Source organism: Mytilus trossulus, chromosome 14, assembly GCF_036588685.1.
Source record: "Mytilus trossulus isolate FHL-02 chromosome 14, PNRI_Mtr1.1.1.hap1, whole genome shotgun sequence".
NCBI classification, from domain to species: Eukaryota; Metazoa; Mollusca; class Bivalvia; order Mytilida; family Mytilidae; genus Mytilus; species Mytilus trossulus.
The window spans coordinates 47,433,626-47,693,946 of NC_086386.1; the positions used below are offsets into that span (position 1 = coordinate 47,433,626).

The 260,321-nt window shown below is 32.0% G+C and overlaps 8 protein-coding genes across 10 annotated transcripts; 3 read left to right on the forward strand and 5 right to left on the reverse strand.

The window, feature by feature from the left end:
• Positions 1-77,648: 77,648 nt before the first annotated feature.
• On the reverse strand, positions 77,649-83,228 carry LOC134696355 (uncharacterized). Its single transcript, XM_063558083.1, has 4 exons — positions 82,981-83,228; positions 81,383-81,745; positions 79,197-79,490; positions 77,649-77,749 (listed from the first exon to the last, which is right to left on the reverse strand). Exons 1-4 carry the CDS (start codon positions 83,222-83,224, stop codon positions 77,649-77,651), a joined length of 1,002 nt encoding a protein of 333 aa, XP_063414153.1. The 5' UTR covers positions 83,225-83,228.
• Positions 83,229-83,251: 23 nt separating this feature from the next.
• Positions 83,252-86,766, forward strand: LOC134696356 (uncharacterized). Its single transcript, XM_063558084.1, has 3 exons — positions 83,252-83,416; positions 84,819-85,172; positions 86,268-86,766. The coding sequence occupies exons 1-3, from the start codon at positions 83,326-83,328 to the stop codon at positions 86,534-86,536; spliced, it is 714 nt and encodes a 237-aa protein (XP_063414154.1). The 5' UTR covers positions 83,252-83,325; the 3' UTR covers positions 86,537-86,766.
• An 8,223-nt stretch (positions 86,767-94,989) lies between these two features.
• LOC134696095 (temptin-like) lies at positions 94,990-99,989 on the reverse strand. Its single transcript, XM_063557687.1, has 3 exons — positions 99,720-99,989; positions 96,252-96,396; positions 94,990-95,282 (listed from the first exon to the last, which is right to left on the reverse strand). The coding sequence occupies exons 1-3, from the start codon at positions 99,918-99,920 to the stop codon at positions 95,149-95,151; spliced, it is 480 nt and encodes a 159-aa protein (XP_063413757.1). The 5' UTR covers positions 99,921-99,989; the 3' UTR covers positions 94,990-95,148.
• A 13,567-nt stretch (positions 99,990-113,556) lies between these two features.
• On the reverse strand, positions 113,557-157,882 carry LOC134695722 (transient-receptor-potential-like protein). 2 transcript variants are annotated; one of them, XM_063557106.1, is made up of 10 exons: positions 157,803-157,882; positions 148,228-149,217; positions 128,709-129,051; positions 126,673-127,120; positions 125,016-125,211; positions 122,640-122,858; positions 118,768-118,830; positions 118,110-118,133; positions 115,211-115,326; positions 113,557-114,249 (listed from the first exon to the last, which is right to left on the reverse strand). In XM_063557106.1, exons 2-10 carry the CDS (start codon positions 149,194-149,196, stop codon positions 113,787-113,789), a joined length of 2,841 nt encoding a protein of 946 aa, XP_063413176.1. In that variant the 5' UTR covers positions 149,197-149,217; positions 157,803-157,882; the 3' UTR covers positions 113,557-113,786. The 2 variants fall into 2 exon arrangements, with proteins under 2 accessions (XP_063413176.1, XP_063413178.1); XM_063557108.1 differs by lacking the exon at positions 118,110-118,133.
• An 11,065-nt stretch (positions 157,883-168,947) lies between these two features.
• LOC134695813 (P protein-like) lies at positions 168,948-200,411 on the forward strand. The gene is made up of 20 exons (XM_063557231.1): positions 168,948-169,039; positions 178,929-179,221; positions 179,698-179,854; positions 181,478-181,550; positions 186,324-186,457; positions 187,901-188,001; positions 188,581-188,713; positions 189,377-189,448; positions 189,889-190,011; positions 190,626-190,750; positions 191,189-191,330; positions 192,956-193,091; positions 193,419-193,563; positions 194,221-194,272; positions 194,450-194,558; positions 195,298-195,425; positions 196,366-196,527; positions 197,571-197,658; positions 198,194-198,287; positions 199,481-200,411. The coding sequence occupies exons 2-20, from the start codon at positions 178,974-178,976 to the stop codon at positions 199,587-199,589; spliced, it is 2,331 nt and encodes a 776-aa protein (XP_063413301.1). The 5' UTR covers positions 168,948-169,039; positions 178,929-178,973; the 3' UTR covers positions 199,590-200,411.
• A 7,255-nt stretch (positions 200,412-207,666) lies between these two features.
• LOC134695703 (WW domain-binding protein 4-like) lies at positions 207,667-222,424 on the reverse strand. Its single transcript, XM_063557071.1, has 9 exons — positions 222,313-222,424; positions 221,138-221,210; positions 219,612-219,674; positions 217,049-217,120; positions 216,034-216,118; positions 212,721-212,903; positions 209,984-210,087; positions 209,403-209,503; positions 207,667-208,927 (listed from the first exon to the last, which is right to left on the reverse strand). Coding segments are annotated over exons 1-9 (1,068 nt in total). The 5' UTR covers positions 222,315-222,424; the 3' UTR covers positions 207,667-208,542.
• A 197-nt stretch (positions 222,425-222,621) lies between these two features.
• LOC134696779 (MBT domain-containing protein 1-like) lies at positions 222,622-243,395 on the forward strand. Of its 2 annotated transcripts, none has more exons than XM_063558726.1 (23): positions 222,622-222,751; positions 224,265-224,280; positions 224,674-224,810; positions 225,448-225,616; positions 226,019-226,164; positions 226,808-226,898; positions 227,318-227,397; positions 227,667-227,778; positions 228,086-228,220; positions 228,676-228,764; positions 229,105-229,248; positions 229,911-230,007; positions 230,764-230,843; positions 231,505-231,606; positions 232,093-232,240; positions 232,744-232,823; positions 233,354-233,418; positions 233,705-233,874; positions 235,859-235,972; positions 239,791-239,898; positions 241,225-241,526; positions 242,317-243,149; positions 243,191-243,395. In XM_063558726.1, the coding sequence occupies exons 1-22, from the start codon at positions 222,749-222,751 to the stop codon at positions 242,446-242,448; spliced, it is 2,520 nt and encodes an 839-aa protein (XP_063414796.1). In that variant the 5' UTR covers positions 222,622-222,748; the 3' UTR covers positions 242,449-243,149; positions 243,191-243,395. The 2 variants fall into 2 exon arrangements, with proteins under 2 accessions (XP_063414796.1, XP_063414798.1); XM_063558728.1 differs by having other exon boundaries at positions 235,859-235,963.
• A 9,628-nt stretch (positions 243,396-253,023) lies between these two features.
• Positions 253,024-257,596, reverse strand: LOC134697434 (small ubiquitin-related modifier 2-like). Its single transcript, XM_063559713.1, has 4 exons — positions 257,372-257,596; positions 255,964-256,098; positions 255,157-255,228; positions 253,024-253,902 (listed from the first exon to the last, which is right to left on the reverse strand). The coding sequence occupies exons 1-4, from the start codon at positions 257,387-257,389 to the stop codon at positions 253,843-253,845; spliced, it is 285 nt and encodes a 94-aa protein (XP_063415783.1). The 5' UTR covers positions 257,390-257,596; the 3' UTR covers positions 253,024-253,842.
• Between the last annotated feature and the right edge of the window lie 2,725 nt (positions 257,597-260,321).

Consider the following 260,321-nt stretch of genomic DNA (forward strand, 5'->3'; position numbering starts at 1 on the left):
TAATGCCGCCAGTTCTAACTTCAAATCATCAATTCTCCGTGTCCATGGTTCTAAAAACAAACATTAACAACCTTCAGAGAATATATGTTACGTGTTTGTAATTTGTTGTTTTGCCATGAAAATAGAAGACAGAATTTGCTTCAGTCATTCATTTAATCTATTCCTTAATAATTTTTTTATTTATCACGTATTTGTTTTGTAATTTAATTACATATTAGGGGCGAACTGGGATCCCGCTAACATGTTTAACCCGCCATATTCTGAATGTATCCGCCTGACCAAAGTCAGAAGCCGGTAATTCAATGGTTGTCGTTTGGTACATATTTGTTTTTTGTTCCTTTTTTGTACATTAAAGAGGGGCGAAAGATACCAGAGGGACAGTCAATCTCATAGATTGAAAATAAACTGACAAAATAAAAAGACAAACTCACAATTGATAGTACAGAAGGCACCACATAGAACATTAAGCAACATAAACCCCAACAACACCGGGAGTGATCTATGATGCTCCGAAAGTGTAAGCAGCACCTGCTCCACTTTTTTCCTAAAGTTTTGTTTTCATTCGGTCCTCATTGTCATTTTCTAGATGTAAGTCAAGGTATGAGACAGACTTAACTTTATCTGTAATTGTAAAGTCGTTTGAAATGCTTTAGATTTGTCATTTCGAGGCCTTTTATAGCTGACTATACGGTATGGGCTTTGCTCATTGTTAAAGACCGTACGGTGACCTATAGTTGTTATGTTTGTGTCATTTTGGTCTTTTGTGGATAGCTGTCTCATTGGCAATCATACCACATCTTCTTTTTTACATGTCATCGATGTAAGGTCAAGTTTACATGTAAAAATGAACATTAAGTTTCAGTAAAAATGTTGGATTTAGATTCGCGTGTATTTATTTTTGCTATAATAAACAAACGAACTATTTTTGTTAATTTCTGTGTCATTTGATCTCTTGTGGAGAGCTGTCTCAATCATACTACATCTTCTTTTATTATGTTTACATATAATATAAAACCTAATAACTACTCCAGTTATTAAAACAAGTGACAATATATTACATAAGACTGACGACCCTCAATTATATAGCCTGACTGCAAGTCAGGTGAGCTGGTATTGGTTATAGACATAAGTATGTATGTAAAATGAGATTATATGGTATAAATATGGGTTTCATAAGACATACAAAGTAAATTATTTTTTCAACAAACATGATAAAGACTCTCTTACTATCACAAGCTTCTAAATTAATCATAAGGCGTAAGCCGGGGGTTTGATAAAATATATAACGGGTTCGATATGGTATAAACAATGTTTTTACTGTTGCTTTTGTTTATCTAGGTCAGGATTATACTCATGGGAGCATATTTGATATTAGATGAAGAAACTAAATAAATGTATGTAATTGTACCTATGACTTTGAAAATATCAAAACATTATATAAGGTGTGATCTACTTTGGTTCCTTGTGTCGTAAGGTTTTCAAGAAGTATTTTTATACAATCTCAGATAACCTATATTGTTTGCTTCAAACTTACAATATTAAATTATTCCATAGTTAACTCACATTCTTTGTTTTATAATGCCTTCCATCATTATAACAATCTCAAGATATAAGACTTTGGTCGATTTTTCTTCTAACTTCGACCTTTAAATCGTTGCTGACTTTGGAAACAAAATAGATCCTTCTTTATAGATTGAAATGAACGTTGACGTCAAATCATCCAAAAAACATTTGGACAGTTGTTCAGTTTATCAAAGAATTGTTGGAATTAACAAATAATTTCCAGCATTGTTAGAGACAAATTCCAACTGAAACTGTACCATCAACAAGTTGCTATTGAAATTGTCTTAGGAAAATTATGGATGTAGAAAATAACTTCACATGTATCAGAATTTTTACGATATGGCACTGGTAAAAGTAATTGTTATTCATAAAATTTTGATCACTGAAACATTATAATGATTAACATACACACAATATGTAGCAATGGCAATTCAAACATTGCTTTCTGATATTCGACTTACTAAGGTTATTTAATTTGATTTTCCCTACCGATTGTATTGTCTGCATTTTTCAACATCGTTTTGAAGAGAAGGGTAGTCCATTATGCAGGTCTCTATTTTTGCTGAAACTTGACGATATAGGTCAAGGGTTTCACATTCATCTTTTGGATTTTTATTTAGCAGTATACGAATATGGTCCCTCAGAAATGTTTCCATTTGTCTACAATTATAGCATGTAAACTAATACAACGGTTTTACAGACACACACTGTTACACATAAACATCTATAAACTTGTGTGCTCTACATTTTTATTAAAAACGTAAATCTTTTAAAAGTTCAATACAGGGACATCCGTTGTCTGTTTGACATGTTTTACTACACAGTCACGACCAATACGAAGAAGAATTCGATGTATTATGTTACCTTAAACAATCTATACAACACAAGGTTTTTAGCCATGGAAATTTGTTTTCACTGTACTAATACAGGAGGAAAACCATAAATCGAAAAAAGAAATTGTATAATGGCCAAACGTCGAACAGTTCACAAATACTACACATGAATCTAGGTTAGCGTCACGATAAAAACAGGGATTGGACAAAGTCGTTTGAAAGGGATAAGCAATGACTTTCTTAGATTAGGAACTTATCAGTTGTTCTTTAAACGTAAAATTTATCAGTTGAGTTTGACTCGTCTGGTTGAGTCCATAAACAAAACCAATGACACCAAACAGTATTGTATGTATGCACTAATATCATCATATAGCAACAATGTTGAATGTAATTATGCATTATACAGTATTCTCTACTTAATAAGAAAATTCGGTGTTTACAATGAACTTGTTTGTCCAACAGACAATGTAGAAAAGTATTAATCTTGACGAATGTGGTCCTTTTAACAACAAAAAAAAACCCAAAACTATATCACTTCATTTCAAACAATTTTACTAGGACTGCGAAGGTGACGAAAAGAAATCCATTTATACAATAGCAAATATATTACTGTTATTTCAGTTTGAATAATTCAATTCAGACTGAGTAGTAATGCACTGATTGGAGCTATCAAGTTCTTTTGTCTCGATAATTGAATAACACGGCGTACAGTGTAGTTTATCGAGTTTGGTGGTGTTAAGCAAACTCAATTTTCGAACATGTGTGAATTTGGTTAGCCATTTATTATTGAGAATGACACAATAGGGTGATTGATAATTGGTTTTGCCCTTTAAATACGTTAGAATAATTGGTCTGGAAAAAAGTGACCTGAATTATAGTTTTGACCGTAAAAAAAGTTATAAATTTACATTTTTCTTCTTCTATAAACACATGTACGTGATGTACATGCAAATACGTCATTTGACGTATAACACCAATTAAAAAATTATAAGATTTGAAGTGTAAGTGTTCACATCTGCTTGTATGATTAACATGTTTCGAGTTGATAAAATCTCTAGGGAAAGCAGTTTTGAAAATTGAGATGTAATAAGAACCTTACAACACGTACCAAAATTAACCTTTTATTTCATGTTAGAGCGTTTCAAAATCAGCCAATGTATTTATACATGTACATGCACTTTCATAGGATCTCAACTATTAATGTGACAGAACATACCGATTGTATAGTTTGCATTCTTCAAAATCTGATAGTATTTTAGGATAGACCTGTATATATTTTTCAATTTTTGCGGAAATTTGACGGTATAGTCCAAGTGTTTCACTTCTGTTTTTTGGTCTTTTGTTTAAAATGCTCTATGAGAATAACTTCCAATTGTCTACAAAAAATATACATACAGGCATAACTTCAATAAAGTTAATTGATGTGTGTTATATTCTAAGATTATATGCTAGTAATTACCTTTTTTTATAATCCTTATTTTAGTTTAAGCTGAATATATTAAGAATGAATGCACAAGTTGGAATAAGATTACGTTGATTAATTAAAAAAATAAACGAAGATCCCTACTGTCTTTGGCAAAGTCGATCTTTCCTAGATGTTCAATATGTCGATACCCGTCACTGAACATTGCACAATGTCATGTTTTTCTCTGACTATGACATATTTACACTAATGCATTGGATGTTTGATGTGTACTGATTGATAATTTAGTCTTAGTTGCATGATTTTTATTATAAGTTGTTATTGGCTTTGAACTAGCTGCAAGTAACTTATAATACGCTCAAATCTCTATATAATGTATTTTTGTTTTTGGAATGAACGTGTTCCCTATCACATGCACTCTGTGTTTTTTGTTAGAGGTAATTGTATTATTATCCATCTAATGATTTAAGCCTTATTCAACTGATTGCATGGTTGGTTTTTCTGTTTTTACACCACTGTTTGAAGAATCAGCATTGGACGCACAACATAAGTTGATGTTAATTTTTATCAGATAGACCTATGATAGATATATGGATATTTTTTAACGAAAACGAAAAGAAATGAAGTACCACATCTAGGTGACCGTCATTCAATGTTTATACTTTGAAGATTGAATGTATCCGTCTTTAAAATTCAAAAGATACACACATGTCCCTTGTAAATGTTTTAGCGACATTACCTTTACATAAATACTTTTTCAACAAACTATATTAACTTTTGAGTTTGTCTATATTTGTTGATTGTTGTAATTATTCATTTTTTTTATTACATTGTATCAAGTGTTTTTTGTTTACCGTACAGTGATCGTTTAATATATTATACTGTTTTTTTTTATTAATTAGTATTGAACATGTTGTACTGTTCTCACAAATTTGATACAGTAATAAAACGGTATCAAAGAGCTAAAAAGTATGCAAAATAGACTCTATACAGTGCCAAAAAAACCCTCATTTTTCCTGTTTTTTTTAAGATAATCAACTCAATAGCAGAGTGGTATGATAATGTAAGTGTGTGCTAATCAAGAATATGTAGGATCATTTACAACTAACCTTATGCAAAAAAAAAACCAACATAAAATCATAGCGGCTTTGTAGATGAGTTTCTATTTCTGCGGGAAAAAACTCAACCAGCTCGTAATATCGCCTTTGTGTATCAATCATATAAAAATAATCAATAAGAACAAACTGATTATTGTAAAGCAACTCAGACTCGACACTTTGTAACCTTAAAGTCCTTTAGAATATCATATAGGAAATGAAAACAACTGATGAAGTCCTGATTTTCCCCATACATTTTTTGAAATAGTTTGACGACTATCCGTAGTAAGGAGACTAGACTGCAGTTCATATTTTAGTCGCCTAACAAATATCCAACAACTTCCTTTTGATAACTCTAAATGATAAATTCATAAGCTGTTTCAAATATACCACAATGAACTATAATAAGAGAGAGGCGAAAGGAATATCTAAATTTATCAGTTAACTAACTGAAAATGTCGAAATCGAGACAGCAGTACACAAAACGATAATCAAATTGTTGATTGTTACGTTGATGGTAGAAATGATACAACATTTACATTTTCCTTTAATGAAGGTTAAAAAAAATTAGATCGTGCACAAATGAGTTTACGGAGGTTTAAGTCACTTATTCTGAAACAATACGTACCGATTATATAGCCTGATTTCTTCAAGTTCTGAATGAAGTTTTGGATAGCAATTTACACATTTTTCTATCTTTTCGAAAATTTGACGATATTGTTCAATGATTCCCAATTGATCTTTAGATACTTTATGTGACACTAAGTGAATAGTCTCCTTCAGAAGTGTTTCCATTTGTCTACAAGTATATCAATTGAAGTTAGATTCAAAATGAATATATACACTGAAAATTTACTTCGTAATGATGTAAACCTTTTCATTCTAACATTTTTTTTTCTTAGAATAACTTAAGCATATGGAATCTATACACACACATTCGAAGAGAATTTTAGAGTGATTAAAGATGGTAGACAATGTTTCTTTTTTGCTACGGCCCTTAGAAATACCAAATCTATATGATTTTCCCATGTGTCATCAATTGTTACCACTTTTGGGTAAAATAATTTCAAAACTTAATTACTCAAAAACTGTTTTTCTATGTTTCTTTGGAATTTCAACCAAAGACGAAAAATTAGAACTTTTCTCAATAAAATTGAGAATGGAAATGGGGAATGTGTCAAAGAGACAACAAACCGACCAAATAAAAAAACAACAGCAGAAGGTCACCAACAGGTCTTCATTGTAGTGAGAAATTCCCGCACCCGGAGGCGTCCTTCAGCTTGCCCCTTAACAAATATATACTAGTTCAGTGATAATGAACGCCATACTAATTTCCAAATTGTACACAAGAAACTAAAATTAAAATAATACAAGACTAACAAAGGCCAAAGGCTCCTGACTTAAACATGTTTGTGAGATCTCAACCCTCCCCCTATACCTCTAACCAATGTAGAAAAGTAAAAGCATAACAATACGCTGTATTGGATACATGAACTACACAAGTGTCTTTACAAACAACGGTATATTGCTGGGTCTTCCAAGTGCTCCAAGAAACCTCTTTCTAAATAATCAACATCTATCTTATCAGCAATTAAAGACGGGCTTCAAATGTATTGTGAAACTGCATATTCTAGAGGTGGCGTGAATCAGATGTGGATACTTAAAAACTCCAAAGATCTTTAAGAGTACATAAATCAACTCTCTTTTATCTGGTAATAGTATTAAAACATTTTTAACTTTTCTACACTTTACACAAGTATCCACATTCCAAACTAAAAGACAAATTGAAAGAGTTGGCATTGCTTTGTTTCATAAAAAAAGAATGGCCAACATAGATACAAGTATCTTCTCATAGGGAGAGATACATCATAATATGTAACGGATTGTAACAAAAAATTCTTTGAAACTGACATTATCAAAATGCTGAATGTTTAGATTGACAACATATTTGTTACGTTCGGAGGACGTGTTTTCAATAGACTGTCGGCATTCAAATGGGAATAAATTGTGCCCCTATTCTTGCAGACGTTTCTTTTTAATTATGAGGCTGACTACATACAGGAACTTCTTCGGAAGAAAGATAAGAAAATACTATCCTTTATCTCTACTCTCCGCTATAAAGACCAGAGTTCCAAATGGTGAAGTTGAAATCATCCCTTCGTAAATTTTACGGACGCCATCACCAGTTGGTTTGGCCGTTATTGAAGAATCGTTTCACAATTGATATCGGATATGTTCCTTACGTCGTAACGACAATCCCCTTCCCATTCATGAATGTGACCTACCGAATTAACTAATTACCGGATTTGTTATCACATAAGCAACACGTCGGGTGCCACATGTGGATCAGGATCTGCTTATCCTTCCGGAGCACCTGAGATAACCCCTAGTTTGTGGTGGGATTCACGTTGCTTATTCTTAAGTTTTCTTTGTTGTGTCATGAGTACTATGGTTTGTGTGGTTTTCGTTTTCATTTTTAGCCATGGCGTTGTCAGTTTATTTTCTATTTATGAATTTGACTGTCCCTTTGGTATCTTTCGTCCCTTTTTCAAAATTCGTTCCTCTTGTATTACATGTTTAGAGGAAAATTCCAGAACTTCATTTCAACGAGACTGAAAAATAAACTTATCATAGATACAAGGATCAACATTTTATATTTACACCAGATGTGCGATTCGTTTAAAAAAGATTTATCAGTGACGTTCGAATCAAAACATGTTTTAACGACCAAAAACGTCAGAAGAACACATCATTAAGTTTGACTCCAGAAACCAGGTATATCCCAAATTGTTATTAAGATTGAGAAAGGAAATGGGGAATGTTTCAAAGCGGCAACAACCCGACCATAGAGCAGACAACAGCCGAAGGCCACAAATGGGTCTTTAATATAACGAGAATCTCGCCACTCAAAAGCGTCCTGCAGCTGGCCCCTTAAAAGATATTTATAATAGTACAGTGATAATGGACGTCATACTTAACTCCGAATTATACACAAGAAACTAAAATCAAAAATCATACAAGACTAACAAAGGCCAGAGGCTCCTGACTTGGGACAGACGCAAAATTGCGGCGGTGGTAAACACTTATCATCCTTCTTCATGTCAATTTTCATTCCATGTTTAATGATTGATAAGAAAGAACTACCCTTCGGCAAACAAGTACTACAGTACAAATATCCATTGTGTACAGGAAATATTAGATTAGTTTAATATGGAGTGCATTAATCCTTAAATATTAATGCAAACTTTTAACAAATAAATATCGACAAACTGGTCAACATAATTTTCTTTTTCACCAAAAGTTTATTTCTGCAAACTTGTTGGTTAGTTTAATTAATCATTGACATTAAGTGCACTATTTTCTGTCAGAAAATTGTTACTTTAAGATACGTTATAAATTCAACGATATGACTTGGTGGTCTTACACCTATAAATGATAATTCAATTTCATATGTCAAAGAAATGTGCAAGAGAGATCACTGCCAACAGAACTATCCATCCACATTTAGATTCGATCAAGTCAGAATTGGATCGTTAAATTCGGTGCCTCGTTTAGTTATCATTTCACACTTTTCGCAGGTTAATGTATCAACGTAACACGTTTCTAAGTGGTCCAGTGGAAGCTTTTTACAAATTAAATTTTCTCATTTTTCTGTAGCATTCTCTTCAACTTTCTTAAATATAAGTTTATTCGTTTTGAACACGAATGACACATTTGTATTGGATGTCAAAAAACCAATTACAGCAATAAATCCTATATTTAAGGAAATATCTTTAACTTTTATGTTAAAATGAATAACATAAGATCTGGATGAGCACCAGATCAACAGCAATCATAATACAAATAAATGTTAGCAGAATTCAGAATTATTATGTTTGTCGAAAACCAATGAGTTTTACTTATAAAAAAGCATTTCTTGTATTTACAGGTTAGGTTCCTTTCATTTGTAACTTAAGTTCCCATTCTTGTAACCAAAATTGTCCTTTTTTAAAATTTTCTTGAGTTGAAAAAGACGAATTTTTATATAGTATTTGTTTGCTTCTTTATTTGTATCTTCCAATTTCTTTCGAATTCGTTTGCAGTCTATAAGGAGTTGTAACGTTCTTAGCATATTCGCGTACTAAATTATAATCCTGGTACCTTTGATAACTAATTACTCTGATATTAGTCAGTGTTATTTTACACTTTTTGTTTAGAATTACTCTTCCAAAGAAAGATTTTAGGTTTCTCCTTCAAATTTATCGGAATTAACGTGGGTGTTGTGCTCATTAAATTGTTAATTAGACATATACAGAACTGTCATTTTCCTTTCAAGTAATGTCGATGAATATTTTTAAGGCACATTCGATTACTGTAGTATACCCACCATTTTTTTTGAATGCCCTGTACCAAATCATTGTTATGTTATAGTTCGTTTCTGTGTGTGTTACATCTAAATGTTGGGTTCCTGTTGTGTCGTACTTCTTCTGTGATATTTGATGCGTATTTCTGAGTTATAGTTTGTTACCCGGATTTTTTTCTCTCAATCGATTTATGAATTTCGAACAGCGGTATACTACTGTTGCATTTTTATACCGCTGTACAATAGTCTGATTATAAAGAAAAAGTACCTTTGAACCGTTTATTATTGTTACAATACGTACCGATTGCATAGTTTGCTTTCTTCATTTTCTAATTGACGTCTATGATATCCCTTAATACACGTCTCTAACTTTCCGCAAACTTGACTGTAGAGTTCAAGGGTTTCAAATTGATCTTTTGGTGATTTATTCAATATTAACCGAACAGACTTCTTCAGAAATGTTTCCATTCGTCTAAAATCATATCAATTTGAGTTAGGTACACAAAAAGTCAAAATTAATACACTGAAACAATTGTGTTGTGCCAATATAATGATAACATATGTATCTGTGATAAAATCATTCTTGTTTTGATATGCTACGTTTCGTATTTACTTTATAAGCAATATGGAATCTATGCACACATTCGAAGACAGTTATGGTATGATACGAATGTGTAATACAGTCTTATATGTCATAGAGTTAAGGTAAAAACACTTTATGTTTTATTTCAGATGTCCCCTATCAATCCTTACATCTTTTTTTCGAAAAAAAACTTTTCTAAATGATCACGAATTCAACTATATATATTAAGATTTTTACTATCATTTGTACCGGTATAAATATTTATTTTGTAATCAGTTAATTAAACAAAAGTAACATAAATGTTGTATACATAATTAGACTCACGAATCTACCGTTGTCGATACCTATTTGTTGGCATTGCGAAACGTAATTTTCTTTTCTGACTGTTTAAGACATCTTTACACTTTACCATTGTATGTTGAATGTGTACTGATTAATTTTCAAGACTGAGACATGATTTATTAGTTGTCATTGACCTCGACCAAGCCTTTAATTACTGCAATAACTTGCAGATCTGTACTTTGCGTCTTTAATGTTTTTGATTTTGTTTGTATGTGCTTTGTATATATTGAATGGGTCTAACACTTTTCGGCTAATTTTCCTTTTTGAACTTTCTTCGGAGTTTAGTATTTTTGTGAGTTTACTTTTTCCTATTTTCATGCCAGTGCCTTGTAAAGATAAGGTCAACAATGGTATACCGCTGTTCGAAACTCATAAAAAGAATCAAATCCGAGTTACAAACTAAAACTGAGGGAAATGGATTAAATATAATTTGAGAACAACGACACAACATTCAAATGTAGCACACGCAGAAACGAACAAAGCATTAGACAAATCCGATGAGAATATCAAACATAATATCAAAACTAAATACATGAATTTGGAATAGAAAAAGTACCGTGACACGTCTTATAGTAGTGCGAATTCACACTCAAAAGAAAGAGGAAACGAAAGACACAACAGAAACATAACATTATAATGTAAAACACACAGACACGAACTCTAAAATAACAATGGCCGTATTCCTGACTTGGTACAGAAAAAAGTAAAATCACAAAAATACTGATCTTAGAGGAAAATCAATTCGGAAAGTCCTTAATCACATGGCCAAATCAAATAACAAAACGCATCAAAAACGAATGGGCAAGATCTGTCATATTCCTGACTTGGTAAAGGCATTTTCAAATGTAGAAAATGGTGAATTTAACCTGGTTCTATAGCGCTAACCCTCTCACTTTAATGACAGTCTCATCAAATTCCGTTATATTTACATTGATGCGTTACACAAACAGACACACTAAATAGAATAGTCAAAAGGTCATTTTTTAAAAAGGAAAAAAAGTGGATTGAACCTGATTTTGTGGAATGCAAAACCTCCCGCTTAAAAAGCAATGCTCAATATAACATTTAAATGACAATACAACATTACAGGACTATAAAACAAATAATTAGGAGAACGTATTGGACAAAGAAATACTCGAGTAATTGCTAACAAAAGGCACCAGGTTTAAAATCTAATACGCCAAAAAAAGTGCGTTTTGCCCACACAAGACTTACTAGTGACGCCCAGATACATAAGTTCAAAAGCCAAAACAAGTACAAAGTTGAACAGCAATGAGGCCCAATAAAGTAACCGACCATATGATGTATGTTTTTTCGTTATTGAAAGCCACATAATTTAAATTCAATTAATTTGAATTTGAATTTGTGCGGATAGTTGTTTAATTGGCAATTAAACCAAATCTGTTTTTGATTTTTTTTTGCAAGGAAATTGCTTGAATAGTTTTGAATTTACTTACTTATAAATAAAGATGTGGTATGATTGCCAATGAGAAAACTCTAAACAAGAGACCAAAATGACACATAAATACACAACTATAGGTCACCATACGACCTTCGACAATGAGAATAGCCCATACCGCATAGCAAGTTAAACAAGGCCCCGAAATATTAGATTAGTTTGAAAGAATGAACATTTCTATCAAGATACATTTGTGTAACACACAGTTTATAATTCTATTGTGGTTTACAGGTGTACTGTTGGAAATAAAAACAAGTTTTGCTCGATGTTATTCTGTGGTTTACATCTTGTAACGTACTGTTATATTATTCCATTAGTGTTTTGAGTTATTTGTACTGTAATCATATTATCCTTGTCAATTTAGCGTTCAACCCTATTTCCCCCTAAAATTTCCTTTACCAAATCAGGAGTATCGCAGTTAACTTGTTATCAAACGTCCTTTATATATATGATTGTATTTGTAGCAGTTCAATGTTGTTCTGTTATTTTCCTTTTATAGTTGATGTTTTTCCCTTGGTTTTGGTTTTTGATCCGGATTTGTTTATGCCTAATCAATTAATGACCATTTAAAAGCGCTATGCTACTATTGCCTTTTTTATAATATTTTTTTTTATTATACAGGCTTTAAAGTAATGCTTAGATTACGATGGCCATAACAGTTTAATTCGATTTACTTATGATGGATGTGTGTATTACATATTTTAATGAGCATTAACGATAAGTGATTTAGAAATGCCTCAATTGTTTTTGTTTTTTTTCACTGTTGTTTTTGTATGTGTATTATGTAAGTGACGGTTTGTATCAGTCCTGTTTTAGAATGTACACCAATAAATTTTTTGATTTGATTTGATTTGTTTTCTTAAAAACTGAATATTTAATCTAATACAAATGAAAAAAACATATAAATTTCGTAAGGCTAAATAACTTTAATAAAAAATCACCTGTTCATTTCCTCCACAACATGTAATGCTTCCTTCGCTACAACTGCAAAATATTTTCCTTCATCGACATCGCCAACGTTAAAATCCCATTTCTCTATTCAGTTTCACAATATCAGAACATACTGCTTTTAACTCACTACAAATAAAATAAGTAGTTATGTTTTTTTTGACATTTTCAAGTGTAATAAAATATATTTTATATTTGGCGTACCTGTATAACGAGACCTTCCCTAAGTGGTCAAGATACTGTGATTAATACTAATTCAAATATAGAAAAATAATTCACGCGTGACCAACGTATCAATAAACAACAACTTAATCGAACGCGCCAGTTATCAGTGTTGTTCTGTCACTTGTTGAAAGTAATTCAAAATTTGAAGTCTTTTACTAGTGACTAAGTTATTCTTTTTATTACATTGATAATGGCCTTTTTTATATAAAATTTAAAAACAGTTTATGACCTATATCTATTATACACACTTACCTTTTGATTTTTGCTACATTTTTGACAACGTTTCGGCAGCACCAATTGTTGTATGACGTCAAAGGAGTGTAGTAACTCCGTTTATTTCACATGTGAAATTTTCGGTTTTTATTTCACTAGGAAAGCATGGTAATAAATGGTAACCAATGTAATAAATTCAAATATACACAACAGCCAGAGGGCATTTAACAGAACGCAAACAAAATGTAGAACCGCGTTAAAATCTTTCAGCTGGTCTGAAAATATACATGACATGTAATATGACATATTATGTCAAAAGCCAGGTGTTCATTAGCTTAAGTATTTGTTGTTTCCTTTCATTTGATGTGCACTGAATGAGCTCTTTACGTTGTTTTACATTTTGTTATCAAGTGTCTTAAATTATATTCTATTCTGTCTTCATAATTGGAGGTCTTAATGTGATACAACAACGCCACCAATCATTGCAGCCGATTTATTACCCTTTTAACTACAGATTAGGAAAATCAGCATTTTAAGAAGTGCTAGCTTCTCGTAGGTACTAGACTAGAACGACTAATCCGATACACGAAGCACGAAGCAAATCACTTCTTTGACCAAAACAATAACAACAATACAGTCTCTTCTGACACTTTGAACATAAGAAATAGCCTTTCATAACCAGATGATTTACCAACTCGGATGAAGGCATAACAACAAGGGGATAGTTTTCACTTCCGTAGCGACTTCCGTGCATACCAACTAATATGACGAAGGCGCTACCTTAAATGCCAGCTTTATACTAAGACAATGTCCTATATATTTGTTGGTTGTTTAACGCAAATATTTCATGCATGTTTAGAACGAATGTCCTAGGCTCAATTAACGTATTGTTTATATCTAAAATAAAATTATAAGTTCAGATGGATCATGTTTAGGGAACGAACATTGAACTTGAAAAGCCATGAAGGGTTATGGTATTTTTACTGCAAAAATATTCTGATTCCCAAATTGATGAATAAAAAATCTGTTCAAGCATAGGACAAACAAAATATTTTGAACCAGATCTTCACCAAAAATAATTTTGATTTTCAGATATGCAAAATAAATTTAACTTTTTTATATGTAAAAACATAAAAACTTCCCAAACCGCACATGTCAGTCTGTACACAGTAGTTTTTTTAGTGATAATAAGGCTGTATTTGCCAATTTGTTATGATAAACCTAATACTAGTGTTAAATTTTGACTAAATAATTTTAATTGATAGCACTGAAGGGCTTCGGTAAAAAAAATCTGACCTGAATAAAAAAAACATTGTATTTCTGATCATCTTCCGTTTGTGAGTTCTACATCAATTTCATGTACTAATTCAGAGTCGGTTTTATGTCATTTCTTGCATATATTTGTTTTTGTTACATGTACATGATGTAGCTTACTTTTCAAGTTTTTATATGACAGCAAAATAAAATGGAAAATGGAAAAGGGAAATACAAGCATGTCAAAAATTTGCTTTCGAGTGAAATAAATGCTTAATCATGTCAAAGTTGTTTTCAAGAAGACACATTTGGTTTCCAGACAATAATTTGAGTACATGTATAAGTGAATTGATCTCTATGAAATTTTACTAGGAGGTTCAATACACAAAAGGATGATTAGAATTGATTTTGGTGTTATGGTACAACATTATTTGGGGTGGGTTTTTTTCAAAATTTTTGTTCTTTCTTCAAAAAATTACCTTACAATGTATGTACATTGATTAAACATGTACTCATCTAGTATATATAATAAAAACACTTGTCATTGTTTGAAACTTTCAGTTATAAAAATTTAGTTCAGCCTGTTATAATGTTTCACTGATTGTGTGAAAATTTAAACAGAAAATGTACAAAACACTTAATAAAATTGCATTATCTGCAGAATTATTGATAACTTTTCTCACAATATATTCACAAGGACATAGAACTTACATATTGTCCAGGCTATTCTGATCTGAGTTTTTATTCATACATACATGAATACTGGCATGGCTGGTGCTGTTTCAAGTTGTCTTCTTTTTCGGTTTCTTGAGAAGTATTTGTTTAACCTGTTCAGTCACTATAAAGTTTTACAATTCTTATTTAGACGCAACACATAAATAGTGACCAAAAAGGTACTGCTTTCACATGAGAGATTCTAGAAAAAAAATTAAATGTACACATTTTCAATATTGTTGTAGGACTGACGTTCAATATGAAATTAAGGATATATGTAGTTAGAGACTTCTGATTAATAGAAATAAGTGGATTCGCCTCAATACCTGTTTTCAAATTAGTCCATATTGAAGTTTAAAGGATCCAAAATTAAAATATGTTTGATTTCAACTGACATAAAAAAATTGTTTTTTTTTATACATGTACATGTATGCTAAATACACATCTTTGGTCGTATCAAGCTGTGCGTGGTGAAGCATTGTATTGCCTTTAGGTTTGGACTTTTTGTTTTGATTTTGGTCATGAAAATAAATTTGTAGTTCTGTTGTGAAGTTGCTAACATGAGAAAACCCAAATTGCACATAAATTGTCATTTTTTTACCAATTTTTTTTACTTAACCAGACAAAAGTTTATTCTGTCCTTATTTTGTAGACTATCCTGGTTTGCAATATAGTTACACCAATATAATTTTGAGTCCATGTAGAGTCATTGAAAAATGGGTTTTGAATTAAATCCAAACAATCCATGATACTGTAATGATACAAAAAAGAAGATATGGTATAATTGACAATGAGACAACTATCCACAAAAGACCAAAATGACACAAACATTAACAATTATATGTTACTGTACGGCCTTCAACAATGAGCAAAGCCCATACCGCATAGTCAGCAACACAGGTCAGTACCCAAATTCCATACATCATTACATGTATGGTTAATTTCAAATCCTTTAAACTGGGATATAAACAGAGAATTTGATTTATTTCTTCAAATATTTTGAACAATTTGACATTATTCCATGCTTTAATATATTTTTTTGAAGAAAAGGATCCTGGTAACAAATTTAATTTGCTCATTTAAAAAAGATGATAAGATAACTTCACATGGTGAAAGTAAGATTTTTGCAGTATTTTGGCTGAAAAGGTGCAATTTGGTTATTGAGTATAATTTTGGTTCTGTGATGTTATATAACCATAATTGTGTAATAGGTTGAAATGTGAACCTGATAGTGATATAGTGCTTGTTCATTGTTGTTACAGTGAAAATGTTTTGATCTGACAGTTTTAAACTGATGCATTCAATATGTGGGCAACTGCTGCAGCTTGAATTTAGGATGTAGCCCACACACTTTCAAGAAGCATGCCCTATATACCTATCAAAGTCATGGTATTACAATAATAACTCCATCTTCCCATAAAATCCAATTTTGGACAATATGGGAACATACAATATATATGAAGTAGTCAGTTCTAAATGTACTATTCAGACTCAAGTCTCCTTTTATGATTGAAGTTGAACTTAGAGAGAATAAAATGAAACAGTTTCCATTTCCTGGGACTGCATAACATGTATAAGGTGTAACATAATCAATGAAAAGATTTGTTGAGTGTTTGCCAAAGGAAGTACAGAATTAAAAAATTGTGAATTATTTGAATATTTTTTTATGCTTTAAACTTTTGTTAAGTTTTGAATAAGTTCGGGGCTACCATAAGACCCAGAAAGGTAGGGGTTTCCCTTTTCTTCAGAAAAAAATGTCAGCTGGCCCTCCTTATAAGAAATGCTGGATTCGTCATTGGCTATACATGATGTTGAATAACCACATTCAGTGTTCCTTGATGTGGGGAATAATGCGGCAGATGAACATAAGTAGTCATGGTCAACCAGTGCACCGGTAACCCCGCATGCCGCATGGCCATTTTAATAAAAATCGAAATGTATTGCCTGCAAAGGTTTTTTCTGTGTTCCTATGGCTGGACGGAACTTTTACGCTAAATATGTTATCTTTAACTTTGATTTTGTGACTTTTAAATGAAGTACCTGTAATTATTTAGGTAATTTGTTTTGAACTCACTGATAATGGAATGTTGAAGCAGACGAAACATGGCGTCAGTTGTTGTTGTCCTAACTTCGGTAATTTCCGTGGTACAATAAAATTTAAATAAGCTACACAGGTCACCAAAATTTCTGAATTCTTGTTTTATCAAACAAATAAAAATTCACATTGTATTTAACATCGAATTTGTTCCGTTCTGCCTGTTTTTACAAGATCGCGATTGAACGAGAGTTTTGGCAGCCATTAAAAAAAAAATCGTACGAGATTTAACGAGAGTGACGAAACTTTTCAGATGGGTCGTCTAGCAAGAGTTATCGTTCTTTGTCCCAAAACGATGCTTCTACCATAAGTGCCAGCATAGCTGGCATACTAGCTTATAGTAATCCCAGGCTAAGATGACATCAGCCTTGGAAATTTGGGTCATCAATGCTTTTCAACTTTAGATTTGTTTGGCTTTCTAACTCTTTTGATCTAATACCGGCGTCACACATCAGCGTAAAGCTCCAACGTACGCCGGGCGTGTTCAAAAATCATGTACGTTTTGAACATGTATTGGGCGTACGAGAAGCGTACCTAAGCGTTTATCGGGCGGTCAAGAATGCACGTTACGAAGGGAAAACATTCTTTAACTTATGTGAGACGCGTCCCAGTCCTTTCTTGGACGTTCTATTATGAGGTGTTTGTTACACACACACACCCGCATACGTTTTAGTTAAGGTCGAACGATCTCGAAAGCGTATACAACGTGCCTTTAACGTGTCTCAAACTATTCTGTAGCGCGTTAAACACACTTGTAGCGTTTGTATAACGAGTGTGTAGCGTACAGATATACGCTAGACACACGCTTGAGCAAGACGAAAATGTTAATGCTGCATAAATATTTCCTGGAGTTGTAGTGTTCACCAAGCGTATACCTCTGTTTTATTGACGTACAATCTCACAACTCATGAGGGTAAAATTCGAAATTCGTAATATAAATATCACATGAATAGATATAAACAATTCAATAAAGTTTTTTTGCGAAGTGGTAAAAGTGTTATTGAAATAAAACTGGCAAATCTTTTTTTTATGAATAAAACTCTTTAACTCGTTAACATTAAATATAAAGATAGAAAGATAGAAAGGAAGCTAACGGATATAAACAATTAACCAAAGTTTAATGCAATTGGGTGAATACTGTTGCAAATAAATTTTAAGGAGTTCATTGTTATTCTCAAGTTTTTATGCTGACATGCATAATTATAATGTTCATCAAGAAAAAAGTGACAAATAAATCCTTCGAATGTTTGTTTTAATTCAGAAAGGTTTTCAGGAGTGTATATACATTTATAGCATTTTTTAGAAAACATTGAACATGTTTAACTCCTACTAAAACTATTTAATGGCTTCCGAAGCTGCAAAAAACACAGAAAACATATAGATTTATTTCTTCTTGGCCCATTGTTTCACTTCACTATTAGACTGTCTATTCTATTCTATTTTTTTCATAAAATTTTCTGATGACAAAACTTTGAATTTTTCAAAAAATTAAGGATTTTCTTATTCCAGGCAAACTTTTCCTTAGCCGTACGTGGCACAACTTCTCAATTCTCTTGAACCTTGTACTTGTTTGGCTTTATAAATATTTTGATATGAGCGTCAATGATGAGTGTAATGCAGACGAAACGAGCGTCTGGCGTACTAAATTATAATCCTGGTACATTTGATAACTATCTACTTACTAGCCTAAGAAAATCAGAATTCTGGTAAGAAATTGTTCAAATAAGGTCTTTGGGATAATAACTTTTCGAGTGTCAAAAAGTCCTTGGAAGGACCAGGGACGTATATAGAGGGATAGGTTACTTCTTAACAATCCTTGTTGCGTTAAAAAATAATATGTAGAGAATCATTGGAGAAACCACACTGTACACCTTAAAACTTTAAAAGTTGTTGATGGATTTTAATGAAATAAAGATTTTCTTAAACTTAAATGATTCCTACATAAATAGAGTTAATTGGGTAATAATGTTCATGTCCTTCATGTAATCTGAATTATTTAAGAAAGGAGGGTAATTATTTTTGGGGCATTATTCTACATTTTGGGTGAAAAACACAATAAAACGTAGTTCAACTGTTAAGCTAAAAACTTAAAAAGTTCTTGATTGATTTTAATGAAATATATTTTGTCTGAAGTCTTAATGTTTTTTACATGTACAGAAGAATTTTCATGGTTATCAATAAGGTATAAGATTAAATGTAAGCAATTTTAAAATGATCAAATCCAACGATTCTCTACATATTTTCAAAAAATTATGAGATTCGAATCCTTCTATATAAGTCCTTGGAAGGACTTAATAAATTGCATGCCTTTATTGGTGATTTCAAATCTGTTCAATGTAGAAAGTTTTCTGCCCTATATACCACATTGTATCATAATCTTATTCAGAAAAATCCACACACCTAAATAAAAGAGAACGACAGATACCATAGGGTCAGTCAAACTCATAAATCTAAATTTAACTGACAACGCCATGGCTAAAAATTAAAAAGACAAACAGACAACAATAAGACACATGACATAACATAGAAAACTGAAGAATAAACAACACGAACCCCACCAAAAACTAGGGGGTGATATCAGGTGCTCCGGAAGGGAAAGCAGATCCTGCTGGAATGTTGCTACTTAGAAATTGAAAGTTCACAATTGGAAAGCTGAAATCATCTCTTTTGTTGTAAAGTTTTGTTTTCAACCGACCATCATTGGTTATTTCTAGATGTAAGACAAGATATGAGGCCGACTTATCCATATCTGTAATTGAATGGGCATTTAAAAATGTATGTTTTACATTGTTTAGGTCCTTTTTTAATATAAAAAAAAAAACTATATGTTAATTGGACCCGCTTTAGTAAAATTAGTTATCAAAGGTACCAGGCTGTTTAAAAATGCCCTTTTTGTTTTACAAGATAACATTTTGGTTCACTATTGAGATTCTGTAAGTTAAGTTATCGCAATTCCAATGTTTAACCAATCATCTGTATTGAAATGACCTGTACGAAGTCAGCAACATAGCACTGTTGTTTCTATGTATATTTACATGTTTTTGTAACAGCTGAGCATTTCTATTGTTCCGTTGTATTCCTCTTGAAGTTGATGTGTTTCAAATGGGTTTGGTTTGTAAACTGTATTTTTCTCACCGTTAAATCGCTATATGAGTAGAGGACAACTGTGAACTTTTATTGCCTTTATTTAAAGCGTTTTTGAGTTATTGTCTGACATATTGACGAAGGATTGTGCACATATAAGGTATTCCTCAATACGTCGTAAACAGGCGTATACAATGAGAATGTGCTATCCTGTTTGAAATAAACAAAACCTCGAAATTAAAACTTAAAACTAATAGAAGAAATTTGGATTGAAAATTTTGATTTGTTGTTATCTATGTCGTGCCTTTTTTATTTTTACTCTTTTCGGTGCTGCATTTTTTATTAGTTTATCCTGCTTTTTGTTTTGCAGAGTGCCTCTTCCTGTCTTTTTAAAAAAAAATCTTTAATCCTATTTTACATCTCATTGTCGTATTTCCACGCGTGGAAATTCGTATTATGAATTAAGGATCTTAATAGTGTGCGCAATTAAAAGTTCAAACATCCTACTGCAGAGAAAAAATAATAATGGAATAACAGTGACCACATGAATCATACCAAAAGCAAAAACTTTTATTTGGATAGCATTGTATGATTTGCATTTTTTCAGTAGTCAGCACTTCGGTGTTGACATGAATATCAATTATATGGTCATTTTTATAAATTTTCTGTTTACAAAACTTTGAATTTTTCGAAAAACTAAGGATTTTCTTACCCCAGGAGTAGATTACCTTAGCCATATTTGGCACAACTTTTTGGAATTTTGGATCCTCAATGCTCTTCAACTTTGTATTTATTTGGCTTTTTAACTATTTTGATCTGAGCGTCACTGATGAGTCTTATGTAGACGAAACGCGCGTCTGGCGTATAAAATTATAATCCTGATACCTTTGATAACTTTTTACCTGTCACACTATTCCAAATATTTATTCAAAGGTAAGTCTCAATGCTGATAAAAGCTCATCCCTTTAAACGGAAATATATTTATTCAAAACTTATCTAAAATGAAGAAGATAACTGTATATTACAAGTTTAAAATAAACCGTAGTCGTCTCCCAAATCTTTAAAAAATCTGTTATAATATCTATTTACTATTTACTTGAAATGAAATAAGTAAATGCTTCTCATGAATACTTTAGAATTTCCATCTTTGCATTTGTTTCGAGTACAACTTTTATCTTATAGTTCCGAATATTTTAATTTCTTTCTCCAAACATCTAAACATATGTAAAAATATTGTGGAAAGCATGTATTGATAACATTGACGACAAGTACTTACTTATTAAAAAAAAGCAATACAATGATGGGTTTACAATGCACTGTCAGCCATTTTGAAAAATGAGAAACAATTGGCAATTTATCTCCTCATATAAAAATTGAAAATAAAATTATACCTTTAGTTTAATTTTGATTGATTTTTTAAAGGAAAGTCGATCAAATCAATCAGTTATTCGAGTCTTTGATTATTTTCTCTAGATGCTCAGGGTTTTTTGTTTTGTGACGGTTTTTTTTTGCGAGTTCGGATATTCCTTTTTGAGTATATGTTATAATCTTTAGGTAAACTGCACCAGGTGCGTTCCATGATATATCACTATCGTAACTGCTCTGCCATTATAGCTACTTCAACAATAAGGTGTTCATAAATAACCTTAACAGTGTATTTCAACTATAAACAACATTTGAGCGGAGAAAATTAATAAAGTTTTGTGAACCTTTGAAATTCAAAGTAATTCAAACTATCAATGAATTCTTAATGTTTAGCATTTCTTGTTTTAATGTAGTGTTTTGTATACATATATAGGAAATTTAGAAAAAAAAATGGAATACTGATAGTAGATAAAGAAACAGGGAAAAAGTATCTTCATTCAACAACAAAAATGGATTGCATCGGGGTTCTATGTAATCACATTATATGTATAAATGTTCTTACTATTCGGAATGAGGAATGGACTTTAGGACCTTAATTCTTCTCCAAAATTAAAATATTTATCTCTAGTATATCAATTACTGTTACAATTGAAATACATTGAAAATGCGATTTGTATCTCTGTGCTCTGTTCTGTAAGTCAATATAATCTGCAATGTAATACAGATTATTATCTTAATTTATTTTAATCTAAGTACTCGAATATGTCCGTTCCAAGCTTTATTTAAACTGAAACTAAACAGCAACAAAGGTACCATCATAGATATCAAAATTCAGTTTTAAATATTAACAAACTTATTTTAGACAATCAATAAAAACTGACAAATCGTTATCACTCACTTATTTTCATCGTCTAGTTTGCTAATATATAATTCAATATAAGCAATAGCTTGGTCAAACTTTGGTTTTACAACCAATTTCACTGCTTCATCTTCTGTAATCGATCCTGCAGTTTTCTCATGGTGACTATGGTTTAGCAATTTTTTTGCCAACTTCGTAATATGCTCAAGCTGTTTCGTATTCTCTCTTCTTTTTGAAATAGAAATAATCCCTTTACAGTCTCATTTAAGATATAAAAATCGGCACCAAGAATATATTGATAGTGCTACATTAACTACAGCTGAACATTTACCAGTTCCTGTTACGATTATAACTTGTTTTAAGCTTAATTTGAGGTTCTCTGAAATCAAAAGTATTTTTTTCTTGACACAATTCGTTTTACCCTTATGATTTTTTATAAGATTTGCAAATATTAAGATAAAGATAAAATTTATGTCTCATTTGATAATTTGGGTAATCAAATATAATATAAACGTCATTCTGGGATTTTGTTTTGTTTTGACAGTTCTTGTTCAGCAACAGAAAATGCTAAGTCACATACGATATAAATATCAAAACAGTTTTTCATTGTATGTTGAGAAATAATCGACATACAAAGCGTAACCTAGATATCTATACCAGTATTCATAACATTGGAAATTTAATTTGTCATCGTTTTATCACCTGACATTCTAAAAGTATAAATTAAATAGTGAAGAAATAACAAATACTTTGTAGTCAAACTTTCATTACTTCAACGTACTCATAGTCTGCTATTTTCAATGACTCCTTTCGTAGTCTGCATACTTCAACTTGAAGGTCAAATTTTGTAAAAACTTCAAGTGTTGATGCTTCTGTGATATCAATAGCTATTGGGGCCAATCTTCTGCAAAATAATGTTCAAATAAATGAAATAAATTCAATTGTTCATGTGGACATTGTGAAATATCAAAACAAAACAGCGTCACTATTGATTATCGATACATTATTTTTATTTAAAATAGGACTAAGCCAGACATTTTTCAAGATGTTAATAGCATGTCTACAAGGTAAGGTAGCCAAGATGTATACTAGCCCTTAATTTGTAGACACAATTAGTAAAATATTCCACAAGATTACATCAATCTGGTGTGAATAACATTCGAATATCAGACTTACTATTATTTTTACTTGTTTATACTCTCCTGACTAGAATTTTGAATGTTTTACCGAATGTGGATTTGCATTGCCATTAATGTTACTTGGTATTTTATACACCCAGCATTCATGGATTCATTTTTGATGTTTCTGTTGTGGTTTTAATTGAGTAATGTGTTATGTTTTATCTTCTTTAGTCCAGATAAATATAAGATAGTTTAACAATACCATCATTGACATAATGATTATTTGGACTGGTATTGTGATAATAATTGTATTAGTCCATCAGCTAGTTCTCAAAAGCGCTCTAGTTAAGGAGTTTGTGTTACACCCCAGGGTACCGCGATTTTTTTTGATAGAATTCAACTTCATTATCTAATTGATAAAATACAAGGTGTTAGACTAAAAAAAAAAGTGTCCAAAAGAGGTTTAAAAACGTCCCTTTAAATGGTCCCCTCATTTAGCAATCACGACTAAGTAATTTTTAATTATTTTTTTTTATATAAAGCGACTAAAAAAAAAATAAAGTATAGGTGTAAACAACTAAAACAGATACAAAACTATCATATTTAATGTTACTCTGAAGATTTTTTGTTTTAAAAAAAAGTTTTTTTTACATTACAAACAATCCGATTTTTTGGGTTAGAATTAAGGCATATTTTTTCCTTTCATAAAGAAATTCGTTATATATTTACCCGTTTTAATTAATTAAAGTTTAGAATTAATCATTATACAATGTTTCAATCATTTGCAGTATTTATATATCGTCTAAAATATGAAATATTTAATAAAATAAATGTACGTGCAAATACTCCTTAAATTACGGAAATCATCAAATTACCGTCTTTGATTCAGTATACAACATGTACAATGCATTCACACATAAGCATTATCAATTTGCAACTGAAAACACACATTTAAATGTCGATTTATGATGTTTTGGTGAGACAAGTTATTTTATAAAGTGAATGTGTAACAAAATATTACTGAAAAGGTACAAATAAAGGTGGTTTTTTTTTTGCGTTCAGAAAAGGTGCACTCTATCGAACTCAATAAAAGTGTGCTTGATTACATTTTGTGTTTTAGCTATGTAGTGATTGACTTAAGATTATTAAGTCATGCAATCGACAAACATCGCTTTGAATGAACGTCAAATAGTCAGTTATGAGAATTCGCCATACTTTTTACGTTTTTGTTTTATAAATTTTCTGTTTATAAAACTTTGAATTTTTCGAAAAACTAAGGATTTTCTTACCCCAGGAGTAGATTACCTTAGCCGTATTTGGCACAACTTTTTGGAATTTTGGATCCTCAATGCTCTTCAACTTTGTATTTATTTGGCTTTTTTAACTATTTTGATCCGAGCGTCACTGATGAGTCTGATGTAGACGAAACGCGCGTCTGGCATATAAAATTATAATCCTGGTACTTTTGATAACTATTTAGGTTTCTAAGAGATACACAACAAAATTGCTTTGTTGTTTTCAGTTTAAATAAAGATTCTGTTAAGCGTTGGTTGTTAAATGTACATGAAATTGTTGTCAAAGGTACCAAAATTATAATTTAGTATGCCAGACGCGCGTTTCTTCTACATTAGACTCATCAGTGACGCTCATATCAAAATATTTGTAAAGCCAAACAAGTACAAAGTTGAAGAGCATTGAGAATCCAAAATTCCAAAAAGTTGTGCCAAATACGGCTACGGTAGTCTATCTCTGGGATAAGAACATCCTTAGTTTTTCGAACAAATCAAAGTTTTATAAACAGGAAATTTATATAAATGACCACATTATTGATATTCATGTCAACACAGATTGTTGACTACTGGGCTGGTGATACCCTCGGGAACGTCCACCAGCAGTGGAAAGAGCTTCAATATCCTTAAAATTCCAGATTTGGTAGGAATGGGTAAACCTGAAACATCCGCACAAAAAGAACTTTAAAAAACTCGAATGAAGCGAGACAAAACCGATGTTATGAAATTGTTTCAGAAACTGCAAAGCTGGCCAAATCAATTTGAAACATCTGAGCAGTTATATGGCGTGTTCTCGGGTTCTGTTGCTTCTTCGGAATTAATGTGCAACCTTCTAAACGCGTATGAAAAGGGAAAGTTAACTTCAAAAATTTTCATTAATGAACGGCTTATACAAAAGTCAACCGATATCTTCAAAACAATTAAAAGATTATCATTGCTTACATTTTAAAAAAAGGAAATAAAATACAAGCAGTTAATGGCTGATAAGAACAACAAAACATTGAGAGCAGATGAAAAAAAATGTCGCCTTTTTGTCATAGCCCAGACAAGATAGTTGGTTGCGCAAAAGGCTTTCCAGTTTGAATTAGGTCCTCTCCCAATGTATCTTGCAAACTTTGATGGTACACATGTAATGAAAATTAAAATCTGTCCTGGATGGTCTTTTAGAAAATGGTCATTCCTTAGGAAAGCATGTGGATATTTGATGACATGGCAGTTATTCAACCCATTACTAGGATACCAAGCACTTTTTTTATTTGGCAATTGTTATTTTAAAAACCATCCTTTTATTGATTTTGTCACTGATTAGTATCCCACAATATCCATAAAAAATTAAAACAGCAGGTACTTGGGAGGGAAAATCATTACGATAAATTCTAGACCATCACAATCGTGTTCTTGGGAATGGAAGAAATGTTTGTTAGTTGCTCAACAAAGTTGCTCTTGTTGAATTCTTTGGATCGGAAAAGAGTAAATAATCCTACAGATTTACACTTGAATGTATTGATTTATTTGTATCACATGGAAGTATGTGCCACAAAATAAATGTTGGAAATGAAATAGCGTATAATGGTTTTATCTTATAATCAAACAGGAAGAAGCCGATTACAAAATGTTTCTTAATGCAAAAATATGCAGCTGACAAAAGTTACGACTCCATTGTTATAAAACCTTCTGACATTGATGTGGAAGTATTGGCTTACTATTTTCACAGTTGCATATCAATTCTAACATTGTTAGATTGGTGAGAATGTTTGTAGAAAACTGCCAGGACTTCACGGCAGTACAGGTTGTGATTCAGTAAGTGTTTTGTCTGTTAAAGGAAAAAAGGCAAAGTATGCGGCTTTTTGACACGTTATGTGTTTTCGGAAGGTCTATTACATCGTGGTGAAACCTTTGAAGAGGTTGACGAAGAGTTGGCAAAACACTCGAGAGGTTTTCGTGTTCTATATATGGCAACGAAATTAAAAATATCGATGAATAAAGATCAGAACGTTTTGAAATGCAACCAAAAAACGATTTATTGTCATCTACTGCCCCCAACAAAAGATGCAATGTTAAAGCACATTAAATCATCCAACTTAAAGACGAAGATTTCGAAATCTGCTCTTAAACACAACACTGGTCTGTTGCTAAACAACTATAGTTGGATTGTTTAGAACGATTTGATCAGTATCAATTGGCTAGACCAACCACCAGCGTTAGATGCTTTAATAATTCTGAAGTGCTGTTCATTTAAAGCTGGTTGTGCCAACAACAGATGTTCATGTGTTCAACAAGGTTTATCCTGAACAGATACCTGTATGTAAATGCTCGAAAGCTTGTAGATATAAGGATTATCAAAACGTTGATATTGCTAACGATGACGACGAATATGATGGAAATGATGATAATGATAGTTCGGTAGATGCAGGTGACCAAACTAATGATGATTCTATGGAATGACCTTCTGCGTGACCTTAAAATGTAGTGATTCGGTTGTTAAAAAAAATAGAAAAGATAGAGATCTAGAAACCCTGACAGTTTTGTGTGTTTTAATATGTAAGTTATTTCATGAATATGATGTAAAAATTTGTGACAGAATCGTGCATTTCTAGTTGCCTATATTTGTGTTTGTCGTTGATTCTATGTTTTTGTTTCTTACCTTTAAATGTTTTTTTCAACAGCCTTTAAATTGTAGTTACATTATGCTCTATGTTTCAATATAAAAAAATATACCATTTTATCAAGAAAATTAGTACTTTTGCTTCTTTTCATTCAAAATCATGAATTTTGGAAATTAACCTCCCCCTTTTTTCTTGGTCCTCTACGATTTAAAGATTAATTAAAAATAAGCCTGCGTTTTAATAAGATATGATTTGTTCCATTTAATAAAAAGAATAGTACTGAATTATTGGTTATTTTTACATTTTTCTGTAAATATGTGCAAAACAAAATTTTTGATATACCCTTAAATAAGTCCCCTTTTTACCCCTTTTGGACACTTTTTCAAAAGTCTAACACCTCTTAAAATATTCTTCATATATTACTCTTTAAATTCATACCAAAAAATTGCGGTACCCTGGGGTGTAACACAGGATTGAAATTTTGCCCTACCAGCTGATGGACTATATGATATTCAAGATAACATATCGTTACATAAGTGCATTACTATTTGTGATGTCCTGTTTTGTTTGGCCTTGAAGGAAAATGATGGCTGTTCGTGATATTGTTCTACATGTTGTCCCCACTGTTGTATCATTTGTTTGTGCAATTCTCTATGACGAGTGCCTTTGTTTGTGTATATGTTGTATTTCTGTGACGGAGTTGTCATTTTAGTTATATTGTTTAACATTGCCAAATAAGCGAGAGTTTGGCTACCATAAAACCGGGTTCAACATACTGTACCAAGTCAAGAATATGACAGTAATTATCAAAATTTTGTTTCTTTGTATGTTGGCGTTTGTTTCCGTTGCATTTGATGTGTTCCTGTTGTTCCTGTATTTCCCTCTTGTCGTTGACGTGTTCACTTTGGTTTTATTTTTTAACCAGGATTTCTTTTCATTCAATAGATTTATGACTTTTGAACAGCGGTATACTGCGGTAACCTTTATCTGATATTGATGAATTGGACAACAGTAAAGATACTAGATGGTTAGACCCACATGACATTTTGTTGGAATTATATGCACTATGCTGCTTGAAAAGAATATTTTGAAGATACCTTAACAAGAGAAACTGGACGTTTATAGAAAAGACAATGAATAGATGGACCAAAAAGTATTGGACTGCTGTGCATTTCCAACCCACAAAGGAATAGTCAGACCACAAAGGCCTTCTGAAAAATCAACAAATGAAAATATAATCCAAAGTTTTACATCTAATCAATTGTTCCCCGTAAGACTGGATAAATAACTAATAGTTATCAAAAGTACCAGGATTATTATTTTATACGCCAGACGCGCGTTTCGTCTACATAAGACTCATCAGTGACGCTCAGATCAAAATAGTTAAAAAGCCAAACAAATACAAAGTTGAAAGTATGATTATCAGGAGTTTTTCTAAAATAATTATCGGTTATATTAGATTATTTTATTTATTCACATGTATATAAATTAATTTGACTTTGCTAGCATGTACATTCTTTATATTATGTCTGCAATATCATATATTAACCTCAAATTACTAAATAAGAAATAAATAAGGTCGATACTTGATAAAATATACCAATAGCATTTACTGTAATATTTGGTCAATGTAATGCAAAAAGTATACATATTTCACATTACAAATCATTTTTTATCTATAATAAAAAGTAAATACCACACTTAAAAATTTCAAACATCAAGTATTGACTTGACCACTTGAGAATAATTGATTATGGCAGTAATAAGTAAATTCCAGGAACAGTAATTTCCCGCAAACCTTGCATACGACGCGTGTGGTTGAATATGTCCACTTTATTTCTGGAGTAATCTACACACACACATTCTATTTTCTTTAAATTTTTTAGATGTTATACAATTCATGCAATTGGCCGTGATAAATATGCAATTTGCGAAAATAAAATGAAAAGTAAAAGTGCGATATTCGCTCTTTTTATTGAATATAACTGATATCTCGATTATAAGAGTCTATTATTTTGGTGAGAAACAGTTTATTTGAAAGACGATTAAAACCCTAGCATTTACCAATTTACAAATGGTTTGACATTTATGTGCAGCTTTTTAAGCGTTTGTAAAATTTTTAAACGAAATGAGCTGTGTAACAGGGGGAGGATAGAGATATCGAAAACTTTTATACAGTTATAAAACCCCAATTTTAAACAAGTCAAACAATTTAAAAAAAAAAACCAACTCCACCTTTTTCAAATACCGATACTATTTATCAGCATGTAACGTAACGGTACCCAAATTGCACCGAGTACCCAAATTGCAACGTTTTAGCAAAAATAGCAGCGGACATCTAACAAGATTTCCTAGAGACTACACAATTTTTATTTTTATGATTTGATACTATGCACATCTTTCAACATAGGTAAAATATTTAGATATGTACAAAACGTTCACATTGTTTATAAATAGATGAAGTGTTCACTGAAAAAGCACAATGTACTGAAACGTCGCCATTCGACGTCATCAAAACGTCATCTTTTTTAAAATGATCAAATACCATATGTTGCAAGTATCTATTTAAAAAAAATGAAGAGTTAGCATGGACTAATATCCAATTGTTCAAAATATTTGAAGAAATTAAACAAAAGCTCTGTTATTCGACTTTTGACGATGCAAATGTAAGCATGGATGCAATTTTGGTACTCCTCCTTTCAAACTCATTGATGGTTTGGAGGTCAGTTTAAACCAATTTTTCTATGATTCCACATGGATTAAAAATCAAATTGGTTTACCTATATAATAAAGAAGGATACGGCAACAAAATAAACACAGAATTGACATTTTTGGCTTTATCATAAAAAAAAGTAGGTGAAAAAACTGTCAAAATATGTGCAATTTGGGTACCGTCGCGTTAATCAAATACACAGGTATCGTTTTTCTGAGCCTAACTTTGTGAGAGGTTTTTGCTGGCTTCAAAACCACATTTAATTCACCATGTTCTTTGGAAAATGCCTGTACATAGTAACGAATGTGACAATATTTGTTCACCTGTTCGGTTGATTGATTTCGATTTATGAGTTTCGAACAATTTTATGTTAATGTTGCCTTTATTTAATTGTTTTGGTTGTTAAATTCCAGTATTAGTAGCGCTCTTGGACTATTTACATTTTTTTACTTTTGTACATTTCAATGATACCCACATTTTGATTTATGAGTTTGGAAAATTTTTATACTAATGTTGCCTTTGTTTCATTGTTTTGGTAGTTAAATTCCAGTATTAGTAGCGCTCTTGGACTATTTACATTTTTTTTTACTGTTGAACATTTAATGATACCCACATAATGATGTCAAACGGGAAATCAAACCAGGAATCTGCAGATATTCATGTTAAACCAAAAGATAATGTTGGGAAAATCCCGAAAATCAGATATACATTGTTTGAAATAACGTTTGCTTAAGCATTGTACTTGGCATTATCAAGCTAGGTAATTAGGTGGAGTTAAATGACTATGTATATACATTGTACATTATGCTTAAATTTGATTGGATGTTAGCCTGGAAACTAAGGACTCATATTTGATCAGCTGTATTTAATAACATACATGTAACATGAATCACTCATTCTTTATATTTGTTGTCGATTCAACGTTAAGTTCTGAACCATGGTTTATAATTAAATTCTTATGGGTTGTGGTCCAGTTCTGAGAAGGAAATAATTTTGATCTTTTGTATAAAAAAAATGCCTACACATAGTTGTATTTAGTATAGTATGACATGCTAGTACAATAATAACCTTCTCATAGGCATTGATGCTGAAATTTGCATTTTCAAATCATTGAAATAACATTAAAGTCATCTATAAGTTTTAAGCAATGTATAGAAATATCTAAAAACCATCAAAGGTTAGACGCCTCAAATAGCTTGACAAATTTGAGAAAAAAATGTTGCAATCTTGGCCCTTTTAAAACTATCTGATTTCTTTCTTTGGTCAGTATACTTAAAATCAATACCTTCGTGTTAATTATTATATTAACCCATAATAGGAGAGTTACACCAAACTTTACAACAATGCCTGGCTGGTGATTCCTTTTTTATATTGTTTTTAAATTTTACACTATTTATCTTATTTCTTTTTTTTAGTGCTCATTATTTTCTGTTTTATATGTTTTTGCCCACTATTCTTTATTCATTTTTATTTTTATCTATTTTTTTTATCTTTTATTTTAATTATCTTGTATTCTGCACTTTTTGTCAAGTTTTCAATTCTCTATTATTTGTGCCCAATTCAGACTTTCATACAAGTTGGAGTAATGTGCACCCCTTTCTCATACCAAGAACAGACTTTGCAAACAAGCAAACACATTTATCAATTGAGTGGCAACAAAGAAGTGCATGTTTATATTATCCTAAATAGGTATCCAATCAAGCTGTATCAATTTCTCATTTTAATGATTTCAAGGTAATGAAAATTAATATGACAAAAGAACGGGTTGAAGTGCTATTACATTGATATTGCTTAATACATGCAGGTAGCTCTTGTGAGAAAACAAACGTACAAAAAGAATAAATTCTTCATTTAAATGATTCATTAAAAGCGAGGGACGAAAGATACCAAAGGGACAGTCAAACTCATAAATCTAGAACAAACTGACAACGCCATGGCTAAAAATGAAAAAAGACAAACAGACAAACAATACTAATATGACACAACATAGAAAACCAAAGAATAAGCAAAACGAACCCCACAAAAAAACTAGGGTGATCTCTGGTGCTCAGATCCTGCCCCACATGTGACACCCGTCGTGTTGCTTATGTGATATCAAAAAATGAAAAAGACAAACAGACAAACAATAGTACATACATGTATGACACAACATAGAAAACCAAAGAATAAGCAAAACGAACCCTACAAAAAACTAGGGTGATCTCAGGTGCTCAGATCCTGCTCCACATGTGGCACCCGTCGTGTTGCTTATGTGATATCAAATCTGGTAAATAGTATAATTCGGTAGGTCACATTCATGAAAGGGAAGGGGATTGTAGTTACGACGTACGGAACATATCCGATATCATTTTTGAAACGGTTATTCCATAACGGTCAGCCAACTCGTGATGGCGTCCGTAAAATATACGAAGCGATGATTTCAGCTTCACCATTTGAAACTCTTGATTTAATAGCTTCCTTGGGAGCAGGAAACCCCTATCAAGCAAATCATGATAGGAAATGCAAGCACGGGAATAGCGTTTCAATTGGGAGATATATACCCCGTATGCAGGTGCTGCTGGAATGTTGCTACTTAGAAATCGAAAGTTCACAATTGGAAAGCTGTATCATCTCTTTAGTCGTAGAGTTTTGTTTTCAGTTTATTCTATTGGCCCTACAGTATAGCCACAAACAATCTTACAATTGAAACAGATTTATCAAAATCGCAGTTTGCCAGGTCTACTATAAAGCTTATTTTACTTATCCCAAACATTGCCGATATAGTGTCATATCCTGGAATTACATGCACTGCAGGTAAGCATTGACTGAATTCAAAGGATTGCATAATTCATGTCTATAAATGAAACGTCTTGCATCTTTGATGCTCGTTACAGTTCCTGTTTCAAACCAACGTTCTGTTGTGTTTTTAAGAGAAGAGAAGTAGTGGACACAAAGGACTGAAACATCCGTGTCAGGGGATTTCACTATGATTCTGTCTTTGGAGCTACCACTACCAAACCGTCTATCGGCATGCATTGCGTGCAAAATCATACGAGTATCAGCTTCTGCATGCGAACTGTAAAGCTCAACGCAGTCGTTGACAGTTTTATCACAAATGCGTTTTACGATTTAAGGATCAGAAAAAAGCTCCAGCTAACGTATATTCATTATTTTTTACTAATGCATTAGGATTCGTTTGTGATTACCAATAATAAAGCTACCAAGAAACTGGAGCAATGCTTGTGACCTTCGATTAATTTGAAAAACTTTGCTGTAAAGTGTGATATGCGATCACGTTACGGGGCCTCAATAGAAAGTATGACGTCATATCTGTCAAAGACATCAACAACGGAAGATGTATTTGAAAAGCAGCGGTTCTACATTTTCATTTTATTTTTTTCGTTAGGTCCTGAAATGTTTTTAACTTTGACTGCGGGATAGAACCAAAGAAACTACGAACCTTGTCTTCAGAAATATAACGATTTTCAACTTTTCTTTGGACTAGAAGGGACAAGTTTCAACGGACTTGACAAATCGAACATGTCGTGAAATTTTAAAGGAAATTATCTGTTAATAATTTTTATTTTTACAATAACACTTTTTTTTTTATATTTGATGGATTATAACAACAACAAAAAAAGAATATGAACATATACAATCAAATGTACTATAAATTGGTGGACTTTATTGAAATGTGTTTAAAACAGCGAAACATGTAGTAATTTCATATATCAGTTGAGGGGAAATTTTTTATCATAAGGTTTATGTAGCACGGTAGTATTTGCATTCAAGAATGTAGGTTGCTCTATTGTGTGCACTACTTAAGACAATGTATCTGAACAGTTTGACGAGCAAGGGCTGTATAGCCAGTCAATGTTGTTAAAAACTTCCATTTGGTGTAGTGTGATTAGGCAATACATACAGTATCAACTGAAAATACTTTCCCAAACTGAGGGATGAATCATGTGAAGAAAAATATGAAATAATTTTACATACAAGTGAAAACGAATTTGAGATTTTTTTTTAATTTTATATTTACTGCATGGCCTTAGGTTTTGAAAGATAGTAAAAAGATTAACGGTCATGACAAATATTTAAATTCATTATAATGAAAGTACTTCGGTTAACTGTGTAGATCTATGTTCAATTTTTGGCAATGTTAGTAAGTTGTACAAACTCTAAAAAGGCTATCATTATCCTTTACGGGCAAGACAATACTACCGCGACACCTTTAATATTACAAAAAAAAACGTGATTGAAGGAAAGTTATAAAGCGTCGTGCGTCAAAATTAAGTAAATTTCATAGATTAGAAGAAAATAAAACACTAAATATAATAGTTTGACATATGATAATAACTAAATAAAAGCATACTCAATCAAAGGTAAGATAACACATTTAAATTTTCATTTTTAAAATAGGGAGTTGAAACTTTCCAATATACTACTTATCCTTAAAACGACTTTTTAGAAAAATATGACCATCCGAAATTGGATGGCAGACGACAGGGCAGAAATTAAAGACGATACATTTGTTTTTAAGTGATGACCATTTCTAGCCGAGTGTTATTAAAATCGCAATCTAGACGACTTTTAACACTACTGTTACCGCACTAATAGTTTAAACAAACTACTCTGTTTGATCCCCAAATGAATAATTATAATGGAATTCAATGACTAAAGAATAACTTTCTGGTTTATAATATTGCAAGATCATCTGATATCAAATAAACCACAAACACCCTTTGCAGGTATTATATCGTTAGCTTCCTTTTCGATATTTTTTTTTAATATATATTAAATTCTCCCTTGACAAAAAGTACCTTATATTAGCTTGAGTTTGAATTGAGTCGAATCGATAAACATGAATTTTACAGCTATTGCCCCTTTAAGCAAGATATTGTATTGTCTTGTTAAACAGCAATAAACACAAAAAAATACTCTGCTGATGTCTTTCTAAAGCCAATGTATTACAGAAATATGTTACAATACACGTTATAAGAAAATAAAAGAAGTATATATAATGACTGCGAAAATCACTATTTATATAATAGTTTTTGAAAAACTGGTCATTATCGTGATATATGGATGGCCCACAGGACATTGGTATTGAATAAGATAGTGATAATGACTGAGACGAAGGCGAGGTCATTATTGCTGTCGGATTCAATACCACTGTCCTAAGGGCAGTCCATGTATCACGATATTGACCAGTTTTCAGAACTATTGTTTATTTCATTGAGAAACCATGTTTTGAAAAATTTGCAATATTTCAAAATTCTTAAGGCAGACTCGATTAGTTGTATTATTTCTTTGTCAAAGAGTGAAGACCAGTCGTAGTAATACTGTCAGTCATTTTAGTGCAATTTTTCAGTATATAAATACTTTATCAAGTTCTCTATAATTTTGTAATTAACGAAAACATAGAGTTAACAATACAGCAACTTAAATATAATATTAAAAACAGGAAAATGTTTTATCAAAGGGACATCTCTCTTATTACAAGAAAAACCACGCCTCACTGGTAATTAACAGAGAAACCACGCCCCAACGGTCATAATAAGACGGAAACAACGCCCCACCGGTTATTATTACGTAAAAGTTTGTAAACGACCGGTTTTCTGGTCCGTTTTGTTCTGTTAATGACCGATTACAATTATTACTGAAGAATAACGAATGTCGTGTGGCCCCCTTTTATCCAATAATAGAAGCTTATTCTTAACCGATATGAAATAAATAATTATAAATATTCGAAAAAACGAGAGAAAACACAACTGAAACATACATGCAATACTTTAATAATTTTTTAATATTCAATATTATGACGAGGAGGGATAATCTAGCTAACTGTCCGGAAACAGTAAGATAGAACTGCTAGAAAACTGCACCTAAACAGATTAACAATAGGGTATGCAGACAGGTCTAAAGTTCGGTTAGATATAATCACAAATGTATGTGAATGTGCTATAACTTTTTATACCTTTTTGGACTCTGTTTCTAACTAACATGTAAAAATAACTCTTGTTTACCTGTTTCCAAAATCTAATGCAGGAATATTCGAATTTTCGTGTAGTCTACTGTCTATTGGTGGTCTTTGATAATTTTTTCCTTGGTTAGACCTATAAAAATTAAAAATGAATAACATGCAACTATTGTACGGTTTAATTCATTTATAAGATAGACCAATTTAAGGTAGCACAATACAAAGATTTTCCATCCCTAATCAGACATCTTTAAACTGATGTAATTACACTCATTCTTCTTTAAATTTTATGAATGAGGTACCAAAAGAAAGATGATGGACTAATCTTTCAAATTGTAATAATTTCATTATAACATTATTATTTGTTATGTAATTAGTTGCTATATTGTGATGTCCACACTCGAATGAACTTAGTATCTTTGTTAATCATAGCATCCCAATTTTTTTTATAGATTCTTACACAACACAGTTTGACCTCCAAATCCATGTAATTAATGTACACAGGTAAATGAAAACAGATTTTGTAGTGTAATGAAGAAAAGAAATATGTTTTTACGAAATAAATATTTGCGTTGTTCACAGTACGTGAATATTAAAAACATTAGTGTCTATGAATAAGGTAAGGTAAGGTGGAGGTTTTAACAAAAGATATTAGTCTGAATATAGAAAAAGACTTTTTTTTCCCCACCACTTTCAAAAATGTATCAAGTCAGATCTTAAATTGGGACTATTTCTCGTGTTTCTGCAGTGTTTGCAGTTTTATTATTAAATCTAAGACGTTTTAATATAGATATATGAGACCAGATTCAAACTTTCAATACTGATATCGATCGACAAAACACTGAAACTATTTTGTTTTTTGAAGATTTAAAAACGTTTTGATTTTTGATTTTTTAAGTCATTTAAAACGAGTTTCTCCTATTTAAATTTTAATTCTGTCAACATTATTGAACCAATGCATGCATTTACACTACATTTTTATTATTATTATGTATTAGGAATCTATAACGTATCATCGACAAATACTTTTTAATTCATTGATTTGTGGTTGCAAGCTTACTAAAAGTTCGATGTTTACCGGAGAGTGACATCTAATACGAAATACATTGCCGAATTAGTGTACTAGGAGACAATATCGCAGTATATTTATGTTCTTTTTTAGATAAATGTAGAAAAGTGCTTCGGATGCATGAAATTATCAAATGTGCTGTTTTCGATTTTATACAGCACTGGTCAATAACTCTGATGATGGAATTTAAGGCCCTGCGGTTATCATCAGTTTCGAAGTCAGTACGTCTCTACTGACATGCTTTATTACAAACCTTTCTATAATAGTCCGTTTATACATTTATAAATCATAAAGGAACTGAGGTTTCATTGACTCTCTTAGGCAAAGTTAACCTAAGATGAAGTTGACTATTTATTTATGTTTTTTTGTGATATAGCTTTTCAACTGTATTGCTTCTTATGCATCCTCGGCCATTTTTGGCTTTGAGTGTTCCTTGTGAGGGTAAATACAGAAAAGTGCTTTGGACGCATGAGATTATGAAACGTGTTGTTTTCAATTTTTTTATGAAGGTTTTGATAATAAAAAATAGTTTTCTGGTACAAGAAAATTCACGCACACATGTTTAATATTGAAATTTAACCATTTAAGATTTCTTCAAGACGGCCACGGCCTTTTTCTAAAATGGCTGTTTTTACATTTTGAAAATACTATTTTTTTCTAGAAAACTTTTCTTTGACCTTCTTATAGTGAAAAACAACTATCAAGTTTGGTAGCTACATTCCTTACATGTGAAAAATTTACTAGAAATGAATATTTGACATATCCAGGGTTTGCGCATGCTCGAAAATGTATCAAAATTCTATAAAAAAAAACATTTAAACTATTTACTATAAAATTACTGTTTTAGGATTTTCAATTATCTTATAATTTGGTTTGATTACATTATTCAAGGTTATGATACACATGATTTGATACCGAAGATCCCTTTTAGACATAAGAATGGTAGCTGGACCAGAAATCAGTAAACTAACAGATAATTAATATAAAAGATCAAGTGGCATTCTATAACATATGAACCATTTAATTAGCTCTACAAAAACACATAAAATATCAAAGGCAAACAATACGAAGATCGTTAGAAGCAAATGCAAAACGAAGGAGAACCTGTTTCTTATAACCAGAGCAACTGCCTATTATGTCCGTAAAATAAACCTGTAAACGTCTTTGTCAAAAACAACACTAGAGAACCTTAAAAATGATTGCCACATCTTTTCTAGACTTATTTTTTTTTCACAGTAGACAAAATGACTTGGAATATTTCTTTATCCATTATAAACAAACTGCTCCTCCGTTTTTGTCTCGGGATTTCACTTTAAAAAGTGGTATTAAATCGGTGCAAATGGGTATACTTGGAACATTTTGCGATTAGCTGATCCAAATTCTGACGTACATGTATTTATCGTTGATGGGACAACAATGGTTTATTTCAGGCTACCTTGTTGGGCAACAATATTTGATGATTTTGCAGATGATATCATACTGCCTTACATAAAATTTGCATCGATAATTATTCAAGAGAAGATATTGTATTTGATGTTTACGAGATGAATAGTTTAAATAGATATAGGAAGATGTGGTGTGAGTGCCAATGAGACAACTCTCCATCCAAATAACAATTTAAAAATTAAACCATTATAGGTTAAAGTACGGCCTTCAACACGGAGCCTTGGCTCACACCGAACAACAAGCTATAAAGGACCCCAAAATTACTAGTGTAAAACCATTCAAACGGGAAGCCTAGATGTGATAAGAAAAAAGCAAGGTTTTTGTGCTAGATGGAGAGGTGTTGGTTCTAGTAGAACACCAGGGGACTGGAATAGTTTTCTCTGTGAAGATGACAACGAAACGAAATTTTTCAAGTTTCATGCCGACAGAATTGCTTCTTTAGAGACTAATAAGGATACTATCCAGCTACCCCTTGGAATTATGGAGAATCATATACACGAATGTTTGTCCATGTTCGGCTTGCTTCCTGTACTTGACATATCAAATGCGTTTTCCTCGTGTAGCTAATTTTTTTTTCGTTCGTGCATTCTGTAGATGTGATACTTTATTGGATTTTCGTTGGAAATGGAATAGGTCAGTTTGGGTGATATGGGAATAATTCCAGATGTAAGGGACTTTTTTTTCTTCACTGAAGTATTAAGACACATGCATGGACGTCATAGAAGCATTCGTTTGGATCATGTGTGACATAACAACAGCATTTGTTTGCATCATGTATGACAGAACAACATCAACATTCGCTGTAGACGAGGCGCGATGTAAATTGTTACCCAAGAAGCAGCGGCATTGTGATGCAGTTCCGCCAAGAAGATTTTTTTCTCGGAGCACATTCAAAGAAAAGCATATCAAGGAGGACACGTTTGGGCTCAGCCTGATTTATGTATTCGACAGGTACATGTACCAAGTCATGAACACTGGGGTTGGATGAAAGAAAAAATCGTTGACAGTCAAAAAACAAAAAAAGGATTTCTTCGGCTGGGCTGTCGTTGCATCATCTTGTCAGGAACTTATGAAATGCGAAGGCAAAAAATCCAGCTGTGTTGACATCTGTAAATGCTAACGTTCTGTCCTTCCTGGAACGGATTTTTGTATTGGCTATTGTCACATAATTATATGGGGACGAAGTCCCCAATAACAGTAGAAAATTCAATAAAAAAAGAAAATTCGGGAAAATTTCCCGAATTTTTCATTGTGCTAATGAACTCAAAATCGTTCAATATTTTTATGTCAAGTTTTGAAATCCCGGACCTGCGCAGAAATATACAATGTACTTCCTTTTTCCGGTCTCGTTTGTATGAAACGTTGAGTAAAATAAATATTTATCAGTCTAGTATAAAATAGGAAGGAACGCGCAATACCAATTTCATTTTTAATAATTCCTTGATATGAAAAACGTAACCTGATGATAGCGTTTCTTTGTTTACATTGCATATGAGGTCATTATTTAAATAACGTCACAACTAAAATCCCTAACAACAGAACCAAAACCGGAAACGTTACGATATTTCCGTTTCTTTTTTTTAACAAATATTTAAGTTACAAAAAAATAATTCATACAGACTTCGTCCCCATGTATAGGTAATGCCTGCCTCATATTAATATAATCAACCTGTATATCTAACAAAACTAGCCATGTTAACTTAACAAAGAATGTGATATCACTTGTTCAACTGATGGAAATTATAAAAAAAAAATACATTTCGAAAAATGTTGCCACCACGTTGGAACCGGAAGTTACTTTTTTTGTCATTTATGTGTTGTTTTGTCGTAGTTTAGGAACTGTTTTTTACGTTTTATCAAAACTTACCTTGGATTTTACCTATAACAAAACTTTCAAGGATTTTCGAAATGTAGCCAATTGGATATTGCAAAATGATCGGTGGCCATCTTGAAAAAATGGAAATTTTTGATGGCCAGCACCTAATTTTTCAATAATCATTGAGTCAACCTTTATGCCAAATGTCATGCTTGTATCACGATTTGCCTAAGTATGTCCATAATATCTCCCACTAATTCAAATAAATTAAACATTATCCAACTATTTTAAACATGAGACTTTAAGAACCCACTAAATTGACAGCACACTACTACACTCTTTTGGTTAATCTAAAGAGCTGCCAATACGTGGAGTGTCTTTATTCTTTTGATTAGAAAATGAAACACACAAATGAAAAAAAAATGAAACCAACATAGTTATTGGCGTTTCTTTCTCTTCTTATTCTTTTGTCTGCTCTTTTGTTCCTTCTTGTTTTCTGTCTTTCTAATTTTTCATATCACATTTCCATTTTATATGTTAGCGCTGAAAAAAAGAAAACAAAATAAAAACTATAACAAAGCTTCTTTTCAATCTGTCATCAACGAATAAAATGACGGCTTCACGGATTCAATTTACAAATTACTATACATTGTAAATAGTACCACTTGTCTAAATAGCGTGGAACTAGCAACTACATATTAACGTATGTCCTTTGATAATAAACAGGACGATAGGTGCAGTATACGAACAACCCAACAGGCTGATTTATAATAAAATAGTTATAATAACAAATAACAAAAAAAAAAAAAACAAATACGACAGTCATGCACAAACAACCACAAAAGTACTGTCAAGCTCCTGACTTGGGACGAGTATATGATGCTTTTGTCAGATTTCAACATGCATGTGAGCATTCAATCCAAATTGTAAATAATTAGTATAGCATTAGTTTAATTGGAGAAATTACAACATAGAAAAAATACAGAAACATGAAAACATGACTCCCAAACATTATGTAGCCACGATCCGTAGAATTAAGAGGAAAAAACAGAAACATTTCCAAAGTACCGTGGAGGAAAACGAAAAAAATAACACGAACATTTGTTTTATAATCTTTTTAACAATTTTAACAAAATGCACCAGACTCGTTGCAGTTGTTGTTTCATACTCTTTGCCAGTTCAAGATTAATGGAAACATTTTCCTCTCCTAATTGGACATCCAAATCACCTTGCGGTATTTTTCATGTATCTGAGTATGTCGGAGTCAAGAAATCGACATAATTGAAGCTAGAAAATTTATATAATTTTACCCAAGCAAAATCAGTCCAAGTCTTGAACTTGGCTAAATACCAGGGAAAGTTATATATCGTTATATATAACTTAATTATATATCAATATACTAAATAAATAAATGATTGGGAATACGTTAAAGTAATAAAAAGTCAAGAGAATTTCAGAACGCATTTTGGTTCCGAACAATATCTATCACGCTTTGTGCATGCAGACTCCACGCGGCCTTCACGTGATTTTACTATGTTTAGAATAAATGCATAGTAACCAAATGCACTTGATTCAACCTTTACTAATTATGCAACATTTTGACCTGGTTGTGATTAATGTCCTCTAATAAGAACCCATGCAGCTTTCTCCTGATTCTCTATTTATAGAAAAATGTCAGAGTAACCTGTCCATATGAACTTGATTGATTCTTATGTTATTTATATGGAGCGCCTAAATAAATATCTTATTACAGAATTTGTAATGTCAGAAGTTATATTAATTTATTTGTGGCATCTTAAACTGTAAATGCATACTTTACGCTGATATACCCCCCCTTTCCCCCCCCCAAAAAAAATAGAGGCTAATAGGGTGGTAAAGTATAAAGAAATTTAAACAAAATAATTAAACAAAAATAAAGAATACAGACCAATGAAATGATAATGGGAAGAATACAGAAATTCGCGACTTCCAACGAAACACTCTTTAAGCAACAGTTGCTATTAGCTCATTGGTGAAGGTCGAAAATGCTTCATTTTACATAATATTTTTAAAGCAACTTCTAAATATAATGCATTTGGTTTCGCTCATTGTTGAAGGCCGTAAATGCTTCACTTTTTATATTTTTTAAACAAATTCTAACTAAATATTATGCATTTGATTTTTCTCATTGTTGAAGGCCGTAAATGCTTCACTTTCAAATTTTGCTGTGTCCCTATCAACGGCAGTCATTTTGACCTTTTTCAAAAGAGATGTCAAAAACATTTCACTTAAGTCTAATATTCTGTCAGAACATGCTACTTTTACGTTGTTTCTCCAAAGGTTTCACTTTTTTTGCTGCATGCAAACTCCAAGCAGCCTTTACTTGATTTTCAGAATTTTGAGATTGAAAAATCCCGATGTATCCGAGCATTTAAGAACAATTCTGAAACAACCGAATGAACTTTCGTCAGGCTTTATTATATATCAATATACTAAATAAATAAATGATTGGGAATACGTTAAAGTAATAAAAAGTCAAGAGAATTTCAGAACGCAATTTGGTTCCGAACAATATATATCACGCTTTGTGCATGCAGACTCCACGCGGCCTTCACGTGATTTTACTATTTTTAGAATAAATGCATAGTAACCAAATGCACTTGATTCAACCTTTACTAATTATGCAACATTTTGACCTGGTTGTGATTAATGTCCTCTAATAAGAACCCATGCAGCTTTCTCCTGATTCTCTATTTATAGAACAATGTCAGAGTAACCTTGTCAACGTATATTTGTTCCACCTAACAGAAGTTCCAATGGAAACTTTATTATAAACATTGTCATAATACCTATACCTGTTTGAACAAATATTCTATACCATTTATTCCGTTAGGAACATATACTGTAATATTTATTCCTGTGGAAATAATATTCCAGAATATTCTTTCCTTTTGGAACTTATGTTATGAAGGAACTTCTATTCCGTGACAACCTGTCCATATGAACTTGATTGATTCTTATGTTATTTATATGGAGCGCCTAAATAAATATCTTATTACAGAATTTGTAATGTCAGAAGTTATATTAATTTATTTGTGGCATCTTAAACTGTAAATGCATACTTTACGCTGATAAACCCCCCTTCCCCCCCCCCAAAAAAAATAGAGGCTAATAGGGTGGTAAAGTATAAAGAAATTTAAACAAAATAATTAAACAAAAATAAAGAATACAGACCAATTAAATGATAATGGGAAGAATACAGAAATTCGCGACTTCCAACGAAACACTCTTTAAGCAACAGTTGCTATTAGCTCATTGGTGAAGGTCGAAAATGCTTCATTTTACATAATATTTTTAAAGCAACTTCTAAATATAATGCATTTGGTTTCGCTCATTGTTGAAGGCCGTAAATGCTTCACTTTTTATATTTTTTAAACAAATTCTAACTAAATATTATGCATTTGATTTTTCTCATTGTTGAAGGCCGTAAATGCTTCACTTTCAAATTTTGCTGTGTCCCTATCAACGGCAGTCATTTTGACCTTTTTCAAAAGAGATGTCAAAAACATTTCACTTAAGTCTAATATTCTGTCAGAACATGCTACTTTTACGTTGTTTCTCCAAAGGTTTCACTTTTTTTGCTGCATGCAAACTCCAAGCAGCCTTTACTTGATTTTCAGAATTTTGAGATTGAAAAATCCCGATGTATCCGAGCATTTAAGAACAATTCTGAAACAACCGAATGAACTTTCGTCAGGCTTTATTATATATCAATATACTAAATAAATAAATGATTGGGAATACGTTAAAGTAATAAAAAGTCAAGAGAATTTCAGAACGCAATTTGGTTCCGAACAATATCTATCACGCTTTGTGCATGCAGACTCCACGCGGCCTTCACGTGATTTTACTATTTTTAGAATAAATGCATAGTAACCAAATGCACTTGATTCAACCTTTACTAATTATGCAACATTTTGACCTGGTTGTGATTAATGTCCTCTAATAAGAACCCATGCAGCTTTCTCCTGATTCTCTATTTATAGAAAAATGTCAGAGTAACCTGTCCATATGAACTTGATTGATTCTTATGTTATTTATATGGAGCGCCTAAATAAATATCTTATTACAGAATTTGTAATGTCAGAAGTTATATTAATTTATTTGTGGCATCTTAAACTGTAAATGCATACTTTACGCTGATATACCCCCCCTTTCCCCCCCCCCCCCCCCCCAAAAAAAAAATAGAGGCTAATAGGGTGGTAAAGTATAAAGAAATTTAAACAAAATAATTAAACAAAAATAAAGAATACAGACCAATGAAATGATAATGGGAAGAATACAGAAATTCGCGACTTCCAACGAAACACTCTTTAAGCAACAGTTGCTATTAGCTCATTGGTGAAGGTCGAAAATGCTTCATTTTACATAATATTTTTAAAGCAACTTCTAAATATAATGCATTTGGTTTCGCTCATTGTTGAAGGCCGTAGATGCTTCACTTTTTATATTTTTTAAACAAATTCTAACTAAATATTATGCATTTGATTTTTCTCATTGTTGAAGGCCGTAAATGCTTCACTTTCAAATTTTGCTGTGTCCCTATCAACGGCAGTCATTTTGACCTTTTTCAAAAGAGATGTCAAAAACATTTCACTTAAGTCTAATATTCTGTCAGAACATGCTACTTTTACGTTGTTTCTCCAAAGGTTTCACTTTTTTTGCTGCATGCAAACTCCAAGCAGCCTTTACTTGATTTTCAGAATTTTGAGATTGAAAAATCCCGATGTATCCGAGCATTTAAGAACAATTCTGAAACAACCGAATGAACTTTCGTCAGGCTTTATTATATATCAATATACTTAATAAATAAATGATTGGGAATACGTTAAAGTAATAAAAAGTCAAGAGAATTTCAGAACGCAATTTGGTTCCGAACAATATCTATCACGCTTTGTGCATGCAGACTCCACGCGGCCTTCACGTAATTTTACTATTTTTAGAATAAATGCATAGTAACCAAATGCACTTGATTCAACCTTTACTAATTATGCAACATTTTGACCTGGTTGTGATTAATGTCCTCTAATAAGAACCCATGCAGCTTTCTCCTGATTCTCTATTTATAGAAAAATGTCAGAGTAACCTGTCCATATGAACTTGATTGATTCTTATGTTATTTATATGGAGCGCCTAAATAAATATCTTATTACAGAATTTGTAATGTCAGAAGTTATATTAATTTATTTGTGGCATCTTAAACTGTAAATGCATACTTTACGCTGATATACCCCCCCTCCCCCCCCCCCCCCCCCCAAAAAAAAATAGAGGCTAATAGGGTGGTAAAGTATAAAGAAATTTAAACAAAATAATTAAACAAAAATAAAGAATACAGACCAATGAAATGATAATGGGAAGAATACAGAAATTCGCGACTTCCAACGAAACACTCTTTAAGCAACAGTTGCTATTAGCTCATTGGTGAAGGTCGAAAATGCTTCATTTTACATAATATTTTTAAAGCAACTTCTAAATATAATGCATTTGGTTTCGCTCATTGTTGAAGGCCGTAAATGCTTCACTTTTTATATTTTTTAAACAAATTCTAACTAAATATTATGCATTTGATTTTTCTCATTGTTGAAGGCCGTAAATGCTTCACTTTCAAATTTTGCTGTGTCTCTATCAACGGCAGTCATTTTGACCTTTTTCAAAAGAGATGTCAAAAACATTTCACTTAAGTCTAATATTCTGTCAGAACATGCTACTTTTACGTTGTTTCTCCAAAGGTTTCACTTTTTTTGCTGCATGCAAACTCCAAGCAGCCTTTACTTGATTTTCAGAATTTTGAGATTGAAAAATCCCGATGTATCCGAGCATTTAAGAACAATTCTGAAACAACCGAATGAACTTTCGTCAGGCTTTATTATATATCAATATACTTAATAAATAAATGATTGGGAATACGTTAAAGTAATAAAAAGTCAAGAGAATTTCAGAACGCAATTTGGTTCCGAACAATATCTATCACGCTTTGTGCATGCAGACTCCACGCGGCCTTCACGTGATTTTACTATTTTTAGAATAAATGCATAGTAACCAAATGCACTTGATTCAACCTTTACTAATTATGCAACATTTTGACCTGGTTGTGATTAATGTCCTCTAATAAGAACCCATGCAGCTTTCTCCTGATTCTCTATTTATAGAAAAATGTCAGAGTAACCTGTCCATATGAACTTGATTGATTCTTATGTTATTTATATGGAGCGCCTAAATAAATATCTTATTACAGAATTTGTAATGTCAGAAGTTATATTAATTTATTTGTGGCATCTTAAACTGTAAATGCATACTTTACGCTGATATACCCCCCCTCCCCCCCCAAAAAAAAAAATAGAGGCTAATAGGGTGGTAAAGTATAAAGAAATTTAAACAAAATAATTAAACAAAAATAAAGAATACAGACCAATGAAATGATAATGGGAAGAATACAGAAATTCGCGACTTCCAACGAAACACTCTTTAAGCAACAGTTGCTATTAGCTCATTGGTGAAGGTCGAAAATGCTTCATTTTACATAATATTTTTAAAGCAACTTCTAAATATAATGCATTTGGTTTCGCTCATTGTTGAAGGCCGTAAATGCTTCACTTTTTATATTTTTTAAACAAATTCTAACTAAATATTATGCATTTGATTTTTCTCATTGTTGAAGGCCGTAAATGCTTCACTTTCAAATTTTGCTGTGTCTCTATCAACGGCAGTCATTTTGACCTTTTTCAAAAGAGATGTCAAAAACATTTCACTTAAGTCTAATATTCTGTCAGAACATGCTACTTTTACGTTGTTTCTCCAAAGGTTTCACTTTTTTTGCTGCATGCAAACTCCAAGCAGCCTTTACTTGATTTTCAGAATTTTGAGATTGAAAAATCCCGATGTATCCGAGCATTTAAGAACAATTCTGAAACAACCGAATGAAATTTCGTCAGGCTTTATTATATATCAATATACTTAATAAATAAATGATTGGGAATACGTTAAAGTAATAAAAAGTCAAGAGAATTTCAGAACGCAATTTGGTTCCGAACAATATCTATCACGCTTTGTGCATGCAGACTCCACGCGGCCTTCACGTGATTTTACTATTTTTAGAATAAATGCATAGTAACCAAATGCACTTGATTCAACCTTTACTAATTATGCAACATTTTGACCTGGTTGTGATTAATGTCCTCTAATAAGAACCCATGCAGCTTTCTCCTGATTCTCTATTTATAGAAAAATGTCAGAGTAACCTGTCCATATGAACTTGATTGATTCTTATGTTATTTATATGGAGCGCCTAAATAAATATCTTATTACAGAATTTGTAATGTCAGAAGTTATATTAATTTATTTGTGGCATCTTAAACTGTAAATGCATACTTTACGCTGATATACCCCCCCCCTCCCCCCCCCCCCCAAAGAAAAAAATAGAGGCTAATAGGGTGGTAAAGTATAAAGAAATTTAAACAAAATAATTAAACAAAAATAAAGAATACAGACCAATGAAATGATAATGGGAAGAATACAGAAATTCGCGACTTCCAACGAAACACTCTTTAAGCAACAGTTGCTATTAGCTCATTGGTGAAGGTCGAAAATGCTTCATTTTACATAATATTTTTAAAGCAACTTCTAAATATAATGCATTTGGTTTCGCTCATTGTTGAAGGCCGTAAATGCTTCACTTTTTATATTTTTTAAACAAATTCTAACTAAATATTATGCATTTGATTTTTCTCATTGTTGAAGGCCGTAAATGCTTCACTTTCAAATTTTGCTGTGTCTCTATCAACGGCAGTCATTTTGACCTTTTTCAAAAGAGATGTCAAAAACATTTCACTTAAGTCTAATATTCTGTCAGAACATGCTACTTTTACGTTGTTTCTTCAAAGGTTTCACTTTTTTTGCTGCATGCAAACTCCAAGCAGCCTTTACTTGATTTTCAGAATTTTGAGATTGAAAAATCCCGATGTATCAGAGCATTTAAGAACAATTCTGAAACAACCGAATGAACTTTCGTCAGGCTTTATTATATATCAATATACTTAATAAATAAATGATTGGGAATACGTTAAAGTAATAAAAAGTCAAGAGAATTTCAGAACGCAATTTGGTTCCGAACAATATCTATCACGCTTTGTGCATGCAGACTCCACGCGGCCTTCACGTGATTTTACTATTTTTAGAATAATTGCATAGTAACCAAATGCACTTGATTCAACCTTTACTAATTATGCAACATTTTCGAATAATTCTCTAGAAAATATTTCAATAGGTACTAAAATTTATATTGTAAATACACACACTGCAGTTATTAATAGATAAATAAAAAAATAACTTGTACCCTTTAATGCATCCAATCACAACGTTCTTAAGTTGACTTCATACGCCCTGTCTTGGGTACACAAAAGGTCAACCTAATGCTGGGAAAATGTAATACTACCGTTTTCCCTATACATCAAACATCATGAAATTGAATATTTTGTCCAGAACTATACGAATGAAAATCATAATAGATCCAAATTTTATTCAGATTGTACTATAAAGAAACCGAAGGTTTTTTTCGATTTATTTACATAAACTTATTAAATCAGCTGCAGCATTACTATTATAAGTAGACCTTCATTGCATAAAACAATGGAAATAACATTGTATATTGATATAAACGATCAAACTTGTAACAGTTAAATAAAAAAAGAAATGTAAGAAACTATGTTACGGGTATAAAGCAAATCATTTCTTAGGATATTAATGACGACCTCATCATAAACCTTTATATATTTTAGTTTTATCATTTTTGTAGGAAATGTCTGTCCATTGTTTAAAAACAAGCCCCCTCTTACTCAGATGTTAACGACATAAATTTAACTCATCGAATACACTGTGTCTAAACAAACACGACAGAAAATATTTGAACTCAATGGAATCTAATACAGCGACGGGCAATACGATCAACAGACAGAGAAAAAGGTATAATTTCTGATTATTTATTTGTTGTTTTAGTTATTTTGAATAATATAAATACACATATAACTATTTTTGATTGTGAGATGAAATATTTTCTTGAAACGTTCTAATCGAATTGGGAAATAAGTAAAAAGGCACATTACATTGTGAATTAAATTAAACTTTGCTCGAGTTTGTGTAATATCTCTTTAACCTGTGCACATTGTCCGGAAACAAAAGTACGAAAATCAAGATTTAAATACAGAGATGGCATGCATGGTCTCTTTAAGCACCTCCATATTTGTATTTATGTGCAAGGACGAAAGAAATGGGTCATGTCGAAATGGAATGACCCTGTTTTGGCAATGTGTTTTACTACATGAGGACTTAATTTTTGGTGAGTAAAGGACTCGATCTTGTGTTTTTTTAAATCCCAAAATATAAAAATCTTCATTTATACATGTTACTAAGTATACGGATCTGAGCATTGCACGTCGACAGAAATTCAATCTATAAATCATAAATATGTCGCTGTGATGTGTCTTTTTACTCTATTCTCTATTTTTACAATCGATTGCAGAAAATGTTACATATCACAATCGGAAATAGTTTTATGTGTATAGAAAAAGAAGATCTGGTATGATTGCAAACTTTCTACAAGAATAAAAAATGACCGTCTCCGTATGGCCTTCATCAATGAGCAAATTCCACACTGCATAGTCAGCTTTTAGAGGCCCCGAAATGATAAACGTAAAACATACCAAACCAGAAAAATAATGGCCTAATATATTTACAAAAAAATGTGAAAAACGAATACTGAAAACATCACAAACGACAACTACTTAATTGCAGGCACTTGACTCCAGACAGGCACAAAAATGCAGAATGTAGGCGACTTTTCATTATCATTTAAACAGCCAAAAACTATTAAGAAATTCTACATTTTCTCTGTCAGTTAAATGTCGGTCATCGTACCGGATATTAGATACTATAATTGATGCCAAACATTTTTGTCGGGGTATTTTAGACAGAGATATATATCATGCAGAATTCTAAAAATGGCCTAATACTGTGGCGTATAGTTTATAATTATTGAAATGTACTATTATATTTATGTATTATGTTTTTCTCTGTCCTGAGTGTTCTTACTTTTATTTGTACTGAATCTCTGTCACATAATGTTTTCATTTTTTTAAATGCCATTGAAGCGGGATGTTTATTCCGCGAGATTCAACCAAACAATTTTCTTAAATTGTCTTGTACCAAGTCAGGAATGTGACAGTTGTTTTCAAATTGCCCTTTTCTATGTAAGTTTTCATTTCTTCACGTAGCAGTTTAGTGTTAACTTTCTGTTCTGTTTTTTTCTTCTTATAGTTGATGAGCCGGACTTGATTCAGTTAATTTGATGTATGACTATTGAACAGCGGTATACTACTACGAAAGCCGAGAAGGACCATTCAAATTTCAAAATTCAAAATTCAAAATTCAAAATTCAAAATTCAAAATTCATAATTCATAATTCAAAACTAAAAATTCTCACATTAAGAACTACGATTCCCGCGACGTTTCTTTGTTACGTGGTCTATGCGCCTCAACTGACCTCGATAAAGGATGGCTGCTGGTTTAGATGTAAGTATTATTATAATGTTAATAAATGTATACTAATTTATAAATTGAAGTAATAAATAATAATTAGAAAAGGCTTAACAAAATTAGCTAACAATTTAAAAAAAAAAATTAGGATGAACAGGACTCTTTGAAAAAAGAGTTTCCACTGAACAACTACTGTGATAAGTTTAAATAAAAAAAGAAGACCAAAGATTAGTAATAATGGAGCATTTTTGGCAATATATAAATAACCAAAACTTTTTTAATTACCTCTAGTTCATTAGCTTTATAACTGTTTATTTGTGTACAGAGAAAATTAATGACGCAAGGCTTATTTCACAAATGGCTAGTTTTATTATCTGCAGTTAAAGTTGAACTGTCAGACTAATTAAGACAAGTAACGATGTCTTGGGGTGTAGGGTAATACAAATTAGTTATGCCTATTTGTTTTGTCTAGGAGAAAGTAATTAAACTCTATGATAAAGGTCAGTTGGTCAAGATACTAGATCTGTGGTACTGTCACGACTGTAAGGATTTTTCTTGAATGTTTTAATCAGTAAAGATACTGAAGGACTTGTTTTTTTAAAGTTTATATGTTTAAACTATGCAACTAACTTTGTCAATGCATCTGAAGTAATGTACATTTGTGAATAAACTTGTCAGATAACGAATTATTTAGTTCATGAGAATTACCATAGGATTCATTGTCGTATTGTCGTGCCGTAGTATGGTTATGTCCGTCCGTCTGTGTCAGTGTCGTTCCTCCCCTCGATTACGTTACAATATTGTATGTAATTCCTCTATTCATTTGAAAAGTTTTACCTCGGTTTCAATAAGTTAAGGCAAGGTCATTTCTCATGAAATCTCCTTTCTGTTACAGCATTTCTTTCCTATAAATTTGTCATACCGGACCTAATTCTTTTTAGATTGTATGCTAAATTGATTCACCTCTCAAGCATATTTGATGCCGACATAATAAAATATGCATCTGCATTCTCAAGCGTATTGAGGTCAACAGTCGACCTGGCGTAGAGTTCAATATTGATTGCATTTAGTTTAAGCTAGGTTAACAGTGCCGACCAGATCAGCTCGATGAACCCGATTGTCCAAATTTCCACGACCAAGCTCAACCGAATTATTGATCGGGCCTGTTAACGACTTCTACCCGACCGCCATCCGACTGTACACGACAAAATGAACGTTCTCTTAAATAACACGACTCTATCCCGACAACAAAATGAATACTTATTCGATAATTCACGATCTTTACACGATCTATACTCGACTATCTAGACCAAATAAACTATTCACGATCTCAGCCTGATCTCGACCAGACCAGATCGACCTGATCGTATATGGATCGTCGGGAAAATCGGGAATTGGTCGGGCGTGCACATTTTAGTATAAAAACTTCCGATTTTTTTCATTCCCCGCCGCTTCGGAGAGGGCATTAAGTGTTACCCTTGTCCTTCCGTAGGTACATGCGTACGTCCCAACAATATTAGTTTCCGCTTTCTAATTTAATTTTCCTCAACCAAAGATTGTGAAACGCCTAACACACAATGCTTATTACCAGAAAACACAGTTCATATGCGCATTTGGGTGACCGTTCTTGAGTAATGACCCTTAATAATGTTATATATGCTAGCTCTGGCATTATTCGAATGTTTTTTTTATATTCAGTAGAAGATTCGAGTAAAATCAAACATTTAAAATATCTACATAGAAATAAAGCAATTGGATTTGTGAGCAAGATTTTAAGAGCTGCTTGTGTCATATATGTGCATAAGTATGTAATAAGTAGTTTCATAGATTTGATATCCTGTAGTTGAATGGTTTAATATGGTTATTTTCGTGTTGCAGTATGGCAACAACCTGCATGTATTTCCTAAGATATATTGCAAAAAGAGGGCAAATATGTCACATATTTCCCTAAAATTTGACCCTAAGTAGAATTGCAATCCCCTGGAGTGATACTTTTTCTGAAACTGTTTACAACTTTGCATATATCTATCAAGTGATAGAGGTGCATTTCTTTCTAACAAAAGTTTGGTAAACTTTGAATGTGTGCCATTTGTTAAAGTTTGTTAAATGTTACAGAAGTAGAAACAAATGCATCGTTTAACCAGAGTTTGCTGACCCTATTTGAACTGCCAAACACGCATGCACATTTTGTTGTTATTAAAACTTATTACGCGGGGGGAAATCCTCCGTAGAAGATGTTTCAGACATAGAGGACATAATTATGCAAACTTTACAAAAGTAATTTAGAAACAAATGATTAAAACGTGTGCTCGCTGAACAGTTTGTATTGTTAGTGTAAGAAAGAAATTAGCTCTTAATAAAAAAATGTCTGTCTTTGTCTTTTCTCTCCTTTTTGTGTGAAACTACGTCAAACAGTTCGAATGAAAAACATTTTGAACGTTAAGGTGACTTACAGTTGTCATTAATAATTTCTGTGTCCTTTTTTGTTCTGTGAGAAGATGTCTAATTGTCAATTGTACCACATATTCTTATTTTATACTACAAACATTTTTGGACAAACGGGAAAAACGGACAGACAAATTATTAAATTTGATTATGACAACTTTTGCCAAAAATAAAGCTTTTTTGGCCATTTAAACAATCGTTATCGCTAAAACGAAAATAAGTTTGAAGGAAGCTGACAACCTGATTCTCTGTCCCAAGATCGGCTCTTATAATTTTTGGTGTTACTTTCAACCTCCGAAGGCAGTTGAGATAGTACGAAGCTATGATATAGGGATTTTTGTTTGACGGCCCTACTTCCAACCATAAGATACGTCGAGTGAATAGCAAAGCCGTATGGCTTTAACTTGTCATTGCCGTCGATATGCCACATACAGTTAGGACCAGGGTTTACGTAGTGCCGCGCAATTAATCTATGTTTCTTTCTTCTGTCTACACTTTCTGGATCAAAGACTTTCATGGCAGTCATGACAACATCCCGCTTCACATTTATACCGTGACTTATTTTTAACCTTTTCCACATGGATCTATATCCCAAACAAGACCCAGAATCCTTTTTTTCTTTCAATATCGCAGATACCACATCTTCCAAATTACTGTTCATGGTACGACTTTTAAGATTTAACCGTCGTAAAAGTCTTTTAATCGTGGAAATGCTTAAGTAAATTGCATGACCGACTGAAAGTGCATTTACTATTTCCAGATTTGTGTAGCCTCTATCAAAATATGCTTTCACAAGTTCCTCTCTCGAGTAAATCGTGTCGTCCAAAAGGGGGTGTTTGTCTATAAAGACTGCATTCACTTTTAAGAACAGTGTACAGAAGAAGAAAATCTGAAATATATATATATACAAGTTGAAAACAGCGTTCAAACCTAGTACATGTATGATTGCGTCGGATAAAAACCGCAGTTTTTAAACGTTTGCATGTAAAACTTTGTAGAGGGGTTTGAATATAGCACAAACAAAATTTTCCAAAAGACTACTTATACATTTATAAATTTTTAATTTTGTCATGTATAATGATTTCAAACAGTATATACATGACTTTGAATACGAAAAACCTAATTCTAAACGTTTTTAAATGTTAAGGAATTTTCATTTCAGTAACTACATTATATAATAGAAGTTAACCGACCCTTCTAGCTAGCTACGTTTGCACGCTTTTCAATAAATTAATTACCAAAGTATAATATTTTAAATTTTAAATGGGACAAACAAAAGGGTATATATCATTTAACCTGCCTCGAGTGATGCTACTTGCCCCGAACGACGTATGAGTTCGTGTTAATGGGTCACCCCGACCTACAGATTTAATGATATACATGTACCGTATACCGATTTAGTTGGCCAATCAGTTGAATAAGCGCTTGTTCTAATAAATACACGACGCCACTTATTTACATGAACGTATTGGAAATATTTAGACGACATTCAATACACGGCTCCTAGAAAAATCTTTTTTGGTCTGAACATTTCTGAGCAGATAGACCTTGACCAAACGAACAATTATTTTTAATGCTTTGGTTTCTGAGATTTATCCAAAAACTTCATTTTACCCTATGCACCATTTTAGCCATGTCCGCCGTCTTGGTTCGCAAGTCGGGTCATCGGACATATTTTTTAAACGAGACACCCCAATGATGATTGTGGACAAGTATGGTTAAATTTGGTCCAGTAGTTTCAGAGGAGAAGATTTTTGTAAAAAGAATACATAAAATTACGATAAAAGACAAAAATTGACTATAAAGGGCAATTATAACTCGTTAAGGAGTCAACTGACCATTTTTGTCATGTTGCCTTTTATGTAGATCTAACTTTCCTGAACATTATTGCTGCATACAGTTTATCTCTATCTATGATAATATTCAAGATAATAACCCAAAACAGAAAATTTTCCTTAAAATTACCAATTCAGGGGCAGACCTGATAAATATTTTACTCCATGTAAGATTTTCTCTAAAAGCTTTGGTTTCAGAGTTAAAAGCAAAAATCTACATTTTACCCCTATGTTCTATTTTTAGCCATGGCGGCCATCTTGGTTGGTTGGCCGGGTCTACGGACAATTTTTAAAAACTAGATACCCCAATGATGATTGTGACAAAGTATGGTTAAATTTGGTCCAGTAGTTTCAGATGAGAAGATTTTTGAAATAGACGGACGACGGACGCCAAGTGCTGAGAAAAGCTCACTTGGCCCTGTTGGGCCAGGTGAGCTAAAAAAAAAAACTACTTAGGGTCACGTTAGTATTCAATCATATTTTAACGCAATTTACGAAAAATTGATAGACGGATTAAGGGGCAGGGTGTCCGCACTCTTATTTGTAGGAAAAAACTTTGTTGATTATAAAGTGAATAAATGGAGCATGACTAACTTATGATAGTAGATAACCATCATGTGAGCTCATTATGTGGAGGCGTTTGGAAAATAATCCTTATAACTCTTCGTTAAGCCCCAGTCCCACTAAACAACGATCGCACCATAACCTAAATTTAATTCAGATCGTGGTAAGGTCGCGTTATGAGCGGCATAAAAATGTTAATTTTCGTTGTTTTCACGGATATACTACGTCCTCATTATGCTTCCTCAACGATCCAGCTACAATAATACAATGTTCTCACCACGCTTTTTTCTATAATTATCACGATCTTGCTACGCTCATCACGTTCTCACTACGACTTTACCACGAGATATCCGATTGCAACACGATCTTACCACGCTTCCGTTTATTTCTGATTAGTACGTAGATTTCTCGGAAACAAAACAGTCATGCCACCAAAATCTACCAGAACACTTAGGCGTGTGGTGGTAGGGGTAGATGTAGAGGCAACGGCAGCTCTGATAGTAACGACTCCTGATTCAATAGAGATGTCGGACCGACTAATTCAACCTAAATTACAACCTTTTCCTGGTCCCTGAAGTTCAAATGACGATACATTAGTGAATAATAGCACAGATGACACAGATGTGTCAAGCATGTTTGAGCCGTTAATAGAGACAATGGACAAGAGATTCTTATTACATACAGACAATCAACACCTGGAGAGATTTGATATTTTATGTGAAAATGACAAAATTTTAATGAGAATGATAGTCGTAGTAGGAACGTAGTCAGATCGTAAAACGAGCGTGGTGAGGGCGGTATGAGCGTGCTAGAATCGTACTATGGTCGTAAACCGCGTGGTGATAACGTCGTAGTGGAAGCGTAGTTGGGTCGCGGTGAGAACTTAATGGTTGTAGTGAGGTCGAAATGACGTCGCTGTGAGATCGAAGTGCAGCCTCTCCGATTAGAATCACGCTTTCTCTACGCTATCCTTACGATGGTATAGCGACCTTTTCGATTTTACCACGACCTCGGTGCGCTCTCACTACGCTTCTTCTACGACCTATCTTGCCACGACCGCTCCACTTTGTTTTGAACATGTTTAAAGTTGACCACGCTCATCACGATCTTGAAGACCTCACTACGACCGTGATACGACCTTACTACGAGCTACGAGATCGCACTCCGATCGTCTAAATTTGCAATTTTAGTGCGATCGTGGCCCAGAGGGACTGCGGTATTATGGAATGACGGAATGGCAGAATGACGGGATGAAGAACAAGTGTAAAACTATATGTATGGCCCCGACCTAAGTCAACGAGACTATAAAAATATTTGCCTACATGTACATGTATAAGATATATTCTTTTCATATTTGAGTTACGTCATTCACGAAGCCGACAAAATCTGATTTACATAGCGGAAATAAAAAGTAATATTTTTATATTTTCTAAGAATACACAGTTAATTATGTCGCCTGTTTATCTAATTCTTAATGATAATATATCATAGTTTTAATTTTTCTATTATGTTAACTTAAGCAAAATTACATTTAAAATCTGAGTCTTCTAGCAATATAAATCAAAGAAAATCACAACAAACTAATAGTTTTTAAAATATGCATTGTGAAAAAGCCGAAATCATTTTATTATTTTTTTTTAATTATTTTCCACTTATTTTGTAAATAGTATATCTTACCTCTTTTGTAACAGTGTTAGATGGATAAGTTTGTAAACATTTAAGAGGAATATATAATGTCCTGTGAAAATTATTTGACAATTGCCAGATTCCGTAACACTTTCAGCAGATTATATTTATTCACAGTGATCCATGGTTATGGATTTAGAATTTTATTTTTTCTCTCATTATGATCGTATTGGTACACCTTATCACTACTTCATTGTTATATGAATTGTTATTATATCTTTTTTTTTTAATTAATCGCCAAAACAGAAACTTTAGCTTGTGAATGCAAATTTTCAAATCTTTACTTAAAAATTATAATTGTTAATACTTACAGGTTGCTTCCTTGGCGCCATTTTTGCATATTCTGTGGTATCGTACCGGAAACACGTGTTATGTTTTCGCCATATTTTTTTTAAGTGTTGAATTATGAATTATGAATTTTGAATTTTGAATTTTGAATTTTGAATTTTGAATGATCCTTCTCGGCTTTCGTAATACTACTATTGCATTTATTTATTCATACTAGTAGCACCTTTACAGGTACCTTTATTGCCTTTCATAATTAGAATTTAGCATTTATTTACCATTATTAATGCAAATCTAAAAAATAATCAAAATCTAATTCCTAAGCTTGTTAATTTGTTATATTAGTGTTGTGATAATATAGCATGCAAATCAAGACTTTAATACTGGTTCTCTGTAACTATTTATAAACTCTTACATAGGGAGTGTGGTACGCATGGTCAGGTATTTTCTTCAACCTTTAAACACTTACTAGTCTTGATGAAAAACACAAAAAAATGGCAACATTGTTGGTATGTATAGCTAAGCATGTGGGTTGCCATGGCAACCGATGAACAGTTTTAAAGACCTATTTTCAACAAAATTTTTCATAATAAAAGATTAAGAGGGAGAAAAACATTTTATATCTTTTTTAAGATATATACATTTTATAACTGTAATTTAATAACTGATATTTTCATGTTCATTTTCAATCATATTCACATATACCCCTCTTTTTATGTGGTTTGCATCAGGTAAAAAATACTCTTTTGAGGTCAATTTTGAATGCTCACCATAATTTTTTGCGGACAACTGAAGTCAACCATAAATTCATATATACCATAGCCTTATCTTATCAATGATGCGAAAATGTCATGGCGAAGTATGTTTCATTTTTTGTTGCAATGGATACAAATGCTTAGTTTTCATTTTTTTGCAGAATTTTTTTTTCTTCGAAAATTAAATTTTTTTTTTTTTTATTAATTCTGCAGTTAAAACAAATTATTCGATGTAGAAATTATTGAAGTCATCAAAATTTAAAAAAAAAATAATATATAACGGTATTCGATTTTAACTGTTGCTATGGAAACAATTTCATGATGATACACGAGTTTAAACCAATTTTAAAAAAGTATCTTTTGTGCACAAAAGGAGGAAAACTAAAACAAGTATAACTATTTTGCTAGTATAGTATATCGATAATGGTGTTACCACTTGAAGGAAACAAATACATTGTCTCTAATCTGGATGAAAGTGCTGCTTTCATGATCATGAAAAATATAGAAGAAAAAAAACAAAAAAAACCAAGTAAAATATTATACATTAAATGGTGAAATAATGTTGAAATGCAAAAGTATGTATAGCTATACGTTTTGAATCCTATCGTATTATCGGATGATGATAATTTGTTAGGTAAAGTTATAAGAAAATAGAAAAATTTAAAAAAAAAAGGTCCTGCAATAGGTGTAGGCAGGGATGAAGGCGGAAAATTTGAAACATCACTGGAAACCGGGACCAATTGGACAAGGACAGAAATTTCAATAGATCAATTAGGTAGTCCCTAGTTAATTCAATAGTTATTTAGCAAAGAAAGGGCGTAGTAAGCAAGGGCAAAAAGTTCCGTTTCCCTACAAGGACCCGTAGAAAATCAGTCAGCGGCTGGCTACAGGTTTTACAACGAGCAGTAGGGGGGAATATACCATCCAGACAATTTTCATGTAAGGAGTCCCACTGACTGCCTTAAGAGATGGCCCGCTACATTCATGCTTCGGTAATTTCACGTGTAATTAACCAAATATTTCTAATGAAAGGAGGGGGCGGGCCCTCATGACCCCCTGGACCCTCCTATGGTAGCACTATATTAACAGTATATTAAGTAATTGGCATTGGATTATTGAAATTTGAGAAAAATATATAATTATCTAAATGCATTTTAGCAGCAAACTAAAAAAAATATTGACAATATGATAACACTTTACACAGGATAACGTTAAAAGAAATATACGCATTTACATATATTTTTCTTTTCATTTAAAGCCCATTACAGAAAGATGTTTCTCAAAATTAGTATATTGTCTTTCTTTTAACAAAAAAAACTAAATAAGTTTTACTTTGAAACAGGAGTCGATGTTTATCACATATTAAACATGTGACTTTTTTTCCACGACATTTTGTATGTGACTTTCTGTCCTACATTGACCGTTATCATGGCCGGAAAAATAAATGTTTACATATTTATATATATGTAATAGGCTTTGCATCAAATTTATAGAAACACTTACATTGAATCATTAATTTTATCAAATAAGAAAATACAAAATGCTTTACAAACATATTTTCAAACGATAAATGTATTGATTTTAAAAATATTTCAAACTACCAAGATATCCTACACAAAGGCTCGGGTATTCCTTAAGTAGTACGTGGAAATAATTGTTTACTGTAAGAAAATACTAAAAAAAGACTATTATATTGGATTTATCAACTTACATGTATTTATGGCCTACTTCAATCACATCCTGTGTGTGTCACTTTATATTTGTGATCAAACGTGTTAAGTTATAACTGGTAATATAAGACATAATTTACAACACAGTTAAATGCATTTTACTACTACTCAATACCATGAAAAGTTTAAATAATCCGGTACTCGTCATAGTACTCTAATCTGTTTTTTCCCAGTTATTAACCATTCAATATTAATGTTATTATTTTTATAAATATCAAGCAAATCCTATAAGATATAAATAAGTATTAGGTAGTCAAATGACAAGGAGACAGTCAACGTTGGTCAGGTCAAGTTTGTTACCCAACAATATATATATATATATATTATAATATAAAATAACACAGCAGTTTTTATCGGTCAAGTCATTGATGTTGTTCCAATTTTTTTCTGAATTTTTAATATTTTTATCTTTATTATTCATCATTTTTTTATATGAAATAATAAAGTTTTATTATATTAAAATTTAACATAAATCCTTTAGAAATTAAAAAGTAATTAACAATTTCATTTGGTCTTGTCATTTTTTAGCGTTGGTCAGATCACGTTGAATAAAGATTTTCTATATATTTTTTTCTAATTATTATGTATTGAATGGTCTACATCAAAAACAAATCCTTTGAGAAATAAATAAAGTTATTACCGATTTCGTATTGGTGTAGTCATTAGTGTAACCAACCAAAGGAAAATATTTTGAGGAATTTTGCACAATGATCATTTTTTAGAAATTAATTTCGCATGTTTCTAGGTAGATTCCCCATTACTTTGTTTGATTTTTGACTAAAACTGAAATAACTTGTTTTTGGTGTTTCTTTTTGATAGATGTAGCCGCATGCTTTCACAATAATACACCAACTATTGTATTTTTTTAAAAACTTTCTCTGCTGATTCCGTGGTAAACAACAAATATATATATATCGGTTGGCATTATTTTCCTGACTAGTCTAATGGGATCTACATATAAGCCTATTTTCAGAAAGATCGGTGACTATGTGTGCCGAAAAAGTTTAAGTGGTTACAAAGAGAGTATTGAATACCATGCAGGAAAACTTTGTTAAGTTGTTTGCTCAGATATTGCAATTAAACATGACACTGAAATTCAATGGGTAGGTGAAGAAACTTTATCTTGTGTTTACTTTGCTTATTTGTAATGGTTTGATTAGTTTGATTTGAATATCAAAATTGTTTCCAGTTAGGAACTTGAGAGATACAACGTAGCATTTGCTAAAGAGGGCACAGGAAAGGTAAATTTAACCAATTTCGAAATATATAAATAAACACGTGCACGTAAAGCATGAACAGTTTAACTGTCATATTCTAATCTAAAAGAGGGACGAAAGACATCAAAGGGACAGTCCAACCCATAAATTTAAAACAAACTGTCAACGCCATGGCTAAAAATGAAAAAGACAAACAGACAAACAATAGTACATATGACACAACATAGAAAACTAAAAAAAGATAAACTAAACTTTGATGTTAGCAAAAAATAGTATTCATTGCTACTTATTACAGAGACACACTACAAACGACATTTTGCACTTTAACTGCTGTATATACTCTAAAAGAAAAAGAAAACTTCAGATCATTTTGTGGAAAAACTGTTTGAGACACCAGAAAGGGTTAATGTAGTAGTATTAACAATATAAAAGGAAATCTTACCATCTTTTTAAACTCATAATCTTATTTGCCTAAGTGTATTCAAGTTTGACAATAATGCAAAAAGAAATGAAACCATATTCTAGCTATTTTATTTGATAAACGTTTCAATGTAGAAAATTAACGGTTCCTGATTCCAATTTCCATTATGAATAGCAGAAGTAAGATGGAATGATGCAGGATAATCAAAACTGAATGTCGTCAGGAAAAGTGATGGACACATTGAAGAGAACATTCAAAATTTTTCAAGGAGTTGTCATGCTATCAAAGAAGTTCCAATGCTATGCTTCTAGAAATCACACATTGGTCATCAAGGCTGCATGCTAGAAGAAACCAAGAGGAAACGTAGCTCCAAATACAGCACCCTCTAAATGGTACACCAAAATGCTAATATAATATTGGGAGTGACAACACCGGTTATGAACAAGTGATCGAAAGACATGGACTAGGAGAAATAACTATTAATAATGGAGAGTTCTTTCGAACCGCTGTGTAAATCACATTCTTGTCAATGATGGAATAGCCTTCCCGCACAAAAAATGGCATCTAGCAACATATGTATCTCCAAACATCAACACTGAAAACATAAAAAACATGTCTGCATCTTCAAGAAACTTAAAAGAGATTAACAAAATGTCCGTGTTCAAAGAAGAGCAGACACTGCCACTGCAAACCACTACATTGTGGAAAAAGTGAAACTGAGGTTAAAGAAACATAAACATATGAATCGACAGGTAAACAATTTAACATCAAAAGACAGCAAATAAGGGCATTTGTAACAACTATGAGGCATAATGCTACTGTCAAATTTGTGATAGCCAAGTAGGACGAAGTCAAAACTGATCTTGTGCAGACCAAATAGCAACTTTACGCATTAACCATCGAAGTGGTCAATTCATCACTCTTTTCTGTTAAAAAATATATATTCATCTTCAGAAAATCCTATGCAGGAATGCAGAGCAAGATCATCCTCGAAGGTCGAATAACAGAGGCATTTGATTTAATAACTGGGGTAAGAAAAAAACTTTATCCCCGGCTTAGTATATATCTATATTGGATTTCGATTGGTTAACGCACGTCGTGACAAAACCCATAGCCCATAAGTGTTGCTAACCCATATCTCCGGACGTTGCTAAACATTATCCCGGGGAACTTTTTCTTGATATACCATGATTACTCCTTGTGAAATATTGAATTCTGTAGATTATCCATGATGTTTGTAATTAAATAATTATTTAATTCATTAACGATTTTGTCTTATTATGACGATCATTTACACTCATTTCATAAAATGCATCACTTGACTGCCACATTTTCAAGGAATGGGACTGCTGACCTAGCTATGCAAATGACCAACGTTGACGTCACACCATCTATGACATAACTTTCACAACATTGAGCGTCAAATTTGACTCAATCAAGTTTCTCTGTTTCAGTAATAAAAGCGTCTTATATTTGTCTACCTATAGGGTTCTACCAACGGTTCTACCTACACCCCGTAAAAAATATGTAAAATTTCTAAATTTCAATAAAACTGTATTAGATAATAAAAAAAAACGTTGTTTTCACGTAACAAATTGTACCCGAATTTCCATTAAACTCTCACTTTGGACTTAGACCGGGGATAAATTCGTTATCTACGTTCATATCCGTAGATATGGACATTTTAAATAAAACTGTTTTAGATAATGAAAAAAAACCTTGTTTTCACGTAACAAATTGTACCCGAATTTCCATTAAACTCTCACTTTGGACTTAGACCGGGGATAAATTCGTTATCTACGTTCATATCCGTAGATATGGACATTTAAACACCCTTTTTCGGCTACGCCTCATGGTGTACTGGGATACTTCAGGGTGTTAAAATATCTACGGATACTTGTAGTATCCGTAATCCTATGCTATTCCTCGTGACGTTCGACTGGATCATGAAGCAAGCCACAAAAGGCAGAAGAAACAGTATACAATGGACATGTTCAAATAGCTGGATGACTTTAACTTTGAAATTTCAATAACAAAACTAGCACATGTTTAAAAGAAATCCGAAGTGTTTAAGTCAAACACAAGGTCGTTAGCAAGTCTGATTGTAATACTCAAGCACAGGAAGAAGTGGATTACTTTACATAACTCGGAAGGGTAGTGTACAATATTGTTGACTCAGATAAAGATGTAAAAATCAGAATTGGCAAAGCTAAAACTACATTTATTATGATGAGATCAATTTTGAAAGCAAGCAACATCACTTAAATGTGCGCTTTTTAAATTCCAATGTAAAATCCACTCTTATATGGAGCTGAGACTTGGAAGACAAAAATAAACTGCTTTAAAACTTTAAGTCTTGATCAACAACTGTCCCAGTCGTTTCCTTAACATTATATGGCCTGAGAAGATATCAAGCCGAGATCTAGGGGAAAAGACCAATTAGTCGATAAAGAATTAACAAGAGAAAGTGGCAAGGTATAGAGCACATACCAAGGAAGCAAATTAACAGCATTGTAGTTAGAAGCCTTAAAGTAGCAAGTCAAGATACAACTTGAGAAGAAATGTTTCAGCTGAAATATGGAAATATGGGTACAAGTGGCATGATTTGGCAAGGCTAGAAAAAAAACTAGAACAAGTTGGGAAATATGGTTAATGGTCTGTGCTCCACCAAGGGGCAACATTACCATGTCCGATTTAATTTTTTCTTTAAGTTTTAAATTATTTAGGCTAAGGTGAATTATTTCGTGATTACGATTAAAAAAGAATCGGGGGGATGCGAGTAGCATTTTCTTGGGTAAAGAGATGAAGAGAACACAATTCAATTGATTATTTACGATTGAACAAAGTTTCCCCTAGCGGTAGGTATCAAGTTTAATATTGATACGTGTAAAATGATACAGAACACCTAATCTATTTTCTTATCAACTTCATTTACATGTTACATGTTAGAACCGATATGATGTTTATGAAAACAAGAAGGTAGTTGTAACACATTCATACCAAATAAAATGCAATAAACTAATTATCATAGTATGAAAAAAAAAAATGAGAGTTAGTCTTTTAATTATATTCTTTACTTACAAACAAATTTGAACATAACAATTCCAAACCTTTTTCATACTTTGAAAAAGGAAACAGTTAAAACTTCTTGCGAGTAAACCAATTCAAATGCACTAGGTTATGAACATGAATATGGGGACTTTCCAATAACATGAGGCATTTAATTTCGGCAAAATGTAAATATTTGTATACATTTAAACATCTATGACGGGTAATTATATTTTATGAGGTTCAGTAAAACTTATTTTTTATGACAATACCATTAAAGTCAAGAAAATGTTTGTTAAAAATTTAGGGAACATATATTTATTCTTTCGAGCTTCCCCCAGGCAATAGATGAACGAATTTTCATATATAACCTTGTAAAACTGTGTTTGCTTATAAATGTCAAAACAATACAAATGTTGTATAAGAAATCGTAACGTTTATTGATTGTTAATCGCTTAATACTGTTGTAACATGTACCATTTCCAGTTTTAGATTGGGAGGGAAACGGTTCTAAATTCGTGTTATCAATAATAATCGAAACATCTCTTTACCAAAAAGAAGCAAAGATTTTGATTAAATACAGCAAAAACATAACTTTTATATTTTCGGCAGGTTTTTATACGCCCGTCAAAATTTTGACGGGACGTATTTTGGTAAACAAATGTCCGGTGTCCGTCCGTCTCTCCGTCCGTCCGTCTGTCTGTCCGACGTAAACATGTCAAACCGTAACTTGAGAACGACTTATCCAAATTTCTTGAAACTTAATATAGTTGTTTCTTATGATGGTCAAATGATCTATTTACTTTTTTGTGAAAATAAGATAAAAACTTTTTAAGTTACGGCACTTTGTAATTAAACAGGGGGTGGGGGGTTCACATGTCGCACCTTATCTTAAAAACGATTCTTGATTATGGCTTAAAACTTTAAAAACTTCTTAGTTATATTAATCCTTATATCTGTGGGGCGATTCATTAGTATTGTGTATGCGGTGCATTTTCACAGTATGAATTTTATTCATTTTAATTTATTAAAGTCTTAATTTAGCAGACCTGCATACACATTAGTTAAAGTAAGAGGATGATTTGATAATGCTTACTTTGTGAAAGAAAGTTTGATTAAACACGCCAATAAATTCAATAGAAATAATATTTATTTCAAAATTATTCCATTAAATTTCTGATAATTCGTCGGCATCTAATGTGTGTTTATATTTATCAAATTCAATGACACTTCATCACTAAATACGCACACCTATGACCCCGCTCGAAATGGGATGGGACAAAAAAGGATTATGTAATTCACTACTTTTACATTTGTTTGTTGTGTTTGAGCAATTGATTTTGCCATTTGATTGGGGACTTTCCGTTTTGAATTTTCCTCGGAGTTTTTGTGATTTTACTTTTTTCTAATATTTTTTATAAATTGCTTTTTGACCATTTCCAATGGGGTTTTACATGATAAATCTGACCTTGAAGTTAGATTTTTGAATTTGGGTCCAGTTTTAAATTGCCCTACAGGATCTAAAATTAAACTTGAAATGAATCCTTTGGAGTTTCAACGAAAACGAATATTTGGGGTTCTTTGGCAATCTGATTTTAACCGTGTATTTAAAGGAATAGGTCCAGTTTTTGGCCCCAAAATATAGCAGTTTTACAAAATTGTTAAAATGGAAGCTTTTAGTTATTTATTGGACAGTAGAATGCTCCTGCTACATAAATATGGGCTGTTTTTGACAATACAATGCATTTATATCGGGTACTATTGTAACGGTTTATTTCTTCCTCTGTGATATTTTATCCTGAGGATAATTTGTCCCGGTATTTTTTTTCCAGGCTCGGTATTTCACTTGTTGATTTTTTCCAGAGGAGTGAAAATCTATCTGTGTTATGCAGATAGTATGTACCGGTGTATATTTCCCGTACTATATTTCACAGAACCGTGTGAAATAGAGTTCCATTAACTTCTATGTACGTTACTCACAATCAATATATACCTGACTATAATTATAAAATGTTTCACAAAGGTAGACCAAATTTGCATAATTTATCAAAGGGAGGTAATTATGAGCAATTTATATTATAAAGATATTAATATAATTTATTTCTGAATCTATTTTATAGTGAAATTTTTCCTTAAATCTTATTTTTTATATATTCATTTATATAAAAAGATGACTTCCAACTTGATTTAAAAAGACAGATAACATTTCACAGGTTAAAACTATCCAGCTGTTAAACATGCTTTTGTTCCAATATATTGTTATGCTATGATTTATCTGATTTCCATATAATCAATAACTACATCTCTATTTATATAGTTAAAATATCATCATAATCAAATTCTTCTATAACTGTTAACAGTAGTACATGTAGTAATGCAACTATATTTCTATCTTAGAATACTATTAAATTTATATTTGTACTGAGATCTGAAAACAACTCACTTTTACGAGTATTTCACTAACCTTATTTAATCATGTTATTGTTTTCACAATAACGATCTTTGAAATTACTTCTGGTTTTCTTCCCTATGTTTCATGTATGTCAATTTTCTTTTTAAAAGGATGATATTGACTTGAATATTTCAGGAAATTTCTTCAAGGCTAATTTGTGAAATTATTTTCCATTTTTTTTTTAACAATTTTGCTATATTTCAAATACACTATTATTATTTCATAGTATTTTTAAAGGATAAGTTTTTTCTAATAACTATTCAATAAGTTAACCACCCAGATAGAACTTCACGGCAAAGGAAAAAATATCCCAGGGAAATATTTTCCTCCGATAAAAAAATAACAACAACTACAGTGACAATTTTTTCCTCCGGATCAAATTTCACCCGGATATAATTTTGCTTTACACAATCACTTTTAAGTCATGCTAAATTACTGAAATCTTCACAATTTTATCATTTTTGTTAAATTTTAGTCGGTTTTCATGTAAAACGAAAGTGGCCGCATTCATGTTCGTCCTTAACATTGTAATGTTAGTTGTTTTTTTATGATCATACATAACATATTTAAAGGTTTAGGATGAACACGGATGCGGCCACTTTCATTTTTGACAAAAACCGTCTGAAAAGTGACATTTTTCGGCATATTTGGTAGATTTTTCATATTTAAGCTTGAATCGGATCGTTTTTAATGATTAAATCAGTTAAAATCTTTCACAAAAACTAATTTATTTAAATGAAATAGACACATAAGTGTTTAAAAAGTGGTCAAAATCTTTCGTTAGATGAACTTAAAATTTGAGACCAAAATCGGTCCTTACCGGACCTACTCCTTTATCGAAATGGTCTTCATTGAGGTTCAAAGGATTCAAAATTCAACATTTGTTATTTCATCAAAAATGAATCAAAGCTTGCATGTTGTGTACTTATTATACCAAAATGCACTAATTGTTCTTTCAAAACCAAATGGGTAGCTAGTTTGTACATGCATAACAATACCAAAACTAATGAGTTACACATTCAAGTGACCAGTGCAAATCAAAATTTCAAGACAACGCGCTCCTCGATAAGTATAAAAACTACAAGCATGGATAGGCCCTCGTCTGCACTCATTGAAGTAAACACTTCATAAGCATAATAATTAGAAAGTAATAGGAGCTTTTAATCACACCTGCCTGTTTTGTAGTAAAATATTTCTACAACGAAAATACGTTGCTGACCATGTCAACAAGTATATAAACAACTAGCCATATAACTGTGGGAAATGCGAGAAGTCATGTTTCTTCAAACATTATTGAAACTACGTGCATCAAGTTGCCAAAATGAAAACAACAACAAGTATCAGTGTGATTTATGTAAACAGGAGTTTGCAATTTCAAAAGGCATAGCGAATCACAAATCAGGGAAACATGCAATTCAGTTCACACATGCCCATTCTGTGAGAAAACGTATAAATGGCCAGCCACTTTTATAGACACACAAAAAGTCATAAATAGATATAAATATTAAAAGTAATCAATTAAGTTTTTATTTTGTTGCTAGTCCATTTATCACATTATAATCTGCAATAAAAATTCATAGCATCTTTGAAAATTCTGCATCAGAAATGATTGCACATACAGTTATAATTCATTGCATCTATAGTTAAAGTCGATCGATTTTAATAATCGATATTCTATATTATGTTGGTTTTATAAGACATTTTTCAACTTTAATATTGCTATTGTACAATAAAAAGACATATCACATTGAAAATATGTTAAAACTTAGTTTCAAATAAATTAGTTTGGTGTTTTAATAAATGCAGTTTTCCCATGATCCTTTATTCCACAATAGACATACTCGCATACGACAGTGAAAAGGAACTAAAAATACTAGATTCGCACTTTATATACACTGATTACAATTAATATAAACTTATATACGAAAAGAAATAAAGATCTGAGTAGATAGCTGTTTTAATTTACTGTTAATAGATATAATAACATATTTTACATCCCTTTCTTTTTTAAAGCTGGGAGGAAAACAAATCACAACAAGCACATATAAACGAAATCATTATTAAACAGTTCGAATACGAGATATAAAAATTTTGAAGGAAATATTTATGGATACATAGTAAACGGATATTTGTTAACGGGTCGTTTTTCATATAACTAAAGGTTGTAAGTGGTATTGAAAACATTTCTACTTAAGAGACCAATTAGTATTAAAGTTAAATAACCAGTTCAATTGGTAAAACATACGCAAGTACCATGTAATTAAGATTAAACAACCTGCCAATTTTTATTTTCAGCTATCAATTTATATTGTTTGTACATTCAAAAAGTGTTTTTCAAATCTTGTTTGTTGTAGATATATTGGTGATTTTTTTTATTACAGTTGAATAACAAACACTATAAATGCATATATATATTTAGGATAATTGATCGGCGGCATTTATAAGTTTTAATCAATAATATCAAAAAAAAACTATGATTAGAATCTGAAGATTACATTTGTTTGTGTATTTTGAATACCTGGGTCCTATATAGTGTCGTATATAACCTATATTAAATTTTAGCCATCTTTTTTTTTATTAGAATAAAAAAATATCAAGAATACCGAACTCCGAGGAAAAGTCAAAATGAAAAGTCTATAATCAAATGTCAAAATCAATAGCTCAAACACATCAATTGAATCAATAACATCTGTCACATTCCGGACTTGTTAAAGATATTTTCTTATGTAGAAAACTGAATCTAATGTTATATCTAGCCAAACTATTCCATTATACTGGCAACGATGTGTGATCTAAACAAACAGATATAAAATGGGAACTAACTGTACACCACTTGTTGCGGACCTGTGTTTGTATTGCTATGAGTTACAATTTATGACAAAAATCAGCTAAGACCCATTGAAACAACATCTGATAGACAAATTTATTAATACTTTTATATATTTGGATGATATTTTGGTTCTCAATAATGACGACTTCAGTATGTATACTATAGAAATTTATCCTGTTGAACTTGCTTTAAATAAAGCTAATACTAACAATGACCATTGCCCTTTCCTCGATCTAGATATATATATCACTAACGGAAAGCTTAATACTAAAATTTATGATAAAAGAGATAAATTTTCTTTTCCTATCGTTAATTATCCATTTTTAGATAGTGACGTTCCCTTGTCACCATCTTACTGTCTTTGCATATCTCAACTTGTACGATTCGCTCGTGTATGTAACAATGTTTTAGATTTTAACGAGAGAAATTCCTGTATTACTGAACAATTAAATAATATTATTACACCAGGGTTTTCGATATCACAAACTAGTCAAAACATTTACTAAATTTTGTCATCGGTATGAGGACATCATTCGTTAATATAGCTCAACATGCAGACTTCTTATACGTTCAGGTGTTTCACATGCAATTGTTTATGGAACTATTCTTCATAAAGCACAAAAATGTCAATATTCATCTCAGAAACTAACAAAACCTTCAAATAGACTTATTAAGAAGGGATATAGTTACGATACTGTTGTCAGGTCATTAAAGATTGCATATTTTGGCGTTAATATTGATTCACTAATAGGGTCTTTGCATCTAAACTAAACACATTTATTAAAAAAAAAAACAGTTGGTGGCATAACACGGGTTATGTTCTTCTCATATATGTTATGATGGTATGATACTGAAGGACGCCTCCGGGTGCAGAAACTTCTTGCTACATTGAAGACCTGTTGGTGACCTTCTGCTGTTGTTTTTTTTTGTGGTCGGGTTGTTGTCTCTTTGACACAGTCCCCATTCTCAATTTTATAATATGTAATAATTTCAGCATAGGTGTATAGTAGTCAACATTGATTTATAATCTTCATTACAGTACTATTAAAAAAACCAATGAAACTCAAAAAGCCATATAGGCATACAGATACACATCTGCGTTTTTAAATTTGTAAGTGAGTTATTTTTTTCTGCTTCTTCGTGTTTAAGTGTAGTATCTCCTTCATTTTGAAGATAAGAACATTAGCACACTACCTAATAAGTGCACGCGTCAGACCACCAATTTAATACCCCTTAATGATCAATCAATTTTTCGATTTTCACAGTTTTGGCAGTTTCTCAATATTATACTTTTCTAGACAACAGGTAATATATTCTGAATTGTACACGTACCATCTTTCAATGTGGCATTTTTACTTACTTTTTCGTACTTTATAAAAAAAAATGTATTCGAGCGTCACTGATGAGTCTTTTGTAGACAAAACGCGCGTCTGGCATAAAATTCAATTTCAATTCTGGTATTTTTAGTCAATGTTAAAGAGTCTTGCAGTGAAACACCACCGTCTGACACCAATTTTTACTTAACTAACTCCTGGGTTTCTGGTAATGTTGAATAAGTTGAATACTATTGAGCACATTATTCCTATATAAATCAAAGCCATGGACAGAAATTTTGACTCAATATGGTCAACATATATTTCTTCTAACAAAAGTTTCATTTTTGCAAATATGTAGTTCAGTTTAGACAATGTTTAGTATTGTGTACTGTCCGAAATTAATTTTTGTTAATCGTTGTTGTTCTGTGGTTACCATATCGAGATGTATTGTTATATTACTTATTTGTGTATTTCTCTGTCTCTGGTGTTCTTGCATTTATTTGTACTGTATTCCCGTCATATAATGGTTGCATTTTAGCGGTATATTTAACATTGTCATAAAGAGCGGAGGTTTGGCTAGCAACAAAAACAGATTCAACCCACCATTTTTTCTTAAAATGTTCTGTACAAAATAAGGAAAATGGCAGTTGATATCTAAGAGTTCGTTTCTTTGTATGTATGTTGCATTGTTGTTTGATTTTTTTGCACTTCAGTGTTCCATTTCCATTGTTTCGTTCTCTTCTTCTTATATTAAATGTGTTTCCCTCAGTTTTGGGTTGTAGCCCTGTTTGTATTTACTCAATCGATTTATGATTTTGAACAGGGGTATACTACTGTTGCCTTTATTTATTAAAATAAGCAGATGACCCTGCATTCCAAATATAGAATATTTATTTTATAATCACGACCTGGATGAGTTAAACGGATGGTCTAAAAGAAAATGGTTTGTGGTATCGTAAACATCTTAAGTCCATAACACCGCTAGAGTTCACATCAAATTTCCTCTAAATTCCACAATGTGTCCTATAAAATCCATAAAATGACTTACACTTAAGACAACAAAAACACCGTTTAAGTCCACAATATAAACAAGTTCCACAAAAGGCCACCAAATAACAGCGTTAATTTCAACATTTACTATTTTTTTCCTATTATCAAAAAATAAAGTCGTCTTTTTATCAGTTAGTACACATTTATAGTTGCAGTACAATACAAAGCATGGAGTTTTGTTTTTGTTAGCCATTTTGTATAAGTTTGAATTTTATGTTTGATGAATGTAAACAAGTTCGTGATCTGTAGTTTTTTTCCATTGATTTAATTTTGTATTGTGATGATAAGTATATTAAACAGGCCAATTGGGACAAACATTCAGAAAATTTATATCTAGCCATAGCACATACGTTAGTTGATACTAGTACATAAGCATTACAATATTAATTCGCAGTGTCTGAACGGAACGAGAACTGTCGTTCTTCTGTGGGACACATGATCTATTTTTATTTTAATTTGTGTATGTTTTTATATTTTGACATAGATTAACTAATGTAGAAAAAACGTGAGATGTTATTAATAAAAAAAAAATCATACAAATTGATACTAAAACATATGAAATAATAAATCGATTTTTCTATATTTAATTGAATTGTTATTTAACATAACTTGAAGCAGAGGGACATTGGGTCATGAGGTAACCTATTCTTTCCTCTTGCATGTGTTCCCGACTTTTTTTTATATAGTTAACCATTGCATGCGATATAAAAGTTTAAAAAAAATAGCTGGATATAGTAAAACATCACAAATAAGTAAGAATATGAATAAAAAAATCGTGTGGACTTAAACGGTGTTTATGTAGACTTTAGCTAAATTGGTTAATTGCAGACGGTTGGTCTTTTTTGTGGACTTTAGTAGAGGTCATTTTGTAAACTATATCGGAATGTTTATGGACTTTAGTGGCGTTATGGGGATTAGCTGATATTTGTTATAGACTTAACAGTGTTTTTGGACTTCAGATGAATTGTTGACCTTAACGGTGCCACGGTATTTATGTCTTCTAATCACGATAAAACTAAAAATATGTTATTTTCGAATGTTGACATCCCTGTTATGAATTTTACATTCAATTGTGATGTGAATAAATGTACACATGTCTATTTCTATCTTAAAATAGGTTCGTTACCAGTTTGATACCGATCCAAAATGTTCAATTTATAAAGTAAACGAAAAATTATAATTCATCAAATAATATATATCTTTAAAATTATGCCAACAAACTAAATAAATACAAATGCAATTTATATTCTCTTAATAAACTATTATATCATTTTACTACTCTAATATACACAACTGGCACAAATTTGTCCGGCGTGAGGAACAAACGTTTCCTCCTGTTGCAACTTTGTGCCCTATAAGTTTTACTTCGTAAATTGTGCGGACGCCATCACGAGCTGGTTGATCGTTATGGAATAACCGTTTCACAAATAATATCGAATGTGTTCCTTACGTTGTAACTACAATCCCCTTCTTTGATTAATGTAACCTATCGAATTAGACTATTTGCCGGTTTGTTGTCACATAAGCAACACGACGGGTGCCACATGTATGGTAGGATCTGATTACCCTTCCGTAGCACCTGAGATCACCCCTAGTTTTTGGTGGGGTTCGTGTTGCTTATTCTTTAGTTTTCTCTGTTGTGTCATGTGTTCTATTGTTTGTCTGTTTGTCTTTTTCATTTTTAGCCATGGTGTTGTCCGTTTATTTTCGATTCATGAGTTTGACTGTTCCTCTGGTATCTTTTGTCCCTTTTTTAGCACACTTGTCCAATACAGTATCATAGAGTAAAATCACAAAAATACTGAACTCCATGGAAAATTCAAAACAGATAGTCCCTAAACAAAAACGGTGGACCATTTACAGCTCTAAGCTACCCAAATAGTAACGTGTTTATTAATTTTTACAAGCTCGGCGATAATTTACAACGAACTTGGGTGAGAAACTTTGGCGGAAAGATGGAGAGAAAAGTACTATTAGAATTTTCAATATTATCAAACGTATATCTGGGTACAAATATGTACCCTACAAGTCAATGTTTTAAAAGGCACCGACCTATTATTCATTACACTTTCTTTAAAAGTAGCTAACATAAAAGAGACAACGATCTCAAATATCATGTTTTCGTCCTCTTTAACTTATGACAATCGACATTGAGCAAGGAATAGCCCCTGTTAATATACCAAAATGGTAACCGTACCATTCTTCAAGGGGGTGTTCTACCAAAATGCATCGTTTCTAGTATTAGCGTTTCCTTGGAACACCTCTCATTCTCATCTGACCTGACCCAAAATTTACCAGCCAAATATCAAATTCTTCTCTGTGTTTATTAAAGTACAAAGTAATACAAATACATAAGATAGGGCTTCTGCCGAACTGTTAATAATGTAATCTATTGTATCTATAATACAAGTTGATCACATAATGAACTTTATTTGAATATGGCTGTGAAGTTTGTAATAATAATAAGCTGGAGCAATAACAACTTTAAGCTGCTCAAACTGTAACACCTCTACCTATTTTTACAAGCTCATGGACAATTAAGAAGTGAATTGATTGGGAAACTTTGGCTTACAGATGAGAGAGAGAAGAAAAAAACAAATTTGATGACATTAACAAAAGTTGTATACGGTTGAACGTAGTGAAATAGAGTGAAATTATGTTCTCTTGTCTAATTTATGATGTTTTCCGCCGAACCGAAACTGGATTTTCAGTAATTGAGCACGCTGTCGGTTCTAAAATGCGAATCATTCGACAATTATTCCCCTTCAATTATGACAAAGATGACAGTGCAGTAGATCATGATCACCCCTAGTTTTTGGTAGGGTTCATGTTGCTTATAGTTTTCTATGTTGTGTCATGTGTACTATTGTTTGTCTGTTTGTCTTTTTCTTTTTTAGCCATGACGTTGTCAGTTTAATTTCGATTTATGACTTTGACTGTTCCTCTGGTATAATTTGTCCCTCTTTTCCAACACATCCATTATATAAAAAAGAAGATGTGGTATGATTGCCAATGAGACAACTATCCAAAAAAGACCAAAATGACACAAACATTAACAACTATAGGTCACCGTACGGCTTTCAACAATGAGCAAAGCCCAAACCGCATAGTCAGCTATAAAAGGCCCCGATAAGACAATGTAAAACAATTCAAACGAGAAAACTAACGGCCTTATTTATGTGAAAAAAATGAACGAAAAACAAATAATTAACACATATAAAACAAACGACAACCACTGAATTACAGGCTCCTGACTTGGGACAGGCACATACATCAATAATGTGGCGGGGTTAAACATGTTAGCGGGATCCCAACCCTCCCCCTAACCTAGGACAGTGGTATAACAGTATAACATAAGAAACAAACTATTAAAATTAGTTAAAAAAGACTTAACTCATCAGATAGACACAAAAAAAGTGGACGTGGCAGGGTACTTATACATCCCGACACAAAAAGACACAATAAACAGATCTGAGAGTACTCGCAGTTATCTGACAGCTAGTTCAAAGCCACTAACAACTAATAAAAAATCATGCCTGTAAGACTAAACACTCAATCCGTACACATCCAACATACAATGGATTAAGTGTAAAGACGTCATAAACAGACAGAGAAAAACATGACCTTGTGCAATACTAAGTTACCGGTATCGTCAGAGTGTAGATCCATGAAAATGTATATGTATATAACATACGAGTAATATTTAGTTAGCTTTTAATCTACTGATAACAAAATCAATATTTATACCAATAAAAACAACATTCAATGATCTTTTTACAGTGTTGAATAGGTAACCTTTTAGAGTAAGTTTATTTAAAGGAGCAATAAGTTTACATGGATCATTTCTAAATTTCCGGGCACGGTTAACAACATTTCCGTAAAAATGAGGATGTGCTATCCCGTTTGAAATAAGTTTTCTACAGGTACAACCAAACTTCAAAACCAAATCTTTATATCTATGGAAAAATTAAGGTTTTGAGTAATTTATGGTAACGATATCCCTGGTTTAACAATTTACCATTAATACATAGTTTGCGTTCGTTAAAATCAAAAACGTCACAACAGACACGGGCATAGCGAACAAGTTGTGAAATATAAACACCGTAAGATGGTGCCAAAGGAACATCACAATCTAAAATAGCAAATTCACATCGTACTCTCTTGTGAAACTTTCCAGTCAAAAAGGGATAAGTTTTAGTGTTATTTAATAGATATAGGTCCAATCGAATTTAGTGCTTCTCTTCATAGTTTAACCTCATATAACCTCCTTGGTTTAACTGACGAAGACTTTTTAGCATATGCATCTTATCATGTCATACAGACTCCGATCTAGACGAAGATGAACGAACTATGTTTCAAAAGGCCTGCATCACAAACATATACTCTATACTGGATGTGTGCGACTTGAAATGGAAGTATGGAACAATTTCTACATATTTAAAAGATTCAACTTTGTGAACATTGCTACTTTCTTAGACTGATGAACGTTTAATTTTCTTCTCTTGTTACGCATTCTTCATGTTTATGTATTTTTGTTAAGGTTATTTTTTTGATATATTGTTTGTAAATATACTGTCCTATTTTCCAACTTAACTTCAACTATCGATCTGACTTATGCTCTTCATTATTTGAGGAAATAAAAGACAGATATATGGAACGCTATGTTAATGCAGAACAAAAAAAACCAACACATTGTTATTTATGATGGCATCATGATGTTAAAACATATCATGTCTAAAATGTAAGCAAGTCAAAACATTAGTTATCTGGTACACTTTAACTGATAAAGGCTATCACAAATCAAATACAATAATTGAATCTCTGTTTATTTTTTATTCCATGGAAATATCATAATAGTATATTCTTAAAACAATACAGTTCAAAACAGTTTCATCACAGTTATTTGTTTTGGGGGTAATAAAAATACCTTTAAAATGTTTTGAACATTTCGGACCTTGTAGGTGGCGAACCTAATAACACTCAGGAGGTCTTCAAAAAATGTATTCGTGGAGTAGATAAGCTGGTAACATTTATCCGATCTCGTCATGATCTCGTTCTTGTACTCCGAAGTTTGGTATGTTAAAGTGGTCTAGTAGACTGGTAATCCTTGGATAATCTCCTGCACCACTACCTAAAGCAAATAAAAACACAATGATGTTAACGAAGATGCAAGTTTTGGTATGGAATGTCAGTTCAAGCGTGCTAGATTACAAATCAGCTTTACACACTATTTACATATTTTTTTATGAAGATAAGACAAGAAGATGCATTATGATTGCTAATGAGACAACTCTCCATCAGACAACAAATGGCGTAGAAGGTTTATAGCAACTGTAGGTAGCAGTAATGGCATTAAACAATGAGCTAAACTCATACTGCATAACAAGCTATAAAAGACGCTAAAATGACAAATGAAAACAATTCAAACGAGATATTTTTTGGTCTACATTTACTTCTCAGGTTTTTCAATTCTGACGGTTCGATTTCGGACAAGAGGTTAATTTATACTGGAAAATGTAAAAATTTCACACTTCCATTTTAAATTAAAAAACAACAAGAATGTGTCCATAGTACACGGATGCCTCACTAGCACTATCATTTTACATGTTCACTGGACCATGAAATTGGGGTCAATATTTTAATTTGACATTTAAATTAGAAAGATCATATCATAGTTAACATGTGTACTAAGTTTCAAATTGATTGGACTTCAACTTCATCAAAAACTACCTAGACCAAAAACTTTAAACTGAAGCGGGACGAACGAACGGACGAATGGTCGAATGAACGAACAAATGAACGGACGAACGGAGGCACAGACCAGAAAACATAATGCCCCTCTACTATCGTAGGTGGGGCATAACAAGAAATAAACTGCATTTGATCATTTGTTACATTATGTTTATAAAGCATAGTTGAGTAAAACTGACTGTAGATTTTTTAATAAAATGTCAGAATAAATGTATAAATCTGTTCTTCGGATACTTTTTGATGTTCTCAACATGTACTTGTTTTACAGATGTGATGAATGTTTTACTTGAACCTTAACACAAATGATAAATGAACTAAACTGATTTAGAAAGAAAAAAATAAAATATCGTTTTTTTGGAGATTTATATCTAAATGTACAACTACGAAAATTAACAAATACAACGGGAAGATTGATCAGCTGTTTTATAAAACGAAATAATCTAACTAGTACATGTATTAGTTTACCAGTATTTCCAGGCAATTCATCCTTAAAGTTCATTTAACAGTTATTGATAACAAACACATTTAATCTCTTCCAAGTAATCTTTCATAAAAAAAACTAGTAATAAGTTGTTTAGTGATACAAAATTTACCAGTAGCTTCTATGACTACAAAGTAATAAGAAGTAGAATGATATCCAATGAGACCGCTATATCACAGAGTCCAAATGAACAATAGGTGATCGTACGTCCTTCAACAATGAAGAAAATCCATACTGTATGTCACCTTTAAAAGGATCCGACAAGATATGATAGAGATTTTCACCTTGTGTGTCTGACACGTTCAATACCATACAAAAACTTACCAATCATTTAAAACAAGCTTACCATATTTTTCACAATTTGCAATCCCCTGTCTGAAGTAATACCAAAACCTTGATCTTTGGATCCACGACACGCTCATTTTTGTAAAAGATTTTTTAGACACTCTTTTTATACATCTGGCTTCAAAATCGTTCCATCCAATTCTAACTCTCCTCACTGTGAAGCCGACTGGGAACCTGCTTGTCTCAGATCGACTGGATTTGACCTCGCCGTCGATTAATATCTTCAGTTCAAATCTATCTACATAGTACACTTTGTCTACTACATAGACGTATACGTCGTCAAAGATGGAGTCTTCTGTAAAAAAAACTAACATGATTGTTCAACAGAATAAAAATTGTTGCTTATTTACATGCGCCATTTTTTGTTTGTATCAATGCGTTGCAACCCGTACTCTGGTGATCTCAAAACAGTGTCTTGTTCAAAGTTTGAATCATGCACAGCTTAACTAAGTTGCTTTGGTGATCATATATATATATATATATAGTCCAATCTTTGAATTGGCACGAGAAACATCAGCGAAAGGTTCAAAGGGATATTCAAGCTCAGAAGTCAAGACAAATTGACAATACCATAGGGGAAAACAAAACAAAAAACGACGAAAAGACAAACAACAGTACACAAAACACAACATGGTAAACTAATAAAGATTGAGCAAAACAAACCCGAACAAAAACTGGGAGTGATCTCAGGTGATCCGGAAGAATAGTTATAAATAGATTTTCAGATAACTGTGAGTACTCTCAGATCTGTTCATTGTGTCTTTTTGTGTCAGGATGTTAAGTACACGGCCACGTCCACTTGTAATTTTGTCAATCTGATGAGTTAAGCCTTTTTCAACTGATTTTTATAGTTCTTTCTTATGTTGTACTGTGTTACCACTGTCCCAGGTTAGGGGGTGGGGGGGATCCCGCTAACATGTTTAAGCCCGCCACATTATTAATGTATGTGCCTGTCACAAGTCAGGAGCCTGTAATTCAGTGGTTGTCGTTTGTTTATGTGTTACATATTTGTTTTTTTCTTTCATTTTTTTACATAAATAAGGCCGTTAGTTTTCTCCTTTGAATTGTTTTACATTGTATTGTCGGGGCCTTTTATAGCTGACTATGCAGTATGGACTTTGCTCATTGTTGAAGACTGTACGGTGACCTATAGTTGTTCATGTTTGTGTCATTTTGGTCTTTTGTGGATAGTTGTCTCATTGGCAATCATACCACATCTTCTTTTTTTTATATGCTCAATATATTATATTCGATTTTCAAAATGTCTTGTTAAAATACTAGATATTTAAACAACGAATCATTGCATTAAATAATAAAAGAACGGATCATTGTATTGAAAAAAAAGGGGGATCACTGTACTAAATAATAAAACAAACGGACCATTACACTCAATAATGCAATGTATATAAAAAAACGGATCACTGCACTAAATAATCAAACAACGAACCTTAACAATGAATAATCATATAACGGATCATTACACTAAATAATCAAACAAAGAATCACTGCACCAACTAATCAAACAAAGGATCCTTGCAATAGATTACCAAACAACGGATCATTGCAATAGATTACCAAACAACGGATCATTGCAATTGATAATCAAACAACGGATCATTGCAATAGATAATTAAACAACGGATCATTGCACTAGATAATGAAACAACGGATCATTGCACTAGATAATCAAACAACGGATCATTGCACTAGATAATCAAACAACGGATCATTGCAATAGATAATCAAACAACGGATCATTGCAATAGATAATCAAACAACGGATCATTGCAATAGATAATCAAACAACGGATCATTGCACTAGATAATCAAACAACGGACCATTGCACTAGATAATCAAACAACGGACCATTGCACTAGCTAATCAAACAACGGATCATTGCAATAGATAATCAAACAACGGATCATTGCAAAAGATAATCAAACGACGGATCATTGCACTAAGTCTTCAAACAACGGATCATTGCACTAGATAATTAAACAACGGATCATTGCACTAGCTTATCAAACAAAGGATCATTGCACTAAGTATTCAAAAAACGAATCATTGCACTAGATACTCAAACAACGGATCATTACACTGAAAATTAAACAACGGCACATCACACTTAATAATCAATATACAGAAGCAACATAAAACCCTACATTAGTTGTAAAGAAGAAACATACCGAATAGTTCCATGTTGATGATTCTGTTTTTCATATCTTGAACATCTTTCAACTGTTTTACTGTTTTTCCAAACGCATCTATGATGATCTTTTTTTCTTTTCCATTTTCCCGCGGTTTTAATGAACTCTCATGATGAAACCGAAAGTTTGGATCTTCATCGCATATTTCTGTTTCCATCGATTTAACTTGTTCTGCGCCTGCCCATCGGGGATAGAAATCCCAAATGAGTTCCGAAGCTATTGCAGGCGTTGACTCTCTTTTCATCCATTCTTTAAATGTTCGGTCGAGATGAAAGATCAGTAATCCCGGTTCGCATGGTGCATCGAGGAACGACAAGAAAGGGTTTGCAATTATTTCATTTCCTGTCAAAGTATAGAAATAATGTTACATAAAAAGGCCGGATCATTGGGAATGCGATAAAGTTTAAGTGCGCATGCTTGGAGAAAAATCTAAGTTTTTCTAGAAGATTTTAACGTTTGCATTATCTTTTCATTTTTATTTTAAATCTAGAATTACTTAGTATAGTGAACATCCAATTGAATACACATCAAATATTTTAGTAGTTATTTAATAGTATCCAGCAGATGCTTTTCCTTTTATTAAAAAATATGAATTGGCTTTTACAAAGTTATTTTGCGTGGTTCCTTACCTGAAAGAAAAACAAATTTAAGTTTGATTCGCAATACATGTATATAGTACCCAAGTTCATACGTTCATGAAGGATCACCCCAATTTACAAATTCAATAATATCTTAGATTTGAAATTTGGACTCAAAATATAGAAATTCGCAATTCGAATTCGTAATCTTTAATTCAAAATTTGAGATTTATAATTAAATATTTAAAGTAACAAGTTCATTTTAGGATGTGAAATAACATTAACGGTACCATTTTGTCTGCACCATATGCGCATTTCGACAATACTTGTCTCTTTCGAGGTAAAACAAAATCAACTGAAATGTAACTAGAGAGTGACCAAGTCCATGGATTATCCAATTGAGTGAATATAAGCAATTATAGTCTACCATACGGCTTTCAATAATGAGAAAACCAATACCGTTAAGTTGGCTATTAAAAGGCCCCCACAAGAAAAGTATGGAACAATCCAGTTGAGATGACTAACGGCCTAATTTGTAACAAAATGATGTACACCAAAGTGGTGTAACGGTACAACATAAGAACATAATATGAGTTTCATTTTGCTGTTATGTACTTCTCAATGTTTTCTGAATCTTTGGTTAAACAAAGTTTTGACTTTCCTCATCCAAGTGAAGGTATTGAAAAGTGCTTTCATTGTTACAGTAGTAAAAGCTGATTCGGTATGTGTTATCAGATTGAGAGCATCAGTTTATTAATAATTTACGAAATTATATGTCATCGACTTTAAAGCTTTTTATTTATACACAAAGCAGTTTTAATTGCAATATTCGGATACATCGAATTTCGTATCTCGAATTTTGAAGTCCGAATATGTATTTGAAAATTCGCTTTTAAAATTGTGATCATTAGATCTCAAATTTGAATTATCGACTGATGCATCTGTTGAATAACAACACAGTAGTTTATAATGGAACATTAACTTTTTAAATTTACTCACCGGCTACTGCTTTGGAAACTTTGTCAGAGATGCTATTCCAGGCATTTTGTTCTATATGATTTCCTGATAATTGCTTATAGGTTTTCCATGTCATGCCACCATGACTTACACCAAGTACATTGGTAAATATATTGGGAATGTGTTCAGAAATAATAGGTCTAGCTAATGAATATCGCCAGAGTTCTCTAAACGACATTACTTGTGCACTAACGACAGTCACATAAAATTTTCTCGGGAACGTCATAGAATAGACATAGAAACGTTAGTAGTATACCAACGTCACAAACATACTTGACAACGTTGGTGATTCCTTCAATACTACACGGAAGAATCGAATGGCTTGAAATGGATTCAAAGTTGTACAAAAGTATTACGGAATGCGATGCCAGGGCAGTCTGGCCTATGGTTAGAAATATTGTGGCAGCTCAACTTATGGGTAAGAAACGCAAAAATACACATTTTTTATTAATATTTACTGCATTTTTAAAAAAACAAGTGATGGGAAATTTTCGTTGTATAAAATTTTCATCCCGTGCATTTTTTATTTGTTACAAATTTTATGGTTTTGCTGTTGTTATTATAAATAGTATCCTTAATGTTTTTATGTACTAACATGTGCTATTAAATTTTCTAATCTTTAAATTTTTTAAAACTATACATGGACTTGAAGATATTAATCGTTTTAATAATTGTATTATACTATACGCGTTCGCCGACCGAAAATGAATTTCCACACATGAGTCATTTCATTTTTAAGCGTTATTTTGCTTTGTTTTAGTATATTACATTGTTAATTCTGACAGAATCATTTAACAGTCTTATTCTTGTCTCTGAAAGACATAAACGGAATTTCATTTCTTTTAAACATATAAAAAGGCATTATGTTAACGATAGAGATGACAAACCCAATTGTTTTTAAAAGAAATATATTATAAAACATGTGTGATTGATGTTTTTATACAAACAAATGTTGCTGCGATATAACTAAGGTAATGTATACCAGAGAATTTATACTGAATGTATATTTTGAAATACTAAGGCTTTTCTACCTCAGGCATAGATTAACTTAGCTGTATTTGGCAAAACTTTTAGGAATCTTGGTTCTCAATGCTCTTCAACTTCGTACTTTATTTGGCATTTTAAACTGTTTTGGATTCGAGCGTCACTGATGAGTCTTTAGTAGACGAAACGGGCTTCTGGCGTATATACTAAATTTATTCCTGGTATCTATGATGAGATTATTTCCTATGGAAATGATCAGTGTTGGATAAATCTATTTTGGAACAATCAATGTATTTGATTAGAAACATATATATGGTTTGCCCCCCTTTTAATCCTGGATTGGAAACCCCTCCCTTTTAAAAAATAGCTGGATTAGCCTCTGATGATGTATATGGAACAACAAAAGACAAAATCTTGTCCTTTTTGCAGACACTTGCATTTACTTCATAAACTGTGATGAAAGATATTTCATACATTTACAACCTTTAAAAAAACACACACGTCGAAGTGTTAAAAGACGGTTTCATGTATAGATATATGAACTTTTTAAAAGTTTAAATAAGAGAATAGAGAGATATTATTACTGCTAAAAGTATTGGAGTGTATCAGTGCTACAAGAAAAGAACAAAAAAGTAATATCCTGGCTGGTTTGCTAGATTATTATTTTTTTCTTTCTCGAGCTGTTGGTTTGCTGTCTCAGCTATCACCAGTTACCTCCTCTCAGCTATAGCCATAGGACACTACACGGACTTCAACAACGTGCAAAGCCTTATTTTATATAACATATATTTTTTGCTGGTATTTAATATAAATATTTTTCAAACAATTTCATATAGGACCTGGAGTAATTCCTATACCGTATTTGATGGATGCACAGTATTACGATCATGGTTCTATAATAGTCAAAGAATCACTTTCTAAAATGGAAAGACTGAAAGGTGTAAGACCCGGAATTATAACAATTGGAAGGCTTAAAGATTTTATTGACGACCCAAAAGATACAAATCTCAAGGAATGGCCCAAAACAAAGAAGGCCTCAGATCGAATGAATCCAACGTTTACATTCGAGGAGACAGCTTTAAAAAATAAGCTACGTAAAACTGTGACAGTTGAGATAGATGCATGTGAACGATACACCATGGAGAACATCCCTGGAGAGGATGATGTCACGGTTGGATTGGATGAAAGAGGTTAGTAAATAAATCGGGCAAGGATTCAATTAAGGTATAGGCACTACAAGAAGACGTAAGTTTTAAAAATATAGCCATAGGCGTGTGGAGCAGGCACCCATTTCTTTTTTAAAGGTAGATGGAAGCGGTTGGTTAACTTAAAAAGATAAAGAATATGTTTGTTTTTTTCAATAGTTTAACGTTGTTTCCAACAGAAATAAGAGGAGTATTCTTATATAGTTGTTTTACAAATGTTCAGTTAAGAGCACTAACACATTTAATAATATCACTAATAGTGTATTACGATACTAAAAATGTGTCTAATTTTTTTATATATATGTACTTTCTTTTACAGAACTAAAGATCAGAGATAAAAACACGTGTTATATTTAACTGAACTTTTATTTAGATTCTTCTGGTCATACCAAGGTTCATACGGTGTATTTTTCGAAAATTCGAAACAAATTTTTTTTAATTTCATTTTATGTCTGCATCTATGATTTGATCTGACAACTAAAATATAACTGTGCTTAGATTATTGTTAAGGGACTTAATATGTGATTTTGGGGTTTGGGGGACAAAATATAAGTTAAACATTCTTTCTTAATTCTATCTATTTTCCATGGGAAGGAAGGTGAATGCTGTGATCCTTTTTGTCATGAACTGTATAAGTTCCTTTCAAATGAAACAAATATTTTGTAATAATTATTACAGAATTTCTACCTAACGGATTAAAGGTTTTAGAATATTTGATCCAACAGTATTAGTTCACATCTTAGATTCTTGTACTATAATATTCAAGTATAGTTGATATTCAAGTATTTTTTGTTATTCAACTATTGTTTAATTATTTATTCAGCTATTTATTTGTTATTCAAGTTTCTTTTAGTGTTTAAACAATTGTTTGCTTTTCCAGTTATTCCAGTTATTCAAGTTTTGATTCTTATTCAAATATAATTGTTTAGCATTCAAGTATTGTTTAGCATTCAAATGTTGTTTGATATTCAAATGTTGGTTAATATTCAAGTATTGTTTAAAATTCAAGTATTGTTTGTTATTCGAGTATGGTTTGTTATTCAAGTATTATTTGTTGTATTATTTGTTGTATTATTTTAGGATTTCAGTATGTAAACAAGATATATCTGGTATACGAGGTATGCTATGCAGACAAAATAGCAGTGACCGTCGGAATAGGTAATGAAACGGACAGAGTAGAAATAGATCAACGAGTTCCTATTGGTTTCAAAATGCGAAAATACAAACTTAAAGAAAATGGCGCACTCGGAAAGCCTAAAGACCAACCAAATAAGTCGAAGTTTCAATGGATAAAACGAGCCCACTTTCGGAATCCAATGGACGATTTACCTGATATACCCGATGAGTGATCATTTTTTTTTTGTAAAAGATATATATTAGATTCAAATGATTAATGATTTGTATCTGACTTTTTTTCTTGTATGCTTTTATGTCTTAGCAAATTAAAGTTACCTGAGCATGCTGTTACGCAAACTCTATTTTTCCATAACTCATTCTTCTTAATGTTAATTTATCTGTTTTATCCATACTTTTGTATATAATAATAAATTGTAATTACCAAATAAATGAATACGCAATATGGAAAGTGTTTCATCATTTACACAGTACATACGCATTCTAAAAAATAACCATAGATTTGTCATCGAATTTGTACTAGCAGCACACAAACTGATGACGCATGTTTGGTAGAATCTGCATGCTTTCACTCACAGGTTTTGGTCGGGTTCATGTTGGTCGGTCTTTAGCTTTCTATTTTACGTTCTGCTTGTCTCTTGATCTTATTTGTTAATGTCATTTTACTTTCAACTTATGAGGTTAAGTGGATAATATTTTAAAAAAAATAAAGAAATCTTTGAGTTCTTGATACTTTTTTTGAAATGGTTAACATGATCTACTCTTGTTTAAATAGTGACGAATTTCATTAGAGTCCGTTACAGCAGATTTCAATGAGTATGTAGCTAAAGGTAACATCTTTGGTTAGCTTGCTTGCTAGCTGAACCGTGAAGTCATTGTTAGATTACTAGTAAGTAAACTATTCTTCTTTAGGACCAGACTAGTCCGACAGATAACCAATCCATTTGTCTGTAGGACTAGGTTAGTTCGAAAGGAGGGTGGCATACCTTGCAATGACTTTACGATTCAGCTAGCAAGCAAGCTAACCAAAGGTATTACCTTCAGAAACATACTTATTGAAATCGGCTGTTTAAAATACCGCTTCAAACACATTGAAAGTATATGTATGCATAGTCCTTTATCTTTCGGGTCAAAAGGAATTATCTATTATTCACTAGTAAACATAATTATAATTCTTACTTTAATCCGTCCGGTTTGTCATAGGGAAAATGGCTTATTTGACAACAAAATTAACAGCAGCAACAACAGTTGAAACAGTGATTGTAATTAGGTCTTTCCACCTTTCACCAAGTTTACCCGTACACTTTTCCACGTAGGAGATATCCAACCGTATAATATTTTTCTTGTTTTTGGCGCTATCGCAGAAAGATGTTTTTTTTTAAATTTAGTTACCGTTTCTCTGTTTACTAGTACTCTGTTCAATACTTGGACTAAAGAGGTCCATCTACATTTAATAAGATGTTTTCCTCTATTTGTTTATGACATGTGTGGTAATTAAGTTAGTGTAAGTCATAAAACGCAGTGTTCTGCGTTGTTAGTCATAGCAAGAGGCTTTTGACATGGGGTCCTTGGTCAATAAGAATGACATCGAGGTCAAGGTCAAGTTTCTAAGTCATCTTCAGAAGTTTGAACTTTGCTATGTATCGCTTGTTATTACCTAAATGTGACTAATTGTCATAAACATAGAGTCTGACTGAAAAAGGCATTACTTGTTCTCATTCCTACTTAGCAGAATATTACAATGTCAATATGTCAATGAGACATGTTTCTCCAACAATAAGCAACACCCAAACCGTTCAATCAGATATAAAAGGCCCAACATGACAAATTGAAAAGCAGATTTACTCGCTGTATTGAAGACCCATTGGTGGCCTTCGCCTTTTTCTGAACTTTGGTCGGGTTGTTGTCTCTTTGACACATTCTCAATTTTGAATAAAATAAAGAAACCATAAATTGTACAGAGAATGCTTGCTATCGTATGGAGAATATAAAAGATACTTTTTGCTATCATTGTTTCATTCACGGAGGTTACTTTATATGATGGTAATGCTACACAGTGATGATAAACATGACAATTATATATGAATAGGCAGAAGCTAGCGAACAATAGCTAGCGAACAATAAGCCAGCGAACAATAAGGCGATATATCGAGAAACCAAAAAACAGAATAAGACAACAACGGCCGTTAAATAAAAAAATATTCAAAAAGGCAGAAAATCAGTTAAAATATAGCAATTTTAACTCAATTTTGAAATGTTTTTTATCCAATCTATTGATTTAACAAGTCGCATAACTTTTTAGGCTAATATTCAGTACCACAACAACTATGCATCTATCAACGGATTATTTGTAGGTGTAGGGCCACCTATGCACCCTCTTCAATTTAGAACGTATGTAAAAGTAGTCCTACTCTGTAAAATATAGCACCTTTTATGTCATTGTGTAATCTAGAGCTCAAAATTTGAAAAAAATGTCAAAAAATTAGGGGGGTCGGCCTATTCCAGGGCTTCTAGAGAAAAGTAATGAGGGGTGTCACGGGGAATGACTATATAGGTCTTGTAGAGGAGAAACAGGCGCTTCTTTTGCGCTAGGTATCGAAGGGCGCTATGTTCAAAAATCTGAAACTAGAGCTCAAAATTCGAAAAAAATGTCAAAAAATTAGGAGGGTGGGCCTATTCTAGGACTTCTAGAGAAAAATAATGAGGGGTGTCACGGGGTATGACTATATAGGTCTTGTAGAGGAGAAACAGGCGCTTCTATTGCACTAGGTACCGAAGGGCGATATGTTCAAAAATCTGAAACTAGAGCTCAAAATTCGAAAAAAATGTCCAAAAAATGGGGGTAGGGTCGGCCTATTCCAGGAGTTCTAGAGAAAAAATGTTATTCTCTAAACGACTTATAGTGGAAAAGTGATGACCGACAATACGTACAGTTGTCACAGCGACATTCCTGCCTCTCTCATGCTGATAATCTGCCATCTTGCTGCGGTTAAGAGTTGTGGAGGATCTATTTCAAGGTGTCAATAACATAACTTTATAAACTTGGTTATTTAAAGTGTTGTAAACAATGAGGATAAAAACACATGTTTTGCTGTGTACAGGTACAGTAGCTGCATGTGCAGATAAAAACTTATCGAGTCGATAATTATTGATCAAACTCAGGTGATATTTAAATAGTGTTTAACTAGTTCTATTTTAACAAATTATAACATAAAAAAATAAAAAGTGTTTTTTTAATTTCAATTCCAATTAGGTTATATACCAGCTGGCATTCGCACTAAAGTTTTTTCAACTTCGTCGTTTTCTTTTCGACATACCCTTGAAAAAGAAAATCAGCCAGTAATCAGTATTTTTTTATCAGTATTTACATAACATATTTTACAAAATACTTTTTTCCATGTGTGTACATGTACATCTAATTTTATCAGACAACACCCGCACGTGGACGAGGGTACTTATACCGTCTTTAAGGTTGTGGCGCTTGTATTGTCATTGATAAAGTTAACTGGTCTGTATGTAGTTTTACTATCATACTTTTTTAACAATGCAGTATTCTTTGCTGATTTTGGTTATCTGGTACAAAACCTCTGATATGAAAAAAACTTTTGAAAGAATGAAAAGTAGACTGTCTATTAAGTCTGTAAGTGTATATAGAACTTTAGGTTATATACCAGCTGGCATTCGCACTAAAGTTCTTTCATCTTTGTCGTTTTCTTTTCGACATACCCTTGAAAAAGAAAATCAGCCAGTAATCAGCATTCTTTTTATCAGTATTTACATAACACATTTTGTAAACTCTTTTATCATGTTATTCGGACGGGGAAATTATGACTTTATATGACAAGATTTTGAAAATTAGTTTTTACTGACTCTGATATGTTGGGTTTTTGTTTTTTTGTTTTTCGCGTTCTTGTCCGACAGTTGATTTTTTTTTTAGTTCCTTTCGACAAATTGAACATAGCACCTTTTGAAGTCTTACGCAAACGATGCGCCTGTCTTCCCTTCACAGGACATTCACTGATATATTGTAGACGAAACGCGCGTCTGGCGTAAATATTAAATTAAAATACTGGTATCTATGATGAGTTTAAACTTAAAATGCAACCTCTGAGTCGATGCCACTGCTGGTAGAGATTTATTTCCCCGAGGGTATCACCATCCCAGTAGTTGGCACTTGTGTTGACTTGGCTTATCATTAATATAATTTTATAAATTAACTCCGCTTTGAATTTTTGAAAAAAAACAAAGGTTTTTCTACACCAGGAATAAACTGTCTTACCTGTATTTGGCAAAACTGCTAGGAATGTTTGGTTCTCAATGATCTTCAACTTCGTTCTTTATTTTGGCCTTTCAACCATTATTTTGATTCGAGCTTCACTAATGAGTCTTTTGTAGACGAAACGCGCGTCTGGTATTTATGATGAGTTTTTTTTTGTTATGCCGCTGCTGGGTGATCCCCCTAATTTATTGACATTTTTTTTCAAATTTTGAGCTCTAGTTTCAGATTTTTGAACATAGCGCCCTTCGATACCTAGCGCAAAAGGAGCGCCTGTTTCTCCTCTACAAGACCTATATAGTCATTCCCCGTGACACCCCTCATTATTTTTCTCTAGAAGTCCTAGAATAGGCCCACCCTCCTAATTTTTTGACATTTTTTTCGAATTTTGAGCTCTAGTTTCAGATTTTTAAACATAGCGCCCTTCGATACCTAGCGCAAAAGGAGCGCCTGTTTCTCCTCTACAAGACCTATATAGTCATTCCCCGTGACACCCCTCATTATTTTTCTCTAGAAGCCCTGGAATAGGCCGACCCCCCTAATTTTTTGACATTTTTTTCAAATTTTGAGCTCTAGTTTCAGATTTTTGAACATAGCGCCCTTCGATACCTAGCGCAAAAGGAGCGCCTGTTTCTCCTCTAAAGACCTATATAGTCATTCCCCGTGACACCCCTCATTATTTTTCTCTAGAACTCCTGGAATAGGCCGACCCTACCCCCATTTTTGGACATTTTTTTCGAATTTTGAGATCTAGTTTCAGATTTTTGAACATAGCGCCCTTCGGTACCTAGTACAAAAGAAGCGCCTGTTTCTCTTCTACAAGACCTATATAGTCATACCCCGTGACACCCCTCATTATTTTTCTCTAGAAGCCCTGGAATAGGCCGACCCCCCTAATTTTTTGACATTTTTTTCAAATTTTGAGCTCTAGTTTCAGATTTTTGAACATAGCGCCCTTCGATACCTAGTGCAAAAAGAGCGCCTGTTTCTCCTCTACAAGACCTATATAGTCATTCCCCGTGACACCCCTCATTATTTTTCTCTAGAACTCCTGGAATAGGCCGACCCTACCCCCATTTTTTGGACATTTTTTTCGAATTTTGAGCTCTAGTTTCAGATTTTTGAACATAGCGCCCTTCGGTACCTAGTGCAAAAGAAGCGCCTGTTTCTCTTCTACAAGACCTATATAGTCATACCCCGTGACACCCCTCATTATTTTTCTCTAGAACTCCTGGAATAGGCCGACCCTACCCCCATTTTGTGGACATTTTTTTCGAATTTTGAGCTATAGTTTTAGATTTTTGAACATAGCGCCCTTCGATACCTAGTGCAAAAGAAGCGCTTGTTTCTCCTCTACAAGACCTATATAGTCATACACCGTGACACCCCTTATTATTTTTCTCTAGAACTCCTGTAATAGGCCGACCCTACCCCCATTTTTTGGACATTTTTTTCGAATTTTGAGCTCTAGTTTCAGATTTTTGAACATATCGCCCTTCGGTACCTAGTGCAATAGAAGCGCCTGTTTCTCCTCTACAAGACCTATATAGTCATACCCCGTGACACCCCTCATTATTTTTCTCTAGAAGTCCTAGAATAGGCCCACCCTCCTAATTTTTTGACATTTTTTTCGAATTTTGAGATCTAGTTTCAGATTTTTGAACATAGCGCCCTTCGATACCTAGCGAAAAAGAAGCGCCTGTTTCTCCTCTACAAGACCTATATAGTCATTCCCCCGTGATACCCCTCATTATTTTTCTCTAGAAGCCCTGGAATAGGCCGACCCCCCTAATTTTTTGACATTTTTTTCAAATTTTGAGCTCTAGTTTCAGATTTTTGAACATAGCGCCCTTCGATACCTAGTGCAAAAAGAGCGCCTGTTTCTCCTCTACAAGACCTATATAGTCATTCCCCGTGACACCCCTCATTATTTTTCTCTAGAACTCCTGGAATAGGCCGACCCTACCCCCATTTTTTGGACATTTTTTTCGAATTTTGAGCTCTAGTTTCAGATTTTTGAACATAGCGCCCTTCGGTACCTAGTGCAAAAGAAGCGCCTGTTTCTCTTCTACAAGACCTATATAGTCATACCCCGTGACACCCCTCATTATTTTTCTCTAGAACTCCTGGAATAGGCCGACCCTACCCCCATTTTGTGGACATTTTTTCGAATTTTGAGCTCTAGTTTCAGATTTTTGAACATAGCGCCCTTCGATACCTAGTGCAAAAGAAGCGCTTGTTTCTCCTCTACAAGACCTATATAGTCATACCCCGTGACACCCCTCATTATTTTTCTCTAGAAGTCCTAGAATAGGCCCACCCTCCTAATTTTTTGACATTTTTTTCGAATTTTGAGATCTAGTTTCAGATTTTTGAACATAGCGCCCTTCGATACCTAGCGAAAAAGAAGCGCCTGTTTCTCCTCTACAAGACCTATATAGTCATTCCTCCGTGATACTCCTCATTATTTTTCTCTAGAAGCCCTGGAATAGGCCGACCCCCCTAATTTTTTGACATTTTTTTCAAATTTTGAGCTCTAGATTACACAATGACATAAAAGGTGCTATATTTTACAGAGTAGGACTACTTTTTTCTAAATTGAAGAGGGTGCATAGGTGGCCCTACACCTACAAATAATCCGTTGATAGATGCATAGTTATTGTGGTACTGAATATTAGCCTAAAAAGTTATGCGACTTGTTAAATTAATAGATTGGATAAAAAACATTTCAAAATTGAGTTAAAATTGCTATATTTTAACTGATTTTCTGCCTTTTTGAATATTTTTTTATTTAACGGCCGTTGTTGTCTTATTCTGTTTTTTGGTTTCTCGATATATCGCCTTATTGTTCGCTGGCTTATTGTTCGCTAGCTATTGTTCGCTAGCTTCTGCCTGGTGAATGAATATTCAACTTTCTTTGCACTAGAACGACACATATAGCCCGGTATTTACCAAGTTAGGAGGCTTCACTAAGAGGCATTCCCCTAATCAGGCACATAATTCTAATTTAAAGTGGACCAGTCTTTTACCATACATGCCTCTTGTCAACCGGAGAAATAGTGAATTATTTTTATACATTATCAGTCTTTGGTATCATCAAGCCGGTGATCAAACCCGTGACCTCCTGTAACTTGAGCGGACATGCTACTCATACACTGTCAAGGCGGTTTAACTTTGTTGTCATTTTCTTTGCTTTTTTTCTTTGGTTAATACTGTTCTCATTCTAAGCTATACAATATCTTATTTGATATTTCTGCATAAAAATTATCTAATGAGTGCATGTCTCTGAATGTTTATATTTTCCTTTTTGTTAGACAAAATGTACATCTTGGTTTTGAAAGACATTTGTCTTAATATGTTTATGTCAATGTAGACATTACGTATAGCGACTTCGTGATGTAATTTTGTGGGTTTTTTTAGTTTATTTTAATTTAGTTTTGTTGTTTTGCTTTCTGTGTTATTTTTTACTGTCACGTGATAAAAGTGGCGGAAGATACCAAGTGTTCATTCAAAACTTACATTTCGATGAAAAACAGCCGTGACATAAAAAATAACCCCAAACGACGAAAACTTACATTTCTCATGGAAAACAGACCAAGCCGTGACATAAAAAAAATAACCCCAAACGACGAAAAGTCGACCAAGTCCATTTAACAGTAAACGTTGACAAATAAAGATTACACATCTCATCAAAAACTGGCGTAAACTTAGATACTCCGAACGGAGAAGCAGTTCCCGCACAACATGTGATACCCGTCGTGTACACGTGAAAGTAAAAATCCCGTGATAAATCTCTTTCTTTGATGCCACAATCGAGGAAGACGAGATTGTTGTAACGATATTTGTGACGTGGCTATTGTCATCTGCCATCATTCCGTAACGGTCACCCAACTCTCGATGGCAGCTGTAAAACGTTTAAAAGATTGACTTTAACTTTACCATTTAGAACCCTTGTTTGAATCATTTCCTTGTAAGAAAAACCCCGTTTAAGTAAATTGTGATACTTGAAAGGCAAGCTCTTGCATATCGTATGAATTGGCAGATACATACTAAGTCATTGAAATGTTGCAACATAAAAATAAAAAGTTCACAATGGGGAAGCTGAAAGCATCCCTTTGGTCGTAAAGTTGTGTCCTCGTCAAACCATCATTGTTAATTTCTAAAATTAAACCATACATATTTCAAATTGCTTAGCCTAGTGGTAATGTGTATGTTAATCTATTATGCCTAGTTGTGTTCTGGATAACAATTGTCGTTGGGTTTGCTATATCATGTACGTTACCCGAATTTTCTTTATCATGTACTTGTTGTTTTTTTACATTTGAATACTGACAATAAATCAAATGAAAATGTCTGACTGCATTCATAATGAACACAAAGTAGATGATATAAAAAAAAAGAACGCATTGTATTATTTTAGTAGCATGGTCAAAGTGCCCGCTTTATACTCTTCTGTTATTATACTTTTCAATAAATGGTTGGTAACGTCGATATTTTCTTTTATCTATTGACCAATGATAAAGCTGCACATGACATGTCCTCCAACAAGGTCTATCCAAACGGATTACCTTGAGGAAAATTTGGCATCAAATTTCTCATCATATTACTATTTTGATTTATAGGTGGTGGACATCGGAATTGTTGGAGTTTTCTACATTTTTCAGAAGCAACAGGCTCACATATTCCTGAAAAATACAAAATCCTCTTTAAAACGGAAATAATGATCAAAATTGAATACATAAAGAATATTATTGAAACTTAATAACTATTTGCATGCTATTCTTAAGTCTTCTTACAGGCGAATACACTTTGAAGAAGTCAATTTGTTTATGTAACGTTCGAGAAAATGTTCATTTACTATGTTCATATATTGAAGAAAGTGAATGCAATTTATCATATATTGGAAATAGGAATGCAAATTTTACCTCATGAAAAAAAAATAAAAAAAATATAGGATTACATTCGGTTGGTTTCCTTCTGTTTTCACGATATATCACATCACGCATGAACAAATATATTTGAGAACTATGAGATCTGTAAGGCATGAAATTCAACCACGATCCCAAGCATATCTCCTTTTCCTCGAATGTTTTATACCAAATTAGGATTATGATCGTGTTTGTAAAACATAAGCAACACGACCGTAGTGCCACGTGTGGATGATAATATTTAAGCATTTAGAAGCAACTGAGATCACCCACAGTTTTTGGTGTGGTTCGTGTCGGTCAGTCTTTAGTTTCAAATGTTGTGATTTTTTTTGTACTGTAACAGCTATTGGTCTGTTTGTTAGTGTTTTGTTTAGCCTTGGCGTTGTCAATTTATTTTCGACATGAGTTTGAATGTTCTATTGGTATATTTCGCATCTCTTTTGCAAAAGATCTTATACACTTGTACGGATTTTTGTTTCCTTAAAGTTAAGGTATTTATCTGAAAAGTAAGGTAGTCACCATAGGAGCACCTGAAATCACATCTGGTTCATGTCGCTTAGTCTTTAGTTTTCTATGTTGTGTCTTCTGTACTATTGTTTGTCTGTTTGTCTGTTTTATTATTTGGTTAGCCATGGAGTTGTCAGTTTATTTTCAAACTATGATATTTACTATTCCTCTGGTATCTTCCGTCCCTCCTTTAGAATTAAAATATATCGAAATAGATACCTGGATGACTTAAAGGGTTTCCCTCCATATAAAATTGGTTACTAGTCAAATTAACGTTTAATTCCTGTCCATTGGTCAAGCCATCTCCATCTGAGTCTTGGTAATGAAAAGCTACTGTGTAAATCAATCCTGCTTTCTTGAAATCCTACAAGAAAGTTACATATACAAAATGTATTTAAGGATGTTCGCTGGTCATGTTTTGGAATTTTTGTCAGATTTTCGAAATCCTCTGGTTTTATCCATTTGAATGCCTTAAAAAAATGCCAATTGACCCCCATTTTTCTTTTTATAAATCTTTTACATGATTAATTATAAGCCATTTGTAAAAGTCTTATAAAATTTTATTTATTTTTTTAAAGTTTTTGAGACTTTTAACTTGACAATGATAAAATTATTAAAAATCAAGAGAGAAAATTTCCCCACCAAAATTTCAGTGGCTTATATCTCGAAAACAAGCACATTGACATCTTCCTTTTTTTTTTTTTTTTTTTTATTCCTTAATTAATCCCCTATCAATATATGCTAATGTTATGGAAAGCTAATTATTTAGAAAGTTTCAAACTGAGTAGCGAACTTCCTTAGTTTTCAAAAAGCAAACTAAAACACTTTAGTCAGTCTAGTACATTTTCAAAGATTTATCAAAAAAATCTTTTAGTCTTATAGTCTAAATTATACAGTTGTCGGGAATGAGATCATAACCTTTTGCCGTGGCAATAGGTCATCAGTTTCTTCAGGACATTTTGTGTCTTTAGTAAAGCTATTGTCTGTAATATATCTACATAAATGAGTATAATGATCTGCCATTAAGGGCATAGAAAAATTATTGTATGCCTATGGAAATTTAAAGAATCGGTTACAGTAAGAAAGTGGACATGTTTATAAATTGTGAATTGGATGGACAGTTGTCTCGTTTGGCACTCATACCACATTTTCTTATATCTATGTTACATATTTTAATACGACATGAGTCATCTGCCCTTGGTACTCCTAAAAAAACCAAGAATGACAGTAGCATATTTTTCATTTGTTATTTTTCTCTCTATATTCCCTTTAGTATCATGGATGACATAATCTTAAAACTGCGAGACAAATACACGTTTACTTGATCTATAAAAGTATATTCATAGTCGCCATGCAAAGATTGATTATAATGTTTCTCGTTTTTTATATAGATTAGACCGTTTTATTTTCTTCGTTTGAATGGTTTTACACTAGTCATTTTTCGGGCCCTTTTTAGCTTGCTGTTCGGGGTGAGCAAAGGCTCCGTGTTGAAGACCGTACTTTGACCAATAATGATTTACTTTTACAAATTGTGACTTGGAGGGAGTGTTATCTCATTGGCTTTCATACCACATCTTCTTATATCTATGTAAGAGGTGAATAAACAGTCTTGTTTTCGTTTTTGGAGCAGCTTCGTTAAGGTGTTTTTATGATCCAATAGAATACTTGTAATTACATGGAACCAATGCAAACTATATGATTATATGAGTTTGACCAAGAAAAAAATACTCCGGATGAACTATTGTCATCACAAGAAAGCAATTAAACCAGGAGTTCCAAATGGTGAAGTTGAAATCATCTCATCGTAAATTTTAACGGACGCCATCACAAATTGGTATGCCGTTATGGAATATCCGTTTCACAGATGATATCGGATATGTTCCTTTTGCCGTAACTACAAACTCGTTCCCTATTCACGAATATGACCTACCGAATTAGACTATTTACCGGGTTTGAAACAACATGAGAAAAACGACGGGTGCCTCATATGGAGCAGGATCTGCTTACGGTTCTGGAGCACATTAGATCACCCCAATTTTTGATGGGTTCGTGTTGTCTAATCTTCGGTTTTCCATGTTGTGTCTTGTGTACTTTTATTTGTCTTATTCTGTTTTAACCATGGGGTTGTCAGTTTATTTTCGATCAAAGAGTTTGAATGTCTCTCTGGTATCTTTCGCTCCTCTTTTGTATTCCTAATTGACTCTGGTCGTCATGGGAAACTGTTTAAACAAATATTCCTCGGAAATTACTAGTAAATTGGAACCAAACATTGCCAAAGACATAAATATAAAAAAAACATATGTCCGGAAACTACAAAGATGGTGTTTGCAGTATTTACATTAACTTCTGCCAGATCGTAGTATGTGTCTAAAAGTGTCATAAAAGTGAGAGGTTTAGCTAGCTATAAAACCAGGTTCAATCCACCATTTTCTACATTAGAAAATGCCTGTACCAAGTCAGGAATATGACAGTTGTTATCCATTCGTTTTATGTGTTTGGACTTTTGATTTTGCCTTTTGATTTTTGATTTTCCTTTTTGAATTTTCCTCGGAGTTTAGTATTTTTGTGTTTTTACTTTCTATATATCAAACATATCACCAATCATGAAATTTTCTTGGGATTTGGGTCAATGTTCTAGAATTATCTCCACCGAAACTACTAGACGACCCAAAACTTGTGTTTTCTCTTGACAAGCTTTTATCAATATACGACCAAACTTTTAGAAAAAAGAGGTGTTTTTAGGCGAATGCAAAATTCAACTTTTCCTTTGAGATTTTAGATTTTAAATAAGGGAGCTACCATTTGATTTTTATTGCGGGGGGTGGGGGGGGGGGGGGGGGGGGGGGGGTGGGGGGCTTGGATAAAAAATTCCTGCCTCCCCCCCCCCATAAAAATCAAATGGTAGCTCCCTAAAAAAAGTCTTTTTCAAGAATTATGTCTGAATGTCGTCTCAAGGCATTCACTGATATATCCCGATATTTTTCTAGTGCACTCAATGCCTTGTATAAATGCCAAATATTGAAAATGAAAAATATGGCCAACCAAGTACAACTGTCCTAACAAATTCACATGATCACGAAACATGATGGGCATGCGCTAGGATGAAATTTGAAAAAAATAGGCAGGACAGGAGTTTTGAGTAAAAAAAAAAGGCAGGATGAGACACTTGCAAAAAAAAAAAAAAAAAGGCAGGATGACAATTTATGTAAAAAAAGTCAGGATAAACTAAAAAAAAGCAGGACCGGATAGAGTGAAAAATAAAAAGACAGGACAGAGATTACAACTAAAAACAATGAACAGAAACCATAGCATAATATAGTAAGTTATAAATGATATCGGGATGACAAAATATGAAACAGTTAAAGACAAACACCCATCAACAACGACATCTCAAATATAGTCAAAAGAAGATCAACGTTAACGGACAGCTGCTAACAAGGTCATTTTGTTGTCAAAATTTGAATAATTACTATTATTGTGTCAATGAAGTAGGCTAGTCTATATCAAATCACTTTTTAATGGTTTGTATATGTTCCAGACCATATGATTATTCGGACCGTGCGCTTATGGTGTGGATCGTATGCGTACTTTTTTCAAAATACTCACACGGTCGAACTGTACGTGTACAGTACGGTCTGCCTAATTTTATGAAGTTAGTCAAAATATATAAAAGTTTTATTTACTTACTAATCCAAATTGGTTTCTTTCGACTCCACGTACTGGATGCCAGTGTCCAATGGCATGCCATATTTGGCCTGGAACACATGGATTTGGTATTTTATCTCCATTTGGTATGCGACTTTTGAAATTAGGGAAACATTCCGACACGATCCACAAACTTAATATAAATATGAATAATTCAAATCTATAAACTCTTACTTGATTCATGGTCAGATATTATATACAAGTGAAGATTTCCATCAATTGGAAGATTTAACTTGAGTCATATAATTGTCATTTAGCTGTCATTTTAATGTTACTTTTGATGTATGACGGTATGAAATTTATTTGTACCTTAAGGGAACTTTTTATTTCATTTTTGTTAGCAATAGTGTTTAGGTTGAAAATATTTACAAAGTAAAAAAATTAGTTCGAGCTGACGTTTATTATAACATTTGATAGATCAAATCATTTAATTTTAATGAATAAATACAAAACACTTCACCAAGATCAATTTTACTAAAGCGGCCTCTTTTTAAGTATTAACTTTAAACTTGTATGATATGCATGTCAGACTTTCGCTATTTATAACTTTCATTGTTGAAGACATTATAGAGTTTAAAAAAATAAACGATTCTTCTTTTCGTTTTCAGATGTCTTTAGTATAATGGATGATATGAAATTTCTTGGTACCTTGAGGGAATTAGTTATTTCATCTTTGCTTTAGAAAAGTTGTAGCTGTCGAAAAATTATTTACGAAGTCAATCTCAATTTTCAAGAAGATGTTAATATCAATATTCATTGGATCGAGTTAGTTTGTCTAAATTGATAATTGCAAAAACGTAATCCACGTTAGGACTAAATAATGGTCTTTTAAAAAAAGATTTAAAATTAATTATATATGTTCAATTCAAATAGAAATATTTTTATGCATGTTTTACTTGTTCTTCTCATAAATGTACATAAGCCAAGACTCAGTGTTGAAGGCTGTATTTTGACCTATACTGGTTTACGTTTTACAAATTGTGACTTGGATGGAGAGTTGTCTCATTTGCACTCATACCACAACTTCTTATATAAATAGACGAAACGTTAGAATTTAATAAAACAAAAAAAAGGTTTTTCTTTTCGTTTTCAGTTACTTTTAATAAAGATTTTGATCTTTAAATTTTATGTATTGGGTGTTTTAAACAAGAAGATAGACTTGTCGTATAATGTTAAATGATCACTTAAAAAGAAATTTATTATCCGTACATTGTATGCGACAAGGATGTCCTTGTTCACCTATCATGTAAATTTCTACATTAGAAATGTATGATAGCAAAACACGTATACTAATATGTCAACATTATTTTTTAAACAATTTTTTTTTATTTGAACAACCTTTAAAATTAAAGCTTGTGTAAGAGGAAATTTGTACTGAAAAGAGATTCACTACTAGTAATTCTAAGTACGTGAACGAGTAAAGATTAAAGTAATGCTTAAGTAAATATATGAAGATGTGGTATGAGTGCCAATGAGACAACTCTCCATCCAAATAACAATTTATAAAAGTAAACCATTAAAGGTTAATGTACAACCTTCAACACGGAGCATTGGATCAAACCGAACAACAACCTATAAAGGGCTCCAAAATTACAAGTGTAAGGTCTATTTTTTTTTATGTATGTGAAAAAAATATATGAGTTCTATCAACGCAATTAATTTTAGAATTTCAATGACTTCCATGTGTGATATAAGACCATCAAACTTTCTGATGGGAATTAAACAACGTGGCAAAACGAGAACAAAAGGAAATATAAAGCTAACAGTATTTATCATTCATCATAATATGTACAAAAAGTAATGAAAACAATTAAGATCAAAATGCTGAATAATTTTCTTAATATTGTTCTTCGTTTTAATTCAATGAGCAATGGGAAAACATTTGAATTTACATTTTGCTGCGAAGGATGTGATATATAATTAGTTCTCTTTGTTAACAGTATAATCGAAATGCATAATTAGAGAAACGACTAATGTCAACATAATAAAATGTTTATAATATGAAATAATATGATTCATGACTTTATATGATATACGTAATCAAGATATTTAAAATGATAAATCTATAGGTGAGGAATGTTGTGAAATAAAGGCAACAATAGTATACCGCTGTTCAAAACTCATAAATCCATGGACAAAAAAACAAAATCGGTAATAACCGAGGGAAACGCATTGATTTTAGAGGAGAACAACGACACAACACCAAAATGCAACACATACAGAAACGGACTAAACATTAGACAAAATCCTATGAGAATAAAAAATATAACATCAAAACCAAATAAAGAATTTGGGATAGATAAGTACCGTGACACGTCTTATAGTAATGTAAATTCACACTCGAAAATAACAGACGACACAACGGAAACACAACGTTAAAATGTAACACATACAGAAACGAACTATAATATATAACAATGGCCATATTCCAGACTTAGTGCAGAACACTTTTAAAGGAAAAATGGTGGGTTGAACCTGGTTTTGTGGCATGCCAAACCTCCCTTTTTTATGGTCATGTGAAATATAACATTAAAATGACAACACAACATTACAGGACTACAATATAAATAAATAGGAGAACACAATTGACAAGGAAACAAACGAATAATAGCTTACAAAAGACAATAAGTTTAAAATTTCAATACGCCAGAAGTGAATTTTGCCCACACAAGACTCACCAGTGACGCCAAGATACAAAAGTTTAAAAGCCGAAACAAGAACAAAGTTGAACAGCATCGAGGACCAAAAGTTCAAAATAGTTGTGCCAAAAAAACAGCCAGGGTTTAGGTACCAGAACATCCCTATTATTTAGAATAATTTATACTTTTGTAAACAGTAAATTTTATAAAATGACTATACAAAAGATATAAGATAAAACTGAAATATTAACTAATTACAACCGAAATACAAAAATAACCCGAAAAAAATGTACAAACATAGACACATCCGAATAAGTTAAAACCTCAACGCAAAGTGACGTCATGTTTGAAACATGTTCAAAAATAGTATTGTAATAGATATTAACAATTGTTTCAATGCTACTAAGATATAAAAAAAAAGATGTGGTATGAGTGCTTATGAAACAACTCTACGTCCAAGTCACAATTTATAAAGTCTTGAACACGGAGCGTTTGCTCACACAGAACAGCAAGCCATAAAGGGCCCCAAAAAATTACCAGTGTTAAAACCATTAAAACGACAAAACCAACAGTCTAATCTATATAAAAACGAGAAACGAGAATCACTTATGGACCACATAAGCAAACGACAACTACTGAATAGCAGATTTCTGACTTAAGACAGGTGCAAACATTTGCAGCGGGATTAAACGTGGTTATGGTACCAAACATTCTCCCTTATCTGAAACAATAGTGTCACATCACAACATTGAAAGACACACTATACATGTCTGTATATGAATTTGTTATTTATATGCTTTTTTAAAGTAACAATCATATGTCCTGTTGTTTGGATTTTAACCTTATAAAACTCTTATTCTTATTTCAATGACCAATGGCTTACCCTTCCAATGAAAGGCTATTTACTTTCCAATTAAATTTTGGAGTTCATTTGACCTATTCGTTCTTATCAAGGTAATTCCCACACGTTATAAACAAGACATAGTATTTTCCGTCAGAAAAGAATGTCACAAACGATAATTATATTCATATTTGCACTCTAAACATGTTTATTGATATTGTATTTATGCACCTAATTAGTATAATCAAAACATGTCATTATAATACCTTTATATAAGGTATGTATTTCATGTTGATGCCTTTTAATGTAATAGTATACAGTAGATGTTTGAAATTTTTACCGCTTTTAACAAAGTGTACGTATCTCTTGAAAGCCTTGTATGCTTAATTTTTTTTTATTAATATGCGGTCAATATTAAAAATCCGTAAAAATGGTTATAAAACATCAAGATGTTGCCGAAAGTATCCTTTACAATTTGAATCCTGGTATCTTTGATGAGTTTATTAATCTGTCTTTTACTAACTTAGAAATGACAAAGGTTCAAATATTCTTTTTAAATTTCACAGTCTATCTTTTAAATGGATAAAGGACAAAACGATCTTGATAGTATTCGCATTTTATCTTCTTTGGCCTTCGTCGTTTGTTTTCCATTTCTTAACGATCTCTGGATCTCTCAATAGAACGGATCTCAATTTCATTTAAGAGATGCATTGAGCAATGATCATAGCACATGTAGTTGTTACTGTTTAGGTAGAAGTTTCATCATTTTGGTCGTTTTATTTCATCATTCATGCCACTCTTTTATACTTATTGCGGGAACTAACCCACAAACGACACCATCTCTGAAATTGTATTGTCGGCAGTAATCAGGTAAAAATATTTCAAATATTTATTGGTTCGGACTATTAAATTAAGTGCTTAGTACATGAATATTATATTATAACTTTAATATTCTGTAGTATAACATAAATACATGGCTATAAGATTAATACTGTTAAAGAAAATCGAAGTCTGCATAAGAAAAATGCCTATACCAATAGGTAATCAGGAATATGACAGTTGATATCTCGTTTGATGTGTTTGAACTTTTGATTTTGCCATTAGATAATCGGCTTTTCATTTTAAATTTTCTTCAGAGTTCAGTATTTTTGTGATTTTAGTTTTTGTCATTGCGCAGTTAATAAACACATACGATGTCAAATCCTGGTCTTCGAAATAGACCATACAACAAAAAACATAGTGTAGTAACAACATGATATCTAAAAGTTCGGCACTGTGCCAAGGGTATATAACTTTACTTAAATTGCACTCAAAATGAGAAGGTACTATTCGTGAATAATAGTTACTGTATATATGATGCAGCTATGTGCGGGGCCTATCTTTAACATTAGTCTTTATAAAAGCTCCTTTTATATGCATATGACTTTCAATCGCAGATGCAGTTTAGTTATATAAGGGAAACTCTTTAAAGAAGTACAGAAAAAATAGAGTTCGAACACTCAATTTGATGGAAGACAAATACAAATGTATAATAAAATTAAAGGTACCAATTTTCTTACACCAGATGCGCAGATCGACAATATATGTCTCTTCAGTGATGCTCGTAGCCAAACCAAACTTATAAAAAAAGATCAAGAGCTATACTCCAAAAGGTCCAAAAAGTATAGTCAAATCCGTGAAAGGAATCAGAGCTTTGCAAGAGGGAGATACATTCCTTAATTTATAATAATTTATAATATTTTGTAACAGCAAATTGTAATAACACAAAAAATCCGTATTTTCATGCAAGTACCGAAGTATTGGCTACTGGGCTGGTGATACCCTCGGGGACTAATAGTCCACCAGCAGAGGCATCGACCCAGTGGTAGTAATAATATTAACGGTACCAATTTTCTTGCACCAGCTGCGCATTTCGACAATATATGTCTCTTCAGTGATGCTCGTGGTCAAAATATTTAAAATCCAAAGCTTATATAAAAGATGAAGAGCTATAATCCAAAAGGTCCAAAAAGTATAGCCAAATCCGTGAAAGGAATCAGAGCTTTGCATGAGGGAGATACATTCCTTAATTTATAATAATTTATAATATTTTGTAATAGCAAATTTTAATAACACAAAAAATCCGTATTTTCATGCCAGTACCGAAGTACTGGCTACTGGGCTGGCGATACCAGCGGGGACGAATAGTCCACCAGCAGAGGCATCGACCCAGTAACTAATTTTATAACATTGACATAACCATATTTCAATATCTTTTATAGATTGATATGCGGTATGGCATTGTCAAAGACCGTATGTTGACCTACAGTTGCTTACAGTCTCATATTCTCAATATTTTGGTTCATTTGAGGCGCAGGAAAGTGGAAAAATGAGTTCTACCAACGCAGATAATTTTAGAATTTACTGCCATATGTTATGCAAGATCAAGAAACACTTTAATGGGAATTAAACAACGTGGTGAAACGAAAAAAGAAAGGGAACACAAAGCACAGTATTTATCCCTTAATATATTAACATGTACGGAAATGAGCAAACCAAGGATAAAAATGATTAATAAAATTTCTAATATTGTTTCTTGTATTTTTGTTCAATGAGTTTTTGAAACAGTTTAGATTTTATATTGTCTTGCGTAGAATGTGGTCTATCAACCATCTTTGTGTACGGAACAAGTGAAATGCAAAATGAGAGAAACAACTATATTCATGTCAATACATGCAATGTGCATGGTTTATGTTCAATATTATAATGTAATAAACAACATGTTTGAAATGAAATCTTTATTGAGGAGATATGTTCACCCTGTATAACCCCGATACAGATGAAACCGGACGTTGACGCGTTCGAATCGAACAAACCGTGTAACACTGAGTTCTGACAATAAAAAATAATACTTTTAAAGAAAATACAATATCTATTCTTCGAATATGTTGCGCCAATATATTCTTTGCCATAAACCTCATTAGTTATTAAAAGGTTTTTCAAATATGTGACATCTTTATATACAAACATAAAAAAACGCACGACGATATCAGTGATAAAACGTGCTTGGTATTTTTAAATCTTCAAAAATTAATGTTTCTCGTACCTCGTAGCTTTTTAAACATACATTTGTGAAAATTTCATATTTGAAATTAACAAACTTATTAAGATCGTATCTTTATGTTGTGTCTAGAAAAAGAAAAGTACACATTTTAAATTGTCTTTATTTTCATGTTGTGTACGCTTCGTTGTCATTACACCTTTTTGTACTGTACGCTTCGTTGACAACATATTGCGTTTGTCAGTGAATTGTGCATGTATTAGATTATACTTTGCATGTTAGAAAAAAAATTACTAACGTTTCATGCAGACAGCAACCTATAATAACCGTTGTATTGTTGGAACACTCGTAGAGGCATTTTGTGTATGTAAAAAAATTCTTATGTATACGAAAGTGTAAATTGGTAACAATAAGTAAAATCACAAAATTATTGAACTCAGAGAAAATCAAATCTGAAAGTCCCTAATCACATTGGAAAATCAAATGACAAAACATATAAAAAAATGAATGGACAACAACTGTCATATTCCTGACACAGGCATTTTCAAATGTAAAAAATGGAGGATAAAACCTTGTTTTATAGCGCTAAACCTCTCACTTTTTACGACAGTCCCATCAAATTCTGTTATATTTACAATGATGCATGATCTAAACAGACATAATAAATAAAATAGTCCAAATATGGGAACACTAGTCGTGTTCGTGATACTATTTCAAAAAGAAACAATTTAAGAGAACACAAACGCATCTATCAAATTGAAAACACATTCAAAACTCGACAGATCCATAATATGGCTTAGCAGACATGTACACACGTCCGATTTCTAATTGGATACATTTTTTGAAAGTGTTTACGTGACAGTCAATGTACTGTTAGGGTGGTGGGTTGGTTGCTCACTTGTTTAATTCCGCCGAATTTTTTTTGTGTGTCGGTCCAACGTCAGTAGCCTGTAGTACATTGGTTATACAGATCTGTCATATTTTTTTCTTCTTTAATACATAATTTTTAAGTTATCAATATATAACCGTTAGTTTCCTTGTTTTAATGGGCCTTTTTTATCAGACGATATGGTATAGGTTTTCCTCATTGTGAAATGTTTTATAAAAACACCCATTTCATTTAAACTTAGGTGGAAAGTTGTCTCACCGGCCATCACACCACATCTACAAAGCTTAAGATGTAAAAAATAAATAAATTAAGAAAAATGCTTTCGTCTAGGCGAATTTGGACAAACATCGGTATTTGGAAGAGCCTTAAATTGTGAAAAGTAAGTCATTTATTGACTGTACTATACTTTCTCTGGAACATATTTTTTGACTGTTCATTTCATCTGGAATAACGTTGAAAGTCCCAATTTTCAATAGAAACATTCCTATCTGATGTAAGTTGGTTTAACATTGAAATTTTGGCTTTGTATGACTGATATTTTGAGTTCGACTAATTTGACTAAGTAAACAGATAAAAATTTACAATAAAATACAGAAAAAGAGTCGTCGAAACCATCTTGAATACCTTGACAAGAAAGTAATTTGTGAAGGTTTTTGTCAACGAACTGTACAATGATTATTTAAAAACGCACAACGAACGCGACACATTTGATGGAACGAACAATACAGTTAAAGAAAACTTATTTAGTATGATATTGCGTTTATTCTAAGTTCTACGGAAAATTTGAAGGCACGCAGTAATGCAACGTACAGTTATTTATTATTGCCTAAGGTATAAATACGCAAATGTGTATGTACGAAAAGATATTCAGCATTGTTTGTCTCATAAAACGTATGAAATTGCACCATGTCTGTGCGTTTTGCATCGAGCAGTTTTATCAAACGTTCTATGCAATATCTAAAACTTACAACAACTGTAAAATTGAATAAATAAACTATCATGCACATTGACATGTTTATATTTCATTGTATAAGTTCTAGAGAGGCAATCGAAATTGTTGTCATCCCAAATGTTGTCCTGATTATCGCTTCGAACGCGTCAACGTCCGGATTCATTTGTATCGGGGTTATACGCGGTGATGTTGTAAAAATTATATTGTAATTAAAATTTATAACATTTTTTTCAATACTACAAGTTTGTATTGTATTCTGTATATCGTTTAACTATTGATAAGTTTTTTAAAGGAATAATTCTATTTCATATTGTTTGGATTTTAACTAACACCAATCTTTTCTTATTCTAATTATGAAAGTCAATCCATCCAAATGAAAGGCTATTTACTTTTCAATTAAATTTTAGTTCATTTGACCTTGATGAAAAAACCCTTCGTACTTATCGACGTAAATTCCACACGTTAAAAACAAGACATAGTATTTCCCTTCAGTATGGAATGTACTAAACGATAATTAAATTCATATTTGCCCTCTTAACATGTTCATTGACATTGTTTTTATGTACCTAATTTGTATAATCAAAATATGTGTTTATATATATACATATGTTTTTCATATGACTGCTATTTAATGTAATGAAACTGTTTGAATGTTTTACAACGTTTTAAAAACGCGCACATATCTATTTGAAACCTACTGCTAGAAAAAATGGATCAATATTAACCGAGATATATTTAAGCGTTATATTTAACATTGCCATAAAAGCGCGAGGTTTGGCTAGGCGCTAAACCAGTTTTAACCCATCATTTGTTCTAAAAATGTCCTGTATCAAGTCAGGATAATGATAGTCGTTATCTTATAATTAGTTTCTATGTGTTTTACATTGTCGTTTTGTTTTTCGTTGCACTTTAGTGTTTTGATTGTTTAGTTATTTTCCTAAGTTTTAATATTTGTAACCCGGATTTGTTTTCTCTCAATCGATTTATGACTCTCAAACAGCGGTATACTACTGTTGACTTTATTTAAATCCGTAGAAATTTGTATAAACCAACAGAATGTTACACAAAGTAACCTTTAATATGAATTTTACTAACTTCGAAATGATATAGATTCAAGTATCCGAAAGGTATAAAAACCTGTAAGAAATCAAATTTATGTTTTTGTAATAAATTGTAAATAAAAGTTTGTACAAAGACAAGATTTTCAATTTTATAGCTACTGACAACTACATTTCAAAATGTTATCAGTCAGGAAATGGGAGTTTTAACGAGATCTTTCATGTGACTGTCTCATTACAATAACTTTTAAATTGTTATTAATATGAACATCAAAGTTAGATCGGACATTTTGACTTTGGTCAACGTGTCTTTAGTATCCATCACGCAAACGACACATTTTGTTATTCAATATTACAATATTAGAGTTACACTAATAAGAAACGATATCTTACAAAAAAAAACATAGTTACTACAAAATTAAGTGTCAATTATTCGTTTGAATTTTTTTATTTGAAATTGAAACCAAAAAATAAGTCAACGAATAATTTGGTCTGTCTCGGAGCTTACGTGATTGGTGATACTAACACAAGTTTCAACAAAACATACTTGCCCTTGTTTATCCTTTTGTCTTGAAGGATATATATAGTTATCAAATATCAATTTTCTAGAAAAAAGTATGAGTACATAATAAAATTGACAATGAAAATGGGGAATGTGTCAAAGAGACAGCAACCCGTTCATAGAAAAAAACAACAGCAGAAGGTCACCACCAGGTCTTCAATGTAACGAGAAATTCCCGCACCCGGAGGCGTCCTTTAGCTGCACCCTTAACAAATATATACTAGTTCAGTGATTATGAACGCCATACTAATTTCTAAATTGTTCACGAGAATCTAAAATTAAAATAATACAAGACTAACAAAGGTCAGAGGCTCCTGACTTAGGACAGGCGAAAACATGCGACGGGGTTAAACATGTTTATGAGATCTCAACCCTCCCCCTATACCTCTAGCCAATGTAGAAAAGTAAACTCATAACAATACGCACATTTAAAATTCAGTTCAAGAGAAGTCCGAGTCTGATGTCAGAAGATGTAACCAAAGAAAATAAACAAAATGACAATAATACATAAATAACAACAGACTACTAGCAGTTAACTGACATGCCAGCTCCAGACTTCAATTAAACTGTTTGAAAGATTATGATTTCATCATATGAATATCAGACACAATCCTTCCCGTTAGGGGTTTTGTATCATACCATCATAACATATATGAGAAGAACATAACCCGTGTCATGCCAACAACTGGTTTTTAATAAATGTGTTTAGTTCCGATGCAAAGACCCTATAAGTGAATCAATATTAACGATAAAAAATTGGATGTGAAATACCTGAACGTATAAGAAGTCTACATGTTGAGCTTTATTTACGAATGATGTCCTTATACCGATGATAAAATTTAGTAAATGTTTTGACTAGTTTGTGATATCGAAAACCCTGGTGTAATAATTTTTCAGTAATACATACATTTTTCTCGTTAAAATCTAAAACATTGTTATATACACGAGCGAATCGTACAAGTTGAGATATATAAACACCGTAAGATGGTGACAAGGGAACGTCACCATCTAAAAATGGATAGATAGGATATGAAAAATCATCTCTTTGATCATAAATGTTAGTATTAAGCTTTCCGTTAGTGATATATATATCAAGATCGAGGAAAGGGCAGTGGTTATTGTTAGTATTAGCTTTATTTAAAGAAAGTTCAACAGGATATTTATTTTTAGTATTAATACTGAGGTCGTCATTATTGAGAGCCAAAATATCATCCAAATATCTAAAAGTTTTATTAAATTTGTTTATCGGATGTTGTTTCGACGGGTCTGTGCTGATTTTAGTCATAAATTGTAACTCGTAGCAATACAAAAACAGGTCCGCAACAAGTGTTGCACAGTTAGTCCCCATTGGAATTCCGATAACCTGAATCGACGGAATCTCCAAAGCGGACAAAAATATGATCTAGTCAAAATTCAAGGGCAAATTTAGTATTAAAGCATGTCCACTTGACATATTTTTTTTGCTTATTGCTACTAAAAAATGACCTAAAAAAGTTTGAACATATATATTCACATTCTGACTTTTTTAAATTAAATTAGGTGTGTGAATTTTTTCTAAATGAGAATGTGAGTCAATGTGATATACAGGGTAGAAAAATCAAAACTTTGAACAGATTTAAAATCACCAATATAAACATGCAATTTATCAAGTACTTCCAACGAGTTCTTGACACTCTAAAAGTAATTAATTCAACTATTTTCGAAAGCCTTATTTGAACAATTTATTATCAGGTGTTTGATTGTACCAAGTGTACTAGTAAGAAGAATTGACAATTTAGTAGTGGAACAATGGCTTGAAGACGAAATAAATCTATATGTGTAAGGTGTTTTGTGTAGCTTCGGAAGCCGATACATAGTTGGGACTTTCATTGTATTTGGTTGTGCTTGTAAAGCGGTAGCTAAAAGTTTATGTTTGTTACAGATGTCTTTTTCTGAAAATGAAGTCAGTTGGAATGTTGGTGAATTGGTAATTTCTTTTTTCAGAACCTCAATGTAAAATTTACGTCAAACAATAATAATATTATTAGCAGCTTTATCGGCCGGGACAAAAACAAATTCCTTGGCTAGTTCTTTTAGTTTATGTTTGATACGAGAAATAGGTTTATTGTGGTTATTGTTAATAATAAAATGTTTTTTAAAATGTTGAATACGTTTACCAACTATGTTCATTACTGAATTGAAAAAAAGAGTCCAAAGATTTTTTGACAGCTTTTTCCCGTTTTATCCATTTCAGACAGTAAGTACGGAGTGAGTCGTGGATGACATTACGACACTCATTACAATAATAATTGACGGGGGACGATATTTTGATCCTTTACTGAGGAATGATTTTAACTCTCGGTCTTCAACGATGTTAAAATCTCCTGTTATAACATGGGAAATGTGTCCATAAATGTATTCGGAATTACTACAATTTCATGAAGTACGTGTATTTTCACTTATATTAACAACTTTACACAATTGGTTATAATTAAACACAAATTTCCTGGTAGATTTCTTGAAAATATAACAAATAAGAGGGAGCTCAGTATTGTCAAAATATCCAGGAACTTGTTCTTTAGCTGAATGGTTGTTAAATATACCGGCAATATTTACAAAATCAAAACCTTTATTGACATACTTTATTTTAATCAAATATTTTTTATGATCTTCAGGGCGATCAATTTTGGGAAATAGTTTAGAATAACAATATGCCATAATAATTTGAACCATTTCATACTTAAAACTGCTATATGAAATTGTGTTGCAATCCTTCAAAATTTTATAAAACCTATTAACCGGTAATGAACAGAGCTTGGTTAACAGATAATGTCTGCCGTTGTTTTTTGAAATAGAAACTAAGTCCGAAATATTGGTATGATTGGTCTGAAACTTTCTTTGATTGTGATTTTTTCTACGACAGTGAGAACGGTTTTTACGAACAGGTTTAGAAACTATGTTCAAAATGTTAACGGAATCGGTTCTTGATATATTACCAATTCCCATGATATTATCAGTAAGACCGAGAGGGTAGACTGTCTGTAATTTTTCAATCCAATATAATTCAATTATTTTCCGTGATCGTACAAATTTTGAATGAGATTCACCAGACTGTTTATTTACTACTTCTAAAGATTGAACTGCTAAATATTCAATAGGATGATTGTGCTTCTTAAGGTGTTGATAAATGATACTTATGAATTTAATGGGTCTTTTAAAACGATACAGATGTTCTTGAGTGAGTTTAGATAAATATCGTCCAGTTTCACCTACGTACCGAATAACACATCCCGGTTTGTTTCATGTGAGTAAATAAATAATACTGTTTGTTTTTGAAGTTATATCAGTTTTAAAATTTAAAGAAAATGTGCGACCATTAAACGTGGACCTTACCGTATTGTTGGGAAAGAAGGGGACATGCAAGTCATGCTTTGGTTTGACACTTATCGATAGAAAGTTAACCACCATTTTATTGATAAAAATGTTAGCGATGGTAGTATTTTTAGATGATCGATTTTGAAGATTGAGACGTGTAGATACTCTTTGAACGAGTTTAGTATTTAATATATTTCCATTTCTAAGCTTCATATTTGTTTTTTGTTTGTGAATTATATTATAAAGGAGCAAAGACTTATAATAAAATATAAGTTTATAATACAATCTAGCCATTTAGTTATAAAAACAATATGCATTTGTTTTAAGATTGAAGTTTCATTTGGCTTTAAGGCACCATAAACATTACAAAACCTGGTGTTGGTACACTTTAATATATGAAATGACAGACAATCATTCAACGCAGATTTACATCTTTGTCATTTTTCATGTTATAAAAAAATTATATGATTTAAAAATTAAAAACAAATCGATGTTTAAAACATACATGTAGTTTACAATTTGCCATGATATTAAGTATGTAACATTACTACAAGACTGCAGATTTGTTTTCTTCATTTTTGTATTGAGCAGGGAAAATTCTACCGCATAGCATATCTTCTAGAAGTGCACATGCGATTAAAAACGCAATCAATGAAGTTAACCCGTAGAGCAGACAAAACAAACTCTTTAGAAATCTATTTGTGCATGCCTTTTTCATAATTGAGTATACAAATGGGTCTGGTAAAGTTCAGTTCCGTTTACAGGAAGTGAATGAACTCCCTTGTCAATCTGCATTTCCTGTAACACCTCGCGGAGTAACGATATCATTTCTATTTTAAGCTGGTCTCGATCACTAGCGCTTGTAAGTCTTTCACTACTACTACAGGGACTTCCCCAGTCAGGAATTCTTGGTATTCGATCATTATATTGTTGATTTTTAGGTTGTGGGATGTTTGATAACGTGGCATATTTTCCTGAACTTGATAGATTTGCCGAGTCACCATTCTTTTGAATTTTATCGTTATAACACTGATAGTTTGTTTGCGTCGTCGTTTCAAACTTAGGGTGTGGTATAGGCGAAATCTTCTGAAATTCTTTACGGATATCACCTCGTAGACAATCAAGATAATTAGAAGGTTTTCCGTCGTCTCTCATTTTGTCTTCTCTCAGTTCATATCTGAAATGTTAGCTTAATTGATTAGATACCCATTTCATTGTACACGGGAATTTGCACCGAATATATTACTTCGTTTATCTGCAGCAATTTTGAAATGAGATTAATTCTCTGTTTAATACACAAGATCCCCATACCAACATTTCTTCGTTGAAACAGAGTGGTCGCAACTAGAAAATGTACTGAAGAAAACCCATTGGGACTTTTATTCAAAAATAGGAGAAACTACTATCTTTCCAATTGTTTTGTGAAATACACTACACAGATTTTTTCAAAATTAAAACCCAAATGTCTTTGAGCTTGCCACTGACACGACACTTGCGTAATGGTCACTAATATGACAGTTGGTCTCCATTCGTTTGCATGATGTTTTTGAGCTTTTGATTCTGCCATTTTAATTAGGGACTTTCCGTTTGAATTTTCCACGGAGTTCAGTATTTTTGTGGTTTTCCTTTTCATATTTAGATGTGGTGTGTTATTACGATAGGTTTTGTATATTTACGGTGACAATGTAATGTGGTATGTGGTTGAACAGTTATCAGACATAATTTTTAAACTGAGTATACAATAACTGTGACCACATCTTACCATAAATAAACGTTTATCAAATAGTTCGTTTCTATGTATGATGGCGTTTGTTTTTGTTGCACTATAGCGTGTCTGTTGTCTATATGTTTTCCTCTTACAGTGTTTTGGTTTCGTTACTTTAGTTTGTGACCTTGATTTGTTTTCTCTCAATCGATTTATGACTTTTGATCAGCGGTGTATTTCTGTTGCCTTTATTTGTCGTGCCTGCTCCGTTGCCTCCCCTCATTGTCATAAAACGGCGTTGTGGTACTTTTTTTTAACTGTAGTAATCTTTAAGTTTTGTCTTGGTCCATATAAATTTTTAGAGATTGTCACCTTGAGGCCATCGCTGGCACTACTTTTTTTCAAAATTTATGTGTATAAAATGAACATTTACCTAAGACTAGATATATCTTGTTTAATTTCCAGTAGATCATCCTCATTCACACTCCCCTCTTGTTTTTGTTTCTTGGTATGATGGATATACCTGTTCACGAGACGTCTCATTACATCCTAAATTATAAAGTTCATATAAAAGTAATGTTTAAGATCACCTGTTCGGTTTTTTAATTAAATCATTCCTTAATGTATATACAAGTTGACGTTTCAGAATCATAAAGACAATAGATAATTTCCAAAGGCCAACAAAGTCACGTCATTGGTTGAATTTCTATTTTTATGAACGTTATTAGCCAATCAAAGAGTTTGGTGTTCCCTGTTTCAAAATATTACCAAAAACTCATTAATTTATAACAAAAATTCTAAACACAATGAAAAGTAAGTTAGAATGTTAAGACCATGAGGATACAATGTATATCAGACAGAGGAAAGATACTAGAGAGATATAAGTTTAGCAAATCAAATCTTAGATCACGTAACAAAACGCCATGAGAACCTGTCTGAGAATACAAAATATAAAGATGTGGTATGCTTGCCACTGATACATCTCTCTACCAGAGACAAACTCACTTAGAAATGGCAACTACGTAATAGATCACACCGTATGCTCTTTAATATTGAGGGAAACTCATACCGCATAGCAAGCCTAAACAGACCCCAAAATGACGAAAGTAAAAACGGAAAACATAATGGCTATATGTACAAAACAAATATCATATACAACATAAACCACTGAATTACCAGCTCCTTACTTGGGACAGAAACAAACATATTGTGTCGAGTTAAAATGTTTGCGCCAATCCTAACTTGTGACAGTGGTGTTAAAGTTCAACTTAAGTAACAAACTATGAAAATTAGTTGAAGAGGGCCCAAGTCATCAGATTATTACAAGGCACAAAAACAACTAACAAACACACAATGTCTAAAAGTACAGATTTGAGAGTACTCGCATTTACAGAAACTTAGTTTGAAGAAAAGAACAACTAATTAAAATCATGTATCTAAGACCTAATTCAGATTTAACATTTACAATAACTAAAAGACAAACAATAGTTCAACTAACAAATAAGCTAAATTAAATTGTATGCATTGTGTACAAACTCAAATGGTTTAGATGTGAATATATGTGAAAGTTGTTTTAAATTGTGGCTGTAAATTCACAGATATTCTTGCAATAATTGTAACGATAAGCATAATATCGACACAAATGCACTGGAACAATTTTTTTTAAATTTGGAAGATATTCATTAATATTCGTGCAAGAATGGCAAAACAAATCATAACGTCGACTCTTTGGAAGGTGCACCGTAAAATTGTTTCAAAATAGGGTGAAATACACCATCATTCATGCAAAATTGGCTACGCAAGTCATAGAAACGACGCAAGGTAAGGTAAAATATTATCATTTTTTTTTTAGGAATGTACAGATATTCCTGCAATTGTTTTTGTAATGAAAATTGATTATGATTTGCTGCTTTAGAAACTAGGGTATAAAAATATGGTCATCCCTTGGTCTTCTTCCGATCAACATTGAAACCCTTTTGGTCGTCCGTTTGACTGAGATGGATAAATAAAATCGCAGTCAACTCCTGTCAGGATGGGAACATTTAATCTGATGCCTCGCATGGAAATAGTATCACACTCGTTACACGTTGAGAACCCTTTCAACCACTCTTTGATGGGTCCATAGATGGTCGTTTTTTATTTTTGAAGAACTAATATCAAATCAATGATTTGAAACTTAAACCACTGTTTCAATGTTATTTTATTTTACTTCCTTATTAGGTACGGTTTGTTCTGTGAATTGGAAAATATGCATCGTCATGTTTAACTATTTATGATGTTGCTGTATAAAATTTCTTATGAAGTTCAGCTTAGCAACGGAATGCAAAATGAAGAATGACATGGTTTATATAAGAACATTCATTACTGTAAGTTTGTTTTAAGGTAGTACCAACCATCTTGACTAAAATTAATTTGACTCGATTAATTTTCATAAAATTTAATAAAAAGTATTTACTTTGATCCTTTGAGAAAATATGAAATTTTCATAAAACTTGAACCTTACACTTCATTGCATATATAGCAGTATATATGGCGCGGAATCAGGGTCATAATTATTTTAAAAACACTAATTTTGATCATTGAGAATTTTCACATTTTCCTAAACAATAGAAAGTGATTAAAACGGCCAGGTGAATTTTACAAAGTAACCGCCCTGTAGTGTTATGTAATACATTTTAAAAATAACTTCAAACATTCATTTATAATGTTGTACTATTTATCATTAAGTTGTTTGTACTTTGACTATTTGTTCCCTGTAATATCGTTATTTTCGAATTTGTTTAATTCCTGTACTTATTTGTATTTATTCTGATGTCGAATATTTTAATCCACTGCTCAAGATTAAAAAAAAAAGAAGAGCTGAGATCTTAAAATACTTATTTCCCGAAGCCACATATCTATACTGATGTCCCTTTTGTCAGTGGTTATCTTATATAACATGTGATTTCAGAATATTATGTTGAAGACCGGTCTTCTTAAGTTTATTTTTGTTTTATTCAGAACTCTTCTTTCTTTTTTTACTTTTCTGGAATATTGTATACTGTTGAAGGCATATGTTTTCCTCAAGATATCTTTTTGTTCTTTGTGAGGTAGGTTTGCTGTCCACACCTTTGAGTTGATATGTTACAAAGATTCTAGTAACTCCATTGTAAATGAACCATAACCATAAACAATAAATCGAGTTTAAAGATACTATATACTACGAATTAAGTGATATTCAAAGTTATAAACAACTTCGTGTTTTTTTTTATTTCCTTCATATGATTTTAAAAAAAAAGTGTCATTCCTGCATGCTTTTGTGTTTAAATATAAAAGAACAACCAAAAATGTACCTCAAAATAAGCTAATTTCCTTTGCTGCAAAATAAATGAAATAATATTTGTCAGCTTCTTATCGTAAAATATGTTAGGTTTATGTTACATGAAATTCATCAGAAACAAAAATAACGCAATCCGGTGTCCAGATTCACTGACACATATGTTTTTTTTTATCAATTTTGAAACAAACAAAAAACAAACTTCTCAATTTCGAGCAATCTAGTGTATGTTTAGTTATTTCTCATAAACTTGATTTTTTTTTTTATCTAAGTTGGATAATTGTTATGCCACAACTCTTGATTTATTCTGAAGAACAGTTTCAGATATATGCTAGCCCATCTGTGACATATAAAAGAGACAGGCTTACTAATAAAAGGCACCCGTCACCCTGTCTTTACGTTTAATCGGTTCTTTTATATATGTTTCCTTTAAATCAATCTATCTTAGCTAGTAATAATGGAGAGTACGTAAAGGGAGATAAAACTGCTATCTTACTTGATAATGTTGAGTACTTAGCGGGAGACAAAACTGATAACTAACATGATAATGGTGAGTAATTAAAGGGAGACAAAAAACTAATTACTTTTTTGATAATGATGAGTACTTAAAGGGAGACAAAACTGATAACTTGATAATGGTGAGTATTTAAAGGGAGATAACACTAATAACTTACTTGATAATGCAATTCATTGTAGGATGGTGGAATCTTATATGGATCTCTGTTCAATGTGGGGCGCTGAAACAAAACAATCACGTTTTATTATAAAGTTTAGATCAGTTTCACAAAAAGGTTAACATTGATTTTTGTTTCTATATTATACATGTACATATTGTTCTAGTTTTTAGTGTTATTTTAAAAATAAAATCCATCAATACGACACAATACTCTCTCCCAGCTGTCTTTCTCGCAGTTTGTTTTAAAAAAAAATGATGTAAGGTGGAACTAAGAAATCGATCAGACTGAACAGAAAAATGTTATTCGCAGGAAATAACAAAACGAATCCAGAACAAAACACAAACTTGTTTAGTATATCGATATTAGATCGATGTCTGCAGATTTAACTAAAACAACTGTGCGTTGGGTATTGGAATAACAGAATGATGGAAAGAACCGACATGAATATCATATGCTCAAGCAACTAAGTGTTGAATTAGCAAATTGTGTTAAAACAATTAGTCACATAAAAGATGACCAACCTGAAACTGAAAGAAATTAACGGTGGCCAGTTTTTTGGTTTGTTCCTCAGTGTATTTAGACACTCAAATATTAAGTTAGATTTTTGATATATCTGATGTTTCTGTTGATGACAATTCTTCTTTGAATAATTAAGATTTTTTTTCTGTTAAATTTATCCCAGGAAACTGACTTGAAAAATTCGTGTTATGAAGCAATTATTATCTCTCTCATGGTTTTGTCTTAGACACTCTCTTCTAGGCCTTGACCGTTGGTTAAACTATTGATTCTGCTCTCCTGTAATCTGTATGATATTTTTTCATAATAATTGATTCAAAGTCATTCTATTACAGACCTTGATATCAAAGGTAATCGGGGTTCAAAAAATGTGTATGAAATGATTGGAAAAGCGAACTTAAGGGCATACGATACAGTTACAGGGGAGGTAATGACGTTGCTAACGTAATTTGTTATTTTCGCGACGTCAAACTGTGACATATCGGGAAAAGGTGCATTTTACGACTGATTTTTGTCATTCAAACTGATTTGATTTGAAAACGAGTTCATGGACCCCTATCTTTCAAAACAGCAATTTGTTTCATTTTGCAGGGAGATTATGTGACCCAAATTTTATAAAACTGTAAATAGAGGATTTTTTTTAATTTTGATAAACATGCAGCAAAAAATGACGTATTTTCCTAAACTCATGAACATTTGTTAAATATGAGCAATTTCTGAACAAAAAAATGCATAATGTTTTAGGATACCTATAAAGTATAGAAATTACCGATTATTTTACAAAAAACAATTTGTGTTTATCTTTTATAACAAAAAAGTTATGTCATCCTTTCGAAAAAGAAATTACGGCCACAAATCTGAATTTTGAGCAAATATACAAAATTTCGACCTCATTTTACTCAAAAAGTAATTCATGAAGGTATATTTTTTATTGCATATTTGATTTAATCAGGTAAAAAATAGCTTATATGCAAATTTGCACGAACTTGTAAATACAGGGTCAAAACTGTATCGTATGCCCTTAAAATGATGGAGGAATGGACTTTAAAAGGGATTGATGGCTTATAAAAGATAAGAACAAAACGACAGATTGTTCTTTAATAAGCTAAAAAAAACTACTATGAATAATGAAGGTTATGATGGGAAAGTGATTGAAAAGATTTTTCTACTAACATGAGATGCAAAGATATAAGAAAGCAACTTTGTTTTTAAGGAAATCTAATATATATCTTATAATAAATTTCATAATATATGCTCATAATTCATCTCAAGATCGATTTAATTGTTAACAATTCAGTCTAATGCATAACTGGTAGTTAAATGCGGAAAAAAAACATAGAAAGGGTATTCCAAAATGTAATTACTAATCTTAATTCTACTCTTTACGGTTTATGCCTCAGACAAAAAACTTGTGAAACCACTGCTGTAAATATCTTAATAAAAATGGTATCGGTTCGTAAGTTAAAAGAGTCTTGCGTGGTTAATATATAAAAAGATTTATTCATTCACATTTGGTCAGACTGCGCTTGCTTAACTCAACCTGAGATGTTATTCTTCCATATTGTATGAAGTAACATACATATAAACGACCGTTTCACAAATACGTTCTAACCAATATGGCTATTTAAAACGGCATTATATCCGATTGCTTTGAGTTCGTACGTAAAGGTATCATCTTTGGTTAGCTTACTTGCTTGCTGAATCATTATTAGGTAAGGTAATTTAAACATATTTATTTATAGCGAATTGGGAAACAAGTTTTGCAACTTATATTAATCCCTTTCCACTTTGCGGGTGCGAATGCTGCCTTGTAGCGTCATTAGCCTACTCTTTACGAAATCTACAAAGGTGTCTTTAACGTGCAAGAGATATGACTGTCTCTCAACACGGGTAAGCCATTTATCTTCCCCTTCCGACGGACTATCATTGTTTCCTTAAGACCATACTCGCAAATGGTGTCAAGGGAGAACCGAAAATTGAGTTCCTGAAATTTTCATCTCGAACGGGAATCGAACCAGGAACCTTTGTGTTAGTAGTCTGATGCACTAACCACTACACCACGGCTAGGTAAGGTAAACGACCCTAATCCGACAGTCGTTTTGTCTGTAGGACTAGTCTACTTCAAAACGAGGATAGTTTACCTTATCTCAGCAATAATGACTTCACGGTTCAGCTAGTAAGCAAGCTAACCAACTATTCAACCTTTAAATTAAACATTCAATGGAATATGCTGTAATCGTATAGAGTTGAATGCAATGATTGGACGATCCCAAAATTGATATGCGGCTATGATGAAAAGGTAGAGTGCAAACGCAAAATTTGACAGCATAAAGCAAGATTTCATAAGCTAATGATAGGGATATTGTACAAAACACTTACGTTGTCATGCTCTCCAGACTATTTGACAGACAGAAAATAAATTTATGTGATAATAGTATTGATAGTAAGTATTTTCTCATGTAAAAATCCTGCAGTAGAAATATAGAAAATAGGAATCTTTTGTTTGTTATTTGTTATTCTCGTGCGATTTTGTCTGATGCTTGGTCCGTTTCTGTGTGTGTTACATTTTAGTGTTGTGTCTTTGTTCTCTTATATTTAATGCGTTTCCCTCTGTTTTAATTTGTTACCCCGATTTTGTTTTTTGTTCATGGATTTATGAGTTTTTTAAACATGCAGCGGTATACTACTGTTGCCTTTATTTATTGCCCATTAATTTTGTCATGATTTCTACTTGATACATGTAGCACCTTTTGGCCTTTTGACATTAAGTGATATTTAAAATTCAGAGTTCTATTTATGTTTTTGACTCTCTATTCAAACCAGACGAAAAAATAATAATAGTATGTTTCCAAATGTCACGGAATAACCATTTTTGATAGACTTCATTATATTTAGAAATTGTCAATCGTAATCCTGCCTATGTAACATCGAAATCGTAGGAATTATAAGGTTCGTTAATTTCAGTTTATTCTTCAAAATATCTAAATAAAAAACGTATTATGCCGCGCTAAAATAACCTCAAATGCAGTAAAATGCGTCACGTCTTGATGTTCAATTTGCTTGTAATATAATTGCTTATTTACATGTACTCTATGCTCAAAATAACAGATTGCACATATAGTAGAAAACATTTGTTATTAGACGAACATTTAGGGGATGACCATTTGATAAACTAGAGTAGGAAAAGACAGCGTCTTATGCAAGATCATTTATTTTTCAGCTCTTCCCAGACTTGGATATTCAATTTCAAAATCCTCCATGTCTCCCAGAATATCAAATGGTAGTCCCCTGTGAACAACAAAAAAAAAACATGCAACATTTTACGACTCTTTTTCTTCTTAAGTATTAGTTACCTTAATGGTTCCCGATGAGGAAGATCTCTTTATTCTTGGTTTATTCCCTCGTTTCTTTTTGAAGCAGAAGTTGAACATACTTTTAATTTGCATTGAAAAGTAGAATATGGACTTTGGACTGATGATCAAATTAAATGGCGACGGTAGTGTTGAACCTTCGTCAAAGTACGACATCCATAATTTAGACCTGGCAAATTTCCACTCCATATCTGCATGATTCTAAAAATTATTTACAGAACTTTATTGCTAGCTAGAATCGTTACTACATGAACTTTCATGTAATAGGTTATAACCTAATGATATTGATTGTTCATGTAAAAATTCTGAACCGAATATGTTTCGTGTTTAGATAATAAAGGAGGCTTTTCTTCTCTCTCGTAGGTTGGCTTCGTTGAAAACTGGGATACTTAATCTTCATCATGGACAATGTAACAGTACAGTTTTGTAATAAACAAGTATCTATGTAAAAAACCCTCTTTTACGGTAAATAAAAATATTTTGGTTATTCCTATCGTTTGGATGTTGATTCAAAGATGTGTATCCAAATCAACCTTTATTATGTACGGCTTCAACTTCAAGTTTATATGTTGTTCAGTTGTAATCTATATGATTTGATTTTTTAACCTAAAAGGACGCAAAGACTTTTCAATACACTTTAAGGATTTAAAGGTATTGTTTTACCTTATTATGTATGAAATTTCTTTTGTTCACATTATTCAGGAAACAATGAGAATAATACACTGATAAGAACTTTAATACCGGGTCGGTAACGAACACCATGTTTTACCTCATAATAGCAATACACAATGAAATAATAATGGTAATTGCTTCCTTATACTTAACAGCAATCCCATTTAGAGTAATACAATGCTTTGCTTTATAAGTTGTATTTTTATTGGTATTAAAGCAATGAGAGTACAAAAACATTTTGTTTAGTTTATTTAATGCTTCTATACAAGTATAAGTTAATCTGACACTAGAGGTATTTACTAACCAGTCTAAAGGTTTATATAAATCATTAAATATAAATACACTTCAGCAGTTTATTATCTTTTTAGTGGTTCATAATAGCAATTGCTTTTATTAATTCATTAAATCATAGCCTAATCGATGTTAGAGCTATTTCCCTAAAGAACTATAATGTTAATTATGGATTTATTTTTAAATTTTTGCCTCAATTTTAGATAATGCCTAGAATTTGACATAAGCAGTCATCCAAGTATCAGAGTCTATGACACAAAATATCGTTTTAATTTTAAAATTCTACCCCCCCCCCCCCCCCCAATCTTATTAGCAATATACAAACTTCACCTAAATATGGTTTATACATTCCAAACTCATTTGGTATTCAAAAGCTTGCAGCTGCTACTCAGTCTTTATAAAAGTTCAAGTGTTTGGGCAGAAAGTTACTTTTTTCTATCAGAAGACCATTTATCAACATATAGTTGTTCCGCCTAACAGAGTTTCCGATGGACACTTTGTTATAAGCTGACTAAACTATCTGTTCCTTGTGGAAAAAATATTCTATAACCTTTATTCCTCAAGGAACGTACACTGTTATATTTTTGTGATTATAATAATATTACATAATGTTGTTTTCTCCACTTGAAACTTATGTTACCAAGGATTTTAATTTCATGACATTTTATTGTCTTATTTGCATATAAGATATGTGTTCTTTTATTTGTCTTTATATGTCTTTATATATCTTTAACCGTTACTGTTTAGTTCATTGTTGGGGATATTCCATGGCGTGGCTCGGTATTTATACATTCCGCAATATTGTTAATGTGCTATGATATTTTTTGTAGTCTCGTCTTTCCATTCGTTTGACGTGTTTGAGCTTATGATTTTGTCATTTGATAAACAACTTTCCGATTTAATTTACTTTGAAATACTGTAGTTTTGCTAGTTAATTTTAGTTTATTATGATAGTTTATAGAGTGTCTTTATACCGTTTTGGTTTTTTTATGTTGTGTTGACATAGTTGTTTATTTTTATAGTGATTAAGATTATAACACAATGCTGACTGCTGTGCTCCAATTTTCAACATGTTTGTCTATTATGTCTGTTTGTTTGCTCAGACACTATTGTATGTGGAATATAATTTAATGCGACTGTCATACAAGTGAGAGGTTTAGCTAGCTATAAAACCAGTTTTAATTCACAACTGAATAGGTTATGCCAGTTGTTTTCTATTCGTTCTTATGTGTTTGAGCCTCTGATTTTACCATTTGATATTAAATGGATAAAGGACTTGTCTTTTCGATGCATCCTTGGAGTTCATTATTTTGTCATTCTTTTTTAATAATAGTTGTGTTTTAAACAAAAAAAAATTATAACAAATTTAAGATTGTGGATAGTTTTCTTTCTTACCTCAATATTCTGATACGAGTTGGACATCATAGCTATAAGCATATTGATTAGCATTATAATGGCCATAAAATGGTACGCCATAAATAGTATCATGCCTATCATTGATGTGAAAGACTGTCCATTTGGTATTTTTATATCTTTCAGGGTAACCAGACCAAACAGCGACCAATACAATGTTACATAACTTTCTCCTAACCTACAAGGACAAAAAGATAATATACAAAATCAATATAAGTTATTGGATGTCTCTTTGAGTCCAGTGCAAATAACAAAACATGAACTCATAATAACAAATTTTAAATCAAATGAAATTACAAGTCTTTTTTTCAAGCAAAATGAATTAAAAACTAACACTTCCATGTGTAAATCTTTATGGATCAGTAAATCACATATATCTGTTAAACTGAAACTAGCGACGTCGTTTTTAAGTGTTTAAAAGAATATTGCTAAGTTATAATACAGCAATATATACATCCTTATGAAAAAGTAAATGAGTTTTTCAACAAAACTATTGAATCACGGAATGAATCGAACAAGCGGCGTAATATACCAAATAGAGCATACAAATTTTCTGTTGAAGTCCGTACGATAACCAATAGTTGATAATTTCTTCGTCATTTGGACTCTGGTAGAGAGTTGAATCAGGCATTGGCAATCATACAACATCTTTTTTTCATAATGTTAAATTAATACATATCATATTTTCTATGATAAATATTAATGTGTTATTATCACAGAACCAGTGCACCACATGTTGGGAATGTGTGTGTTACAACTCTTAAAAGAATTGAACTGCATTGTGTTTCCCTTATATTATTGAGGGAGGGTAGGAGGGTCCTGATCCCGAAATCCCGAGCTTAATCCCGAGCTAAAAAACACGAAATCCCGAAATCCCGAGCTTAAAAACACGAAATCCCGAGGTCCCGAAAATCGAAAAAAGAATTCCCGGATCCCGAAAAGGTCAATCCCGAAATCCCGAGCTTAAAAACACCCCATCTGGAGTCCCGATAAAGGTCCTATCCCCCCTCATTTTTGTTGAACCGCTGATGGTGAACTATATGTCAAACATGGACCATAAGTCTAGTAACCAGAATTAAGTAACTAGCATGATTTTTGATGAAACATTTTGTAATTTAACTTCAGGTTCATAAAGTATTTAATTTATCTTATTTCCATGACTTCCTTCGCATGCTTTTTTGATTAATGGATATATGAAGATATGGTGTGTGTGCCAATGAGACAACTCTCCATCCAAATAACAATTTATAAAAGTAAACCATTATAGGTCAATGCACGGCCTTCAACACGGAACCTTGGCTCACACCGACCAACAAGCTATAAAGGGCTCCAAAATTTAAATTGGCCGGCTTAGTACAGATTTCTGTTCCATCACAGATCCCTCTGTGTACATGATATCTTTTAAACGATCTAACGCTTATCCATTCTATTTCGTGTATCTGAAACTAATGTTGCAAAGCTCTAAGGTGAAGTCGATCTTGTTTCTCGCAGTAAATTGTTTACCTCTAATAGAAATAATTACTTTATAAAAGAAGAATGCAAAACATGTTATGTTTTGTTGACCGGTCTTGTGCCTTCTTAGATGTTCATAAGTTAAATAGTGAATGAGGAGCTTCCTCAATAGCATTGATTCACTTACGAGTAAAATGAGTCTGCTGTCGTAGGAGTTCTACTTCCGCTGTAGTAGTAATACAGTTGGTTTAAACCACATGCAAAGGATGTTAACACGAGAAAAAATATAAACAAAAACTTGACGATGTCAATAAGCATGCATCCTAGAGAGATCTGTAATGGTCCTAAATGTTGATTTGCTTGGAACAAATAGATAATACGAGAAAAACTGAATGCGTTGGCAATAGCAAATAGTCCTTCAGCGATTAATGTCGGGTCCATTGTCGGCCAATCTTTTCTTGGAATTTGCCTTTGACCGAACTGGCTAGATTCTATCTGCATATAAGCAACAAAACGAAGAGAAAATGTTGCTAGGTATAAAGATAACATGATAAAGTCCATCAGATTCCACCATTGTCTTATATAAGCCTTCAAACCTTCTTCCCATAACTGTTTACACTCCGCCCAAACGAAACCTGCAGAACAGAAGTACAGAATCGATTAATAAAATGCCTGGTCCAAGTCAGAGATATGACAGGTGTTTCCCATTAGTTTTATGTGTTTAAGCTTTAGATTTTCCCCATTTGATAAGGGATTTTCTAATTTGAATTTTTCTTGAAGTTCTTTATTTCTGTTATTTTACTTTTTACATGTCTAGTTGAGGCCATGTTGGTTACCCTAATAGATGTAATTGAAATATATTTGACTCTACTTCTGAGTTGCAAGCAATATTTGTGGGGCAAAACTGTTTTATCGCACTAACCAACCAATCCCTAATCCACTTAAACAATTGACAACTATCTTTAGCTTGTTATTTCATTGTTATTTAGAATGCAAGACGTGTAAACATAACAATAATGAATATCAAGGCAAGTATAATATTAACAAATCTATATAGCTAAGGAAATGAACTTGTAATATGCTTTTGATTAACTATTTTGATAACGTTTTTGACGTTTGTGTTTGCAAATTAAAAATCAACCCTGTAACCATTTCTAGCCTTCAACTGTTTGGCATTTCAAAGCTTATTGACTAAAGGAAGCAATTTAAAGGATTGAAATAGACTGGAAGAAATGTGAGTTTCAATTGTGTTTAAATCACACAAAACAAACAAATCAAAACGGAACGAACCAAACAATTAAAGAGTTATAGAGTACAGACAGCAAACATATGTTCCATAAACAGATTTAAATGTATGACTTGAAGTTGACATTTAAGCTGACGTCATTACATGCATATCGATTTCGTACTTAAATAATTATGCATTTATAGACAAAGACATATTTATACGTTAAACGTGTCAACATAGTGTGCGGCTAACCACGCTCTGTAATATGATGACCTTGGTGATGAAAAAGTCCTAAACAACAAATTAATGAATTCAGTTATTTTAAAGCTTTTTTATGTACTTCTTAGCTTAGTCGTAATTCATCAAAAGCATTCGCAGAAAAAATATAACGATCACGATTTTAATATAAGATCATTCAACTTTCATTTCTAAAAACTTGTTTAGGTCATACACCAAATCAAAATTGTCTTTATAATTCAGTATGCATGGTCTTTGAAAAAATCTTTTCTTCTATTTTTAATTTTAATTAAACGATAATTTAAGTTCAAAAGTAGTTCCTGCTCTCGGCAGATGACCAAAAATATTCTGAATCCAGATTTCCCCATATCTTATAGTGTTAAAAATAAAAAAAAAAAAACACTATTAAAAAAGGAAATCCTAACTCAGACAAGAGCGCCATAAACCCCCCTTAGTTGGTTGCTCCCTAGTATGCTTGTTTCTGTGAAAATGTTCCACTGATTAATATTTACTGATTTAATTTGTACTAAGGGGATTTAATGCTATGTGGTTTAAGCTTTTGGGATGTTTCCCATTTTACAGATTTTAATTAAAACACAAAAGGACCTTGTGATGATTACTTTCTACAGGTTGTGTTGCATTATTATGTGTAAGTAGTAATGTCTAACTTATTATTTGCTTACTGTCATAACCTTGACTTTTATGTATCGGAAGAACTTAAGAATTAGTATAGACGAAACTTCCATAAAGTATCTTACCACAAACCCAGAAAATAATCAACCATTCCAACTGTGATGGAGGAGGTCCACGTTGCTGGTCACGAGTGGGCGTATTACCTATATCGGTAGTCACTAGAACTAGAAGCAAAAGAAACACTACAAACGAGGCACTATGGTAGAGGAATTTCATGAATGGACTACGTAATAACTGTCCTATCTTGCTGCGCGGAAAGATTAGGTAATACACGGCTGTAAATGGTACTATCAATATTAAACCAATACACAGTAGAAATTTCGTCGGACCATTCCTCTTTCTCCATCCTGGTAAACCTTCATACCATATTGATGTCAAGAGCTGTTGACAGTTTGGATGGGCTACAAACTGAAATGAATAATATAGAATTTAAAATGTTTGCTGTATCATGTATAATTTACAATCGGTGATGCAGTAACTATTTATTCTCCCAGAATATTTTTTTGTTTTTTTTTGAAGAGTTGTTTTCCTTTTATAGTTGATGTGTTTCTATCGGTTTTGGTTTTTGATCTGGATTTGTTTTCGCTAAACAAGGACCACCGGTAGAATTAATGAACAATTTTGGGTAGTTTCTTAACGTTGAGTTTAAAATTACAAAGAAAAAAAAGTTTTTTTTTCTCTAGTGCCTTGATATGCGCATGTTATGTTTTAATTTGATCATTTTCGTTTGTGGTTGTTTAGTGTGCTACAGCGCACATGAATTATGTTATAACAGACTGATATAGACAGCTTCCTCCTATAAGATGTAAAAAAGTTTATGTTTAGATTTTAACAGCTTTTTTCCATAGTTTTTCCTACATAAGTAAATGCCTGTACCACATCAGGCATATAACAGTTGTTTTTCCATTCGTTTGATGTGTTTTAGCTTTTGATTTTAGCTTTGATTACGGACTTTCCGTTTTGAATTGTCCTCGGGATTCGGTATTTTTGTTAAAATATGATTTTGCATATGCGATGTATGACTGTTGAACAGCGGTATACTACTGCTGTCCTTATAAATGAAAATGCGATAACTGATCATATCAACATATGATACATCCTTTCAACAGTATCAAATTGTCAACTAGTGCTGTTGAGTATAAACATCTGAGTGAATTAATAGTTTTTTCAAGGAATTCATTAGTTGTGGAGCAAGTACGTAATTGAGTAATATTGTTTAAAAAAAAAATCGAAAAATTGAACCATTATCAATTTCGAAATGAACATATACATGTGATTATAAAATATTCTAACAACAACAATACATTGAATATCACAATTATAATAAAATTATAATCCTGGTATTTTTGATAACTATTTACGATCACTGATATCACGATCAAGTTGATGAGAAAATACATTGAAGTTAAATGTTACAATTCTTAAATGTACATGCTATTCTTATATCGCAATAGTTCCCTGTAGTACATTAGATCTACAGTTAATTTTTTTTCATTTTTCTTTACATCACTGGGTAAATACCTCTGCTGGTGGACTATCAGTCCCCGAGGGTATCATCAGTTCAGTTGTCAGTACTTCGGTACTGACATGATGTAACATACTTTTCTAAAATTGTCCGTTTATAAATTATTAAGAAACTAAGGTTTCAACTCCCTCAGGCAAAGTTGACTTGAGATGAATTTGGCTATCAAATTCAGATATTTTTGTCATAAAGCTCTTCAACGGTTTCGGTGGATTTCAAATGTTTGGATTTGAGAATTCCTGATGAAGGTAAATCCAGAAAAGTGCTTCGGAGGCATTGAAATTATAAAACGTGGTGTTTTCAATTTTTTAATGTCATTCGAAATTGATAGAATATTTCTATATGACATAAAGTTCTTCAATTGAATGCTTTTTTTACATTTAATATATTCGGGTTTCAAATGCAAAACACTAAAACATTTTACCAGAAATATTAATATTTATAACAAACGTCTAATTTGGAATTCAGACAGAACATTTTTATCGTATCAAATTTTCTATTTCAAATAATAGTTTAAAAATGCAGAAGCATAATTTTCCCGTTGACCATTCTTGTAGCTAAATGTTTGTCTCTAAAAAATTGGCACATGCACTTTTTAATTTAATATCTTTATTTTCATGAAACTTAGCTTTTAAGATGACAATAATAAATATCTTTAAGACCTTGAGGTTTTAGATGATCTATAAAACACAATCTTATGTCGAAGACAAACATCTTTTGACTGTAACTTTTTTTTTTATTAAATTACCATCATCAACAAGTAAGAGAAAAACAAAATATTCTTTGAAATTCATTGTATACTCTTATCCTTAGTTACATCAAGATCAAATATCGAGAATTTCACTGTTGCTAAGTTTTCAATATCAAATCATATTAAAGAAAAGATTGCATTGACAATGGCTCAGAAATATTAATCAATTATACTGATGGATCAGTCATTTGGTATTGTCAACATAGTCTAATATCAAACGATAATATAGATACGGATGTAGTTTAGTTTCTTCTTCTATCTAATGATTGAATAAATAATCACATGCAACTCGTTCGTTCTCTATACAACAAACGTTAGTAGAAGCATCTTAAAATTAGTTATTAAGATACATTGCTTGTATGCTGTCTACCTATAAAACTAAATGAAGAGTAAAATGGAGAATGAAAATGGGCAATGTGTTTAGTTTAAACATATTTTATTTGCTCAAAGCGAAAAAGGATCAGACACAAGTAAAACATACTTATAAAGTCTTCTCCACAATACAATATATACAACAATACAAATTGAACATGAGCATGCATCATATAATATAAACAACATACATATTACTTATCTATACTGAAAAAAGTAAAGGGAATGAGAAAAGAACGACAGAGATTAAGTTGATGATGATAATGATGATGATGTGCGTTTTACCTATGTTGATACTATACTACGAGGAATCGTTTTGATCTCTTTATAAAATTGAATACTTGTTTAAGAATTTGCACATTTTGATCATAGGAAAGAGTTTCTTTTCCAAAAACCAGTAGTGTTAAGTCCAAATCGCAGCCTTCGGGAAGCCAGCTGAGACCATTAAACAGAATAGCCCTTTCATTTAAATAGAAAGGACAATCGAAGAAAAAATGGTGCATGTCCTCAATATCCAAACCACATTTACATGTTGGATCAGATATAATGTTAGCTCTAAACAAGTCACAATTCAAGAACGATGCCGAACATCTAAATTGGGTTAATATTATGTTCAATTTTCTTGGACCATATAAATAATGTTTTAAAATAGATTGATTCTCATTTCGAATTTCGTAGTTTTTTAATTCTACTTTGAATTTTGATAACGAGTCTACATTTCGAACTGATATGTTCAAATTATTCCAAAGTTTAATTGTTGATGGGATAAAGGATTGGGAAGTCAGTGTCAGCCTGCAAAATGGTAAAATGATATCTTGTCCATTTCGCAAGGGATATTGTGTTGTACATTGAATTTTAGGGGGCACAAGGTTACATAAATATTCAGGGGCATTATTATTCTGAATTTTATAAAATAATTGTAGTTTTCTTCTCTTTCTTCGTTCCTCTAAAGTTTCCCAACCAACCTCTTTTAAGACAGTCTCAGAGTGTGTGTAAACAGGCAAACCTGTTACAATTCGTGCAGCTTCAAGTTGTAGCTGTTCTAATTTAATTGAATAACCTTTTCCGCAATTGTCCCATACTTCAGTTGCATATTCAAAAATTGGTCTAATAAATACTAGATATAATTTTTCCAAATTTTGTCGGCTAAGTTGATATTTGAGTTTTCGCAATATATTCAGATGTTTTTTAACACTATTTAATATGTTTTCAACATGGTTGTTCCATTTTGCGTCACTTCTAAATGTAACCCCTAGATGCTTATGAGATCGCACAATTGGTATTTTTTTGTTGTTCATAGTAAAATTAGGGTTTTTTATCTCATTATTTGAGAACATCATAATTTCTGTTTTTTCAGGATTAAAAGACATAAGCCACTTTCTTGACCATTCATCCAGCTGTCTTAGGTCACGACTAACAACTGACTGTATAAGTTCCTCGTCATGACCCGAGTAGCTGAACGAAGTGTCATCTGCAAATAGTCTGCATAAAGAAGTTAACTGTTCAGCAATATCGTTAATATATATAATAAACAATAAAGGACCAAGAACGGATCCTTGGGGTACACCAGCTGAAACATTGCAAAAAGTAGAGGATGATTCATTAATGATAACCTTTTGTTTTCTTTGGTATAGGTAGCTAGTGAACCAATTTAAAAGATTTCCCTCAATGCCATATGCTTTCATTTTATGTAGTAAGCCAATATGCCAAACTTTGTCAAAAGCCTTTGAAAAATCACAAAAAACAAAACAGCAAATTTCTTTTGTTTCTAGTGCATTTAAGATACAATCATAGATTTCTATTAATTGATGCACTGTTGAATGTTTTGGCAAAAAACCTGATTGGTATTCATAAATTAGTTTGTTATTAAATAGATGATTATATACATGTTTAAACACAACTCGTTCCATAACTTTCCCCACGCAACTAATTAAAGATATTGGTCTGTAATTAGATGGCAAAGAAGAGTCCCCCTTTTTGAAAATAGCTATTACATTTGCAATTTTCCAGCTGGTTGGATATATACATTGACTTAGGGACTTGTTGAATATAATTTGAAGAGGTATTGCAACTTTATCTGGACAGATCTTGAGCATCCTGTGGCTAATCACATCTGGTCCCGAGGCTTTATTTGGATCAAGAATATTAATCATATCTATAATTTCTTGAATAGTGACATGTATGTCACAAATTTTATTGTTAGATTTAGTTTCAAATTGTGGTAAGTTGATATTTTCTTCATTTAATTTGGAGATTAAATTAAAATACTTGTTCAAAAGCTCACATTTTTCTTCATCTTTATATGCTATTTCGTCTATTTTTTCGGTATTTATAATATTTTGGAGTGGGGGGATGTTATTTGATCCATTGTTAGATTTGATTAACATTTTCATAATTTTCCAATAAGTTTTTGTATTCGATACATTATTTAGAATGATGTGGTCTAAATTACTTTCAAATTTTTCTTTAGCAACTTTTTTCATATTATTGACCCTATTCCTCTGTCGCTTGTACTTCAAAATATCAGATTGTATTTTAGATTTAAAAGCCTTTTTTCGTAATCGATCTCTAGTGCGTAATTCTCTCCTAAGCTCACTATTGAACCATGGTTTGTCGTTTTTTCGTATAGTTACTTGTTTAGTAGGTATGCACTCCCTTGCAATGTTCAGAAAAGTTACAGTAAATATTTCACATAATTCATTAACATCCTTGTCATCGGGAAGAATGGCATGCCAATCTGTTTCATTCATAATTTTCAAAAATTTATCTTTATCCATCTTATCATATATCCACACTTCTCTTTTGAAAGTACGTGACACTGATGACGGACACTCAAGAAATATTACTGCTGCATTGTGATCACTAATATTTGAGGGAATATCTAAAACATCTGATAGATAATATGACATACAGTCACTTATTATAATGGGATCTAAGAGTGTACTACTTTTATCAGTAACTCTTGTTGCTTTATCAATTACATTTCTTAGATTGAACAAGTCCATAGTGTCAATAAGTTTATTATTATTGACATTAAAGAGATCAGAATTTAGATCACCAGTAATCACTATATTTTCGTTTAATTGAAAGGCAGTTTCTATTGCATGATTTAATCGTGCCCAGAAGTCAGTGTCCGCATTCGGTGGACGATATGAGTGACAAAGAAGGAAGTTTTGACCTTTGGCTCGTATTTCAACCCAAAGTGTTTCATCAAATGGATTTTCTAGTTCGCTTTTTCGGACGATACCGATATCATCTTTCACATAAATCATTAATCCACCACCAAAGTTGTTTCGATCTTTCCGTATAATGTTATTGAAGGAATCTAGTTTTAATTGATCTTCAGATACACTAGGATCTAAATGTGTTTCTGTTACAGCCAGGACATCAAATTCGTCAGTGAAATTATTTAAGAATTCTAATTTGTTTCTAATACTACGGATATTTAGATTACATATTGATATGGATTTATCGATTTCACTAAATCTGACACTAGAAGGTGTACTCGATATGTTATTTTCACAATAAGAATAAAATGAAGCACAAACAACAGAAAAATAATGTCAATCTTGGGATTTATAGACTGTAGACATGCTAGTGAAAGAACATAGACGGAGCAATGTAAGTTGATTTTTAGTATTTCTAAATAAGTATAATAGTTATAATTTATAAAAGTACTACTTTTCCTCTTGCTACATGTACAATGAAATAAGCCAATGGCTGCCCTGTAATCCTCAATGCTGACTCCCATATTGCTTAGGGGGTACAGATATTAAGTCTAACGACAGCCAATGGCATTTTCCGTATGGTAACTTGCACACATCATCATCATCAGAAAAAATAGAGAAAGTAAATATAAAACAAGAAAAATAAAAAGTCATGGTGATGGAAAAACAAACGGATTTCAGAAGGATACATGGAGTCATACTGGATGATAAAAATGGGATTTTGCTTAACTTTTACTATTTTTATAAATCAGTGTGAACCGTGATCTAGCCACTATTTTTAAAAGACAAATTATATGAGCTGAAAAGTCCAAACATACTGTTGGTTTATAAAAGACGAATACCTACCAATATGGTAATAGTATTAAACACTTTATACTTGCATCTTGAGTATACAGGTTTACATGATATGTATATATATAAATCAAACATATAAATCAAACATAAATAGTATGTACAATTGTGTGTGCACACAATACTATTTTATAAAGAATTTAATCAGTATCTCCTGGTTTTCCTTTTATAGTGTTAAGTTACAACAATAAGGTTTTTTTTTACAGACAAAACTATGTACACGGAGAATATATTTGTACTTTTACATGCATTCGATTATTTCTTACTATCATATTTTGGTTCGTGTTTGGGTTAGGCAAGGGCGGTCTGTTTGACTTTTATATTTTTGAAAACTTCTTTTGATCAAAATCGACATTTTTCGTTAATAGATTTATTTAATTACAAGCTATAAAAATGTACAATTAAGCTGATATGATTATAAGCAAAGTTGTCGAGAGAAGAACAGAACATGTGTACGTTCACTATAGAATGTCACATTTACACTGCTTTTTGTTTTTATTTTGAGTGATTGAGAAACGGTAATTTTATCAACTGTTGAAAAGATCTTACGATATGTAAGACCATTTTACTACTTAGCCAATTTGGGATGACCGTTTATATAGTTGTCATGATGTGGAAACATATTTTTGGGATTTTTTTTATTATTGAATGACAGACTTTGGTTGTATTTTGGCTACCAGAACAACTAGAAGAAAATCAGCTAAACGGTTATAAAGTGTAACTAATTTAACCGTCATTAGAGCATATATAACAGGGAGGAAAACAGAACAAAACAGAAGAAAATGAACTAAACATGAAAATAATTAAATCAAACATAAAAAAAAAATACACACACACACACACAAAAAGCCCACATATAACAAACAAACAATGTCTAGGTTATAAATTATTGGTAAACTTTTTTTTTTAAACTTTTGTTGATAAGATATCAAATTTTAAATCTGGAATAAATCAGTTTTTATAACTGTCTCTAATCACTCATGATCTTCTGATTGCTGGTTTGCACTGTCTGGCTGATTGTCAGCATGATTGTCAGGATGATTGCCATAAGCAGCAGGCCTTTTATATGGAGGTCTAAGATCACCAACGTCCTGTCAATTCTGTATAATCAGCTTTCTGCTGTTTTCGGATTTTTTTGCGAATATTCGACCGTCGGCAGTCCAGTAAGCATTGATTTCATTTTTAGTTTTCATATCGGCCAGGCTTTTTACTAGTTCTGTTCTATATTGTGATAGGTTTTCAGTTATGAAAATACCATTTGTGTCACCCTTTAGTTCCCTTTTATTGCTGTACACCAAATGTTTCATTCTATATGATATGAACCTGACTATAACTTGGGACCTGCCTTTTCTTGCCTTGCCTATAACATGAGACCTTCCTATGTCATGCAGGTCTATGTTTATATTTAGCTTGTTCCTGATTATATCCAATACTATCTCATCTGTATTGACAGGGTGTAAGGTCTTTCCTTGGTTGTCAGTAGGAACTGGAATGTTATGAAAACGAAGACTCGTTCTTCTAGAATATTGTTCCTGTGATTCTACTCTAATTTTGAGGTCAGCAATTTCATCACTCAGACAGTCAAGGTCTTTGCCTTGTTCTTTGATTGTTGTTATATGGTTTGAGGTAGCCTGTTCAAGGTTTGATATTTGTATGAACTGTTTAAGGATGTGTTGCTTGTGAGTTTGTATTACAGTTTCTTGTTCCTTTATTTGTTTTAGTAGTGGTTGTATCTGTATATCAACGAATCTTTTGGCCTCTTGCTCAATTATTGGTGTAAGGGTATCACTGATCTTTTGTGACAATAAAGGTATCATAACGTTAAGAACTTCTGGGCTATTAAGAGCATCAAGTACTTTATCGGCAACTGTTTTCCTAAGTGTTGGAGTTTTTCTTTCGCCTACTCCTCGCAGATCCCCAATTGAGTTACTATGACGTCTGCGGATTTGACGAGTTGACTGTTTTTGTGTGGCTGGTAGGGAGTCTGGGCTATCAGGATTACCACGTTTATTGCTGCCAGTTATTATGGAAGAGATTGATGGACTTGGCTGTGAGCTAGTCAATATAATGTCGGACTGAGATTGAGACTCAATGTTTACATCAAAGGAGGCATCCATTTTGTGTTCACTCATCTTGACCTATGGCTATTTGAATGTTTTGTCTAATTGTCTAATTAATTGTCAGTTTTATTTAGTTTACGAGGGATCAATCACGATTCAATTGTTTAAGTTGACTATTTAACGATGCATGTGTTCATATCATATACGTTATCCATCATAAAAATCCCATTTTGTTGGTCAAATATTTTACCCTACCATTCCAGTTAGCGCATGCCCAGGGCAATGTGTTAAAGCGACCACAACCCCACTAAATAGAAGAAAACAGTCTACCGATAGGTCTTCAACAAAGCGTGAAAATCACGCACCTAGAGGTGGGAGTCAGCTGGACCTTTTCTTCGCACTTTTGCTCATAGTTAAGACCTACTTGTTTTAGTTGTTTCTCCAATATCCGGAATAACTTTAAAAGTGTTCTAAGCGAGCATACCAGGTGCAGTGAGATATTATCACCATATTCGATAGGGCTAAATATTTTGCTTATCAGGTCGCGTTAGACTCATCAGAGAGCAGTTGCTATGGCAGTTGCACGTAAAGAGGGTAAAACATTCAACCTACAAGAAGCCTCGGATTGACATTCTGCACTAGACGCTGCTGAGTTTTTATACTAAGTTTATTTACGTTATATGTATACAATAGTATTATATAAGGTTTATCATATACTAGATACTGCATTGAATTTCGATTTACTCGATTCACTAGATTCCTTATGTTTAAAAGTCGATATGAAATTTTGTCTTTTCACCAGACACGTCTTTCGTCTACAAAAGACTCATCAGTGACGCTCAAATAAAAAAATAAAAAAAAAGCCAAATAAAGTACGAAGTTGAAGAGAATTGAGGACCACAAATTCCTGAACGTTTTGTCAAATACAGCTTAAGAATTATATTCCTGAGGTAGGAAAGCCGTAAACAGGTAATTTATAATTGAGACCATATCAATGATAATTTATGTCAGCACATACTGGGCTGGTAATACTCTCGGGGGAATAAAAAATCAACTAGCAGTGGCATCGACGCAGTGGTTTAATATACTTAGAGTTACACTTTACCGCGGTTTTGTTTTTTAATTTTATCTATTAACATCGTCGTAAGTGTTTGGTCTCGGGTTGATATTTTCCTGACTGAAATAATACCATGTTTGCTGCATTAATGGATTTGGGGACGTAGATTCATTTCCTAAAAAGGGTAAAAAAAATCCCACACCCAAGGGTGGGCCTCACCTGTCCCCTAAATGTGTACTATTTCAGTGAAATGAAAAGTTTGGATACTTCTATCAGTGAAACCATGGTTACACAATGGAAACCTCAATAAATTAATTGCATCAAATATCAGAAGATAAAGTTGTTAGAACAAATTACCTTCCTGCAGAAATTTGTATGATATTTGATTTGATTCACAACGTAAATCTATGAGGAGTTAAGGGTTATGTTCTCATGACATTGCAAAAAGAAAAAATAACAAAAATATCGAGCTCCGGAAGTCCCTATGCATATGGCAAAATCAAAAGCCCAAACACATCAAATGAATTGATAACATCTGCCATATTCCTGACTTGATGCAGGCATTTCCGTATGTAGAAAATGGTGAATTAAACATGGTTTATAGCTAGCTAAATCTCTCACTGGTATGGCCCAATTTAAATAAAAGAAATCACCGTAACGTATGCGATCAAAACAAAAATAGGCCGTTTATAACGTGGTATGAATATTTGGTCGGTTTTATCTTGCACTGGAAAATGCGGATAAACAAAAGTGCGAAGAAACTCTGAAAGGTTAAATATCTCATATCAAATCATTAGCAGAATAAAAGTTATGTTAATCGAAGAATGAAACGCTTGAAGAAAGAATATGTGTTTGCATATACTATGATATATATAATGTAAAATTCTGTGCAGCAATGTGTTTCATCAAGGAAGTATAATCAACGCTGATCAATAGAGCACTCAATGATTAATAGCCAGATATAATATCGACTCAATGCATTATGATGCTCGTGATTGATATCTAGTGTTAATTGTGTGGTAATACCAAAGTTCTGTGACAAATGGTTTAATATAAGGATACGAATCCACAATTCTTTTAAATAATATTTAATGAGGGCCATGGTTAAATCTCCAATGCATTAACGTTACGCTCTTTAATATTTGGACCGTACTCCCAATATAATACCTATAACACGGTGGGTAAGGTTGTTCTGCGAGAGAACGTTCTGTGCTGGTGATCCGGTCCTGACGGGTGCTGGTGATCATTGAAAAATGTAAACACAAGTAAATTTGTACTGTAAAGCGTTTTAAAGCGTCACTGATGAGTATTATGTAGACGAAACGCGCGTCTGTCGTACTAAATTATAATCCTGGTACTTTTGATAACTATTTACACCACTAGGTCGATGCCACTGCTAGTGGACGTTTCGTCCCCGAGGGTATCACCAGCCCACTATTTAGCACTTCGGTGTTGACATGAATAGCAATTATGTGGTAATTTTTATAAATTAACTGTTTACTTAACTTTGAATTTTTCGAAAAACTAGGGATTTTCTCATCCCAGGAATAGATTACCTTAGCCGTATGTGGCACAACTTTTTGGAATTTTTGATCCCCAATGCTCTTCAATTTCGTACTTGTTTGGCTTTATAAATATTTTGATATGAGCGTCACTGATGGGTCTTATGTAGACGAAACGCGCGTCTGGCGTACTAAATTATAATCCTGGTACCTTTGATAACTAATTAAAGCACAATTTCATTAAATAAAAAATAAAAGCTTATTATCTAAACGATTATACACATTTAGTCACGCTGAATGAAACAATTGACACCGGTAAAAAACAAAAATGTGATAATATGTGTCTGAAGAGTATTTTTATTATGACGTTGCTTACATCCTAAACATTTTTTTTGCAATTGTTCAAAATTCAGCGTGACCAAATGTGTCTGGATCAACCTTTATTGGGAATGATCAAATCAAATATTTGAAAGTCAACGATGTAACAGAACCGAAGTATGTAAACAGCATAATGAACAAATGAAATTAAGTATTAAATACTAGTTCTCTTTGTAGAATCATCTAACCATGATTTTTTAAAGTCATTTGAAACCAGTGAGTGGTTAAAAATAATTTTAATCCAATTCTTGAACTAATGCATGTATATATCATAAACTTAGAACTCTGTTCACGATTTTGTCATTTTTTACGCAAATATATCGTATAACCCACATTTTTTTTTCTCTGTCTGTTATGATTTAACAAATATGGCTGCTCATTAAATGCCGTGTTTTAAAGCCGAAGTTTATCGATTGTCACCTTATAGTAAACACATAACAAAAAGCATGTGTATTGAGCACGTGTTTAACATGTACAATCAGATACGAGTAGGGTTACGCTCAGGTCAGTATGCATACGGATACTATGTCGGCGAATTGCTTCCTGGAAGCAAGCAATTAAAAATAAGTAAATATCTTCTAAATGTGCACAAATAAAAGAATTTTCCTCAGAAAAAAGTTTATGTACATAAGTTGTATAATAAAAACTATCCATTTAGTTATAAAAAACATATGTATGATTTTTTTTTAATTTGAGGTTTCCTACGACTTTAAAAAAAGTATTAACAAATTCTGACCTTCAAAGTAAATAAAAAAGGGTTGGTCTAAGAAAACTAACAAAATCAAACGTTAGACTTTATCAACCAACGTAAACAGTGAAAACAACTGTCATATTCATGACGTGGCGTGTCCCGGAAAATAAAGAATGGTGGTTTAAACTTGGTTTTAATGCTGGCTAAACATTCAACTTGTATGATCGTTGTTTAAAGTTTTGTTTTATGTACAAAATTGTATAAGCAACCTAACCAGACAAAATTGTTTATGTAACAAGGGTTGGGATCCTACAGTAAAATAAGTAACATACGTCAAAGACATAAAACACAACAACAAAAATTAAACAAATATACAAACAAATCTTACGAAGGCGTATTAAGTAATATTTACATACGTTTAAAAGATTGGTACAACTATTACGTTATCAAAATTAATTTTTTTTTTTAAATGATTTGATCCATGGCTACACGGAAAACCCAACAGAATGGTATATTAAAAAGTTTATCTTTACATAAAATCGAGGAAAATAACATGTCGTAATTTAACCCTTTCTGTTGTTAAAAACCACAACTTGTGAAAAAAAAACTAAACAATGCACAAGTGAATGATAAACTATCTACCATTTTAGTTATGACATACATGATGTAAAGACCGGAAGGTTACATGGATAATTTTATAATCTTGTTTGCGATGTTGTAGTTTCTGTTTTCATTTTTCGAAAAATCAGTGAGAATCTCAAACTTATTTCTCTGTCAATCAGAGAACTGAAAAAATCTTCGTCTTAATCTCTGAGAGGAATTTTTGGGATGTGGTTTCCATGGGGTAACAAATAAGGAGTAAAGTATATGGATCCTGGAAAAGTTAAAATAAAACATGAACATGAACTCCCCCGTCTCACCCCCTCATCCCTAAAGAATCAATCATTATATCGTTTAATGCAACACGTGATCTTATAATTATCATATGTATCATATTATGACAATGATTACATAAAAGATCTTTATAAGTATGACAAATTCATATTGGTGTGAGAGAAAAAAACAACATTTTCACAATAAAGCCAGTTTGAACTGTTATAGAATCTTGTAGTTTGTAGGTTAAATGTGATGTAAACTTTTTGGATGATTTTTGTTTGCATAAAGACTTTCTGTTATAATTAGTAAAATCTTTTTAGTTAAATCTCCACAACAAGACAAGGGAATCTCTCCTATGCATAATTTGAAACCAGTGCTACCGTACTAGATTTAACAGTGACCCTCTATTCGGTTCAATACAAAATCACAAACCACATAATTGTCATAGAAAAAAATGTAATTTGTTTCTTACCTAAATGCACTGAGAAAATTCATTTACGAAATGATATTTATTGACCAGTTATACTGTTATTACACTCCTAATAGATCGATCTAAGCAAAGAATTTAAGAAATGTGTGTTATTTTTTATTAATTAGTTCACTGTATCCATATGATCTTGTCAATTTTATTTTTTGTAGGTTACATTTGCAAACGTTAAATGAAATGATACAAATAGTTATCAAAGGTACCAGGATTATAATTTAGTACGCCAGACGCGCGTTTCGACTACATAAGACTCATCAGTGACGCTCATATCAAATATTTATAAAGCCAAACAAGTACGAATTTGAAGTTAATTGAGGATCCAAAATTCCAAAAAGTTGTGCCAAATACGGCTAAGGTAATCTATTCCTGGGATAAGAAAATCCTTAGTTTTTCGAAAAATTCAAAGTTTTGCTTCGTTCCACTGACGGGCTTTTCTGGATACCTTCATCAATAAGACCCAAATTGTTTAAGCCGAGGATGTAAACTTATTAGAGATACCGGGATAAAAATTTGTCACCGTTTCGTCTTTATTATATCCCTCTGTCGTGCTCTAATCAAACAGTTGCAGACTGCTTTAATAGAATAAGAAGATAAAGTGCATACATATAAAGATTACGACTTGAGCAATATATGCCTGAGTGTAGCAAAACCTTGTACTTCAAGAATTTCAACATTTTAAAAACACTAAATGAACATGGGGGAAAAATCGTGTCATTTCAAAAATGTGGTCAACTGGCCTGGTGTCATCCTCGGGGAGGAAACGTCAGTCAGCAGTGGTACATGTACAAGACCTTTAAACGTGCAGAGCTTTATGAAAATTCATCTAAAGCCATTGAGTTGGTCACATGTGACATAACTTCTGGTTAGATAAGTAAAAAGAAACCTCCAAGAAATAGAACTTAAAAGTTATAACATTAAAACATATATAAAGAAAAAGAAAATTTGAAAAGTGATACTCGTGATGTTTCATTGCTTTTACAATGCTCCGAGCTGCAATTAATGATTTGTGGTTTCCTTTGATATCGTACATGTGGTAAACATTAAAATGCTTCAGAATTAAAAAGATATTGCAGAAGATAAAAGGAGTTATGGAAAGCTTAAAATTTCTTTTAAAATAATAAAATAGTTTTAAATCAATACCGTATTCAGTTTTATAAATGTTTCGTCAAATTTAATTGTCTTGAGAATTGATTTTCTAAACAATATGTTCGTCCTTAATCGGTGGTTTTCTTAAACGTTGAACTATCTCAAAGAAAATACAGCTATCATATGAGTTGTCTCTTGAAAACAACCAACTCTCAAACACAATCGATAACAGATCGCCATGAAGAAATTTACGATGTTACTTAAACATTCAAAGTAGAAACAACATGTATTTCAACAATTAAATATTTCGGCACACCAAATGGCCTTCACAATTGTCGGTATTTGTAGAGCCGTTTGCGTTTATATTCTTTATAGACTAAAAGGCTAAATGGGTTAAATTGTCGCCGTTTTGTCTTTATAAGAACCATATGTGGTGCTATAATCGAACATTTGAAAGCTTTATTCCAATACAAAGACGACGAGCATTAAAAAAAAAAAAATCGAAATTGTATGTCAAATAAGGATAAGGCAATCTATGCCTGGGAATAAGAAACCTTTGTATTACCAGTAAATCAACATTTTAAAATTAATCGACAGGAAAAACTGGAAATCAATGATATTTCATATCAATCTAAAATGCGACCTACTGGCCTTGTGCCTTTCCCGGGGAAGATGCGTTCGGCAGTATTAGTACAAGACATTAACAAGTGGGAAAAGTAAAATCACTAAAATACTGAACTCAGAGGAAAATCAAATTGGAAAGTCCATTATCACATGGCAAAATCAAATGACAAAACACATAAAAAACGAATGGACAACAACTGTCAGAGAGATTGGAGAGCTACTAGTATATGACAAAAAGGGGCCTAAAATTGCAACTTCTGCCAATTAAGTTGATCACCTGTGACACAACTACTAATTAAATTGGTTAAAAGAAACATTTGCCTTATGCCTCTTCTAGAAGAATTTTAAACGCCCGGTATTGAAATTCAGGAGAAAATGTCACAATTTATTTCGTTTGCTACCAAGTAGTACTAATGGGTGAGTGTTCAGCATTATCTTGATACGTGCGTTTTTATGATAAACTAGAGGCTCTAAAGAGTCCGTGTCGCTCACCTTGGTCTATGTGAATATTAAAAAAAGAAACAGATGGATTCATGACAAAGTTGTGTTTTGGTGATGGTGATGTGTTTGTAAATCTTACTTTACTGAACATTCTTGCTGCTTACAATTATCTCTATCTATAATGAACTTGGCCAAGTAATTTCAGTGGAAAATGTTAATTAAAATTTTCAAATTTTATGAAAATTGTTAAAAATTGACTATAAATGACAATAACTTCTTAGGGGGTCAGTTGACCATTTCGGTCATGTTGTCTTATTTGTAAATCTTACTATGCTGAACATTATTGCTGTTTACAGTTCATCTCTATCTATAATAATATTAAAGATAATAACCAAAAACAACAAAATTTCCTTAAAATTACCAATTCAGGGGCAGCAACACAACAAAGGGTTGTCCGATTCATCTGAAGATTTCAGGGCAGATAGATCTTCACCTGATAAACAATTTAACCCCCATGTCAGAATTGCTCTAAATGCTTTCAAATTGGTTTTTGAGTTATAAGCCAAAAACTGCATTTTACCCCTATGTTCTATTTTTAGCCATGGCGGCCATCTTGGTTGGATGGCCAGGTCATAGGACACATTTTTAAACTAGATACCCCAAAGATTATAGTGGCCAAGTTTGGATTAATTTGGCCCAGTAGTTTCAGAGGAGATGATTTTTGTCAAAGATTACTAAGATTTACGAAAAATGGTTAAAAATTGACTATAAAGGGCAATAACTCCTAAAGGGGTCAACTGACCATTTCGGTCATGTTGACTTATTTGTAAATCTTACTTTGCTGAACATTATTGCTTTCTATAGTTTATCTCTATCTATAATAATATTCAAGAAAATAACAAAAAACAGTAAAATTTCCTTAAAATTACCAATTCAGGGGCAGCAACTCAACAACAGGTTGTCCGATTCATCTGAAAATTTCAGGGCAGATAGAACTTGACCTGATAAACAATTTAACCCCTATGTCAGATTTGCTCTAAATGTTTGGTTTATGAGTTATAAGCCAAAACCTTCAATTTACCCCTATGTTCTATTTTTAGCCATGGCGGCCATCTTGGTTAGTTGGCCGGGTCACCAGACACATTTTTTAAACTAGATACCCCAATGATGATTGTGGCCAAGTTTAATTTAATGTGGCCTAGTAGTTTCAGAGGAGAATATTTTTGTAAAAGTTAACGACGACGGACGACGGCCTTCGGGGCAGGTGAGCTGAAAATGATTATATCAATTTCCAACAGTTAAGAGTATTCGAGTTTTGTCGGCATATCAAACAAAACAAGTAAAATCTCCTGTAACATGCAACATATGTCAAATGATAGAACTAAAAAAAATGTAGCATTAAAACATAGATATATAAAGAAAAACAACATTTGAAAAGTGATACTCGTGAATTTATATTTCTTTTACAATGCTCTAAGCTGCAATCAATGTTCTGTGGTTTCCTTTGATATCGTTTATGTGGTAAACATTAAAATGCTTCAGAATAAGAAAGATATTGCAGAAGATAAAAGGAATTATGGAAAGCTTAAAATTTCTTTAAAAATAATAAAATAGCTTTAAATCAATACCGTATTCAGTTTTATAAATGTTTCGTCAAATTTAATTGTTTTGAAAAATTATTTTCTAACCCATATGTTTGTCCTAAATCTGTGTCTACGGTTTTCTTAAACGTTAAACTATCTCAAAGAAAATACAGCTATCATATGAGTTGTCTTACAAAACAACCAACCCTCAAACACTATCTATATCAGATCACCGTGCAAAAATTGGCGATGTTACTCAGACGGACAGTTGTTAATTTCTGTGTCATTTTTGGTCTCTTGTGGAGAGTTGTCTCATTGGCAATCATACCACATCTTCTTTTATATATATATAAAGTTGAAACTACACATAAGACAAATATTTCGGCACACTAAATAGCCTTCACAAGTTTTGGTATGTGTCGACTATCTTCTTTCGATAATCTTCATAGACCGAAAGGCACATCAGTATTGGTATATGGAGTATGACATAAAATCCGTCCACGTTTACAGAGTTATTTGTCGATATGTAAGGGAGACAATCATTTGTGCGTGTTATAAAATGTAAATTACAACGATATTAAGTAAAGGAAAACCTGATTTATGTAATTAAATGATAATACCAAAATTATTATTTGTATACTGGACAAACAGATATAGGAAGATGTGGTATGAGTGCCAATGAGACAACTCTCCATCCAAATAACAATTTATAAAAGTAAACCATTATAGATCAAGGTACGGACTTCAACACGGAGCCTTGGCTCACAACGAACAGCAAGCTATAAAGGGCCCAAAAATTAGTAATGTAAAACCATTAAACCGGGAAAACCAACAGTCTAATCTATATAAAAACGAGAAACATGCCTGAACTACACAAACAAACGACAACTACTGTAAATCAGATTCCTGACTTAAGATAGGTGCAAACATTTGCAGGTATGTTTCTCTGCATAGATGACATATTGCAGATCCTTTCACAAAACAAATTGCACGAGGTATTTTGTTAACTTCAAATACTTTACCAATCATAAACATTAAACCAATAACTGCCCTTTTACAAATAAAACGTAGAAATATAGAGACGAATATAATATGAGGCTGGTATGCCACATGTCACAGTGATTGATTGAGCGACAGGCCAACAATCTATACCCGTCAAAAAAAGATAAAAAAATCGTAAAATATAAAGACTAAGAATATTGGAAAAGGAATAAAAAAAATTCAACCATTAAAATATGCGGTACGACCAGTTTGGCATCAACATAAATAGCTTCTCTGCATATATACAACATACAGCAGATCCGACCATAAGTAGATATGTATTGTATGAAATGAAATCACAATATCAATCATTTTCATTAAACCAAAGAGATAGCTCTTTCACAGAACAAAACGTTTAAATAAAGAGACCAATATAATATTTAGACAGGTGTGTCATTTCGATTTATTGAGACACAGGCCAAAAATATATCCTCGAAAGAACTAAACATAAACGTTCTAGGAATGTGAACTGGAACCGTTCGCTCCCTATGCGACACACAGCGCTATTGTGAGTTATAAGTTGTTAATATCATATGTGAAAGAGGGCGAAATCTGCACAAGCAGCTTTTGAAATAGCATTACTTATTTTTTCTAATGAAATTAATAAAATTACTTTACAGGCTTATGCTTAGGTCATCATTTTTTTTAACATTGTGCAATGATATTACAAAAAACACATTAAAAAACAGAACTAGTTATACACCAAAGTTATAAGCTTCAGAATCCAAAATACACACATCTCGAAAGACAGAATTATATAGAATTGCAGAAACCAAATTTCTCTAAAGAAACGGACAAAAGTTGTCTAGGATATGGTACGAATCTGATCCGTATTACCTTTTTGATGTGCTCCCGTTTGGTTTAGACATATAAAATAGAATTGAGTTGTCTCCCCTAAGCGTACTTTTTAAAAGTGTTGGAGAAATGTATGGTTGTTCAACAATCAACTTGCAATTAAAGCAAAAAAGGCACTGAAAATGTATCATGAAAAGGTAGGATGGGTTATTACATATACAAATATTTGTCTATATTACCTGCTTTTGCTCATATTTTAAGGCAAGTTTCAGTCTTGATAAAGTCAGTTTATCTTCATTTGGATTCCGTTCAAGTGCTGCACCGAAGCCGGAAAAATCCTCATCCGACGGATCACATTCTTTGTTTAAGACAGCTATTACTTCCTCACTACTCCGACATTGGTCCAGCAAATCACATGAATATCGTCGACATTGGTCACGGAGTTCCATATAAGTATCCTTGAATTCGTTCTCACGGAGGGCTAGTTTTTCTAACGTATGTGATAATTTGAATGCGGTCAAAATAGGATCGGCACTCGTCAATGAAATCCAGGCTGGACTCGCCAAGGCTCGGAAAGTGTTAATACGAAATAAAGAATGACGTAGACTGTCTTTGTGAACCTGTTCTTGACAGGTTTTGCATGAACATGATAACTGATGTGGGGGATTAATATCTGCCCCTCTTAGCAAAAGTAGCTGTAGAATTTCAAACTGATTACAGTGCGCTGCCAACATTACTGGAGAAATATCAGATGAGTAATCGGAACTCTCTTCACCTTGTCCGTTATTTTTCATTTTGGACCACTCGGAACCTAGCATGTTAGATTTGATTGACGGATGGTCAATTAGCATCTCCACAATCTTGTAAACGCCTTCTCTAATGGCGTATAACAAGGCATCTCCAATTTCAACCCCATCCTGTTGAAGCAATATTTCTACGATTTCAACATTTTCGTTGTCAACAGCAATTTGAATTGCCGATCTTCCAAGCATATTTGTACAGTTAACGTTAACGGGATTTGGTTCATGTAAACAACGTACAACAGTGTGTTTATCTCCCCTTTCGACTGCCTCCAGGAAAATTCGTTCATTTGTATTTGACCTATGGGATACCTTTAAAGGCTCTAGTGGCATTTTGATTGGACGAATACGAAGTGAACGCTGTGAATACTGGGATGACATCCTCTCTGATATTGTTTTGATGCTCATTTTGATGATAGCTCAGTCTCACTGTAAAAATAAAAAAAACACATTTTTCTTAAATAAATCCCAGATCAATGTTTCAATGCGTGGTTATATTCATACAAAACTAAGAAAATAAATAAAAAAATCATTTCAAACGTTGTTACGAACGAAAACTATCAGGTAATCAGTTGTTGCAAACATCTCTTTTAAATTAAAACGTTTGCAGCAAGTTTCAACGATATCACTTCATCTTTTCATAAACATGGGGGAAAAAGTAAAAAAAGTCTTCAAACCCAGACAGTTGCAAGCTCGCCTGCATCGACAGGTTACGCGTCTCCATATTACAGGTGCATTAACCGCCTTGCGAATCCCCATTCAGTCAAAATGTCACAATCATTCTAGCTCAATGCGTTTATATTATTAGGAATTTCATATCTCATTTGTAACTTGTAGACCCAAAAAAGATGTAAAAGGTATATTTGAAAGACAGTTATCAGCCTTTTAAAAACTCTATTCCTTTGCATAGTTGTCTAATAGTGGTAATGCTTTTGAAAATTACATTGTAATATATTATTATGTATGGAAACACGCATGCAAAATCAATTTCTAAAAATGATAGTAATAAAAGACTTGTAATATTGTCAATACAAAAATTTCTAATAAAATAAATGTTATGTTTTACAACATTTTTTAACAATAGAATAGCAATGAAAATGACCACAGGGCCCTCTAGAAAATAATGAATTATGATCTTTATAGTATCCAGTTCAAACTCAGTTCTTCTTGAGATTATAAAATTGCTCGAATCAATCAATAAAAAAGGTCAAGTACTATTTCAATTAGGGAGCTACCATTTGATTTTTAGGGGGGGGACTAGGATGAATTTGAAAAAATAGGCAGGACAGGAGTTTTGAGTAAAAAAAATGGCAGGATGAGACACTTGCAAAAAAAAAAGTCAGGATGACAATTTATGTAAAAAAAGTCAGGATAAACTAAAAAAAAATCCCCCCCCATAAAAATCAAATGGTAGCTCCCTTATATTAATGATTTTTTTTTACCATTTGAAACCCTTAAATGCATTAAAAAACCCTATTTTGTCTAAAACATCTTGTGACTGGCCGATGTTTTTTTAGTTTTAAGATAATTTTATGAATATGAAATATGGTTAAGTGCCAAATTAAAGCTCAAAAAAGATGTAAAAGGTATATTTGAAAGACAGTTATCAGCCTTTTAAAAACTCTATTCCTTTGCATAGTTGTCTAATAGTGGTAATGCTTTTGAAAATTACATTGTAATATATTATTATGTATGGAAACACGCATGCAAAATCAATTTCTAAAAATGATAGTAATAAAAGACTTGTAATATTGTCAATACAAAAATTTCTAATAAAATAAATTGTTATGTTTTACAACATTTTTTAACAATAGAATAGCAATGAAAATGACCACAGGGCCCTCTAGAAAATAATGAATTATGATCTTTATAGTATCCAGTTCAAACTCAGTTCTTCTTGAGATTATAAAATTGCTCGAATCAATCAATAAAAAAGGTCAAGTACTATTTCAATTAGGGAGCTACCATTTGATTTTTAGGGGGGGACTAGGATGAATTTGAAAAAAATAGGCAGGACAGGAGTTTTGAGTAAAAAAATGGCAGGATGAGACACTTGCAAAAAAAAAAGTCAGGATGACAATTTATGTAAAAAAAGTCAGGATAAACTAAAAAAAAATCCCCCCCCCCTAAAAATCAAATGGTAGCTCCCTTATATTAATGATTTTTTTTTACCATTAGAAACCCTTAAATGCATTAAAAACCCTATTTTGTCTAAAACATCTTGTGACTGGCCGATGTTTTTTTTAGTTTTAAGATAATTTTAAGAATATGAAATATGGTTAAGTGCCAAATTAAATAAAAAATAAGACATTTTACATATAGGAGTGGTTTCCAATGAGACAACTGTCCACAACTATAACAACTATAACAAAAAGACTACGATGCAATGTATCGATCTAACTGTTTCAAAGCAACAATTTATATATAAATCAAGTCTCCTGACTAAACTATCAATCAGTACACGTCCAGTGGATTTTGTGCAAAGACGTCATAAGCAGTCTGAGAGAAAAAAAAACACTGACCTTATGCAATGCCAAAGAAAAAAGACTATTCATGTGCATAACTGGGTAGCAATATATACATTTTCATGTTTCAGTTCATTAATAATAAAAGTTCCAAATAAAAACAATATTTAACCATTTTGAATTGGACTGTTATTTTTTTTTTAGAATATTTAGTATTCTCTGAACAGAAATAAAAGTCGAACTTACCGAGCATGTTGCGTCCGTTTTCCAATCATTTTCAAGAGTTTTAAAGTGTAACTATGAAGCGATACATTTATAACTTTGGTAAATTTCGTTTTGAAAAGTTTCAAAAATCCAACTAAAATAAAAGCTATACTAGTAAATGGAAATATTTTTCTTCATAATATATCTGGAATGTAGACTTCGAACCATCGCCTATTCACTCCAAGGTTTCATAGTTAGCTGGAATACAAATGTCAACTAAATCACCTTACATTTCTGTGAAATTCTAATTAAACCTTTCTCGGATATAATATCTGACATTTGATAGATCACGCACAAATCAATACCACTTAATCACGACTAAAAATCGCCTTTACATAACATTTACATTCCATAAAAAGGAGGATTAAAAAAAATACACGTTATTTTCGCTTCTTTTTTTAGTTGTTCAAAAGGTACGGCAGAAAAAAGTCTTTTATAAAAAGTGTTTATATTCTATAAAAAGGAGAAACATAAAGTCTTCATAATAACATTGTACAGAAAATATTGAAAGTGGCCTTTACTACAATGATATTGCATGAAAAAGAAGGATTGGGGGGAAAAATTATAATTTTCGCTTTTCTTGCTATTCAAACTTGTGTTTACCTAGTAGAATTATATATAAAAAAAAGTTTGTGCACAATGTGACGTTGTTTTTAAATATTTGTACAAACAACAAAATTTAAGTTACCTCACAACAGCTTCAGATTTATATACAGCAGAAGACATTAAGGTAGATGAACAACGATTGTTCAATAAAAAAAGTCGTATTTTGGACCCTTCGGACCTAATTTGAAGACAGGCCTTACAAAAACAATTTCTGTTAAATAAATAACTCTAATTCATAAAATAGCTTCAAACCATAAATAAATTCAGGGACCTATATAAAGTGTATTTTCGAATAAATCAAATTGTTTTAATTTAACAACAGATATTAGCAGTTTTATCACAGGAATCGATTCTTAACTGATATTTCTTTTTTAATGTCAAATGAACCACAATACACAAAATAGTCTCTAGACTTGGACAGTTTAATAGAGAATGACGTTTTTCCATCTGTTTACTGTAAAAGATCGTATATTAGTCCTCTAATTGTCTTGTACTTTTGTTTCGATGTATTGCCTTTTTATTGGTAAAACCCTCACCTCTTTTTCTTTATGAAAGTGAAAATCAGAGCATCAAATCTGATAACTTCATTGAGTAAAATCAAAACAGCTAGGTTAATTTGTAAACAATGTATACCCGAGAAGAAAAGCCAAGTTAATAATCAACGGTTTTAATAGATTTCAAAAATCAATTACAACTTATAATGTTCCTTGTTCTAATCAACTTTCCGAATCATAGCTGTATTTCTTGAAGCAGCTAACATTTTTCTGAATTTTAGAAATATCGACCATTGACTGAAGATTAAAAAAGAATCAGCTGAGCAAATTAATTGCATCTGGTATACCTGAATACTGACATATATTCTTATCAAATAGGATCATACTTTTCTTAAGATAAAAGTCACGACTTCAGTGCGTGGAAGTATGCTTTTAACAACTTTATAATCTTCTAGGATGATAACTAGTGAGCACTAGTTCTTGACTCTAAAATGCAAGCCGGGTTGCATCACTGTGTTTAATTTGCTTCCAGCTTTGGGCAGATACATTTGCTTGCTAGGAAAAGTATAAAACCTCCATAACATTTAAGAATTGAATGCTTCTTTTTGTAAATTTATTGGGTGGTAAAAGCGTTGACCGAAGTACATTTTGTATGAAGCCCGGAAGCGCTTCATTCTAAAAATGTACGCACGGTCAACGCTTTTACAACCCTATAAAGTTTCAAAAAGAAGTATTCAATACTTATAATTACATTTGTTTAGCTAAAATCATGAAAACACGATTTTTATCCAGTTTTATTTAATTCACCTGTGCACTTTTTTGTGGGACCTCGTGTCATCATGCATGATAAATGTTATTGTCTGATGCAATTGTTTACGGAATAACATGTTAGCCAATCAGAATAACGTATTATAATGAAACTTACATCTAATGTAATTATATATATATGTAAATAATCGTTTCTCCAATTGGGTACAAATTTTAGGCGTGTCAGCGGTTTTTTTTTTTTATCACGTGTTGGTTTCTAATCTAATTTAACAATGATGTCGGCGTAGATATGATGATGTTACGGGAAAGTATAACAATCCAACATGTTTAGACGCTGAACGATTGAGAGCTTGGTTGGTACCTGTTTGTTGTTGATATAAAGGCCTCTCTATGTCTGTTGATTATTTTTGTATCGTTGGGTTGCTGTCTAGTTGACGCTAACCTCACAATTCATTTTGTTCATGAATTCATTTATGCCAGGAACCTGTTGTTCAGTGGTTGTCTTTTATTTGTGTGATTCATATAATTATTTCTCGTCTCTCGTTTTTTATATAGACAAGGCTGTTGGTTTTTCTGTTTGAGTGGGTTTACACTAGGCTAGTCATTTTTGTGTGCCCTCTTTATCTGACTGTTTGGTGGGAGTCAGGTAAGGCTCCGTGTTGAAGGCCGTAGTTATATGAAAAAAAACAATGCCTTTAGAAAGGTGAGAAGAGAAGTACCTGTAAAAAGAAAATCAAACGGAGACAGATAATTAAGGATCATTTACCTTTACTGGATCTATTATTTATATTAAATCGGAAAATATACTAGATAGTAGCTGTATATAGTGTTTGAGGTGATAAATAGTGAATAATTATACGTCATTATCCATACTGATCTTTGCAACAGCATTGTCCAATATTTAGGCTATAAACCTATGAGGGTGTGCATGGGGGGTTACAGAAAAGAGAACAACGAAGTATAAAGAATGGAGAAAAATTGACCAAATATTACAGAATAGAGAATAATAAGGAGCTCAAAGCTAATAGAGAAAAATGGGCTATCACACCACATCTTTCTATATCTAAGCATATAAAGAATACAAAAGAGTGGGGGAGTCTGAAATATTTAAAGAGATAAAAAAAAAAATGAAGGAACCCTTATCCGGAGCCTCACCTATGCAATTGTCTAAAAAGCTGATGGCGATAATGACTATTATGTACTTGTCCAATGGTTGTGCTTTTTTTCATACAACCCTCAGCTGGTAAACACATATACCATTATTTTATCACGAGTAGGTTGAATTGTTAGCAAATATGTCATCGATTTTCTTTTTGTATTGTTTTATTGGCTTCTTCTATGTATTTTAATATTTTGAATGTATAGAACTACCCGGGCCCGGTCAGAGAGAACATACTAGAAAATAAAACATATTTTGAAACAAAATAGTTCCTACGCATGTCAATTTTAATTTTTATTGTCTTCACTGCAAAATTATCAAAAAGGTTTTTGTTATTGTGTCCTATAATGGTTTGGGCGTGGCAGTTGTGATTGATTTTTAACATTGTGAATATTTTGTTAAATCTGATGTCTGCACCGAGATGTGATGTTTTCAATTCTGATTTCTAAAAATGTTCATAGACATTTTTCACTTTTTTTTATTTCATCCTTTATTAATTGTTTTCTTTGTTTTCACCCATTAATCTTTATTCCTTATTGTTAAGGTCGGTCGATTTTCTCGTTTCTTTATTTGTTTATTTACCCGTTTTTTCGTGGTCTTGGTGGTTTCTTTTCTATTCTATGAACCTCACGCAGACCCTCACATAACCTCATGCAGACCCTCACATATGCCCATGATTTTGCATTTTTTGAAAACTGCATTTCTTCCCATAACCAAAGTGAGCAATTTTTTTTTTTATAAAAATCAAAATATAAAAAAAATTATAATTACAAATAGGTTTCACTGGAATGCTCCTCTATTCAAACAAAGATGTTTATACAAAAGTCAATAATATGTAATCTCTTCAAAACGAGGTTTATTTGAAAATCATAAGTCTAGTAATTAAATAATCCAGAACGACTCCATAAAGGATTTAGATAAAAACTATGTATAAATATACAGACATATAAAAAAAGAAGATGTGGTATGATTGCCAAAGAGACAACTCTCTACAAGAGAAGGACACGGAAATTAACAACTATAGGTCACCGTACGGTTTCTAACAATTTGCAAAGCCCATACCGCATAGTCAGCTATAGATGGCCCCGAAATGACAATGTAAAGCATTTCAAACTAGAAAACTAACGGCCTTATTTATGTAAAAAAAGTGAACGGAAAACAAATATGTTAAACATAAACAAACGACAATCACTGAATTAGAGGCTCCTGGTGTCAATAAAGAAAACATAGTCTAAGCTGTATGTGATTCAAAGATCCTAGTTTTTCATTGCCAAATTATTGATTATAATTATCGCGCATAACATAATGACCCCATTGGAAATAAGGTTTATGATTCCATATAGGTCATCTTTGGGTTAAAGCAATAAATTATACCGTAGTTACTCACATCCATTGCTAAATCATGTATATCAAAACGACTTTTTAGTTATGTTTTACAAATCTAATTCGTATTCGACATAAACTGTTTTGCTAATTGAGCTCTATTTGGTGTAACGTTCGGGCAAATAGCAAGTCAATATTTGGGCTACATTATGAAGTCGGCAATTTGGTGAGCTATAGTTGCTGAATTCTACATTGTTTGAACTCCGGTGGAGTTTTCTCATTGGTAATTATATCACATTTCATGTTTTTATTTGGGACAGTCCTCCAATGTACAGGTAAAATACATGTAAATAATATCTATATTTGTAATCAAATACTGATGAAATTAAGAATGAAAACGGGGAATGTGACAAAGAGACAACAACTCGATCACAGAGCAGAAAACAGCAAGGTCAGTATCGAACCATATAACTTAAAATGTGCACTATTTGAGTGAAAATGGACGTCATGATAAACCACAAAACATATATAAAAAAAACATTAAATTAAATATCGTACATGAGTGACAAAGGCCTGAGGCTCCGGACAGGCGCAAAAATGCGACGGGATTAGACATTTTTGTGAGTTCTCAATCCTCCCCGATTTGTTATTTCAATGACATATCATTATAAAATGTTATTGTTTTATGTATCTCTTACGTCTGCTGCAAACTCACCATGCGGAAGTGGACGTTTGATTTTGAGCAAGATAAGGTTTGTTACAAGAGTACACTACACATTGGTGAAAACTATGTACAATGTAGAGAATTTAAACAGCTCAGTTAATATATGAAAAAGTTAATCCAGTGGATTCATTGTTCTCTAAGATTGTTTCTAGTCCGGAATTTAAGGATAACAGCCTCTAACTGAAACTGTTATATTGCGATACTGCCTGATCCCAACTGTAAATATTGTAAAACTCTATGTTCTTTTCTTTTAAAACCATGCAGTATGGTTTCCCAATTAGGTAGGTTGTTTTTCTTACACATATTATTATTTTTTTAATAGCTATCTCCAATATTTCATTTCAAATATTGATGTAGATTTGTTTATCAGTTTTTTTTTCAGATAAACAAGATAGATAAGCCCTAATGCCAAAAAAAGACTCCAAAAGTTTTCGACAAATTGATACCATGGTCACTCGTATTATCCCATTAGCAATAGGTCTTTTACTTGAATATATTATTGACATTTTCATTTATATCTTCTTCTTATCATTATCACTATTATTTTCTATTTGTTTAGAATATAAATAAGAAAAAAGTAGAATGAAAAAGAAACCAAAATTTCTAAACGGAAAGTTCCTTATAAAATGGCAAAATCAAAAGCTCAAATACATCCAATGACTTGGAAAACAACTGTCATATTTTTGACTTTGTAAACGCTTCCTTATGTAGAACATGGTGTATTAAACCGGGTTTATAGCTAGTTAAACCTCCTACTTGGTTGAAATACCTTACACGCACACATACACACGCAATATGAGTAAAATGATCCATAATTCAGTGGACACGAAACCTGCTTCTAGAATAACCCTTCTCGGAATGATATGAGTAAAAAGTGAACAAGCCAAAAATGAATAACAAAAAATGCTTATGAGCATAAAAACTAAAAATACCTTTTATAGAAGACCAAAACCATAAACATATCAACTTAACTGAAGAAATTGCAACCTTTGTTTTCTAATAAGTTATACCGGTATTATATATATTTATAAAAATATAATTGTAAAGAAAAAAAACTTACTTTTTTTTTATATAGTTATCAGAAAACTATCAAGTAGAAATTCCATGTAGATCTGTTTTGATAATGTGAACGTAGAAATTCTTTTACTTATAATTTTCATTAAAAGTAAACTTATTAAAAGCAATATGATATAAGAATAATGATAGCCTACCTTCATACCTGCCGGGTGTGGTATAACATCTGATATTTTACCTGCCGGGTGTGGTATAACATCTGATATCCTTACCTGCTGATCAATATCTGTTGCATTTCAATACATTATGTCTATAACTGTTAGACTTACCTGTGCTTTACGTCAAATAGAATTGTTTAAGAGTTATCACAGATAAACTAATGTATAGATATATATAATTAATGATATTGCTTTAACCAATACGTGTACAAGTATTTTCATTTGAAGTGTATTATATCTATAAACAATTGGGAATAGGGAAGTTCTATGTATGGTTGTATCATGTTATTAAAATTTGGTGTTAAAATTAAAGAATGCGTCTCGATTATGCAAAGCTCTGATTTTTAATTGTTTTGGCCACAAGCATCACTGAAGAGACAATGATTGTCGATATGTACATCTGATGCCAAAAAAAAATGATACCGTGTATGTCATTGTAAGCTATTTTTTGTTTACGATTGCTACTCGCCCTCCAAAAGAGTTTCGGTAACAAATGGTGTCAACACTTTGTCCTCCTCTGTGAAGAGTATTTAGCACCAACAGGTGTTTTGTTATTCTTTAATTTGGTCAATTTAGTTATTCTTTCTTTCTAGTATAGATTATCGTTGAACATTGGAAATGTGATATGATAGCAAATGAGATATCTCTCCACAAGACATCTAATCGAAGAAATTAACAACTTTAGGCTACCGTACGGCCTTCAAATATTAGCAAAATCCAATACCGTATAGTCATTTGTAAAAAGTTTTTAAATTTTGTAAAAAAATGGATATAATAATAGTCTCTCATTATTCTTTATAGAATGCATGGCGCATGTATATGTATAGAATGCATGGCGCATGTATATGTATAGAATGCATGGCGCATTTATATGTATAGAATGCATGGCGCATGTATATGTATAAAATGCATGGCGCATGTATATGTATAGAATGCATGGCGCATGTATATGTATAGAATGCATGGCGCATGTATATGAATAGAATGCATGGCGCATGTATATGATTACTTTATTCAAGCTAATGATATGTTACTCCTAGTTTTAATGTAAGCTTTGTTTTATGTATGTATACGAATGTTTATGTTGTACAGGCGGTAGGTCTAATAAATGATTGAATCTGAATTTGCATCTGCTTCGTCATGTACATATTTTGCTCTCTCTCTGCACCTAAGTATCTGCAATGATTATGAGAATAAAAATATTGGTGATAAAGATATTGACCATATATAGATATAAGAAGCTATGGTATGAGTGCCAATTAGACAACTCACCATCCAAGTCACAATTTGTAAAACGTATACTCGTTAAAGGAAATATTCTTGTTTGGAAAACCTACCATAATAAGCAACACTTCTAATTACCTATTGTTATAGAAACGCCAATTAAGGATATAGTCTTTTATTGCATACAATACTGATTTGAATTATCACCTGGGAACCATTGTATGTATTGATATATCTATGTAACACTGATAATTCTATGTATGTAAAGATAACAATGGTTTTACACTTTAAGGTATATTGCACTACATACAAACAATAAAGGTGAATAACAAAATGGCTGATAAATATGGAAAAATAAGAAAATTAGTAGCAAAACATGCCTTCTGTTTGTTAAGGTCAAATGTAATTAGGACAACTTTTGATATACAGTTATGTAATGGATTTTAGCATGATTGTTGAAATCTAATTTTAATGTTTTAATAAAACACAAAAATCATTGACATAAAAACTATAAATTGCGGTGTTTAGAATATTTCAATTTTATTCTTTCCTAGAACTTCGAATTCTGTGTTTGCATCAGTCATTGCCTGCAAGTAGATAGTCCTGTCCTTTTTAAAGATAATATGTGGGTGGACATATTACAGGAGACTGAAGGAGAGCATACATTTTTGGATAATTTTTACCCATGATGACTCTTCTCCAGTATCAGTTGTTATTTACATATAAGTATAGTTGTTATTATAGCAACTTACGAACGTGCTTTTAGATACAATATATCTAAGAGGTAAGACAAAAATTTCCTAGCTTCAAATTTTATGGACAGGGTAGTCATTCTATTATCATGGCCTTCGTATACCCCTCAATATCTTTCATTTTTCTGAACAAGCACAGACTATTTAGCAGTGGACTTTAAGCAGACATCAATCAATCGATCTTGATATATTTGTTGTCATCTACCACATTTACGATTAAAATTATGTTCGTTTTTTTCATTCAGTGTTTTGCAAAAACAGCTGAAACAGCCACAGCTTGCATTCTATGAGAACCAACTTTATATTGCTATAGATAGCTCATGTTTCAGATAAATATAAATATCTGTAAAACGAAAAAGCTGATGATGAAATCGAAGCAAGGAAATCACAATATGCTATGCAAACATCCTACTATAGTGTTATTATATGCAGATGTATGCACATGGAGTATATATCTCACAGTTGATACGATATTTCAGAGCTTGCATTTCCAATAAAGATTTTCTTGATAGAGATTTGATGCGTACAAGGAAGTTATTGGACGTTCTAAGTGGTGACGTTGAAACTATCACTTCGGAATAAATTTGTTTGAACACCATGACGAGCTGTTTGACCGTGATGAACATCTGGTACACAGCTGACGACGGATATGTTCAAATAGACCACTTTCGAGTTCATCTGTCACCGGAAAAAAATCGTCAATTATACGCGCCTTTATCACCGTCATTTGTGCGTTTAGGGGCGTCGTCACGTCCCTTCCAATATTGAGCGAGTGGTTGGAAAACTATAATTCTATATTGTACCAATTATTCGGCAAATTGAATTCTCAAAATTGACAATCAACACTGCTATCATTAGGGAATTGTCAGTAAGTACCTACAGAGCAACCATTATTTCTAGTTTATCCTGAACAAAGACGATCACTAAGACGCTTGATGAACGTAAATAGTGTAGGGATACAGGAGACCCCCTCTATCTGGTAAATGACGTCATAAAGGCGTGCATAATTGACGAGTTTTTGCCGGTGACGGATGAACTCGAAAGTGGTCTTTTGTCTGTTCCGAGTTTCTTACCACCCAGTTTTTGGTAGAGTTCGTTTTGTTAAGTTTTCTATGTTGTGTTTTAAGTATGTTGTTTGTCTAGTTGTCGTTTTTAGTTTTTAGACAGGATGACATTGTCAGTTTGTTATTGTCGATTTATAAGCTTAAATATCGCTTTGATATATTTCGTCTCTCTCATACATAATAACATTAATTCAATACCTACCAATATACAACTAATATTGGATGCAAATTAGTGAATACTGTCCCGAAAAGATTTCAATAATGCCCGAACTTGGGAGAGGACATTGTTTGATCTATGGGGGAATATATCAGCAGATATTCGTGCAATAACGGTTTTATAGTACAATTTATAGTTTAGCTTGAAGATGTGTTTCAAGCATAAATTTTCTGCTACCGTTTCGAAATATTGAAAAAATGCACTTCATATGTTAGAGAGTTTCAATTTTGAGTTGGGAAGATCGCAAATAGACACATTCGTTAGCCGTGAAACAATGAATTGGAATGATTTATTAAACAAAAATAAGTAATGAATATAAAAATTGATATACTGAATGATTGCAATCAGGGGCGGATCCAGCCATTTAAAAAAAGGGGGGGGGGGTTCACAACCCAGTACAAAGGAGGGGGTCCAACTATATGTCCACATTCAAATGCATTGATCGTCAAAAAAAAAGGGGGGTTACAACCCCCGGAACCCCCCCCCCCCTCCCCTGGATCCGCCACTGATTGCAATACAATGAGACAACCTTCTAACAGACGACACATGACACATATCTGGTTACACGCCATTATTCCGACAGCCCATTAGTCCGACAGCCCATTGCTCCGACAACCCATTAGTCCGACAGCCCATTGCTCCGACAACCCATTAGTCCGACAACCCAATACTCCGACAACCCATAAGTCCGACACTTAACAAGTAAAGTATCAGGGAATTAGGGTAAAATAAAATTTGTCTGTCCGTATATATAACATAAGGATAAGGTAGTTCGAATAATTTCTATATACTCAATTCGAAATCTGTATATACATATAACAGAAAAGAATATTTCATTTTCCAAATTAAAGGATCTTTAAAGACCATAAAAATCAAGAGCAAACATTGATGGTACCCCCATCCAGACATTTAGGTATACAGGAATTTTTGAGTTGCGAATCCGAAAAAAGCATCACACAGTATAACTGAATAATATAAACCTTGAAACCAAATTTCAGAAATCATTGTATTGTAGTTCCTGAGAAAAATGTGACGAAAATTTTCAACTTGGTTGTCATGTATAAGTATTAATTGAATTTGAAAACGCATCACACGACATAGCCAACTTCAATAAACCTTTCAGAAATCCTTGTAATGTATTTCATGAAAAAGATGCAACGAAAATATTTATGGGACGGACGGACGGACGGGTGGATGGATGGTTGAACGGACGGACAGACAGAGGTAAAACAGTAAACCCCATCTTTTTCGAAGCGGTGGTCTAATGACTTGGTCAACATTATAAGACATTACAATACTAATATGATATAATTATCTTTATAGCACTATAAGCCTCAGTCACAATCGGAGCCAAGACAAAATAGAAAAAAACAACTAACACAATGATATCAAAAACAGTCAGTATCAACATAACTTTTCAAAGTTCTTAAATGTGCTAGAAATATGGTGAATGAGTTCCTCCCTCTAAAACTTTTAGGAATGTTGGTCCTCAATGCTCTTCAACTTCGTACTTTATTTGGCCTTTTTAACTTTTTTGGATTCGAGCGTCACTGATGAGTCTTTTGTAGACGAAACACGCGTCTGGCGTATACATAAAAATCAGTCCTGGTATCTATGATGAGTTTATTTAATATTATGAAGTGAGCATTCGGTTAAAAAATGACGCTCATCCTCAATTTTATAAGCTGTACAATTCGATTTTATGAGTATCTAGCATTTTCAATTTTTAATGTAATGGAAGAGCACCGATTCTGAATTAACATATGAACTACTTTTCTTAAAATAAATGATATCTAAATATTTTTCTTGAAAATAATCTTTTGAAATGAAAAATAAGTGTCAAGTTTCCAACAAAACACATAATGTACTAAGTTTTTAAAGTTAGACAATTTGACGAAGACACAAGCGGGACAAGAATGTCACACATTGTCTTAGATTTTTTACTAGTTTGTTATTGGATTTTATACTGCACTCGGTCTATTTGAGCAGTCAAAATGCGTTGACTGTATATTTCTATGACATATACAGTCACTGACCCGATATTACTTTTCCTTATGAATATTTAGATAGAAGTTGCCGAAATATTCTTGTCCGTCATATTTGTTTTTCGTAACAAGTTTTGTTGTAAATCATCATTTCTGCATCTCCGCCAACCATAATAAAAGAGACATGTTTTTCTAGATTTTAAAATAAGCTCAGGATATAAAATCGGTATCCCAAAAAATATATCGAGTTTCATCTCTCAGATCGCTATTGGAAGTGCTGTGTACTGTCTCCGTATTTCGTGGAATCACATTCCCGAACATATACCGTATTCATAATTAGAATTGCTCATCTTTTCTGAGCACATATTTTGTCCTATTTGTCTTCTTATTGTTTAGGATCTGCATGGGTATGTATTTGTCGCTTTGTTTTTGTCATTTTGACTGACGTGACATAAGCCCATTATTTCTGCGACAAAATTAATTTAAATAAAACTCAGACGAGTTATACAAAGAGAGAAAGTGTTGGTAGAGTTATCCAACTCCGGTATATTTATTTATGTAGTTAATAGTTGGGAAACCTCACTCCCCTGATAAGCGAAAAAGAGGGAACCGAAGATCTAGTGAAAAAAGGTAGACCAAGACACACATGCAAAAAATAGCGAACTAAAACAAATTTAAATTTAATTACAGCTGACTATGCGGTATGGGCTTTGCTCATTGTTGAAGGCCGTACGGTGACATATAGTTGTTAATGTCTGTGTCATTTTGGTCTTTTGTGGATAGTTGTCTCATTGGAAATCATACCATATCTTCTTTTTTTATAAAACAGCACAGACTGATACACAGCTAAATATAAAGATACGTAAAACGAAAGTGAGACGAGGGTAAGCACTGAGCATGTGTATTAACTTCAATATACGGAAACAAATTTCCCGCATGGAAAGAATATTTGTAATCAAAACGGACAACCACAAATATCATAGAGAAAGGAGTTGGTCGTTTTAGAGTAAATTTACCCATACACATAAGAAAAACGCATTGTCGGAATAATGGGCTGTCGGAGTAATGGGTTGTCGGAATAGTGGGCTGTCGGAGTAATGGGCTGTCGGAATAGTGGGCTGTCGGAGTAATGGGCTGTCGGAATAATGGTTGTCGGACTAATGGGATGTTACCTATAATCTTATATAGGTAAATGTTCAAATGACTACTACAAAGTTCAAATAGGTCATGCAAGTAAAATCAATCTTGGATTAATGTGGTATAAGTTATAAATTGAATGATTAATTACGTTTCTTAAATGGTATTGAAATCAATTGAGAAACAAAGATTACATCAACATTGTTTTTTTTCAAATGCACGCATCATCGCGTCACCGTGGCCAGTATGAATTTACTCTGTATTAAAAAAAAACGAATTTCAGTTGGAACTTTACTTGTAAAAGCTTGAATGAGTAGAAATATTGCAAAATGAGAATTTGAAATTACCGATAGAGACAAGAAGATGGTCAGTTATTCATTGGAGAAGCAGGATTTCTCAGATCCAGATCATGTAAAGGAGATGAGTGCCATTACATTTACTCAATTACTAGTAAACGGGCATAGTCCTCACTATTTGAGTAATCTTATTCAACCTTATAGGGGAAATGTTCATACACATAACCTCAGGCTCAACTTATCTATTGACAATTTTGAGATTTTATTTCAGAATAGTGTCTAATGAAAATAGCATTATACTTAGTAGTCTACGCTTTTGGAATGCCTCACCCACATCAACAGTTTTTGTTGATTTTTTGGCTCAATATTTGTCAGATTCATGCACATAGACTGTTTTTTTTTCCAGTTTAAATGGTTTTATACTAGTATTTGTTTGGCCTTTTAAAGCTTGCTGTTCGGTGTGAACCAAGGCTCCGTGTTAAAGGCCGTACCTTGAACTATAATTGTTTACTTTTATGAATTGTTACTTGGATGGAGAGTTGTCTCATTGGCACTCATACCACATCTCCCTATATCTACATACCTTGCAACTTGTCAGATTTTGCCATAAAACTACATAACCCTGGCGAAATGACACATATGGGAAGAGAACACACGTATCTGGCAAATGATACATACAGACAGAAACATAAACACTGAAAGCTTCATCACTTATCTAACAGATCACAACACCCAAACCACAGTGACCTATACGAAGATCCAAGCCATTTCTTTATTTAATGCCCTGCTTATGATATTCTTAGACTTGAACTTCAGAATATTTTTTAAAATTCATTATGGCAGGGAAGTCGTGTGGTAATTGGACTGTAAAAAGTTATCTCAAATGTTCTAATTTGTGAAATTTTGTTTATGGAAATTACAATACAATAATACTTAATTCTCAAATATACCATCATACCTATGATATCATAAGTAACATCCTACAATATAATCAATATTCAGAAACTGTAATACAAGTTAAAATATCATACCTTATTTATAAAAAAAAGAAATAACAAACAAACAAAAATCACTTAATGGATTTTGTGAAACCAAAATTCTTTTGAGGGATTATCGTCATCATAAAAATAGCGAAGGTCAGCAATCGAAGAAGTTGATAATATGATTTTATCTTATACATTTTAAGGATTCCATTGTTTCGTTATAGAGATGCATTATTTATCCATCATTATCATATCATGACCGTTGTTGAATATCAATTGCATGATATGCTACTTTCGTTATTTTTTAGAATTTAAATTGTGTTGACACAAATGTAGTATTTGTCTTGTTGCTTTTTACTGTGAAGGATGCATACAGGCTCTAGCTTACAATCCAAATCCTTTGAGTTATTTTCTAAATAGAATAAATTTGAATAAATGAGTTCAATTATTTGTTCGTTTTTAATTGCTTCCTTGTCAACGATCTTGGATTAGAGAAAATGATACATATCTCTGTAAAGTACAAACAATTTGATTGGAGATAGGATGAAAGAACAGATATAATTTTGTCACGATCTTATGTTCAGTGTATAAGAAATCTCAACCTTCTTAATTCTTTTTATATTTTCAAAAATTGCTTTTGATGAATCTAGACAAAGAAAGATGGGTATCAATTATTGTTATGTGAATGTATGTTAGTATATGCTGATCTATTTATATAGTACTTAATTCTTTATTCCTGTCAATACTTGAATTCTATGTGGCTTATTAGTAGAATAAAAAGTGTGGGGGTAGTGGTTAAAGTAGATTAAAGTCAACAAGTTAGCCAGTGTCCTCTTTCAGTTTCATGTTTGTTGTTTCGAATCCTCTTATACATGCTGTGTACAGGTTGATAAAACATTATTATTAAAAAAAAACTGAATAGTCAAACGCTTTTATAATGAAAATAATTTTTTGAAAAGCATAAAATCATTTCTATAAGATACGAATAATCAGAGAAAACAGTGTTCATATTATTCATTAAGATAGGCGGAGATATTATACAAATATAGCCTTTGTATGAGGTCGATACAAGGATATATTGACCTAAAAGAAGTATATTGACTGAGGATTCGATATACTTCTTTGGGTCGATATATCCTGTATTGACCTCATACAAAGGCTATATTTGTAATATTATTAATTTCCGACCATATTTGTATCAAAATCGTCATTTAAGTTTGTTGGAATTTTATTAATATTACATCAATTTGTCTACTTGACAATAACAACATATAAGTTGTTATTTAATTTACTTTTTTTTGACATCTTATGTATTTGAAGATTTTTTCCGTCAAATTATTGATCACAGATATCATGTGTTTCAAAACGTTAAACAATATCCTGAAATTCATTACATGACGTCACAAAGTATATCGGTTTTTAGATATTCTAAAAATAACCGTGCGATATGCATTTTGCCGGTCAATATGCTTTTTGCTATACGCCGTTTTCTCTCTACCTTCGGAAATATAGTTTAACATGTGACTATGCATAAACGAATCAAATTTGTTAAATAATACGAATTAATAATGTATATATATATCATTCTATAATCGTTACTCAATGTTGCGTCATACGACATGGTTTGGTTCCATACGGTATGGGTTGTTTTCATATAGAAATAAAAGATAAAAAAAAATATTATACGCTTAAAACATTACTGAGTAGTATTCCAAAATATTTCAAACAAGAAACTCTGACAGGTACGCCGTGAGATAAAAAAAAACTAGAGGCTCTAAAGAGCCTGTGTCGCTCACCTTGGTATAGATGTGTATTAAACAAAGGAAGCAGACAGTTCATGACAAAATTGTGTTTAGGTGATTGTGATGTGTTTGTACATCTTACTTTACTGAAAATTCTTGCTGCTTACAATTATCTTTATCTATAATGAACTTGTCCGTGTAGTTTCAGTGGAAAATGTTAGTAAAAATTTACAAATTTTATGAAAATTGTTAAAAATTGATTATAAAGGACAATAACTTCTTACGGGGTCAATTGAACATTTGGTCATTTTGACTTATTTTTGAGTCTTAAATTGCTGTACATTATTGCTGTTTACAGTTTAACTCTATCTATATTAATATTCAAGATAATAACCCAAAACAGCAAAATTTCCTTAAACTTACCAATTTAGGGGCAGCACTCTAACAACGAGTTGTCCCATTCATCTTAAAATTTCAGGGCAGATAGATCTTGACCAGATAAACAATTTTACCCCTTGTCAGATTTGCTCTAAATGCTTTGGTTTTTGAGTAATAATCAAAAACTGCATTAAACCTCCATGTTCTATTTTTAGCCATGCCGGCCATCTTGGATGGTTGGCCGGGTCAAAAAACACAAACTTTAAACTAGATACATTAATGATGATTGTGGTCAAGTTTGGATTAATTTGGCCCGGTAGTTTCAGAGGAGAAGATTTTTGTAAAAGAACATGGATATTTACGAAAAATGGTTAAAAATTGACTATAAAGGGCAATAACTCCTAAAGGGGTCAACTGACCATTTTGGTCATGTTGACTTATTTGTAAATCTTACTTTGCTGAACATTATTGCAGTTTACAGTTTATCTACATCTATAACAATATTCAAGATAATAACCAAAAACAGTAAAATTTCCTTAAAATTACCAATTTAGGGGCAGCAACCCAACAATGGGTTGTCTGATTCATCTGAAAATTTCAGGGCAGATAGATCTTGACCTGATAAACAATTTTCCCCTTTGTCAGATTTGCTATAAATGCTTTGGTTTTTGAGTTATAAGCCAAAAACTGCATTTTACCCCTATGTTCTATTTTTAGCCATGGCGGCCATCTTGGATAGATGGCCAGGTAAAAAAACACAAACTTTAAACTAGATACATCAATGATGATTGTGGCCAAGTTTGGTTAAATTTGGCCCAGTAGTTTCAGAGAAGATTTTTGTAAAAGTTAACGCCGGACGACGACGGACGACGACAGACGACGACGGACGACGACGGACGACAGACGCCAAGTGATGAGAAAAGCTCACTTGGCCCTTCGGGCCCGGTGAGCTTAAAATGAAAATAACATTACTTCAAAGGATACTTCGTGCAATTATGTAGTCCAAATCATTTGGAATAGCAAATATGAGATCATATAATAATGCACTGAAGAATGCAGATCTATAACTTTGTACAGCGGATATTTTAATATTTTAAAGATCAGCTGTTTTGCATGTAAACCTATGGAGCAGTCAATTACAAGACTGCAACCTGCATACATTGACTGAGCGCTTAACAATTATTCACTGTTTGTCTCCCCTTCCTTTATTTCTACAGTGCAAACTATCGTTGACTGAGCGCTAAACAATTATTCGCTGTTTATCTCCCCTTCCTTTATTTCTACAGTGCAAACTATCGTTGACTGACTAAGCTTAATGATAATTGTCATATTGATACACCTGATAGGGAAAGATAACGCATTGAATTACCACATGATAAAAGTAAATAAATAATTTATATTTTTATTTGAGGGAAGTTATGACATCTGTAGATTAAAGGTAGGAATACAGGATAAATGCGAGTTGAATGTTAGGCCAGTGCTAAATCTATCATTGTATTCATTCCCTTGTCCTGTTCCAATCATTTATTCACCCGTTCACTCATTTGATTCTGATGATAATGAATTAATGTATTATATGTGGTTTGTAGTAACAAACAAGACCAATTGGATTATTTTCATAATGTTCTACTATGATTCTTTCCGTTTAGAATACTATTCACTTAAAAAAAAAGTTTAAAAACTTAAAAAATCATGTTCACATTGATGTTCTTTTTTTTCTTTTTGTCAAGATATTTTTAAATTGTTTCCAAACTTCTTTTTTTAAATAATTTTAATTTTAGAAATATATATGATCTTCTGTCGACTGTAAAACTGAACTATATTCCATGTAATGCACTTTTCGTGTAGTTCAGTCCTTTTCAATAGCTGTTAACCACACGGGAGCTGTATAATATCTAAATATAGCTTTATCTGAACATAGCTTGAAAACAAATAAACTGAGATAAAGGGTATTCGCTAATTAATGACATCACGATCTAAAGTTGCAAGGCAATTTCATTTGAATTAACGAAGAAAAACATTTTTTCTCGACATTTGTATTTGTTTTGAAAATGCATGGTTTATTTACTATTAGACTTCAATCAATTAACAAAATTCTACTCGAAGTAATGTAGTAGGTGGTTTTCTATGCTTAGGAATAACACCAATGAGAGCTTAAAGGTTCTGATGATTTATTTACCAGTATATAAAACAAGTCACTTGTGGAGTGAGTTGTGCTGATACGGTTAACGGCACATCATATAAACAACAATCATGTGCTCTACATAATTACATTACATGGAGTCAGTATTCTATAATAATGTTGTCCAAAATATATAAGGTTTACAGGTAAACTATGTGGTCAAGATAAACAGACATAAATTCAATGGACTGTCATGGCTATCGTCCGTGGAAATGTACAGGTCCAAAACAAAGGAAATTAAACTTGACCGCGAAATATAAACAGCCAATCAGATACAATGATTTAAGTAAATCCCTAATGAATATTCATAAAATAACGTGAATATTACTATACATAAAAATAAGGTTTGCAAGTAATAATTTAAACTGAATATAAAATATTCAAAATATGTAATAAAGCTTTTATAATAAATATAGTATTTAAATAGATGATTTTTACAATATATAAAATGATCATAAAAATCACTCTACTACAGTAATACTTTTAAAAGATATCTCAATATGAATATTGATCCGGCACTTAAATGTTAAAACTGTGTAAATCGTAAAGAACAAATACAGTAACCATTTTTAAACATCTATCTTATCAAAAGATTCACGTATGTGGAAAACTTCTCGCCGATTCAATTTACTTTTTCTATGGTCTAACAGAATCTACAACCCATTACCACTGTTACGTTTGGTCCTTGGTGCTGTTCATCTTTGTACTTGTTTTGGCTTTCAAACTTTTGTTTCTGGGCGTCACTAGTAGGTCTTGTGTGGACAAAATGCACTTCTGGCGTATTAAAATTCTAACTTGTTGCCTTTTGTTGGCTGTTGTTCGTGTGATTCTTTGTCAATTGTGTTCTCCAATTTATTTATATTGTAGTCCTGTGGTGTTGTGTTGTCATATTGATGTTGTATTTCACATGGCCATAAAAGTGCGAGGTTTGGCATGCCACAAAACAAGGTTCAACCCACCATTTTTTCCTTTAAAAATGACCTGTACCAAGTCAGGAATATGGCCATTGTTAAATTATAGTTCGTTTCTGTGTGTGTGTTACATTTTAACGTAGCGTCGTTTGTTTTCTCTTATTTTTGAGTGTAAATTCACATTGCGATAAAACGTGTCACGGTACTTGTCTATCCCAAATTCATGTATTTGGTTTTCATGTTATATTTGTTATTCTCGTGGGATTCTGTCTGATGCTCGGTCCGTTTCTGTGTGTGTTACATTTTAGTGTTATGTCGTTATTCTCCTCTTATATTTAATGCGTTTCCCTCGGTTTTAGTTTGTTACCCCGTTTTTGTTTTTTGTCCATGGATTTATGAGTTTATGAACAGCGGTATAGTACTGTGGTCTTTATTTACTGCAATGATTATAATTTATTTTAAAATATGGAAATGCTATATTCCGATAAAAAATCTACTTTCCGAAAATTTCTGTTCTGAGATGAAAACTACATAGATTTTTATTTAAATAGATTTTATTTCAATAGTATGCTAATAAAATTCAAATGAAATAATTTACGGATTCTGCAATGACTTCCTTCAGCCATATAGTATAAACATTAAGGATGATGTATGCATCTGGCTTTTATTATATATACTGTACGAAAGGTTACACAGTGGTAATTCCTTCTCCATACCCGGATCATGATAAGGCTGTTTAGAATTTTAACCGGCTTTTTTTTTTTACACCGATCCAGAACGTACATTCACGGTTAATGGAAGTACTTTCATTTTAATATTCAGAAATAAATGAGAAAATATTGAATCAACGATGACCATCTTCTTTTTACTGCTATCTAGTTAGTAAACGTAAGACCATTCGGGCTTTGTGACCTTTCGTCTTGCAGTGAATCCAAAATGTTTACAAATTAATTTTCACTTTTGTGTAAAGTCATTTAAAACATTTTAAAACACCTGACTTATTTTTTGCTGGAAAAATATGTTCAGTAGATGCTGCATTTGTTTTGTCCAATATTAGTGTTTAGTTATATTGACCTTAGTATGGTATACAGAAGAGAAATCTAGTTCTCGAAAGTAAATACGATCGTTACACCTAAATGCGTAATACTTATATAAAACAATATTTATCATATTAACAAGGTTAAACAGTAAAGATTTTATCTGTTTATATCGCAAATCAAATTAATATTAGTTGCATATTTTTAAGATATGGGGAAGTTTCACTACACGTTAAGCTTCCTTGTAAGTGCAAAATAGTTTTTTTATGTGTGTTTTGGAAAAAAGGGGGAGGGGAATTTGTATAGTATATCTATTACATTTTTTTCAATTAACACTTGGAATCAATGCAGGTATAGTTAAACTCCTTCTAAAATGAAAATTAATTTTTGTCATAGTGTGGTCTCCTTCAATTATAGAGTAGGACATACTGTAACTATTTACACCACTGGGTCCATGCCACTGATGGTGGCCGTTTCGTCCCCAAAGGTATAACCAGTCCAGTAGTCAACACCGAACGGTGTTCACATGCATATCAATAATGTGGTCATATTTATTAATTTCTTGTTACAAAAGTTTGAAGTTTTCTAAAAACTAAGGATTCACTTATCCCATGCATAGATTAGCCGTAATTGTCACAACGTTTTGGAATTTTTGATCATCAATGCTCTTAAACTTTGTACTTGTTTGGCTTTATAAATATTTGGATGTGAGCGTCACTGATGAGTCTTTTGTAGACGAAACGCGCGTCTGGCGTACTAAATTATAATCCTGGTAACTTTGATAACTATTAACTTTTCCATTGCAATTCTTGATATCATACTATTATATTTTACCTTCGCACAACCGCTGTTTCATATTTGTATTTAATAATAACTTTGACGGTTTGCTTGAATATGTTATAGGGATGTTGACTTTAGTAAACGTAACCTTGGATTAACATGGTTAACGCACACCTTTCTCGTAGATAATAACAAATACAACGTACCTTTCAACTTTTCAAAAATATAGTCAGTAACAGCATCCTATCTGTAAACGTAATGTTTCTTGTAAAGATTAATATAAACGATATTAATCACCATATATTTAATTACAATTGTCTTACATAGAACTAAACCACTAGACATTGATATATTTAAACTTAGGATAAATTTTGTATCTTTTAATATCAAAATCAACTAGCATGATAGATTCGCAAAGTCAACAAAACTGTTCTTTCATTCAATGATCTGACGGTTTTAAATACGGTAAGATGAAATTTCACGAAACCTGTTATTAGTGTTTGCTTCTGATTTCCCTTCTTTTCGTGGACGGCAGTATCCAACCAGCAACTTAACTATTTTCCTGCAGTAGTACCACTAAAGTGTTTTTTTTATTACCTCGTTCAAGCTGATAGCCATCTCGTTACTAGCTGCACAGTGCACTGATTGTGTGTTTTAGTTTTACGAAATATCATGTATGTATATGGCTTAGATTCACCACAGGTTGTACCTGTACCGAGTCAGATTATCTGGACCAGGTGTTGGTCCTTGTTTTTGTTGTGTTTGTTTGTCTCATTTGTTCCCGGAGTAGTTGTGTGGTGGTTGTTACTGTAGTGTGTTGTACTATGTGGTACCTATTTGCGATGCATGTGATCCCCTTTTATGCATTATAAAATATGAAAAAGGACACTTTATAAAACACTACACAATTAGATTGATACTGATCGATACGAACGCCATCATTAACCAGGGATGAACTCGGATGAACACATTACATAGAAATATATACCAGTGCTTAATTATTTGGTGTTTTGAAATTTGCAAATTTGATATGATTAACAGCCTCCTTAGTACTTTATTATTCCTTAATTGTCACATCCAATATTAGTGATTTGCGAAATAATACTCTACATAACAATTTATGTGATTATAAAGAAAAAGTTCAGCGACATTTTAAAGACGTCTTCAATGTCAGCTTGATTAAGATATACGAGTACCCTTGCTTCTTACTTCAAGTTTAATTATTTAGTCATCAAAAGTGTACCTAGGTGGAAAGGTGTTTTTTTCCTTAGCCTTAACAAATGACATAAAAGATTAAATTATATTATTTTCTTTCTTTGTCTTCGTCAAATGTAAACCCCAGCTTTGGAAAATCTTTAGATACTGTATTTACTAGTTCAATCACAGTATTCATCTATATTGACAAACGTTAGAGTTCTTAGTTCCTAGGAATGAAATACAACCGTTCCATCTTTTCAATAAAATACATTTTGATATACAAATTCATTTTGATATACAAATTCATTCTGATATACAAATACATTTTGATATACAAATTCATTTTGATATACAAATTCATTCTGATATACAAATTCATTTTGATATACAAATTCATTTTGATATACAAATACATTCTGATATACAAATACATTTTGATATACAAATTCATTTTGATATACAAATTCATTTTGATATACAAATAAATTTTGATATACAAATTCATTAATTTTGTCCTGCAATAACATATCAACAAACGTTAGTGATAATAGATGAAACATGTTAACTGCATGATAATCACAAGAATTAGAAAATGTTCAATGACTGAATTTTTAATTACGTTCGATGTCTTATGAATACATTATCAAATGTTTTAAATATATAATAAAAAAAAGAAGAAATACTTTATAATCCTTCAAATCGAATGATTCAATCAGCTCCGAAGAAAACATCAAAAGAAGATAGGGCGATTTTCGTTTAGACATTTATTCTAAGGTATACAAAGGGACAGAGAAATACTTGATGAATACTTTTTTTAAAGGAGATACAAGGAATATGTATTGGTTATTTAAAAAAAAAATGCCATGAGTCAGGGGGTCGAACTGGTTTGTTTTCAAGAACCAAATATTAATCATTGTGATCTTTAAAATATTTCACTTAAATAGTGCACTTATAAAAGAGAGAACAATTGTATATCATTAACAGTATTCTTAGTCCTTTATTTTCACATCCACACATGTATATTTTACATTTGTACCTAGTATGTCTGTTTGTTTTGTTAACGCATCGTTGTTAATATAACGGAATTTGATGCGACTGTCATACAAGTGAGACCAGGTTTCAATCCACATTTTTTCTACATAAGAAAATGCCTGTACCAAGTCAGGAATATGACAGTTGTTATCCATTTGTTTGATGTGTTTTTGTTTGTTTTGCCATTTGCTTGGAGACTTTCCGTTTTGATTTTTTCTCGGCGTTCAGTATTTTTGTACTTTTCCTTTTTTTTTGTAATTTTCGAGATAGTAATACACAATTACTGATTTTTGATGGGGCAAATATGCGGATTTATTGACTTTTGAAAACTTATATTTACTGAGCCCAACGGTCGAAGTAAATGTCACATATTTTTTTAAAAGTCAATTACGCCACATATTTACTGATACAAAAGACAGTATTATTTCATGATACTAGAGAGAAAAATATGTGTGCAATATCAATTATTTTCCAAAACAAACTGTACGTCAATCATTTTACTATTATCATACAGTACATAAAAGCACGCACATAGATAAACCTTTTAAAGTTTTGATATTATTGAATAATATGCACTATGCTTTATGGGATGATATATAAACGGTCAGCGACATTTTCTGTCAAAGAAGTCGTCAATGTCAGTTTGTTTGAGATATATGAGTACCCTAGCTATTTTAAAATTCAAGATTAAATGCATGGTCATCAGAAGTGTTGTTGTAATATAAATTTTTAACAAAACAAAGGTTCATATACACATTCATTTATTTTGTTTGTCATGCAATAACATATCAATTTGTGTATAAACAAACGGTAGTGATAATAGATTATACACGTTAACTGAATGCTAATCACGAGATTTAGAAAAATGTTCAATATGTGTATTTCCATTACGTTCAATGTAGAATACAAACACATATATTATTAAAAAACAGTATCTTTTTCACGTACCAAATATTATTTATTTTGTTCTATGATTACATGATATTTTTTTTATGAAATCAGTTTTTTTCCTTAACTATATTAACTTACTGATAATCTCAAATGACGAAACATTTCAATTAAATTGTGCATTTACAGCAAAACACAAAGTGCTAATCATTAAAGTATTCTTAGTCCTTTATTTTCACATTCACACTTGTTAATTTTCGAGATTATACTCTACATTTAAATTAGTTAAATGATATGTAAAAAGTTGAACGACATTCTTAGAGAAGTCATCAACCTCAGTTTCAGACATATGAGTACCCTAGCTATTTAATTCCAGCTTAATTGTATAGTCATTCGAAGTGTTGTTGAGAACTATAAATGTTCATATACCCGTTCATTTATATTGTTTGTCATGCAATAACATAATCAATCTGTGTATAAACAAATGTTAGTGATAATAGATTAAACATATTAACTGCATGATAATCACGAGATTTAGAAAATGTTTAATATATGTATTTTCCATAACTTTGGATATTTAAAACTTAAGGTAGGACAATACACAATCACCTGTTAATAGATAATTAAAATAAAACGAAAATATAACCCCAAAAAATAAAATATAAGATTAAAATTATTCAATCTGCTCCTAATGGGACTTTTAATTTATACAAATCTTCATCAACAGTCATACAGACATGATTTATGATACGACGTCTGTAACAATGTGTTCAATTGGACAGAAAATAACTTTATAAACCCTTTTTGTAAAGGAGATACAATTAAAGATCGTTGGTTCTTTCAAAAGGTACCATGAGTCCGGAAGGCAAATGTTTTGGTTTAAGTCAAAAATACCTATCCATTATGTCATTTCTTTAACACCATAGTTGTGACGTCTTTTCATGTTAACTTTCCATGTACAAATTAAAAGAGTGGCAAAAGATGCAGAGGGATATTCAAACTCATGTATCGAAGATAAACTAACAACGCCATGGCTGAAAAAGAAAAAAAAGACAAACAGAAAAAAACAATAGTACACAAAATACAACATAGAAAAGACAAAGGAAAACGAACCCAACAAAAAACCTGGGGGTGATTTCATGTGCTTCGGAAGGGTACGAAGATCCTGCTCCATACGTTGAACCCGTCTTGTTGCTAGTGTTAGCAAAAACTTTTAATTCATAAACTCAAATGAGCACTTGTTTTTCTAAACTGACACAATTAGAAAATTATGTAATATCACAAGTATACACGTGATAGATTTAAATCATGAACAAAATATACTTATATGAACTTAAGAATGTATTTGCAACGATAATGTAGCCTTGCAGTCTTTAATATGATTACTGATCAACTAGATACTTCACTTTTTTTGTATGAAGGATAATAGTGGTTTATATTTCCTGCAACGTATGCACTATGCATTATAATTTTCGAGTCAGCCAACAATTTGTAAACAGAAATAATTTTTAAATGATACACAACGGTACAAAATTGTCATATATGACTTATGCCTTTATTGATGTGAAAAACACTAAACAAATCATTGTCTCGTAAGGAAAATACTATGAGCCATCCAACTCATGTTTTCATAAAGCGCTTCAATCCTTATCCATTATTTCTTCTGTATATGATAAAAATTTAAAAAAAAAAGAAGATATTTCAGCAATCATTTAGAAAACGGCTTTCAAATTTTTACTTAGTCATCATTTAAGAATATTATTCTGTCGAGACATGCGTTTAAAAATATAAGCACCCCAAAAAGCAAAGTTACCCAAAGACATCTAGAGATCAATAAAGACACTCAAACAATGGATTGGCGCGTAAACAATATATTTAGAGTTAAGTTGTACAATAAATAAGGAAATGGATTTAACAGAAACATTCAGAAATTTGGAATTTCAATACTATTTTGCACATCGTGTTTCCCTCTCTCTTCAAAATAAGGAAAATATTAACGTTAAGACACAGGACAAGCAATAACAAGGATCTTGCGTAATGAGAGGCATTTGAAAATGTGGCTTAGTAAAACCAGTTTTTGAGATTTGAAAAGACTGAGTCATATCAGCACGACGCCTTCTGTAAGTAAGAGAAAAGAAGCTTAGTTATATAAATGTTATCAGCATTTTATCTGTGCATATAACGGTAAAAATAGGACGCTTTCTGCCTTTTGAAATAATATCGTTAATTGAACTGAAACTATATCCAACCTCGGAATAGTTCATTCATTCATCAACTGTAAGGACCAGATGCATGCAAATTAACTATCCTGTAGATAATTTTAATTAGTCATTGCATAAAGTCATGCCTTTTCATACTAGTTATGACATCTTCACACTTAAACCGTTCGATGTGTACTGCTTGACATACCAATCTGGGTATCGTGGTTATATATAAGATTAAAATGGAATTAGAACTAGAGTACTCATCGAGTGTTATATTGGTAACTCTTTGGATTTTTGTTGTGTGTTTGCTTGCTTAGTACCAATCTGATGAGTAATAAAGGCAACAGTAGTATACCGCTGTTCGTCATTCATAAATCGATGGAGTAAAAAACAAATCCGGTTTATTAAACATATGCAATTTTACAGTTTAACCTCATGTTGTGTTGACAAAAATCTGAATCATGCTGTAATTCTTTGTGTAATTGTTTTTAAGATTTGATAATTTTTCGAATGTTTTTGAAAGCCGATTTAGAAAAATGCTTAAATAAAGTCTGATAAATCATTCAACGAAGCAATAAAATTCGACAATTTTGATAATTCCGAACTGAAATAAAGACCAATCGTAATCTTTTGATCGTGTAAATAAAAATCCATTCTAAAGAATAATTTCTCCCATTTAACCCAACTTGTTGCGACTAAAGAGAAGCATGATCGTCACACAATAAATGAAGGGAAGTTAGAATAATTGAACACAATCATGACGTGCTATAGTCATACGGTTTGTGACGTCTTAAACCTTAATTTGTTGAAGTAACATTGATAAACCTTTATTCAATGTCTTGTAGAGAATATTTATTTATTAGATTGAATTGGCTCAAAAGGTGACGTGTTAATTATCATAAGTTTGATATTAGGTCTTTAATGGCTAGTTGTCTCATTAACAATCAACGCTACTTTATTTTTATGCTACATAATTGGGTTAAAAGTTTGGAATATGAAATGAAAGTACACAAAATGTCTTCAATATGTAATCACCAAGTTTGTTGCTTTTACTTTCTATTAAATTTCATATAAGTGTATATCTTTTTTTTTATAGTTTGAAGAGTTGATGACTTTAGCCTAACCCTGAAAATGTCCTGACATGGCTACAACAGTTCAACGGAAGACTAGACAATTATCGTCTAGCGACCTTAGAAATTTGGTACACTACAATTCTGAAAGACCAAAGTCCACGCCTATTGAAATAGACAATCAGGATGACGAGTCTACGTTTTCACGGTATGCCAGACCTGCTTCTGTCGTACCACAACTTTCCCATAGTAATGATTTAAAAAATGAAAAACCAGCAACCATTGTAGAAACAACACCATTACTCACAGAAAGAAGAGAGTAAGTAGTGGTTTTACAATTGTTTATAATAGATACAAACCAATTTATTCATGTTATGAGAGGTGGCATTGGTGGCCATATGATCTAAGTAGTTGATGAATAAATAAGGGGTAACTACTGTATCCGTATAGCCTACCAACATTAAGATTGTGAGTTCAAATTCCGCTTACAGCATTTTTGCTAGACTAAAACTGAAATTGCAAAGTAATATTGTTTTCATACCGAACTTGGGTGGTTTCCTTTGAGACTCTGGCTTCCTCTACCAATAAAAACTTACCACAAGGAAATAGCACAATCACGATGAAAGTGGCGTTCAAAACAAGAATAGTTCATTATCTTAAAATTGCCGGTTGCAGTAACACTTCAGATGAGGTTATACAGTCTTGTCATCAAATTCACACATCATATATGTATGGCAGATGGAATCGCTATACTGTCTTGTCTTTCTGATTTAATTATTTGTGTTTCTCTTCCAGGTCAAACCTCACAAGTTCTGTAGAAAGTATTGATAGTGTTTTTTCATGGACTAATTGTAAAGAAAAAGGCAAAGGATATTTTAGTTTTAAAAACAAATTTGAAGTTCTGAACCACCTGAAAATTGTTGTGTTATTAGCTGTTGCAATTGCTTGTTTTGTAAGTATCAACGACCAAACTGCTTTGTAGAATTAAATGTTGTATATCGAGTGAGAATAAGGTATAAGTTTAATTTGAAATATATGTCCGATTACAGTATTGACAAAATTTTGTCAGGAACTTATCCTTCATTTAACATCAGCCCTTGCGGTCATCAAACTTTTGAACACGATTTTTGTACTCAGATTTAAGAATTTATCAATCAAAATGATGGATTTCATGTTTCGAGCATGATTTTTGTGCTCCAAGCACTGAGCAAAGTTGTATGACTTCAACCCCAGACGTGTTCAATCTTCAGATTTGCAAAAAAAACTTTTAATGTGAAATATGGGAGCGTCAATTATATAATTGACAATGCGAAATGTTATCCTTCAGATTCCTGTTTGACCTAAGTTATCGTTAATGAAAATGTCGTAATTTATTTTAGTAATATATTTTTAGGTAGAATAACCTTTTTTGAAGAAAATAAAATACTGTACAACTATTTATAAAAGTATGCAACCACCATATACTTACCACTTTTAAACATGTTAGAACAATGTTTGAATATTATGACTAAAAGGAACAGACTAATTTTTGGGTCAGCAAATTTTAAGTTCATTGTTTTAAACGCTCCGGTAAGAGAAATAATATCTGAATATCGGTTTGTTGCCAAAGAATTGCAATAACTTTTTTCATAGGCTTATTCTATTACAAGTCAGTTATCAATAAATTATCTTTTAAGCGGAATTATAAATAACCAACTCGACTCAATATGACTAATATGCTATTCATGTATACGAACTTGTACTGCTATTCATATGCAACCCTAATATGAGGAATATGATTTTTTTAATTCACATCAATAATTGATAATTATTACATAAGTCTACGGAGAGGAAAGTTATAGAATAAAAATCGGAAACAGAACACAAAATAAAACCGCTTTACATAAAATTTTACACAAGGAAATCCTGTTTTTTATTGAAATTGTAGACAAATAATTCATTGTCATTTTATTGATGATACAGCTTATTTGAAATTAAAATTATGTAATAGCAATATGTTCATTGTTAATATGGTTATCGTTTTCACCAGGAATGTCAAATTTGAAATTAACTGTAATTATTTCTGAAATTTAATTAGGAAGATAAATTTCCATAATAAATATGAAAGTACTATTGAAAAAAAGAATTGAAGATCTGGAAACAAAGTCTATAAATAATGACTTAAACTTTTGTTTTACGTTACGTTGTATACAAATTAAACGGAATTACATTAAAACGCATAAATATGAACGATTTTGTTTTTATCTTTGTCAAAATGAATAAAAAAAATACACAGTACAAAAAAGGTTAAATAGCATTACAATGACTTTGAATGGTCATTACTTTTACATTATGTTTAGAAGATTGTTGTCTGTAATTCATAATTTATTTGATGAGATTCTATTTACCGTATGTAAGTAAGTAAAAAATGAAGGATTTACATAATAAAATTCCTGGTATACATATAACTTAGTTTATTTTATTTTTCTAAAAAAATAATTGTTTTAAACAATATCCCAATAACAATGAAAACTTTACAAATTCTGAATAATATTCTGTTGTTCTGATTACTGATTAACATTTAAGCTATTTTTAGATCGGAATTATAATCAAAGATGAGAAAGACGAAGAGTGGCATCTTATATCGGTCGACAATGCACATTTAACTTGTAAGTATCATTGTTAATGTCACCCAGCCTGTAAATTAGTCAGAAATTTAAACCTTAAGAGGTTCGACACAACGATAGATGATCAAACAATTCTATTGAGTATTGTAGCTGTGTCAAATATTTGCGACGTTTCTATCGATTTCTGTCGGCATATTGTACTTTTGTAAATCAATGATTGAGGTAAAAATGTTGATTGGAGCATAGTTGAACAAATTTAACTCAAAGAAATGTAAATATGCCTGTCTTTAGACAGGTATTTCTTCAATGTTTTATTTTCAGTTATATTTTGTGTCCTTTACGTACTTTATTTGGCCTTTTTAACTTTTTTGGATTCGAGCGTCACTGATGAGTCTTTTGATGAAACGTGCGTCTGGCGTTTATACTAAATTTAGTCCTGGTATCTATGATGAGTTTATTAATAAAATATGGAATATATGGCGGTATTTCTGGTGACCTCTGTTAAATTAACCATGTCATAAATCTTGACATTTAAAAAGTAAATTAACAAAAATAACGAAATTCCAGAAATTTGTATCGACAAAATATTTTTTGGAAAAGTTCAAACACATAAAAGAGCTTGACATATGTTGTGTTGAGTATTGCCTATATGTAACAAACTCATATGTGTTTTGTGATTTGTTTTTGTCCTTTTCTTGACTGTAATCATTTTCATACTACTTACTACTACAATACATTTGATCGGTTACGCACGAAACTTATAAACTATCATTTTCATTTACTTCATTTAAAGCTTTTAAGTTTTTTGTAATCTTTTGAAGGAAAAACCAAAAAAGAAAAGAATTAAGATTACCCAATATGAGTATATATGTATATATCCGTTCATCCTATATTGAGTCTAAAAATGAGGGTACATTTTATATTGCCTTCCAAAGACCGTTTCGATCTCCAACATCACTGTCGAAATCCGGATCTGGTGTACTAAAAAGATATTGACACCTTTTGTTTGTGGCATAACATCATGACCACAAGTTAATTGTTTTCTTTTTAATATTAGATTTATATTAAGATCCATTTTGTTACATCTTGTGATCAATTTTATTTGGCAATCGCCAATGGCAGTAAGCAGTGTTAAAGAACATCAGTTGTTCGACTTGTTAGTCAAATGCGTTTTGTTTAAATATACTTTTCACTTTTTTGGTCTTTTGGAAAATGTTGTTTGTGCTGTATTTCGACCCTTGTACAACGAAATTTGTTTTACATGCACACGTATAAAATTGCGTTTTTTATCCAACGCAGTCATAGGTTTGAACGTAGTTTTCAATTTATATATACCTTTAACTGTGTTCATAAGGAATAATCATTTACCAGGAAACTACAAAGTATACTGATTATACATCAATCTTTTGTCGATAATTTTTACAAGATAGATATACATAATAAACGTTTTGGTTTATATTCTTTAACATAAAACAAAGGATGTTTTATTTTTTTGAATTTTTCGGGAAATTGAGTTTTAACCCTTCTTGTAATTTATAGCTTTGCAGGTATAAGACTATTACACTTATCAATCAAAGTCATTATTGCAACCACATGCATGGCAGATCAATTATGAATCAAAGTGTTCACTCTTGTGTTATAATCAAACGCAAAAACAATTACCAATATGTCATTTAAAGAGGAAACAGTTTTCTCACAGTAAATGTATCCAAGAGGCTAAGCAAGTATTTAATTTCAACTTTGCATTGCATCATTTCATGGGATTTTGTTGTTCTCAATTACCAAATTCGTATCATTTTACATAACATGCAGATAACATGTTATCTCGTGTGAAATAAACCTATTCATAAAATAGATAAATGCATGTTGTCAGGTCATTAAATATTGCATATTTTGGCGTTAATATTGATTCACTTATAGGGTCTTTGCATCGGAAATAAACACATTTAATCAAAAACCAGTTGTTGGCATGACACGGGTTATGTTCCTCTGATATATGTTATGATGGTATGATACTAAACCCCTAACGGGAAGGATTGTGCCTGATATTCATATGATGAAATCATAATCTTTCAATCAGTTTAATTGAAGTCTGGAGCTGGCATGTCAGTTATTATGTATTATTGTCGTTTTGTTTATTTTCTTTGGTTACATCCTCTGACATCAGACTCGGACTTCTCTTGAACTGAATTTTCATGTGCGTATTGCAATGCGTTTACTTTTCTACATTGGGTAGAGGTATAGGGGGAGGGTTGAGATCTCAAAAACATGTTTAACCCCGCCGCATTTTTGCGCCTGTTCCAAGTCAGGAGCCTCTGGTCTTTTTTAGTCTTGTATTATTTTAATTTTAGTTTCTTGAGTACAATTTGGAAATTAGTATGGCGTTCATTATCACAGAACTAGTATATATTTGTTTAGGGGACAGCTGAAGGACGCCTCCGGGTGCGGGAATTTCTCGCTACATTGAAGATCTGTTGATGACCTTCTGCTGTTTGTTTTTTCTATGGTCGGGTTGTTGTCTTTTTGACACATTCCCCTTTTCTATTCTCAATTTTATGGTTATTGTTTTGGTGTGAAAATTTTTTCATCTTTGATAAAGACAAAAGTGTTCAATGCATTATATTAATGTATACAAACACTTCTGAAACCCGATCGGTTGTTATTATTTTGGATAGATGGCCTTCAAAGTTATCTTTGCAAAAGTGAAAAATCCTTAGATAAAGGTCGAGCCAAGGTCATTACAGTATCAATATATCTACGCCTACTGAAACAACAAAGATCGGGACTGTACCTGTTCTGTGAACTGAAATTGATTTTTCAACCGTTTAATTTCTAAATCTTTTTCCAAGTAAAACGAAATCATTAAACTCATTTTATAAGTCTGGTGAATTGATATTTGAGTAGACAGTCGGTATTCCAAGGGCACTATTTGTGCCCCCACTACAGGTCGACTTGATTCTGTACTTATACAAAGCTAAGCTTAAACATGACCTTCTAATTAAGAAAAGGCAGCTTGCTCAGTTTTTTTTTATCTAAATTTAAGATATATTGATGATATTCTGTCAATTTAACCCTAATTTTAACACGTGATTCAATCTCATATATCTCAATGACCTTAATGATACGACTAAAAGCGGAAGGTCTACTTCATATTTGATATTTCGACAAACCTGATGATTTCAACTTTTCAATTGTCACCTTCTCATGTCTAATCATTCCCTTTGTTCAATTGTATCACAGCTAGTACGTTATGCCCGTGTATGTTAATATCACAGTTATTGCGTTATGCTCGTGCATATTCGCTCTAAACTGACCACGTTAACACAAGCAAGCTCCCTGTATTAAAACTGATCTAACACAGTTATGTGGAAAAACTAACTGAATCGTCACTTTATACGATGTACAGTCGACATTACAAATTTGTTTCCTGATTATGATACGATGTCTGTCGATGTGTCTATTTACTAGAGACATGTGTTTGCAGTATTAGATCTTTAGATAACTGTATTGACGTTTGATCTGTATTTTACCGAATGTATTGTATTCGCAATTTTCACATATTGATTGAGTATGAAATCGCATGGCGGGTGGTGCTAGCGTAGCATGAGACACTTATCATATCGACACACAATGTCTTGCTCTTTTTAGTGTTTTCCTGTTTTCAGTTTCAGAATGTTGTCTTGATGCTTTTCTTCATAATCGTTGACGGGATTTCATGAACATCGCTGATTTACTGTCGCCTTAATTTACATTCAATTTTCCCTTGTATAGAGACGCTACAGTCCCGCAAGCAAGAGTCAAACCAACACAATTCTAATAAACGTCGTACAATTAAACATTAAAACCTTGGCCCGATTGTTTGCTGATATGTATTTACACAACTCTGTGTGACCTCATGTGTGACATGATGAGATGATTTGTTTAGTTTGGACAAATCTTTTATAAGAAAAGATATTATAGTATATGATTGTTTACAATTTAAATGGAAGATTGCAAATTTGTGTCTTCATTTTCAGTAATAAAAAAATCTTTTGAACTTGCATTTCAAAAGAGTACATTTCAGGATTTCGAAATCATTCGCTGCTTTGAAGAATATTTGCGTTTAACTTGAAAATAATCCAAAAAGAAGAAAATTTATTTATTAGTTGAAGACAATCGAATGGGTATTTTTGTTTCATCCGGTCATTTTCACGTATAACAAATTTGAAATATTCAGATTATTTTTTTTTTACCCAAAACATAGATTTACGACTTACAGCGTATCAGGGTTTTTTTTTCAAAGAGGGACGAAAGATACCAAAGGGACAGTCAAACTCATAAATCTAAAACAAAATGACAACGCCATGGCTAAAAATGAAAAAGACAAACAGACAAACAATAGTACACATGACACAACATGGAAAACTAAAGAATAAACAACACGAACTCCACCAAAAACTAGGGGTAATCTCAGGTGCTCCAGACGGGTAAGCAGATCCTGCTCCACATGTGGCATCCGTCGTGTTGCTTATGTGATAAAAAAATCCGATAAATAGTCTTATTCGGTAGGTCACATTCATGAAAAGGAAGGGGATTGTAGTTACGAGGTAAGGAACATGTCCGATATCATTTGTGAAACGGTTATTCCATAACGGTCAACCAACTCGTGATGCCGTCCGTAAAATATAGGAATGGATTTGATTTCGCTTTCCAGCCATTACGATTCGAGTGCCACTGGTGAGTATTATGTAGGAGAAGTCATGTATCAAAAATTATATGTTTGGTATCTTTGATAAAGTTTATATTTATATGCAAATGATGTATTTATGCTTTAAGATGAAGACCTTCATATTCATGACATAAACAATGTGACAGTTAAGATAAAGGGTCCGTTCAAACAAGGAAACACAAGTGCGTCACCAGTACCAATTCTACGTGTTAATCTTTCAGAGACTATAGAGCCAAATCAGGTATAAATAAATCTTAATAATTAGAAATAATTTTGAGTGTTTTTTCTTGGATTTATTTTCGCCAAGAATATTTAAAAGCCGAAGATTTAGAAGTACTTAGTTGTATGACTGACATTGACATTAACAATGCTGCAAAAATGATCTATTGTTAACTGTCGCTAAGGAAGTTGGAATTTTAGTTTCTTAATAATTTCGTAATTTATCAAGACTAAAACTTAGAAAAGAATTTATAGATTTGTTCTTTCAAAGCCTTTGGAATTTATGTTTACCCAAATTGAATATTTACAATTATGTTTTTTTTCTTTCTATATGACCAATTTTCTTATCAAAGAAATATTATACGGATTAATATTTAGCCTCCACTTAAAAAAGAGTGCTTTGATTACATTGTAAGGTAAAAAGTTGCAGACATCATCATCGTAAGAAAAAACGACGGAGTGATAAACTTCAGTCTAAAAATAATTACACAGAGAGAAAAAAATGGTGTTTTGTTGTTCATGTAGATTTAACTATGATTCGTTCATGTAGGTTTCAGTCCATAAATAGTTTAACTGTTAAACTATGGTTGGTTTTGGATCTCAAAATTCAGTCGGTTATTTCACTCACTTCAATACTAAAATCTTTTTCGTTATAAATAAATGCAACAGTAGTATACCGCTGTTTCAAACTCGTTAATACATGGACACAAAATAAATCGGGGTAACAAACTAAAATTGAGGGAAACGCATTAAATGAAAGAGGAGAACAACGACACAACATTAAAATATAACACACACAGAAAAACGAACTAAGCATTAGACAAAATCCGACGAGAATAACAAATATAACATCAAAACCAAATACATGAATAGAAATAAAATTAATAATGATGTGTTGTGTGACTGATTTCCATATGATAAAGTTTCAAACGTTGACATGGTTTTAATCGTGCTTGATAAATAAGTTGAGAGCGGTCTATTGAAACAATATTTCCTACCTTATTCAATATGTAAAAATAATATGAATTAGTGCAATTTTCCAAACTAAAAGCTTTGGCCACAATCTACGATCCAAAATGTTTTGTAGCCAAAAGTTTCAAATATTGATATACAATTCATCAATATAAAAAGTTTTGGATCGTGGATGGCGGCCAAGGTTAATTTTGCCAAAAACAATTAAAATCATTATTCCGCACCCCCCCCCCCCCCCCCCCCAATTTACCTTACTATACAAATTATGTTTATTTAAGGGTTTAAGGGGTATAGCTTCATATGTCAAAAAAATATTTTGTCTTGATAGCATTATCACAAGTATTTCTATGTACAATTTGTATTTTTTTGGCCCTGTTTCAAAAAAAAAATCAAAAAATCAAGGGCTAATTCTAACCTTTCGTGAACCTTCTCTTTTAGTAAATAATGCGTTTTCTCGTCATTAGATGTTATTTCGTTACTGATATCTTTTCAGAGTTCCCAAGATCTGACTTTCATTTTGAAGAACATGGACAAGAACTTCTATGATGAAAATGATCTGACTGTATATCAACATGACTTTAAAGTTAGAACAAGGTATAACTTTTAGGAATTTTGGTCCTCAATGCTCTTCAACTTCGTTTTGTATTTGGCCTTTTGAACTTTTTTGGATTCGAGCGTCACTGATGAGTCTTTTGTAGACGAAACGCTCGTCTGGCGTATATACAAAATTTAGTCCTGGTATCTATGATGAGTTTATTTGCTTTTTCAAATTAAAAAAACACATTATTTCTCGCTCGTTTTAGGGTTCATGCAAACCCTTCAGTTTTTCTATGTTATTTTGATGTGTCATCTTAATTGATTTGATTTAAACTGGTGTTATAGCTAGCCTTACCTCCCATTTGTATGACAGTTTTAAACTTCTCTTGAATATATTTCCTTTATTTTTCTCTTAGTTTTTCCGAACTCTGTTATTCCATTCTAATCATGTACTCAAGAAATGGATTGTCATCAATTATTAAAAAACTGAATGATTTCTAAAAAAAAGTTACTTTTTTTCCAGATGACCTATTGTCTGGTGTAGATTTAAACTTAATCGCGAAGAAAAGGTGCGTTTTATATCAATATTTACATGGTCACTGTATATTTTCAATCGCTTCTCACATTTATTTATAGAAATAGTAGCTTGTTGTTTGAGACCAACTCAAATCACAGTATACCGTTGTACTATAGCGTACATGAACACGACCAACGAGTTATCCTTGCAGTCTTAGTGTTAGTTGGGGTTTACATTCTTATCATATTTGATGTAAGTATAAAAAAAATAAGACAACATGAATATTTATGAACTTTAAAATGCACAGAAATGTCGGCATTCACTTCAAAAGCTAACCAAACCTTTAAACATACTTATTCAGTAATCTAACTTAAATTTCATATGCAACGTGGGTTTTTTTTTCTCCAAAAGACACTAGTTCGTACTCATCCTTCATTTTTTTTTCTATATTCAAGAGTTTCATTTCAATCAAGTAAGGAACCTACAATACGCATCTGAAACCTAAACATATTGACAACAAAATAAAATATCGGCTCTCACCCAAATAACCATATCATATTATAATTTTATCCCAATAAGGCATTGAATTCTAAAACTACAGTCTGGCATCACCCCCCTCCGAACCCCCTCCCCCCAAACTGTATAAGTGACCTTACCTATTGTCCCTAAATCAAAAGACATCTTCCCATTCATTATTTATTTCGTGTAGATAAGCTGAAATCTAATCGGGGAAAGGAAACTCGAGTTACTTTCCGAAAATAATTTGTAGTAAAAACTGTCCAAGAAATTTTACCTATTGACCCCAAAATCCATAGGTCTTTTTTAATTGTTTCTGTGATAGATGTTTTATACTTATTTAATATTTTTATAATTTCCTGATCATTAACTTACAATCATAAAATATTTCATCTGCAGTTAGTACACAGAGCCATGGCAGCTCTTATTGGTTCCCTTGCGGCTATTGCAGTGCTTTCTCATTACGGAGAGGTAATCTATTTATATTATTTAATGAAATTTCATTTGAATATGCTTTCTTATAAATTCAACGTTTTAAAAGATATTGAGAGATTAACTGTCCACAAGAGACCAAAATGACACAGACATTAACAACTATAGGTCACCGTACGGCCTTCAACAATGAGCAAAGCCAAAACCGCATAGTCAGCTATACAAGGCTCCGATATGACAATGTAAAAAAAATCAAACGAGAAAACTAACGACCTTATTCATGTACAAAAATGAACGAAAAACAAATATGTAACACATAAACAAATAGTCTTCTCTTTTTCTTCTTCTTCCAATAGTTTGCATTCCATTGCTGGTGTATAATCTTTATCGTAATTATTTGAGGAATACACTTTTGGTATAAGATGAAAATTAATAATAGAACAATGTTATGCTTATTTATTATATGACTATTATTATAGAGACCCGATTTAAACACTATTATCAGCTGGATTGATATGGAAACATTAATGTTGCTGTTTGGTATGATGATACTTGTGTCAATATTCTCTGAAACTGGCTTTTTTGATTTCTTCGCCCTAAAAGTAAGTTAAAACATTATTGTTAAAAAAAATGAAAGTAAGACTAAAGTAGAGCTTTTAAAAACTTTTTTGATAAGGTACGCCTAACGTCATTTTTAAATGCCAAGAAGATGTGGCATGATTTCCAATAAAACGGTTTTCCAACTCAGATGTAGTGGTAAATCATCTGTTCAGCTACCTTATTTAATTTTCAGTTGCATTGAGATAATTTATTGTTTTTAAAACTGACAACAAGAAAAAACATCAAACATCGTTGATAGTTGCATGTCAGTTCTGTGTCAATAATATCAAAATCAATACAAAAACAAGAACGATCAGTACTATTGTACATACAAAACATTATGACAAGTGCTCTTTTTACTGAAGGACGCTCATTATGTTCTAAAAATCCTCAATAAGAATTAGCGCAATCCATGAGATATGTGGCTTAAATCAGGCCACAACTTTCGACATACACAGAAAAAAATAAACTTGGAAGTCAAGCATTGCTTCGATAATAAGTCGTATAAGTTTTAGTTTCAGATTTTTTTTTAAATTACAATAGCTGTTTGGTACATAAGTAGTGATGTGTCGTTTTATTCATGTATTACACATAAATTTTAAATTTTTATTGACAGGCATACAAAACTGCAAAGGGGAAAATATGGCCACTTATTACTTTGTTGTGTGCATTCAGTGCCATAGTATCTGCTTTCCTTGACAATGTCACAACTATTTTACTGTTGACACCAGTTACGATACGGTATATATAATACAGTAAAATATAAAATAAAAGAAATAGCACTCGGCATTTACTCTTTTCATTAAAGGCAAGTAGAAACTTAATTAAAAGAAAAACAATTATAAGAATGTGAAACATGACTTTCAAATGCCTTAGGATTTGAATCACTATAGCAGAATTTGAATTCTGAAAATAAATTGTGCTTGTAATCAAAGATATTGTTGAAGAAAAAAATATATTAAGTAATGATGATACGTGCAATCTTTTTCAACAAATAGCTTACATGTGAGTGGAACAAATTATATGTTAATTTCTTTTTCTCTGTTAATAATAAACATACTAAGATCATATTCCTGTACATATAAAAGAAATCTCTATAAACAAATATTGCATGCATAGAAAAATTAAGGTAAAATTTTATTTGTTATAAAATTAATACACGTTTTCATTTATTTCCAGATTATGTGAAGTATTAAATCTAGATCCTAAGAAGATTTTGATAGCTGAGGTACTTTTCTCAAATATAGGTGGCACAGCAACAGGTATAGGAGATCCACCAAATGTCATCATAGTCTCAACTCCAGACTTCAAACCATATAAGGTCAGTTTTGTACGCTTATATAGGTAGTTTATATATAACTCATCAGACGTTCATTTGAAATAAAACTCTTACGTGTGCATGTTATGTATTTGATGTATAAAACATTTAAAATGTTTTGATAGTAAACCACTGTACCCATAAAGTTGTCGAATATTAGGAAATTGTGAATCTTTTTCCTAACCAAACGATCTAAAAGAACTTCTCCTCAAATTTTCATTCACCAACCAATATTTGTTATAATGGCTGATCTTGTCAAGGATCTGAAGCATAGCATGTTTACGACATTTATGCACTTAAGACACCAGACTATATTATCATCATTCATATGAAAAATAACATTATGAACTGCTTCGATTCATAATTCTTTATTTATCCCTTATCAAATGACAAAATCAAAAGCTCAAACACATCAAAAAATGGAAAACCACTGTCATATTCGTGACTTGGTACTTATGTAGTAAATGGTTGATTAGCCCTGGTTTAAAAGCAAAACCTCTCACATGCATGACAATAGCATTAAGTTTGTAAGATTCATATATGAACTATACTATTTTAATCTTAATTGACTATAGTATGACTTTTGAAAAATTATAGATCAAAAAGGAATACCATCATAGTCATGAATCACAAATGATTAAAATTAACACATTAGTGTTAGTAGCTGTTGATCAGTTATAACATTAGAATGAATCGCAAGTTATTAATAAAACATTATATGGGGTCTCTGTTGATCAATTAGAACCCTCTGTACAAAAAGAGCAATTAAGGTGGTACCTAACACTACAAGAAGATAACTCTGTAAAGTCAGCTAAAGGTTTTAAAAACGTTGAGTTGTAAAAGAAATATTAAGCTTATCAATGATCAAAATTGGTGTTTGTCAAACTGCTATATAACCAGGGTAATTTTTCTGACAAAACGGTTGGTTCAAAATTTTTGATTTTTTTATATTTTTGTTAAAGGGTCAACGTAAATACTTTGACAAAATTTTATGAAAATTAAACGAGCCAAATTAATTTCAGTGAAAGTGTTGGGTACCACCTTAATAATTACTAGAGTTGAGAATGAAAATGGGGAATATATGACAGAGTACATCATTCGGCAATCCTCGGTAGAATCCGCTACTCTCCTTCTATCTCCCTAGATGAGGGTACGGAATCGGCCGAGTTAAGACGAATGAAAGTACATTTATGAATACTGAATATTGATCTTCAAGAGTATTGGCCATGGAAGCAGAAGCTCATTAACGAATATTCAAATCCTTAATACGTATACTGTGTTTGATTGTTGTAATTTACGAAATTTCTACACATGTGAATTTAACGAAACTGACATCTTGAGCGTTATTGGTTTACTGGGACAAAAAAAACACTTTCCAAAAACCGAAGTTTGATTTTCTGAAAAATCTATCAATAAAAAGACTAATAAGTACTTCGAATACCAAGTGCGTTTGCTACTGCAACTTCCTAAAATTAACGTTATCTTTTCCCATATAAGATTGAGTTAAATTGATTTTACAGTTTAATAGGTACTCTTTGAGATGTGTTTTTTTCTCTGATGCATTTCTTATATGACATTTTTAGTCTTTCAGCTAAAACCGTAAATACAACATATGAATATGTTTGTAGGATACAGATTTTAGTATGTTCACATTGAACATGTTCCCTGGAATAGTTCTAGTTTCCTTTGTTGGTTACGGCGTCATGAGATTGTTTTATACCAAAATGGATTCACTTGAAAATCCAGAACCAATTGATGTTGCAGGTAAGATAGATATAAACAATTAATATATTTTCTACTTGTAAATGTTTGAACTAATTTAGGAAAAGGACTTGCTTAAACTTAAAATCAAATTCATTATTAACTTTAAACCAGTGGAAACAAATGCGAAAAGTAAAAAGATCTTTACAATAAATTGTTTCTTAATTCACAAAGAAACAAAATAGAATTAGAAAACTTGAAGTTCATTCAAATCAATTTCTACTCTTGTACAAGGGACAATGTCCTTCTTCTTCGTACTGTTTTTACTTATATTTTGTAATATTCTTGACAAAGTATTTATGTATGTTAAATTTTATAACTGTAATTTAGAAATGAGACACGAAATAAATGTATGGAGAAGAGCAGCAGCCCGTGTCAATATTGCCTCTAGAGAGGAGAGCATTATGAAAGCACTGTTTCTACAAAAAGCCACAGAGAAAGAAAATGCATTAATACGACTAATGTATAATATGAGGTAATTTGTTTTTACATATTCCTAAGCATTTGTTCCTCATCGGTTGCATAATAGTTGGTGTTTTAGGTAATGAATTGACAGAACACAAACAAAATATTGTAATATTTTTTAATTCAACAAACTTAAAGATGAATCATCCCTTTAAAAGTAATCAAAATCACACAATTGTGAATTACAGTAAATGTTGACAAACAAATTTGTACAAATCTATTATTCAATTTGGAATTCGCTTTTTGTACTAATACAGTTTTTGTAGTAATACATTAAAAAAACCACAAAGCTAGTGTAATGTTGATCAAACAAACGATAAATTGTACATACGTTCACAGACGTGATAATTATGTAGAATTCTTTTTCAGTGTATGTTAGAAGCTAACATGGCTACATACTGTTATGTGACACCGGTACATTTGGAAATTGATAGAAAAATCGTTACAATCATTCCTATGTCTCTTTCTTGATTCATTTTCTCAACATTACTCTCAGGTTTTTTTACTTCAAAAATATAAATTTCTTCTATTCTTATATTCCAACGCACGCAGGTCTCCCATTTTCCAGAACATTGGGGTTATAAATTGCTTGTGATTTGATATATGAAAGTTCACAATTGTAATAATGGTTTTCTTACTTTATTTCTCGTTTATATCATTATTATAGAAATACAAAACAGACCAATTTTGAACAAAATGTTGCAGAATTAGAGAGAAAGGTAAGTTCGATAGTCAATTTTATTATTGTTCAAATGAGACGTTTTATTTTTTTAAGTCAGTTTATTTATATTTTAATATGAAAACATAATAAGTCAGTTTGGGATAAATAAAGTGTACTCAAATAATGATACCTTTGAACTGATTTCTAATGTTGCATAATTTTATTTATATTTCAGTATTACATAACGGATCATTGGTTACTAGTTAAATGTACAATTGTCCTGTTTGTGGTCATTATCTTCTTTTTCCTTCATTCGTTCATAACTGGTGTTTACGTTAGTCTTGGTGAGTTAGTCCCGCTTACAGCACCACATGCACTAATCTCTTCACTCTTTCCATTTTCCTGGAACCAAATAACACTGACTGAATCCACTTTAATCCATTACTTTAACTGATCTTTTTATCTTCATTTATTCTGTTGGTAAATTTTCCCCAACTAGTTATCTCTCATTATCAATTATTGCATATTCATTGATTCAAATCTATTTTGAATGATATAATATCTGAAATCACAGTTTCAATATAACAGTGTTGTCAATTGTCAATGTTGTTCCAATAGATTTAATTTGTGTTCCATTAAAATGAAGCATGTGGTTAACAATTTTGTACGGTCGACATTCGTTTTGTCTACAAAAGATTCATCAGTAACATTCGAATCTACAAGGTTCAAAAGAACAAATAAAGTAAGAAATCACCTGCGTCTCTTTGACCACTAAATACATTATGTGCCTTGTCTCAATTCAAATGTATTTCATAATTTAGTGTATAATGTTCGAGAATATGTAGTCTGTAATGTGTTATATAAATTATGACAATATAGGCAAACCTCTTCCGAGTATGAATTCTTCAATAAAATTAAATTGGCCAATGAGAACCTTTAACACAATTTACCAAACATTGGGAGGTGTGTTACTGTATATCGGTCATAGAAAATATTTTAGATAGGAAATTAATCTTTTCCGTATTCCCGCTTGGATACGGAAATGATAAATTCAAATAAAGCTCATTTTGACTGCACTTACAGGTTGGATTGCTGTGGTTGGAGCTATTATTCTAATGATCCTCGCAGACATTAAGGAATTAGAGAATATATTCCACAGAGTTGAATGGGCAACGCTTATTTTTTTTGCTGCTCTTTTTGTTCTCATGGAAGTAAGTATTTCAAAATCATATCTAAAGTTTAAAAAAAATCGTGTTGCTATTTATAAACAAAGGTTTCATATTTTTCCTCCTGTGCTCATCTGCATTCCTAAAAACGTTGATAGAAAAACAAAATTGCCGTACTAAAATGATATTAACAGACTAAACAGTGTTTTTCTTTGCTCTTTGCGTTCATTTTATAAAAGTGGTGCCTATTCTTAAATTTTACATATGGGTTGTGTTTTCAAATAAATAAGTTCAACATTTCAACTAGTATACGAAAATAAATACACTAGTAGTATACCGCTGTTCAAAAGTCGTAAATCGATTAACAGAAGACAAATCCGTGTTAAAAACTAAAATCCAACTATAAGAGGAAAACAATGATATAACAAAACACCGAAGCGCAACAAAAAACAAACAACAATGCAACCTACATTAAAAACAACTATAAGATAACAACTGCCCTATTCCTAGCAAAAAAGAATCGAATAATAAATTAAATGAGCGATAATTCCGATACTGACAAAAAACAATGTTGTCTGCTTGATTTCACAGCTCACATGGTTTTCATGCTCATTTATTGGTACATAATTCTCTGTTAGAAAACGTATTATAGTAAATCTTAAAATAATATAATGCAGATTGCCATGGAGACAACTATCTACTAGGGTCCAAATGATTTAGATTGAAGCAACCACATGTATTAGCAAATGTTTGGCTTTCAACAGCTAGTAAAATTAAACCCCGTAAAGTACGATATAAGTAGCCATGACAAGTGAACACTTCAAACGAGAGACGTTTGCCATGGAGTTGTCAAATTTCGGCCTATGTATGTTTTTGAAGGAATTCTTGTTATTTGCCACCTCTTTAATTTCACTACATGATAGCAATAATATGTATCATATCAAATAAAAAATAAACTAACCCAGTGAAATCCTTTCTTGTATAGGCATTGAAAGAATTAGGTTTGATCGATGAAATCGGCAAAGCAGTTGGAGAAATAATTGGTAATGCTGGTGATAAAAAGTTATTGGTTGCAGTTTTGCTAATACTATGGGTATCTGCATTCGCCTCAAGTTTTATAGACAACATTCCATATACAACAGCAATGGTAATATATAATATGTAAATCAAAAAAAAAAAATCATGTTAAACGGGCTTCTTTGGCGTACAAATTAGTTGGACACAAATGTATACTGTGACATGTTCAAATGAATACTTTTTTATCACTTTTACTTTTTAGCATACTTATGCATTGTTTATTCCAACTTAAGTTTAGCCATATATTGTCTTTACAGGAAACTACAAATAAATATAAATTATGCAGTTTGCTTTCACCCAATAACATTAACTTTTATCAAGTTTAAAAAACCAAACGCACATTTCGATAATAAATAAACTCATCAAAATACCAGGACTAAATTTAGTATATACGCCAGACCCGCGTTTCGTCTACAAAAGACTCATCAGTGACGCTCGAATCATAAAAAGTAAAAATAAATCCAGATAAAGTACGAAGTTGAAGAGCATTGGGGACCAAAATTCCAAAAAGTTTTGCCAAATACAGCTATTACAGGTAATCTTATCTTTGGACAGTGATGATCGAGTCCAACATATTTTAAAAGTCCAAGACCAATGATAAATGTTGAAGCACTTGTTTATCCAAAACAAGCATATATGGCATGTATATCATATCTTTTTATTTATTCATTTATAAAGCCAAACATGGAAAGAAATCAGAGTAATGCACTGGGCAAACAATATGTATAAATTTCATACATATGCTTCCAAATTTATATTGTTACCTTTGCAGAAGTCAAACTAAATATATTCTTATTGCTATCAAGGGCTATACCGTCTGCATGTGTGCGATTCTAATGAAATATATACTAGAAATATCCTATCATTGTTTGGCATAAGCCTATTATAAATTTCTGTCTTTAATTGACTTTCTTTTCTTGTATAATTTATATCCTTGTTTGAAATGATTATTTGTTTTTGGTGATACTTTTAATTTGGAAATGCACATTATAAATGTTAACCTCTATTGAAATAAGGGTAGTTCATAATCTAAATTCAGACAAAAGTCTAGCTATGTTGTATTTTTTAAATTTTTCATTCATATCCTACCAATGATTCTTTGAACTTCTTTAGATACCAGTATTAGTTCAGCTTACAGAAAATGAACAGGTTCCTATACTTCCCATGATATTAGCTTTGGCATTTGGTGCTTGTCTAGGAGGTAATGTAGTAATGTGTGTTATGCAGTCTAGTTTTATGTACAGTAGAACAAACTATTTATACACACCATAGTAGGCTGGCATTATAGCAGGAATACTTGCGTTTTAATAGAACAATTTACACAAAATAAAACCATTTTTACACATCTGATCCATGAAACATCATAACACAGTTACTTAGAATTGTCTCATTTTAATTTTTACATTACAATATGAATATTATGTATTGATTGATGACACAGAATCTTTAATCAGTCTTGATCAAACCTAGAGAATAGGAACAAAACTTTCTCTTTCATCAATATGATATAAAAAAATATTTTGGCAATGATTTTTTGAATAAATAATGACGCTTGTTATGTCATAATCCACACTTAAAACTACGCAAACTTTAAATTCAATCAATTTAATGAAACTGAAAAATATCAGCGAATGAAACAAAGAAATGAATAAAATAGATTATAAAAACGATAACATATTTTGTTATCACTATATTTAGGTTGTTTTAACTTTATATGTTGTTTATTGTTTTAATAGGAAATGGTACATTAATTGGAGCTTCTGCCAATGTTGTATGTGCAGGAATAGCAGACCAACATGGATATGGATTCTCTTTCTGGGAATTTTTCAAGTAAATATATATTTCATAATATTCATAAACCTTCGAAAACACAGATGGCATGATAGATTAAAACTAAGATTGCGTTTGTAATGACATAGAAAATCTGCACAAGATATATTCTATATTACTGAACTTTCGAATAGAATCAATAAAAAGTAGTCGAAATAATTCTTTCTGTATCTAAATTAAAGTAACAGTAGTTTACCGATACTGAAATCTCGATATTCGATAAGGAATAGACATATCAAGGCAACATAACATAAACTGAGAAAATCGCATACACTGTGAAATATCGATTTTAATGCGCCAGATGGGCATTTCGACAAAAATATCTCTGTAGTGATACTCGAGACATAGATATATTGGAATATTTTAAAAAATATATACAAATGTTGAAGAGCAGATCAAAACAAAAGAACCTAATGTATGGCCCAATTCTGACAATGCATCAGATTAAGGAGTAAGATTAAGTAAAGATGACTTAGGCTCTCGAACCACTAATACGTCGATACTCTACAAAATGAACCAATAAAAACACGTCAATTACACAGCAGTATAACAACATAAGGAAAACAGTTTTGTGAAAGGACCAGAAGAACCCCCCCCCCCCCCCGGGTGCGAGATTGTCTCGCTATGTTGAAGACCCTTTGGTTGACTATGGGTTGTTTTCTTCCCTTTGTATGGGTTGTTGAGTCTTTGACACATACTCAATTTTCATTCTCAATTCTATCGGTAAAACATCTGCAATTCTTTCGAACGTATTTATTCAAGAAAGTAATAAATTGAAGTGGTGTGTTAATGCTTAGTAAATGCATTATTTTTTCAATGTTATGTTTTAACTAAATTGGAATAAGCCATATTTGTTATTGTATCTGTTTATTATAAGACATTAAGAAACATTCACATCAAACTACAAACGTGTTCAAGAAAGATAGAAAAAGGAGAGCAAGAAGCCATTCATGTCGTATTTCTTGACTTTAAAACAAGGTTTTAATCAACCATCTTCTACTTCATGAAATGCATGTATCAGGTAAGGACTGTTACAGTTGTTTTTCATTCGTTTGATGTATTTGAGCTTTTTTTTCATTTTATAAAGGACTTTCCGTTTGGAATACACATTGGGTTTTGCGATTTTTGTTATTTTACTTTTTTCTTTGACTCTTTAATTCATTACACATGTTACATACAAGCCTTTTTTTCAGGGTTGGATTTCCGATGATGGTTGTATCAAATATTGTAGCAATGGGATATCTACTCCTTTTCCATGTAGCGATCGAATGGCACCCAAGTGTTCAAGATCAATTAAAATAACAGTATTTTCTATTTACATTATCAAAATGAATGTCGACATATCAATTTAATAGCTGAAAACATTGTTGTCACACAAAAACTATGTTAATATATAGGACAATTCGTATTAGAATCACTACTCTGATTATTGTGCATTTTGAGTGAAAAGTTTTCTGTGGCTTGAACAATAGTTACAAGTTTAATCGTTGAATTAATGTAGTTTTCGAATTTACCAAACATTGTCATGGCTTATAATACGTAAGCCTTTATAAAAACCATACAAAAGTTATTTATAGCTCACTTGTCATGGGTTTTTTTCTCTCACTTTGTCAATCTATGACTGCGTTTGAAGTTTTACTTCGATTTATTTGCATATAATGAACAAATGAGCGATTACGTAAATTGGTTAACTATTTTTTACCAAAGTTTCACATGCATCATTGTGAGACTCAATATAAATAAAACATTGTTAAACATCTTAACGAATGTTGTTCTTAACTTTGAAGAAAAAACTATGACTTACAAAGGTAGCATGTGACTTGATTAATTATGTCTATATATATATACCTATAACAGTGGAAATAATAACTACTAGTAATGTATTTTCGTATTGCAATATACTTGACAATGTGATATAAAATAGTGCTATTTATTATGTTTTTGTTTTTGTTACTTTTTTGTTTTCTTATGTTATTATTACTTTGAGATTAAAATGTAATTCGTTCAAGGATCCATATGACAACAAAGTTCATCTGTCTCAATTTCATTAATTTATCGGTTGATATTCATGCTAATATTGACACGATACTACTATAAATATTTAGAAATTTTGATTTTGATGTTTCGGAGTTAATATTTTCATTATTTTTATTATATATCAGTATCTTGCTACAGTAGTAACTATTCACTTTTAAACAAGAAAAACGTGATATTTATATATGTCTTTTATTTTATTCTTAATCAGATTCTATGAATCTTTCAGAAACCGAACCGAGAATATACCATAGAAGCTGTTGCTTATGTTTCCATTTTACTGTTTTGAATAAAAGCATCATGTGGTTTATACTTGGTGTTTCTCAATTTTGATATAATAGTATTCAGTGGTACTCATATATCTGATAGTAAAGGATAATGTCTTTTCTAATTCCTAGGTAAAAATATGAGGCGGTAATTTGACAGACATTATTTGTCCACGACCAACAAAAAAGGTTCTACTATTCTTTTTAATCCAACTATTTTACATCATTGGCTTTCACATTTTATGGTTTTAATGTTTCTTTTTTTAGCCATGGGGGCCATCTTGGTTGGTTGGCCGGGTCACGTCACACATTTTTTAAACTAGATACTCCAATGATGTTTGTGGCCAAGTTTGGTTAAATTTAGCCCAGTAGTTTCAGAGGAGCAGATTTTTGTTAAAGTTTTTGGCTCAAGGCTTTCCGAGAAAAGAAGTTTTGGCCGCATCAACTCTATTACACGTTATTTGCATTTTAAGCACTGAGTCGATACAGTTGCTGGTGGTCTGTTCAACTCCGGTGTATCATCGGCTCAGTGGTCATTCCTTTGCTACTGACACGGTTAACAACATGCAATTATTGTGACAGTCATGGATAACTTTAAATTGTTATCAAAGGTACCAGGATTATAATTTAATACGCCAGACACGCGTTTCGTCTATATAAGACTCATCAGTGACGCTCAGATAAAAAAAGTTATAAAGCCAAACAAGTATAAAAATGAAGAGCATTGAGAACCCAAAATTCCAAAACGTTGAGCCAAATACGGCTAAGGTAGTCTATTCCTAGGATAAGAAAATCAATAGTTTTTCGAAAAATTCAAAGTTTTGTAACAGGAAATTAATAAAAATGACCATATAATTAAAACTATAAGATTTCAAACTCCTTTACACAAAGTCGTCCTATTTGGTCTGTTCAATTTATTTGATTCCATTGTAACCGATAAGTCTTTTTTGGACAAAGTGTCAATCCTGATATATATGACGAGTTTAAATGAGGGCTTGTCTAATATTCCATTTGAGGTCCCTTTTTCGATTACATCGTTTAGATCACTTCAGTGTCCTATAGTCAGTTGTTTAAATCCTACACAAAATGATTGCATATTACTGTTTCATTTCATAAAATATAATGGCTGGTCGTATGCTACTGCCAACCAACCAAGATGGCCGCCATGGCTAAAAGTAGAACATAGTGGTAAAATGTAGATTTTGGCTTATATCTCTGAAACCAAAGCATTTAGAGCAAATCTGACTGGGGTAAAATTGTTTAGTAGGTGAAGATATATCTGCCCTGAAATTTTCAGACCAATCAGACAACCCGTTGTTGGGTTGCTGCCCCTGAATTGGTAGTTTTAATAAAATTTTGCAGCTTTTGGTTATTATCTTGAATATTATTATAGATGGAGATAAACTGTAAACAGCAATAATGTACAGCAAAGTAAGACCTACAAATAAGTCAACATGACCAAAATGGTCAATTGAACCCTTAAGGAGTCATTGCCCTTTACATTCAATTTTGAACAATTTTTATAAATTTTTTTAAATTTTTGTAATTTTTACAAAACATTTTCCACTGTTACTACTGGGCCAAGTTCATTATCGATCGAGATAATTGTAAGCAGCAAGAATGTTCAGTAAAGTAAGATCTACAAACACATCACCATCACCAAAACACAATTTTGTCATGAAAACATCTGTGTCCTTTGTTTAATATGCACATAGACCAAGGTCCGCGACACAGGCTCTTTAGAGTCTCTAGTTTGTGCTTCTTATCAATTCACAACTTTGCAATCATACAAGAGTTGTTTAACTTTTATTTTCAATTCATTAAAATTCTGTACAAATGTACATAGGCCATTGCAGAAGATCATGTATGAATCCTAATGTATGAAATCAAAAACATTGATAAACGTGTGGTATGAATGGTTTAAATTTATATTAAAAAATAAAGCAACTTCTGGAACACCAACTAAAATATATCAGACTTACACTTGCTTACCGTGCATAGGCTGAATGACTAAAGACCAAGATACAAAAATTTAACAATACTTTTAGATATTTGGATGATATATTGGCTCTCAATAATGACGAGTTCAGTATGTATACTAAAGAAATTTATCCTGTTGAACTTACTTTAAATAAAGCTAATACTAACAATGACCACTGCCCTTTCCTCAATCTTGATATCTATATCATTAACGGAAAGCTTAATACAAAAATTTATGATAAAAGAGATGATTTTTCATTTCCTATTGTTAATTATCCATTGTTAGATGGTGACGTTCCCTTGTCAGCATCATATGGTGTATATATATTTTAACTTGTACGATTCACTCGTGTATGTAATAAAGTATTAGATTTTAGCGAGAGAAATTAATGTAATGCTGAAAAATTATTACACCAGAGTTTTTGATATCACAAACTAGTCAAAACATTTACTAAATTTTATCATCGGTATAATGAAATAATTCGTAAATATAACTCAACATGCAGACATCTTATACGTTCAGGTTTTTCACATTCAATCTTTTATGGTAATATTCTTTACAAAGCACAAGAATGTCAGTATTCACCTCAAAAGCTTACAAAACCTTTAAACAGACTTATTAAGAAGAGATATAGTTACGATACTGTTGTCATGTCATTAAAAATTGCATATTTGGGCTTTAATATTGATTCACTTATAGGGTCTTTGCATTAGAACTAAAAACATTTATTCAAAAATAAAACAGTTGTTGGCATGTCACGGGTTATGTTCTTCTCATATATTTTATGATAGTATGATACTAAACCCCTAACGGGAGGGATTGTGCCTGATATTCATATGATGAAGACATAGTCTTTCAATCGGTTTAATTGAGGTCTGGAGCTGGCATGTCAGTTGACTGCTAGTAGTCTGTTGTTATTTATGTATTATTGTCATTTTGTTTATTTTCTTTTGTTAAATCTACTGACATCAGACTCGGACTTCTCTTGAACTGAATTTTAATGTGCGTATTGTTATGCGTTTACTTTTCTACATTGGCTAGAGGTATAGGGGAGGATAGGGATCTCATAAACATGCAATTTTGCGCCTGTACCAAGTCCGGAGTCTCTGGCCTTTGTTAGTCTTGTATGATTTTTAATTTTAGTTTCTTATAATTCGGAGTTTAGTATGCATCCATTATCACTGAACTAGTATACATATTTTTAAGGGGCCAGCTGAAGGAGGCCTCCAGGTGCGTGGATTACATTGAAGACCCATTGGTGGCCTTCGGCTGTTGTCTGCTCTATGATGCGGTTGTTGTCGCTTTGACACATTCCCCATTTCCTTTCCCAATTTTATTAAGCACAACTTAAATTCTTGTGAAGACTAGAAGATCTAGACCGCTATAACTCACACACAACAAATATTTATCACAGTAGTATCTAGTTCGTTTAAAGGCAAAATAGATATTGACACATCACGTTTATACTGTATACACATCTCAAATATGAGACAATTAATTAGTCTTGAAAGGTCTACTGTAATGAGAGAGCACTTTTATGGCTTTCAGTTATCCTTATTTCTTATATTACTGAAACACAGTCTTGATTTCTTTAATTATTGGGTAACTTAATATATCTTATTATTAGACAATTCATGTTTTTAAATATTTTTGTATTTACCTGATAAACCTTATAGAACTTCCCTGTATATTGTTTTCCTCAATATGAAAAAAAAACGTCTTATCAATTAAACAATGTAAGTGATAACTCTAATTAAAAGATTAACAGAGATGTTACAACCAGCTATAAGGGTAAATCTTTGGCCAATGAAATTGCAACCAGATGCTCCGCAGGGCGTAGCTTTATAAGACTGCAGAGGTTGAACCCTAAACGGTTGGGGCCAGTATGGACACAACATTCAAGCTGGATTCAGCTCTAAATTTGGATTGTGATTAAATAGTTGACACAGCATAGGTTTCTGACACAGAATGAATGTGTTCTAATGAACTTATTTTTTTTGTTTTCTCTTAAAGCAATTCACTATGCTGTTGAATATTAATCCTCTCAAAAAAATGTTTGAAGAAATTTTCTTTTTATTTATGAAATTTCAAATGAGAAAAATTGAACCTAATTTTTTTAATCACATCCCCCTTTCCCTTATTCCAAAACTAATCTCAATTAAAGTTTCTAATGGAGTTTGCAACAATAACTACTCATTTAAATACATCATAAGATATTAAGATGTAAAAAAACTGCTTGTTATCACTGAATGGTAAAGATTATTTTAATTTATCAGTTGGTAGTAAAAAGTGAATATACATTGTATATAACAAAGATTTGAGTTGATTCTGGACAAAGAAAGATAACTCCAATTAAAAAAAAATATTGCTATTTCACAATATTGTGCAATTAGATATTTCTTGCTTACTATTCTGGACAAAGAAAGATAACTCTAATTAAAAAAAAATATTGCTATTTCACAATATTGTGCAATTAGATATTTCTTGCCATTGTGCAATACTGTGCAATTGAAAAGACTTGCTATTGCACAGTACTTAATATAATATTTTAGATACTGATTTGGACCAACTTGAAAACTGGGCCAATAATCAAAAATCTAAGTACATGTTTGGATTCAGCATATCAAATAACCCCAAGATTTCAATTTTTGTTAAAATCAAACTAAGTTTAATTTTGGACCCTTTGGACTTTAATGTAGACCAATTTGAAAACAGGACCAAAAATGAAGAATCTACATACACAGTTAGATTTGGCATATCAAAAAACCCCATTTATTCAATTTTCAATGAAATCAAACAAAGTTTAATTTTGGACCCCGATTTGGACCAACTTGAAAACTGGGCCAATAATCAAGAATCTAAATACATTTTTAGATTCAGCATATCAAAGAACCCAACCGATTAATTTTTTGACAAAATCAAACTAAGTTTAATTTTGGACCCTTTGGACCTTAATGTAGACCAATTTGAAAATGGGACCAAAAATTAAGAATCTACATACACAGTTAGATTCCGCATATCAAAGAACCCCAATTATTCAATTCTTGATGAAATCAAACAAAGTTTAATTTTGGACCCTTTGGGCCCCTTTTTCCTAAACTGTTAGGACCAAAACTCCCAAAATCAATACCAACCTTCTTTTTATGGTCATAAACCTTGTGTTTAAATTTCATAGATTTCTATTTACTTATACTAAAGTTATGGTGCGAAAACCAAGAATAATGCTTATTTGGGCCCTTTTTTGGCCCCTAATTCCTAAACTGTTGAAACCAATACTCCCAAAATCAATCCCAACCTTTCTTTTGTGGTCATAAAGCTTGTGTCAAAATTTCATAGATTTCTATTAACTTAAACTAAAGTTATAGCGCGAAAACCAAGAAATGCTTATTTGGGCCCTTTTTGGCCCCTTATTCCTAAAATGTTGGGACCAAAACTCCCAAAATCAATACCAACCTTCCTTTTGTGGTCATAAACCTTGTGTTAAAATTTCATAGATTTCTATTCACTTTTACTAAAGTTAGAGTGCGAAAACTAAAAGTATTCGGACGCCGACGCAACAACGACGACGACGACGACGCCAACGTGATAGCAATATACGACAAAAAATTTTTCAAAATTTGCGGTCGTATAAAAATCTAAGTACATGTTTGGATTCAGCATATCAAAGAACCCCAAGATTTCAATTTTTGTTAAAATCAAACTAAGTTTAATTTTGGACCCTTTGGACTTTAATGTAGACCAATTTGAAAACAGGACCAAAAGTTAAGAATCTACATACACAGTTAGATTCGGCATATCAAAAAACCCCAATTATTCAATTTTGATGAAATCAAACAAACTTTAATTTTGGACCCTTTGGGCCCCTTATTCTGTTGGGACCAAAACTCCCTAAATCAATACCAACCTTCCTTTTATGGTCATAAACCTTGTGTTTAAATTTCATAGATTTCTATTTACTTATACTAACGTTATGGTGCGAAAACCAAGAAAAATGCTTATTTGGGTCCCTTTTTGGCCCCTAATTCCTAAACTGTTGGGACCTAAACTCCCAAAATCAATACCAACCTTCCTTTTGTGGTCATAAACATTGTGTTTAAATTTCATTGATTTCTATTTACTTAAACTAAAGTTATTGTGCGAAAACCAAGAATAATGCTTATTTGGGCCTTTTTTTGGCCCCTTATTCCTAAACTGTTGAAACAAAAACTCCCAAAATCAATCCCAACCTTTCTTTTGTGGTCATAAACCTTGTGTCAAAATTTCATAGATTTCTATTAACTTAAACTAAAGTTATAGTGCTAAAACCAAGAAAATGCTTATTTGGGCCCTTTTTGGCCCCTAATTCCTAAAATGTTGGGACCAAAACTCCCAAAATCAATACCAACCTTCTTTTTGTGGTCATAAACCTTGTGTTAAAATTTCATAGATTTCTATTCACTTTTACTAAAGTTAGAGTGCGAAAACTAAAAGTATTCGGACGACAACGACGACGCCAACGTGATAGCAATATACGACAACATTTTTTTCAAATTTTGCGGTCGTATAAAAATAGTACAATTTCTCCAAGCCTTTCAAGGTTGTGCCAATATAATTTATAAATATATAGGATTATATAATATTAACACTTTAGTGTAGAAATGTGTTGTCATAAAAATGTTTCAATTGATGTTTTAAACCCATAATTTTTGTTTTACATTGAATGAATGAAATGTAGCCATCCCTACCCGAAAAAGATTTTTAACCACATTAACATCTCAAAGAAATCATTTTACAACAACACTCAACTCCAATGTAAATGTCTGATTCATTGACAAAATTCTGTACATCATTTTTGCAGTAAACGATAAATATGGAAAAATTCCAAGTCAAAATGAAGCAAATTCTGTAGGAAAAAAAACCCACCATAATATATCAGACTTTCATTTGCTTACCAAAAAAATTAGTAAGGGTTCCGCGGAACCCAGTGTCTCGCTACTTATGCTGTTAATCATACACTTAACAAAAATGAGGAAAAAGACAATAAAAATATTCCTTTCGATACTATCTTTTGATTGTCAGATGTTTCTGTACTCTGCTATAAAACAAACAACACAACAAGTATGTTTTACAGTAGCATTTAATTTATCAAATGACAAAATATATTATGACATATCACATTCATACTTTTATACAAATCTCCAATATCAACATCAAATATGAGACAAACAATTCCTTTATCTGAACAGTTCTATTGTACTGAAAGAGTACTGTTGAGTTCTTTAGGTATACTTGTTTTCTTATTTATTGAAAAACTATCTAATTCCCTTTATTAATGTGTAACTTCGAAAGTTGTGGTAGTTACCTGATAACACCCTATTAACTTCCCTATATATCAAATTACCCAATATGAAATGTGGAACTCTCTCAAGGTCTTGTCATTCAATTAGCCTTGATAACTCAGATTAATACAGATTTAATTAATATCATATCATTGTGTATTAAAATGTATGGTTTTGATTACACACTTTTAAAATCAGCAAACACAGTGCCATAATAAATATTCCAAAACAATGTTTACAATATATGTTACCATTGGCCGATCCAGGGGGCCCTGCCCCCCCCTTTTCGTGGGAAAAAATTGTTGATTATATAGGGAATCACTAAAGCATGACTGGAGCAGGCAGTCAGTGGACCCCCTTATGAAAAGTTCTGGATCCGCCACTGGTTACATTTATGGTACCCAAATATAGCAATTAATAATAACCATGCATAGAAGTAATTATAGAAACCTGCAGACATTTTAACCTGTACAACATGTTTCACACCTCCCCAAGTGGCAATTTTAATTTGCCTTCTCTGCATCACAATGATAAGATGGTGCTATACTATTCAACTTTTGTTTTGATATTTCAAATAATAATTCCTTATATCAAGAAATGTTCCTGATAATGGGTAGCTCAGTCATATTAAATATCCTAATAGATTTCAAATACAATCAATCATCATCCCTCCGTCGTACATTTCTTGCTCCAGAGGTTAATTTTCTTTTCTTAAATGTCACATTAGTGTCTTTACCAAGAGATGTCACAGTTTTCTCCTTAAATTTAGATCGTTTTTCCTGTGTTTTCTTTTCCTCCTGAGGTGGAGGAAGTTTTACCTCCTCTGGTGGAGGGAGTTGTATCTCCTCTGGTGGAGGTTGTATTTCCTCTGGTGGAGGTGGTAATGGTATGTGTTCTATTGGCAGAGGTTCTGACGGAGGTAGTGGAATAATCTCTGGTTCTGTCGGTAGTGGTGGGGGCGGGGCTTCTGTTGGTATTGGTGGGGGAGGAGCTTCTGTTGGAAGTCCATAGAATTCTGACGCAGACTCTTCCTCTTCTTCCCTGGAAAAAATATATAGTTAAATGCTAAAATGACTTTGAAAAGTACTACTGTGGATTCATTTATTTTGTGTGTATCAATTTTGGTGAATTATCCTTGGTTGCTTCTTAGTATCTTCATACTTTTTTTTATGAAATGGGTTACCTTAAGTAAAACAATGTCAAAAGACTATTTGGGGCTCTTTATAGCTTGCTGTTCAGTGTGAGCCAAGGCTCTGTGTTAAAGGTCATACAATAAACTTTTAATTGTTAACTTTTTATATATTGTGACTTGGATGGTGATTTGTCACTCATACCACATCTTCTTATTTATATATAGATCTTTGTAGTATTAAAACTTAAATAAAGTTTGTCCATCTTTTAATTTAAAATCCAAATTATATCATTTTAATTAAAATATTCCTACACTGTATGTATTTTATACACATTGTTCTCTTCATAAACAGAAAAGGTTGAAGCTAATAAAGTGTACACTTACTGGTGAGCAATTGTTTGCCATCTACCATAAGCTGACTGGGGTACTCTAGGCATTGGTCCCACTGAAACTCCAGGCTCACTTTCATCTTCTTCTAGATTTTGCTGAAATCACAAATTTTCAAAATATATTTTTTCAATCATTTAAAAAAAATAATTTCAAGGCATGTCATTGCTGAAAATTGAACTTGATGTTGGTTCATGTTGGTCATATTTGTTTTATCTGGAATTGGTTTGTAATAATTAGGCCATTAGTTTTCTAGTATATATTGGTTGACATTTTTCATATTAACCTATTTTAGCTGACAATACGATATTGATTTTTCTCATCGATGAGAGCTGTGTGGTGGCCTATAATTATTTACATCAACTGCTTTTTAAAAACTCTGATGGGTAGCTGTCTCATTGGCAATCATACCACATCTCCATATATATTTGTTTCCAATAGCTTATGGATTTCTTATCTTAACATTGCTACTTTAGTTTTATTTGATTAAACATTTATAATTTAGAGTGACAAATTTACAGTGTAAGTTGAAATCATTAAAGTATATTTAATTTCCTTCAAAGGTGGCAAATACAAACCTCTTCAAAAGCTTTTTGTTTTTCTGCTTCTTCTTTTGCTTTCTCTTCCTGGGCTCTTACTTCTGCTAAACTGACAAATTCCTCCGGTGCTACCCAAATTGTTTCTGAAATACAGTTTAGGCTCTTCTTTTTAAAATAAATTAAACAATATTTCTATTATTTCATTACCCATTCTATGAACAATCTTTAAAAAAATGAATAAAATAACACAACCTGTTATATCAATCAACTTTATATTGTCTTTAGCCCTTTCTAGTCCACTTCAATCAATTTTGTAATTATCAAATATTTTTGATGCAGATAAATAGCAAAGATTCCAGTTTTACGTATATATGGGGCAATTAATATTCGTTTTATTTTGTTCTTGCAAAAGTCAGGGAAAAAATTGCACTCAAAGATTAGATGGTTTACAGTAAATGAAAACTTAGACTTCTTTAGTCTGTGAAACTAATCATAAAATTTAACACTTTATCGCCAGAAACAGCAAACTGAAGTTTTATTTTCATATCTAATGTAAAAGAGAGACAACTTATTTTTAAAAACAAGAATGTGTCCAAAGTACACGGATGCCACACTCGCACTATCCTTTTGCATGTTCCATGGACCGTGAAATTGGGTAATAATCTAATTTGGCATTACAATTAGAAAGATTATACTATAGGGAACATATGTACTAAGTTTCAAGTTGATTGGACTTCAATTTCATCAAAAACTACCTCGACCAAAAACTTTAACCTGAAACTCCCACTTTCATTTTCTATGTTCAGTGGACAGTGAAATTGAAAAGTCAAAAGTCTAATTTGGCTTTAAAATTAGAAAGATCATATCAAAAGCAACAAGTGTACTAAGTTTCAAGTTGATTGAACCTCAGCTTCAGCAAAAACAACCTTGACCAAAAACTTTAACCTGAACGGACGCACAGACGGACGAACGAATGGAGCCACAGACCAGAAAACATAATGCCCCTTTACTATCGTAGGTGGGGCATAATAATTAGTATAGCATATTGTAGAATCCTTAAATATAACATACTGTGAAAGTACTTTAATTCGTGGGTATCAATTTTCGTGGTTTGAGCAATATTAACATGTTCGTGGGTTTTTAAATTCGTGGATTTCTAAATTTCTAAAAAAAAAAGACATTTAAAATTTAAAGCCATTAGAAACGAAGGTTACAAAATGTCTGGATTGAAGGAAATTGCAAAGTAAACATTGACTCCTGTAAATCGTAGTGATAACAGTAATTAGCTCATTATAAAGTGATCAACAGATTAAAGACCATCAAAGGTGTTAATTAGGCCATAAACATGTCACCTAAAGAGAACAGTAACATAACAAATGTTATAAACGTATCTTGAAATGTCAAATAATTCTTATCAAAATCAAGCCTAAGCATGAAATTATTATTTCCCATATATGTACGAGAACTATGATGATATAAAATGAACACTTTATCATACTAGCATAACAAAACCGGAAATCTGACTTTCATCGATCAAAAATGTTTTTATGATAATTAAAAGATAAAAAGTTGTACAGTTTAGGTAATTAAAGATTAAATGGGTATAATCCCGTATGTAGTTGTAGTTCTGTGACTGCTTTTAAAGTATTCTCAGATTTGGCGTCATTCAATATATTATCTAGATCATATCAGTAGTAAAACCTACGGATCAGGATCTTTCCATGTCTTGATTTGGACAATTGTTGTTTTATTTCGTTGGACACTTAAATTCGTGGATCAAGTCACCCACGAAAACCACGAAAATTGGTACCCCACGAATAAAAGTACTTTCACAGTATCATAAATAAATGGGGAATGTGTCCATGGGACACAAATGATGCCCTTGCATATCATATAAATTTATAAAGGGACATAACTGAAGATGGCAAAAAGTGACACTACCAAAATAATTAATTGATTTTAGTTTTGTGGTAATAAACATTGTGTATAAGTTCCATAACAAATGGTTAAGGCAAACTAAAGTTATAAAACAATTATGAAAAAAAATCAGCATTTTTCCATTTGTAAAGGGGTCTTTCTCTAGAACAGTATATGTGATTCCAATTCTATATTTATTCTATGTTTTGTAGTAGTGTGCATTGTAAATAAGTTTCATAATATTCAGTTGAGGCAAAATTAACTTAGAGAAAGAAAATCAATTTGAGAGTGTACAGACAAACAAGAGTTAAACTTAATGCAGCCTCTGGATACCGAGGGATAAAAAAATTCTGATGGACATTCTGTTCCTGGTTTAAACAAGAATGTGTCCATAGTACACGGATGCCCCACTTGCACTATCATTTTCTATTTTCAGTAGTCCATGAAATTAGGGTCAAAACTTTAATTTGGAATTAAAATTAGAAAATCATATCATAGGGAACATGTGTACTAAGTTTCAAGTTGATGTAACTTTAACTTCATCAAACACTACCTTGACCAAAAACTTTAACCTGAACTTCACACTATCATTTCCTATGTTCAGTAGACCATGAAATTGGGGTCAAAACTATATTTTGGCATTAAAATTAGAAAGATCATATATGGGGAAGATGTGTACTAAGTTTCAAGTTGATTGGACTTTCAACTTCTTCAAAAACTACCTTGACCAAAAACTTTAACCTGGAGCGAACGGACGCTTGGACGCACAGACGGACAAACAGAGGCCCAGACCAGAAAACATAATGCCCCTCTACTATCGTAGGTGGGTCATAAAAAATAAGTAAAATGTTTATTTTACCATTAGTTTCTACATTCCAGTAATATGAGTAACCTTCAGGTGATTTAGCTTCAAACCATTTGCATGTGGCTAGTTTTGTCATCAATTCCTCCTCTGCTTTTAATACTGCCTCTCTTTCTTCTTCCTGCTTTTTCAATTTTGCCTCTCTCTCTTTACGTTTTGCTTCTTTGTCAGCTAGCTTTTCTGTTAAAAAATGTAAATTAACTAATATATTGTGAATAAAAATAGGGAATGTGTTTAAGAGACAACATCCTGATAAAAGTGCAGAAAACAGGCAAAGTTCAAATAAGCTATCTGTATTGAACTTAAATTAGATTATTACTACTACCAAAACTAAAACAAAATCAACAGTATTAAAGACATAAATATTTTGATCAGAATTTACATTCTTAAAATAAAATTGAGAATGGAAATAGGAAATGTGTCAAAGAGACAACAACCCGACCATAGAAAAAACAACAGCAGAAGGTCACCAACAGGTCTTCAATGTAGCCAGAAATTCCCGCACCCAAAGGCGTCCTTCAGCTGGCCAAATTGTACACAAGAAACTAAAATTAAAAAAATACAAGAATAACAAAGGTATAACTAGATGTGTCAAAGCGACATGAATGGCCCCGTCTCAAAAAGTCGAAAAATCTGCAATTTCAATAATTTTCAAAGTTATAAACACCTAATTTTGGGAAAATTAAGAGCGAACAAAACTTAAACTTGATCTGAAACTCATCAAGGTTAACTCAGATACCGAATTTCAGCCCAAAATCTGAAAGAGTTTAGAAAAAAAGTCTGTATAACTGTGATTTTCAACAATCTATTAAAGTCCAAAGCCTGTAATTTCGGCAAAAATTAGCGGAGTGGAACAAAACTTACACTTGATCTGTAACTCATCAAGGTTAACTCACATATTAAAAATCAGCCCAATATCTGAAGGCGTTTAGAAAAAAACTCAGTATAATGGTTTGTTGCAGAATGACAGACAAGGGTAAAACTATATAGCACCAACCATGGGCCATAAAAACAAAATAATTTGTGCAAAAAATGTGTGATTGGATGATATTTCGGATTTTGATTTTTACCAATGTTGCATCTGATTGGTTACAAAAAGCCTGATAGTTTACCACCGATATCATTTCACCCACAGTTACCTTATACAAATGAGATTTTACCACTGATATCATTTCACCCACAGTTACCTCATACAAATGAGATTTTACCACCGATATCATTTCACCCACAGTCATGAGTTACCTTATACAAATGAGATTTTACCACCAATATCATTTCACCCACAGTTACCTTATACAAATGAGATTTTACCACCAATATCATTTCACCCAGAGTTACCTTATACAAATGAGATTTTACCACCGATATCATTTCACCCACAGTTACCTTATACAAATGAGATTTTACCACTGATATCATTTCACCCACAGTTACCTTATACAAATAAGATTTTACCACCGATATCATTTCACCCACAGTTACCTTAAACAAATGAGATTTTACCACCAATATCATTTCACCTACAGTTACCTTATACAAATGAGATTTTACCACCGATATCATTTCACCCACAGTTACCTTATACAAATGAGATTTTACCACCAATATCATTTCACCCACAGTTACCTTATACAAATGAGATTTTACCACCGATATCATTTCACCTACAGTTACCTTATACAAATGAGATTTTACCACCGATATCATTTCACCCACAGCTACCTTATACAAATGAGATTTTACCACTGATATCATTTCACCCACAGTTACCTTATACAAATAATATTTTACAACCGATATCATTTCAACCACAGTTACCTTATACAAATGAGATTTTACCACCGATATCATTTCACCCACAGTTACCTTATACAAATAATATTTTACAACCGATATAATTTCACCCACAGTTACCTTATACCAGCTGGGGTGTGGAAATATTTGTTGTGAGCACTTGTCCCCGGGCAAGTGAAACCTAAAATTTTACTTGTCCGGAAAAAAATTTACTTGCCCTGATGATCCCAATAAATATTGAAGTATTTCTTGTTAGCCAATATTTGATTCTTACTTAACACTGTTGTGCATCACAAACAAATGAAATCTATTGGTTTATATGTGTCAAAAATAAGGAAAGTAGGAAATGGGTTGACATCAATGGGACAGAAACCTAACAGCAAACCAACCAATGAAATGACATGTAAACATGTTAAAGGACAATTTTGCAGCAGTTTTTGAATAATAATTGTAGCCAGTACATATACTAAATTTGAGGACAGTGATTGAAGAAATGTAAACTAAATTATAGATAAACTATTGATTTTGTGTTGTTTCTCTCAACTGACACACTTGTTTTTTTTTTTATTATTTATTATTGTCTTGATGGGCAATTAAAGCGTCTCTTTTATTTTCCACTTTGACAACAGATAATGTTGACCTTTCATTTATAAATAAGACTTCATCTATAAATGAGACAAAAACTTAATTTATTCTCTGAATTTCCATAGATAGCAAGGGGCAATCTGATATCCATGATGTTTGAAATTCTCGCCTCCGTTTTTTTTTTTAAATACTCTGTGTCCTCCATTTGCATTTAAGGTTTTCTACTCGACTCATAACTCTTTTTGTCTTGCTTGCCCACATTTTTATTAAGGATTAATCAATCTGAATCTCGATACAAAATTTAAAGAAATGACACTTCCGATAAATGATGGATAAAATCTAATCGACGATCCCGGGTCAATGGACAAAACCAATGCAATGTTACGCGACTCGGGTTCGCATATTTATTTTGGTAATCGATCTATTTCCGGTATCATGTAATATTTATAGTCATGAACATTGATGTTTTTACTTGCTGAACATTGGTTTCTTTTACATAAATTAAACAACTTTATACGTTTTGAAATTAATTTTATGTTTTTGTTGGATTTGAACTTTGTCTTGTATATTTTTTTACCTGTCCACGGGCAACCAATACAAAAATAATCACTTGTCCGGTTGTTCAAATGTACGAGTCGGGCGAGTCGGGCATAGCATTTCCACACCCCTGCTTATACAAATGAGATTTTACCACCGATATCATTTCGACCACAGTTACCTTATATAAATGAGATTTTACAACCGATATCATTTCACCCACAGTTACCTTATACAAATGAGATTTTACCACCGATATCATTTCACCCACAGTTACCTTATACAAATGAGATTTTACCACTGATATCATTTCACCCACAGTTACCTTATACAAATGAGATTTTACCACCGATATCATTTCACCCACAGTTACCTTATACAAATGAGATTTTACCAGCATCAGTTCTAATTTTTACACCATATTTTGCAGCAAGTTCAGGATTATCCTTCAAATCTTTCTTGAACGCTTCCATGGCTGCCTGTAATTAAATTATCAAACATCAAATTATCATAGCTGCCTTATCATTCAAGAAAAATAAATCCACCATTTTCTACATAAGAAAATGCCTGTACCAAGTCAGGAACATGACAGTTGTTATCCGTTCATTTGATGTGTTTTAGCATTTGCTTTTACCATTTGCGTAGAGACTTTTAGTTGAGAATTTTCTTCGGATTTCAATATTTTTGTGATTTTACTTTTTCCTCTGTATTGTTTTTTCTCAATTTACAAAAACAGAAAACTAAGAGTTCAGTCTTTTTTGTTATTTTAATTTTTTCCTATTAAATAATTAAGGCATGAAAAGATAAACCAAAAGAATAAGATCAAATAATTTGTCATAGAACTATTGAAGCCTATTGAAAAGCCACCTGATGTAAACCTTATCTTGGGAGCCTGTTGTTCAAAGGTTGACGTTTTTTAATGTGGTTCCTATGTGTTTTTCATTTTTTTATATACATGTATAGATTAGACAGTAGATTTTCCTGTTTTAATTGTTTTACACAAGTGATTTTGGGGCCCTTTATAGCTTGCTGTTTGATGTGAGCCAAGACTCAGTGTTGAAGGCTGTACTTTGCCTATAATTGTTTACTTTTTACACATTGTGACTTGTATAGAGAGTTGTCTCATTTGCACTCATACCTCATCTTCTTATTTCTATTTCTATTCATAAGAGTAAAGCTCTTAATCACACCAAGTGTAGACAACTTTTGAATGAGACTCTAATGTCCTCAACCTAAGACAATTAAAAGGAAACAACAACAGCAAATGGTTTCCCTTTTTGAGATGGACACAGTATTTTTTTTTATTGTTAAATTCAAACAGCTTTTTTGTTTTATGTATATGAAAGCTCAATTCTTGTGTCAGAAACTAGAACAACTACTCTATATCAGTTCTGTAATAAATTTATTACCTTTTCCATCTTTTTCATGTCATCTTCCAATTCTTCCCTCTCTTTAGCTTGTTCAGTACTTTTCTTTTTAACCTGAAACCAAAATGTAGATCCGATTATCCAAAATTCATCAGCCATTCAATGGAAGATATCTCTAAAGATTGACTGTTCGTGTTGCTTTACAGACATCTTTACCTTAATTTGAGATATATATTTTGTCAGACCCACTTTTGAGTTTCATTGGTTTTTTAAACAGATGGGTATAAATAAAGTATTCCTCTGAAAAATTTCTGAAAATATATTAATAAATATAAACAGGATTGGAAAAGTTACCAGAGACTTAAAGTAATTCTTTACATGGGAAATGCTAAACCCAACAATGCAGATTATACCTCAAAAAAACATCTGAAACAGCACAAGACTTGCACCTTACTTATCTTTGTAGAAATTTGAACAGCCAATAATTTAAGGTTTAGTAGTTAAAAATCATGATGACACTCAGGTTTATAAGTTTCTAGGTTTTATTAACCTGTTATGACAAATAAGAACCAGAGAGAATTTACAAACAAGAGGCATACCTGCCAACTTTTCAAAATGCCCATGGGGGTTTTATGTGCAAGACGGATCTTGTAGTCCAACAAAACCTTCAAAGGGATCTTCAAATACATTTTAATATTGTTTTTTGGCTTCTTCATACATTTACAAGCCTATAGCCATTGTAAAATTAATTGTTTTGTTTAAAATTATGGACAAATTTCCTCTTTCAAAATTTCCATTTGGGAGCCTCCATGGGGGAAATCCCCATGCAAATAGTGACAGTTGGCAGGTAAGAAGGGGCCTCGAAATTTTAAAAGTTTTGATGTTTTATGACAAAATTGATATTTTAGGCCATTTTGTGCAATAAGCATGATAAGTTAACCTTGTGCATTGTTTTACATTACAGGCAAAAAGATGAGGGTGTATAAATTAATAACAGACCTGTTTACCCACCATGATGCCTATCTGTAGAATTGTCGGTAGTTTTGCAATGTTGTCAAGTTATACACTTGATGAGTGCCGTGAAGCTGCACAAAACATCAATTGGGGTTTTGGGGCATGCCCCCCAAGAAAATTTTGAAAAATTAGATGCAATTTTCTGCATTCTGACAGTATCTGCAGTCTTATTCAGATACTTTTGCAACAAAGATTATGACCTAAAATTTGCATGATTTGACAAAAAATTGAGCTTAAGTTTGGAATAAGTCAATAAATTCAAATCTGGTATTCACTGCATGTGTACTTACATGACTTATAAAGAAACAAGATATGTACGTTTAAAATTTCATTAATTATCTAATCTTGTACAACACATTAAAAACACAAAACCTCAAAATAATAAACTCAATAGGGACTAGATTTCAATACTTATGACTAGAAATTTAATTGCAATTGAATGACTATAAATATTTTAAGTTACTTTCACATACAAATTTGTCAATAGTTTAAGTCTTCAACAAGGTACTATGTACATCGTATTTAATTCACAATTCAGAGTTCGCAGGATCTTTGTTCAGTTTGTTTTTTCTAATGCAAGAAAAAACTTTTCACAATGTGCACTACTGTGGGAAGTTTTCATAATTCCAAACCCTGGCATCCTGATTCATGCCGTCCGTGAATTATACTTGATCGCTATCATTTTGTGCTTTAAAGAGATTTATTCCCAGAAAAAAAGCGTCCATTAGACAATGATTGCCGTAAAAAGAAACAGCTATGATTTTTTTCTAGATTGTTAGAAAATCCATACAATTGTATTGAGTAATTTTATTAAAAAATCCATGTAAATACGGACAGTCAGGGGTACTACTTGTACAAGTGTATTTTATTTACTTGAAGAAGTGAAAAAAAATATACACATATAAGTAAATAAATAATGTTTGAATAATCTCCCCTTAATTTTCTGAAAAATTTACTTGTATAAGTAAATTTTTCTTACAATCCCACAAAAATCCTCAAGTTTTGAGATGTAAAATCATGTCTTTAAAGATTTTTCCCAGGTTTGCTCAAATTTTTTCATTAAAGTTTAATGTTTCATCTCATTAATTCATCAAAGAAACTGATTGAGCAAAGATCTTGTATATTTGCGCAAGGCAGTCAAAAATTGCTCCTTTGGGGCTTATAAATGAGCAGTGTTAAGAAGATAACAGACAAATGGGACTTTCATTGTCCATGAAATTACACTTAAATGATTAGTAAAGACATCTGCAAAGGGTACACAATTTAAAATTCTATTAGAGCCAAGAAATCTTCAGAATTCAAGAAAAGAAGAAAGGATGATTTTTTTACCTATACAAGTAAAAAATTCTGAATGCCAAAGGGACATAATTTAGCCATTTTTTTTTTTACCTATACAAGTAAATAAAATTCACTTGTATAAGTATCCTACAAATTTACTTATATGTGTATATTTTTTTTTACTTCTTCAAGTAAATAAAATACACTTGTACAAGTAGTACCCCTGACTGACGGACAATCAGAACAAGTAAACACCTCTGATATAAACATGTTACATAAAAAAAGATTTGGGATGTTTCTTGTATTGACAAACCTCATTAATCTTTCTTTTGACATTTTCCTGATGATTTTTGCCTCTTTCATGAAAATCAACACTCTGAAAGAAAACATCCAAAATAATTATAAAGCAAAGAAAAATGATTCCATAGTACACAAATTGTTACATCTAACATGAATATAGCATATTGAAAAAAAGTGACTGCTAATTTGTACACAAGTCTTTCATTTTATTGCAACAAACTTGTGTGCTAAGTTTCAAATTGGCATGAACATCATGAACATGGTTCAATTGTACACTAGATGTACCTCATATAGTTTAACTAGGGACTCATCATTTTTAGCCATGATGAGTCCAAAAGCAAGAAGAAAATATTTTATTGCAATATAATGTAAAATTTTAATTTCCATTTCCTAACAGAGCAAGGAAATGACATGAAATTCAGGTAACTTTTAAACTTTTGCTATAAAATGATGATATTTGTGTCTACCTGTGTTAAGTTTATACAAAATATTTCAATGTTGATGCATCTGTGGACTCACCAGTTTTGAAAATGGTGAGTCCAGACAGATTTTGATGAGTCCAGGACTCATGGACTCGCCTCAGTGAGAACCCTGTAGTTATATGATAAACTAAAACTTATAAGCACAGACCAGAAACATAATGAGATAGGTTAGGAATATTAATTAAATAGATCTTTAGTCATAATCATGGCCAATTAAATTTAGTAGTTTAATCTATCCTTGAACACGAAATCCATTTGAGGTGTACTGATGGATTTTAAAGTTTTTAACACATGATTATTTATAAGTTTCTTGTTGGCTTTGAACTGGATGTAGCTTTTAGTAACTGTGAATAGTACTGTCTGATTTGTAACTTGTGGCTTTTTTTAAGGTTTTTAAACATGTTTACCCCCTTCCCCCCAAAAAAAAATATTGTCATTTTTATATCTTATCCTATGCTGTATATGTTTTGATAATAGACCACTTTTGAATTCATCTGTCACTGGAAAAAACTCATCAATTATACTCGCCTTTATCACCGTCATTTGTTTAGGGGCGTCGTCACTTCCATTCCAATGTTGAGCGAGTGGTTGGAAAATTATATTGTACATATTATTCGGCAAATTGAATTCTCAAATTGACAACCAGCACTGCTGTCATTAAGGAATTGTCATTAAGTACCTAAAACAACCATTATTTCAAGTTTATCCTACACAATGACGATCACTAAGACGCTTGATGAACGTAAATAGTGCAGAGATACAGGCGACCCCCTCTATCTGGTAAATGATGTCATAAAGGTGCATATAATTGATGAGTTTTTTCCGGTGACAGATGAACTTGAAAGTGGTCTATTGTTGGAGGCTGTACAGCAACCAGAATTTGTTAACTTATATGTCATTTTGGTCCTACTGAGTGTTGTTTCCTAGGCAATTATGTCCCTTTTTTCATTTTTATTATAATTTATATGTAGAAGTCCAGCATGTTCAGTAAATTTACTATTAAAGATCATGCTAATTCAGGGAAACTGTGCAAAGATATATTGCATGCAATACTCACAGGTTTATTATCTGTTATCCAACAGTTACAAAATTTGCAGTATTTCTTTGGTTGTGACTTCCAGTATGTTGCCCTGAAAAATTAAAAATTTATGTATAAAAAAACATTTTTCTAAAAATAGTTGATTTAGAATCAGAGGATTATCACTGATAAATAATGGATAAATACAGTATAAAGACATTCTTGTTTTTGATTCTGACATGATCAGGAAAAATATCTAAGCAAGCTGGCTTAAATACCGGCTATTGTTGAGGACATTCTCAACATTTACACAATAACAACATGACAATTAACATTTATAAACTATTTTTAATGTCTTCTTGATATAGCAACATATTGCAACCTTATTAGCAAATAGAAGATGTATTATTAAGTAAAAGATGTATTTTATTTTTATTGCACATAAAATATATCATGATTTTAACACAGGTTATCCCTTTAAGCCAATAATTAACCCAAGGCTATCAATCAGGAGGGTGGTAAAGAGGGGGTGCTTGCACGAAAAAATGTGAAATAAGACATAATTTCACGTTGAACATAATATAATTTCGGAAATGAACGTTGCACGAAAAATAAATTCTTTTATGTGAACCTTTTTTGGACTGTCTTCTTGTATATATTAACTCTTTTTTTTTACTTGATATTCCCGATTTTGTATACACATATATGATATAATTGGTTTACGGCTTTAAAAAAAGTATTTCTTGACAATTCCTGCCAAGTGTTTGAATTTTATTTGAAAAAACCGAGCACACTAAAATTAAATCTTTGAAAATGATGCACATAAAATTAAATAAGCAGAACACGTTGAACGAGGCGTCTGTCTTGCACGACTGAATGTCAAATTATAAAGTAAAATCATGTTGAACATGAAATAAAATACGACGATCAAGTTGCACGAAAATAACCCTTTACCCCCCTCAATCAGTGTTAAATATTTGTACCGTTTTGTAACGAAATATTAAAGACCCAGTCAAGTATTTCTTAAATAAAGTTGACAGTTGAATAACAAAATACCGATATGACTTCAAAAGTTCAAATGGTGGCGAATTGATCAGGTGCCGAATTGACTTGTATCCTCTCAAAGAAATTCCCTTAAATACACTTTCTTTCTGTTTCTATATCCATATAATTTTAAATAGATCTCACATAAGGTAAGCATAACATTTGATTACATTTTTTGTTGGGTTTTAGTTTACTGAGGCTATAATTTCTACGTTTTAACAGCCCTTCAAAAATTAGGTCAATGGCACATGTCTGTTGTTTCCGGAAGTTTACCTTTTTACGCAAGCGTGATAGCAACATTATTTAGCGGTGATAACCTTTTATGGATCGGTTGTATGAGGTTCTCTGATTGGTCAAAACTCTAACATTCTCAATTTTATGAATAATTTGTCCAATTAAATTATTTGTAACGTTCTCACAGTAAATTTGTACGCATGCGTGTTGTCCTACAGAGACTTGTGTTTGTCCCTGAAATCGCTCCTGAAATCCAGGCACCGTGTAGCAGACAATGTTATTTTGAGTCTACAAAACACTGTTAGATGATTGCATATATACAAATTTATTGTGCAACGTCTAGAATTCATTAAGTGTCTACCAGATAATTAAATGGTAAGCGTTTTCAATTGAAAATGGGTGTATGCATGGAAATAAGGGTTTGTTTATGTTGTGCTTTGCGGTCGTGTCAATTTTGCTGAATGTTTACATTTTGACAAGCTGTTTTCAACTGACAGTTAACTCCTTAAAACGGTGATTTTAGGGTTTATTTTAATCTAAAAGTGTAATTAGATATAATTCAGATAAAATTTCAGGTTTTTATGTGTTGTACACAACAAGGAAATCATCAGACGAAATTGGGTAGTTTTGGATGCTTGCCAACTTTTTTTTTGCCCAGCAGTATTTTACATCTTTTAATATAAAGTTTATAAATGTAATCCAATTTGTATTAAAGCTTGTAAATGTGTTTTTGTAAGAATCTAAAAGAAAAAACAGCTCAAGTTTGTCGGGGTGATGCAATTTGAGTTGAGCAATTGAACTTGAAGGCAGCATATGGATCATTTAACATACCTTATCACTATTTGTGTGCCATAACTGTACATCACAAAGAGTCCTGTGAAATTTCGAAGTCTCACACTGCATGTATCAAGAATATCTGCCACAATGGAAAAGTCATCATTGTTATTGTATGAAGTCAAAAGTAAAAGCAGCAAAGATTTTCCAAATAGCTATAAGTGTGTTGTACCCTTTATGTCTATATAAATCAAAAGAGACGAATAGTATGCATAACTGGGTTCTTGGTCTAGTGATGAAAAAGAATGCTGAAGGTCCTGCAGGGTTCAATGGGCACTGGTCTCATTTGGTCAAAGTGGCCCCGGACTTTGACAAGGAGAAATCTTCAGCTATCTCTTTAGTTTGTTAGTTCCAACTGAGTTGCATGGTTGTTCTCTTATTGTACTTCAGATTTCTCCATCATAATAAGAGACTTCCCTGTGTTGAATTGGGGATTAGTCCTTTGTGTTAGGTTGAATGTAAGTGACGCATATCCTATGATCCAGTTCAAGAGTTAACTGGCAAATTACTGGGACACCACTGGTTACTTACATTTTATCAAAAATATAAAAACACAGCTCTTAAAAAAATGTTTAATTAGGGAAATGAATTATATGTTTCAGATTAAAAAAAAAAAAGGACACAGACATTTTTACCTAGGATTATTAATGACATGGACTTAAATTCCTAGGTAAATGAGTCTGGGGACAAAAATTACTTACATCAGACTATATTTACTAGTAAAATTTGTAACCATGGACATTTTATACTAGGAATATGGGTCCGCCCGGACATATTTTACAAGGACAAATTTATCGCTTACAACTGTACCCTCACACTCAATGTATTCATTTAGCATTACTGGTACAAGTTTGGATATAGTTATTAAATAAAAAATGAATGACAAAAATAGCAACATAACATGTAAAAGTTGTATGGTTGATTTATTTTCTCTGCATGACTTTTATAGGTTTTTTTTACTCCAGAAGATAAACATTTAAAAGGTAATTCTCAAGAGAGCAAGATTATTGTTTACAAACATTGTGATATTATACAATTTTCTATTCTCTTTCAGGACCCGATAGAACCAGGTATGTACATTTACCTTACATTTTAAAAGTTATGTTGTAAAAGAAATTTAAGATTATAAGCAGCTATACATGTTACATAAACACATTTTTTATACTCAAAGATATTTATCATGTTCATGTATTGTTTATGATTTCTTTCCTAAAATTAAGTCTTGTTTCGATATATTACATACCACCAAATGGAACTTACACCATATTACAACTGTCTATGTGTAAAGTTATACTATTTGACCTCAATTTTAATTATTTGGTGATTGGTTAATAACTGGATTGATATAGCAAGAGGTCAAACGTAAGATCTCAGACACACTTGACCATTAAGGCCATTATTGGTAATTGACCATCTAATTTCAGGTAATAGTAATAAACATTGTGTTGATCATTTATTTTCAGACTGGGGTGGATGGAGTTCTATAACAGAAGCAGGAGAGTCTAATATGTCTGTAGACTCATTCCAGAAACAGGAAGATTCCAATATGAGTATAGGTGATTCCAGATCTGATTCTGTATATGGAGGAAGTAATGTAGGAGTAAGTTTTTATTTTAAACCCCTCTCATGCATGTCATGTGAATTGCATATCAACATTTTGTAACTGTTTTAAGGTTATTAGTTCATTTTTGGAAAACCAGATGAAACCTCTTCTACTCAAGATTGATCTGCAATACCATATAATAACGAATCCTCAATGTTTCTAGGTACAAAATGTATGAAACAATTTGATTTTGGCAAATATTGACACAATATAGCCTAGGTTTTATCATTTATGCATTCAATGGCTTACTAACCAAAACATTTTGTGGCCTCTCATTGTAAAAAAGCAGATTTGACATTTACATTATTATGCACAATTTGTCAACTCAAAAACCTATTTTAGAATAGGTTTTACAAATAATAGAATGATTCTTGCATCTTTGTTTTTAGAAATTAATGTCAATACAAGATCAATATCACTTGGTGAAAACATGAAAATGACACAAAAATGTGAGTGAAACTGAATCGAGGCACATGTAAATGCCTGTTAATCTTAATTCTCCCTTAATTATACCATACTTCAAGAGTAGTCAAGTTGTAGAATCTTCCAAGATATAAAGCAGGACAACAACTCTCATATAAGTTCCACAGTGTTAGAATATGTAATATAGTTTTAAACTAATTTATGTTTGCAGGGTGAAGAAGAATATTTTTCTGGACTCGGTGTGTATGATGGGTATGATAGTTACCAAGATGGCAGTGGAAGTTCCTCAGATGAAGGCGATGATGAGGACGATGAAACATATTTCCCAGCATCAAAACAGAAAACGCAGTATCGCTTCATGAATGGCAAAGATGGAATGGGTAGGCATGCGCTTATGTCAATACCAAAATTTAAAATCTTTAACCTAAATTTATTAGGGCGAACAAAATGTCTAATATTTACCTGTCCAGATTAACAAGTTTCAAGATAATGTTCCTTTTGAGTTTAAAAACGTTGGTCATGTTGGTGGATCCCTGCTTTCTTGACACATCTTTGTTATTTACATTTTTTTTAAATAATGTTTAAATTGTACAGGTAGCAACTTTGTTAACTCTTTTGACTTTTGTTTTAAATGCAGAGGGAAGGAATACAGTTCTTACTGAGGTAAAGGGATTGTAACATGTTCATATGATGTAAATGATTTAACTGGAGATATTTTATAGCTATAAAGCCAGTAATTTGTGTATTTTACAATATTGAGAAATCTATTTTTATTTATTTAGCTACCTGTGAAAGATGTGGATCAGTTGGCATAAAACATGCATTCTATTCAAAGTCCAAGAGGTTTTGTAGTTTGTCATGTTCCAGGAGCTTTGCTACAGCTAAAAGGGAAGGGAAACCTTTGACAACGTTTGACAAGACACAACAGGTAAGTTAAAAAAATAGTGAATCATTTAATTCATTATTTTATATAGTAGTATATCTGTTATGCTTTCATGTTATTGCATATTTTGCTTTCAAAAATTAGAGAAAAAAAATGGTTCTTTTAAAATGGATTTTGGCATTATTGCTACAGAATGGGATTTTCTACAACTAATGATTTGCAACTTTAGCAAAAATATCATGAATAATGCTTTAACAAACCGTTCACATTGAGTATATTTTCATAAATTTTATGTGATCATGGTGATTGTGAAATAAACTTAAATTTCCACAGTTACAGTATGTGATAAGTGTTTATTAAGTTTATCTCACTTTTAACAGAAAAGTAATAGAAACATAACAATTTTTTGCAAAGTGGTTTACCAAAGTTTAGTTATACATAATCAATTATTCAGGATAAGGAGTCTTAGTGCAATATATACATGTATGAGTAAATTTAAACGAAAATTTAGGACCAAAGTAAGAAACCTTTAAATACACTTGTGATTCTTGCATTTCAGGACGGTCGAAAAACAAAATTTTAGTATTTATACTTATATACTTTGATGTTTTAACTGAATTATTATAGATTAATATCTGGTTCACACATAACTATATAGGTTCTTTACTTGTTTAGTTATATTTTACAGAAAAAGATTCCAGGAAAAAAGATGAATATTCCTAGCAAAATGCCACAACCAATTCAGAGTCTGTATCCAAAAACTGTAACAAAAAGACCAGGTACACAATATATTTATTCCATACATATGGATAAGGGGTTAATGTTCTGGTATATTACCATAATTACTTTTTCAAATGTTAATGCATGGTTCCTTGACCAACATTGACCAATGAAATGTAGAACATATTCTCTTCATTTAATGGACCTTGGCATAGTTTCTTGTTGAAATCTATAGTTTGGTGAAGTTGATGTAGATACATTGTACCTTATTTGTTCTTTTGTCGTGAGTGGTAATATTGTAAGTTACAGTACATAAAATACTACATATTCCTATAGAAAGAGTAACATAATTTTTCAAATATTAACAGCTGAAATTTTTCTTATTCCTGTTTTATACAAAAAAGATCATGTGCAGTAAACATGGTAAAGAAATACATTTAAACATTTTGATTAATTTACAAATTTATCTTATTTTCAGGAGGAATGAAAGGCTTTGACTGGGGCCCTTACTTAGCACAAACAGGCAGTGATGCGGCACCAATCACATGTTTTAAACATGTAAGTTACTTTTGAAATAATTAATGTGTATCAAACATTGTATTAAATATTAGTTAAGTTCATTCCACTTGTGCCATCTGTTTGTTTATAAAGAAATAGTGGGCTTGGATTTATTCTATTATTATTTTTCTTTAAACAAAACTAAAAGAAAAATTCAATTGACTCGAACTTAAACTTTTCCTTACACATATATTAGGTAAATTTTAGTTTAAAGGAATTTCAAGTCACTCTGCGATTTCCTTCTCTTAACTTTCAATATACTTTTTCAGTGTCCCATGTCTGATCACTGGCAGAATATCAACACGGGTATGAAAGTTGAATTAGAAAACCATCTGTGTGATATACATGCATTCTGGATAGCTACAGTTGTTAAAGTAGCAGGTAAGATTATTTCTTTAGGTTCATTCAACAGATCCCATGGACCATTATCTTTACAAGAATCAAATCACATTATACATACTATTGTTACAAGTTTGCAAAAAAAAAGAGGCAGTTTTGCTTTAAATAAAGTATGTTAGTTTGAAGTAGAATCATTATATTTCAGTATTACATGCTTTGAGTTATAAGATTTGAATTACAGCAAGACAACTGTTTTCTGGAATTGATAAATTAACTGATTAAAACTTGTTTGTGTGGGTACATGAAACAGTTTCCTAAATTATTAACAAAATTGTTTGAAATTTTGCAGGATACAAAGCTCTGATGAGGTTTGAAGGATTTGGGAATGAGTCCACATATGATTTCTGGATTAATCTTTGTACACAAGATGTTCACCCTGTAGGATGGTGTGCAACTGTAGGCAAACCATTAGTTCCGCCAAAAAGTATGTACTGAGGCAGAAATGAAACACATTTCATAGCAAACTGTCAAAATAGTCTTATTTCTTGATAAATGTTAAAAGATTTTGTCTGTCGTGATGATTTTTAAGCACAAACACAATTCTTAAGCAAACTTTGTTTTACACGGTATGACGATGTATACTTAATCAGATTAGTATTTTGACAGGGCTGTTCTATTGAAACATGCTGTACAGCAAGGCATGCTGCATGAGATTCTACCTTTATGATCTCTACCCTCTAAAATTCACCCTGCATGTGATGCATATCTCAAAAACAGACCAGCAAGTTAGATCTACAGAATAAAAACAAATTGAAGTTATATGATTATAAGCCTCTGAAAGTTTTCCTTTATTCTTAAAAAATAATGCTTCAAAAGGAAGACCCTTTCTGCAAATTGGCTCTGTAAAATTCTATTTTAAAGTTTATTATATTTTTCCAGGTATCCAGGACAAATATATTGACTGGAAGGAGTATCTAATCAAAAGATTGACAGGGGCTAGAACTCTTCCCAGTAACTTTTATAATAAGGTAGGTCAATACGATAGACAGATATTTTAGTTGTCTATAAAAATGTGTTTATTGGTTGTTTATTGATAACCAGTAATTAATTGCATTGTCCACAAACTTATTTTCATATGTAAAATTAGTCTTAATTCTTTAGTTTTCAGGATAAATTAGAATATGCAGAGAACAAATGTAGATAGATAGATAGTTTATTAACGTCTCACCATTAATATACACAATACAATATTTACATATATCATAAAAACATAAATATATATTAATGCCATTCTTAAATGAATTATGAGAGACAAATATAAATAATAAAAAATAACTGATTAAAATTTGTATTTTACATATATTTCAGGTTGTAGAATGTATCAATGACATTCCAATTAAGAAAGGTATGCAGTTAGAAGTAGTTGATAAAATGTGTGTGTCTGCGATGAAAGTAGCTAAAGTCCAAGAAGTTGTTGGAGGAAGACTTAGATTACATTACACAGATTCTAAGGTACGACATTTACACATTATCATAGAACTATCTCACTTATAAAATATAGCACAAAATATAGATAATCAATTCAAAATTTTTAAAAAAACCAAATTAACAAAATGAGAAAAAGATATTTTGGGGCTCCCAACAATTTCTGAAACAGAGAAATATGTATTTGCTGGTATTCTGTTGCATGAATTTTAGATTTACTGCTTTACCTTTAACTTTAGACACAAAGTCAGTTCATTCACAAAGAAGTTCCCATTATAAAAGTATTGCAAAAAAAGATTGAACCAAAGAAATATATTTTATCCTATTCATTGGCACATATAGAAATGATTATTAATAAAAAATGTTGTCCCTTTAAACTACAAGACAATATTAATTCATATGACTTGAAATACCAAAATAAAAATATTTACCATGTTAGACCAATTCTAGAAAAAATGCTTTGGAAGGGGTAAATGGGTTGGTAGAAACTTAAATTATATTTTCATGGGTGAAGGCAGGTTCAAGTTGTGTGTTCATGTTTGCAAATCAAAATGTGATTGTATGGGTGATGGCCTTAAAAAGTACCTTTCAAATGTCCCCATATTGTTAATCTGCAATAGCCCTTTATATAAATGTAACTAATGAAATATTTTGAGTAAATTTATATACAAGACCTTTTCTAATTACAGGAAGAGATTGATGAGTTCTGGTGCCATATGAGATCACCGTTAGTTCACCCCATAGGGTGGTCACAGACATCTGGACATAAATTACATGCTACACAAGGTTAATTGATAATAAATAATCAATTTAGATGAACATTTTCATTTAGTATTTACATAATAGTTCTTGAATAACTGGTCATTATCGTGATATATGAACTTCCCACAGGACAGTGTTATTGACTAAGATAGTGATAATGACTGAGCCGAAGGCTCCAATCCAAATGATTAGGCCTATTCCACTCTGTTCTTATAAAACTATTTGGAATAATATTTATATTCTATTAAATAAACTTCATATTGATAAACATGTAATGAATTTAAAACATTTGGTGGTAAGATATAAATAACCAAGATAACTCATTGAACAATGTTAACTATCTCTTGACTGCTACTTCAAGTTGACAGCTATCATTCACTCTGCAAAAATGTAATTGCATTTCAAATAATAAGACAAACCAGGTTAAAAGTTATGAAATATTTATTACAAAAATATACAGAAATTATGTGATGGAATATGAAAATAAAATATAAATATGAGTCATTTGTTAAAAAATATTAAATTAAAAAAACAAATGTAAATGAAATGTATGAGTGATGCCTCAGTAGATAAAGGTTATTGAAGTTAAAAAAAAATATACAAAAAATATACCATCAGTCATGGAAAATGAAGACTGCATGTTGTTATATTGTTTTCAGTGCAATATAATACATTTCAATTTAGATTTAGGTTCAGAGTCTAAAACGCATATAATTATTATTGCCATAGCTTCTGTCTATATAGATAACAAGTAATGTTTTTGTGATTTTTTTTTATTAGAATACAGATCAAAATGTTTAAACAAAATAACGATGGATAAGTACGATCCTGATGATGTCACACCGGATATGTTTGAAAAGGTCAGTATCTAGGACACAGTGTTAAACAAGGCAGTTTAATACTAGGAAATATTTAGTTTCAAGAAATTATTTTAGACACTTTTATGCTTTTAGTCTATATTCATTTGGAGAGCATAATTGAGCATTCACATGCAATTGTTTGTTTACCTGTTAATTTCTCTACCTTCAAGATTTATTTCATGGTCAGACAATACATAATCACAAATATATGCACAGTAATTGATGATAATATTTAAGATTAAAATTTAATTTGGTTGAAGAGTCAGCTAAATGGTAAAATTACATATACCAGTCATTTATGAAAGAAAGAAATGTATCAACTATCCACAACAATACCAAGTATGACTCTTCTTTAAAAATATTCCACTATTTTTGGTTAATTATCTATTATCAATTTCAATTAGGATTCTCCATGAAGAATACCCATACCACCAACTCCTATAGTTTTAAAGCTCAAGTTTTTAATCTTTCTAGAATGTTTATATACATTGAAGATATGCAACTGTCATTGTTTATACAGCACATTCAGTAAAGTTTTGGCTTTCCAGTGCTGCAAAATGTTTAAACCCAGTACAGAGACAACTTGCATGGTATTAATGAAGTAAAATAGTTTTCTGAAATACTTTTTTGCTTAATTGCTAAACCAACATTTCAATTTTAGAAAAAAGATCCACCTCATGGGGCTAAATTCCAAGAAGGTATGAAGTTGGAAGCCATAGATCCACTCAACCTTTCTGCAATATGTGTAGCCACTGTTATGAAGGTAAATATTGGTTGTACTTAAAATTTATTTCTATGTTTACTGATATGATTGGTTTAACAATATAAATTGTAATTTGTAATGAGTCTGTTGCAATTATTTGTCAAATTTTGAAACTTATATTCCAAATGGCAGGGAAAGTGATATAAATATCAATTTCTTTTCTAATTGAGTTCTTGGAAATGATTTTGACCAAATGATTTTCTATGCTCCATTTATGGGCATTATGTTTTCTGGTCTGTGTGTCTGTCTGTTCATTCCTCCGTCTGTCTATTCTGCTTCATGTTAAAGTTTTTGGTTGAGGTAGTTTTTGATGAAGTTGAAGTTCAAACAACTTGAATAGTACAAATGTTCCCTATGATATGATCTTTCTAATTATAATGCCAAATTAGAGTTATTACCCCATTTTCATGGTCCACTGGACATATAAAATTTAAGTGCAGAAAGGGACACATTCTTGTGTATCAAAATTTTATTTTTGTTTTTAAGGTTTTGAAGAATAACTATTTAATGATTGGAATAGATGGTTCAATAGCTCAGAATGGAACAGATTGGTTTAACTATCATTCTACATCACCATGTATCTTCCCTGTGGGATTCTGTGAAGTAAATGGAATAGAATTAACACCACCTAGAGGTTTGTAAATAGACAATCATTGTAGTTGGGGGGGTTGGAATAGAAAAAAAAAGTATGGTAGTAGTTAATGTAGATATGCAATGCTTTAAATAAAAATATTGCACTTCTTAATATGTATAATATTTTAATTTATAGTTGTCAATTTCACCTTATTTGAATATTTATGAAATTTTAAAATGAGAGATGTATTCACATAGCTTTTGTTTACCATCAATGAAGATTACAGAATCAGCTTTAATAGTTCAATGATTGATAATTTTTGAGAAATGAGCAGACATATATTTGTTATTCTTGGACAAGGTACACTTTAAAATATAAGACATAGAAGTTTTTGTAAAAAGGAAAGGTTAGATAGGGCAACATGTAATGAATATATTTTTATTTGTCTAAAATTTAAAAAAAAATCTTATTTGTTAATCTAAAAAATCCTATCCTCTTGCAAGAGAAAACTCATATTTAAGTACAAATTTATCTGCATTAAATACCTATTTTTGTTATTTCAGGATATAAAGGGCAGTTCAAATGGTTTGAATATTTACGACAGACGAAATCATCAGCAGCCCCTGTTAAACTGTTTGATAAGGTATTCATTTGTATTCTTTCTTTTGCATTGAAAATGAAATGCATTGTTTAAGTTTTAGCTATCCTTAAATCTCAAAAGTTTCATCAAAAAGAACATTTCCATCGAAATTGCTGAGAGTTTTGATAAGGATGAACCTACAGCATGCTTTTTAAACAAAAGAGGTAGACCTGAAAAGGCCATCATATCAACTAAATGAACTCATCATAGATACCAGGACCAAATTTAGTATATACGCCAGACACGCGTTTTGTCTTCAGACGCTCGAATCCAAAAAGTTTAAAAGGCCAAATAAAGAACGAAGCTGAAGAGCATTGAGGACCAAAATTCAAAATCTCACTATTGCCTAATTGATGCTCATATTTTTTACTCTCCAAAACATTTCTGTCATAGCTTCTGATTCATGTTTATGAATGGTTGCACATGTCACTGCTACTCATTTTTCGAGAAACATTAAAAATATCATTTGAAATTCTTAAAATGAATACTTTTATTTATATGATATGTGATTAAAAATTTTCACACTTTTACAGGAAATACCAAAGCATGGGTTCAAACCGGCTAATAAAGTTGAAGCTGTTGATCTGATGGAACCAAGGTACTGTAGGAAGTTTAGTCTGTAATAATATATTAATAGCATAAGGGAGATAATCTCTTGATTAAATTAAGGCACATGTTCAAAAATGTATGATAGATATTACTAATTTGCAACATATTTGTTAGCCTTATTGCATATGAATTGGTTCAGAGATGTAGAAATGGACCTTACAAATCCCTAAAATAATATTTTCTGATAGACATTTAATCGAATTTTACATGTAACCCAAGAACATACTACCATAAATCAACCTCACTTTCAACTATAGTTTTCCTGTTATTTTCAGATTAATATGTGTAGCCACAGTGAGTCGCGTTGTGGGACGTTTATTGAGAATTCATTTTGATGGTTGGGAGGTAACTTATGACCAGTGGGTCGACTGTGAAACAGCTGATTTATATCCTGTTGGTTGGTGTGAGGTCATGAACTATGGATTAGAAGGGCCAAGGGTCAAAAGTGAGTAATATACATCCTATTCAAGCTTGGATTGAGGTTATGTCAAAATCTTTCATAACATTTTCACTTCATATCTTGTATAATGTTTTTACTTGGAAGTTTTATTTTTAATCTCTGCCTCAAATATATATATATATATATATATACAACTCGTCTAAACATCAACCCAACAATGTTAGATCTGTAAATTTGCTTAGATCTAACATTGTTGGGTTGATGTTTAGACGAGTTGTATATACATTATGTACACAGCCATGTATCACCATCATTGATGGCGATCCGATGGATACATCTGTTGTAGGGTTGTCACTGACGCAGACGTACTTATGTATATATATATATATATATATACAACTCGTCTAAACATCAACCCAACAATGTTAGATCTGTAAATTTGCTTTCGCAAATTTTTGGTTCTTCCCTCGCCGGGATTCGAACCCATGCTACTGTGATATCGTGACACCAAATCGCCTGCACTGCAGCCGTCCTGCTAGACCACACGACCACCTGGGCTCTCAAAAAAAGAGCTTTTGGTGGGCATGTGTTACCTTTCCACGTCAGTTTTAATCTAGCGGCGTACTACAGTACATGATATATAAGGCATGGAGATGTTATTGTTACAGATCAGCTAAATATATATATACAGTCGACTCTCGTTATCTTGAAGTCAGCCGGACCGGAGAAATATTTCGAGATACACATAGTTCGACTCAAACGAAAACCGGAAGTTTGACTGAACAAGGGACACAACTCTTGCTTAGCATGGCAAAGCTAAAATAAATCCGGGTGAATATGGGAAGGGGATCGATATTCTGGTATTAGATCGATGTATTTGTATGTCATGGTCTTTCGTTATTATAATAACATTGTATTACTTATTCAATTGTTTCAGTTACAATGTTTCCTATGGCTTTTATCCGAGAGAGTAATTTCGAATCGATAGTTTCGTTATTCAGGTCGTTTAAAGTTGACAAAATTGTTTATTCTCGGATACAAAAAAGACTTTAGAAAATTTAGATTCCTCTTCATTTTGTTTTATCTCACTCTTTCTTTTAATAAAAGAAAATACAACATGATTAAAGACGCAGAATGAGTAGTTTTTAGGTGATCATCAAAGGAAGTCATAATCCTTACTTTATACACACCCAAGCTCATTAGTGTAAATCACAATTAATTGTTTTGTAAACATTTTAAATACTTTTTCAAAAGATGATCTTAGGTAAACACTCGTGGAAATAGCATTTCATAAATCAATACAGTTGTCAGTGACTGGAAATTTAATTACACGTGTATTGTCAGATTAACTCTTCAATCCATTTAAATGCCGGAGGTCATGTTTTGACATATGTGTATTAGTTCGAGATAAATAATGAATTTTTAATGCTTTTGTTAACCTTGGAATCGTAAATTTAGTTCGACTCAACCGAAATTTCGACATATCCCATTTCGACTCATCAGGAGTCGAATTACATACATTTATATGGAACAAAGGTCGGGACCACGTGAAAACTTCGACTCATCAGAAATTTCGAGTCAACCGAGTTCGAGACAACGAGAGTTAACTGTATATATGTTTTAGACAAATATATCATGTTTGAGAGTGGTATTTGTAACTGCTTAAATTCTTTCAGATCAAGAGATCTTCAAGTTTTGTGTGCTTAAAGTAGTTTATTTATCTATTTCATTTAATTACATATTCTCAACCAATAAAACATACAGTTAAGAAACTTGCAGACAAAAAGGAATAATATGATTTTATTTTTTGATACTAACACTCATCAGTTTAAATATCAGGTCATCCCAGCAGGCTCGCTTTACATTCCACTAAAGTCAGTATCAAAAACAAAAACGGCATTATACTATATTTAGTCTTATCCCAAAAAAACACAAAATATGAATAAGACATTTATAAAGGTTTAATAATTTCTATTTTCAAAATCTTATCGTAAAAGTTTAGGTATAAAATCTGTTATTACTCTTTCAGTTGAACCAATATCTCCTGTACCAGTGGTACCCAAACTGGTGAAAGAATCCCCTTTTAGTAAGAAAAGAAAAGGGAAGACACAGATCTATAAAGGTCCAAGAAAGAGTAAGTCAAGTAAGATATGAATTCATTAATCTAATTTAGATATGTCATAATGTGTAGAATTATGGTGGTACCCAACACTTTTACTAAAATAAATTTGGCTCGTTTAATTTTCATAAAATTTTGTCAAAGTACTATAAAAAAATTAATTTTTTTTGAACCAAACGTTTTGTCAGAAAAATTACACTGCTTATATAGCAGTTTGACAAACACCAATTTTAATCATTGAGAAGCTTTATATTCCTTTTACAACACAATGTCATTAAAACATTTACCTAACTTTACAGAGTTATCTCCCTGTTGTGTTAGGTACCACCTTAAGCCATGCTATAGGACACTATTTATAGCAACAATAGGAACCATGTATGATACTGTATATATAATAATTGTTAAAAATTGATTTCCATTTTTAAAAAAAGCTGATTTTAAACTTTCAAATATTTACATAAATGAACTGTCAGCAAACTAGCTTGTTTCTAGTACAAAATGATGGATTACAATTTGCATACCAACTTTAAGAATGCCAATGCATTTATAGTTGGACTTCAGGAATTCTTGTAAAAAAGAGATATACATAATTTTATGTACAAAAAAAAAACACAAAAAAAAACCAAACATTGGAATTCAATTTTGATTGCTTAGGGCTATTCCATTTAAACATAGCTCATACCCACGGACGGCAAAGAAAAAAAATTCTATCCCTGGCTGTTGTCTGAAATAAATTGCTTCTATCCAGGTGTGTGTATTAATAAAAAGTGCATCTCTACATGGATATTGTTAGCTTGAATGAAAATGCTTCTCTGGGGGACTGTTTTATGAGTGGTGAGAGAATCATTTGTGGTTTGTTTTTTTTGCGTTTGTTTGACAATTTCAGCCATACCAAAACATATGACATCCGAATCAGTTTACCGCTTTGAACCACGTGTATAAGCAGGAATCCAGGTTTAGTTAAAAGCGCATTTGCGACCGGGATCAAAGTAGAAGAGAAAAAGGCAACCGAATACGGAAAAGAAACGAAAAAAATCTGGAAATCGTAAAAATTTACGATTTTTTTCAATAAATTTCGGGAGGCTCTAAATCGGCTCAGTCAGGCTACCTCAGTCAAACATTTTTTTTAAATTTTGGCCTTACATGTATCATTTGTTGCAACAAAATGATAAATAATAAAATATTTACTTCATATTTGTTGGACACCCATCATGCCCATTATTATACTGAAGTGAAAACAATTGTCATATTATAGAGTTCCTTGTGTTGCCTCTAGGAAAGGTGAGCTAAAAAGTGAAATGCCAATTTTGGTAAATTTCCTGCAACGCTCTCAGACCTGATATTCACACAAAAGTACCTAGCAACCATATATTTTCAGACTAAGTATGTTAGTACATGTAGCAATCTACAGGCAATTTGGTTTCAAAAAAATAAATGCAAATTTTGATAAGGCCTATAAAAAAAATGTTGTGTTTCCGGTCACTCGACCGACCGTCCTTCAGCCTCAACTCAAAAGTTTTTAAAGCTGATGTGGGAAAAAAATAAATTTGTATACCTACCGACCGTTTTTTCTGAAGGAAAAAAAATAATTCTAAGTCCCTCAATCTTTTTATTGCCCGAAAAGAAATCAACGCTAATTTTAAACTCGAGGCTTATTTTTAGGATGTACTGGAAAGTGGAATCTTCTTGGCTAATTATATATGCGGGAGCATGCGCAGTAGTTATTTTCGTTTGTCAGTGTTTGAACATGGCAACACAACGCGTCATATTCAATGTTCAACGCGGAAAGTGTGACCATTTCGTGGAGAAAATAATATTTCTAAATTTTATAGAAAGTAACACACAAGAAAGTGTCCTGCCAGGTACAGTGTATATAATATAGTTGTCTATCTGTAGGTTTGGGATGATGTTTGGTTCATGTTCCTATAAATGAATCTGCCCCACATCTTCTCAATTTCTTTCTCTGACAATCCCAAACTTTTGGTCCTGAAATAGGGGAAATGGGTTTAAAAAGCTAATTTCCTTGGGGATGTGCTGCCCAAATTTTTTTAAGGTTTGGACTTAGTTTTTTTTTCAGGGGTATTTTTAAAGGGGGTAAACTAAAAGTTATTTAGGGGGATTTTAAAAGGGGTAAACTAAAAGTTATCTCAGGGAGATTTTTAAAGTGGGTTAATATAATCAATCTCTTTCTATTAAATTCCAAACTTTTGTCTGGTAACTGGAAATTGAGTTTTATATAACTTAAGCTTATTTCTAAGGGGAAGTGCTCCCCTTTTTTAGGGTTTGATTTAGCTTTTATAGCTTGCTGTATTATATTTCAGTTGCTGCATCAAGGATGCAGGAACTCTATACTTTTCACTTTGTCTATCTGTCCGTCAACTATTTTTGTCAAGCTAAAAGTCAAAAATTATATTCAGTAGAAACATGAAATGTTATGTATACACTGTTGTTAATAATATAAAAAAAAAAGATACCTACCTACCGTCCCTTCAATATTTCAAGGGGGTGATCGGAGTTACACAACATTATTTTTTTAGGCCTAAATTTCCTGCAACATTCCAAGATTTTTTATTTAACACAAATAAACGTAGCAATCTCTCTGATTTTCAAGTTCAAAGTTCAATTTACACATTCACAGCTGCTTCAGTTTTATATGATTGTGAACTGTGCAAGTAGAAATTTTAAGATGCATAACTTAACATTAATATTGAAAGACTGCCTTAATATTGATTAAAAGTTCAAGTTATGAATATTTATTATCAAACCTCAGTGTGCCTGCCAGGGGTGGACCAGGATCTCTTTTTAAAAATGTGTGCTCCCTCCCCTCCACTTTTTTTCTCTTTTTTAGCCCATTTTCCCTATTTTTAGGCCTAGAAGCCATCACCCTTCCATTGCCCCCAACATCAAATCATTGATCCATCCCTGATTGCAACCAGGGGTATGTGATTTTAACAAACAACTCAATTAAATCCAATCATGATGTGCAAACAGTTGCATAAATTCATTGAACAAGTGATAACAAAAATATACAGGTATACATGGAGTATTTGAACAGAATACTTTGTATTGCCTTACAAAAAAAAATGACAAAATAATTTTACAAAATGTAGTTTAAGATATTAGCAATATTCTGTCGTTAGAATTGAAAATAATTTATGTTTTGCTTCTTCCCATAAATTGTATCTTGAAACTTTTTCCTTTCCTCTGAAAAAAATAATAATATAGTGAACTTCTACCCTTTTCTTTCACACAATTCGGACAGTGTATTAAGCCATTCCACATCCCAGAAACATAGGTACCTACAGTATATATAACAAAACAACATAATATACCCAGCAAAAGGTTTCTGACTGTGATTGTTGTAAAAAAACCTTTCTCATCTCAAAATTAAATTAATTTTGATACCCTCCAATTTTGCCTTTACAAAAAAAAATTAAGAATTTTAAATTTGCTTCTGTTGGTGGTAGTAAATTATAAAGAAAAAAATTGCTTCTTTAGGAGGTGTCTGCATGTTAAAAAAAACACTTCTATTGGTGGTGGTGGAACAGAAAAAAACACTTCTCTACCATTGCCGAACTTGAAAAATATCACTTCTATGGGGGGTACCTTGAAATTTCAGGTGCCTTCCTTGGGGTTGAGCTATGTTTAAATGGAATAGCCCTTATGATTGCCATACCTTGTTCCTTGTGAAAACATTTGTTGATGATATTAACCCACATATTTTTAATTTTGGAATATCTATTTAGGTAAAACATGTTATAGACATAAACTATGACTCTTAATTCATTCATAAAACTAGTTTCAGAATATTTTTGTTTAACACTTATTATGTTTATTTACAGAGCGAAAGCCAAAGTTATCACCATCAGGCTTACCACTAGGAGAGTTAGGTAACATCAAAACAGAAAGTAACAGTTCATTTTCATCACAGTTTGAATCAACCATTAAAGGTAATGTAAATACAGATAAAGTATTGTTGGTTTTTGGTACGTTTTGTTATTTGATTTTGCCATGTGATTATGGACTTTCCGAATTGAGTTCAGTATTTTTGTGATTTTAATTTTCAATCAAAACTTTAAAATCTAATATTGATTTATTGATTGTTGTCTGTTTAACCTCCAGTAACAATTATTTCATGCATAATCATCACTTAAAAATGAATTATTTATAATTATCTTGTGTACTTTGTGTTACACCAGTGCATGGAACTAAGACAAAATTGACATAGTGTCTAAAACTGTTATGTGAAACATATGAAACAATCAAACACTTGTTGGTATAGGCACAGTAGGTTTGCAGCAAAAGAAGAATAAATGTATCATTTGGTCTTCAAATTATTTCGAAATCCTCTTGAAGTTTAAAAAGGGCTGCTTACATTTAAAATTGAACATGATTGTAAATATGATATGTATAAAAGCTTATGTATTAAGGATCTTGAATTGTAGGGACAATTTTTATGCCCCACCTATGAAAGTAGAGAGGCATTATGTTTTCTGGTCTGTGCATCATTCGGTCCTTCCGTTCGTTCTTCCGTTCGTTCGTTCATTTGTTCAGGTTAAAGTTTTTGGTCAAGGTAGTTTTTGATGAAGTTGAAGTTCAATCAACTTCAAACTTAGTACACATGTTCCCTATGATATGATCTTTCTAATTTAATTGCCAAATTAGACTTTTTGACCCCAATTCACAGACCAATGAACATAGAAAATGTTAGTGCAAGTTTCAGGTTAAAGTTTTTGGTCAAGGAAGTTTTTGATTTGGTCAAAGTCCAATCAACATGAATCTTAGTACATATGTTCTTTAGGTTATGATCTTTCTAATTAAAATGCCAAATTAGATTTTTTGTGCCCCACCTACGATAGTTGAGGGGCATTATGTTTTCTGGTCTGTGCGTCAGTTTGTCCATCTGTTCGTTCTTCCGTCTGTCCCGCTTCAGGTTAAAGTTTTTGGTCAAGGTAGTTTTGATGAAGTTGAAGTTCAATCAACTTGAAACTTAGTACACATGTTCCTTTTGATGTAATCTTTCTAATTTTAAAGCCAAATTATATTTTTTACCCAATTTCACGGTCAATTGAACATGGAAAATGATAGTGCGAATGGGGCATCCATGTTCTTTGGACACATTCTTGTTATCCCAATTTCACAGTCCACTGAACATAGAAAAGGATAATGCAAGTGGGGCATCCATGTACTATGGACACATTCTTGTTCATAATAGTTATAATCATTATTGTTACACTGTAAAAATTATTTACACCTACACTTTTCTTTTTAAACAGTGAAAACCGAAGTAGAAGATGTAGATTTCCCACCATCATTAAGTCCTCATCAATCGTTTACTGAATCCATTAGATCAGGCAGCAATGATTCACCATCATCAAAACCTAGTGTCACAAAAACAGCATTATCAAATCTGTTAATGTCAAAAACAGGGGGAACTAACCCTGTGGACAGTAGTAAATCGAGCCAGTTGGCTCAGAGACATTTAACCATTCCTCCAGATCAGTGGACTGTTTCTGATGTGTGCTATTTCCTCAAAGTCAATGATTGTGCTTCGTTTTGGGAAAGTTTTGTTAGAAGCGTAAGTTTGTTTTTAAATATTTTTATTTTTAAGGTGGTACCCAACACTTTCACTAAAATTAATTTGGCTCGTTTAATTCCGATAAAATTTTGACGAAGTATTTACTTTGACCATTTAAAAAAAATATTAAAATTTCAAAAATTTTACACCCACCGTTTTGTCGGAAAAATTACACTGGTTATTTAGCAGTTTGACAAACACCAATTTTGATCCTTGAGAAGCTTATTATTCCCTTTACAACACAACGTAATTAAAACGTTTAGCTGACTTTACAGAGTTATCTCCCTGTAGTGTTAGGTACCACCCTAATTGGAAGACAAAAATTGTAAAATATCACTTTGCACTTAGAGTTTGAAAATGAAATAATATTCGGAAAATTCGATATTGATATCCTTATTTAAAAAATGATTATTTAACATGTGCGTGTATACAATGAAAGAGTTGGTTTAAACCTCATGAAAAAAATAACATCAAAAACAAGAAAATCCACGAATATGAATTACAATGCAACCAAGAATATTGCTGTCAATTCATTAATTTACATTTGAACAAGACATACTTTATAAATCTTAGTCAATACCAAAATATACAGCATTAGGATAAGAGGCATGACAGCATTGTTTTCCTCAAACAATATGTTAACCAGTTGTGTCCAGAGAAACTTGCTAAAGATACCAATTTTATGGAGACATTTTATGAGTATTCGAAAAACTGACACTTGATCAGTGTATATTAAGTTGTATAAAGATTTATAGTTTTATAAGTTGTTAACTTTTTGTTTTATTTTCAGAAAGTTGATGGTAAAAAGTTGCTAGAATTAACGAAAGACCAGATCAGTAGTTTGACTGGAATGAAAATTGGTGCTTCCATTAAGATGACAGAGATGATTCAACAATTAAAATCCAGGGCTCAGAAATCATAGCAATACGTTTTTGTAGATAATGTTTGAAAAAATCACATTGGTGCCATTAAAATAGTCAATTTTAACAAGTATGAAAACAGTGACATTGTTTAGATCTGTTAAACTGTAAATTCAGAAATTATTGCCATTTTGTCATTATAGACTTAAATGCAATTTTATTCTTTATGATTTTGAGAAAAAACATGTTTAAGTCATATAAAATATTTCAAAATGCGAGTTTAAATTATTGCGTTTACAACTCTGTCGCATTTTTTGCAATACTAAAAACCTCACAATAATTTCTGAATTTACAGTATATCAATGTTATTTACTCAGATTTGTTTTTGGGTAAACTGCACCTTACAGTTTTCTATGTATTGCAGGCTTCACAATGTATACTGAAGGTCACCTATTTTACTTGTACTGTTATTTTAAAATTGCTTTTCAACGAACAAACCTTAAAACCATGCAAATTTGAAAACTTATAGGTAATATTTATTTCTTATAAGAAATTATAATTTTTGATGTATGATTGGTAGTACACTTAAAATTTTGAAACTTACATGTAATATGTATCTTTCAATAAAAATGATTTTCTTTTAAAGAGATATTTTTTTAACAAGTCATTTGGCAAGAGAGAGTTATTTTCTGAACTCAATGGACTAAGATAACTGTACTTGCTGTAAAGCAGTGACGATTTATAATATACCTGTATGATAACAGTAGAATCTGTATGATAACAGTAAAATCTGTATGATTACAGTAGAACCTGCCTTCAAGACCTCATCATCAAAAGATAACTGTTTTTTGAAAGGGATGTCATGTTTTATGTCCCTAATCAAAATTGTTTAATGGTGCACAGTAAGAATTTGGTTTATTTTATAACATAGCATATACAAGGGTCTGGATGGAATCCTACAATTCTTTATTCTTGAGTTGTCTAAGCTATTTTTTTCTATTCTTTATAATTATTTTTTTTCTCTTTTCTTTGTATATTAGCATTATTCTTTATTCTTTAAACTTTTTCGTCTATTATTCTGTATGTGTTGTCGATTATTCACTATTCTCATAAACATTGGAACAGAAAGTGATGCATTTAACATGTTTAACTACCTTTAAATGTACCAAATATTTTGAGAAAAACACCTGCTTTAGTTATGTTTACTGAATATACCATTCTATTGAAGTTGTACAGTCGTAAATTCTTCAGTTACTATAGGTTTTGCATTTAACAAGTTTGTGTTATTGCTTTATGAAAGTTGAATGGATATATCTAAAGTAGGAAATAAAATTTGTTGAAGACTTGCCATCTATATTATTACACGTGTTATCTTTTGCAATGTTTGAATATAAGATCACAACATTGATTTTTAGCTTACCTGGCCCGAAGGGCCAAGTGAGCTTTTCTCATCACTTGGCGTCCGGCGTCCGGCGTCCGTCGTCGTCCGTCGTCGTCCGTCGTCCGTCGTCGTCGTCGTCCGTCGTCGTTAACTTTTACAAAAATCTTCTCCTCTGAAACTACTGGGCCAAATCAAACCAAACTTGGCCACAATCATCATTGGGGTATCTAGTTTAAAAAATGTGTGGCGTGACCCGGTCAACCAACCAAGATGGCCGCCACGGCTAAAAATAGAACATAGGGGTAAAATGCAGTTTTTGGCTTATAACTCAAAAACCAAAGCCTTTAGAGCAAATCTGACATGGGGTAAAAATGTTTATCAGGTGAAGATCTATCTGCCCTGAAATTTTCAGATGAATCGGTCAATCGGTTGTTGGGTTGCTGCCCCTGAATTGGTAATTTTGAAGAAATTTTGCTGTTTTTGGTTATTATCTTGAATATTATTATAGTTAGAGATAAACTGTAAACAGCAATAATGTTCAGCAAAGTAAGATCTACAAATAAGTCAACATGACCAAAATGGTCAGTTGACCCGTTTAGGAGTTATTGCCCTTTATAGTCAATTTTTAACCATTTTTCATTAATTAAAGTAATCTTTTACAAAAATCTTCTCCTCTGAAACTACATGGCCAAATTAATCCAAACTTGGCCACAATCATCTTTGGGGTATCTAGTTTAAAAAATGTGTGGCGTGACCTGGTCAACCAACCAAGATGGCTGCCACGGCTAAAAATAGAACAAAGGGGTAAAATGCAGTTTTTGGCTTATAACTCAAAAACCAAAGCATTTTGAGGAAATCTGACATGGGACAAAAATGTTTATCAGGTCAAGATCTATCTGCCTTAAAATTTTCAGATGACTCGGTCAATCGGTTGTTGGGTTGCTGCCCCTGAATTGGTAATTTTGAGGAAATTTGCTGTTTTTGGTTATTATCTTGAATATTATTATAGATAGAGATAAACTGTAAACAGCAATAATGTTCAGCAAAGTAAGATCTACAAATAAGTCAACATGACCAAAATGGTCAGTTGACCCGTTTAGGAGTTATTGCCCTTTATAGTCAATTTTTAACCATTTTTCGTAAATTAAAGTAATCTTTTACAAAAATCTTCTCCTCTGAAACTACTTGGCCAAATTAATCCAAACTTGGCCACAATCATCTTTGGGGTATCTAGTTTAAAAAATGTGTGGCGTGACCTGGTCAACCAACCAAGATGGCCGCCACCGCTAAAAATAGAACATAGGGGTAAAATGCAGTTTTTGGCTTATAACTCAAAAACCAAAGCATTTTGAGGAAATCTGACATGGGATAAAAATGTTTATCAGGTCAAGAACTATCTGCCCTGAAATTTTCAGATGAATCGGTCAATCGGTTGTTGGGTTGCTGCCCCTGAATTGGTAATTTTGAGGAAATTTTGCTGTTTTTGGTTATTATCTTGAATATTATTATAGATAGAGATAAATTGTAAACAGCAATAATGTTCAGCAAAGTAAGATCTACAAATAAGTCAACATGACCAAAATGGTCAGTTGACCCCTTTAGGAGTTATTGCCCTTTATAGTCAATCTTTAACCATTTTTCGTAAATCTAAGTAATCTTTTACAAAATCTCCACTGAAACTACTAGGCCACAATCATCTTTGGGGTATCTAGTTTGAAAAATGTGTCCGATGACCTGGCCATTCAACCAAGATGGCCGCCACGGCTAAAAATAGAACATAGGGGTAAAATGCAGTTTTTTGCTTATAACTATAAAACCAAAGCATCTAGAGCAAATCTGACAAGAAGTTAAATTTTTAATCAAGTCAATATCTATCTGCCCTGAATTTTTCAGATGAATTGGACAACTGGTTGTTGGGTTGCTGCCCTCCAATTGGTAATTTTTAAAGAAATTTTGCCGTTTTTGGTTATCTTGAATACTATTATAGATAGCGATAAACTGTAAACAGCAATAATGTTCAGCAAAGTAAGATCTACAAATAAGTCAACATGACCTAAATGGTCAATTGACCCCTTAAGGAGTTATTGCCCTTTATAGTCAATTTTTAACAATTTTCATTAATTTGGTAAATTAATTTTTACCAAATATAGTTCTCTGTTACTAATGGGCAAAGTTCATGATAGATATAATTGTAAGAAGCAAAATCGTTCAGTAAAGTAAGAACTTCAAACACATCACCATCACCAAAATACAATTTTGTCATGAATCCATTTGTGTCCTTTGTTTAATATGCACATAGACCAAGGTGAGCGACACAGGCTCTTTAGAGCCTCTAGTTTTATAATTTCATTGTCACATGTTATTAAGTTGTCAGGTTGTATATTGTTGCTGCTTATCTTGTTTAAATCATATTTACAATGTAATTATGGTGTGAAATATTGCAATAATGGATGCTTGTCATTTCAAAGAGTTATAACAAAATAATACTTAAAGGTTATATGTACTTTTATTTTTATTAAAGGTTATATGTAATGTTGTTTTTTTTAATTTGAAGGTTAACTGACATTTTGTTTAACCTATACACATTGATGCTTCCCAGATAGCATTTTGGTCAGTGATTACAGTGAATAAAAATTTTGCAACTTAAAATATATTATTATTTAGTTAACTCCTGAAATTTGCCAGGGTTTACTGTAAACATGTGAATTTTTGTGCAAGGGTTATTTTTGCTTAGTGCTATTCTAAAATTCAAATAAAACAAGAGTTGCATTTTCCTTAGAATTTTGTAGCAATTATCAGTAAAATGAAAAAAAAAAATTTTATGGGTGGTTAAGGTCTTTTAAAGGTGCACCCCTTTCCACCTCACCTCAATGTGTTATATACTGGTACTGGAACAGCCCTTATTTCACATTGTTAAAGAGAACAAATCAATAATAGATGTGAGGGTCTCAGTCCTCATTTGATGTGTAAAATTTGACCCTTGCATAAGCAGTTTTCTATAAACGTATTTACACTTTTGGTATTAAGCTGAATTTTATCTCTAAATGACCGTAGATCACCTCCGAATAACCTTTTGACGTCAAGCAACAATCACTTTTTATTGTGATGTCAAATTTTTTGAACTGTTATGTCAAAGTTTACGGGAAGCTGTGTGATTCTACGTAATGGCGGACAAATTTGCATACAAGTGTAAATCGTCTATTGATAATATGAAAGATCCACATTTTTACCTTATTTTACTACATGTATAATATATTTTTTGAAGGGTATTATTGTTTCTGTGATATTAAATATTGATGGTGTAATATAGTTTTAATTTTATTATGTTAATTGAGAAAGGTTTTGTAGTGACCTGAAGCAATGAAATTATTTGATGTAATTGAATTAGATATACGCTATGCACATTTTATGTGAATCTATCATTTATATGATATAAGTTTTCTGTCCGTCTCCTTATTAAGAGTCTGTTATGTTCTTTTGGTCCCTGATCCTATTATATGTTGACCCAATAAACACTTGTAACGAGAAGGTATTTTTAGTGTTGTGACTTGTTAATTTGTTTAAATAGGGCAAGGAATACATGTAGTATAATTGATAATGGTTAGAAAGTGTATGTAAATATGACCAATATCTATTCAGTATTCACTAAATATTTGAAGACGAACAAATCTGTTTATGACATAAGTGAGAGTTGTGATACAGATGGGGGTTCCCAAAAACTTGCTTTTATTTTTGTTAATTTTTACACTCCTCCTCTGACTTTTCCCTTTCCTTTCCCCAAATTCAATCTTTTTCACCCCTTTATCTCTCACCCTCCAGCTTGTCACCACCCAAATACATGTATGTTAATAAATTATGATCAATCTAAAACTGAATTTGGGCCCTATGTTGGAATGGACTAATAATCATGTTACCATGCATGTATGTGAAATAAAGGAGTTAGGGCTATTCCAGTCAGCACCCACCACCCAGACATATGTAATTGAGAATTATAGTGTGAAAAGTTGCTCTGATACCCACCACCCATGTATTATTAATACAATGTGCCTTCCAACCCCCCCCCCCCCCCCCCCCATACATTTTTTTGGAATAGCCCTTTGTGAAAGAAAAGCATTTATCCAAATCAAATCTGAAGTTAGGCAGCAAGCAGTATGTGGTTGTTTGTAACTTGTATAATGAAAGGGAGACAATCAAGTTGATAAAGATAATGATTGGTTATAGCTGTAATTATAACTGTTTAAAGAATCTTATACTATTAGCTGTTCACTAAAATTTGCAAAAGACACAGAAAGATTGGACAGCTAACTTTAATGTGGTTTCCATTTTGTATGCAATAACTTGTTAGCTCATTATTTTTGGTTATCCCCTGGGTCTCATGCTTGCCTATAGAGTGGATGATAGTTAATTCTATTACTGACCTGATAAAACACAGTCTTTTATTGGTATTTTCTGTTTCTACCCTAACCAAGTGGCATTAAGGATTAAGAGCAAAGAGCATAGATTGGTTGACCAGTCAGAATAATGTGTCCAAAGAGTGTGCTGTGTTAATCTCTGGACTGGTCCCGGATCAATATATATATATAAATTAAACACTATGTCAGAGCTGGCTACAATTTATATGTCTTTAACATGTTCTAACCCTGTTATGCATGTAATATTTGCCACTGTATGTACAACCAGAAGACATCAACATCATCATCATCATTTTTTTTTTTATAAGAAAATATTATTTATGTCAGTTTCAAAGTAAAAGATGTCTTCTACAGAAAAAAATCATGCTGATCCAATGTCTCATCTATCTGAATATAAAAAGGTAATGAAAATGTTTTTTTTTCTTTCATGTCTTTATTTTGCCAGTACAAGTGCATCATTTTGTGTACATGAACATACTTAAATTTTAAAACCAGACTGTATGATCTTTTCCATGTGTTCCATTTTACATGCAAACTGATGTATGTATATACATTGTAGTATATTTTTAGCAATTATGTATGGGCAGTGCTATTATTGTGTTAAGAATAAATTTATATTTTCATGTTCATAAAATATAAAATTGTACAAATATATGAATGTTCTTAATTTCTTGTAGCAACAATTTCAGCAGCATGCATATGGATTTTATATGTCCCACTTGATAAGTTATTCCAGAGCTTGTGTTTTCTATCATTATTCCTTGAAAGAGGATTGCAGCTTACAATGAAACTATTGATCCCAGAATTTCTAGTTGTAAAGTTGAATAATGCGTTTGGAAGTGTTACAAGGGCCATCAGGGGTTGATTGACTGTTGTGAAAACAGGGGCGGATCCTTCATTTTAAAAAGGGGTGGGGTTCCAGCTATATGTCCCCATTCAAATGCATTGATCGACCAAGAAAAAGAGGGTCCAGCCCACAGCCCCCCCCTCCTCCCCCTGGATCTGCCAATGGAATATCTGTATAACAGTTGTCATGGATTTGTTCTAATTGTCGTAACTAGTCCTCCATAGTCTTTTCCTAAAATGTGACTGCTTTCATTGAGACTTGATGTTAATATGTATTAACAGTGAGCAACACAACAGTGTTCTCATTCAAAGCAGGATCTGCTCACTCTTCTGTTTCACCTGGAATCATTCTGATATTTGGTTGGGTTCCTTTTCCTCAAGTTTTAATTCTTTTATGCAATGTATTTAGACTTGTTAATCTTTCATTATTTTCCAGTTTATTTTCTACTGAAGTTTTATTCTCCCTTTTGTATTCTTAGTTTACAATTTTGGTGATTTTTTATTTGTTTTTCTTATTTTGCTATATCATCTTGGCAATTTACAATTAAATGAATATGTAGTTAAAATGGTAATCAGGAATACTATTCACAAATTACCTAAGGACATGGAAGTTAGCAACTGTTGGACTCATGATATGGTATTTGAAACTCCAAAACTTGTTTAGATAAAATTTGAAAGGTACCTGCTTAAGGTGATACCCAACACTTTCACTAAAATTAGTTTGGCTTTTTTAATTTTCATAAAATTTTGACAAAGTATTAACTTTGACCCCTTAACAAAAATGTAAAAATTTCAATAATTTTGAACCAATCATTTTATCAGAAAAATTACACTGGTTATGTAGCAGTTTGACAAACACCAATTTTGATCACTGAGAAACTTGATATCCCCTTTAAAACACAACGTAATTAAAATGATTAGCTGACTTTACAGAGTTATCTCCCTGTAGTGTTAGGTACCACCTTAACTGGAATAAAAAAATCCACCTGGTTTCAGTTTAGAAAGTAGGGTTGGAGTAACCTGATAATGAATATAGAACTGAAAGTATGGTGTTGGAAACTATTAGTCTGATTATGAATTAAAATAGCAGGTGTCGACTACCAAGTCCTAAGGAATTCTGTCTTGAAAATACAGATATAGTGTGAAACAAGACTCCTATATGTGAAACGAGCATCTGGCGCAAATGCGTAGTATCTATGATGAGTTAATTTACATCCACAGGGTTGTTGCCACAGCTTGATGAGTTTATATTTTCCCAGGTTATCACCAGCCTAGTTGTCAGCACGTTTATGTTGACATGTATTATCATTAATATTTGATAATTATTAAATGTTTACAAAAAATTGAAATTTACTATAGTCAAAAAAGTGAGACATAGCGATCCTACATTCCATGGTTGGCGGTGGTGGCCTCCACAAATATTCACTCTGTGGTTAAGAGTTTTTGAAATTTTAATAACTTTCTTAACTATCCTAGATTTGTACCAAACCTGGTCAGCTTGTTTATGAACATAAGATTGTATCCAGCAGTAAATTTGTAAAAATAAAATTCCATTTTTTCTGTATCTTACTTATAGATGGACTTAGCTTTTCTGCTGGGAAACAATATATATATTTACTCTGAGGTTAAAGTTATCAAAATTTTAATACCTTTCTTATACCATCCGAGATTTGTTCCAAACTTGGACAGGAGCTTGTTTATGATTAAAAGCTAGTATCTCTAAGGAAATTTTGTACTTATTATCTGTATTTTTCTTATAAATGGACTTAGCTTTTCTTCCAGTTAACATTACAGACGATATGATCTTTCTTATTTTAAAGCCGAATTAGACTTTTGACCCCAATTTCACAGTTAAGGTGGTACCCATCACTTTCACTAAAAATAATTTGGCTCGTTTAATTTTCATAAAATTTTGACAAAGTATTTACTTTGACCCTTTGACAAAAATATAAAAATTTTTGAACCAAGCGCTTTGTCAGAAATATTACACTGGTTATATAGCAATTTGACAAACACCAATTTTGATCATTGAGAAGCTTAATATTCCCTTAATAACACAAAGTAATTAAAACGTTTAGGTGATTTTACAGAGTTATCTCCCTGTAGTGTTAGGTACCCCTTAACTGAACATAGAAAATGAAAGTGGGAGTTTCAGGTTAAAGTTTTTTGTCAAGGTAGTTTTTGATGAAGCTGAAGTCCAATCAACTTGAAACTTAGTACACTTGTTGCTTATGATATGATCTTTCTTATTTTAAAGCCGAATTAGACTTTGACCCCAATTGTACAGTAAACTGAACATAGAAAATGAAAGTGTGGGTTTCAGGTTAAAGTTTTTGGTCAAGGTAGTTTTTGATGAAGTTGATGTCCAATCAACTTGAAACTTAGTACACATGTTCCCTATGGTATGATCTTTCTGATTTGAAGGCCAAATTAGATTATTTACCCAATTTCAGTCCATTGAACATGGTAGTGCGAGTGGGGCATCTGTGTACTTTGGACACATTCTTGTTGAGTCTGTTGTTAACAGCTTAAGTAAGCGAGACACTGGGTTCTACGGAACCCTTACAAATTTTCGACCTCAGGAATAGATTACAAAGTACCTTTAATAGCTGTATTTGGCAAACTTTATTTTGTCCTCAATGCTCTTCAACTTTGTACTACATTTTGCCTCAGTAACATTTTTTTATTTGAGCATCATTGATGAGTCTTTTCTAGACCAAACATGCATCTGGCTCAAATACAAAACCTCCATCCTGGTATCTATGATGAGATTAACTAATAATCAAGCACCATAATGCTATGTAGACCTTTGCGTCTTTTCTATTCTAACAAGATCTTACAAGGATTTGACAACACACCTTTCTTATTTCTGTTCTGTAATTTTTCAGCCGATGAAATTTTATGTGTTCATCAATAAAACAAAATCAAATGATCGTAATAGTAGTTTAGTTTTTAGATGCTGGTAGGCAGGCTTGAAGACCGTAATATTTCGTTTATTTAATGGTTTCCAGTTTTCTCATTGTCCTCGTCCACAATGAAGAGGTTTATTTAACAAGACATCTGATCTCAAAGAGAGCCACTCATTTATTTTGAATAGCAAGCTGAGATAGATGAAATCTTCAGTGAATCACTGTACACAATTTAATAATAGATGTCTTATCAATCTGTCTTGTATTTTGCCATTGTACAAGAAGGGCATCTTTGCAGATCTTGAGTCATTGCCATTGATTAAAATTCACACTCTTGAGTCTATTGCAATTTTAATGATTACAGGCACTCAGAGATATATAATTTTATAAAAGAATGGAGAATGGAAATGAGGGATGTGTCAAAGAGAGAACAACCAGATCAAAGTTGAGATAACAGAATTAGGCTACCAGTGGGTCAATGCAACCAGAAAATCGAAAATCCCACAACTGGAGGTGTGCTTCAGTTGGCCCCTAAACAAGAATGTAAACTAGTTTTGCCTTATTTATTTCAATTTTATGTGTTGTCGTGCAATTTCTAGACTCAGGTTTGTTGGAATGTTATATCCTGCCAAATTCGTAATAGTCAATTTCACATCTCGTCTTTGCAAGATAGATGTCTTATTGGCAATCATCACATATTTCCTTTCATAGATATAGAATATAATTATTTCTGTGACTGCATCCTACATTAATTTGTAAGATCCTCTACCATAGACAATTCAGCTGGTCTGTAAAATTCCATATTCACATCTTTTATTTCATGTACTATGTCATGATGCCAGATAAAAGCTGACTAGGAAAGGCAACATTTAGCCATCAAAAGCTTAATTTATATCAGGGCCTAGGTGGTAGAGTAATCTAGCAAGTCGGACCTAGTGCAAGGCGATTTGGTGCCACAATATCTCAGTAGCACGAGTACGAATCCTGGCCAGGAAAGAACAAAAACCCTGCTCCCTTAAATTTACAGATCTAACATTGTTGGTTGATATTTTAAAACTGGTATTGGCTTAATTTCAAACACACTGAAAATTATTCTGACAAAATTTTTATTTTTTCCTACATTTTTTTTTACATGTAAATAACAATGTTTCAATGACAGTCAAAGTTAAAAATACACCTGTATTATGATGAAAATAATGTTAATGTACGACTATGACATGTAAAGCTTTGATAACTTTCAAATTTCAATTTCATGAATCTATTGACAACACTCTACTGGTGACTGCAGTTAAAATGATTAAAATTTATTTATCTAAAGGCTTGCTACAACCATTAACTTTTTTAACTGTATGAAAACCGGTACATTGATGTTTCTTCTTTAATTAATTAAACTTTTGACATGCATCATTAAACAAACCAAAAAATTTAGCGGTCGTATAAAAACTTGTAATTTAGAAAAACATGTCCAGAAGATTTATTTATTAAATCAGAATAACCGAAACTATGGTTTAAAGACAATGATAAGGATACAATTCCTGTCTTGATTAAAAACATTGCAATTATTGTTTAAAAAAAGAAACAGAATTAACGTTGTAAATGCCATACTGACAACAGTTTGGCTTTATAATTTTTTCTTATTTTAGAAATATATATAGCACGAATCTGAACCAATTCCTTGAAGAATTAGATACCGAAACATTATAGGGTCAAATGCCATAAAAATAACATCATTCTGTTTCAACATGATATGACAATGAAGTGTGATGAGTTAAAAACAATCTGTACAAAAATCCACATAATTTACACTTCTCGCCTCCTCACTGAAGCGTCCATTTCACTTTACAACTGTTGATGTGTATGACTGACAATGATATTTTTAGCATGACCAGAAAACACAACATATAATATTCAAAGTCCTCCTGTTTGTTGCTGAAACACATCTATCGAGTCCCCATCTTCCATGTCCAACTGCAATGGAAAAAACATATTATTAATAATTATAAATTACATAGATAAATCAAAAGACTAAGCAAATTCTTGCAGATGAATATGCAAGCTTTTAGTGTATATGTAATTCTTTGTTGTCCACATTGAAGGAAATTCTATGTGAATTTCGAATTTTGAATGGTCCGTTAAAATTACCTGCCTATTAGGATAAGTAATTATGTACAGCTTTTCATGTTTTTATGTTCAATGGACAGACTTATGAAGTCTTTCAGTATGGATTCATTAATTATTGTGGGTGCAATTTTTTATACGACTGAAATTTTGCAACAGCATAGAGTATTGCACAAAATCCCCACATAAAGAGGGAGAATGAAACAATTTTTTGGGGGACGGGTCAATTCCCAACTGCAAGGTCAATTCGCAACAGCAAGAAATTGAATATAAATTCAAATCATATAACCATTTCTAAGTTCTTTGATTACAGTTATTCTATGTCAGAAACCTATTATGTGTCAAATATTTAATTACAATCTAAATTCAGACCTGTATCAATTGGGAATATTGTGTCAATTTTTGCCAACTGTTCAGGGTTGTAACGTATGCAGTTGTATCCAGCAGGCTCGGCGAAACATTTTATTTCTGATTGAGAAAACTTTTTTTTATATCTTGGTTTTTACCAAAGTCTGTCTATAGGACTATAGAAAACGTGTGCTACGTTAGACAGTACAATTTGAATTTTTCTGTACCCAAGATATTTGGTAAACTGCTGCAACTGTTTAATTATGTTATGCAGTATAGTTGCTGTCTCAATAACATTTTCCTTTAGTTTGCATTCCTCCCAATTAGTTTTATCCATCACACATGTCATAAAATCAAGATATATGCTATAGCATGTTTCCACTAATTTATTTGTGAAACAGTGCAAGGACCAGACAATTCAGAATTTCAGAACTTGGAAAAAATTAAATTTATGTTTTTTTTTATAAATTTAAGTTCTGAATTTTTTTCTAATTTATAGAAGCAAATCATTGAATGCATTTTTTTATAGAATTAAGAATAATACATTTATAAAATTTTGCTGCACTTCAAATCTTTCCAAACATAAATGGAGAATGTGTCCTATGCCCTTGCTTGAATATTGTATAAAGGTACATAACTGAAGAACAGTAAAAGTGACTCTACCCAAATCTATACTGGATTAAAATTTTGTGGTAATTAGTATTATAGGTATGGAGACAGACAACAAATTTATTTTGGCTCTGTAATAAATATTACCTGTGAGGGTGTGTCTGTTTCATTTATTGGATTTCCATCAAATCTGAACCTTACTGCTCCCATTTTTAAACCCTGTTAAAAGAAAAGCAACAAGAAAGCTAAATTATAATCTAAAAAGAGGACTCTTTTAAAATGATAGGATATTGTTTATACTGAAACAAACAATTTGCTACATATATTTAAACAATGTATAAAAGAACAATAACACATTTTAAGATTATATCAAACAAGAATGGTCCCCATCCACACTATCAATTTCTATGTTCAGTGAAAATCTATAATTTGACATTATAATTAGAAATATCATATCATAGGGAAGATGTGTACTAAGTTTCAATTAAAAATAGGAAGATCATATCATAGGGAACATGTGTACCAAGTTTCAAGTTGGACTTCCAACTTTATCAAAAACTACCTGGACCAAAAACTGTAACCTGAAGTGGGACAAACAAACAGACAGAGGAACAAGAGACCAAAAAACATAATGGGGCATATAAACTTTTTTTTATTCAAATCAAATTATGCTGCTCCAGTACAGGAGCCTCTAGCCTTTGTTAGTCTTGTTTGATTTTTAATTTTAGTTTCTTTTATATATTTCGTAGTTTAATATGGTGTCCATTATCACTGAACTAGTATACATTTTTGTTTAGGGGCCATCTGAAACCCTCCTTCAGGGGCTAGATGTTTTTAACTGCATTGAAGACCCATTGGTAGCCTTCAGCTGTTATCCACTCTTTGGTCTGGTTGTTGTCTTTGACACATTCCCCATTTCCATTCTCAATCTTATAATAACTACTAAACACTTACAGCTCTATCACAATATGCAGACATCAGTTTCCGTAATGGTGTGTTGCGTTTAATTTTGAAATGTACCACACTACCATCTTGACCCGTTACTTTCAAGTTTATATGTTCAGACCCTTCTGGTTTCACATCTTCAATCTGAAAAACAACAAATATTGATGAATGGCTAGAACAATCATAAATGTGATAAAATATAAGGGCGACAGATGGCTGATTGAAATCTGTATGAGCTTGTATACTGCTAGACATGGTTAGCTCCTGTTGATTTTATATTTGCCTAGCCTAAGTCAGAAGCTCGTTTGTTCAGATTGTTGTATTTTCTTTGGGCTACCAATCTTTCAGTGGCTGAAAAAAGTGGTGGCCAAAATATTTTCATTTGGACCATGGGTCATGCTGGTTGGATGGACAGGTTTAACTTTATGTTGCTGTGATGTTTACAAATTCATATTGATCATTGGTTGATACAGGTTGATATTCTGCAACATCAAAAAAATAAACAACAATGTTATATTGCACTGGCCAGCAAAAGCATAAAGAACTGTTCAACATTCAGACCGAAACAAAGAAAGTGTCAAGCTGCATTGAGGTAAAAAAAAACGATATGTGTTAAAAATATAATATATTAACAAAGCGTATCCTGCAATGTTTTCTACGCCAGAAGCAGCATAGTGACGTCAATGCAAAGTTTCCATGTGTGTTCAGTTCAAACAAAAATACCTAACTAACTGACAAGATGAACGATTTTAGACTACGATAGGATATGTATACACCTTATCGCTATTTCCGCTTGACCCGAGAATCTGTTCCGCTTGAACTATTGGCGTCATACAACAATCACTTTTCCATTGTGGCGTCAGACATTTTGAATTTTGACGTCAAAATTTTATGGGACCCTGTGTGATGTCCAGTAATGGCGGACAAATAGCGATAAGGTGTATTGTTTGATCACTCAAATATGCAGCATATCTGAAGCTCTGTTTAGTGGAATGTATGTACTTGTTGTGTTAAACTTTCAGCACATGTATATATTGAACCGGTTTGAATTACACACGAACAGAGAGGGAGTTCATAACTATATAAACATACTTAGTATAATATTTCAAAATACAACCTCCCCCTTTTTTTAAAACATAAATATTTGTTTCAATCGACAAAAATACATATCGATGTGTTTGCTGATCGTCTAAACATTTAAACAACAATATAATATGTTCAAAATTGAATTATATATAAATACACCGCTCCGATATTGTAAATAAATAATATTTGCAAAGGCCATTTTCAGACCCATGCCGGTTAAACCTAAAATGTGCGCGGGAAGTAAATTTGCTTTCACGTGGAAATTAAAATTAATGAAAAACAGTTAGAGAATAAACGGAACGTTTGGTTTATAACATGGGTTCGTGGTTACCTTTTTATCGTCTGACATTGTAATTTATAATAAAAACAAAGTCTACAGACTTCTTTTCAGTCAGACCTCCTAATCGAAAATGGAATATGGCGCACAAAGGAAATGCCAGATTTCCCCAAACCCCAATATTAAACGGTTTTCGATTGGCCAATATTTTTTCTTTCATAAAACCCACGGCGTGTTAGATAGGTAAATAAATACTCCAAAATTTGTAATTAGTGTGAAAAGATGGTCGTTAGATTCATTTACTTAGATTTTTGTAATGTTTTAAAATTTTAAAATTGGTTTACAAATAAAAAGAAAATTTTGTGTTACTAAAAATAACATCCAATTAAAAATAGCGTAAAATGTAGCCTTAAAAGTAGGTCACGGGGTTATCGGGTTCAATTTGTCACACTTTCTTAAACGTGACCGAAAATTGCTTTTAATTTGATATATAAAGAATTGGAATAAATATTGCTCTTTATCAAATCTTCTAATGATTCGCCTCAATCTTCAGTGATATTTGCTCCGATTAGTAAATTTCAGTATTAAAATTAAATTAAGGCTTCACGAGTTACCTCGCTTTCCCCATGTCGAACAGTCAGGAAACTCTGAAACCCTGGGGATAGCCCACCAAGATACCTTACTATTCGCCTAATCCGTTTGCCCATTTATTGGGTTTTTTTGTTCACTAATATGATATTAAATGATTTTGCTAAATATTTATAGTAACGCAATGTTTATCGTTCACTTTTTATTTGAACATGATGAATTCTTCTCGAAGACGGAGGGGCCTCATACGGAAAATGTGCTCATAATAAATCAACGGTTAACCATGTAACATTATAAAAGAAGCATTCGATAATGACAATTGATGCTACAACCATTAAATTCACATGATTCAGATTTGCATCAAACTTTATTTTGATCAGATTCCTTGCGTAATTTTAACTTGCGGATTGTCATGGATAGCACGTGTATAAAGTCATTGCTGAGGATCATAATCGTTTTACAGAATAGAAAATAATGTCCTAAAACGAACAACAAAAGAGAAAAAAAACGAACAAAGTTATAAAAGATATAGAAGAATGTTTTAAAAAGTTTAATGAAAGTACACATGATGTATGTGGAAAATATAAGAATCCAATAATACAGTATACTGATTACAGAACTAAATTCAATCAATCAGATGAGAAAAGCCTTTTTCAACTGATTTCAAATTATTTTTTGTTCTTATACATACATGTGGAAATGGTACTGTTACACAAATTTCCCAACATTTATATATTATATCAAATTATGTGTAAAAGTCATGCCGCCCATCCGGCAACTGATCAAGGGTCCTTGATTCGAACCATAACTATTGTGTTCGTGTCTAAAACGTGGTATAATTTGTGTAAGCGATATAATTACAATAATAGCAGAATAAAATGGTTATTCAAGTTTCAAACAAAAAAGGGCACTTGCAGTACTTCGAACAAATTGGCAAACATTTAATAGATTTTTTCTCCATATAATAATAATATACAAATGTAAAAAGTCATGTGGTGCGTGTACACCATCTCCAACTTCAATTTTATTTGATTTCTCAGACACAATACATACTGACGTGTAACAAGAGAAATATAATATTTACATATATACAAACAATATACTAGTACTTATATATTAAAAAAAATCTTACTTTTCTCATCAGTCGAAGAAAACATCATGGTATGATTCAAAAATGAAGACTGACACCATTTCAATTAAGTGTGCCCAATCAGAGCGCTTTTCGCACTAAATCACCTGGAACTCTAAAAACCAAAACATTTTAAACATATATAGGTACTCGATCGACTATCATCGTTTCCTCAAGACCATACTCGCAAAAGGTGTCAAGGGAGAGCCGAAAATTCAGTCCCTGAAATTTTCTGTTTGCCTTATATATTATATAGTCAATAAGTAGTAACCACAAGGAAAGCATGGAAAACTAATTAAAGTATTACTTGGACTAGATTTGCATTCATTAACGGGATAGAAAATAGTCAAACACTCGCCCAAGTCAGGAATATGGCAGAGCGTTTGATTTGGACTTCCCCATTTTGAATTTGCCTTGGAATTTAGTAGGTTTGCTATACTGTTTATGCAGTTATAAATCTACATAGATACCGAAATCATAGCAACTTATAATTTGAGGAGAATTTCGGGTTTTAACAACCCAACAAGTGTTAGAAAATGAAAATTCACACCTGTACTGGCTTTCTATAATTTGGAATTAAAGCCGATTTCGAAAAGTTGACTTTTATTAGCAACACTGAAACTCTAAATTTAAAATCTAGAGATATATAAAATTCCTGAATACTATCGAAACTTTACGAACAAAAAGTACACAAAAAGAATAACTACATCTGCCTTAAGTCAACTTTGCCTGCGGGAGTTCGGTTACATACTTGCCCACTGTCACAATTTGCGTGGGATTTCCCCCTTGGAGGCTATACAAAATGGAAATTTTGAAAGAGCAATTATGTCCACAATTTAAACAAAACAATAACCTTTACAATGGAGATAGGCTTATAAAACTATGAAGAATCCAAAATACAACTTAAAAAAGTATTTGAAACACCCTTGAAGGTTTTATAGAACTGTAAGAGCCCTTTTGCACGTAAAACCCCCCATGGGAATTTTGAAAAGTTGGCAGGTATGCGGTTGTGTGTTCCGTAATTTTTTTAAAAAATATTATCAACAATAAAAAAATGCAGGTGTATGTTATTGATCATATCAGTAACGAGAAGTGACAATTGATCCGATAATGACTCACTTAAAGAGAAGCAGTCCACCAGCACCGGTGATACTAAATGTATTCAAATTTATTGTTACAGTTATTTTGAATATATTGCACGCATGCTACATTCATGACATTGTGCTAGAAATACTCCATTTTATGAGTATTCTATGAAACAAATTTTTGATTTTTAAGAATATTTCC

Bases quoted from the DNA above. Each gene is read 5' to 3' on its own strand.
- LOC134696355 (XM_063558083.1), bottom strand. From the start codon at position 83,224: ATGACGTTCCCGAGAAAATTTTATGTGACTGTCGTTAGTGCACAAGTA. The intron at 81,746-82,980 runs GTGAGTAAATTT...ATACTTTGACAG, and splicing joins AGTTTCCAAAGCAGTAGCCG to GAAATGAAATAATTGCAAAC. The intron at 77,750-79,196 runs GTAAGCTTGTTT...TATTTGCTTTAG, and splicing joins TGCAAATTGTGAAAAATATG to GTAGTGGTGCAGGAGATTAT.
- LOC134696356 (XM_063558084.1), top strand. From the start codon at position 83,326: ATGGATTCAAAGTTGTACAAAAGTATTACGGAATGCGATGCCAGGGCA. The intron at 83,417-84,818 runs GTAAGAAACGCA...AATTTCATATAG, and splicing joins TGTGGCAGCTCAACTTATGG to GACCTGGAGTAATTCCTATA. The intron at 85,173-86,267 runs GTTAGTAAATAA...GTATTATTTTAG, and splicing joins GGTTGGATTGGATGAAAGAG to GATTTCAGTATGTAAACAAG.
- LOC134696095 (XM_063557687.1), bottom strand. From the start codon at position 99,920: ATGAATCAAGTAAGAGTTTATAGATTTGAATTATTCATATTTATATTA. The intron at 96,397-99,719 runs GTAAGTAAATAA...ACTTTCTTGTAG, and splicing joins AAAGAAACCAATTTGGATTA to GATTTCAAGAAAGCAGGATT. The intron at 95,283-96,251 runs GTATCTATTTCG...TGTATTTTTCAG, and splicing joins AAACCCTTTAAGTCATCCAG to GAATATGTGAGCCTGTTGCT.
- LOC134695722 (XM_063557106.1), bottom strand. From the start codon at position 149,196: ATGAGCATCAAAACAATATCAGAGAGGATGTCATCCCAGTATTCACAG. The intron at 127,121-128,708 runs GTAAGATACTTT...TCTGTTCTGCAG, and splicing joins GATTATTTTCTGGGTTTGTG to GTTTCGTTTGGGCGGAGTGT. The intron at 118,134-118,767 runs GTAAGTTATTAG...TTTATTTTGCAG, and splicing joins ACAATGAATTGCATTATCAA to CAAAGGAAATTAGCTTATTT.
- LOC134695813 (XM_063557231.1), top strand. From the start codon at position 178,974: ATGGCTACAACAGTTCAACGGAAGACTAGACAATTATCGTCTAGCGAC. The intron at 194,559-195,297 runs GTGAGTTAGTCC...CTGCACTTACAG, and splicing joins TGGTGTTTACGTTAGTCTTG to GTTGGATTGCTGTGGTTGGA. The intron at 195,426-196,365 runs GTAAGTATTTCA...TTTCTTGTATAG, and splicing joins CTCTTTTTGTTCTCATGGAA to GCATTGAAAGAATTAGGTTT.
- LOC134695703 (XM_063557071.1), bottom strand. The intron at 217,121-219,611 runs GTTTGTCAATAC...TTTTGGTTTCAG, and splicing joins TCAAAAGAAAGATTAATGAG to GTTAAAAAGAAAAGTACTGA. The intron at 216,119-217,048 runs GTAATAAATTTA...ATTTAATTACAG, and splicing joins ACATGAAAAAGATGGAAAAG to GCAGCCATGGAAGCGTTCAA.
- LOC134696779 (XM_063558726.1), top strand. The intron at 226,899-227,317 runs GTACACAATATA...TCTTATTTTCAG, and splicing joins AACTGTAACAAAAAGACCAG to GAGGAATGAAAGGCTTTGAC. The intron at 232,824-233,353 runs GTATTCATTTGT...ACACTTTTACAG, and splicing joins CTGTTAAACTGTTTGATAAG to GAAATACCAAAGCATGGGTT.
- LOC134697434 (XM_063559713.1), bottom strand. The intron at 255,229-255,963 runs GTAAGTGTTTAG...TTCTTTTAACAG, and splicing joins CTGCATATTGTGATAGAGCT to GGTTTAAAAATGGGAGCAGT. The intron at 253,903-255,156 runs GTAATATTTATT...TTTCCATTGCAG, and splicing joins AAACAGACACACCCTCACAG to TTGGACATGGAAGATGGGGA.